This window comes from Aedes aegypti, chromosome 3 (assembly GCF_002204515.2).
Source record: "Aedes aegypti strain LVP_AGWG chromosome 3, AaegL5.0 Primary Assembly, whole genome shotgun sequence".
NCBI lineage: Eukaryota > Metazoa > Arthropoda > Insecta > Diptera > Culicidae > Aedes > Aedes aegypti.
In genome coordinates, this window is record NC_035109.1 from 196848355 (window position 1) to 197065716 (window position 217362).

The 217362-nt window shown below is 36.3% G+C and overlaps 2 protein-coding genes and 1 long non-coding RNA gene across 3 annotated transcripts; 1 reads left to right on the forward strand and 2 right to left on the reverse strand.

Moving 5' to 3' along the window:
- Positions 1-8873: 8873 nt before the first annotated feature.
- On the reverse strand, positions 8874-9302 carry LOC110678656. The gene is made up of 2 exons (XR_002501811.1): positions 9219-9302; positions 8874-9158 (listed from the first exon to the last, which is right to left on the reverse strand). It is a non-coding gene; the product is annotated as an uncharacterized LOC110678656 (long non-coding RNA).
- A 27211-nt stretch (positions 9303-36513) lies between these two features.
- Positions 36514-70706, reverse strand: LOC5568990. The gene is made up of 5 exons (XM_001652590.2): positions 70534-70706; positions 69573-70478; positions 59875-60279; positions 55390-55596; positions 36514-36920 (listed from the first exon to the last, which is right to left on the reverse strand). The coding sequence occupies exons 1-5, from the start codon at positions 70552-70554 to the stop codon at positions 36600-36602; spliced, it is 1860 nt and encodes a 619-aa protein (XP_001652640.2). The 5' UTR covers positions 70555-70706; the 3' UTR covers positions 36514-36599.
- A 17386-nt stretch (positions 70707-88092) lies between these two features.
- LOC5568992 (homeobox protein unc-4) lies at positions 88093-217132 on the forward strand. Its single transcript, XM_021851739.1, has 4 exons — positions 88093-89072; positions 184780-184958; positions 212198-212337; positions 216649-217132. Exons 1-4 carry the CDS (start codon positions 88751-88753, stop codon positions 216986-216988), a joined length of 981 nt encoding a protein of 326 aa, XP_021707431.1. The 5' UTR covers positions 88093-88750; the 3' UTR covers positions 216989-217132.
- Positions 217133-217362: the final 230 nt, after the last annotated feature.

A 217362-nucleotide genomic window follows, 5' to 3' on the forward strand; every position in this document is an offset into this window, starting at 1 on the left:
CATGGAAGATAACATTTTATAGTACAAGTCACTTGCATTTAAACCATAATTTTTGTTGTTTTTCTATGCATTCCATGACGTTTTCCTTAGGTGGCCCATATTGCCCCGATCACCCCTATTAGTAGAAAGGAAAGTTATTAGGTATGTAGACTAATGTTTGCGTAGAATAACACATCCTTGAAATATGCATGCCTTTTTAAAAAAGTAGAAATGTTTGAAAATCTTCAAAAAGTTGACGTGTTCTCTTAATTTTGAGCCTGTTTAGTAATTATTTTGAATATTTCAAGATCGATCAATTTGGTACTAAAATACATCATCAAAATGTAATGTCAAAATTCATATTTTCAAATTTATTTTTGTACACTATAAAAATGTTAATATTTATCATAAATGGGTAACACGAGCCCATAAAATCAATATTGTTCGAATTATGAATTTAGTGGCTTAAGTGTCCGGTACTGGGGGATCTCCCCCTACTCCAAGAGAGAAACGTACTGTAAAGTGCCCTAATTCAGCGCATTGCCTAATTCCGCGCATTTCGTACAAAACGATTTATATATGGAAATACACATCAATATTGCAACAACTTTCAATGCCATTTGATGCTACTACTATTTAGAATAAGTTCGAATCATCAATAAAAGCAAATAAGGCATTTTTTCGCGGCGTAAAAAAATAATCAGTGGAGGCCCGTCGAAGTTGACGCCATTTCTCGAAGACTTATTCAAACAGACTCAAGTCAGAAATGTTAACAAACTTACTTTATCAATCCTACGTGTTTCGCAGACGAAATTCTACACGTTCCGCTCTAAACCAACTCGATTTTCCACTTTTAGAACGTTCAATTTCCGGAATTACAAAATGGCGAAAGTAAGATTCTCCACTTTCGCAACCTAACCGCTACTTTGGCCGCTCTGTTGTATGGGAGACAAAGTGACTTAACCACGAATCAAAACAAAACATTACTTAAGTTGATTTTACACTGGTACAAAAACGTCGTAAGTAACTGATTGAAACGGCTTATCATTTTGTCATACAATTTTTGTGGGAAATGATAGGAACTACCTAGTGTTTTAACGCGAGCTGATTGCATGTAAAATTTAAGCGATGTACACGGTAAAAAAAGTTAAATAAGGGGATTCATTTTAAAACAGTTTTAGAAGAAAGGTTGTGATTCTTCTTAATTTACTTTCTCAAAACCGTATGATAGTTACTTACGTCGATTTGAAAAAGTAATCCTTAGCGTCCGTGCTAAGACTGTAGGACAAAAACAAAAGCGATTTTTTTATTGAAAATGTTTTATTTTTTATGCAGTTTTCTATGGAACTACTTGCTACAGATATGTTTCATGATGCTTCTATGAAATCTTATCAAATATTAGCATAATTATTGAGTCTCATCTCAAAAAGTAATGCGCGGAATTAGGTCACGTTTTTTATAATGCCCTAATTCCGCGCACTGTTCTTCGCTGGACAATAAACAAGTTAAACATGCTATATTCGTCTTCACATCTAACTATTTCAATGAAAAGTGTCTTCATGCATAAAAACGTTTCACGGGCAAGCAGAATCTCGGGAAAGCTCACTTACAGGGAAACTAAAAGCGACCGTCCAGAAACCACGTGGTCATTCATGGTGAGAGGAAAAGTTTATCCAAAGACCAAAACCCATGAAAATTTTAAAATTGTTGTCTGAACAATATACCACAAGAGGAGAGAATCTATACATCTGTGCACACAAAATTTACTTAACATTGTGAACCACAAATAACAAAAGTATGATATACGGGGAAGAGAGATTGCAAATGGCCATATTTTGTGAGACGTAATTAATGGATAAACTTTATGGATCTTCTGAGGTTTCTAGTTTGCTTAGCAGATTTAAGTTTCAGGTACCCGTGGCATTAGCGGATACAATTGATTGAATTTTTTAAGACATATCGATTCCAAGCAATAATGAACAATGCAGAATACAAATACCTATAGGGGTAGTCGGTGCGGTTTCGCCAATGGATTGGAATGAGCACCTCTTGAAAATTGCATAATTTTTTGAAATTTCAACTGAAGTAAAATGCAACTCCAAAGCTGGCAAGGAAATTAAGCAATATGCTGCCGTTATACGCATAATTGTCCCATGTTACTTTTTGTGGATTTTGACTTTTTGCCATCAAACAGTTTATTTTTACGTATAGTTTTAGATAACACTTACCAAAAATTAACTTTGTTCGGAAACTCAATGAAAAGCAAGCCAAGTCAATTTGTCCCATTGATGAATTTCCACGCATAACTGTCCCACTACTGTATTTCTACGCATAACTGTCACACTATAAAATTCGCTGCGCTGATCTCGAACAAAATATTCAGTAGGCAGTATTTAGCTAGAGTTCGGGGAAATTGTTTTGAATATCTTTTTACGTTGGCTTTACATCCCATGTGGAACACAACCTGTTTTATGTGTTTGTATTATCGGGATGCATTCATCATTCATGTGAGCCCAACGTCAAATTTGATTGAAATTTTCAATATCAAAATATTATTTCCCATCCGTTTTTCAATTAATTTCAGTTGAATTTTCAGGGTCAATCACAAAATTCTTCTAGTTTTTGGAATCGTGGTCATCGATTAAAAATTTATCGTAATTTTGAATTCATCGCGGGGAGGACTGAGGTGATCCTACTTGGAGAATCAGTAATCACTTTAATTTCGAGTCCATGGCTTGCGACAAATCAACTTCATGATTTAGACAACCAAGTGTAAATAGAAATGGTTCGACCGTTTTTGGATGACTTTGCCACATGCTGGGTTGTTCCTAATACCGGTTTACTGGTGGAAGTGGCCTTGCGGCATATCAATTTTCATGAATTTTCAAATTAAATCTAAAGGTGGTTCAGATGTATTTGAATGACTTGACCAAATGTCGGTTTGTTCCAAATTCCCGGTTCCCTGGGAAAATGGCCACTAAAGTTCACAAACTTCATGAATTTGAAAATCAAGTCAAAAGAAGAATAGTTCAGTGGTTTTGGATGACCTGGCCACATACTGGGTTATTCCGGATAACTGATTCTTCGGTGCAAGTGGGTTGTCAAGCCTGCAGCTGGAAGAGTCGATATAGGAATTTAGTACATCTAATAAACTCTCTAACTTACTCATTCACTCTTTCTTTCACTAACTCATACATTTTCTCATTATCACGCAAACAGAAAACTTTGCTTTTCATCCCAAATTATAAAATCGTATTTCTTCACTTCCCCACTAGACTGGCCCTTGAACAAAAAAGTTGTAAAACTCAACGGGGCACCCCCTAGATATGAGCCTTAGGGTAAGAAAAACGCTCTCTCAAAATTTCAACTTAATTGGTTGCTCCACCAGCTGGCGCATTCGATTTGAAGTTTGTATGGGATATTCGTCTCAAATACAGTCTACTCTCCACATCTCGATGTTCTACATCTCGATATCTCTCCCTATGTCGATGAAAAAAATGGAAACTCGAAATGAAGTTTGTTTGTTTATTATTTTCCTAGTAACGGAGTGATTTTCAATCTAGTGTGCATTAAATTATTGTTCTCTGTCTCGATCTCTCCTTATCTCGATGGTCCCTTCGATATCGAGATGTGGAGAGGCGACTGTATATTGAAAATTGATCCTATGTCACTGTTTCGTTCCGTATACTAATTGTTCGCGTTCAAATAAGCCCAGAATGACAAATTCACTAGTTGATACCCTAATTAACATAATTGCAGAAGGTTGTATCTGGATTTAATCTCATTTTTATTACTCTTTCAGTTGATGAAAGTTAGGCTTAGATCAGCACTCCCGTACAGTCACTTATATGCATGCGACATGTGCCTCAGCTCGCCCAGCGTCATAGGTGGCTATGATGCGCTTAGTGGCTTCCTCCAAGCTATGTTGAAGAAATACAAGCAGTATTGCATGATATACTTCAGATGGTTAAAACACCAACTTTATTAATTTTGATCGTGGTTAAAATCTTCTACAATATTGTTCGATATAGTATCAAGTAGTGTTTTTGACATTCTGGGTCCAATTGAACGCGATCATCAATTTCCCTTAACTAAAGAGTAGATGATGTGCTGTTGCTCATATGTTTGAGCTGAAAATCCTATATTAACTTCAATTCAAATGCGCCAGCTCATGGAACGACCAAATGAGCTGAATTTTTCAGAAAGGCTTCCTCTAACCCCAAGAAATAATCCTGGGGGGTGCCCCGTGGAATCATACAACTTTATTTTTCTCCCATACTGAGCTGGGCCAGTCTATTCCCCACACGTGGCTCCGTTTGGCACATGTCACTTGAACCTTTATTAGGTGCCTCGACATAGTCTTGAGGATATACGTCCTCTACATTCGGTACAATAAATACATAAGAACGGTCATCTACAGCAGTATCATTGGTCACTACTATTAGTGGGACTGTTATGCGTAGAAATACACCAAAAACTCCGTATTTCTAGGCATAATAGTCCCACTATGAATTTCGTAGCTAAATTTACATTTTTCCCATAGCACAAACCCTTGCCTCTAATTAACACGCTATTCTTTACACTATTGTTAAGATTTTAATTTGATTTACCACACACCTGGTTAAAACGGGGCCTAAATGTGTTAAAATCTTTAAACGCGTTGATCTCGATTGCATATTTTGGAACATGGGACAATTATGCGTATAACGGCAGTATGTATGTTATAAGTCAGTTTTCTAAAGTAATAGAAAAATGAATAAATTATACTCGAAATACCATCAACGTATTTACAAGTATCCGCTCATGTTCCAGTAGTCCGCTCACGAGTTCAAAAAGTAAGGTAATTTGAGTAAATACACAAAAAAATGTCCACAGTATGATTCTATTTGTCGATTTCAATTGTATAGCGGCTAAAGTTTTCAAATTTACGTTGTGTAAACTTATCATTTTTCAGTGTGAGCGGGCTACTGGAACATGAGCGGAAACTGGTGCACTGATGGTAGAATGTTGATGATTGATTGTTACAATGTTCTTTAAAATTTAATCTTTTTGCAAACACTAATTACTTTCCAGTTGAGTGAACAAAATAATTAAATTACATGATTCTATGAGATAATTTCACAATCTAAAATAGGGTGCTCATATCATCCCATCGATAAAAAATCGACACGAAAAATTACAAATTTTGAAAAATCATTCATTCATTCGTGAACTTTATAGGACAACGGAAATCGTAAGGATCTAAAAATTGTTGGAAATAGTACAAAGAACTGATAATTCTATAATATTTTCTGCACTTCTATCGAATTTCCTTAAGGTCTTCAAACTGCCCCACATTCCACTATACGAAATTCACAAGTATCATTGCCACGTTAATGAAAAGACCATAACAAATGTTTATCTTTGTTTCATGTGATGGTCATAAAAATATAAGAAATAAAACTAAACGGCTCATACAAAAATTTACTTTTTTTCATACAAAAAGTATTATGGAGGGTGGAGGGGGTTGTAAATTTTCTATTTCAGCGTTACGTAATGAATGAATTCTGCCTTATATTGAAATTAATGTTAATTTGATTGCTTCGCGAGTGCGCGGAATTAGGCGTTCTTCTGCGCGGAATATGGAAAAGCGTTTCAAAAGTGCGCGGAATTAGGCAATTTCTACAAGTGAACTATTTCAAAAAAATCTCAATTTTAAATTATGAATACAGTCTAGTTTATATTTTTCCCATAATCTAAAATGGATTTGCTAGCGATCCACTCATAAAGCTTTTTTATTGATGCAATACTTTTTTTTAGTTAACAATTTGAATCGTTTTATTCCTTAACTGCGCTGAATTACGGCACTTTACGGTACAAAAAATCTTATCGCATCATTTTGTAGCATTTTAAGCTTCATGGGGAAAATATAAAAACATTTTCTCAGTTAACTGAAAAGTTGTTTTCGAGCTTTTTGCCGAATTACATCCAAAAAATTTTGCACCGTTCCATTGACTACCTTATCTTCCATTTTTTCAAGAAAATGTGTTTCTATAATTTTGAGTTATTTCTTATATTTACGATTGGTTTATTGCCCAACATTTTTGGATCTGTTGGAAAATTTGGTGGAATGAGACATTTTGGACCCTAAAAGTATATATTTTGGACCTCTGGCATTTTGTATCGTTTGGCGACAAAGTCCACGACACTGGTTGTATAATCAGGGAGTGAAATAATCGGTAACGGCGATAATCATAAACCTATCGCTCAAGCCGATTTTCCGGAGGAAAGGGGCCGTCCATAAATGACGTAGCATTTTTTCACTGTTTTTTTAAAACCCCCTCCCCCCTCGTAGCTTTTCGTCACAAATGCTGATACTCCCCACTGGAAATTACGTAGCATATCAAGAACCACCCCCCCCCCCACTCTAAATATTTTTTTCATTTTTTTTTCCTTATAGACTGGGTTGAAACAAAAAATAGGAATACAAGAAGTTCAATACAAAGTTTGATATTGATTACTGACTGAAATGTAAGGATAATCTAATCTGACAGTTTGATATACAGTAGCGCCCAAAAGTAATATGGAAAACAGTTTCGAATAAATAATTTCCTGTTTAAGTTACATAATTTTGGTTTCCAGTTAGGCTAAATTATATTACTTTTGCTGTTGTCACCATGAAAAACAAGTAAACTTGTTTGGAAATGTGAAAATAAAATGTTTGACTAGATTGATGAAGCTCGTTACTGTCGAGTTGGGGTGCAATAGATTTCAATGAAAATGATCAACAAAATATATTAATTTGAAATGAATCATCGTCAATATTATTCATATTCAAATCTATTTAGCAATCAGTAGCCAAATACATAAAAGATTACACTTGAAATATTTGGAATGTTTAGAACATTTTAGCGATTATTATACAAATTATACATCTCTATTAATATTTCAGTTGAACTTCATTATCGTTTCCATACTGAAATAATCTTACACAACCTATAAAGAAACAGTTGAATAATATTTTTTTTCAAATTACCGAGTTATTAAGAGCATTGAATGATATGGCAATTTTGATAACACTCGAATCTATTGTCCTCATTACTATTCAGGCTATTCCATCAAGAGCATTGATATATCAAAACAAATGAATCGATGAGTTGATTGGGTGGAGATCTCCTGCAACATTGAAAGCATAATTCACGGAATAAATATCTTGTTTCAATGTAATATTTGGACACGCATGCATCTGTATAAGATGTAAAGTGTCGGTAACAAAAAAAATGTAATATTTGCCAAAAAGATCATATTTTATATTCTTGAAGAAATAAAGCCCCAATAGAAAATATGAATAAAACTAAAACGGCTGGCTTTATGTTTTGTTAACAAATGTCAAAACAATGTACTCCAAGTAGTTAAAGCATTGATTTTTAATGAATTTATTAAACTTTTATTTTGTTTATTTATAAATTTATTAATTTAGACACGAATAAAATATATTATTTATATAATTATTTAAAGCTTCAAAACATCTGTTTGATTGCATTTATCACGAAATTCTAAAATTTCATATATATTTTTTCAGTCATGTCATATGAATGTTTTGAAGCTGAATCATTATATTTTATAACCCAAGTTTAAAAGTAAAACAAAAATAGAAAGTTTGATAAAAAATAATTGTATGCGATTTTTTTCAGCGCCTCTCTTTTTACCGGCTTGATGTAAATGCTACGTCCACTAGCTAGGACCCCTCCCTCCCCCTCGTCACACTTCGTCACAAATTCGTGAAGCCCCCCTCCCCCCTAAAAAGCTACGTCATTTATGGACGACCCCAAAGAGACGTGCGATAATATCCTACCCGTCCAGCACTGCGAGAATGTGCTCTCGCGAGATATGCAGCAGCGAATTTATATTATCACCAGCAACGAGAAGTTGGCTTCATTCTTTTCTATTCTTGTTCAGTCTTCAAAGATCATCATTGCTGCACAGATACTTTGAAAAGCATGCTTTGAAAATATCAATGCTTCGCAATAGATTCGCGCTTTTTGCATTTAATTGCTCCTGTGCTCACTTGATCAAAAATAATGCATCATTGATTCAAATCATTTCAAAGCTTATGTGGTTAGCTCTAGACCTAGGAAAGCATAGAAAACAAATGGCAGTGTACAATAACGGTTTTCAGCTGAAGATGTCTGGGATCGAGCCTCCTGTCGATTTCCTTGACGTTTCTGAGCGTTGAATCTCCCATAGATTATCACCCTTATCCTTGTTTACGGCGTATCCAGCTTTCAATCGAATCTTATTCGTTCGAATACTTGTCCCATATGATTTTGCTGACGTAGACGGGAATGCGAAATGATTTTTGATCAGAAGTGAATTCGAGTGATGCTCTTAGAACACTAAGCTGATAAGCAGACTCTGTTCTAGTGAGGACGTAATACCAAGCAGAACAGAAGAAGAAGAAGAAGTTGGTATACCTATCATGAGTCAAAACTACAATATTTTTAATAACATAAATCGTTAAAAGATTAGCAATATCTATGAGAAAATAGTTTGGTTGAAAATGTATAATTTATACGTTAAAAACATGACTGGTCTATCTTGACCATCCGGGCATAACAGAACTTGCTTATTGGGTGAAACGGACTTTGAAAGGGGAACTTTTGATACGTTTGTTCAATTTGGGGTGAGAATAGAAGCGCGTATAATACCGCGCTATATCGAACAGCCGGACGCTTCGGAAGCCGGACACTGGCCTTTTTCCCGGTGTTTTTGGTTGTAATTTGTTTCGACTAGAATTCATAATTCAAACGTCTTCTGTATACTCCATGCATAAAAATGTCGAAAAAATAATTTTTGGGTGATTTAAAGCCGGTGTCCTGGATTCGAAACATCCGGACACTTCGAATCAAAACAACTTTTTCCATGGTAGATCTTTTTCAGACAAACAAGAGATTTTTTATTACCATAAAGAATAGGATAAAATATTGTTTGACTTTTGAATAACAGTGTGCCGGAGATCACAGTTCGTTGGATAGAGCCTTGTTCTGAACGTGGCAAGGATGTTTGGGCTCCGTGGAATGATCCATGTCTCCAACAGCGCTATGGAGGTAGTGTTCTTGTTCGAGCATAACGCCAATGTCTTGAGCAACATATTTAATCATGTCATTTTCTCCAGAGAAGATAGCTGATACTGATTGTGGCTGTAATAAAAAGATTACATTATCGGCTGTTTATGACACATGAACAAATTCAACTGATACTCAGCAACAGCGTAAAGCAACAACACTAGATCACGATGAAAAAAAAACAGTATAGGTTGCTAGGCCTACCAATAACGTTTGTTATCCATCTGCAGCATAGTCATCCTTGTAGAATGAGCTACAAATGATTCAGAATTTTCACCGAAATGATAGGATCAAATCAAAGCCTTGTTGGCAGTCTTCAAAATTGCCTTTGCTTTGCGTTGCTTTGATTCATAAAACAAGGAGAAAGAGAATGCACGATCCTTATTTTTCAATCCAACAATTCTTTTTTCGACATTTTTATGCATGGAGTATACAGAAGACGTTTGAATTATGAATTCTAGTCGAAACAAATTACAACCAAAAACACCGGGAAAAAGGCCAGTGTCCGGCTTCCGAAGCGTCCGGCTGTTCGATATAGCGCGGTATTATACGCGCTTCTATTCTCACCCCAAATTGAACAAACGTATCAAAAGTTCCCCTTTCAAAGTCCGTTTCACCCAATAAGCAAGTTCTGTTATGCCCGGATGGTCAAGATAGACCAGTCATGTTTTTAACGTATAAATTATACATTTTCAACCAAACTATTTTCTTATAGATATTGCTAATCTTTTAACGATTTATGTTATTAAAAATATTGTAGTTTTGACTCATGATAGGTATACCAACTGCTTCTTCTTCTTCTGTTCTGCTTGGTATTACGTCCTCACTAGAACAGAGTCTGCTTATCAGCTTAGTGTTCTAAGCAGTGTTGAGAAACTCGTGAGTACTCACTGAAAACTGCAAACTCACTCGCGAGTATGAGTTGTACAGCTTGAACTCTCGACTGAGTATACTCAGGCGTGAGTTTCAGCTGTACAACTCATACTCGTGAGTGAGTTGGTGACTAATGCTTACTCACTCGTGAGTAATTTTACTCACTTGAAGTATTGTAAATATTGTAAAAGCTCGCGATTGGTTCAAATAAATAATAAGTAATAAGTAAGGCTGTTTTTAGGGTGGCCTTATTCAAATGGTAATATGAAAATTTTATTCTGAAAACTATTTGGTGCACGCAAACGCAAACAATATTGAATTTTTGATACAAGCTGCAATTCATTTTGGGCATTTCGCTCCCTATGTTGTATCATAAACGCCTTTTACTTCCTTCTTTTGACGTTACGCCTCTACTGGGTCAGATCCTGCTTTTTAGCATTATGTACTGAGTATTTCCACATCTAACTAATATGAGCTTTCTTTTCCAATTGACTATTATTGCTTTCGTTAAGGTGAAGATAAATCGAAGCCAAACCTAAAATTTTCAAGAGCACAAATCTGGAGAACCAAGCATCCGTTTAAGCTGATTAGTCACTAGCTGGAGGTGACCAATCGATTAGGTTTTCAGCTTGAACGGATGTTCGGTTCTCCAGATTTGTGCTCTTGAAAATTTGAGGTTTGGCTTGGATTCATCTTCACCTTAAAGACTTTTAATTCGATGAAAATTGGATGATAGTCTCTATGCTGCAATATCAAACCCGAGCAATCGACAACACCAGCGAAATGACAGAACACCGCAACATAAACTCTGTTCAATATACAATGTAACCCCCAACATCCCCTTCCCCCTTTCCAACGAATTAACACCCCACCCTCCTTATATATGGGGATGAACCAGCCTCGGGCTGAATAAACAAGATGCTAAAGTTACATAGGACAGGTTCAAGTAATAATTCTTAAAAGTGTCCGATACGCCCAGAATCCCAGAATGCCTTTCCGGAGCCGCCGGAGCCTTTGTCTGGTATGACCAAATCCGATTGTTCATGATATCACTTACCTTGACCATTTCCGACAAAATCATGATGTGCTCGGCATTCTTAGGGCTTGGATTCGTTTCATTCTGCTGCTGCTATCCTTCTTCCCCGCTTCTGTCTTTAACAGTTTCTTTCAGGCTATCGACATCGATGGTGACAGAGGGCTCGATTGGCTTATCAGATGGATCGGGCCTGGGACATCCTGTCTGCTGCAAATCGCTGCAGTTGATATAGGGCATGTCTCTAGGCTGGTTTCTTCCCTGGCTTCGTTCTGCTTCACCACATAAATAATGACCCGGATCGAAATTCGTAGTGGTTCGATTCGGAATGAATCTGTCCTCGCCGGAAGGTTGCTTCTGGCTGGGCGTTTGCGATTTACCTTCCTTCTTGGTGCTGGACCCACCTCCGGGTTTCTTATTCGTGGTCTTCCCGCTGAGCGTTCCGGGCGGAACCGTTTGCTATCCGTTGAATGAAACCGACAGCTTCTGGCGAGATGAGTTCATTGAGCTGGTGTTGAAACTTGACGATGCTGCCGATAAATTCATCTTTTTCTGCCACCGAGGAGCCGGTCCTTTCGTCAGTTCGATGTCCACTGAAAACGATTGAAATGAGACACTTTTCCCAACACAAGCTATTTCTTAGGCCACAGACAGGAATCCTTGAACTAACGGTTTTTGTGCACCGACTTTCACTTGCAGCCCGTGTTAGCACCGGTCCTCCACCGATGTAAACAAATGCATAGACGGACCTGTCACATGGAAAGGCCTATGCAATCCAACGTAACGATGTACTTTGACCTGACACGTCTTGTCCTAGGGTGGTGCAGCTCTGCTTTCAGCAGCAGCAGTCGGCGTGGAGTAAAAAAGCGAAAGTCGGTAAACAAAAACCGTTAGTTCAAGGATTCATGTCTGTGGCCTGAGAAAAAAGTGTCTCGTTTCAATTGATCTCAATGGGCATTGAACTGACTAAAGGATCGGCTCCTCGGTGACAGAAAAAGATGGATTTATCAGCAGCATCGTCAAGTTTCAACGCCAGCTCAATGAACACATCTCGCCAGAAGCTGTCGGTTCCGTTCAACGAGTAGCAAACGGTTCCGCCCGGGAAGCTCAGCGGAAAGACCACGAGTAAGAAACCCGGAGGTGGATCCAGCACCAAGAAGGATGGCAAATAGCAAACGCCCAGCCAGAAGCAACCTTCCGGCGAGGACAGATTCATTCTGAATCGAACCACTACGAATTTCGATCCGGGTCATTGTGTGGTGAAGCAGAACGAAGCCAGGGAAGAAACCGTTAAGGACGGAAGCGAGGAGGAAGGACAGCAGCAGCAGAATGGAACGAATCCAACGCCCAAGAATGCCGAGCACATCATGATTTTGTTGGAAATGGTCTAGGTAAGTGATATCATGAACAAGCGGATTTGGTCGTACCAGACAAAGGCTCCGGCTGCTCCGGAGAGGCATTCTGTGATTCTGGGCGCACCGGACACCTTTGAGAATTATTACTTGAACCTGTCCTATGTAACTTTAGCATGTTGTTTTTTCATTGCGTTACATAGGACATATGGCTGATCAAAGGACCAAAGTAACAATGGGTTACATGCATGCCCTGATACGCCACTCGCCACACCGTAACGCACATGCGCTAGTGTATATGCACAAAAAATTGCTAAAAGGTAACCCGAAAAAAAATGGTATGGCGAAATGCATCTAACGAATTATTTCTCAAAATTGGGAACTATTTTCGAAAAAAATGTTTGGTACCGGTTGTGCTTGATGATGATGGCTATCACAACTTATTGTGCCAAAGTACACCTCTTGGGTTAATGCAGCTCTCTCTACTTTTGACAACATTCGTGAGAAAGAAGAAGCATACTAAAAGATTTTGGATTCAATGAATAATTGAATAATTTAGGTAGTGTTTCTCCGTGTGGAGAATAATATACAACCACTGTGAATAAATGTGCTGTATTACGTACAAGTATACGACAATAATAGGACCATAGCACCACAGCAATAATAGAAACCTGAGACAGAGACTCGAAAATACGTATCTGAATTTCGTGTCAAAACGAACCAGCCTTTGATTGGTGCACCAAACAGCTTTGCCAGTTGTGGTAGTTTGGTTTTAAACTGAGCAGTGTCGTGCGTTTGATAGAATGGATCGATGCACGAGATCACTAATTTGACGTTTGAGTGGTGCCGTAATTCATTGGTTTTCATGGTCACATAAATAACACGGCACCGCTAAAACGTCAAATTAGTGAACTCGTGCATTGGTCCATTCATTATTACTCAATCTGTCAAGTCAACAAGTACCACACAAGCAATGATGTGTACGGCAACTTTAGCAGCTTCTGTGTTCAGCGTTTTTCGCTTTCCTTTTCAATTTTCATTGATGTGCACCTGTTTTCTGATTCTGAGATTCATACAAGAGAAGAAAACTAACAATAAGCCAAGCGTCTATTCTCCAAATAGTCTACTTTTTCCCAACAATCCTCTTTTATATCTTGTTGTAGTATAGGAACCAAGCAAAATTGAATGAATTTTAAATAAGTTCAGTAATGTTTAAATATCCATGCTAAAAAAAATGCATATCACAATACAGAAGTCGACAGCAGCTATGAATTATTCATATTTACAGTCTTCTACCTAGTAAAAACCATACTAATATACTGTTATATTTTGCTTTGGGATTTAGTTACTCACCATACTCACAAAGAGTAACTTACTCACTCACCGAGAGTAATGACGTCATACTCACTGCGAGTATTACTCTTTACGTGAGTAATACTCGCAGTGAGTTATGACGTCATACTCTCGCGTGAGTAAGAGTAAGGAATGAGTAACTCACAGTGTGAGTATTACTCGCAAACGAGTACGAGAGTGAGTATTTTTTAACTCGCGAGCACGAGTTTCCCAACACTGGTTCTAAGAGCATCACTCGAATTCACTTCTGATCAAAAATCATTTCGCATTCCCGTCTACGTCAGCAAAATCATATGGGACAAGTATTCGAACGAATAAGATTCGATTGAAAGCTAGATACGCCGTAAACAAGGATAAGGGTGATAATCTATGGGAGATTCAACGCTCAGAAACGTCAAGGAAATCGACAGGAGGCTCGATCCCAGACATCTTCAGCTGAAAACCGTTATTGTACACTGCCATTTGTTTTCTATGCTTTCCTAGGTCTAGAGCTAACCACATAAGCTTTGAAATGATTTGAATCAATGATGCATTATTTTTGATCAAGTGAGCACAGGAGCAATTAAATGCAAAAAGCGCGAATCTATTGCGAAGCATTGATATTTTCAAAGCATGCTTTTCAAAGTATCTGTGCAGCAATGATGATCTTTGAAGACTGCTTGTTGGATTGAAAAATAAGGATCGTGCATTCTCTTTCTCCTTGTTTTATGAATCAAAGCAACGCAAAGCAAAGGCAATTTTGAAGACTGGTTCCAAGTACCCCAGCGGATGTGGAAAAATATCAATATGAGTATAAACATCAATATGGATATAAACATCAAGATTTTCGAAGATGATGCTCCTAGGAGCATTTTCAGAACTACCGGTTGTCATGACCACTGTATAGTAGGTTCCAAGTGCCCCAGGGGATGTGGTCATGTTCCGAATTGGTCACTTCTCTAGAGGCCCATGGAATCTACTATACACACATAAAAAAAATACGGATTACGGTGAAATTTCACCGTAATCTCAACAGCTGAAGGCTCGGTGAAACATCACCGAACAATCTGTAAAATCGTTGAACAATATCATAAAGAAAAACAAAAAAATGGTTCGACCTAGGAATCGAACTCCCGACCTACCGATCAGGAAGCAGGCTTGCTACCGCTAAGCCAGCTTTCACTGCTTGTAAGTGGTGTGCAAAAACTGAAACAAAAGGAAGCTCATGCCTGCCAGAGCGGCCGTCACACGATTTCACAGAAGTTCGGTGCAAATAATGCTTTTACCGAACTATTCGTTAGCATCTCACAGGGTTACAGTAAAATGGTTTGTTTCACGGATTTTTTCCGGAAAATAGTAGATTTTACCGAATTTCTCCGGTAAAATAGCTGATTTCACGGATTTTGTCGGTAAAATAGTCGATTTCACTGGAAAATCTGTATGTTCACTGTTTACAGTTCAATTTCGGTTATTTATTTCACAGGCTACTGCGATTTATTTTAAGTGTGTAGAGTGGTTATTACATCTTGTGATTCTGAAAATATTCTACATGCTTCAAGGCACATGGAACCTACTGTACAGTGTTCATGGTAGACGGTGATTCTAAAATATTGCAGTTTGTTACCGTTGTTGGGGGTGAGAATGGGTCATACGATTTATTTACACATTAAGCTCTTACGGTGAATTTCACAGTAATCTCAACAGCTAAACAGTTCGGTAAAATAAAACACCGTAATTCCGTCGAAATTTTACGGATTCCGGTGATTTTTCACGGAATACTGTAAAAATTTACCGTACTCCGTTAATTTATTTCACCGTACTGTTCAGCTGTTGAGATTTTACAGGAATCCGTAAAATAATTTATGTGTGTATTGAATAACTTTCGCAATTCAACTCCAATAAACTTCAAATTTGCCGTGTATGTACTTTGATGGTACATCAACAACCGTCAAAAATATTATAGAAAAATATTTATTCACTGTGGCGCCACAAGGGAATGAAAAATGACCCTATCTCACCCCATAGAGGGGGTGACATTGGGTCACTGTAACTGAAATAACTTGTTTTTGAGAATATGATTGCAAAACCATTCACAGCTGAGAAATATTGATGAAATATGATGCAAACAAGATGGAAAGACATGTAAGATGTTTCACAAGTATGATAAATCCACTTAAAATCCCAATTGAAAAGCTATGTGAAAAAATATGTAAACCCAGCATTTATCGTCAAGTTTACACAAATTTTCTTGTTTTTTACCTCAAATTGTCTTCAATATCTCATCCTCATTGCCATAAAGCCTATTCAGCTTCCTTAAAGTTTTGCAGAAACAGTGATTATTTTAAACCTTCACAAATAGTTGAATTATTTAAATTAGTTAAAAATCATTTTAGGCAGATGTTGACGTCATAATCCCGGTATTTCAGCTATTCAGATTCAACTCATTTGTGCTTCCGTGAGATGTTTGTATAATATGGAAACAATAATAAATAATTAAATTAAAAAAAAACCGTTTGATAAAATATTTCGATGTTGTTGCGCACGAAAAACAGTTGCTGGTTTGAGAAGTTGTCAAAATGCGTAGCATTGTTATTCAATGCACGGAATCCTCAACTGATGTTTCAGCGATGTTGTATTTAGAAAGAATAAATACATCTTAATGATGCAAGAGTACACATGGCACCGTAAAATGACAAAAAAGTAGACTTGTGATTTCATTCACCATCGTTCTTCTTTGACCCAATCTCACCCCCATTTTTAATGTCTTAGACACTGTACCGAAAAAAATGAAATTTTTGTGGAAAAATCAAATAGATTCCGGAAAATACGTGTGAAGTGTATTGAAAAGACTTTCAATCTTCTACTACTATAACAATAGAGATTAAAGTACATGCGTTATACTTGGCACAGGAGAAATTAAATGGTGTAAATTTTGTCTAGTTTCAATATACAAGTTTATTGATATATTAAACAAAAACTACTATTTCTAAAAATGTGTATAGTGATTAATTATGTGTAATTATATGTTCCCTATCATCTGAATTATAAATTTTAGTAATATTAGCGTTATAAGCTGATATATTCCATAAATCATATTTTTCCGTTTTGACCCAATCTCACCCCCCAGACCCATTGTCACCCCCATCGACGGTACCTATGCATATTGATATGATTCCCAGTGCGCATCGTACCTTCGTGCTGTGCGTACACGAATTCTCTCTGCTCTTGGAAGTTTTCTTAAAAACTACCTAAAGCAATAAAACAGTACTTTTCAGTGCTACAAAAACAGTACTTTTCAGTGCTAAAATTAAAAACGGTACTTTTCAGTGCTGCTAAAACAGTACTTTTCAGTACTATTTTTTTCTACTATTGATCCCTTTACGATCCTTGTTTGGACCCGTGCCTTCACTTTTTCGTTGGACCCGTTGGCGAAAGCTAGCGGTGGTAATCCTTCTTGGACACCGTCTTGGGAAAAAAACCTTTCGAAGGTCACGTCTTCTTTCGTTTATTAATTAAACATGGTATCAACAACAAACAAAAGGAAGGGTGAATCTCTGAATTCACTACTTCCTTCCAAAAAAGTGGGTTTTAAAACTGTCACTACACGTGGCAAGAATGGAAGAAAGGACGCTTCCCCGGAATGCGAACTTTCATCCAAGGGTGAAATGAATAATTGTATCGAAATGAGCAATCAGTTCGATGCTCTAGACAAATTTTCCGAACACCAAATCGAAGCAGCCTCTAGCCCAGGCTCTTTGATTCAAGTGAGGAAGCAAAAAGTGCCGCCTATCGTGGTCAGTTGTTCCGAATTTGGGGGATTTAGGCAGGAGATCTTGAACTCCATTAGGGGAATCAAGGTTTCCTTCCAAATCGCAAAGAAAGGAGACTGTCGCGTTTTGCCGGAAACTCTTAAATATCGTGAGCTTCTTCTCAAACATCTTGAAGAGAAGAAGCACAATTTTTTTACTTATGACGACAAAACTGAACGTTTGTTCAAAGTTGTTGTGGGGTTAGGGTGCACCAACTCGAGACAGCAAAACGCAGAAGTTAGGGTTGTTTAGCTTCAAGCTACAATAATGGAATTTATTAGAGTTCTGTATGTACTAGAGGGTAATATAAACTCACAAATTTGGTGACCGTTACTTAGAAATTAGCAAGATTGGATCACGATTTCCTAGCGTGGCATATACCGTATTGACCAATAATCCTACATAAAGATACAACTCTTTTGTCCACATCGACGGAATAATATTGAGATTTTACTTACGAATAAATTCAGATATAGTTCTTGTTTCTGCTTAATAATTATCGCGAATTCAAAAAGGTTTTTAAGAAAATAGTTTTGGGAAATTTCACACTTTCACAAAGCCTAGATGACGAAGGATATTTTTTGTTGAACTCCCAATAGCCGTCTGTCATTCATCGGTAACGTCATTTGTCATCTCTGTTGTCATCGGTCAGGTAGCGCTGTTCTGGTGAAGGTTGTCTAAACGAGGGGTCTTGTCGGCACATACCCCCACCCGTAAACCTTGGTGAGGATCTGCAACTTCCAGAACTCCAGGGAAAGGTTTACGTTCGTCCAAGACATCTAGAACAGCTAGTTTGACAGCTGCTCTTCGCATGACCCCTGTTGATGTTCGTACCAAAGCTTGCCTTACTCTTCCATCTCGTCCAGGGTAAACTTCTTCGATTCGACCCCGTATCCATTGATTCTTTGCTTTTCCGTCAACCACTACGACCAGGTCTCCTACCGCTATGTCCTTGACGTCCTGGAACCACTTACATCTGCGCGTGACGACTGGAAGATAATCCTTCAGCCACCGATTCCAGAATTCATTGGTGATATATCTGGCTAGTTTCCAACTGCTACGAAGGGTTGAACGGGTGTCCATGATCTCCGTAGGCAAGAATTTCAAGCCGGATGAATTGCCCAATAAAAAATGGTTGGGCGTCAAGGCTTCTTGATCCGCCGATTCTAGCGGAACGTAGGTCAAAGGTCTTGAGTTAATCATTGTCTCCGCCTCTAATAGAATTGTTTCCAACGTTTCGTCGTCTGGTCTACGTGGCCCATCCATTATTGTTCCGATTGCAACCTTGACCGAGCGCACAAGTCTCTCCCATGCTCCACCCATGTGCGGCGTAGAGGGTGGGATAAACTTCCAGGCTGTCTGCGCTGTGGTGAACTTTTCCGTCATTGCCTTCTTTGTTGCCTCGTTGAGTGTCTTCAATTCATTGCTGGTTCCCTGGAAACATGTTGCATTGTCTGTCCAAAATTCCCTCGGTAAACCGCGGCGAGAGACAAAGCGTTGAACGGCCATAATACACGACTCCGTGCTCAAAGAATGCACCAATTCTAGGTGAATTGCTCTGGTGGTCAGGCAGGTAAAGAGGGCCACCCACCGCTTCACGTTACTTCGTCCTGACTTTACGAGGACTGGACCAAAATAGTCCAATCCAGTGAAAGTGAACGGTTGGTTGAATGCTGCCAGACGCATCTCAGGAAGCGGAGACATCGCGGGTGGTCTCGGGGCAGCCTTTGCGATGCGACACACTACACAGTTTTTAGTAACTCTATCCACCAATCTTCTCAGCGTCGGGATGTCGAAACGTTGGCGGATTTCGTTAACAACAGTCTCACGGTTTGCGTGCCGGAAACGGCGGTGGAACCAGTCTACAATCAGAATGGTGATCGCATGCTGCTTTGGAAGAATTACAGGAAACTTCGCTTCCATCGCTACGTAGGGAGCAGCACCAATTCGACCACGACTCCGCAGGGTTCCTCTCTCGTCAATGAAAGGCCATTTAGAATAAATATCGCTGGACTTTTCCACCACAAAATGACGACGATCCGGTGGGCCTTGAGATTTTTTCAGAACGGCAATTTCATCAGGGTACGTCTCGACCTGTGCTAATTTCCACAGCATTTCTTCGGCTCGTTGAAGTTCGCCACTGTCGAGAATGCCAAGCTGCAGTCCAATTCCTTGCTTCTTTCGGCGAATGTTTTCGACGAAACGAAGCACGTATGCTGCTGAACGATGGAGCTTGGTCCAACTGCTGAACCGATCGAAGTCTACAATCGGATCAAAATGAACGAAGTGGAAATGTGCAGGTCGTAGCTCTTCGTTTGTTGAAGTAATCGATCGTTGCTGCGGCCAGTTCTCTTCCGAGTCGTGGATGAAGCTTGGTCCCTTGTACCAAGGGCTGTCCATGGTTAACTGCGGACTTGTTCCCCACTTGGTGGCTAAATCTGCAACGTTGAGCTTCGTCGGCACCCACCTCCACTGCTGTTGCTCTGTGGAAGTCAGAATTTCACCAACGCGAACGGCAACAAATTTGTGGAAACGCCTATGGTCATGGGAGCGAATCCACGCAAGCACTGTACCCGAGTCACTCCAGCAAAAGCGACGGAAGATCGGGAACTCATGCTGACTCTGAATAGTGTCCAGCAGACGAACACCAAGAACGGCTGCTTTCAACTCAAGTCTTGGGATCGAGAGTGTTTTCAACGGAGCTACTTTGGTCTTGGCGCCGACAAGCGTCACCTGCGTGTCATCGGCTGTCTCCAGGCGGAAGTACACTGCGCAGGCGTATGCTGACTCGCTGGCGTCGACAAATAAATGAACTTGAAGACCATTCAGGCTTGCGGGGAAAGGTGAACGGAAGTAGCACCGAGGAATGCGAATTTGGCTCAACTGATTGAATAGTTTCGACCACTGTTGCCACCGCTCATTGATATCCTCCGGTATATGTTGATCCCATTCCGTCCCTTTAGCCCAAATGTCTTGCAGCAGGATCTTACCATGTACGAGGAAGAAGGCGATGAACCCAAGAGGGTCGAATAAGCTCATCACAACCCTAGCTATTTCTCGCTTGGTGGGAATGTGATCTTCGATGAGTATAGACTGCATGTCTTCTCTCATCCCGAACGTGTATACGAAGACATCCTCAGATGGAATCCACTTCATGCCCAGAACAGACTCCATTTTTTCTCCTCGCTCTAGGTCCAGGTTCTTCGGTTGTACTTCACAGGATGCACCGATTCCCCTGAGAACATCCGCTTCGTTGGACAAGAAGTGACGCAGCGTAAAACCAGCCATAGAGTGTACTTGCTTTACCTCGTTGACGACCTCGATAGCCTCTTGGACTGTCTTGAAGCTGTCTAGGTAGTCATCTACGTAGTGCTTGTTTTTTATAGCTGCTGCCGCTCGAGGGAATTCATTGGAGAACTCCTCCGCGTTCAGGTTCTTTATATACTGTGCAGAGGCTGGAGAACAAGTCGAACCAAATATGGCGACGTCCATCACGTATACCCTGGGTGGATCCGACGGGTCGTCACGGAACAGGAACCGTTGAGATTGGTTGTCGGGTGTGCGGATCTTTATCTGATGGAACATCTCCATGATATCTCCACACACCGCGACTGGAAACTGGCGAAACTGGCGAAGAACTTGCGGAAGCGGGGCCAGCAAGTCTGGGCCCTTGAGTAGCTTGCAATTGAAGGAAGTATTGTTAACTTTAGCCGCCGCGTCCCATATCAGTCGCACCTTTCCGGGTTTCCTGGGATTCGTAACGACACCCAGGGGGAGGTACCATACTCGATCAGCTGGAACGGAAGTAAGTTCGGCCAGATCTGCTTTGTGAGCATATCCTTTACACTCGTACTCCACGATCTGTTCTCGCACTCGTCGCTCTAATTCTGGCTCCTTCTGCAGCTTCCGTTCTAAAGCCTCCAACCGACGCACAGCCATGGGGTAGCTATCGGGAAAGCTTGGACTGTCTGTTCTCCAAAGTAATCCGGTTTCGTACCCAGATCCACCGGACACCCGACGTGTTGTGTCTCTCAAAAGCTGATTAGCGCGCTTATCTTCCGCCGATTGTAGAGTCTCACTTGCAGAAACGTCTACCGTCTCCAGGGTGAAGTAGTCACGAAGTTGCTCGTTCAATTCCCGATCTGGATCAGATATTGCTCCGACGTGGAAACTAACGATTGCAGTTTTAGACGACTGAACGGATATGCAACCGTAGATGCTCCACCCTAATCTACATTTAGCACCGATTGGGTCCTTTGGTCCTCCTTCCCGCAGCTTCAACGGAACGCACAACCTAAGATTGTCGAGCCCTATTAACAACTTTGGTTGGACGAGTTCGTAGTCTTCCAGTGGGAGACCACGAAGATGAGGGAACCGCTGAGCCAGTTCTCCGTATTTTAGAGATTGTGAAGGTAGGACAAGTCGATTCACCGTACGAGCATCCACTAACTTGTGTCGGTTGGCACAATCCTTGCCAGCGATTTCAACCTGGACACGGTATGATTGCGCTTCTTTCCGTTTCACGTTTCCGATCCATTGGAGTGTTAGTGGCTCTAGCTGACCTTTGACTCCAAGCTGCTTTGCTACTGATTCCTCCAACAGAGTGTAGGAGGAGCCCTCGTCGATGAAAGCGAATAGCGGTTGGGAAGAGCTGCCACTGAAGAGAACGACGGGTACAATCCGAAAAAGCGGCCATTTCAGATCCTCCGATAGCACGTGGATTGCTGACATCCCTACGTTTTCCGGAGCGGAAGTGTGTAGAAGAGTGTTATGCTTCTGTCTACATCCATCAACACCACATCCATTCCAGGAGCGGCATGGCCATTTGCCATGGCTATTCAGACACGTTCGACACAAACCTTTCAGCTGGACGAGTTTCCAGCGTTCATCCAACGTCGCACATTGGAACTGATGACATTCTGCCACTCGGTGTCCGCTCCGACCGCACGCTGCACACGGCTTGCTGATCTTCACGGAGGCATGAAGATTGGACTCACAGTTCGCTGCAGAAGTAGTCCCCGATGCTGATCCTTCGACCGCCGACAAAGGGATTCGTTCACCAGAGTGTGCGTAAATATTACCGGTTTCTCTGGATTTTTGTTTGTCGTTTCTCGCTGTTGTCCGTTCTCCTGGAAGATCGAAAGACACCTCACTTGCCGCCGTTACCAGCCCGGCCATAAAGTCCCCAAAGGTTTCGAGAGTCGCCGGAAGGTTTTTGTTTTTGTAGATTGCCCAGTCAATCCGCATGGAACCAGGGAGTTTCTCTATAAGTTCCTGCATCAATGCCGGATTCGAAAGGTGATTTAGCTGACTTGCTGCTTTTAGATGGTCGACCAGATTTTGCACTGCAAGACCAAATTGTATCAGCGTTTCTAAACGATCATGTCGAGGTGCGGGAACCTGGCGTATCTTCGTCATCAGCGACCGGATGATGAGTTCTGGTCTACCGTAGAGAGTACGCAGGGTCTTAATAACGTGCGGTACGCTAGCGGGCAAGAGCAATCGACTACGAACCGACTCCAGCGCGTTTCCCTTCAAAGATCGTTGAAGCCGGACCATATTTTCAGCATCTGAGTATCCACAAGTGGCAGTGGACTGCTCGAAATTGCTAATAAAGATCGGCCAGTCTTCTGGGTTCCCGCCGAAAGTGGGAAGGTCCTTTCCCAGAACCTGTCGTGCGGCGATTTGCACTTAAGTGAGCGTGTGGACTGGTGGAGGAGTGGGTAACGAGTACGCCGGAGCATTTTGCGTCACTTTAGCTGGTGGGTTCGGAAGAAGGGGAAGTTCTGACCCGATCGTAAGCGCTCTGATATCAGGGTACTCGACTGCTGGGTCTACAAGATCTTCTAGTGGATCATGATCGACAGGTTGTTGATCCCCATTGTCGTCGTCCTCCAGAGCTCCTTTAGATCTTCCAACATTATTCTGAAAATTCAGCCACTTGTTCACCCTTTCGTTCGAATCCTGAATTGAACTGCTTCTGCTACTCGTCGACGCCGCCTCTCGGATGAGGGCCTGCCGTTTTTCAAGCGACTCCTTCCTGATTTGCATCTTCATTCGCTTTAGCTCCAGCTCTTCCTGTAATTTCCGTTCGCGCATCTTGCTTTCCTCCTCCGCTAGACGTCGTTTTTCCAACAGGCGGCGTTCCTCTTCGGCTAGCTGCCGCCTTCTTATGTCTTCCTGCTCCTGTAGTGCTTCTTCTTGCAGCCGCTGCTCTTCTGCGACGAGCTTCAACTCTTCCTCCAACAGCTTTGCACGGACACTGGAAGTCACACTTTTCGGCGGATCTGGAAGTGTTCTGCCCTTCTTCGAAGCCGTTTTAGAACCTCCCTTTGAGGTTTTCTTCTTATGCTTATCGTCACCGGGCACTTGCAGCACACCTCCGGCAGAAGGCCCCTGCCTGACCACGCATTTCTTGCAAACATACCTGACGTCGGGATGTTTCACGGTACCATCTACTCCAGCACAACCGAAGTGCTCCCACAGTCTGCAGACACTGCACTGGACCATCTCGTTCTCCGCCGTATCAGGACGGTCGCATGACTGGCAGTTCCGTGGGGCATCGGGGTTATGAGAATCCTGATATTCCATTCTTGCTACCACAAATTTCTTGAAGAATGTGGGGTTAGGGTGCACCAACTCGAGACAGCAAAACGCAGAAGTTAGGGTTGTTTAGCTTCAAGCTACAATAATGGAATTTATTAGAGTTCTGTATGTACTAGAGGGTAATATAAACTCACAAATTTGGTGACCGTTACTTAGAAATTAGCAAGATTGGATCACGATTTCCTAGCGTGGCATATACCGTATTGACCAATAATCCTACATAAAGATACAACTCTTTTGTCCACATCGACGGAATAATATTGAGATTTTACTTACGAATAAATTCAGATATAGTTCTTGTTTCTGCTTAATAATTATCGCGAATTCAAAAAGGTTTTTAAGAAAATAGTTTTGGGAAATTTCACACTTTCACAAAGCCTAGATGACGAAGGATATTTTTTGTTGAACTCCCAATAGCCGTCTGTCATTCATCGGTAACGTCATTTGTCATCTCTGTTGTCATCGGTCAGGTAGCGCTGTTCTGGTGAAGGTTGTCTAAACGAGGGGTCTTGTCGGCACAGTTGTCTTGAAAGGTCTCTCAAGTGACTATAAATCACCTGAAGAGATCAAAAATGGAATAAATGATTTACTTGGATTTTCCCCAGTCCAAGTAATCATTATGAAAAAGAGAACCCAATCTGGCATTGTTCGGAAAGGGCTTTCTCAAGAATTTTATTTAGTTCACTTTAACAAAAAAGAACTAAATAATATTAAAGCTTTAGAAAAAGCAAAACTTTTGTTTGATGTCCGTGTGACATGGGAACATTTCCAGAAATCTGGAAGAAATTACCAGAACCCCACTCAGTGCCGTCGGTGCCAAAAGTGGGGTCATGGTACAAAAAATTGTCGCATGGATGCTAAATGCATGATTTGCGGAGGTTCTTCTCACGCCAAAGACGTCTGTCCAGTGAAGGAAGATACCACCAAATTCATATGTTGTAATTGCGGGGCTAACCATAAGTCCGATTTTTGGAATTGTCCTTCACGCAAAAAGGTCATTGAGGCTCGTGCCAGGCAGATGAAAGATAATATCCGTTACGATAACGGTCGTTTCCGGAATTTGCCTGGTAGAGTATCGAACAATGCTCATTTTTCAGTTAACGATCGCTTGATCATGAATCATACCCATCAGGAAGATCATAATCATGCTCATTCACAAACTAATTTTAATCCGTCGGGTAGCCGTTCGAATCTTTCTATTTCGAATGTATCTACCCACGGTAAATCCTTTGCCGATATCGTAGCAGGAAATTCGAACTCCTCCCCTGTTCGATCCATGGGTACCCTTTCTACTTGTTTCAAATCAAATGGAAAAAACCCTACCGCCACAGGTAACTCCGCTTCTTCGTCTACCGGAAATTCCAATGGGAAATCACATGACATGTCTGCCTCTGATTTTAATTTTCTAACTGAACAATTGAATCTAATGATTGATGCAATGTTCAAAGCCACCACTATGACTGAAGCAGTCCAAGTAGGTGTAAAATTTACAAATCAAATTGTTATTGGATTACGTTTTTCTAATGGATCCAAATAATAATTTAAATATTTTAAATTGGAATGCTCGTTCTCTGAATGGTAAAGAGGACGAGCTGTTTAATTTTCTTACGGTTAATAACGTGCATATAGCAGTTATTACCGAAACGTATTTGAAACCTGGATCTAAACTCAAAAGAGATCCTAACTTTTTTGTTTATCGTAATGATCGACTTGATGGGGCATGTGGGGGAGTTGCAATCATCATTCATAGGCGTATAAAACATCAACTGTTTTCATCATTTGAAACTAAAGTTTTTGAAACTTTAGGTGTTTCTGTTGAAACACAGTTTGGTAAATATACTTTCATAGCTGCCTATTTGCCTTTTCAATGCTCTGGGCAGCAAGTTAATTTGCTCCAAACTGACTTGCGTAAATTGACTCGCAATAAGTCAAAATTTTTTGTCATTGGTGACTTTAATGCCAAACATCGGTCATGGAATAATTCTCAAAGTAATTCCAACGGCAGAATTTTATTTGATGAGTGCTCTTCAGGATATTTCTCAATTCAATACCCTGATAGCCCCACATGTTTTTCCTCTTCTAGAAATCCATCTACGATTGATTTGGTCTTAACCGACTCTAGTCATCTTTGTAGCCAACTGATTACTCATGCTGATTTTGATTCTGATCATGTCCCTGTTACATTTCAAATATCCCAAGAAGCGATTCTCAATCCTATCAGCTCCACTTTCAATTATTTACGAGCCGACTGGAATATATATATAAAACGTATGTTGACTCCAATCTTGATGTTAACATTTCTTTAGAAACTAAACATGATATTGACAATGCTCTTGAAACTTTAACAAATTCCATTGTTGAAGCCCGGAGCATTGCAATTCCAAAATGTGAAGTAAAATTTGAATCCGTGATTATAGACGATGATCTTAAACTCTTGATCCGTCTTAAAAACGTGAGGAGAAGGCAATTTCAACGCACTCGCGATCCTGCTATGAAAATTATATGGCAGGATTTGCAGAAAGAAATCAAGAAACGTTTTGCTCAATAAAGAAACAAAAATTTTGAAAATAAAATTTCTCAATTGGACCCTGGCTCTAAGCCCTTTTGGAAATTATCGAAAATCTTGAAAAAACCTCAGAAGCCAATACCGGCATTGAAAGAGGAAAACAAATTATTACTAACTAATAGCGAAAAAGCTCAAAAACTTGCTATGCAGTTTGAAAGTGCGCACAATTTTAATTTAGGACAATTGAAAATGAAGTTTCTCAGGAGTTCGAAAATATTCTCAATCAAGAGAACGTTTTCGAAAATGCCTGGGAGACTGATTTGGAAGAAGTGAGAACTATTATTAAAAAATTCAAAAACATGAAAGCTCCTGGCGATGATGGAATTTTCTACATCCTCATCAAGAAACTTCCAGAAAGTAGCTTATCATTTTTAGTTGATATATTTAACAAATGTTTTCAATTAGCATATTTTCCTGACAAATGGAAAAATGCTAAGGTTGTTCCAATTTTAAAACCAGACAAAAATCCTGCAGAAGCTTCTAGCTATCGTCCAATCAGTTTGCTTTCCTCCATCAGTAAACTTTTTGAAAAGGTTATTTTGAACAGAATGATGGCCCACATCAACGAAAATTCAATTTTTGCCAATGAACAGTTCGGATTCCGCCATGGACATTCGACCACTCATCAACTTTTACGAGTAACAAATTTGATCCGTTCCAACAAATCTGAAGGCTATTCTACTGGTCTTGCTCTTCTAGACATAGAAAAAGCATTCGACAGTGTTTGGCATGAAGGTTTGATTGTAAAATTAAAAAACTTTAATTTTCCAACATACATTGTTAGAATAATTCAAAGTTATCTGTCAAATCGTACACTTCAGGTTAATTATCAGAACTCCAGATCGTCGTTTTGAGTGTCCTTCGCATCCGCATGTAACTTTTATATACCAAATTTCTCTCGGATCGTTCAGCTGGCGTGGTCGAGTGGTTATGGTGCGCGCGCGCTCTGAAAACGTTTTTGCTCATGGTCATGGGTTCGAATCCCGTCGGTGGCAAACATTTTTGTTATTATTTACCTTGTGATAATTATCGCGATAAGTTTAGAGCCGATAAAGTTGGATCAGTGCATATGATTGGACCGATCTTGGCTTTTCGTCGGTACAATGATCAACAATTATAGCAGTTCACGAAATCTGTTTCTCGCAGATAAAGGCGGCAACGAATTGTCGGGTTGCTTGAAAAATGCCTATTTTCGTCTCATTTCCGCGATAATTTCATTCACTGAAATGCTTGCCCATAGTCTAATCAATCGATTGACAATGGAAAACCAAAGAAATTCTACGCTTTTAGTTCAGAAATTTGAAAACAAAAACATATTTTATCGAAGGGACATTTGGTCGAATGGCTTTAGAACGTCGAATGATGTTTAGTTGAACGGAAAGTTGGTCGAAAGGATATTTTGGTTACGGTTTATTGAAAGATCATTTGGTAAAAATTATTATTACATCTATGTTTTGCAAAGTTGGTAAAATAGCGTAGTCTTTTTAATAATCTGAATTATTAACTAATGTCGAGTCAAAAATGGGACATTATATTTCGAAATTTCATAAATCTATTCGTTTGTGATTTGAGGTTTTGTCAATATCAAGGATTTTGATGATTATTCAAACGAACTTTTTAGAATTAGTTTTTTATTGTATTGACTGATATGTTTACCTCTAATGAATTTATTATTCTATTAAAATATCATCATTCTTTAAAGACTACTTTAACATAGATGATGTGTACATGATGATATTTTGAATATATTATTCTTTTAAAATTTCATCGTTTTTCGAATAAACTGATAATCCTCATCTGATACAAGCATTTGGAGAGTGCTCGGGATTTTTCTTTGAATTCCGGGTCATACAGTTTACGGACTTGGATTAGATTTTTGAATGGAACGGCAGGAAAAAATTGCTTTAAAGAAAATCTTTATTGCAAAGTGAATGTTGAATATCGGTAACTCTACTTATGGCCAATTGGTTTATTGTGACTTCCAGCTTAAGGGGGCAGGATCCGTCATTGATTTCGGAATGTTCAAAAACAGTTTTTTCGTTCAAATTCAAGAAAATTTTCAGGAAAATGTGTTCACTGTATTCTATTCTCCAACCGAAACACAGTGAACATATTTTCATCTAATATTTTTTAGTTTTGAACAGGAAAATTGCTTTTGAATTTTCGATGATGACGATGATTACGATGACGGAGGGTTGAACGTTAATAGCACTCGTCACAAAAATATATGGCTTTGCTGACGGTATTCATGACTTCGATTGAATAACAGAGTTTGCGTTAGAAGCTTTGATCAATCAAACGAAAAAGTTGTGCTAACTATATATCGGGTAAGGGAAGACGAGTTGACTGTGGTGGCAATAGGCTTACTTCCATTTAAGATCAGCTTTTTTCGGTTGAATGAAAAAGGATCATGAAATGTCAAAAATGCAAGTGGTTGTTGAGAGAGTAGGGTCTATCAAATTGAATAACAAAATTTTGCTAACCGCATATATATTGCTTGTAGAATAGTTGATATTTGTTTTCCATTATTCAATCATCCTGCGTATGAGCGACAAAATGCTGTTGCAATTAAACCTTTTCGACCAAATGTCCATTCGACGAAATGTCTGTTCGACCAAATGTCATTCGACCAAATGTCTTTCGAGCAAATGTCATAGATTCCCCTGCATCAACGCCAGTTCATGCGGGAAGGTATAGGAGTAAGGTAATTTTATGGCAGACAGGCTTGCTTTTGGTTGGCAGACTGCCTATCTATTAGGTGTATGAAAAGGCTTGCTATAATCACGGAAGAATTGAAGCTTAAGAAAGGTTTCTTGTCCGTCTCAGGCGAATGCTAGGAATGAATAGTTTGAAGTGTGACATGTTAAGAGTGGAAAATAGGAGCAAGTGAAGGGTCTACCACAAAAGGCCGAATCACAGAAGGCCGAAAACACAAAAGGCCGAAACATACAAAAGGTCGAATCACAGAAGGCCGAATCACAAAAGGCCGAATCACAAAAGGCCGAATAACAAAAGGCCGAATCACAAAAGGCCGAATCACAAAAGGCCGAATCACGGAAGGCCGAAATTCTAAAACATTTTTTAGTGAAAGCCACAAACATTCAGCACATTTTTCTACAATATTATGAGTATTTTTAGGGTAGGGTAAGGCGGGACAAGATGCCAAGTAACAATACTAGCTCAATTCGCGATGACGGAAGCAATTACCACAGTTGACCCTATGCGTGAAGCTCCGATTTCTTTACATGGCAAAGCATAGGAAGTAAATTTTCAAATGGTTCCAGAAAATTCAAAACATAATTTAATTAAATTCTGTTAAGAGTACGGGATTAGATTGATTATAAGCTATAGAACCCGCAGAATATTGAGGAAAAAATATAAAAATCAAAACTATGTGTCTATAATGTAGCCCATCAAAAGTTTATCAACATGTACTGAAAAGATTTTAAATAGCTATTGTGGTTAATTTTATATAAGCATTTGAAATTTCACTTCCTATACCTTGCCGGGTAAAATTTTCGACGCTTCACGCACAGAGTAAACTTTTTCCAGATGGAAGCACCGTACCTCTGTCAGATCGAATAACTGTTTATCCAGCTAAAATATGGTTAGTGTTTTTTGGGTGTGTCAGCTGGTCTATTCTTAGCTTACACGCCCAAAAAAAATCTACAATTAGAGCTGTCGTATTTTGTGCAGAAAAAATGCGAAAACAGGAAGGTCATACAGTGCCTGTTCGATTTTGGCAACATGCCAAAAAAATCATGTAGCCTAAATTGAACCGTTCCAAAATTTAACGGTTGTTTTTATTATATCTTTCATCACCGTAATAATGACCACGAATTCAATTTACCTATTTTGAATATATTGAGCCTTAAGAAAGCCAACAGAAACATTGAGATTGACAAGATTTGTGACTGATCATGATCCATTTTTTCGGGTACATGGATTTCCGTGTTGCCAAATTCAAGCCGAGTCAGAATCGAACGGGAATTGTACGATGAAAAGTATTCTTAGTTAACTTAGTATTCTTATGATCACTCAAGGGGCCCAGATAGCCGTAGCGGTAAACGCGCAGCTATTCAGCAAGACCAAGCTGAGGGACGTGGGTTCGAATCCCACCGGTCGAGGATCTTTTCGGGTTGGAAATTTTCTCGACTTCCCAGGGCATAGAGTATCTTCGTACCTGCCACACGATATACGCATACAAAAATGGTCATTGGCACAGTAAGCTCTCAGTTAATAACTGTGGAAGTGCTCATAAGAACACTAAGCTGAGAAGCAGGCTCTGTCCCAGTGGGGACGTAATGCCAGAAAGAAGAAGAAGATGATCACTCAAACACTTGTTATACCCTATCTCAGCAATCATTCTCCTGCTTGTTTCGTAAAAGACTATGTTGGCATTATACAGGGCAAACGCTTGCTGTCCGAACTCGCTGTCGCTCGTCGGACCTAAAAATGAAAAAAACATCCTCTGTTTGCATTATACCGGGCAAACGCCTGGATTTTTTGTTTGCATGACACCGAATAGATGCTATACACACCCTTCGGATATCAGAGACTTCGGCGGCAGACTGCCGCCTCAGTTCCTTTATCCTCAATGCGGCTTCGCCGCATGTAAATTTTGCACTGTTTACTGACATGACTGCATTTAACAAAGCATGGACTTGTTTTTTCATATCCAAGCTTTATTCTTTAGGTTTGTAACTTTAATTCGGCCTTTTGTGATTCGATCTTCTGTGATTCGGCCTTTTGTGATTCGGCCTTCTGTGATTCTGCCTTTTGTGATTCGGCCTTTTGTGATTCGGCCTTTTGTGATTCGGCCTTCTGTGATTCGGCCTTCTGTGATTCGGCCTTTTGTGATTCGACCTTCTGTGCATTCGGCCTTTTGTGGTAGGCTAGAATGTATCCGGCCTTTTGTGATTCGGCCTTTTGTGATAATCCCGCAAGTGAATGATACAAAATTACAAAGTACGAGGAACGGAACGGGCTTGGGATTGAAATTATTGCGAAAAAAAAATACGTGAAAAGCAATTAGTCTGGGACTGAACCCATGACCTTCCGCTTTTGAAGCAGAAGCGAGTGATTACTGTTAGACCATTATTTCAGTCCTCATACAAATTACAATCATTTATTGTTTTTGTGAGTGAGTTACCGGCTCTCCCTCACCTGTTTTTCTCAGTGATTTTGACCAGATTTTGACACTGGGCGTACATGTACCCGCAACGATTACTGCATTTATTTAACTGTTGTTCGTTCTCAAACACTTAATATAAGACATTGAGATGAATTGAGATTACGGAATATGCGACCAGATAAAAGAGAAAGTTTGGAGGACAAGCGGCGATTGTTGAGAAGGTTGGTAAATGAAGATAGGAAGCTTAAGCCATCTTATGCTCCAATTGTTAATATCATGGAGGACAATTTACGAATTGAAAAGAAATTTTTGGAACTAGAGGAGATGTTGAGTAAGAAGATAGAACTGGCGACAGTTTCAAGGCTACGGCATTATTTGACCAGGGCCGCGAGAGCTGCCACAGCAGATGAGGTAGAAGTTAAGATTCAAGAAGATCTTTGCATTCGAATACTAGAAATGTTTAAAAGGTATAAGATAGAAATCAAAAATCCAGATAGTGAATCAGAAGAAGATCCAGAAAAGTTAAGAGAAGATAAGGAGCAAGGTTATATAGGAAAGGAGAAAAAGAGCAGAGTAAGAAAGAACAGGAACTGAAGATTAGAGAGAAAAAAGAAAGCGAGAAGAAAGAACGAGAGCAGAAAGAGAAGAAGAAGATAGAGCGCGAAAGAAAAGAACAGGAATACAGACAGAAAGAGGTTGAAAGGGATGAGAAAGGAAGGAAAGACAGAAAGGAAAAAGAGCCAGAATTTAGAGAGAGTGAAAAGGAACAGGGAGTACGATCCGAATATGAGCATGAAGAGCAAAATTTTGACGAAAGTGAAGATGGAAGGTTTATACGGCCTGTTGAAACTGATGAGGATCAGGCCCACAGAGTTAAGAAACGTGTAAGCAATGCAGTTAATTCGGCAGCGAGGAAAGAGTTTGAAAGATACAGTGAAAATAGGAGAGGTCATCAGTAGTCGGTTATTATTTTTGTTATTTTATCTCTTATTTCAAACAAACAAAGAACAAATTTTGCTATTCAAACATTCTATTTTAATGGTTAGTTTTGTTATTCTTTTGCAATTCTCCTCTACCAGGGATGTGTATTTTTTTGCGCTTTACAATTTCCTTGACTTTTTTTTTTTAATGCACTCTGTGCTCGTGGCCACTACTGTGCCGGAATCAGTTGATCTGTAGCTTTTTTACCGATACAGATCTATTTTTAACTTATCTATATTTACATCTTCTTTCACTCTCTCCTACTCTTTTACTCTCACACCGAGTAGGTAGGAGAGAGCTCTGCTGTTAGTGAGGCTAGCTGCCTGCGAAGAGGGTCAGTTTGTCTGAGTCACCATCTGATACTGACGGAGGATGGATGTGCTCCCCAAAGCACAGTCCTCCGTGAGGCGTCTTCTGGTGGCTGGACGGGTTTTTTGTGGAGGGGCTGGGAATCGAATCCATGACCTTCCGCTTAATTAACTATGTTTATCAACGAAAAACGTTCAAAAACATCATAATGTCTTTAGAATCAGTTGAACATTTTTTTGCAAATATATCTCAAACTTTAAAAATTCATCTCCTGAACTATGCATCGTAGAACTAAAGTCTTTAGGTAAAATCGAAAGGAAATTTCCTCAGCAATCTATCAAAAATATAAAAAGAAAAACATTTCTCGGAAATTTTTTCACCATGGAGAAATCGGAAAAACTATCGTCTATATCATTTTTTTTTTCGAAAGCATTGTTATTTAGCATTATAGTTTTAACAGCCTCTATTGGACCCGCACGGGAAGTTCTTGTAACAATCAATCATTATGCTAACGTTTGAAGGATCAAATATCAAGATCCACTTTCTTTGAAAACTTATCAATATATTCTACATATGTTGCTTCGGCCAGGAGGTCTTTCCTACATTGTGTCTTTTATGATTCAACGGACGACAAATTAAACGAACGACTTTCACTTTAACTGATTTATTACCACTTTGAGGCAGCATGCCTACTCGGTGGAGAAACGAGAGAAACTACATTCTTACAAGTTAAATGGGTGCGCCTTAAATAGGCGCACAATACGGACAGACAAAACATACAATAATTATTCTATACGCGCGTTCGCTTCTCAATACAGTTTGGCGCGCTGTAGAAACTGCACGCTGACTGGCAGTGGAATATTTCACAGCAGCCATCAATGAAGCAAAAGATAGCGTCCCTGAGTATTATACAGTTGGTTGATATTATATAGATGCAAATACTGTACTATATTCTTCCAAGCAATAATCAGAATTTAAGATACCGCGGGGCAAGTGGGTAAATGGGGTAAGTGAAAATAATTGGTATATTTTACTGAATATGTGAATTAACGTTTTAAACAAATGCGTACACCTTTGAGGCCATTCAGAACATTACGATAGATAAAAGATTCCTGCGATTTTCCAACTATTATTGCATAATAGAGCGAAAGATTGTTAACCTCTCAACTATCACTCCGTAACAAGTTGGCAGCGTGCAATCTTATTTTAATATTTTCAGTGGAAAAAAGTTCCGGAAAATAATTTTCTGTACCACTTCTTAGTTGTCCCCACTGACAGTTTCAAACTGCAATAAAAAAAGTTTTAGAATTCATTCGGCGTAGACCTAAAACTATCTAAATTGAAAAACCGTCAATTTTTATCAGGTGGGGCAAGTGAAAAGTTTATCATTAGAGATTGAATTTGTGTTTTTTCTTTAAGTAGCTATAAGTAAACATGGTTTGCAATTATCATAGAAAAACATAACGTGCTGATAATTCAAGAAACACTATACTCAAAGCGTTAAAAGCTATTAGAAATCATGGACTTCTCTAAAAGAGGTTGCCAAACATTACGATTAATATGTCTACTTCGGGAAGCCGATTAAAAGGAAGACGTTGACTGAAAAGTTACAATATTAGAGAACGCACGGAAATCTCGTGCAATGTCTATGTAAAGCTAGTTCAAAACATAAAATTAGGGTATAGGTCTATCCACATAAAAAAGATTCTAAATACATTATTGAAGGATTCCGTTTGATTTCTCCCGAATAGTTATCCGACGTCATATCCGACTTTGTCAGAAACAAATAACGAGCGGTGGAAATTCTTCAGAGCATAAATGCAATTGCTGTCCTATAATATAAGAATTAACATTGGAAGTGTTGCAGTTATAATGTTGTCGAATCATTTCAACAAACATAACTGAACAGAAGAAAATTCAAGTGAAAAGAATAAAATTTTCTTTGTTTACATGTTTCTTATGTTATTGTTCATTGGGACGCCTCAAGCCTGATTTGCTACTGAAAAGGAATCTCTAAAGAAATTGCTCGCCGATTTCTTGCAGAAATTTTCTACAGCGACTCCCATTTGAACTGACATTTATTTTCAACTGCGTACTGCGATCAGAAAAAAAGTGCATTCTTGACCGATTCCTTGCAGAAATTTTCCACGCATCAAGATAGGCCAAGAAATTACTTGTCAGTAGCGAATCAGGCTTTAACAAATGTTAAAGGTAACAGAAATCGTGAATATATTGCTGTGTGCGTTTGAAATGCAAATATCAAATGCGGGAACACCAAACGCGGTAAGATTTTTCACAAGAAATGCGATGTCAAAGATAGATTTTTCTTGCTAGGGCGGCGGTGATTTATATAATCGTTGCTAGGTGTCCTTTGATTGTTTTGTGTTACCGCATTTGGAGGAAGTTTGGTCAAGATTTGCATCTCAAATGCAAACAGCAATAACAAGCGAAGTATGCACTTCAACAGAAACGTAATCGCCTATATCGATGCGTGGGAAATTTCTTGCAAAAAATGCTCAAGAAGATCATTTTTCTTTGATCGCAGTACGCTGTTAAAAAGAAATGCCAATTCAAATGGAGCACACTGTAGACAATTTCTTGACCATTTCTTGGGCAGAATTTTTTACTTTTCTTGAGCCGAACAGCATACCTAGTTTAAGGATACATTTTTCAAAAACTTTTTCTGTATTTTTTTCTTCAATTTTTCATAAAAATCAATTTTAGCATACTGCTTATAGTTGGTGGGAGTCAAGATAAAAAATATACACGACCTCATTTGTTTCAATTTAAAGTCTCTAGAATTTGAAGAATCTCAACTGTGCGAATTCCATTAACCACTTGCCCCACGGTACCTTATATCCAAACATATCACTCTGTATAAAAAACAAAACTGAAAATTTATGCGCGCGCTTTTTGTTCATTATCTAATCATTTGATAAATTGACAAAAATTGAAAAAAGCAAGTAAATTACAAAAACACTTTATGTATGCATAAACATCCTTTTTACTTGGCAACTACTTGATACTGAAGGTCAGTAACTATTACCTATATTATTACCAATATTATTTAATGTAAGCATCGGTTTCAATTAAAGACTGTTAGTCTCAAGGTTACGAATAAAGGACATACAAAATACCCAACAGACCAATGGAGTGTTCTTCTTCTTCTTTCTGACATTACGTTTCCACTGGGACAGAGCCTACTTCTCAACTGTTCTTATGAGCACTTCCACAGTTATTAACTGAAAACTTACTATGCCAATGACCATTTTTGCATGCGTATTTCGTGTAGCAGGTACGAAGATACTCTATGCCATGAGAAGTCGACAAAATTTCCAACCCGAAAAGATCCTCGACCAGTGGGATTCGAACCCACGACCCTCAGTTTGGTCTTGCTGAATTGCTGCGCGTTTACCGCTACGGCTATCTGCTGTATTAACAAAACAATGCTTTCGATTGCACATTTTTATTAACAATATGTTTGGCTGTTTATGAATTAATTCATAAAACACCCAAATCAGTCACTCATCATCACTTATAACAATAATGTGGTCGATATCGTCTATTTGGTTTGGCTGATTATCAATTGGATCTCCTGGCTCGTTATTGACAGGCTCGTAATCGTCCACGAAGTCGCCTATGTCGGAAAGGTCACCTGATGTATCCCCCTCGTAGTAGCAATAGTCACTATCATACTCATCCTTTGGTTCCATGGCCAGGTAAGAGTAGAAATATTCAGGATATGTGTAGTAGTATTTCTTCAGTTCATAAAAGCTGTGTATGTAGCTTGGCGCAAGCCTCCATTCAATTAGCAAACGACTACAATCGTCGACATTCAAGTCCTAGAAATGATAAAGACATTCTTGTGTTAAGATATTTACAAATACCGTTTGTGTACTATTCAACTACTTTTTTATATTTTATTTTCACCATGAGCGGTTTTTTTTCGAATTAGCTGATTAGATTCACCGATTACACACTTAGATTAAATTACTGGGGTCGGTAAAATTTTACTGGGTTTTGGAACTACCGAAAAAGTCAGTAAAATGAAAACTGCCGCCACGCGTAATTGAAAAGCAAATTTCACCATGTTTTATTTTTTATCGATAGGGTGCCGGTACCGATGGTTGTAATGTACCAGTAGATTGGACTATGGAATATAAAACGAACATTTTTCGATAAAATCGACATGTGCTATTTTCGGTGGATAGATCGCCTCTAGTTTAGTCGATTTGCCAAATTTCAACTTTTTATTATATCAAAAAGTCATATAAATAACTAAGTTTATGTAAAAAATTTGCTCCCTTGCACTAGTAGTTGCCGTCGTGTTCCAGTAGTGGATCAACGGATGGAAGATGTTTTTAAAATGGATGTGTAAAAATGAAGAAAAGCCCCAGAGATGATCTTTATGCTTCATTCGAAAGATATTAATTGCTGTTCCGAGGGGAAAATATTAAACCTATGTAAAAATTTACCATTTTGTTTAAAATTCCTTGTATCATTCCCGAACGTCTACTACTGGAGCACTAGCGCAACTACTGCAACACGTGTACCAATAGTGGCTCAAGTGATTTTATGTTAAAAAATTAGTTTTATCACTCTTTCTATATTTTTCCCATATAGTAGAGGTTGGAATCTTCCTGTTGACGCCAAAAGGTCTATGTTAAGGTTTTTCGTTATTTTGTTATGATTTTTTATAGCTTAGGTAGTCCACTAATGGCACCGGCACCCTATATGATATAAAAAGAAAGCTCTCTGCAAAATGTCAGTAAAAAATCTCTGTTTTTCGATTTTTGACATATTTTTTTAGTTTACTGACTTTTTCGGTAGTTCCAAAACCCAGTTGTTTTTACCGAACAGATTGAGTGTGTAGGCCGAAATTAAACCCTAAAAAACATGCTATACTGAGCAGAGGTAAAGTACCAGGTAGTCGCTAGTTATGTTCTTGATAACTTATTTCTTTGTTTAAATAATAGTAAACTTAACTAAAATTTGCTCCCGGTTTAACTTTTTGCAACATAACCCAGTTTAAATTATTGCAACATCCCTTGTCCATCGTATCCTTCCAGCTTTGGCCACCTTCTGGATACAGGGTTTGCCGTAGAGTTGATAGAGCTCGTGCTACACACCATTTTCCTGCACACTGCCGAAGATCGTCCTTAGCACCCAGCACACTCCAAGTGCTTGCAGGTTCTCCTCGAGTATCTTCCACGTTTCGTGCCCGTAGAGGACTACCGGTTTTACGAGCGTTTTGTACTTGGTACATTTAATGCGGTAGGGTAAACGCGGTAAACGCGCAGCTATTCAGCATGGCCATGCTGAGGGTCGTGGGTTTTAATCCCGCTGGTCGAGGATCTTTTCGTAAAGGAAATTTTCCCGATTCCCAGGGCATAGAGTATCTTCGTACCTGCCACACGATATACACATGGTGTTACTGCCAAAACCGGGAAAACCGCCAGGAGATCCTGCTTCATATAGACCAATATGCTTGCTGGATACTCTTGGAAAACTTTTGGAGAAGGTCATCCTCGGCAGGCTGACGATCTACACGGAAGGCGAGAACGGATTGTCTAAAAGGCAGTTCGGATTCCGTAAAAAGACTTCGACGGTGGATGCTATTCGGACAGTCATCGCGTGCGCGGAGAAAGCGTCCAAGCAGAAGAGGAGAGGCAATCGATACTGCGCAGTGGTAACAATAGATGTCAAGAACGCGTTCAACAGTGCCAGTTGGGCTATCGCCGCAGCCCTCCCGGATATCTGTGTAAAGTTCTGCAAAGTTACTTTCAGAACCGGGTACTGGTCTACGACACAAACCAGGGACGGATGTCAATTGAAGTCACGGCGGGAGTTCCACAAGGATCCATACTTGGTCCAACATTGTGGAACATGATGTACGATGGAGTGCTAACCTTGTCACTGCCGAATGGAGTCGAGATCGTCGGGTTCGCAGATGACGTCGTTCTTGCGATAACTGGTGAGACTGCGGAGGAGGTGGAGATGCTGACGGCGGAATCGCTAGACACCATCGAATCGTGGATGACTGGAGTCAAGCTGCAGTTGGCTCATCATAAAACGGAGGTGGTGCTGGTCAGCAACTGCAAGGCGGTACAGCAGTTGGAAATCAACGTCGGAGGGCACGCAATCCCATCGAAGCGCTCTCTAAAGCATCTCGGAGTAATGGTCGACGACAGGCTAAACTTCAACAGCCACGTAGACTATGCCTGCGAAAAGGCAGCGAGAGCTGCGAACACCGTAGCCAGGATCATGCCCAACATTGGAGGACCAAGAAGCAGCACGAGGCGTCTTCTAGCGACCGTATCATCGTCTATACTGAGGTATGGAGTCCCGGCTTGGGCGGCAGCGTTAGGAACCAAACGTAACCGAGATAAGCTGGCAGGTACGTTCCGGCTCATGGCGATACGGGTGGCGAGTGCCTACCGCACTATATCATCGGAGGCAGTGTGCGTTATCGCCGGAATGATCCCCATCTGCATCACTCTGGCTGAGGACATCGCATGTTACCAGCAAAGGGACACCAGGAATGTGAGGAATACCATTAGGCTGGACACAATGGCCAGGTGGCAGCAGGAGTGGGATAACTCGGAGAAAGGAAGGTGGACCCACAGGCTCATTCCTAACGTGTCGGTGTGGACGACCAGAAAACATGGAGAAGTTAACTTCTTCCTGACCCAGTTTCTGTCAGGCCATGGATGCTTCCGGAAATATCTGCACAGATTCGGACATGCAGAATCTCCACATTGTCCGGCCTGTCCAAATATCGAGGAGACACCGGAGCACGTTATATTCCACTGCCCTCGATTCAGGGATATACGAAGCGAGATGATGCCAGAAACCGCAAACGTCCTAAATCCGGACAACATCGTGCAGAACATGTGCCAGCATGAAAGCACCTGGAATGCGGTGAACAGGGGAATAACGGCGATTATGTCGTTGCTGCATAGGAGATGGCGTGAAGACCAGAGAGCTCCGGGTCGCGATCGGAGTAGGCTAGATCCTCCGTCGGGGACTAGACCGAGTAGAGCGGGCGTAGCGTAGTATTGGTTAACACTTGTCCGCCTAAGATATTCGTCACTTACACGGACGACGAAGCCTCAAAATCAGTTGGAACGCTAAATTCAACCCACTATATCTCGGCTGTTCTAAGCCCGATTTACAAAATTTTGGCACCTACAGAAATGTATGGGCTTCTAGATTCATGTCAGATTTTTGAAATATTTTTGGGAACTACTGTTTGATTTGTAGTACTTAAAACACCGGAGCAAGTCCTAAAAAAAATTCTAACCGGCGGTAATTGGTAGATAACTTAGAATTTATAGCGATAACCTATAGATTTTTTTATTGTATGATGATCATATTAGTGTAATCTAACAATTGGCATTGAATTTTTGATTGTTAGCCGTTCAAAGAACTACAATATATTCACAAAACTGCGTAGAATACAGAAAAAATACATTTTCAATTATGACTTGAAATTCATCGCGATGACCCAAACATTTTATGATCTTAAAATATACTCATATTTAAGGCCACCAAATTTGCAGAACACTGATAATATATTTCTGTTGAAAAAACTACAATATTTTCACAAAATAGTGAAAAATACAGGAAAATACAGGTTTTCGACAGTAATTTCATGTTTATCGCAATGACTCATCAGTTTTATAATTTTAAACTCTTTGTGTGTTCATGAGAAACAAATTTCCTGAAAATCGTTGATCGCTGTTTGTTCAAAGAACTACAATATATTCACAAAACTGCGTAGAATACAGAAAAAAATACATTTTCAATTATAACTTGAAATTTATCGCGATGACCCAAACGTTTTATGATCTTAAAATATTCTCATATTTAAGGCCATCTAATTTGCAGAACACTGATAATAAATTTCTGTTGGAAAAACTACAATATTTTCACAAAATAGTGAAAAACACAGGAAAATACAGGTTTTCTACAGTAATTTCATATATATCGCAATGAGTCAGCAGTTTAATAATTTTAATCTCATTGTTTGTTCATGAGAAACGAATTTTCTGAACATTTTTGATCGCTGTTTGTTCAAAGAACTACAATATATTCACAAAACTGCGTAGAATACAGAAAAATATACATTTTCAACTATAACTTGAAATTTATCGCGATGACCCAAACATTTTATGATCTTAATATATACTGATATATAAGTCCATCACATTCGCAGAACACTGAGAATGAATTTCTGTTGGGTAAGCTACAATATTTTCACAAAATAGTGAAAAATACAGGAAAATACAGGTTTTCTACAGTAATTTCATGTATATATCGCAATGAATCATCAGTTTTATAATTTTAAACTCTTTGTTTGTTCATGAGAAACAAGTTTCCTGAGCATCGTTGATCGCTGTTTGTTCAAAGAACTACAATATATTCACAAAACTGAGTAGAATACAGGAAAAAAATACGTTTTCAACTATAACTTGAAATTCATCGCTATGACCCAAACGTTTTATGATCTTAAAATATAATCATATTTAAGGCCATCAAATTTGCAGAACACTGATAATGAATTTCTGTTGGAAAATGCAGAAAAATGCAGGTTTTCTACAATAATTTCATATTTATCGCAATGACTCACCAGTTTTATAATTTTGATCTCTTGAACATACATCATGAGAAACAAATTTTCTGAACATCGTTGATAGCTGTTTGTTCGAAGAACTACAATGCTTTCACAAAATCTTGTATTGTAATTTTCTGTATTAAATTCTGAAATTTCTTCTACAATTTATTGGTTGTCTCTAGACCTTATCAATTTAAAGACAATGCTTCAATTGTGGAATATAAAAATAAACATATTTTAAAATATTTTTGATGTTTTTCAAAGAACGACAACTTTTTCGCAGAACTGTGAATAATGCAGGAAAAATACGATCTTAACAACAGTTTGATTTTTTTGCAATGATCCATGGGTTTTTTGATTTTAAAATATTCTAATATTTAGGGTTGTCAAGTTTGCACAACATAATCGATGAAATTTTATTGAAAGAACTACAATATTTTCACAAATTACCGTATAATACAAAAATATTCTGTTGCTAACGAAGTTTGAACATTTTATCATCTGTATGATTTTCTAGATTGTTGTAAATTTTGAAGAAAAATAAATGTGCTCGAAAATCATGTATAATACAGAAACATTTAAAATTTCTCCTGTAATTTCAAAATTGCTGCATTTTCTTATAATCTCCACGGTTTGGAATTTTTCAGATTCATATATAAATTGATAAAACACAACAACAAACGTTGAATGTCAAAACGTCGAAAGGAATAACACATCGAAAAGAAAAAAAAATATCGAATTATTTATTCTTTCGGAAGAGAATAATTCTTCCAAGATCATTTCGTTCTCTTCCAATTCCCACCTTTCGACGTTTTGTCAGGCAAATGCAAATAACTGATTGCCTCCAGACCATATAATTTTAAGAGTTTGGAGCATAATTATATATAAAAGTAAATATATCTACAGAACATTTTTAGTGATTTCTGAAGAACTAAAACATTTACACAAAACTGTGGAAAATACCAGAAAAGTTAGATCGTAATAAAAACCTGAAATTGACCACAATGTTCCATGGATTTTATGATTTGTTAATGTTAAATAAAATGTTTTCGTTTAGAGTTGGTAAGCTTGTATAAATTAACCGATGAAATTTCCTTAAAAAACTTCAATATTTTCACAAAATACCATGTAATACAAGAATATACTATTGCTTTTCTTGTTTCATATTATTCAAGATGACTAATTGATTTTATTATTCGAAACCGTTATTAAGTTTTGAAAAAAAAAACAAACTTTCTCAACAATTATAATGGCTATTTGCTCTAAGAACTATCAATATTTTCACAAAATCACGAATAATACAGAACAGTTTCTGACTATGGTTGCGTTTTCATAATAGTTGTGTTTACGATTTAAAATATTCTCAACGTAATAAATATAAAAAATAGAGCAGTTATTATTTCTGTTTTCAAAGCACGACAAACAGTTTACAAAATTGTTAATATAACAATTTCTATTTATTGATAATATTTGCACAATATTGTATTATTATTTATTATAACAGAAATGGGGCCCAAATAACCGTAGCGGTAAACGCGCAGCTATTCAGCAAGACCAAGCTGAGGGTCGTGGGTTCGAATCCCACCGGTCGAGGATCTTTTCGGGTTGGAAATTTTCTCGACATCCCAGGGCATAGAGTATCTTCGTACCTGCCACACGATATACACATGCAAAAATGGTCAATTGGCATTAGTTAATAACTTTGGAAGTGCTCATAAGAACACTAAGCTGAGAAGCAGGCTTTGTCCCAGTTGGGATGTGACGCCAGAAAGAAGAAGAAGAACAGCAGTATATCAGATTTCCGTTGCAATATAATAATTGTGGCAAGGAGTTATCATTTTAATGATTTTATTATATTTTTTCATATTATAAACCATAAAGTAACAGAGCAAATTTTATAGTTTCTCCAAAGCATTAAACCATTCTCAAAAAATTGTAAATAATACAGAAAAATACCTTCAACAATCCTACTTCATATTCACCGCAACGACCCATAGATTTTGTGGTTTTAAACTATGGATCAATGCACGAGTTCACTTTTTGACATTTGAGCGGTGCCGTGTTATTTACGTGACCATGACAACGAATGAATTCGGCACCGCTCAAACGTCAAATTAGTGAACTCGTGCATTGGTCCATTCTCATATTTGAGACTTACAACTACAAATTGTAGCTAATCCATTATTGTCGCAATGACATCATTTTTTTATTTACTTATAATAACGCAATTAATGATATTTTACTTACATGGATGACGGTGTTAAAAAAAGTTGATCGCTTCAACCCTAGTTTGTCCTTATTTGTAGATTCATGTGCGGTTATAGAAATGTGCTTGGAATCTATTGTTTGATTTGTAGTACTACAAACACTGGAGCTAGTCTATAAAAATTTAGCGTTTGTTTGTACACAACTTGGAACTTATCTAACAATGAAGTTCGAATTTATATTACCAAACATTTTTCATTGTAATTTGTACATTTAACGAATTACAACATATATATTAAACTGCGTAGCATATGGCAGAAAAAAAAAGTTTCAGCAATAGTTTAAAATAATCGCTATTACCCATGAATTTTACAATTTATAAATTTTCTCATATCTAGTGTAGTTTGATATTCATTGCGATGACGCATTGATTTTATTAATTCAAACCATTTTCATGTTCACGAGAAAAGAATATAAATGAAAATTGATACGTGTTAGTTCAAAGAACTAACATATTTTCATTAAGTAATTTATTCAAAACTAAGAACTCTTTTGTAATTTAATAATTTCACGCAATGACCTATATTTTATGGTTCAAAACTTTCTCATAAAAAAACAAGAACATGTTTGATGCCATCTATCTAATAACCTATAATAAGAATTAAGATTAAAAATATAAAGGTAAGTATTTCAAATATGCAGTTACCCTAATCACTGTCTCAGCTAGGGCTTAATTGAAAACCCATTTTCATGTCACTTTTACAGATCCATTTTTATTTTGTACTAATAGCATATACTTTTAACTACCATGTAGTAAGTTAAATAGTAAGAATCGATTCAACCAGCTTTACTTTAATAATATTTGAACATGACACATCTTAAAAAATCTGCTTCAAAATACTATCATTTTATTCTTAAAAGTGCTACAATCACAATAAAATGTTGAACGCAATAAAAAACTTTCGTTTACCTATTGCTATGGAAAACTTACAGATATTTTAATGTTTAACCACATCGTACTGTTTACTATCACCGTAGTTTTCCTATTTCGCAGGGAAAAGAAATAGAGTACCATCTGTGCACCATATTCCCCTCATTTAAGGGAAGTAAGGTGTTCAAAGGTTAATTTTAAAATAACTATTGAGTCGATCAATACTTTTTTATGTTACAATGTAGCTCCAAGTATAGATGATCAGCGTTAATATAGAAATTTTTTTAAAAACATTCATAAAACATATTCAATTGAAACTGTTACTGCATCTAAGTGTTCCTATTCCGCTCACGGTAAACAGATTTCGTGACGAACATACTGGATAAAAAGCATTACATAATTAGAATTTCGTTATTTATCCTGCTATTTTTTATGGTCAAATTATACCTACTTCAGCAAAAAGAATTAGTATACATAATAATTTTTGAATGAGCGATTATTGAAACATAAAAAATACCTACTGATCCAATAGCCGCTCAAGGTGTCTTGTGTTTTTAATTAAAGAATAATTTTACCGCATAAAAACAAAGTCAGACGACTTCATTTGATAGTTGTCAATATTGCTAGAATATATCACGCTATGTCTAAATCAGCAGATTATGCAAATCGAATGTACCTCGGATTTATTTCCGCTACAATTCAGTAATTGGGTAATGTTTTCATAATTAGAATGTTTTACAATATTCCAAAGGAACAAACAAACAAACAAACAGCTTCTAATAATTTTGAGCACATTTATTTTTATTGAAAATACACAACGATTTAGAAAAAATATATAGGGGGAGATCCCCCAGTGCCGGACAGCACCCAATACCGGACAAAGTCGAAACAATGAGAAATCATGGTCCAATCAAGATGGTGTATTAGTAGAAAAGAAAGCTCTTATGTAGACTAATGTTTGCGTAGAATTACACATCCTTGAAATATGCATGCTTTTTTAAAAAAGTAGAAAAGTTTGAAAATCTTTAAAAAATTGACGTATTTTCTTAATTTTGAGCCTATTTAGTAATTATTTTGAATATGAAAAAATACTTTGGATCCCGCAAGCATGATCGAACATAATACTAATTTGATAGTATGAATGTATTTTGTAGCATAATTGAAGTAAATATGGACAAATTACAATTTTGGTTAAGTACCTCCTGTCCCTCAGTTTCGGACAGCTTGATTTGTTATATGAAATCTTTGTAATTATTGCATCAGTGTCTCAAAATACATTAATTTTTCATGGGTTCCGTCGATCATGGTATCAAACATGCAATAAAATTAAGAAGAATGAACATTCAGAACAACATCGTAAAATGTGCTATTTTTCATCATATATGAAAGACGTTTTGATAGGCATCTTGCAAACTAAGAAAAACTCAAATTATTCTTGTAAATGTTGCAAATGCATTGAATTGGTAATTATAAACTATTCCTATAGTGTACACATTCAATGATGTTCAAATTTATAGAATTCGAGGCATTTCCAGATCGTGTCCGGTATTGGGTGCCACCTTTCAAGATCGATCAATTGGGTACTAAAATACATCATCAAAACGCAATGTCAAAATTCATATTTCTATTTTCAAATTTATTTTTGTACACTACAAAAATGATAATATTTATCATAAATGGGTAACACGAGCCCAAAAAATCAATATTTTTCGAATTATGAATTTAGTGGCTTAAGTGTCCGGTACTGGGGGATCTCCCCCTAGATGATCAAATTTTCAAACTTCGGTAGCAACAGAATATTTTTGTATTATATGGTAATTTGTGAAAATATTGTAGTTCTTTTAATAAAATTTCATCGATTATATTGTGAAAACTTGATAACCCTAAATATGACAATATTTTAAAATCAGAAAATACATATACATATATCATTGCAATGAATTTCAAACTGTTGTTAGGATCGTAATTTCCCTGTATTATTCATAGTTTTGTGAAATTGTTGTAGTTCTTTAAAAAACATCAAAAATGTTCTGTAAATATATTTATTTTCATAACTAAAAAAACTTCAAATCTTTTAATTGATCTAGAGGCAATCAATATATTGCAGCAGAAATTTAAGATTTTTCTGTATTATACAAGATTTTGTGAATATATTGTAGTTCTTTGAACAAACAGCGATCAACGATGTTCAGGAAATTTGTTTCTCATGAACACACAAAGAGTTTAAAATTTTAAAACTGATGAATCATTGCGATAAATATGAAATTACTGTAGAAAACCTGTATTTTCCTGTATTTTTCACTATTTTGTGAAAATATTGTAGTTTTTCCAACAGCGATGTAGTTCTTTGAACAAACAGCGATCAACGATGTTCAGGAAATTTGTTTCTCATGAACACACAAAGAGTTTAAAATTTTAAAACTGATGAGTCATTGCGATAAATATGAAATTACTGTAGAAAACCTGTATTTTCCTGTATTTTTCACTATTTTGTGAAGATATTGTAGTTTTTCCAACAGAAATTTATTATCAGTGTTCTGCAAATTTGATGGCCTTAAGTATGAGTATATTCTAAGATCATAAAATGTTTGGGTCATCACGATAAATTTCAAGTTATAGTTGAAAATGTATTTTTTCTGTACTCTACGCAGATTTGTGAATATATTGTAGTTCTTTAAACAAACAGCGATCAACGATGTTCAGGAAATTTGTTTCTCATGAACAAACAATGAGATTAAAATTATTAAACTGACGAGTCATTGCGATAAATATGCAATTATTGTAGAAAACCTGTATTTTTCTGCATTTCTCACTATTTTGTGAAAATATTGTAGTTTTTCCAACAGAAATTTATTATCAGTGTTCTGCAAATTAGATGGCCTTAAATATGAGTACATATTAAGGTTATAAAACGTTTGGGTCATCGCGATAAATTTCAAGTTATAGTTGAAAATGTATATTTTTCTGTATTCTACGCAGTTTTGTGAATGTATTGTAGTTCTTTGAACGAACAGCGATCAACGGTTTTCAGGAAATTTGTTTCTCATGAATAAAAAAAGAGATTAAAATTATAAAACTGATGATTCATTGCGATAAATATGAAATTACTGTAGAAAACCTGTATTTTCCTGTATTTTTCACTATTTTGTGAAAATATTGTAGTTTTCACAACAGAAATTAATTATCAGTGTTCTGCAAATTTAATGGCCTTACATATGAGTATATTTTAAGATCATAAAATGTTTGGGTCATCGCGATGAATTTCAAGTTATAATTGAAAATGTATTTTTTCTGTATTCTACGCAGTTTTGTGAATATATTGTAGTTCTTTGAACAGCTAACAATCAAAAATTTAATGCCAATTGTTAGATTACACTAAAACGATCATCATACTATAAAAAAAATCTATAGGTTATCGCGATAAATTCTAAGTTATCTACAAATTTCCGCCGGTTAGAAATTTTTTTAGGACTTGCTCCGGTGTTTTAAGTACTACAAATCAAACAGTAGTTCCCAAAAATATTTCAAAAATCTGACATAAATCTCGAAGCCCATACATTTCTGTAGGTGCCAAAATTTTGTAAATCGGGCTTAGGACAGCCGAGATATAGTGGGTTGAATTTAGCGTTCCAACTGATTTTGAGGCTTCGTCCTCGGTGTGTTAATAGTCGTCGGGGCGCCTGCAAACCGGAAGCCATCCTCCAACCGGAATTGCAGAACCGACCCTGGCACTTGGCCAACCAACGTCGAGTCGGAGTAGGCTGAGTCCACCGCCGGGGTCCAGCTGAGTAATTCGCGAAATAGCACCGGCAAATGGTCGTCGGGGCGCCTGTGAACCGGAAGTTTCCCTCCACCGGAATCGCAGGACCGACCTCGGCATCTGCCCGGCCAGCTTCGGAGTAGGTTAAGTCCACCGCCGGGGACTAGTTGAGTAGATCGCGTTGTTGCACCGGCAAATGATCGTCGGGGCGCCTGTGAACCGGAAGCTTCCCTCCACCGGAATCGCAGGACCGACCTCGGCATCTGCCCGGATAGCATCGGTTCGGGAGATCTTCCGCCGCCGGGGAAATCTTCGTCGGAGTAGGATAGATCCACCGCCGGGACTACTCTGAGTAGTACGTAGCGTATCACCGGCTTGAGTCGTCGGAGCGCCAATGAACCGGAAGCCATCCTCCAACAGGAATCGCTGGACCGACTTCGGCACTCCACCGGCCAGTATCGAATCATGAAGAAGCGCGTAGCCGGAGTAGGCTAGCTCCACCGTCGGGGACTAAGCCGAGTAGCATCGATCGTCACAAACCAGTTTTGGGTCGTCTGGGCGCCAGTGAACCGGAAATCATCCTCCAACCGGAATCACTGGACCGACCTCGGCATCCAACTGGTCAACAAGGAGAGCTCGAACAGCAGCAGCGTAGAACGAGTCGTCGTAGAGCAACGAAGTGCACATGAGCGTCCAGTAGAAGACTAACAGAGCTCTGACGCGAGGCCAGCCCAAGGGAAGTATGCGTCGTTGCACAGAAAGCTGTCCAAAGTCCCGGCGAGATGTTCAACCGCCAATTGGGCAAAACGCTCCAACAGCGAACTAGCAGAACAGTTAGAGGCTGAGATTGAAGAAGTGCATGAGCACAGCCCTCCCCCGATGAAGTTGCCTGATGTAGTTCCGGGGTGGATCGAGGCACAGGAGCAGTAGGGAAAGTTTTTTAGTGGTTAAGCACGCCTAACGTGAGTCCCACACCGTGCCAACACACAACAGGCCTGGCTTTTGAAGCTTTTTTGTACCCTACTATAAATAAAAAAAATAAAAAAACACGATATACACATGTAGAAATGGTCATTCGGCAAAGAAAGCTCTCAGTTAATAACTATGGAAGTGCTCATAAGAACACTAATCTGAGAAGCAGGCTCTGTCCCAGTTGAGACGTAACGCCAAAAAGAAGAAGAAGAATAGCTTTCTCGGGAAGGTCACAGGACTTATAAGAGTAACGATGGAAGGTGTGCAAAGATGTGAAGGTTTCAGGCGAATGTTCCAGTTCGATTGAATCACGCCGGGGACTGCGACAAGGTGATGGACTTTCGTACCTGTCGTTCAATATTTCGCTAGAAGGTGTTATGCGGAGAGCCGGACTTAACAGCTGAAATGGACATTGTCGGCCGAACATTTGAAAAGCTGGCAGACTTGTACATCCTCCTGAAATGCGATGCAGCAAAAGTTGGACTGGTTGGATGCGTCTAAGACAAAGCACATGCTTGCAGGTGGAGCCTAGTGATCCTTTATAAGAGAGATTCACGGAAGCTGACATTTCTGTCGAAGTGTGAGCCAATCAAGCAGTGAAAGCTATTCTCGTCCATAATAGTTCGTTAGGTACATCTAAGGCAAAATTTAAGATACGAGACAATTCGTAACAACAAGAAAAGTTCAAAACGAACATAACGCATGTTCGTTTGGCTAACGCTTTGACAGCTCTCGCTGCTTGATTGGCTCACACTTCGACAGAAATGTCAGCTACCGTGAATCTCTCTTATAAAGGATCACTAGGCTCCACCTGCAAGCATGTGCTTTGTCTTAGACGCATCCAACCAGTCCAACTTTTGCTGCATCGCATTTCAGGAGGATATATAATAAATAAAGGATCACTAGGCTCCACCTGTAAGAATGTGCTTTGTCTTGGACGCATCCAACTAGTCCAACTTTTGCTGCATCGCATTTCAGGAGGATGTACAAGTCTGCCAGCTTTTCAAATGTTCGGCCGACAATGTCCATTTCAGCTGTTAAGTCCGGCTCTCCGCGTAACACCTTCTAACGCAATATTGAACGACAGGCACGAAAGTCCATCACCTTATCGCAGTCCTCGGCGTGATTCAATCGAACTAGAACATTCGCCTGAAACCTTCACACCTTTGCACACCTTCCATCGTTACTCTTATAAGTCCTGTGACCTTCCCGGGAAAGCTATTCTCGTCCATGATTTTCCATAGCTCTACGCGGTCGATACTATCGTTGGGACCTAGATTTGCAGTACAGCCTGTTGTCGGTCGGCCGTCAACGAAGCCGGCTTGATAACTTCTCACAAACTTGTCTACTACAGGTGACGGAAAATGATCTGGGATAACACATTGTAGACCGCATTCAGAACGGCGATCGTCTGAAAGTTCTCAAAATCTAACTTGTCGCCCTTCATATAGATGGAACATATCCCTTCTTTCCATTCCTCCGGTAGCTTTTCTGTTGCCCAGATGTTGCCTCAGATCATCCGCTCCAATCTTTATGAGTTTAGCTCCGATACCTTACCAGCAGATTTATTATTCTTGAGCTGATGAATGGCATCCTTAACCTCCCTCAAAGTGGCTGGTTCATTTGCATCGTCCGCAGTACTGACGAAGGCATTGCCTCCATTGTCTCGACCTTCACTGCCTGTACTCTCAGCGCCATTCAGGGGTTCGTCAAAGTGCTACTTCCACCTTTCGACCATTTCACGTTCATCCGCCAAGATGCTCTCACCCTTATCCCTGCTAATCTCGGCTCTCGGCAAGAAGCCGTTGCGGAATGCGTTGAGCTTTTGGAAGAACTTAGGTGTTTCTTGAGACTGCTGTTCTATCTCCTCGCACTCCGTCTCCTCATGGCGTTTTTTCTCCCGAAAGAGGCGGATCTGCTATTGCCGTTTCCTTCTATATTCTGCCTACATGTTTCGTCGAACCAATCGAATCGGCCTACATTTGTCGTCGAACCAATCGTTCCGTCGAATCCGTTCTACGTACCCGTTATTGCTACATCGTTGATGGCTGCTGTTGTCACTGTACTGCAGCAGTCCTCATGAGGGGCTTCATTCAGCTCACCCTCTTCCGGTAATGCAGTATCAAGGTGCTGTGAGTAAGCTGTTGCGACATCCGGCTGCTTTAGCCGGTCTAGGTCATATCGAGGCAGCCGTCGGTACCGTACGCTGTTAACGACGGAGAGCTTTTGGCGCAGTTTAACCATCACCAGATAGTGGTCAGAGTAGATGTTAGCGCCACGATAGGCCCTGACGCCGATAATGTCGATGAAGTGCCGTCCAAATCAGAATGTGGTCGATTTGCGATTGTGTCTGCCGTGGCGACCTCCAAGTGTATCGGTAAGGAAGGCTGTGCTGGAAGTAGGTGCTACGAATGACCATATTATTATAGGTGGTAAAATCAATCTAAACGGTTTTCGTTTGTCAGCCGGTGAGCGCTGAACCACAGACAAACAGACGTAACACTCTAATTATTTTCATCGTTCAGCAGAATAGCGCTCAATTCTAATATTTGGTAGTTGGCCGACGGGCCACTCGTGGCGCTCGCATCACTTTTGTTAGAGTTTGACGTTTGCTCACTACCACCACCTAGTTCACGGTTAGCCAAATGAAGTATTTTTAGCATTGGGCGTAAAAGTTCACGTGACTATGTACTGTGACTGATGGCTTTCTTGTAAAGCCCCCCATAAAGTTGGGACTGGTTGGGTTCCATCGCACAGTATTTCGATAGGCCAAAATCGTGAACTTAATTCAGTAGCACTCTTAAACGTGATTTTTCTGGAATGGTGTCTTCGGACGAAAATTTTCTAAAAATATGGTGCATATATTGGCGGTAACTGTTAATTCGCAACTTTACCGTAGGCGGCGCTGTAAAATTAAAATTTCTGAAATGACGATCTTTATATATGGTGTCTTTGGCAAAGTTGTGGATAATTTAAATACAAACAACTTTGCCAAAGACACCTAGTCTGTATCTAGTCACATTTCCAAAATATGGAGGTATTTTATGAACGACCCCCCTAAAAACAGTTTTTCTTGAATATTTTGAAAATGTGAGGTTTTCGGTAGCAACTTTGTCCTACAAAATTGTGTAAACAGTTAAAATGAATCATTTTCTCGAAGACACTAAGCTTCTAAAATGTAAGGGAAAGGAATTATAATAATTTAAGTGCAAATATCAGTTACTTTTCGGGGTCGTTTATTTTTTCGGGTGGCTAGTGGTGGCAGATGAAACCCATTGGGATTGAAAATATATCATAAGTAGTCTTCAATGTCGATAGTGCCATGATTGTCCACGAGTATCCCTTCCAGTTAACGGGATTTGTATCAGAGTCTATTTAGGCAAGTTTTGACAGCGCGTTGGAGAAATATGCTTGCTCTGACTATCTTCATGAGAGTCATACACTTGTTTTCACTCTCCCCTTCTCTTCTTCAAACATTCGCTTTTTTGATTTTTATGCTTCTGCACCGTAAACTAAACAAACACATTTAATGCGTGAAATTTAAACAGCGACGAAAAATTCCTTTGTCTGTTTACACATCTTGCTTAAAATGTGAACTACTCTTTTAGTCAAGAACTGATAAGTGATTAATAATTTTTCGGCCGCTTTGTAAAAACCCTTGCTTAATATTTGTCCTAATTTAGTTTAGAGTGTGTTTATGTTTTATGTATGCTGTCAAATGTGCGCTTATTTTCATGACCAGCGGTTGTTTTCAAGTGCTATTTCAATTAGTAAAAATGGTTGACGAAGAAGATAAGTTAAAAATAGTTTTAACAAGCCAAGCAACAAAATAGCCAAACATGCAAAGGAGCTGTTGCGTACCTTAGCTGGAATCTATACAAATACTTCAGAAAAAAGCGATTCAGAATGAGCCTTCGGTTGATTTCAATACTTTCAAACAAAAAATATTCTATTTTGCAATAAAATAGAATACAACTATTTTTAAGCCAATGCGTTAGATAAAAAAAATCCTCAATAAATCGGTATTAAATCTTGATTCTTGACCCGTATTACCAAAAAAAATAAATAAGAAACTTAAAAAAGGGATATACACAATGAATGTAATAAAAACATACATACCTTCTCCGGCGCGTGATCGAAACTGGTCTAAATAGACTCTGATACAAATCCCGTTAACTGGAAGGGATACTCGTGGACAATCATGGCACTATCGACATTGAAAACCTCACATTTTCAAAATATTCAAGAAAAACTGTTTTTTGAGGGTCGTTCATAAAATACCTCCATATTTTGAAAATGTGACTAGATACGGACTGGGTGTCTTCGGCAAAGTTGTTTGTATTTAAATTATCTACAACTTTGCCGAAGACACCATATTTAAAGATCATCATTTCATAAATTTTAATTTTACAGCGCCGCCTACGGCAAAGTTGCGAACTATCATTTACCGCCAATATATGCGCCATATTTTTAGAAAATTTTCGTCCGAAGACACCATTCCAGAAAAATCACGTTTAAAAGTGCTACTAAATTAAGTTCACGATTTTGGCCTATCGAAATACTGTGCATCGTCCGCAGTACTGACGTATACATTTCCTTCATTTTCTAGCTTGAGCCTCATTACCTGCACTCTCAGCACTATTTAGATGTTCATCGAAATGCTGCTTCCACTTTTCGATCACCTCACGTTCGTCTGTCATTCTATCGCCGTGTACGAGATCTCGGCGTCATTTTAGATGAAAAACTCACATTCCGTTTTCACTATGATGATGTCATATCACGGGCAAACCGACAGCTCGGGTTTATTATGAAAGTTACTACTGATTTCCAAGATCCGCTTTGCTTGAAAGCGCTGTACTGCGCACTGGTGCGGTCCATACTTGAGTTTGCCGACGTCGTCTGGTGTCCGTTTCAGACTACCTGGATATCGCGCGTTGAATCAGTGCAGCGAAAGTTTGTGCGCTTTGCACTAAGGACCCTTCCATGGCGTAAAGATCAACACCTTACCTCTCACCACGATCGCTGTCAGCTACTGGGAATTGACACGTTAGAGAATAGACGTCGAATTGCACAGGCCATGTATGTAGTGAAGCTTCTAAATGGAACCATAGATTCTTCAGAACTCCTGGCCAGAATAAATTTCAATGCACCTGAAAGATCCCTTCGAAGACACAGTTTCCTCCGACTGGAAGGCCGCAACAGTCGTTATGGACAGCATGATCCGATTCGCTTCATGTCAAACACTTTCAATAGCGTTGCTCACCTGTTTGACTTCAACATGCCTGTCTCTGCAGTACAACAACGATTTTCGTCGCATTTCCGCACTAATCAAGCTGACCAGTAATTTTGTTTTGTATGTGTACTAAGTTAGTTTTGTGTTTTACACTGTAGTTGTTTATTGTTTTTGTTCATTCGTGTTTACTCCAATGCAGATTTTTTTTCATATATACTTCATTAAGACATAAGTCAGATGGAGATTGTTATTAATAAATAAATAAATAAATAAAAAGAGCTGAATTAATTATTATCAGATTATTCCAGGAGCAAATTTTAGTTATTCTATTCAGTTTGAGCCCCTATTTCATACAAAATAAAGACAAGTTTTAAACTAAATTAGCTCTCAAGTATTTAATTTACCCCCACTCGGTACTGAACATGCACTGGAAAAAATTGAACTCAAGTTCAGCGCTAATATGCCCCATATTCTATTCTCAGCTCTATAAAAACCCTAAATTAGCAGGGGTAGCGAATTAAAGTGCTATTTGCTACTTGGTAGTATACGATAGTTCAACGATATGGTGGATTTGAGTGTCGTCCTATATTTACCTTCATGAATCGACATCCTTCGAAGATAAATCGAATACTGTTGAGTGTGATACGAGGAGATTCGCTGATATCTAGATATTCCAGCCTCGGTAAGCAACTTGCAATAACTTGTACAGCTTCATCATCTGTGCCATTACATCCTCGCAGGATGAGCGTCGTTATCTTGGGGCTATTGGTGAGCAAATTTTGCAATCCTTCTTTCGTAATCTAAAAAATGAAAAAAAAAAGTATCGTAATATTAGATGTTAAGGACACGTGGGGTTTTAAGGGATTGAACTTCTCTATAAAGTTCTACAAGTCAAAGAAATTTCGAAAGTCGATAAATAAATCATCTGAAATGCTTGATTTGCTCGGAGCATTGTGAACTGCAATGTGATAAGAGCTGTCTATTAATATAAAGCAGGGATTCCCAGGCCCAAGGAAGCGAAAATGTGCAAATGTAAATTTGGGGAACGTAAACTCCAGAAAGAAGGCGAAAGTGATATCAAGGAATTAATTGCAAACAACGCACCTAATCCTTTTGGAAGATCTAATTTACGTTTTATGTTTTGGGCTTCGTGGCCGTGCGGTTAGTATTACCAAGCATTTGGTCGCATCGAATCAAGGAGTGTGGGTTTGATTCCCGCTTCAGTCCGGAGAACTTTTCGTCAGGAACGTATTTCGACCGTGCCACTGGACGTTGCATGCTAGTCCATTGTCTAGTGTGATGTTTCCTTCAAAGGACAAATCGCCTTAACTTTTCTTCCCAAAATAGACGTAGAGATTGAAATAGGTAGTCACGGCGAGGTATAACAAAGTCCAATTAGACTTTGATACGCTGTCGGCGAGTTCAATTGCCGGCTACTCTCCTCCTTTTGGTTTAAGAAGCTGGGATACATCGGGTATTTGGATGGTTTTGCATCCTGCATGCCGAACCGATCCAAAACTCGTTCTAAATAAGCTTGCTGGTCAATGCAGTACCGCTTATCATCGAAGCGAATGCGTATGCCGAGAACAAATCGTAGATTTCTCATAACGCTGATCATGAAGTTTAGTTTGAGTGCTTGGACGATTTATACAAACTCCTCTTCCGTGTCACAGATAACAATCACGTCGTCAACAACGACTTCTGGCGAATATAGAGACCCGAATCCGCCGTCGATTGGTAAAACACCATACGTTTTAGAACTTTTATCGATCCTCATATTCCATACACGGGCTGCCTGTTTTAGCCCGTAAATACTGCGTCTTAAACGGCCCACTTCATTCGGATTACCGCTTCCATATTCCGGAGGTTGACCCATGGAAGTCTCCTTCCTGCTTATTTTGGAGATACGCAGTTTGGATGTCCACGTGTTTCGTCAGCATCTTCCGCTTGCTTACAATAACCAGCATCATCCAAAATGTAATCTGCTTTACTACGAGAGCAACCCGATCGTAATATGTACCATATTTTTGGCAGAAGCTCTGCGCCACAAAGCGCGCCATGAATCGGACGAAATCGCCATTCTCGTCTGCCTAGCACTTGTAGATCCATTTCGAACCAAAAGCCTTCCGATGTGCAGGTAACTCTACGATTTCCCAAGTTGCATTTTCACGATGCGATTGTAATTCTTCGGCCATCGCCAATTTTCATTCAACACTCTGCGGACAGGACACAGCTTCCTTGATTCAACAAAAACTTGCTTGAGCACATTCACTCCTCATGAATATCTAACCGGTAGAACACCAGCTGTTACTCGTTGCGAACGACGTAGGGTTGATTTTTCGTTCACGGATTCCGGTTCTCTATCGTCATTATCGTTCCACAGTCCACGAAGCCAGTCATTGTCATTGTCGTGTCAAAAACCTCGCGGCCCATCGTCATGTTCATCGTCCATAGCCCTAGAAGTCATCTTAACGAAATGTGCCATCAGTTACCTGTGGCTCGTTTTCTTGCTTCGCCATGCTATCGAGAGACCACTCCACTTTTTCGCTGGCTTCCAAGTTGTCTTCCAGTCTGCGATCACTACAAAGTTGATTCTTAGATGCGTCATCCAGTTCAAGAAAACGGACATCCCGACTGATTTGAGTTTCTCCTGTTTTCGTGTTTAGTATCCTATAGGCCTTATGCTCGGCGCCTTCACGTACGATTTCTCTGGCTTCGCGGATGGGACCATCACGTATCCAACGCATCCAAACAGTCGCAGGTAGTTCAGCTTTGGTTTTCTGCCGAACCAAATTTCGTACGGCGTACGTTATACTACTGCCGAAGGCAAACGGTTTTGCAAGTAGCAAACGGTGTTGACCGCCTCCACCCAAAACCGCTTGTGCATACCTGCGTCCAAAAGCATACACCTGCTCATCTCACTTAAGCACCGGTTCTTCCGCTCCAAAACCCTGTTCTGCTGGGGTGAATATGCCGCTTTTATCCCTCCGTTCGCATAGAACTGACGCAGCGTCTTGCTGGAAAATTTTTCGCCCCTGATCGAATTATTCGCGGTTCAAGGCCTGGACGAGGAGGCAGAACCCTAACGAGGGGTTAGAGCCTGGACGGGAGGTGGCTTGTACGAAGTGTTCAAGAGTTGGAGGCCAAGATGCGGTGTACGTTGGACAAGTGCGGCGCTGGCTAATCGGACGACGCGCTCGGAAGTGCTGGAGGAACTCGGGAATCGAGAGGAGCTTGGATGATGTTGCAGTTGATCAAGAGGATAATGGTGCAGCTTATCAGGAGGAGCTCGTGACTAGGAGGAGTGCGGTAGTTAGGAGGAGCTCGGTACCAAAATGAGTTTGCAGGACAGACGAAGCTCGGTGGCGGTGTGCGGTTTAAAAGTTGTGTGATAAGAAGGAGTGTTGGAGAGCATGTACATCATACACCCTGCAGTGTGGAGATGTCTACGGGTAAGAATTGTAGAAGTAGTATTTTAGATGAATGAATTGTGGATATCTTTACCCAGACATGGAATAAAATAGAGGTGCTCATGTGGTATCAATATCAGTCAGTAGCCTGCAGTGTAGAGTAGAAGCCAGGTTGTTTTCGTGTAGTTTTATTTTCAACAATAGCGGCACCCCTGGCGTTGTCTCCTCCATGAATCCGCACACGTCACTGTGAATTATATCCAACACTTGAGTCGAAGTCTTTTCGGCAACTTGTGAAAATGACGGTCGATCCATTTGTCCCTCGATGCAGTACTCGTAGGTCCAGCGGATGCCACAGTCGACGACATTCAGTCCTGTCACCAAATCTTTTCGCCGAGAACTTCTGGGTTTCTGTGTCCAAGATTGCGGTGCCAAGTGTGTTAACAGTTTTTACGTATGCTTCTTAGATTCCGATTTCATCACTTGATCCTTCGAAACTCGCAACCAGTATATATCATTCACTTTATCTGCGACAGCAACTATCGTGTTTTGGTAAACGAGTTTGCAACTGGTGTTGTCAAATACCGCACGGACACCTTTTGACGTGAGTTTGCCGATCGAAATCATACTGCCTTCTAGCGTGGGCACATACAGTACACCCCGTAATGTAAGTTCGATTGTTTCTCCACTGTCATTAACGCACTTGATTAGGCAATCATCAACGCCTTCTAGATTTTCGCTGCCGTCCGCGATGGTGACACTTTATCACGAAACGTTTTCAACCGTCGTAAACGCACCTCTGTCATTACACATATGCGAAGTGGCACCCGAGCCACGAACGAGAAACACGACTGTTATGCCGACGAATCATGATCTCTGATTGTTTTCTGCTTCACTTTATCTTTTTGCTTCTGCTTATTCTCCTTCTTATTTTTATCGTCGCTGTCTCTATTGCTCTTGCGACTCAGGAACTCCTTGCATTCACGCTTTTTATGCCGAATTTGACGCAGAAGAAACAGGCACTAGCCGATGAGTTTTGCACGCACCAGCTCCATCGTCAAGTCCTGGTCTGAACGACTCTCTAGAGCGGTGGTAAGAGCGTCGAGAGCTTTTGGTATTCTTCGCAAAATCATAACCATACCTGCAGGTGTTTACAGAAAGCTTTTCGCCGAAATTCTCCAACCGAGAATAAAGCTTTTCCATATCGTACAAAAACTCTTCCGTATTCTCACCTTCGCGGTAGCTCGTACTGCAAATCTCTTTGAGCAACGATACTTTTCCCACACTTTTCCTGTGAGAGTAGCTTGGTTATCTTCCACCAACAAAACGATGGTGGCTCGCGCTTTTGAATCACCCTCCGTCCGCTCCGGAGCTACCGGTGCTGACGCAACACTCGGGTCAACGTATCCCCAGGTACCTTCCCTCATCATCAGCATCTGGTTGTCCCATGACCGATAGCTTCGGCTATTCAGCCTGGTGGCTGGTATTTCTCGGCCGAATTGTCTGAAACTTTGCAATAAGGGCAGACCTGGTTTAGATAGACCCAAAAGATCTCTTCTAGGATTTTTCGTGATTTTACTATGGTTTTTTGCTTATGTAATCCATTATTAGTGCCGGCACCCCAAAAAATCAAAAATAGCCCCGTCTGACGTTAAATAATATACTTACCTTGAGGTTCTGTATGATCACCAATTTCCTTAGGTAGGGCAGTGTGACATGTTCTAGAGTTTTATTCGTGAGGAAGTTACAATAAGTGAGTACCAACGTGGTCAGGTTCTTCAACGATGCCGCTGACTCGAAGAAAGGAACGAACGTCGTTCGTGATCCGCATTGAAGTTCTATTTCGGATAAGTGTGGCAGCCGCTCTCCAATAGAACCAAGCATATTTTCACCTCGCAGTACAGATAACGCTGCAACAGTCAGTATTTTTAATCCTTTGCATTTTTCATAGATATGCATCATTGTGTATTTGGTTATCCTTCGCACGTGTAATCGTAATTCTTCAAGTTGATTCTGGAATTCCATCTCATTTAGTATAATGTCAGCCTCTCCATCAAGTATCATTTCTAGTGTCTGTAAGGAAAATAAATTGGAAAACTATATGTGTTGTATGGGTGGATTCTATGGATTATTGCAAATTGGGTACATTATCAGAACCTCGGGGCCTTCCTTAGCCGAGTGGTTAGAGTCCGTGGCTACAAAGCACAGCCATGCTGAAGGTGTCTGGGTTCGATTCCCGGTCGGTCCTGGATCTTTTCGTAATGGAAATTTCCTTGACTTTTCTAGGCATAGAGTATAATCGTACCTGCCACACGATATACGAATGCGGAAATGGCAAATTTGGCAAAGAAAATTCATAACTGTGGAAGTGCTCATAAGAACATTTAGTTGAGAAGCAGGCTCTGTCCCAGTGAGGACGTCAATGCCAAGAAGAAGAAGATCCGAACATCCGGATCTTATACGGCCACCGATTGACCAAAACATAATCCAGGACTGCGCAGATGTCGCATGGCTGGGTTCAATGGAAACTGTAAATTGGCCATATTCCCGGGGTCCACCGGACAATTATGGCTTCTTGGTTTACTTGATAGTGGAATTGCTTTCATTTGTTACCAATTATCGAGATTATGCCGACAAAATGTAAATTGTTTTTCTCGGAGTGCATACCAGTCATCAATAAACGCAGATAGCTACACATCACAGCATCCCCCCATTTTCTCGCATACTACAAGCATATCGATCAAAACTGCTTTGATCTCCAATACCTGCACAGTCACCATACACGGAGCCAGATAGCATTGAGCCGACTCGTGGACCTGAAACAATAGCACGCGCGAGAGTGCCTTATCACAGGAACGACCACCGACTGCACTTAGTTGGCTACCTGAGGAGTGAGCGACGAGTGCCGAGTCCTTGCAAGACTGTAGCGTTGCACGGGAACACGGAGCCTGAGAGAGTGCTACACCGACTAGCGGCACAGCAACGGAGGCGCGTGACGCTGGAACGTCTCACATACGACACAGGACCGTGCGACACTGGTCGATGTGACTCCAGGGGCTATGCGAGATTTTACGACTTTTACGAGAGAGTGCTGCGGGTAGGAGTTCCGGAAAAGTATGTAAAATATATATAAGTTGACCAGGAGCATTCAGTTTTATTAAGGAGCAACTTCCTCCCTTGTCGTTTATAGTTTTGATTTGAGTCGATCATAGCTTGTTCCTTCGCCTTGGCCTATCGACTGCTGGCATATCTCAACCAATTTGAGTGGATAGCCGGAATAGCAAAACTTTTGAGCATACAGGTGTGTTACCACCCGATTGACCAGTTACCCTCTATCAGACAGAATCCTACATCTAATAGGAAAACTGTCACACAGCTTTGACTAGAAGCGGCTGCATATTCAGCCATTTGGTAACCAAAAATAGTGCTAACGTGTCGTTTGTCGTGCAAGGGATGCCCTCCCAAAAATGGCTGAACCTTGATCCGTTTGGCGCCGATTCTAGGTCGTCAAATCTTAGTTTCCAAAATTCAAGAGTTGACGATTATGTTGAGTACCTATAAAACATTTAAGTTTGGCCGAAAAATGCCAACAAATTTGCAATGTCAAATCAGGGTCAATATGACCCGAATAACTTACGTGTAACTATTTTTTGTGCCGCCCTTAAGAAACATCATAGAAATTTGATTTTTTTGTCAAAATATAGTTTTCCATAAAACAGGAAAAGTCGCATAGTTTCAGAGCACTCTGTAATCCGTTACAAATGCACAAAAGGTGTTTCGGGTCATATTGACCCGAATGCAACATAAAGGTTGAACGATTTCTTCAAAAAATCTGGAATAAACCCTTGGGGATTTTATTTTTGGAGAACTGCTGTGGTAATCGGAAATTTTGCTAAAAAATTGGTGGAAAACTGGAATTGATGGCAACATCTCTAAATGAAATCCTGATATAGAATTTTGGAGAGAATATATCCCAGTGAAAATTTCTGGCTAGATATTTCGAACCAAAACTGACTGCAGGAAAATGCCATCAAAAGTATAAAGACTGATTTCCGTGTATAACGTCAACAAAATTCAAATGAAGACATCTGACATCATTTTCGTTTACTAAAATAATTCCTTCTTGCTACTGAAAGAAAGAAATTTCTTGCCGATTCATTGCAGAAATTTTCTACAGCGACTCCCATTTGAACTGACATTTATTTTCCACTGCGTATAAGCCATTTCACGAGACGTTTCGGAACAGCTGATCGCCGCAACCGCGTCAATTCTAGGACAGGACTTGTCAGGTACTAGTGCAAATTTGAAACCATTTGCCTGTCAAAAAAGACCACTTCTGATTGGTCGTTTTGGCAAAGGCCTACTTTCACATCGTTGAGTTGGATTGCAACAGGGCAATCGCATGTGCTCCTACAATACTAAAATAAATCAAAAATACTTAATTGAGTGCAGTATAATAGAAATAGTATCAATTTTGTCTAAAAATATCGCCGGTTTTTAATCTAACCTACTTTAAAAAAAAGCTAGCATTCGCTATTGCGCTAAATGAATGAAGCATGCAAGAAACAACCAAATTGTGAGCCTTGATACTTGAATTTGTTCAACTGATTTGCTTAAAAAGGATACTGGTAGCACTGGCTTTTGTATCGTCAAGGTTATCGATTGAAAAACAACGGGGCAGGCCTTGTTGAGCTGTCACGTCCTGTCCTAGTTCCTATCCACCTCGAACAAATTTTCGAAAAAAATGATCTACACGCAGCGAACTGGACTATCGAAATTCATACTTTTTGCCTTATGAAAGATGGAACGATTATCGCAATACGAACGCTTTATGTATCGTTTTAGCATCACTCCACACCAAGGCGTCGATAGGCGCGGGGTGTACGTATGAGTCTATCGATAGCAAGGTCCTTGGTTCGATTCCAGGTTGCCGCGAAAACTATTTTTGTTTTCAAATTTCGGTTTCATAAGGCAAATTTATGAATTTCAACCCGATTCCTTGTGGCGAATTTTCATAAGGGGTTCCTATGTTTATCGATAGTCCATTTGCCTGAGTGTAGTGGTCCGGAAGGTATATGGTACACGGAGACGGAATTCAACTCAATTTTGGGTTGTTTCAACGCAATACCGTAGTTGAGCCCAATAACTCAATTTTGGCTAAATTTCCAAGGTCCCCACTAGGTAGTTTGGCTTTAATTCCATTAGAAAAATATACTCAATTTTGGGTTGATTTAACGCAAAATTGAGTTCTTTCGACCCAAACATAAGAAAAGTTGCATTCACCCAAATTTGACTTATTGGGCCAAAGTACCCCCATTGGGTAGATGCAGCTCTCTCTATTTTTGACAACATTCGTGTGGGAGAAAGAGAAAACCTAGAGATTTTGGGTTGAAACTATAATCGATATACTTAATTTTGGGTAAAGTAAACTCAAAAATTAGGTAAAAATATTTCTCCGTGTACGATAGGAGTGACGTCACATGTTGTGATACCTTGTAGTAAATACTTCCGTGTTCTTTGAATGCATACAATAATCTGATTTATTATTCCTAACACATTTCCATAGCCTACTGACATAATATAACAGCACATCTCATTTTTCATATAATTTAAAGTTCAAATCTCATAAGTTCTCTAAATTCTCAAGTATTATTTGGCATAAATTTATTATATTATTATAAGTTTTTCAAATTCCAATAAATTCTTCTTCTTCTTCAAATCCTCGAAAGGGTGGCTCATCTTCTTGAAACCTTGTTGCTACTGCATCTTCAATTGCTGGTGCTTCAATTATCTTTTGACTAGTTTCCGTTCTTGTTGTATGACTAGGCATCGGAGAAGTCGACGTTTGTGGAATGTTAATTTTCTTCAAGTGTGCAATGTTTCGTTCGTATTTTACACCCGTGTCTTGGTTTTCTACGATAGCTCGATGACCTCTACGTTCCAACACCTTATACTTCGTTTTACCAAATGTAGTTGCTAGTTTGTTTGCTGGTAAAAGGTTTTGCATCAACACCATATCTCCACTACAGATGTCCGATTCTTGAGCATGTCTTCTTCTATCCTCTCTTTCTTTCTCCTTTTGTTTATGTAGTTTATCTTGATCGCGATAATCCGACGATTCCGGAATAGTCTCGATGTCGTCAATGGAGGGCAGCTTTGATCTTATTGTGCGTCCATAGCACAATTCTGTAGGAGTTTTTCCGGTAGTTGAATGTGGAGTCGTATAATACATTAGGAGGTAATCGTTCAAATCTTTCTTCCAGTCTCTCTTCAATGCATTACTAATCTGCAACCTTTTCAGAAGTGACCGGTTCTGTCTTTCTACTAATCCATTTTCTTGTGGCCAGTAAGGCGCTGAGTGATTAAGATGAATGCCATGTATATTACAATATTCCTCAAAATCCTTTCCAATAAATTGTTTCGCATTATCCAGGGTAATCGTTCTTGGATATCCTAATCGCGTAAATATTTTATCAAGTCTATTGACTGTCTCACGTGAACCGATCTTTGACATAACTTCCACCTCCTTATATCTACTAAAATAATCAACTATTACCAACAAATACTCTCCGGAAGGCAAAGGCCCCATAAAATCTATAGCCACATCAATCCATGGTTTTGAAGGAAGTTCTCGTCTAAACATAGGAAGAGGCTTACTTGGTAAACCTATCAGTTGGCATCCTTCACACTTTGCTACAAAATCTTTGGCTTCACGATCCATTCCTGGCCACCAAGCTCGGTCCCTTAAACGTTTTTTCATAATTGATTCTCCTGGATGACCTTCATGTGCAAGCTGAAGCATCCTTGATCGTAATCCTTGTGGAACAACTAGTTTATTTCCTCGTACCAGGGATTGAATCCTGAGAAAATTGAGAGAATCTCTCACGTATCGCTCTCTGTAACTATCATAAAATGCTGCACATTATGAGAGACTGTTTATCGTATACTGCTACAAGTTTGATCAGATTGGGGGGATAGTAGTGCATTATAAAACCCCTCTAAACATGCTCCAAGCCTGGGGGACACTGTTGTTATTGGAAGTTTGTGGATTGTTTATCGTGCCAGTAAAGAAAAACACCTATCCCCAACGGTAAACAAGCGAGAAAAATGGATTTTATCATCGCTCTCTCGTTGGGGCTCTCGCTCGCTGCTTCCATTTATCAGACTTGTTACACCTTGCGATACAATGACGATCGTGGACCGCAACAGATGGGATGTTTTTCTTTGCTTGCTTTGATCGTGCTTCATTCTCAAATGAGAGCGAATTCTGCAACGCCTGCCTCGTACTATAGTGTCCTCTATCATGCCCAGCTCATTTTTGAATGGTTCGAATAATTTTGCTGTCGAATTATTCCAATTTCCTGATTCCAAACAGTCCCTTACCGCTCTGGGTCCACTTTGGACACTTTTTCAATTTCGCTCACATCAATCGCAACAGATTCTTGAACAGCAAGTACAAAGAAATGATTATCGGATTCAAATTCAGCTGAATTATCTTCAAATACGAGGCGTGACAACGAATCCGCTATATTACCTGATCCTTTCCGATATTTTACCGTGAACTTGAATGACTGAAGTCGGAGTACCCACCGTTCAATTCTGGCACAGGGTTTAGATGTGGGAGCAAATATAACTTCTAATGGCTTGTGGTCGGTTTCCAACTCAAACTCTCGACCAATTAAGTAAGTTGAAATTTTTTCCACGGACCATACCAGCGCTAAAGCCTCTTTTTCTGTTTGGCAATACCTTTTCTCTGTTACTGTCAAGCTTTTACTCGCATAACTGATGATACGAGGATTAGAGTTTGATTCTCCATCAAATTGTACAAGTACTGCACCTAAAGCTACAGGAGAAGCATCCGCAATTACTCTAGTCCTTAATGAAATATCAAAGAAGGACAAGGTCTTTACATTTGCTATGAGTGTTTTCAAATGTTCAAAGCTTTCTTTGTGTTTCTGCAACCAACAAAACTTGTTGTCCTTACATATTAACTGTCGAAGTGGTTCCGTGATTGTAGCTAAATCAGGAATGAATTTTCCTACATATGTAACAAGGCCAAGAAAACTTCTAACCTCTTCAGATGTTCTTGGTTCTCGAAAATTTTGTATCGCTTCCACTTTGCTAACTGTTGGGCGGATTCCTTCAGGTGACATTGCATGCCCAAGAAATTCAACTTGGCTAACTTTGAAAATACATTTTTCTTGGTTCAGTAAAATATTGCGAATTTTAAGTACTTTAAGGACTTTGTTTAACGCTTCGTCATGCTCTTCTTCTGTTTCACCAAAAACCATAATATCATCTATGAAATTCACAACATTTTCGCATTCCGCTAAAATATGCTCCATAACTTTTTGGAACATTTCCGGGGCGCATGAAATACCAAACATTAATCTTTTATATCTGAATAAGCCCTTATGACATATAAATGTTGTTATGTATCTAGACGATTCTTCTAATTCAATCTAATGTAATCAAATCGAAGTAAGATAACAATCAACAATATTAGTATCCTTAAAAAAAATATTACATAGGATTATTTCTTCCAGAATTTACCTGATGAAAAGCATCCTTAATGTCTAAACGGCTAAAGAAACGTGCTGACTTGAAACGAGGCAAAAAATCTTCAAAAGTGGGCATCATATGACGTTCTCTCTTAATCGCTTGATTTGCACGTCGCATGTCCACACAGAGACGTAAATCACCGTTATCCTTCACAATCGTAACAAGTGGTGATACCCATTCTGCTGGACCGGATACTGTCTCGATGATGTCCATAGCCAAAAGATGATCCAGTTTGTCTTCAATTTTGCTAAGTAATGCTATTGGAGGTCGACGAACTTGTCAGCGAGTTGATTTGATTCGGCAATCCAATTTTCAATACTCCAAGGCGCTTAGCAGTTTCTTTTCCGAGTAGCGATTGTTGTCCACTTTTGATGACATAGAACAATTCGTTCATTCTATGCTTGCTGTTCGTATTCTCCACTTCTATGTTTGCCTCAAATGCGTGAACAATCTCTAATGGTTTTGCTTCAGGACCATATCCTCTCAAAACCATATTGGAGACGTTAGATGGACAACTCCTAACACCATGCTGCTTCATATATCGCCACGTTTTATCATCGATAATATTCTTGGAACTTCCTGAATCAATTAGGACTTGTATTAATACTCCTCCAATTTTTGTCCACAGATATTCGTCTCCATCTCCGATATTAAAAATAAAGCTTTCTGGTTCGTCTTGTTCAAGATTCTCGTCTGCCACAATTGCACGGACGTTTCCAAATTTCCTTCGTTTTTCTGGATGACTCATAATTGGTTCTTCATAACTCCGCTTGAATGATGTTCCTGATCGACATACTTTAGCATAATGTCCGATTTTGTGGCACTTTTCACATTTTCTTCCTCGTGCAGGGCATTCACGATCGTTGCCATGATGACTTTGCTGACCACAACGGAAACACGTCCTACCGGGATGTTTGAAAGTAGTATTTAGCTTGTTAATACGCGCAATGGGATCTTGAACTGTAACCAAACACAATAACACCTAATAAATTTCTATATATGCACGACAGCGTAAATGAGTGTTTTGACAATTGCATAATTAACGAAATAGGAGTTTATCATGAGTAAAATAAAAAAAAAAAAAAATAAAAATCTGAGCTATCTCCAAATCTAGTGTTTTCTATAGCTTTCGACTGAAGTTTGATTGACTCGAAGGAATTCACAATACGTGTTAACTGTGCCAAATTCAGTTTCTCTTTTTGCAATAACTTCTCTCGTAATTCGGCAAGAGCATGGTAAATCACCTTGTCTATGATGCGCAATTCACGACTTTCGGTTTCGGTCTTTCCAAAGTTGCATCTTCTCGCCTGATCTGCACAACGCATCAAAAACTTCCCTAATGTCTCGCGTTTCCCTTCATTGGTTATCGATGGTGAAAGTTTGCAAAATTCGTTTCGATCAAATGAATCATGCTGTTTTGGTGTGAAGTGGCCATCAAGCTTTGCTATAGCCACATGGTACGGATCAACTCCTTTTTCTATATCTTCGACGACATCAGCTCCCTCAATTGAATAAAATAAGTCTTGAAGCTCCAAACCTCCTTTCGCAAGTAGAATGTTCTTGATTTTAGTCGAATTCTTCTCATCGCTGGCCGCCACAATGACTTCAAAATTCCGTTTCCAATGCATCCATTCTATCCGGGTTTGCGTCTCGGGTAAATGATTAAACTTGAACGGGCTAATATTCCATCCTTCCATTCTTTCTCAAGCTGAAAATTCAAAATTACACTATAGATGGTTGTCATGGTACCATATATAGGTTGTTTTTTTTTCGCAACAACAGCGAAGTGTCCTGCCGATAGCAGTGTGTCTAACTTTATATATATTGGCATTTACGCCTTTCCCCGCTCTAGCAGTGGAGTGTCCTGCCGGAGCAGTGTGTCCTGCCGGAGCAGTGTATCCTGTCGTAACAGTCTTACTTATGTTACCTAGCCAATTAGTAATGGCAAATCCTTACTTGTTTCAATAGTTATTTCTTTTAGTTTTGGTTTTTCCACGCGATTTGGATTCGGACCCTTCGTAATTGCTTTACCGTTTTATTCGTTTATTCTTAGTTTTGGTTGATTTCTTATTCGTGATTCATGGGAATAGACTTGAAAGTCTTGACAATTTATCCTCGTCTGCCAGATGTGATACCTTGTAGTAAATACTTCCGTGTTCTTTGAATGCATACAATAATCTGATTTATTATTCCTAACACATTTCCATAGCCTACTGACATAATATAACAGCACACATGTTAACAATCAAACTTGATATTTACATCAGTAAAGAGCCTGCCTTGTTATTTTTTATGCCGTGCACAAGACCATGTGACCGGCTTTTTGATCAGTGCGGTAATACCCTCATGCAAAAAAATATCAAAATTAAAAAAATGTCGATTTTAGTCTACAGCATTTTTTATTGCTGTTGTTAATATGGTTTGACCATGAAAAACACCAGGAGAAATATCGAATTTTGAAACAATGCATATTTTAGTATGTTCGTCATGAAATCTGCTTACCGTGAGCGGAAATGGGAGATGCAGCAACAAATGCAATTATAGTTATTTAGGCAACAGGTTGCAAAATGATGATTTTTTCGGCACGAGTTGTGCGTTTATTCAACAAGGCTCGAATCAATAACTATATTTTGATAAAAAAATGAACGTAGGTATAGCTTGGTTGATACGAACGGAATCCTGTACAATTATGGTAGTGACTTTAGAGACCATTTTAGACCTTCCATTGAAATAAGAGATTTAAATTAAAATAAAGAGCAAGTCTCTAAAAAGAGAACTGCTACTAGCCCTGCAATAGCTCTTACCTTAAGCTTCGGCCACTTGTAAGGAATTGATTCATAAGCGTCATAATCGTCAATTTTGACTCTCAAAATTTCCAAAGCAGTGAGATTGCGTGAGATGTCGGCAAGAATTCGTAACGAAATCGGCATGGTTATAAACAGCTCCCGTAAGTTCGTTTGAGTTGCAACCGTTTCTCGATACGTGAGGTAATGCATTTCTGCGTTTGGATTTCTTTGCAACTTCAAGGATTCGAGGTCCAATGCAGCACATCCAAATATTCGTCGAATTATGCGAGTTTCGTTGTACATACATGATAACTTTTTGATCCTGCTTGCATTGTCTTCGACTAATTCAACTTTGCGATCTATGCAACCATATTCCATTTTTAGATCAATATCTGCTGAATTACTTTGGATCAACAAACTTGTTACCGATGATACATCTTCTGTTTCGATGTCGAGAATGGATACTTTCCGAATATTCTCAACTTTTAGCATAAGCTCAGGTGCAGGTATCGAATCGTGGAATATCCGACAACTATCGATACAAATAGTCTCTGAGCGTTTCAATAGTTGAACAATCATGAGTAGTTTACCATACGATAGTCGGCAGTCTTCTAGCGTCAAATTTGTAACGTTTATCCCAACATTTGCAATCATAACCGAAAGCTGAATTTCGGTGCTTCGTTCGATTGTGGCAAAATCAATTGCAACGAGTTTTAGGTCATGATAGACTCGTGTGCTATTTGATAACTTCCGAATTGCACAGTTGAAATCATTTTGTGCCTCTTCATCACGGTGCTTATTGGAAATCGTCAGCAAAGTATCATTTATCACACGTGTTTCGAAGATTTCTTTCCAACGACTGCAAACTTCTGTGGCTCGCAGATGGTCGTCGTAGGGAAGGAATGAGAAAATGTGCTCTATCATCTGAAAATGAAAATAGTTAATTATCATTCAGTAAAACTTACATTATTTCTAATACTTCACACGGAAGGTATTCCATTTTGTTATGTATAAAAGATACGAATTAAAATTTAATTTATTTAATACTGAGCAGGACAAATTTCAAACCGCTTTTGAATACACATATAAACAGCCAAACCAACAATAAAGCGCACTTTCCATCAACAAAACACTTTTTTTGTTTGCGAGCTTTGCCTCATCGGCCCAACGAACGCTTCAGAACCACACTGAAAAAAATAATGTTTAGAAATGGGAAAAGTGGGCGGATTATTAAATAAATTCTCGCTTAATCTGGGATAACGTCCTAAGGGCCTATTCACATATTTCAACGCTGGGTGACTTCAAGATGTTACAGGTCATACAAAATTCATAACATATTCTTGTAAAATGCGTTATGAAGGGGTGGGTGGGTGTTGAAAAAGGCCATTTTTAACGTTATGAAATTGTGAATAAACCCTAAAAGCAATGGACCGATGCACGAGTTCACTATTTGACGTTAGAGCGGTGCCTTGTTGTTTATGTGACCATGGCAACGAGTGGATTCAGCACCGCTCAAACGTCAAAATAGTGAACTCGTGCATCGGTCCATTGCAATGTCATATATAACAGGTCCGGCTCTTAGTATGTGTTTGCTTGTATAAGTCACGAAAAAGATGTAAACAAACGATCAGCTGATGGTGACGACAAGGCTGCGAAAAATTTTGTTCACAGCTTTCTCAACGTGACGTCATCTTCGGCTAGTTCGTGAACATTCGGCTCGCCGAAGTTGGCATTGCACAACTACCACTTCAAAGCTGATGTTATCACAAATACTAATTTGATGTTCGCCCTCACCTCTAAATACCCCACATCGGGTCCATTGCCCATTGCATAGTGACGCTTGGCCTCCAACTCTTGGGCATCTCGTTCAAGTCACCTCTTGTCGTATCTCACCGAGATTCTGCCTCCTCGTCTAGGCCATGTCTCCTCGTCCAGATGCTTCCTCGTTGACCCTCAATGAGGCGGCCTCAGCGTCCTCCAGGCGTTCCTGGGCCTGTAGAAATAAAACTACACAAACAACAAGGATCTTCCGCTCCACACCGCAGGCTACTGACTGATATTGCTATCATGTCAGCACCTCTCTTTTATTCACTGTCTGGGTAAATGTATATAACAATTTCCTTCTCTTACCTCTATCTTACAATATGTTTACCACCAGGCACCTCCGCTACAGGGTGTGTGATGTACCTGCTTTCCAACACTTCTCCTCATCACACAACCTTCAAACCGCCATCTGCCACCCGAGCTTTCTTGTCCACTAAGCTCCTCCTGGCACCGAGCTCCAGCTACCGAACTCCTCCTGGTCAGCTGCACCATCGTCCTCTTGGTCAACCGCGCCGTCCTCCGAGCTCCTCCAGCTCTTTCAAGCCCGTCGTCCGATCAGCCAGCATCCGCACCTTTAGCCTTGTCCTCGGCATCTTGGCCTCCAACCTCCGCTACAGGGTGTGTGATGTACCTGCTTTCCAACATGCTTATTCCACAGACAAACAGACGTAAGACTCAAATTATTTTCATCGCTCAGAGGAATAACGCCCAATTCAAATATTTGAAAGTTGTCCGACGGGCCACTCGTAGCGCTCGCATCGCTTTTGTTCGAGTTTGACGTTTGTTCACTACCGCCAATCGCGGTTAGCCGAATAAAGTATTTTTAGCATTGGGCGTAAATGTTCACGTGACTATGTTTCAAATTGTTAACCCTCAATACCCAAATTTATCTATGAATTTTGGTTTTTAATTTTAAACATTCCTATCCTTTTTATTTTTTTCTTGAAGTCTCTTCTACACGGAGAACTTGGAAAATACTAGTTAGAGTATGAATTATGACATCCATTGCGTTTTTGATCTTTATGCATTGCGCAGCATATGAAATATGCGCCATAAACATAAGTTTTATACTATGCCATGCATTTTTGAAAATTATTATTTTGTGTGGATTTTGGCCTTTTTTGCTTACACTTGGGACTTGGTGATTTTTAATTTTGTAGTTTCATCAGCAGGCTCTCGCGTGGAGGTAGAATTTCGTGACTATTAATTCGCGAGTTTTTTCGGATATTCGTCGGTGCTATGACCCCATGTGTCCCCCGAGTAAGTTTGAAATACTACAACTAACAAAGAGAACGAGTAATAAAAATTGGATATTGTAGTATTATAGAGTAAGTTTAAAAAAAAATATGTATACGAATACCAAAACATAATTCAGTTTATAAATAAAACAAAAAAAATAACTTATCATGATGTAATCGCTAGAAGATTTCCATCAGTGTAATCGTAATTTCCAAACGAAAGTTCGCTTCAAGTGCAAATGACCGAATAGAACACGAGAATGCAAGCGGACAATGCACACGGATACGAAGGCAGAATGGTTATGCTGAATGGACGCTCTTCAGCGTCGCTTGCATCATGGCGACAGGTAGCGACTAATGGTGAATGGAACGAAACGAGATGAAGGAGGAAAAGAGAGAGCGCTTTCGGGAGTGCTTCAGTGGTCGGCGTCGGTGCGCATCATCGTCAGCCCAATAACGATTTTTGACGCGGACGGTTTGTGTTTGTAAGTGATGTTAAAATAGAGAAAAAAAAAACGGCTGATGTTGCCATTGAAAAAAAAATAGTTATTTATTTTGAAAGAATACGACAGATATATTTCAGCCAACAGGATAATAGGAAGGAAAAGACAAGGCTTCCGAGGATCAACAACAGACGTGGCCAAGATGGCAGATGAAGAACAGTAGTTCTAAAGGCGACGTTGAGAATATTGTTAAGTTAAAGGTAACTTCCACAATAATATTATACACCATCATAACCATAATTTTAAAAATTTGTTCACTATTTCAGCGGATTTCACCCCCTACCCTACAGCGTACTTCAGGCTGACAAATGTAATCTACTGGATATTCCGTAGGAAGGTCCGCCAACGTATCGGAGACATGAGAGTGTAGAGCCAGGTGTGAATTTATCAACCGCCGGGGTGATTCCATCAGACTATGGACTCCATCGAAGACTCCGATTCCATCAATGTCACACACGTAGCTGTGTTCAAGTTTCCGGAATGGTCGAAGCACTTCATCGTTGTTCGCTGATAATGGATCACGTTTTTTATCGAAATAAATGCAGTATTGTCTATCATTTCTTTTAATTTAACTAATTTGTTTTTTTTTCTCCTGCCATTGGGTTTGAATGTAAACAAAAGGATAGCGGCAGCTAAAAAATAATGCGAAATTATGCATTGTAATTCTTAAAAACCGTTTATACTGTGAAGGCATAATGAAAAAATATTCATTCCATGGGGTGAATAGACGGAATATGGTTTTAGTATGGGTTTTAAGCATTTCAGTATTTAAATATTTAACCGTGTAGTTACTGATTTTTGGCAATAATAAAAATTCAAGTTTTTACGATACTTTTAAAAATAATAAATTTCAAACATTTTTCTGAAAATATTTTTATTGTCTGTGTAAATAACGGAAAAACAGGTTTGAAATTATTTTAATACTACCAAGCTCTTCTTCTGTTATAGGATAGTAGAAAATATAAAAGGTAAGATTTTTTAATTTACACGTTAAATGAACCCCAGGCATTTGTAGGTTATATAAGGATACAATTTTTCAAACGATTTTCAAAAATACAAAACAGTTTCAAAAGTCATAAAAAACTTTCCTCATATGCGTGTTATGAGTCAAGGTTCAAGCCAAAAATAAAATCATTTTGATTTCCGAGCTGCGAAAAAATACACAAAATTCCAAAGTGTACCCCGTCTAAAGGCGGGGTTGGGTATTAGAGGGTTAATTGATCTAGCAGTTACGTCTGTTTGTCTGTGCTTATTCATTCATCTGCGAAAAAACAACGAGCTATGAGCTATTTAAAACACATTACCTACCTTGATGGCTACGGCGTAGCGTCACGCCATTGCCGGGCGTATTGTAGAGCTCCATGTTCGTTGGTCTTGGGCGAAACTTCTCCAGTCGCCCGCCAGTTCAGTCAGCGTATTCGTGGTCTTCCCCGAAGCCGCCGACTTCTCTGCTGAATATTATTTTCGCAATTCTATCTTCCGACATTCGCACTAAGTGACCAGCCCACTGAAGTCTGCCGTATTTTACACGCTTGATAATATTCGCATCTTTGTACACTTGATATAATTCGTGATTCATGCGTCTGCGCCATACACCATTTTCGAGTTTCCCACCGAGTATTGTCCGCCGCACTTTACGCTCGAAAATACCGAGAGCTTTCCGGTCTGACTCTTTCAACGTCCACGCTTCATGCCCGTAGAGAGCCACCGGCAGAATCAATGTTTTATATAGGGCGAATTTTGTTTCCGTTTGCAAGCTGCGGGACATAAGCTGGTTACGTAGTCCTTAAAATGCCCTATTCGCAGCCGCAACACGTCTTTTCACTTCGTTGTCACATGTCACAAGTGTTCCAAATTAAAACAATTCTTCAACAACTACAAACACATCCCCATCAAACACTACCCAAGTAACCACAAGCATTAAATCATTGCATTAATTTGATCGGAAGTCAAGATTTGTTGCATCAATAATGTTATCATGCATTTATTCAATAACTGTCAAGTAATGACCCATTTGATTAACATTATAAATGCTTTGTGACATTATTTTAATTCAGCATTATGTTAATCGTTTAGAGTGAATATACAGTTATGCTGTCATACAAGATTACGCACCCCATTAAACGCACTAGAATCTGTAATAAATTAGTAAGACGATCGAGCACGTTCGCACTCGCTTATTACGTTTTTCGAGATATGGAAGAAGAACAATTTCCATAATGAAATGATTTTTTTCATTCTCCAACCCCCATTTCATGATCCAAGGATATATGTATTCATTCAGAATTATGTTGTATTTTATCTATGAGAATCTTTTATTCATATGGATCGAGAAGAAAGGGCTTTGTTTTGTGGGCTAAGTTCTGTTATTTCCTCTACGAGAAAGAATGGTGATCAAATTCTTTCTATTGATGTTTCATTTGGTGAGGAAAGGAAATCACTGTTTTTCAATCGCCGAAGAGAATTCTTTCTATTCGTAATAACTGGACGAATAGTAATGGTTAACACACACAGTTTATCCTACCTTATCGCATCAGCAGCTTTAGCACAGGACACCAACGCGCCAGGCATCCAGCACACCATCATCCTAGTTGTGAGTTCGAATCCTGATTCCAACAAAAAAAAATCATCGAGATGGTAAAGAAAAACCATTGGGCTCATTATTTTGTTTACTTTCAACGCATGCCCTAAATATACATAATTTTAAGCTAATATACATCATGAACCCTAAAAATACAACCATAAATGCTTTAGTAGGGCTTGTGCATTAAAACTGCTTTTCCAAGTATTGCATTAATTTGGTTGTTGTGGGGCCCTTTTTCACTTTAATTATGCTTTATAAAGCTCTTAAAGATTATGTCACTTTAAAACAAAATCTGATAGCACACTATAGAGCAAACATAAAGTTTTTATATACAGCTTCGTGGTTACTTGGGTACCTCTGCACATACACCACCATGCCTGACTCTATCTCTACCTGGAGTCATGTACTTCGTTTTGGTAGAAATATTGGTCAGGCCTATCCTCGCTGTCTCCCTCTTCAGAGGCACGAAGGCCTCTTCCGCTGACCTGCGATCGATTCTAATTGGGTCTATATCGTCCGCAAAGCCAAGGAGCATGTGCGACCTTGTGATAATAGTACCATTTCTCTGCATTTCATTGCACTCGAGGGTGCTATTAGGAGACCTCGAGTGCAATGTTAAACAGTAAATTTGAAAGTGCGTCCCTGCATATATGCAACTCATTTATACTTTACTTACGACCTGTTCATAACACATTTACAACTTGTACAACCCATTTATAACTCATCTACAATCAGTTTACGATTTATTTAAAACTTATTTAAAGTACAACTAAAGTCCATATGCAACTCATATATAACCCATTCACAACTTATTTAAAACCCATTTACAACTCGCATAAAACCTGTTTACAATTCATTTGCAACTTATTTACAACCCATTTACAATTCATTTATCCAGCTTTTCACGCTAGCTATAAAATTGCGGGGGTGATTTGACTTTGACATTTCTTGCCTTATTTATATATTTATATTTATGTTATATATTTTATAGTTAAGTCTGAGCAAGCCATGCTTTTCGATTGCAGGCAATTCGATAGGCACCGACAAGAGAAAAGTATTTGACATAGACAGATTGCTAGAGATGAAGATAAGAGATAGATATTTTGGAGAGAACAGCATTTTGTACGATTAGAAAATATAACCAAACCCGGCTTGGTGGTTAAATATTTAACAAACTCTCGTAAATCTCACGGACCGCACGAAAGAAAGGGAAATTTAAACTTATATTCCATGTAAATCATCAATCGTGTACAGATTGTGGTATTAGATGTTTGAATTTTGATCTTCGACAATGTCTATGTCGTTCACAAGGGGGTGGTCACTCTACACAGTGCGCCTTGCGCAGCTAGCACAGTTTTTTTTAAATGGGTTGCTATAAAATTACAGTGAACTGAAATTTCGTTCTCTGCAATCGTTGAGTTTTCTTTGTAGTTTGCTTCCTGTCAAATAAGCAAAAAATGTATTGCCTGAAAGCAAGAAAAACTTATAACTATTTATTATGATTATTGTTTTATGTTGCCTACTCATCAATTTGTAGTAATTTCAGATCGACGATATGTACCAAAGATATAATTAACCGTATAGGAAGAATGCCGCTGGCGCCGCTTTTGGAACATCTTTTGCATAGGCGGGGCTATAACGTACAAGAACAACTGACATACCATATTTTAGCTCTATTTATGCAACTAATACCAAACTTAGAACTCAGGAAGAACGAGTATAAGTATGTGGGAGGAAACCTAAGCATGGCCCCACAGTTTAGGGGCCCCAACAAATCTCGACAAACATATTTATAGTTAAACTTAAACGAATAATTAGAATCAATGCTAAACTACATACTTTTTAAAATCGCATCGTATGATGCGAAAGATTTTATTTTTTAATTAATCCAGAATAATAATAGATAAATTAGTGCAAAAACTAAAATAAAATTACTGAAACAAAATATTAAAACATTCCGAATGGGATTTTGTTAACTTCACGAGAAACTTTAAAATTAAGAAATATGTATTCCAAAACGATTTGGATAAACAAATAGAACGCCATTTTTTTGTTTAAATTCCTAAACATTTCCTAACGCGGCTTTTCCAACTGTAACGAAAGCTTTTTCAACGAAGTTTAAGACTAGGTTCGAATACAATTTATATATCTGCAGATCAGGTAGTTGGACTTAATTATTTAAACATTTATTTTGAAAATTACTCTATCGGTAACGCTGCAATGCTGGTAGTGTTTAAGTACCTTTAATAAGATTAAGGTGAAGATGAATCGAAGCCAAAGTTCAAATTTTCAAGAGCACGGATCTGGAGAAACAAACATCCGTTTGAGCTGAAAACGTAACCGATTGGTCACCACCAGCTAGTGACCAATCGATTAAGTTTTTAGCTTGAAAGGATGTTCGGTTCTCCAGATCCGTGCTCTTGAAAATTTGAACTTTGGCTTCGATTTATCTTCACCTTAAGACCTCAAGCTTGAAAAAATAGACCAAAAAGAGACCGATAATGGAACAAACAGGAAACAGAAAAACAAAACGTAACCTAAAATGAATAAGAAGATAAGAGTTTGATTCTTCATCAAAGAACTAGGCCAGACATTTATTTTTATTTAGTAATTCCTCGCGACATTATTACGGCTCGTATTGCTGTATGTATTTTTCCATGATTTTCTTTGAATTTTTTTTCGAAAAAAATGATAAAGATTCAGAGATTATTCTAACGATATCTCCAGGAGTTCATTAAGTTACCGTGAAATTCTTCCAAGATTTTTTTCTAAGGAATTCTAAGAATTTCGTTTTGAATATCTTAAGAATATAACCTGGATTTTTCCAAGGAAAACCATAGAAATAACCTAAGAGACTCCATCAGAAATTTCACCAAAGATTCTTTTAGATATTTTAGTCTTCCAGGATTTTGACTGGTTATTCTTCAATCGATGTCCTTAGTATATCCTCCAAGATTTACGTTTAGAACATCTTCAAAAAATCATTGTAAGATCTCCTATCGTAAAAACTGTAGAATTCGGTTAAAGGATTAGTGATAAAATATATGGAGGAACTTCTAGTACATATAGTCTTTTGATAATCTCTGAGAAAATTTATGGAGATAATATCGTTGGAGTGCTCAAGGATTTTTAGGAGAAAAATTTGATGAAAATCCTCTAAGCATCCCTTGAAAAATTGGTAGTGACAAATCACTAGAAGATTTATCGAAGTTTTTTCGGGATATGTGAGACAGTCTTGAAGAACCTGCTGAATTGCTTCGTTAAAGTCTTTGAATTTTTCTCTGAAGCCTGTATAATTTTGCATCAGGATTCACTGCAATCAGCATAAGGGAAAAAAAATAACTCTAGAGAAAAGTTTCAATAAAATAAAGACCTTAGAGACCTTTCATTAAAAATAGAGACTTTTTGGAGACTTTTCATTAAAATAGAGACCAAGTCTTTAGAAAAATACCTGCTACCAGCTTTACACCAATTTCTTCAACTCAAAATATTTAGTAGATCTATGTGTTCAACAATTTGAACAAAAAAGACATGAATAGAATAAGTATGATTTGAATTAGTATTAATAAGAAGGAAATCATCAAATTTAACATTTACATTTTTATTTTATATGTTACATTTTACATTTTTATCAAATTTCATTTTTTTATTTTATCAAATTCGAATATGCCCCAAAAAAAACATTGAATTGTAGAAGTATAAAATCAACAAAGATATGTAAAATAATACAGAAAACATTAGTTACATAAATTACAATTTAAACTTGGTTTACCTTCATAAGGGATTGACGAAAACTTACAAAAAACTTTGAAAATTTCTAGTCTATTCTAAAGCATCAAAATGTTTTTTTTTTTGGGAAAGGGGCCTCCGCAAAGCAATGGCCCCCGGGCCCCCACATATGTAAATCCGGCCCTGCCCAAGCACAATGTGAGTGGCAGCGCGGTACAACGGCAAAGCGGCAAGCCCATCTTGAGCTACACTCTACTTGTCAAGTCAATGTTGAAAAGGATTCAATCAACATGGGATTGATAAGTAAAGTGTAGATCAAGATGGGCATGCCGTTTTGCCGTTGTACCGCGTTGCCGTTCACATTGTGCTTGAGGCCTGACCTCCAACCATCAAACCTTTCTCGCCTCCCTAAAATATACGATATCAGTCATTATTATTTTTCAATTATTATTTACTCAAATCGAGAGCCTACAGTGGGTGAGTGTGAAAAATGGCCATTTTTTGGCGTTATGAAATTTGTGAATAAACCCTTGGGCCGTTTCCCAAAAAATCCATTCAAGTCAAATATTTTTCACATAAGCAGCTTGGGTTGTATATACAGTCAGTGACATAAGTTAGTAACCAAATGCTGTTTTTGCATACAAAATGCCCTAGTTTGGGGTGCTGTATCTCAGCTTCTGGTCATCCAAATTAGCTGAAGTTTGGATGACGAACTACAAATAGCTTGAAATTTTGCCTGTAAGGGAATTATTGCATTGCAGTCATTTTACATAGAGTTTCAGAGGGTTGTTCAAAGACAAAAGTAAGTAACCGAGAGACTTTGTAATTTAATTCTACAATGTTTGTCTGTTCCACAAAGTTGTTCAATTTCAGAAGTCACACAAATTTGCCGAACACACCAACTTTCCACGACTTACCCTTTTCGAACTAAATAAAAAGTCTCTCGGTTACTTACTTTTGTCTTTGAACAACCCTCTGAAACTCTATTTAAAATGACTGCAATGTAATAATTCCCTTACAGGCAAAATTTCAAGATATTTGTAGTTCATCATCCAAATTTCAGCTAATTCGGACTACCATAAGCTGAGATACAGTACCCCAAACTTAGGCATTTTGTATAGAAAAACAGCATTTGGTTACTAACTTATGTCACTTACTGTATGTTGTATATGGGTTGTAAATGGATTGTAAATGGGCTGTATATGGGTTGTATATGTGTTATAATTGAGTTAATAGTGGGTTATATATGGGATGTAAATTTGTTGAAAATGGGTTGTAGATAAGTTGTAAATGGGTTACAAGTAGGTTTTAATTATGTTGTAAATGAATTATATATATGTATACAATAAGTTATAAATGGATTGTAAATAGGTTGTAAATGAGTTGCAAAAAATGGAAACATGTTGTAAACAGGTTTTATGCGAGCTGTAAATGGGTTGTTAATGAGTTGTAAATATGTTGTAAATATGCTTGACTACTCTATCTTTTGAATGCTGACTGTCCGTTCTATAGACATTTGTGTTTATAAATTATGTTCATTGATATAACAAAGCCATATAAATAAGCTTTAATTTTAACTTCATAGAAATGATAGTAAATATACTAATCGCTGTAACTTCTGGTTTTCTCGAAGAAATGATTTCAAATTTGCAGAGAAGATGTTTAGATTTCACCTGTTTTGAATGCTTAATGCAAAGCTGATGGTTACTTGGCTGGTTTACAAATTTACAATGATGCACCGTTGGGTAATATTTTAAAGCATGTGAATATTTCTTCCAAAATACCTCAAAGCCTTCAAATCACGATAACTTTCAATTTCCTCGTTAGAATATTTTTAAATTCACGGAGAAGATGCTTGAATACCATATCATTAGAATGGTAGGTACCAAATTCTTGGACATTTTTTTGCGTTAATAACGGTTTCTGGCACACCGCTTCGACGCTGCATAACTCGATGTTCGAGGGACCATCGATTTATAAAACTATCGAGTTATAAAACATACTGACACGTAAATCTTCAAAAAAAAGGGAACAAATTTCTGTATTTGCAAAACTGCTATGATCACTTATTTAGGAAAACAATATTTTTTTGTTGGTAAACAGGTCAACGTTCAGAAATTTCAATAATTATTTAGCTGGAATTTCTTTTACAATTCTGCAAGCATTTTTAGTGTTTCCGACAAGAATTCCTTCATAAATTCACCAAAATATACTCAATATTTAGGAATCATGGGAAATAAGGAATAGAAAAGTTTACAACAATTCAACCAAGAACTTCTAAAAACTGTGATTTAGGATTTGCTCAACAGATTTTTTCAGGAATGCGTTGAGGAATCAAGAGCATCTGCGATCGTTGCCAGCAGCACTACATTCGTGCTGTATGTATATAACAATCGAGCTTTGTTAAAGATGTGTATACTCAGTATACGATGTCACTGGTATTGGACTAATACAGGAAACATTCCAACAATGCTTCAAAAATCTCTTGATAATTCTATATCCGGTTGTAGAAATTCCGTAGAAATAATGTCACTTCGGGGTGAATCATGGGTAGGACAATTGTTTGACTGCCCTATCCAGGTATTTTTGTGCGTAGGACAAAAACCCACTTCCCGCGACACTACCTACCGTAAATAAAAAAAAAGTCTGAAAATAAATACATATTGATCCCAAAGCCATATCTAGGAAAACAAAAATGATTGCGCCTTAACCGCCAATATTAGATATAGGTGTGGTGTATATAGCTATGGTGTCTTCGACAAAGTTTCTCAAAATTTTTCAGACATTGGTGGACCGCATGGTTTACGAGATAAGATGGATTGGATGTGCAAGGGATGTTGCGATATGATGAAGAACTCTTGATTCAAAAATGCTATGATATCGACAAACGCCGCTTCTTTAGAACTCAAGGACGCTTATCAAAAAGTCGTCGAAGATCTTAAAACTGAGATAAAGGATAGTTTGATCGCCGAGCTGAAGCAAGAAATCCAAGGTGGTTGCAACCAATTCTCCCCTGCTGTGCTTTCACCAGTTCCACGTCATTTCCAGTTCAGGGGTCACAACACTCCTAAGAGCATTCGACGAAGACGCCTCTGAACCTACCTAAGTCGCTTCGTAATAGCACTTTTCCTTCGATATAGAAGAAAGCCTCAATAACTCCTATCTTTAAAGCTGGTTCTATTCATGCTGTCAAAAATTACCGTGGCGTTTCAATTTTATGCTCAGTTGTTATTTGAAGGATTTTGAAGGATTAGTTCACAATGTTCTCTACGCTGCATCTACCCCAATAATTTCGGAATTCCAGCACGGCTTCGTCAAAAAGCGATCAACGACAACTAACCTTATGATGTTCACTAACTTCCTATCGACAGAAATTGAAAAAGGAGCCAAGTAGATGCCATATACTTTGATTTCTCCAAAGCGTTCCACAAAGTACCACACGAACTTACAATAGCGAACCTAAGACACTTGGGCTTTCTGGATTGGATAACTGAGTGGTTGCGATCGTATCTGACGCAACGTGAAGCATTCGTCAACATCAATGGCACACACTCTAGCGTTTTCTCTATTGCTTCTGGTGTCCCTCAGGGAAGCGTTCTGGGGCCACTGATTTTCATATTGTTTATAAATGATTGTGCTTCCTACTGAAATCGGGAAAACTGTTCTACGCTGACGATTTAAAAATATACAGAACTATAGCATCTCATCTGGACTGCTGTGCGCCACAAGCAGATATAAAGTAACTCGAGCTGTGGTGCGTGGAAAACGGTATGGAGGAACATCAAAAAGTGTAAGTCCGTCGTATTTTCCCGTCGACAATCGCGCATCGAATTTGGATATTCGATTGGATCAGAACCATTGGAACGCGTTGAGTCAATCCGAGACATAGGCGTTATTATGGACAGTAAACGGCGGTTTGATAACAACGCCAATGCTACAACTGCGAAGGCGTTTGCAGCCTTAGGATTTGTTCGACGAAATGCTAGCAGCTTCAAGGACATCTATGCTCTCAAGGCATTATGTTGCTCGTTTGTTCGTAGTTTTTTGGAGTATGTGTGGTCTCCACAACATACTACCCATATTATCCGGATTGAAAAGGTTCAGCGTAACTTCATCCACTTCGCCCTTCGGCAACTGCCATGGTCGAATCCGTTTAACTTGCCCGATTACACGTCACGCGGCATACTCATTGCTTTGCTTTGCAGACGCAGTAACCTACAAAGGCTTTTTATGTTCGATTTGATCAGAGGAAATCTTGACTGTCCATCGCTCCTGCAAAGTGTTTCGTTCTACGCACCAAACCGACATCTGCGACATCGTGATTTGCTGCTTATCAGACGGCATAGAACTTACTACGTCTTCAACAATCCGTTACGTGTATGTTCTCGATTATTCAATAGTGTGAGTAACTTATTTGACTTTAATGTATACAAATCTGTGTTTAAAAATAGAATAAGAGCTTTAGAGTAAGAGACAGTCTGGGGAATCGTACTAGATTCAAGATAGTGAATAAATAAATAAATAAGATTATAAACTTTAGGCCTATACAATGTTTTAGAACAGCCGATTTGGAGCAATTTAGCTGAAGAACACAAATTTCTATCTCTTATGGTTCACGAGTTATGATTTTTTAAAACAAATAAGTTAGGGTGGTCCTGAAAAAATCAGTTTTTTCTTGATAACTTTGTATACCGTAAAATGGGGTGTTAAGGACCCGTGGGGTTTTAAGGAATTGAACTTCTCAATCAAGTTCGACAAATCACAGAAATCTCGAAAATCGAAATATAAGTCATCTGAAATGCTCGATTTGTTCAGAGGATTGTGAACTGCATTATGTAATAGGAGCTGTCTATTAATATGAAGTATTGTGGTTTCTAGAATTTGAAAACCTTTCAAAACATTTTTGTTCGAATTTTATGGGCTAAATACATTTATCTACAAAACCATGAAATATATTTGAGAAAAATTCGCGAGTAAGGTAGAAGATAAGGAAATTTAATTGAGATCATAGTACAGACAAAAACTTCATAAAATTATGTATGGGTTTCAATTTTTAGAAACTTTTATGAAAAAAGTCTCGTTTTGAAAATAAGTGGGGTGTTAAGGAATTATCTATTCTAACTTTTCTAAGTAACTAAACTCATTAAATTTATGCCGTAATATATTTCAATATAGTTTTGAGTTCTTCCGTCAAGTTGAACTACATTGTAAAGTTAAGGGATCTATTTAGTAAGTCACTAAATATCTCCAAAAATGACTTATTTCAAAATTTGGTAAAATTGGTAGGAAAATCTAAATAAAAACTGATTAATGTGAATATGTTTTTTTTATGATAATATTTTCATAAGTTGTTCCATCACATTGGAGAAAAGTTTGCATATAGGAATGATTATCTTATTTGAAATGGTTTTGGAGCTATTAATTCTTTTAAGTTTTGAGATTTATTGGCGTAATTTCGGTCCACGGGTTACATTAATAAACAATCGTTTTGATTAAAACCGACGTTTCGAGCACTTATTTGCTCATCTTCAGGGCAAACTACAATTTACAAAAATATATACTATTTGTCTGGTCAAGTCCGAAACATTAATTAATACTACTTACATCATTGATTTGTTTTTAAGTCAAGTGGGTTTGGACAAACATTGATTGAACGGCTAACAACATTACACTGCAATTACCAATAAATTTCGGACAGCACAAACTTACACAGCTTTCACCCGAGCACATCTTAACAGGTTTGACCTAAATTACGCCAATAAATCTCAAAATCAGTCTAGACGGTCGATATTCCATCAAATTCTTTTAAGTATTACCTAGGATATAGGACCTAGGACCTATATAGCGTGCGGTATAGTGTGAGCGATTCCGCTCTGTATTGGAAACTTTTCGATCGGATTTTTCCCGATCATGCCACTGAGTGTTACATGTAAATCCGTTATTTGGTGTGGTGCTTTATTTAAAAGGCAAATTGGACACTTACCCTATTCACACTTAAAGCTTGTTGAAATTATCCATTATTGCTCTGCACTGTTCTAGAATACGAATACTGCATATAAGTATAAAAATCTTTTCAAGACAATTGTGCGATGCACTGATAGCTTGCTTGAAAATAGAATCAATAGGTATGAGAGATTTAGCAGTTAAAATAAAATGATTAGCGTTTTCAGGAGTCCAACTTGAATTATATTATGCATCCGGTAGAAATCAAGACCAACATTTATTTAAAATTATTGTTTTCTCGGGCCCCGAGCGTCGCAGCTAAAATGTGAATAGTGCGCTGAGTTCATAAAAATCGCAAGAATGCAGCGCTACACTAAAAAAAATGATTTCAAAATGCGGCGAGTTGAGGCGCGTCGCGAGTCTCACTGGCGCGATCCGGTTTGGTGGCGGTGCGACAATATTGAAATAATATCATCTTTAGATTTAACAAGACCTTTAGAGTTGAAGGGACACATCAACGAGGTTGGCCAAAGTAATATTTTTTTGCTGTGGGCAAAATATAGGTTTATATACAAAGCTCAAATTCCTTAACACCCCATTTTGCATTTTCGTCAAAAATCACACATTTTTATGATTATCTCAGAAATCTGCCATAAGATCGTCTTCATTGTAATTGGCTTTTGATATACACGCCGGGAGAATGGTAGGACTGTATTTTGCTCAATTATTGGCATACTAGAAGTTGCTCGAATTTTAAGTGGATTTTTTTTTTCATCCCTTAACACCCCATTTTACGGTACGATAAATTCTCGCAAAAACTTTATTATCCGATATTTTCTTCGCCAAAATTGTCAGTCTTTTACCGCCATTAGAAAGATAACATTGGTCTCTATTTATTGTGAAAAAAACGGTGTGGATGTTTTTTTGTATGAAAAGATTCGCAAAATTTTAAAATTTACAGTTAACTCTCCCTTACTCGATATTCCGTATCTCGATATCAAGTTAGAGTTGCACTGGTTTTGTGTTCTGTAACTCGATACCTCCCTAACTCGATGGTCTCTTCAATATCGAGTAAGGGAGAGTTGACTGTAATATGTTTTTTAAACGAAAATCGTCCAGAACTTGAAAAATAATTGAAATAGTGTTTGATACAAAGCATTCATAAAAAATCAACGCCTTAAGATATATTCATCATAAACTGAAATTTATATGGTAAAGAAAGCGAGAAAAAAGATATTTGCTAGAACAACCGAAAGTAATTTGAAATTGAATATATCGATCACAGTAAGCGGAATCTAAGGAGTTGGGAGTAGGAAAATTATTTGCTGAAGCAGCTTTAACAGTGATCCAGGCCCACCTTCTGGTTCGTTACCTTAGATAGACATATCGGGCTTTTGCACAAGATTCATGCATTTTCTTCAACAGGCGAATGCTGTGTAAAACATATGGTTTTCAAAGTTTTGTGAATCTCTTCAAAAAAAAAACCTCCACACACTTTTTTCACAATAAACAGAGACAAATATTATCTTTATAATGGCAATAAAATATTGAGAATCCATTCGTGCCTTTCAGAGATATTGGCTTTTAAAACAATATATTTTGGGAAGAAAATCTCTGATAACCTTGCAACCATGAGACATAGAATAGTACTTCCTTCGGTAAAAAGTTACGCTATCAAAAGTCCTAAAAGTATAATTGTTTATATTTTTACGATACAAACAATTGTGAATTTTCAGTAAAAACGATAAATGATTTTATGTTAGGCTCTACTGTATATCATAGATTGTATGACTTTTAAATATGTTCAATTATTAAACTAATTGTAAATTTTCATCTAGACTAACTTGATTTTCATCATATTCCCAAAAAGAAAACAACCACAATAATTTCCATATGATCTAAAATGTGTTTATCGCACTAAAAATCGGTTATATTTCGCTTCAATTGAATGCCAAGTTGAAATGACTGAGAAACGATCGGACTGAATCAAACCAATTTAGTTCCAATAAAAGAATATTTCTCTATTCCTAACATTATGTACGAGATAAATCTTCATTTAGCAAATCTTTTAAAACATGAGGGGAGCAGAGAAGCAATTTGAGCATTCTGAACAGCAGCCGCAAGTTATATACCAACTTAAAATCAATAGCATGATTGCTAAAATGTCATGGCGAAATTTAATTAAAGGGGTTCCGACAGTATTTAACTGTGGCTGCAAAGTTCCAAAGAGAGTGTTGCCAAATTTGTGGATTATGTCAGAAACTGACTTGAGAACAAAATCGTAGAAAACACTTCCAGCTTGGACTGGCTTTCAAAAAGTGTCTTCAGAAAAATATGAAAAATTAAGGATTTTTTCGTATGATATATTTAATTGCTCTGGATACTCTGCATTGAAAATGGAATGATGTATAAAGTGCATTTTTGGGGGTATATTTTAGTGTGAGTTCAACCGCATGCTTGGATACATAAATGTTTCAACCAATCGGTCATATTCCCATTGTTTTTGAGGGTGAGCGTGCACCCGAGTGCTGTGAGAGAAATGTGTGTGAGCAAAAGCATGCTACGATAGGCGGAGATTGTGCGTCGGCCATACCATAAACGATTCGTGTATGCAACGAACATCGTGTAGCTCCGCCTACTATGCGAACGAAGTGGCACACTTCTTTTTATTCTATTTTATTCGACTTTCATAACTCGAGCGAATTGAATTTTTCGTTCGTGTTTCAGTTTTCAAGCATACAGCGGGGAGTGCTGCGTGAGATAGAATTATTGCTTTTAACGTATTTGGAATGTTTCGTTTGTTTTGTAAACAAAATCGAGTGTCGCATTCTAAAGTGCATTGCGGACGACGGCGCGGGGAGAATATAGCACATTTTTTGCATTAGTTCTATGAAGCATCTATCACATTGCCGATCGCAACACATTTTTAAAATCGTTTTCCGCATGTTTCGTACTCAACAGCAGTAATTCAACGAAGAGATCATCAATTTACAATACGAATTTAAATGAATTGGCCATTTATGTTTTAGTGAGCAGTGATGAATACGTCTGTGCAAATCTGAAACATCAAAAATGTTACTACCGATTTTGTGTAAAAAATAATCAAATTTTAAAATTACCTTCGCATAATGAAGGGCAGTGAAACGAATCAACGAAATTTGTGAATACGTTCAGAAAAATGAGTTACCTGAAGTTTGATTGAGTGTGTTTGAAACTACTCTTTTGAAAAAGCTCAACCTAAGAAGAAATATAAAATGCATTGTTTGAGCTATAACTGTTTATCAATGGTAAAATTTAAAAAAGTGTGAGATATTGAATCAAGTCAAGACCTGTTTACGACACCCTTGAACGCGTATAAAATTTCCACAACAAAAAATGGTGTTAGAGCATCAAGGAATGCTACAGAACCTACAAACACTTGGTTCACAACCGGCATTGCAACTTTATGCGGCAGCAGCGGCGGCGCAATTGACACCTAGGAACCGTGTACCGCAATGGGCACCGTTTCTACAGTTTGGAGTTCCTGGTGTTTTCGGTGGACCGTTTTTAACGAGACCTCGCTTCGGTCCGCCCGGCGCACCTCAAAGTTTAGCTGCCTTAAGTGGATTAAATAATATCAACAATAACACACATCAAAGCATATCACCACAACGAGCAATACAGGGTCCTCCAAGTGAAGATTCCAATGATGATAGAGGTAGGTTTTAAAAGTGTTGTAGATCCTAAACAAATTATTATAATAATTAAAGAAATTACCACAATTTTGGCGAAATTGAATATTTTTCACAGTTTACAATTCTGTTTCTACGACGGAATCGCACAAGAAAGCGTCTTTTTTATGATCGTAATACGCAGTTGAAAAGTGATGTCAGTTTAAAACGGAGTCACCGTAAAAAAATTATGCAAGAAATATCTTGAAATATCTCTGTATTGTTTTAAAATAAAATCACACGATTGAATGAGGTGGCTCATACTGCCCCGTTGGGTGGCTCATAATGCCCCATATGGTTGGTGAACACGCAGAAAAACATGGGTTTCAAAAACGTTCCTTAAATAATTTGCAAATTGATTTTAACATTAATTATCGTCATAACTTGGAAGATAACATGTTATAGTACAAGTCACTTGCATTTAAACGATAGTTTTTGCTGTTTTTCATAGCTTTCCATGCCTTAGGTGGCCCATAATGCCCCGATCACCCCTAACTTGATAGCTCTCTACTCGATGATCCCTTCAATATCGAGTTATGGAGATATATTTTTTATAAATAGTCTCTGAAATGTTTAAAGTATTGTTTTCTTTGGCTTTTCAATTTTGCTGTTATGTGGTAAAATTAATCAAATTACATTGCAAAGAATGTTCGCTGGTATTGAACATGCCGTAAATAAATAAATATATGGTTTCCGAATCGGAATATGAAGTTATTATCGTTATAAATGAAATATACATTATCTTACTTGTTCTGAAAATGAAAACACAAGAAACGTCAGAATGCAATTTCATTGTGTTTCTTCTAGTAATCCTTTTAATTCACTGAAGCGCTTCCATCTATTTTCCAAGTACTGGCAACAAAATTTGGTGACTATATATTGCTTATTAAATGTTCAAATTAATATTAAAATTGACTTCTACTGATTTGCTGAGGTAACATTACGTGTAAAGGATGTTCGATACTGTTCCAAATGCTGTTACTAACTAAATTCATTGTCTATGAAGCCGAGTGTGAAGGCCAAACTCTTCCCAGACAACCAGAACGTACGAATAACGAAATAACTTTTTGCGTTATGCGATGCTTATATGTGCAAATAATCCGTATAATATTTCGTGAAAAGCCCTTATACGTACAAAAGTGAAGGCGATGTATATCGCACATATGTGCACATTCCATATGATGATAATTTGTATACAATGCGAGTATATTGATTTTATCGCGATTTTTTTTTTGTATCTAGCCTGTTTCTCAGCTTAGTGTTCTTATGACCATTACTACAGTTATTAAATGTGAGCTTTCTTCGAAAAGATACTACATACACTCCCGTGCATAAGTTTGGGTTCACCCCCTAAAAACATGCAAAAGTGTTCTGTCCATATCTCTGTGATTACACGTCCAATTCAAACTCTTTAAGCCGCATTCGTATGTATTTTTCCAAAAACATTCTTTGAACTTTGTATACTAAATTTGTACTTAAAGTTGTGACATTTTTCAAAAAATACACTGAAAAAACATTTGTAATTTCCTCAGCATTGGATCGATCAAAATTTTAAAACAAGGTGTCATTAGAATCGTAATCTTATATTCTTTTAAGAGACCCCACGAAATTTTGGCGGAAAAATCTGAAAAGTATTCAAAATCAATGAAAGAGTCAGTCAAGTCATCGTGCAAAAGTTTGGGTTCACCCCTCAGTATGGTGTATCGTGCAAAAGTTTGGGTTCACCTGAACTTACTTAAACCTGTGAAATCTCAAACCAATCATGTAGGCGCCATTATTTGCGCTCAAAAAAGCTTTAAACTATTAAAATCTGATGAAAAATGGCAGAGATATTGACAAAAATGATGTGCGTGCGGCTCAGGTGAACCCAAACTTTTGCACGATTTGCATCATACTGAGGAGTGAACCCAAACTTTTGCACGATGACTTGACTGAGTGTTTCATTGATTTTGAATACTTCTCAGATTTTTCCGCCAAAATTTCGTGGGGTCTCTTCAAAAAATATAAGATTACGATTCTAATGACACTTTAATTTAAAATTTTGGTCGACCCAATGCTGAGGAAATTAAATATGATTTTTCAGTGCGTTTTTTGAAAAATGTCACAACTTTAGGTAGGAATTTGGTATACAAAATTCAAAAAAAAATTTTTGAAAAAAATACATACAAAGTAAGAATAACTCTTTGCCTTTCGAATGCGGCTTAAAGAGTTTGAATTGGACGTGTAATCACAGAGATATGGACAGAACACTTTTGTATGTTTTTGAGGGGGTGAACCCAAACTTTTGCACGGGAGTGTATGCTCTGGGAATTTGAGAAAATTTCCTTTACGAAAAGATCCTTGACCAGCGGGATTCGAACCAACGACCCCCAGATTGGTCTTGCTGTACACCCAGACAACCAAAATGTACGTATAACGAAATCACCTAGAGGCTTTGATGTGCAAAATTTTACTTATAAGATTTCGCGAAAAGGCCTTCTACGTACCAAAGTGGAGGCGATATACGTGCATATATTATTTGATGAATAATATCATATAAATCGAGTGTGTAAATTTTCTACCGAACTAACCTGTGATCTTATGCAACTTAACTTATGATAACAAATTTTGACTTGACAGCTGCTACGGATTGATTCGACTTTCTTTGTACGAGTGTACGGGACGAAACAAAATGTACAAATGGACTCAGAAAAAAGCGTTTTTGCAATTTCTCATCGTAATAGGCTGTTTTTCATCACGCCAATCTGCAATGAAACGGCCTACTTTCCTGCACTGAAGTATGCAGTGCGGGAATAGTCATTACGCAATTGAAACCAGTGCTGTAATGATTCATTACGTAATGCTTTCTCATTACGCAACTGTTTTGAGTTGCGTAATGAATCATTACACAACAATTTTTCAGAAATTGTGAAAAAGTGGTATTCTACGAAATTGCTAAAAATGTACAACTCGTTGCAGAACTCGATTTTTACAGCACTCGTCATATTTTACGACTCGTGCTGTAAAAATCATCATTGTGCAACTTGTTCCGTAAACTACTATTTTGCAATTCGATTGCATATCGGCTTACTTTTTATCAAGGAAATGACCTACATAACAGCCTACTTTTCCTACCGATACAAACAGTGCTGAAAAGTGTTATTTTTCAGCACTAATAACAGTATCGAAAAATAGCACTTTTCGGTACTGTTTTGGAAGTTACCAAATCGGCGTTGGATCACCTCCGTACGTCATTTATTGAAACGCTGTGATTTTCTCAAACCAGTTTCTGATTCTAGGATCCGAATCCGATTCAATTCAATTCGTCAAATGAATGTAGAATCAGAACATAAGTTGATTCTTCATCCATTTGTCGAACCGGATTCGGATCCTAGAATCAGATGCTGGTTGACCGTGGGGATCCTGAGCCTTGCGGAAGTAAAGGATTTATGGGTTCACTATAAAAAAGGACGGGAGCGTTATGGGCGGTTCTTGTAATCTTGACAATTCAGTATATACAATATGGTTGAAAATTCTAAGCGGGGTGTCCTTACCTGGTCTGTCTTTGAAAGTATTGCTGTTTGCATTTGAGATGCAAATCTTGTCTAAACGTCCTCCAAATGCGGTAACACAAAACAGTCAAAGGACACCTAGCAACGATAGTATAAATCACCGCCGCCCTAGCAAGAAAAATCTATCTTTGACAACGCATTTCTTGTGCAAAATCTTACCGCATTTGGTGTTTCCGCATTTGATATTTGCATTTCAAACGCACACAGCAATATAATCAGCAATGAAAGTATGAAAATTTGTGACAGTCATTCCACAGCCTACCTGATTGAGAAATACTGAGTTGCTACAACGCATGGATGGCCATGTGGATTTTCTTGAAATATCCCCAAAAATCCAACTTTACCGGCATTTTTCGTTATTGCAAAAATGTTGCATGCAACTCGTTGCAAAACTCGATTTTTTCAGCACTCATCGTATTTACCACACTCGGCGAGCCTTGTTGGATAAATGTACGACTCGTACTGAAAAAATCATCATTTTGCAACTTGTTGCATAAATAACTAATTTATGCGAGGAAACTCATCAATCTGACGATTTTATCCACCGTATATTACGGGTTTGATGTAATTTGTATGTAAATTTTATGCGAATTCTGGTTGTCTGGGTAGCTGCGCGCTTACCGCTACTGTCTGAACTTCCATATACAAGCTCCAATTTGGCCATGATGCTCTCAATTCCCCCACTCTTATAATAAATATGAATGCCCAATTTAGGACTCAACGTTGATAATGTGGCCAAAAATGTTTATGGTTTCCCATATTGACCAACAAAACGCTTTTTTTCGGATTCCGCCTTATTTCGATATTTGTTACATAAAATATGGATTGATGACGTAAATGCTGTGCTTTTAAGAATTCTCCCCAATACGGCTAAAATTGTACTTGGATTCATTCCATCGTACAGCAGAATAGCGCCTAACTCTAATATTTGGTAGTGTGCCACATGCTCACTCGTGGCGCTTGTGTCGATTTTGTTCGAGTTTGGCTTTTGCGCTTACCTATAAGTAGATGAAAACCCGAATTTAGTACTATATCATTGAATTCCACTTAAGTTTGTATCCTTTGACAGATACGCGTATTTCGACCTCAACTGTGAGGCCGTCTTCAGTGTCGTGTACAAGTCGAGTCTAGTACACAACACTGAAGACGGCCTTACAGTTGAGGTCGAAATACGCGTATCTGTTAAAGGATACACACTCTAGTGGAATTAAATGGTATAGTACTAAATTCGGGTTTTCATCTACAGTATGCCCCTTAAAAAAATGCGAAAATGGTTTGAACGTGAATTTAACATTCACAAGCGTTATTTCCGTTGTTTTTTTGAGTGCATGTAATTTCTGATTTTTGAAGTATATTCTGACATAACTTCGCTATCTAGGACAATTTTTGTCATATTTTTCTTACTGTTCTTAATAATGTAATAAAGAAAAGAAGTTTGAAGGTTTTGTCCACTCAAAGTTAGAAACAGCGACAGATTGTCGTATACTCTGGTGATAAACTTTCCACCTTCGAAAATCGCACTTAATTGTTGAAAATATTAGTTTGTTTGGTATCAGAGGATGGAGGAGTTCTTAGGGAACGTGTTTCTCGTAGCCACAATCAAATATTTTTCCAGGGTCATAGTTTCGCGGGCATTTGCGTCTTATGGGTTTACATGCCTTTATTTTTTGTTGAAAATAAATAAAAAATAAATACAGAGGTCTATAATAGTTTTTGGAGGAAGAAATTTGTTCCTTCAGTTAGAGAGGACTTATAATAATACTAGCTCACAGGTTTTGAGCAAAATAGAGCCGCTTATCACACTTATATGAAGGATCAACCACGGCTCTCCAAAATAAGCTGTTTTTTCTAAAATATGTTCAAATCTCTAATGATCCAGGTATGAATCCATTCTATCATTTGATATGGGCGAATGCTGAAGACAAGGCCTATGAAGAATCTCACCCCATCGTTGATGTTATAGCTTTCATCACAATGATATTGAACTCGATGTCTGCATGATAAAATTTGAAGGTATGCTTCCAATTCCTCTCTTGTAAGATGAAAGTAACAGATAAAAATCATGTCCAAAGCTCTCATGTCCAAAAACTGAGTCTAAACAGATTAAACAATACAAATAATGAACAACATTTATGTTTCGCTCACATTTTCCTTATAAAAACTACTATGAAACATGATATGGCAATTTTCGCATTTTTTTATGGGCCATACTGTACTTGTTATATTTATTTGTCTGTGATTAAGGCATGTAGGAAAACTTACGTATTTTCTGCCGTAATGTTCTCTTCGTCATGAAGAAAAAATAAATAAAATGTTGAACAAATCTATGGAAATTCGGCATCAAGATGCACTTATGTGCTGAAAATGTTAACGCAAATTTTTAGCTGAATAACTTAAAAAAAACTTATCACGAAGCTGCCGAGAATGCCACAAATTACCCTACATATTCATACTCAATGACTAAAGACAAATATTTTCAATACAGATGAAAATCGATAACTAATTACTGAGTCGGTCTTGAACAAAGTTATATCTGATAATAGTATTCAACAGTGTTAGCTCAACACTAACTATCAAGCGCACTGAATTTATCGGCATGTAGGTGGGGGATCTTCTCAGTCTGCAATATATTTATTTTATCACAGTGACAATGTGTTATAGGATTGATATAAAAAAACAAAATAAGTTAAATAAGGCAATAAGGTATTTTCGAAAATGAAAATGAAACGAAGCTTGAATTTTTAAGAGCACAAATCTGAAGAACCATATATTTTTCTACTCTGAAAATTTGATCGATTGGTCAACTATGCATTTCTTTCCAAACCAAAATAATAAATTTACGTTTACTCACTTAAAAATAAAGTTTGTACGAATAACACACTGCATTTCTTAATGCCTGAAATTGGAAGAATTCATTGCATATTGAAGTTTATGGTACTTTTAATCGGTCTAATATCAGCATAATCGGAAGGATAGATATATAAAAACAGCATTTGATTACTAACTTTGGTCATCGAATGTATATGCATAATAATTAATTTAACCCAAGACCGGTTGTACGTACATACATGAGTATACACATCATAAAAAATCTTGCTCGTGATACACCACACAAAGCTTGGCTGGCAAAAGCTAAGGACGCGACCGCTCTTGAGTTAAAACTATATTATATTTGGTTGTGTGATAGTTTATTAATAATGATACGTTCTGCTAATCACATTGCGGTAAACTTTCAATAATATTTCAACACGAACAAATAACTTACCATGGAAATCGAACATATAAAAAAAAACAGTTTGAATGTGTTTATAATACATATTTCATTGGTGGACGAATCACAGAAAGAACCTGAATTTAAAATTTATCATAATACGCCGTTTGTCGCTTCTGTGTCTAAAATTGAATAAATTTGCATATTGGGTAGGTCTGTGGATACCGATGACGCTAATATAGTGCAAGAGAAGCGAAACTGGGAGATTTTGTTGAGTTTAATTTAATTGGAATCGCAGGAAATTTATTGAATAAAAATATCACCGTGCCGGTGTATTAAAAATGGCTTTATTACCAGCTGATTGGTGTTTATTCCATCATTCAATGATTGATGCTGATACGCTTGATTCACACATCACTTGCTAATTGCCATCCGCATCACCTAAATAATGATGTGACAATATGTATAGCTGCGATAAGGCAAATTACTTGATTTTCGTTGACGTTGTTTAATTTCCTAACTTTTTCTTCATCGTGAGGCATTGGGCTGTTTTTTTTATTTAGCCTGAGTTACATATTTGTAATTATTGAAATCTAAGCTTTTCTATTCCCGGAACTGAGAACTGAGTCATTGAAAATAACAAGAAATTTCTTACTATACAACAAAAGGTAAAAATTAAACAAACAAAAATAACTGTTGTGGTTTTCTTTTGAAAATTAAAAGTTTGTCTCCGGTCATCTTCATCTCAAAAGGATAGAGTGCGCTTGGTAAACTCAAGCAAGCGGGTTCGTGTATTTTTCGCCGTCGCCGAAGAGGATTTTTTAATTTCATCTTCGCGTTTAGACGGCAGTGCGCTTGGTAAACCCTGGGAGGCACAGATACTACACACGAACTGTGAAACAAAGTTTTTTCATATTGCAAATCGCTCCAGTTTGCCAACGACAATCAATGCAGACTTGTTGAAAATCGTTTTCTTTTGTTGCGATTTTCGATTTATCCTGTCAAACATGGATTAAGGACTATAGTTATCCATGCATTTCATTTTCAATTTTTGTTGGAAAAAGTAAAAATATGCGTATTTTAATACTTTATATTCAATCAGAATAAAAGGTGCTCTCGTGACATTACTTTTGAAAAAGCATCAATTGATTCTCATTCGATCTTTGTCACCTTCGATGAAATGCGAAAATATGTTGTGATCAATTATAGGCTTTTTTCATATTAGTTTGAGATCTCGGCTCACAGTGGCAGTTCGTGATAGTAGAATCTCGGCTCACTTTGGATGGATTATCAACTGGTGAGTTCGTTTCGTGCTTGTGATAGCATAAGTAAGTATCGTGCCAATGTTGCATTTATGTAGTCGTTAAACAAACTAAGGATGGTTTGTCACTATAGATATCGGCACAAGCCCTTACTTCTGTTAAAAATAAAATGATAAATATATCAATCAAAAATAACACTGCGGAACACGGTTTTGTCTCAAGAACCAAAATACCGCTATTTACTAAATTAAGGGTTGCTGAGTCCATTGCCGTTTTCAGAAATATCATGGCACGTCTAGTTTTTGAGATATTGACGGTTGAAAATGCTAAATTTGACTGTTTCAGCCAACTTGCATGCAAGTTTTCCAACTTGTACGGCAATTTGTTCGCTCAATTTGTCACAGAATTCAAACTTTATGCATAGAACAATAATTATCAATGAAGTTCATAATATTTTCGATGGTAAAATGTTATTTTTTGGTGGTTCAGAAAAGTATTGTATTATGCCATATAAGAGAAACGAAGAATTTTATATGAAGACTGCAAACATGTTGAAAAAAATAGATTTAACCTAAATTTTATCGTAAAATTTCAACTGATTTGTATCTAAATTGAAAGTTCAAGTCCTATTTAGCATGTTTGGTAGATTATATCACAAAAAAGTTTGATAAATCATACTTTAAATTTCATGTAAACATCAATAAAACCAGTGTTTTATACAACTTTGGCGACCTGTAGCTAAAAATTGTGACGTGCTGGAACATTTCTGAGAACGGCATCAGATTCAGCGACCCAAAATCTACTAGAGACACATAATTTGATCCTTGAGACACGTGAAAGTGTCATTTTTGTTACGCTGTGTAACCTTTGAGTAGTTTGACATTGCAAATTACGAAGCACTGATAGATATCTTTTGAAATTGAGGCTACATGAATTGCATCACTTGCCAAGGTTAGTCTGGTCATTTAGCTTTTGAAACCTCCCAGTAACAAATGGGTTGGACTCCCGAGTGGCATCTGTTGATTCCCTGTACAATTTTGATTGTTCTGGTCAATCACGGAGTAGTAACTACGAATTGTACGGTCATCAGTGCTTATGCTCTTATGCTTATGTTTATATATTAAAATGATGACTGTTGATCAACAGTTTGTTTGAATTATAGTTTCTTCTCTCAACGAGTAATTCCAATCTCATCTAGTGCATCGGAAATAAGCACACCACAACGTAGACTCCATCGGAAACAAGCCAGTCGATTTCCAAGCTGAATGTTCTGGTGTTCTGGCAATTTTTTACAATTGTATGAAGTTTGAAGGCCAATGAATTTCTTGAAAATCTTCGGTAGGGTGTATTTGCTCAAGACTCATAATTTTATAGTAAACAGAATGTGGAAGATTTTTTGCAAAAATATCAACTATGTTATAAATTTTGTTTACATTAAATAGCTTATTATATTTGACAAAAGTGCTGGTTATGATAATATAAAACAATTTCATCAATTTTTGAATCCCTGTAATGAATCACTTTCACGTTTCAAAGTTTAATTTTAGATCTTATTACCCCTTAAACCCTCTACTAGCAGCTTTATGTTTTTTTTTTTATAAAAAAATCGAATTGCGATAACTTTTTTGTTTCTCGATATTTTTGTACCATTTTTTCACTTTTTTAAGCTCTCAAAAAACTCTTCTAGTTTTGGAATCTATGTCGATATTGATCATTGGTCATCTGGATCCAGGGAGATTCCAAAATTCCTTGGGGGACCGACCCGTAGCCATAACCCACGTAGATTTGTCAAGCTACAGAATTTTCATCGTATTCGGATGTTCACTCTTCGGAACAACACATTAATAAGAGTATGTTGTGAAAATGGAGCAATTTGGTGCAGCCGTCTTTGAGTAATGAACATTTAGGTTTCTGGTACCACGAAGGTCAAATAAAGATCTTGGAAACTTTAAAATACATCATGTCGTAATTTTCAGAAATCTCCAAGAATACTTTACCGATTTGTATGATTTTTTTCAGGGTAGCTCCTTATTATCTGGCATTGTATAGTCTACATTCTATTTTTTTTTATGAATTGATCAAAAATAAAACCGCCGCCAAACCATTTATTTGGAGAATGTCGGTCCCGCAAGGAACATCGGAATATCCTCAAAACCTGATCACAAATGGTTAATATCGACGCGGATTCTTAGGCTAGAAGAGTTTTTTGAGAACTTGTGAAAAAATGGTGCAAAAGTATAGTGTGACAAAAAATTATCACGATTTGAAAAAAATAAGCTGCTGGTATATTATTAAAAAAAAAACATATATATATATTTAAAGTAATCGTGTTTGGCATAACCTTTGTGTTGAAGTAGTGCTATCATGAAAGTTAATTTAGAAAATCCACTTTTCTCAATTCTTGCAATTGCAATAAAAACAAATATGTTTATTTTTGATGAAATGAAATATGGTAAGAAACATGTTAAAGAATATGTAAACTTACTTACTTGGAAGTATTTCGACTGAGGTTATGTTGTTTCAGTGTTGGCTCAGCAGTCTTTGGGAAATAGAAACCGGGAAACTTACGTATTTCTGGTCGTGTTGTTCTTTTTTGTCATAGGAGCTGTTTCAACCAAATCTTCTGAAATTCTGTAGTAGGATTCACATACATGCTAAAAGTATTGTTGATTTTTTTCGCCCAATAGCTCACCCATGAGGTGAGAGAACACAGCGGCCGAAAACACAAGATGTCACCCTAGCTGTTTTTTTTATTATTTTTTTCCCCGACGGACCGAAGCGTTTGGAACCTAAATGCTATTAAGTAACAGACAAACCGACGTAACACTAAGAACAATTCGTGATTTGAATCATTGTTACGAGAACATGTACACCCAATACTTTAATCGGCGTGTTCGGCTGATGGACCAATAGGTGGCGGTAGTGAGCAAACGTCAAACGCGAACAAAAACGATGCGAGCAGAATAAAATAACTACTGAATACCAAATTGAGGTATTCCATACCAGATAATTTCCAATACTTACAACCTGAATGAGGTATGAATGAGCCCTGCATAAGAGGTAAAATACCTCAAATAATACCTTCTGCATATTCTACAAATACCAAGCTGATAATTAGATCAGGTATTGTGATACCTAAATAATACGTGATGGATTTTCATATAAAAGTGAAGTTTTTTCAATAATAGTTCAATACCTCCAGCAGTTCTCAATACCTATTGAATACCAATATGAGGTATTTTTAATTGTTTTCAACATTTTTTTCAAATACCATTATAATACCAAAATGAGGTATTGACAACTGAACAATACCTAATTATGGTATGATATCAAAATATGGTATGCATAAGTTATTGCGAGTTATTCTTTCCTCCTCGGGTAGTAGTGGATTGATGGAGCGATGAGAGTGTGACGTCTAGTTTTTTTTTTCTATCTTTATTAACGAGATTTTTAGCCCTGGGCTAGTTCATCTCGGGACCAACGGCTTCACTTCCCTTCCGAAGGAAGTCGTCACTACTGAAATTTTTAGTGACTATCTCGGGAATGGGATTCGATCCCAGGTCCTCGGCGTGAGAGGCGTGTGTTCTAACCCCTACACCAGGTCCGTCCCCGACGACGTCAAGTTGCCTGTGATTAAGTGCTTGGTGTCTTCTATTTAGAGCTTTCGCCATTATTTTTGGAAAGATAATGATAGAAGAAACCGAATTTTAGAACGCTTTTTAGGTAGGAGAGATCCGCATTACGACAGCTTATAACCGATTGGACTCAATCGATACTACTACTATTGATTCCGTAGATATTTTAGAGTTTAGCGGGAAATCGTAATGATCGAACCCTTATCTGCGTTCAATCGGATTAGTATATGTCTATGATTGTTTAAAAGATTTCAAACATGATTTTTTTTTTAAGAAAACGAGCACTATATTGTTTGTCAAGGATATACCCTGCACCTAGAATCATATAATTGTTTATAAGATCGACCCTTATTTTTTGGGACTATTTCATATTGACATACCCCATGATCCAATTGATAATGATTGACGAATACGTAATGATTAACGAATAATAAAATCCAATTATATGATGATTAAGGATTATGACTGATGATTAAAATTGTTTAAGTCATTTATAATTATTGTGATTCATGACAACTCCGTTATTTAATGATTAATGATTATTATTAATGATTAATAATCACTTTAGGACTGTTCATTTTATAAAGTGGACACTTTGTTTATGCTGTATCTTTTTTATTTATTGATAAAATCGTAATCGGTTTTCTATGCGTCGTTCAACTATTATTCTACAATACTATGAAAATATAATATCTTAGAAAATGTTTTTGGTTGAAGAGCTTAATAGTTTTTCCAAAAACTCTTAAGAAAAGCTGACTGTCAAAGTTTAACATTATTTTTCACATAAGAAAAATGTTCATTTTTATGAACAAATTGTATGTTTGAGTCCCTTAACTATTTTACTAAAGGTGTAGCTTAAAAAAAATATTTTCAACCATTTACTGACATTAGATAACATTAGTGATTTATCCATTTATGCCCAAATTTGCTGATACACACTCTTTACACTCACAGCAAAAGAGAAAAGTAAAAAGCGTGTTCAAAACTAGTTAAAATTACTAAAGATACTATATTTGTATAAACGAGAGTTAAATCGTGAGTTTCAACTACAGTCTTAAGTATAAATTTTACTCTTAATGGTTGTTTTACTAGAAAGTCTCATACTTATAAAATCCTGTACGCATATTTATCGATCTACAGCAAATTGTAAACGTTTTTCTCCGAATATTTCAATTGATAACCTCAAAATAAAATATTGTGCAAATAATATGTGGAAAATAAAATCGATTTTATTACAGCAGTGTTCCCAATTTTAATGATTGTCATTGTGCTTTGAAAGGTCTAAAAATAAAGTAATTGTTTTTCTATTGTGCTTTAAATGTGACGTGGGGACTAAATAAGTAACTCTATGAAGGCGTAAGTTATTTTTATTATTAGTACTATATTAGCACTTCCGTCAGGACGTACTTTAAATTAAAAAAATATCTATTCATATCAGTTCCCTTCAAATTTAAAATATTTTTCTCCGAAAATAACGGGGAAAAATGATTTATTATATCTGTAAAATTGTTGCTGCAAAAATAACTTGATTTTTTCCATCAGGCTTCTGATTGTTGTTGCTTCCGAAGAACAAGCCTTTTTTGAAAATAAAAAATATAGATTGTCGAATTTTCTAGCCAATTTCTAACAATCATTGATTTTGATAACCTCCAAAAATCGACCGTTCTAAACGTTGTTCCATATTCGTGTGCAATTAAATTATTTTGAAGAATATTTTATTATCACAAAATTGTACTATAGTAGTCGAACGATGTACAGAAAACCGATTGAAATTTCATTGAGAAATTCAAAAGATATAGCATGCACAAGGTGTCCACTTTATAAAATGAACAGTCCTTATTTTTTTATGATTATGATATGACGTCAAAATTGATCGAAATTTTACGATTTCAAAATTATGTTTCTTCGTCGCTTTTAACGAAAATCTTCCAAATTTTCAGAAGGGATCACAAAATTATCCGAGTTTTTGAAACCGCTGTTATTGATTGGAAAATTACCGAAGTTCCGGATTGATTGTGGGAAGTACTGGGATAATCTCTCCAAACTTCATGATTCTGCAAATCAATTCTAAAGAAGGATGGTTTAAGAGCTTTGGATGACTTAATCACATGCCGGTGTGTTCCGAATCATTGTTTCCTAGGGGGAAGTGGCTTCAATATTGCCTGTTGCGTTCAAGTTACATGCCAAATTGATCTGGATACCCGGTTTCCCAGTGGAAATGGTTAGTGTATTAGCTATTTGATTTGAAAAATATGGAAGTTCCAGATTCATCACAAAAAGTGATAGTGTAGCCCTCCTAATGATTCAGTAGCTACTTGAAAATAGAATTCAAACCTAGTAGCACAGACAAACGACGTAACACTGACGAAATTAACATCGACCATGCATTTCAATTCAGCTATGTTTCAAACACCACAACCAGAAGCGCGCATGATGATGGTGTGAACTGCGCGAAGGATTTTAAAGAAACTTTTCTAAATGTTACGTCTGTTTGTCTGTGTTAGTAGTCTTAAGCATGGGTTTGCTTCATAGTTGCGCATTAACCAAGGAAGACCCCTACATGTCAGCTAAACCGATATAGGAACCGAGGTACAATTAGATACAATTTCTTTACAGGAATTCATAATTTCATGCAGGATGAATCGTACCAAAACTATTCAATGTATTTGAAAGCTGCCTTCGAATGGTAGATAAATTATTTTCCGACTGCGATAAACGATGGCTGTAAAAATACAATTGAACCCATCGTCGTGGTACTATACGGTGATTTTTTTTCTCGTTATAGCACCAATTTAGCTGCACTAAAAATGAAGCAATCATCACTGTAGTTCTTTCCAAACGTCTTGCGAGCAACTCTCATTCAAATGGATAAAAAATGACGGCGTTAATATAATGAGCCCGTGGATAATTGGAAATTGATCAAGAAGCAACGATGTATCGTGTTTTATACTACCTTTCATTGTTAGCCAACGCTCTCTGTAGTAGTGTGTCGCTAAAATGGAGATTTATAGTGTGAAAGCATGACTTCTCAGAGTTAAACCTCGGTTTACAATTTTATGGATTATACTCTGTTTGATAGTCAATTCACCGTGTTTATATACAGAGTTTACTATTTTAAGTACCGGGTCCAAACTGTGGGTGTTCAATTTTTACAACTTCATCCGAAACAGAGACTAAAAAACCTAGTGCCATTGTACAATTTTCATCGGTTTAATGTTTTCACCAATTGTCGAATAACAAGAAACTGGGTCTTGTCTCAAATAATTGTGAATAATTTTTTTGATTCATTTCCGCTCACACCTTTTCTTATTGTTTTGAATGGGAAAAAGTATTTAAACTTTGAACAAAAGTTTTTAGAAATCGCCTAAATATCGTTAATATTTATTCGATTGTTTATCAATAGTTTCACTATTGAGTCCATAAGTGGATTACACAAGTTTTGTAATGTTACTATATCGAAATAAAATAGTTCATGTAAGATTCGTTGAAAAGTGATAGTGCTCTATAGACACCATGAACGTTGTGGCGGTTATGTGAAAAATCTCAAATTCTTGAAGTATGTTTCGTATGATAGTGGAAGATGTACTTTTTGAACTTTTTAGTTTTAGTATAGAATTGGGGTTAGTCTAACAATTGTAGTTGATTCAACAGTTGGAGTTTTTTTGTTAATTTGTTCATATTGATAATATTTTTTTCATCAAGGCGTTCCCTACTTTAGCTTGAATTATGTTCATGAATATTGAATATTAAGAAGTTAGCTAACATTTCAAAATGTTAGCAAATTTAAATGTTTTTGAATCAAACGATCAGTTCGTGTATACATGTTTTCATCATCTACTCGAAGGCTACGGAACCGACGTAGAAAATTCAGATTGTTTGCATTTACAATATGGGCGAATCAGGTGGCCAATAATCAGAAAAATGATTTGTTCTGACAAGTATTTCCTGTGCATCATTATATGCTAAAGACTTTTATTAAGATATATCTGGAACGGAGCAAGATCTTTTTTGGTTTCATTCCTACTTTTCATGCTTTTTTACTATTAAATAAATATGTCTTGTGAAATGCAAATTGACAAAATACTTATTTACTTTAAGAGATTAACCACATGTGTTTAATATTTGTAACAAATTTGTACAAGACATGAGAAATCTTAAAAATCTCGTTAACGAGTAATGAGATGTACAAATGTACACAAAATGATATGAAAAAAAAACTAGTTAAATCCCATTTTGTACATAACTGTTAACTCAGATTTTTATCATATTTTGTGTCTTCTAAAAAGCTGAAAGATATTTTAAAACACGTGTTTTTGCTGAATCTCGCAACTCTCTATCTCTTTACATTCAGGGATCCATCATCGTCACCATCGAAACTTTAAAAGCAGTTTTCTGTTCAAAACTGAAAAGTATTCTATGAAAATGTGTTCACTGTATTTTGGTTGGAGAATAGAACACAGTTAACCCATTTTCGCGTAAATTTTCTTGATTTTGGACAAAAAACGAAGGAAATTATCCGCCAATTTAAGTTTTATATATTTTTGATTTCGCGTTTTGTTGGCAGTACACTTGGTAAAGCCCAAGCAAGCGGGTTCATTTTTTGTGCGGAGTGGAAGTTTTTTTTTAACTTCCGCGTTTTGTAAACAGTGCGCTTGGTAAAAAGTAGTTTGTGGTTTTGATTCTGTTGCATGTTCCTGTGGGGCGAGCGGCGAAATCAAGAATTCAGGTTAGCTATGTGTGAGTGCGAAAAGGTATTCGTGTTCAGCTGAGGATGGATTACTTGCTGGTGAGCTCGTATCATGTTTTTTCAAACAAACCACGGATGGTTTGTCACTACAAGTGTCAGTTACTTTTTTATATAATTTTAATAAACACATATCTTTCGTCATTACTAAAAAATAACCTTTGCATAGTTCGACATTACGAATGTCGACGTTTTTACCAATACCTTTTCCCGAAATGCAAAACTAGTTTTAAGAAATAATCATATTTTTCCTCTTATCCAAGGATCGCATCACCTACTAACATTCCTTCCCCATCCCAACTGACTGTAAGGTTTTGGCCGGCGCCGTGATTGATCAATAACATGAGATCTACTAAAATGTACACTTCGAGAATAAGCGGAAAGTCCCAACCCTTATTCACTTAGATCGAAGTGCAATTTGTACCAGTTTCGATCAATCACGGAGTAGCAATATTGACAAGTACAGTCAGTCTATGCTACGAGCTTATTTCATTATTTTGACAATTTTCTTTTGAAAACAGCTAAATATTACTTCAAGGGAAAGACAAGAATACTTGTAATTTTCCAATGTAGGGACAGAAGTAATTTAATTTTGAGATTATATGAGATAATTTCTAATCAAAAATAAGATGCACATGTTGCCACATCGGTAAAAAATCGATTTGAAAGATAAAAAAAAATAAAATAAAATGAAAAGTCATTTATTTATTCATGAACTTTATAGGAAAACGAAAGCTTTGCGGATCTTGTGTATTGATCGAAGAATTGTTGGATATCGTACAAAAACCCGAAGATGCCATAATATTTTCAGTACTTCTATCAACTTTCTCTTTCCCCTTACTATGTGAATTCTAATATTTATAATGGTTTTCGTAATGTTAATCACACAAATGGCCTAAATGCATCCTTAGTAACAAAACTCAGTGTTTCACTAGGGGCCCTATTCCAAAGATTGCCTGTTTTTTGAAAATGTGCATCACCAAACTCATAAACATTATAAACATGGCATAAATTGGTTATATGTAATATAACCAACGCTTCAGCTATCATTAGTCGAACATAATTTATTAATTTTACATGAAAAAAAAAACCAACACCAACAAACTTTACAACACATTGTGTGACGACAGTAAAGGCAAAAACATGCTACTTAGGTATTGGTGCTCTATTTATAAGAAATGTGCAATACTGATTAATTTCACCCAACCGATCAATTCCCCTAGAGTTACAATTGACAAGGCTTGAAAATGATTTCAAAATTCAAACATTAAATGATTTGCCCTCAAAACTACTATTATACCGAAAAAAAGCCATTTAAAACAGTTTTAAGCACTTTTTACTGAGGGAGTTCTTGGTTGAATTAAGATGATATATCAGCCATTCCATGAAAAACCGATTTAGTGGGTCACCGAACTCCATGAAAATTTGCTATTTTGTTCCTTATCCGAAATAAGGATACACGTGTTTTTGGATTTTTTGATTAGGGTGACCATTTCCAAAATAGGGTGACCAGAAAATAGCGATTTTGCAAAATTTTTATTTAAAAAAAAATTTATAAATTTTGAACCGTTCGACCGATTTTCAACCTTTTGGGACGAAATGAAAGCTAAAGACTTTAACTTTTCAGGAAAAATATAAAATTTCACAAAAAATGTTTTTTTACATGAAAAATATCAAGTTTCCGTTTTTTCTTGTTTTGAAGGCCTCGGGACCAAAGGGGCTATTGCTGTTCTCATTTTTCTTGAGAAAATTCTTCAGAAAATTTTATGTTAACTGTCAAATTTTCAGCGATGTATGTTTTTTAGTTTTTGAGATATATTTTTTTTGAGAATATAAAATCAGTCATTTTTCATCGGCACACACTGTAGGTCTCAGAGGAATAGATTTATTATTAAAAAAAAAAATCAACCGATTTCCAATCTTTTTTTATGGAATTAAAGCTTAAGATTTCAACTTTTCAGACAAAATTGAAAAATCTGAAAAAAATGTACAAAAATATTATATTACATGAAAGGATAAAAAAAAATCTATGTTAAAAGTTATGTTTTTTTTTAGAAATTTCCATTTATTTTGATGTAAAAAATATATTTTTTCAAAGTTTTATATTTTTTTTTCTGAAAAGTTGAAATTTCAAGCTTTAATTCCATAAAAAAATTGGAAATCGGTTGAGTTGTTTTAAAGTTATGATTTTTTTAAAATAATAAATCTATTCCGCTGAGACCTACAGTGTGTGCCGATGAAAAATGACTGATTTTTTATTTTCAAAATAATATATCTCAAAAACTAAAAAACATGCATCGCTGAAAATTTGACAGTAAACGTAAAATTTTCTGAACTTTCATAAAAAAATGAGAACAGCAATAGCCCCTTTGGTCCCGAAGCCTTCGAACCACGAAAAAACCGAAATTATTGATTTTTTCATGTTGAAAAACATTTTTTGATAAATTTTATATAGGCGTAAGTAAGAATTTCAACCTTTTCAACCCAACCGCTACTTTCACCGCTCCGTTGTATGGATAAAGTGATTTAACCACAAATCAAAACAAACCACTACTTGAGCCGATTTTACACTGATAGAAAAACGTCGAAAGTAATTGAATGAAACGGCTTATCATTTTGTTATCATTATTTTTGTGGGAAATAATAGAAACTACCTAGTTTTTGAACGCGAGCTGATTGTATGCAAAATTTAAGCGATGTTCACGGCAAAAAAATGTTGAAAAGGTGATTCATTTTAAAACAGTTTAAGAAGACAGGTTTTGATCCTTCCTAATTAATTTTCTCAAAACCGTATGAAAGCTACTTACGTCGATTTGAAAAAGTAATCGAGAATTTATGGTTTATTAAAATAAACATCGGTAGTTTTTGGTAAGAAATGTGGAATATTCAAAATTGATTATTTCATCGAGAAAAGCCAATAGGGTTTCACATTATTGCGTTACACGGTGATCATCTCCCATTTGTTAGTTGGCTTAAGGTGAAGATGAATCGAAGCCAAACATGTTTTGCAATATAATTTTTCAACTGTGTTTATTTATGCAAAACTAATCCTTTTTTAAACTATGTTAGTTTAAAATCATATTTAGAAAACTACAAGCTAGGAGATTGCTAATTGACTGTGGCTCTAAAGAAACATTTACCATGCTTGAAAGAAAACATTAAACCTCAAGGTAGATTTTTTAATCAAAATTGTATTGAATAAAGACCAACTCGTTATTCTATTTTTCACGAGTCATTTGATGCGGCTTTAAATATTATTTTCGTTTTCCGAAAAATATTAAAACTTGTATACTCCATAACTAAATTATTTTCCTTAGTAATTACAAAAACAATAAAAGAGTTATCATGCTGCCGCTTTTTGCTTTCAGTGGACATAATCTCTCCTTTACCATTAATTTTGATAAATTTACAAAATAAAAAAAAAGTATCTGTTGTTCGATCCATTCCTACAAAGTAAAAGATTCTAAGACGCTTTTCTTTCGAGCAGATTATTAATCAAGAATCGCTCCAAGGAAAACAAAACATTTACTATTTTTATCCACCGTTTACTAAACTTGGCCTGGGGCCTTTCAATCTTCTTGATTATCAAATTAACTACAAAAGTATTGTTGGAAATTCATTTTGCCGCTTGTAGTCTAGCGGCTCGTTGCTACCATTACGCACATTGTGAGTTCTCTCCACCTATCATGTTGTCGGTAGGCTTTTTACAACAGCGGTACGTTTCACCCTTGTATGCTTCCATGTTTCATTTTCTGGTTCCGTTGAAATGATTTTTGTTCTCTATGCTTTACTCGGGCACGCATAAATTGTTTATTAAGAATCTATTTGATTGATATCGTAAAGAGTAGCCACATTGAACATAATTTTTTCCTCGTATTTTTCATGGATTTTGGGTCGTTAAAATTAATCCTACTATATACAACATACAACTGAAACATGCCAAGCGACAAACAATTGGTTTCTTTTATCTCAGTGAATATGAAAGTTTTCAAACAGCCTTAGTAAATATAGTAAAGCTTCACAATTACTGATAGTTAGAGTCAGAGTGTTTATAATTAGTTTATGATTATAAAGAGCGAACGCTTGGTGGGCTTTTATCAGATGAAAAAATATCTGATACTATAATTATCACATAAACAGAGAACAAAGCGGATTTTATGAAAACGGAGGGTAATTGTTTTTGTGGTTCAATGCATTGCACAAGCCTATAGTATCTTCTCAGCTTATATACACCATTCCGTTTATCATGATACTTTGTGATTTCTAGGCGCTGTTTCTATCTTTTCAGACCACGAGCCTTAATTGGGAATGTGCTGTGCTTTTTAATTATAGCTTAAATGAATCGTGCATCAGATACATAAAATTTATGCAGTTTCAAAATTCACTTAAGATTTTATGTTGCATTTCAATCAAACGTTTTGCAGGGATAAGCATTTGAATATTAATTTTAAATTGGAGAAATTTGTCAAAATTTTTCCTCGAGCAGACTTAGTCCTTTGAAATTTTTCAAAGTGTGCCCGAGTATAGTTGAATAGCAAAACGATAATAAATCTTGTTACCTGGTTATCATCATGTGATAACTGATTTTTTTTATCATCTTGGCTAAATTACAGCCAACATAACAAAAATAAGAACTCAAATTTGTTTGTCGAATAACAAAGTAATAGTAAATTATGTTATCACTGAGTTCAAGTTGATAACTATCATCATATTTTTTTTTTGAATTTCGTGATCATGAGGCACGGAAAAAATTTGAGAAATAAGTGTTTTGGGTTAAACTTACGCTTCAAATAATTTTACGAAATTTTGTATGAAGAGAAGTAAGCTTTGTTTAACAACACACACTTTGTAAAAATGTTATGGGAAAGATGTGTGATAACATATTTTGTTATCAACCTGTTATCAATAATGTCTGCCATGGATACAATGACAATCAATTTTGTTATAATTCGGTTATCATTGATAACGGAATATCAAATTGATAACAGTGATAATAAAAGTTGTTATCATTTTGATATCATCCAGTTATCCGCCTTTGCTCAGGTGGTTACTCTACCAGTGGATTACAACAGATCTGTAACAGATATAGTTACTCAGTAGGCATATGTTTTCTTACAAAACATGTTATATTTTTGGCTAATTAGTAGTTTCAATAACAAAAATGCTAACAGTTTTTTCTCTACAAAATATGTTATAATTTGAATATGAATTTGAATGTTTTAAATTTAACAAAAAAATTATCCATGTTTTATTATCCATAACCGAATAATTACAAAATTTGTTATTTTCAATCACTTCTAGGTTGCTTTCAGATTACTTATATAAAATTATGTTTGAATTGAAACAAATTTAGAACAGACTTTGTTACTATAACTGATTTTGTTTTAATTATGTTATAATTTCCTCCATCAACTCAATGTGCTCCTAACAAAATAAAAAAATGATTTGAATGTTATTCAATTTTCTTGTAATCCATTGGTCGGTTAACTTTTTCTTCTTCTTGGGTCCATGTTCTCTTAAAATCCTTAACTACATTTTGTAATTAGTTTCCCTGTAAGCATTTATTTGTCTGTAATTGATTTCCATGGTAAGCTCCACAGCACGTTTGATCGACATACATGGATTTCGACCAAATAATAATTAACTCCATGATATTGCGAATTGGTCACAAATCCATTCAAAGTTGTTTGGCAATTGGATGGTTGGTTGGTTGGTTTGACTTTATTAACGAGATTTTTAGCCCTGGGCTAGTTCATCTCGGGACCAACGGCTTTACTTCCCTTCCGAAGGAAGTCGTCACTATCACTTTTTTTTACGTCATAAGTGACTATGTCGGGGATGGGATTCGATCCCAGGTCCTCGGCGTGAGAGGCGATTGTTCTAACCACTACACCAGGTCCGTCCCCTGGCAATTGGACGAAACCTAATGCCTTTATATCTATCTATCTGTCTTAAGGATTTATAGTGAGATTTTTGCGACTTGAGGTCCTTAAAATACAATTTTCATCGGGAACTTTTTTTAGAGATATTTTTAGAGATATCTTTGAATTCCTGAAGGAATCTTAAATTGGTGAGATCCTGAAATTATTAGGCTGAGAATGTTGCGAAAACTTTTAGATTATTAGAGGGTTTTAGCGAAATCTGGAGATTCCTTACGATATCCCAATTATTGGTGGAAGCATTTGCTGAACCCGATAATATTGAGAAAAAAAGAATGGTAATCATGGATGTGATTTTAGTGAAATCTTGGAAGTCCTAGTTACATCCCGGGGATTTTTGTGTATTTCCGGGGAAGATATCCGGTTGAGGATTTGAAGACTCAAGTTTGGGGGATTCCTAGCGAGTTCTAAAGAATTTCCAAACCGATCTTAAGGATTCTACACGAAAACAACTGTCTCTTTCGACGCTTGTTGTCATAGTTTTAGTGCTTTGTATAGCTTATAAATACTTGTTTCAATAACATATGCTTTCTATACACACTTGTGGATACTTATATTGCCGGACAAAATAACTTGAAATTTGATTTTTGTCCATGGAGCAACACACTGTGCAGTAGGAGAAATGACTACGTCGGAATGTTGGACAATAGCAACCAACCAGCTTCCACTTTGAGGGAAGTCAAGGATGCCGTTCAACAGATCAAGAATAACAAGGCAGCTGGGAAGGATGGTATCAGCGCGGAACTCATTGAGATGGGCCCGGAGAAGTTAGTCGTTTGTCTGCATCGGTTGATAGTCAGAATCTGGGAATCAGAACAGCTACCGGAGGAGTGGAAGCAAGGGGTATACACCCTATCTACAAAAAGGGCGACAAGCTAGAATATGAGAGCTATCGAGCGATCACTATTCTAAATGCTGCATACAAAGTATTATCCAAGATCATCTTCCGTCGTCTATCACCAAATGAATTCGTGGGAATTTATCGAGCCGGTTTCGTGGACGGCCGCTCGACGACGGACCAGATCTTTACAGTACGGCAAATCCTACAAAAATGCTCTATAGAGATATGGAGGATCATGGATGAGTACAGCTTTCCCGGGAAGCTTACAAGACTGATTAAAGCGACGATGGACGGTGTGCAGAACTTCGTAATGATATCGGGCGAAAACTCCAGTTCGTTTAAATCTCGCTAGGGGCTAAGACGAGGTGATGGACTTTCTTGCCTGTTGTTCAACATTGCGCTAGAGGGTTTAACAGCCGAGGCACGATTTTTACAAAGTCCAGTCAATTTGTTTGCTTTGCTGATGACATGGATACAATCAAAAAAACATTTTAAATAATAGCAGATATGTCCCTTATTTTTCGAAAATGCGAAATGTTATAAGTTCGTCATTGTGAAGTGCTCGTTTTGGTAAGAAAAAAAAAACAGGTAAAAATTTGAAGTCCGTACGTGGACGCTAAGTGGTCCTTCAACGACCCTAAAGGTATTAGGTGTATATGACCCCCGTGCGCCAAATCGAGCTCGTTGTTCTAGTGTACGCAACATGAGTACGAAAAGCCACTAGTATCAAATTGCTAATCAGCATAGAATTTTAAGTAAAATAATGTTTTATACTGTGGATATCTTCATAACACTGCACGCTGACATAAAATTCAGAACGACAAAGAGATCGTTCAAACATTACGTAACGCAACAAGGGGAGGGAGGGGGTATTTACGGTCATACAGAAATTTTTAAATTTTTCATACAATAGCTGTTACGTGGGGGAGGAGGGGGTCTAAAATTGGAAAATTTTGCGTCACGTAATATTTGAATCACCCCACTGAAAACAAACTTCTATGCTGATTATCAACGCGCGCAGGACAATTTGTTACTGGTGGCTTTTCGTACTCATGCTGCGTGCACTAGAGCGAACGGGGTCATCTACGCCTAATACCTTCAGGCCGTTGGGGACCACTTAGCGTCCAAGTACGGACTTCAATTTTTTACCTGTTTTTTTCTTACCAAAACGAGCACTTTACAATGGCGAACTTATAACATTTCCCTTTTTCGAAAAATAAGGCAAAGATATACCCGCTGAAAGGGCGAGGCAACAAAAGTAGGACTGGTGGTGAATGAGTCGAAAGTACATGCTGTTGAACGAAGCCGAATGCGACTGGGCTTGCCTTGAGAATTAGCGTTACGATTGACGGGGATAGGTGGTAGATGAATTCATTTACCACGGATCCTTGCTGACGGCGGACAACAATGTTAGACAATGTTATACTTTATTGGCTCTGCACCCTACATCAGTGCTGGAAAAGTTCGCATCACGAAGCAGCTCACGAGTGTATACCAACGCATAACGAACATCACAGACTCGGGATCTGGCTAGGTGTGAGTAAGCCCGCACCCGTCTGCTCGGGAGAACATGTCAAAAGAAGTAGCAACAAGCTCGCGAGCGTTTACTCGCGAGTAACCGAGCAAGGTGTGATTTATTATGGTTTTGACAGACAAATTAATTGTATAACCATCATATCGACAGTAAACTACTAGTTTGTAGTCAAAAGCCCTTGAAAACCATAAATCTCGGAGAATAAGCAGCTTTTTTCCCAAAAGCACAATATGACTCTGAGCAGCTTCGAACACGTTCGCGAATCACTTTTAGCTTCAGTTACTCGGGAGTCGACAGATGCGAGTAAGCCAGCGCTCTGACGCTCGGGAGCGTTTGGTTTTGTTTTTGTTCAAGTTCAGATGAAGCGTTCGCCACTTTCCATCACTGCCCTACATGAAATAAAACAGGCCTTGTATAAGCAATTGCTCTAAACTCCTTTATTACAAATTATGTTAGAATTATGTTTTTAATTGTTTTGTTTATTTTGTTTCAATCATGTTTGAGTTTTCTCCACAAATTCAAGGTAACTATAACAAAAATAAAACAAAATTTGTAATTTGTTTCAAATTTGGATATAATTGTGATACAATTTTGTTGTAATATACTGGTAGGGAAGGCAAGCTCTAAAGATAGATAATGCTTGAATGAATAAGGACTGTTTATGAAGTGGACACTTTGTACATGCTATATCTTTTAAATTTATTAATGACATCGCAATCGGTTTTCTGTACATCGTTCAACTAATATTGTATAATGTTGTGAAAATTAAAAAGCCGTCGATTTTTGGAGGTTGCCAAATAGATGGTTATTAGAAATTGGTTTGAAAACTCGACAATATATATTTTTTATTTAAAAAAAACGCTTGTTCTTTCAAAGCATCATCAATCAGAAGCCTGCTGAAAAATATCAAGCTATTTTTGGAGCGACAGTTTTCCATATATCATGTAATCATTTTCACCGATTTTTTTAAAGAAAAATATTTTTAATTTAAATAGAACTGATATGAGTAGTGTTTTAAGGTTTAAATTACGTCTTGACATAAGTACTAATATAGTTTTAATATAAAAAATAATCTACGCCTTCACAGAGTTGCTTATTTAGTCCCCACGTCATATTTTATGCAAAATAGAAAAACAAATGTTTTATTTTCAGAAGAACTTTCAAAGCACAATGACAATCACCAAAATTGGGAACACTGCTTTAATGAAATCGAATTTATTTTCCATGTATTATATTCATAATGCGTTATTCTGAGATTACCTATCAACATATTCGGAGAAAAATGCTTACAATTTGCTGTACATCGATAAATATGCGTACATAATTTCAAAAGTATGGGATTTTTTTTTAATAAAACGACCATAAAGAGTAAAAATTGTATCTAAGAATTCGGTTAAAACTCAAGATTTAGCTCTCTTTTGTAAAAATATAGTTTCTTTAGTAATATAGACCACGCTCTTTACTTTACTTTTTCGCTGGGAGTAAAAGGATGGTGTAACAGCAAAATAAGCCATAAAGAATAAACCACTAAAGTTACCTAGTGTCAGAGAATGGTAGAATATTATTGATTTTTTTTGAAGTTCTACCTTCAGTAGAATAGTCGACAATCTATCTATAACGGGAGACGATAGACCTTAGTGAGTTTTACCACATTATGTTTTATGTTTTCATGTTGTATGATGTATGTTAATATATGTTTTAGCACCCCTTGAAAAAGGCCAAAACCCAACGGCCGAAACGTCGGGAATGTAAAAAACATCGTTTTTCGACTTCCAGACTGAGAAAGCCATCCGAAAGTAGTAGTTAAGGATACCAACACACAATTTGTTCAAAATAATAAGGTTTTTTGTTATGCGAAAAATAATGCTAAACTTTGACGAACAGCTTTTCTTAGGAGTTTTTGAAAAAACTATTCAGTTCTTCAACCAAAAGTATTTTGTAAGTTTTTATATTTTCATAACATTGTAGAATAATAGTTGAACGATGCACAGCAAACCGATTACGATTTTATAAATAAATAAAAAGATATACCATAAACAAGGTATCCACTTTGTAAAATGAATTGTTTCTTATATAGTTTTTTTCACCATGAGTGCCTTTCTATTTATAATAGCTAGCAAGTTTGGATGAAGTAATCACTATCAGACTGTTTTAGTTACAAAACTAGTGACCGTCTCGAACGAACTTCCCTTGCTTAAAATTCGGTCATATAACTATCATCAGGGCAAACGTTCCCTTAGTGGAGGTACCTCCAATAGAGGTGGTAGTGTGTTTTGACATATGTTGCACAAACAAATGACTATATGATACTTTTCTAGGATAAATGTTGCTCCTTTGGTGGTGCATCAGTACCCATAGGGTATCATAAGAAATCAATGGTTTGTGCTATTGAAGAAACCATTCTTAATATGTACCTCCACTGAAGGAACAGCGTTCCTATTGTTGGTGCAAAGCCTTTTGCAGGGAAATATTAAATGAATCGTGATTTTCATACATTTGTATGATAAAAGGATTTGAAATTTATCGACCGATACGCTAAAATCACACATTTCAAGATTTTATCACTATGATTTAGCATTTTTCCCTTAGGTGCACCACTAATGGTAAATTTGCCCTAGTCTGATTATAACTCGATGTGACTCCAAGGAAATTATGGAACTAGTTTCATCAGAAAAAAAAACTCTAAAATTCCGCGAAATCGGCGTGGAATATAAAACTTCCTAGTGGTATCCTGGAGCTTCCCAACTTATTTCAGCTGGAACTTGAGGAATCTCAGTGGAATCTTAGTGGAATTTGTAGATTTTTTTTGGAGATACCTAGCAAATCTCAAAGATTCCTAGCGATACATTTGAGGATCCTGAATAGCAACACCGCTAAACTGCTATCGGAGTCCTGAGACAGAGTCCTTGAATTTGAAATCAGAACTATGAGCATTTTCTAAGGAATCCAGGTGTCTGAAGGACCTGGCGGTTTCAAGCGGGACTGACGAATCCTATAGCACTATATTTGGGTTATTTAACAGGTTTCTGTGTATTATCGGGATAATAAGATTTCCAGCTAAATCTGAGAATTATCAGAATAATTTTAGAATTTTAAGTGGACTCTTGAAAATGCCGGACTAGCGGACTTTGGGGCAAGTGTGCCACCCCTGCTTTTTATAAAAATGACAAAGTATATTTTCTCTTTGAGCTTAACAATGTTCCCTTATAGTTCAAAATACAATGATCGAAATATGACGGAGTGTTCGCAATTTTTCTCGTCTTTTGTATAAACAACTAAGTTTCAGTGGTTTTTTTTATAGGATTTCGTTGTTTTCAAATAGCATGGTAGAAGGTAAATTATTTACAGACTTTTCTGACGTACTGTACATCGTAAAACTATTCAAATGTGTAAGTCGTTGTGCCATTTGAAAACGGAAAAAAGTATTTAGTTTTAGCTGTTGTTAATCAGTCCATCAGCAAAACGGGGTAAGGATAACGATGTTCATTTTCATTGCCCTTTGTCGGTTGTCAATTATCGGGATCGGTTAAGGCAGATACTCTAGAACAGCGGTTTTCATATCGTGCTCCGCGGATAACTTGGTGAAGCAATTATGTCGCTAGTAGTATACACTTTCAGTTTTGAAGTGATTCGACGGGTAATTTATTATATAAACCATAGAAAATTGAAAAAATAGCCAAAAAATAATTATTTTTTTCAAATTTGTTATTACATGTTTGACTGTATAATCCAAATTATTTCAAAGTATCGTAACTACTTATTGAATTTAACATGGAAAATAACCCTTAAAGTTGAAGAGATTCAATTTCCCCCGACAGAATGTTTTGAATCTTGCAAGGTTTGAAAGTTTTGCAAGTATCCCTATTTTCGTCGAAAAAAAAATTGAAGTACATGCAACTTTGATAATAATCGAAATTTTAACACCGGGATACAAAATTTTGAACATTTTACAAGTTTCATGAAAGTTATAAATATTTCCGAGAGTGCTGAACTTGTGGTTGACCCATTCAGACACATTTATTAGACTTACAAACAAATATTTCGCTACAGAAATGTTAGAACTAACAACGATAGTTGAAAAATTTCCCAACCAAAGAAATTCTGCCGTTTCCAAGCCATGAATTATTAAACATTCAACGAAAAACAAATATAGTCACCTTGAAATTAAAAAAGTTTGCTCAATCAAATAAAACAAACCTTTTTAGATGAGAGTTCAAATTTACAAATAAAATAAAAATAAATGAAAGATTGACCAAGATAAATCTTACTTCATAATTTTCGAAGGGGTCGACTTACACACTAAGCTCATACGGTGAATTTCACCGTAATCTCAACAGCTGAACAGTCCGGTGAAATAAAAAACCGTAACTCTGTCCAAATTTTACGGATTCCGGTGATTTTTCACGGAATACTGTAAAAATTTACCGTACTCCGTTAATTTATTTCACCGATCTGTATAGCTGTTGAGATTTTACAGGAATCCGTAAAATAATTTAAGTGTGTAAGCTTGTAAAATTCAGATTTCATACAAAGTGATGATGATGACAGGTGCTCCATGCAACAATTTTATTTCAAAAAGTGCTCCACGAGCCAAAAAGGCTGAAAACCCCTGCTCCAGAAGAGGGACCAGTGTCGAATTTGCATTTCAAGCGATTTGGCGAAAAGTGACGTTGGAGGGGCTGGGAATCAAACCCATGACCATCCGCTTATGAAGGGAATGTGCAGCCAACTACGCCACGTTGCCTTTTTAGGTACTGCTTTACTTATCTACATCAAGATTTTACCGTTATTAAGTGCTGATCTAGTGTAATGGACCAGTGTAAGAGTTGACGTTTGAGCGGTACCGTGTTGTTTACGTGGCCATGGTAACGAGTGAACTTGGCACGGCTCAAACGTCAGATTAGTGAACTCGTGCATCGGTCCATATGGACTTATGCACGGGTTCACTATTTCACGTTTTAGCGGTGCCGTGTTATTTATGTCACCATGGAAACTAGTGAATTCGGCACCGCTCAAACGTCAAATAAGTGAACTCGTGCATCGGTCCATTATACATATCCACCGTAATCTATGGTAATACATATATCGTATTGAAGGGTGACAAAAATGATCATTTTAGTTGTTCGAAGTAACTAGTAGAGATTTCCGCATGTTATCTTTTTTTTAAAGTATTCGCTTATGACGGTTAGCCTAAAAATATGTTTAAACTATTAATTAGCTTCTGCTTTGTAAGTAATAATAATATTAAATAATATTGCTGAAAAACACGTTATTTTGGATGATATTTGAGAAGCTCGAAAATTATTACTTTTTGAGGTTATTATTTTTTTAAATGGCACAGTGCTTATAAAAGACGAGAAACCAACACCATGAAGCTAAATCGGTGAGTTTGATAAGCATAGGATAAAGTTAGAGAACAATTAGCTTAAGGTGGCACACTTGACTCGAATTCCGCTACTAACTGGTGTTTTCTCATATACATACTACGAAAAAATAAATATTGATCGTGACGTAAATTCAAATATATGCTAATAACAATATAAATTTAATTGATTTTACAATGGATAATACGTCATCCATGTAAAATTTATTCTAAGGTGACTGTAAACATATGTTATTTGAACAAAGTTAACTTCAAATTAACGGAAAACTACGTCACTTGTTCGTTCAAATTAACGTTATGAAGCTCGCTTGATTATGTCGGCGAAACAAAGGTATACATCCTCGTGGAATTTGAAAATTTCCTGCAAGCTTTTGAGGATCTCTAGCGAACTACTAGAGGGTTTAACGAGATATCGAAAGTTGCCAGTAGATCTTGGGAATTTCTAAAAATATCTTGAAGATGGGATGGGATTACTAATATCTGGAGATCCCTCGTCGTAATCTGGAAATTCTAAATGTGCTGTAGGCAGGACGATTCAAGAAGATTTAAGCCTGATCCTAAACATTCTTAGCGAAATCTAGAGCAATCTAATCATGATCCCAGCGGAATCTGGAGATACTTCGTAGTGTTTTGATGATTTCAAACAGTCTTCAATGGAATCCGAAGATGCTCTGTAATAACCTGTGAATTTCTAGTGGGATGGATAGAAAAAATAACTGACTCTGCATATTTCGATTTGTTATTCAAGTAAATTTTACACCAACTTAGATTGCTTCAGTCATAGTGGTGGTTTTGAACAATGCATCAATCATTTGATTCAATTGTTCAGCTGGAAAAAAACAAATCAGAGGGTAGGTACATTATCTGATGATTTTCCGTTAGGATTTTCTGGTTCTGATAGTTTCAATTAGTATAGAATTATATGCAACTAATTTTCATAATTAATTATACCTGTCTCCAATGGTAAATATTTTTCTATCTCCACCATGTCACTTTGTGCTACAATAAGAAAATGATTACTGGGCTAATACCGACACAAAACCGGTTGCATAGTGCACTGAGTACACGCATAATGAAAAAATTGTAATACATAGCACGAGCGTGATGATGCTAGTGATGGCGAAGGGCACACCCGCTCTTTAAGTGATGGAATAATTTATGGTGAAATGGGATGTTTTTAAAATCAGTTCTTCTAAATAATTCAATATAAATTTGGTAAGGTGCGAATACAAACTGTATGTTACAGCAAAGTATACAAATTAATCCATCAATAATATCAATTGATACCCACTATATGTCAAGCACATCAATTTCTGTAAAAAAATCAATAGTATTTTATAAAAATACTCCAAGAATTCTTAGATACGTGCAGCCAGGCTGGGTTGATTCAATAGTATTTATAGTTAATGTATATGTTGATAATTTGTTGTTTCATTACATTAATCTATTACGGTTTTTACATGAGCATCGTCAGATCAACTGAGGCTAGGTTTTTTCTTTACTTACAATCTCTTTTCCTCCGAATGAGCGTCTTGGAGAATAACTTCCTGATAATCCATACGCAGCTCGTTTCGTTTTACTGTATCATTTGTAAAGCATGATATTGGATTCATGCCTATGATTTGGTATTTGACAATAAATTATACTACTAATTATGAGTGACAGCAAGGAAGAACGCTGATAAACCTGACAAGATTGTCAACCTTAAACCAATTTACCAGGCGACTGGTCGTGACCTTCGGAAATGGAGGGTCATTATTTTTCTATTTAACTAGCAGCTCGTCTTCAAACTGAGTTTTGGTATGTATCTTTGTCTTGAGTACTGATAAGCGTAACTGAAGTTTGACAAGAGATGCGATGTTTTGGTGTTTTGGTGAGCAGCCGAGTTCTTATCACGTGTTAGTATGTTATGCATTTGAAAAAAGTGCTACGCGTAGATAAGTAATTATTTAAAGCTGTTGTTAATTTCCTAGCAATCTACTAAACCTTTTAAATTTGACATCTTTCATTGTTCAAGAGCCTCTTATCTAAGGAAAATTCATGAGAACACGAAGTTGGATTACAAAAATTCAAAGTCAAATTCGTATGGAACATGAACATGTTAATGATGAAATCTGGTTTGGGGATATATGTAGGTATTTTGAGCATTCTCACACACTTTTAGGCTGACACCATGTCCAAATCTCTGATTAGAACTAAAAGTTTATGGATGTCTGTAAAAAACCACACCGAAAATAATTCAGGAATTTTACATTATTTTCATAGAAATCAACATTTTTTAACAAAAAAACTTAACAACACATTATTCGACATTAGTTGAAACAAATAACGTTCCTTTACTACATGTTACATTGATATTGGTGGTGTATTAGGAAGAAATAAAATAGTGTGACACGGTGATCAATTTCATCCGAATTCATTATACTTGTTTCTTATTGTTTTGCAATTTTAAAGGTTTTGGAACTCATATTTTTTATATAGGGAAAGTGTACCAGTTATGGCTATAGTGGTTCCCTATTTGGCCATATGTGTTTTCTTGAAAACTTTCGCATTTTGAATATTTTTGAATGTTTTAACATATAGATTTATTTGATATTAAAATGGTAAAACACACAGAATGAAAAAAAAATTGAATATAAATTGAAAATAATCTAATTATCACGTATGGCGAAATACGGAACCATTATGTCCATAACTGGTACACCTACCCTATTAAATTTTTAGCAAACAAATACTAAATATAATTTTTTTATTTAAAATTTTGCATTGCCTAATTTATTGATTTACCAATAAAACTATATTGTTCAGTGCTTATTTTTATTTTATTACAGCAAATTATGTTCAAAGTATTGCCTATATCTTATCATTTTGGCAACTTTTTAATTGCATTCTTCAATAAGAATTTTTAAAATGTTTTCAACGTTTTAAAAATGTGAGTTTGTGCGTATTAAATCACCTTCGGATGGCTGTCAAACTAAATATAATTTGTTTGCTCTAAAGACCACAAATGTGCCTTTTATTTGTAGTCGCCTAAAATGTAGCGGGTGAATACCAAATGATTTCAATTATAAAGATAATTTAATTCATATAAAGGAAACCTGGTCTATAATCAGATTGAAAAGTTCATTTATTCTTGTTGCAGAGATAGACACCAAATGATAAGAGTGAAATAAAAGATAAAGAAAAGATACCATCCTGCAACATAATTAACAGGGGAAACATATTTCTAAACCATCTACCCTCTTAAAATAGGGAAAATCTGTTCAAAATTTATACTGGATGCTCACTTCGTAGGCAAGCTAGGTGGGCAAGCAAAGCATCATCGACGTCCCTAAGTCATCCATGCATCACGAGCAGCATGCTGTCGGTCGCGTACAGCATGAAAAAGAAGCATAAACTAGGATCCCGGCTATTCATACACTTGTGAAGAGTTATTATCCCTCTGAGACCGGTACGAAAGTGTGTGCTGTTCACACAACCCCAAATTTTACTCAATTATCCCGTCCAAAGTATTTCACATTATGTGACGATTATCTCCACAAAGCACGGTATTATCGACTCTTCAGTCGATATGTGTGTTGCACAAAACATGTGAGCTCTACAATTTCGTGTTTAAATGGCATAGGTATGGTCGATATTGATCAACTAATTTGATTGGGACTTCCAGCCTTGAACATTGTTTCAAATTTTTGTTGCAATACTAATATACATATACATATTGTCTTCCGACTAGCCCCAGCAATCATTTAGATGCAGAAGAAAATGTTCTAATATGCATCAATTCGGATTTTAAGACCTTTTTCATAGTTGGTCATTTTGCATAAAAATCGATATGCGCTGTTATTATTCAGAACAACACTGTATTATTGGTGAGATTGTTTCAATATAATTGATTAAGAATCAAATGAATACTAGAAAAATGAGCAGTTATGAGTTGCAATGTCATATGTCATAGCTTCCTGATCAGACGGAAGAAACAATATTATAACAGAATGTGTTCCCCTGATATGATTTTTTTATATCACCAGTTGTTATAAAACATGTAGTAGTTAAAATAACAAAAATTCTAACAAAATTTGCACCAAATTAAACTAAAATATAACAAACCCTGTTACAATTATAACAAAATTATTAAAGAATGTGTTGCAAGGACTTTACAAAATAACAAAATTATTGCAAACTGTGTTACTGTTTATGACATCGGATGTTATTTGCAACAAACTTATAAATACGATGTCAAAAATATAACAAATATTGTTATAAATGTGTAAAACAAAAATATAACAAGTTGAGAACAAAGCCATCTTGATAACAAATTTTTATCAACTTCTGTTATGTTTAACTGCTGCTGATAGGAATGTGTAATAATCTTGTTATGTGGTCCTGCTCGGGTTCTATAGTTTTCCCGAAAGTTTAGGCGAACCAATTGAATGTCGGACAAAATATTGGCTTTTTGTTAGGGATCTTTGGTAGTGAAAAAATATTAGTGATATCAAATTTTGATATGGATTGCTTCTTCTTCTTTCTGACACTACGTTCCCAACTGAGACAAAATATTTAGCTTCTTTAAGATCTAATCAACAGCAGCGAGCTTTTTGTAATGTTTGCTATGGTGTAAAAGTTCGAAAATAGTTGTTTATGCAACAAGTTGCAACATAAGCATTAGCATTAAGCATTTCACACAAATTCGTAGGTGGTACAGTCCTAGCCAATTGTATGAGGGTTGCCTCCTTCCCGTCCGTTACCAAAGTCAGAAATTTGGGACTAACCTCTAATTCTTAGACACGATTGACGCATCCTCCAATAGTCGAAAGCTGCTCTGGCCACGTCGCTGCTGATCAGAATAAAGTTTATGCAACAAGTTGCAACATGAAGATTTTTTTCAGCACGAGTCGTACATTTATCAAACGAGGCTTGCCGAGAAGCAAGTTGACAAAGTCATTGCGACATTCAGAGCAATTCGGAGGATCCACTCAGATATTCATTTGCCAACTCCCAAAACAGAACTGAAGAGCACTCTTCAATACCATTATGAAAAGTAGCACTTTTCTACAATGTTTCTGTCGGTGTTTTTTTCGTTTGATGAAAAGTAGGCTGATTTGCGATCCTTTAAACTTTTATTTTAATCAACTCAACACCATTTTTTAATAATTTATGCACAATTTACATTCCGTAGAGTTCTCTGCATCTTTCTTAAGTAGGTGTTCAATCAATCATCTTTTCCTATTCCCCAGCTTTCGCAAGGATGTGGTCGAAACAGCTCTCGACTATTGGAGGATGCGTCAATCTTGTCTAAGAGTTAGATGTTAGTCCCAAATTTCTAATTTTGGTAACGGACGTTAAAAAGGCAACCCTCATACCAAAGACGTACACCTGCTTGGGATACCCCGTACCTAGGATCACTCCGAACTCTTTATTTTATTCTGGTATAATATTCATTCATTGACTAATTTTTGTATGATTTTAGGTTTTTCAGTTGTGAGGTTACGTCATTGTTGGACTGAATGTTTTATAATTACAGTCAACTCTCCCTTACTCGATATTTCGTATCTCGATATACACTGATAGGCAAAATAAAGTGCCCACCTTACCAGTTTTCGAATTTCTCTCATTGATTTGGTTCAAATTAAAGTTAACACACCTAAATCTTTTGTAATATATTATTTTTGATGTTCTTTTAAAGTTGCACTAACGAAATTTTGATAAAAAAAGAATTTTACTCAAAGAAAAAGAAAATCAATTTGTATTGAAAAAAAAGTAGTGACAAAAATAAGTGCCCACTTCCTTCTTGGCCCCAGAAAAGATGATTTAAGAAAATTAAAAAGCAATTTAATAGTTAATGTGTCCTCCTTTGGCCTTAAGGACTTGCTGGAGGCGCTTCGGCATGCTTTTCACCAGGTTTTGTAGGTGTTGTGGATCTAGTTCTCCCCAGGCGCGCTTCAAGGCTTCAAAATAATTATTTTTGTTGGTAACACCAGTTTTTTCAACCCTGGCATCGAGAATCGCCCACAAATTCTCGATGGGGTTGAGGTCTGGGCTTTGTGGAGGCCATTCCAGTGGTTTAATCCGACAAGACCGGAAGAAAGACTTGGTCTTCTTTCAAGTATGCTTCGGGGCGTTGTTCTAGAGAAATATGAATTTCTCTTCAAGGCCCGTCTGGATCAGCGAAACCTCCAGATTTTCCCGCAAGATGTTAATGTAGGAATCTGCCGTCATTATTCCGTCGATTTTCACGAGGCTTCCTACTCCACTCCATGAAAAACAGCCATCACATTTCATCACATCACACCTCCATGCGTCACCGTTCCTTGGATGTGGCGCTCCTGAAGCTCGAGCTGTCTAACCGAAAGCTGGTGCAGAGCGCCACATCCAAGGAACGGTGAAGCATGAAGGAGGAAATGTGATGGTCTGGGGGTGTTTTTCATGGGGTGGAGTAGGAAGCCTCGTGAAAATCGACGGAATAATGACTGCAGATTCCTACATTAACATCTTGCGGGAAAATCTGGAGGTTTCGCTGTTCCAGACGGGCCTTGAAGAGAAATTCATATTTCTCTAGAACAATGCCCCGAAGCATACTTGAAAGAAGACCAAGTCTTTCTTCCGGTCTTGTCGGATTAAACCACTGGAATGGCCTCCACAAAGCCCAGACCTCAACCCCATCGAGAATTTGTGGGCGATTCTCGATGCCAGGGTTGAAAAAACTGGTGTTACCAACAAAAATAATTATTTTGAAGCCTTGAAGCGCGCCTGGGGAGAACTAGATCCACAACACCTACAAAACCTGGTGAAAAGCATGCCGAAGCGCCTCCAGCAAGTCCTTAAGGCCAAAGGAGGACACATTAACTATTAAATTGCTTTTTATTTTTCTTAAATCATCTTTTCTGGGGCCAAGAAGGAAGTGGGCACTTATTTTTGTCACTACTTTTTTTTCAATACAAATTGATTTTCTTTTTCTTTGAGTAAAATTATTTATTTTTATCAAAATTTCGTAAGTGCAACTTTAAAAGAATATCAAAAATAAAATATCAAAGAGGATTTAAGTGTGTTAACTTTAATTTGAACCAAATCAATGAGAGAAGTGCGAAAACTGGTAAGGTGGGCACTTTATTTTGCCTCTCAGTGTAGAGTTAGAGAACCATATATGGTTCTATAGAAAAAGTTGATTTTCACGGCTACGTCGATGGTCCCTTGGATCGAAATTGCTCGGGTTTTGTGCTCTGTAACTCGATACAACCCTAACTCGATGGACCCTTCAATATCTAGTTATGGAGAGTTGACTGCCACGTTTCCGTCATGGTGTTCTTACGTTTAAGATGAAGCACAGTATGGAAGTTTTAAGCTAGGTACAAGTACTAAAAGACCAATGTTGTTCAAATTAACACTGAATTTGATCCTAACATATAAATTAAGAGCTGAACACACTAAACACAGAACGGCGGTTCCATTTCTAAAAAGAAAAATCCCGAAGATCTGTTTTGTAAACTGTAAAATTGCATTGGAAACTGGACTCCCTATAAGTGCGGAATTGTGAATAAAAGTGCGGGACAACGTCGGATCGGTCTGGTGTCTTTGTCGCATTTATTCTTCATCTCATACTGGATAAGTGCGGTGAAGACAACATCAGATCAATCCGACGTAATCTCACACTTTTATTCGTAATCTCGCACTTATGACGTGCACAATGCGCTATATAATCTGTCCCAGTTTGATAATGCTCAGATAAAACTTTAGCCACCAGTGCTGGGAATAGTACTAGTAGTAGGCTTGAATTTCTCGAAACTCACGTGGCTCTTCTCACTACACTAGTCCACGGTAAAAGGAAGCAAGGTATTATACTCCGAAAAATGACATTTGGCAGTGACGTCATTCCTATCGCAAATTCGAACGAGTGCAAAAGAAAGCAAAGCCTGCTCTCCTTTACTATCCTCGAGGCCTCATGCTTGACGATAGGAATGACGACACATGTTTGATGTAAAATCGTTGTTTACACGTGGGAATAACCTACCTTGTTGTGTATACCGTGCACTAGTCCAAAATCGTGAATCTCATCAAGTAGTCCATGAATTTTCTAAATCAGTAGTGTCTTTGAAGGCTGAAAAGGCGGGAAATGCAACGGGAAATAGAATATTTTTTTACAGTCGTTTTGGGTTGCCGGGTGTTTTGCTGCTCTCAAGGAACTTTGCCTGCAGCAGCGGTACCCGAGCAGAAGAAAATACTACTGAATACCAAATTGAGGTATTCCATACCAGATAATTTCCAATACTTACAACCTGAATGAGGTATGAATGAGCCCTGCATAAGAGGTAAAATACCTCAAATAATACCTTCTGCATATTCTAGAAATACCAAGCTGATACTTACATCAGGTATTGTAATACCTAAATAATACTTGATGGATTTTCATATAAAAGTGAAATTTTTCAATACTAGTTCAATACCTCCAGCAGTCCTCAATAGCTATCAAATACCAAAATGAAGTATTTTTAATTGTTTTAAACTTTTTTTTTTTCAAATACCATTATAATACCAAAATGAGGTATTGATAACTGAACAATACCTAATTCAGGTATGATACCAAAATATGGTATGCATAAGTTATTGGCGAGTTATTCTTTCCTCCTCGGGTAGGCGTTTCACTGGCTTCGTTGACTGTGATTTGTTGCGCTTGCCTACTGTAGTGTGAATCTCTTGACTTTTCTCAACTCTGCCCTTGACTTCATCGCAAGAATAACTGTCGAGAAATGGATCATTAAAATAACCAGAACGGCCGCTATGGAAAGCATAGATAGCGCCACCGTAGCCTTGTGTGTTTGACAGAACAGCAATGCTGTCACAATGTTAAATCCCATATACAGTGGCGCCTTTGTTTTCATGCGGTGAGCACTGACAAAAACTACCTTCAATGATCCATTGTAGAGCGAGCACTTGTTTGCTGGTGGTGACTAGTTATGAATTTGAAACTCATGAAATCGCCACCTACGTTGAACACCATGGCGAAACAAGGTGCAAAGGAGCAACATTTTTAAGGGAAGTGATTTTTTCCTATTATTTTCTGAGCAAATTTGTAGGTTTCCAAGAATGTTTCCGTATCATCTTGAAACAATTGAGCGAACACTAAACAATTGGCAACCATATATGTCGTGAAACGGCGGTGGCGAATACCTGTACACCTTCCCTAGTTGAGTTGAAAAAAATCTGACCAATTCAAGAATTAACATTGAATTTTTCATCGTTCAAGGATTGCTGAGACTTAATCATAAAATAAATATAGTGTAGGAGAGAAACGTCAATTGGGGATGATTCAAAGTTTTATGGCAGCCCAGCGTCAAAAGCATAGTATTCACAGGAACACGCGTTGAAGTAATGACAACCATGAACAAGTTTTTAAATTTTCTATTCTCCCTACGATAGAACTATCATGAACGCTTTTTATTTACATTAAGCTCGATCCAAACGCAAGATCCATCTCGATCCAAACGCAAGATCCTCGGTTTGATTCTGGCCTGCTGCAAGTTTTTAACCATGATATAGTATTTTTTTTACTGTCAAAATGGTGCCTGGCAAAATTGTATGCACAAAATGTTTGAAATAAATGCAAACTTAGTTTGCACAAATTAAGTGGCGTTGTGTATTTCATCTAACCTTCTGATATAGTATTTTCAACTGCAACGTTGTTCTCAGTATAGAACAAAAAAGAGCAGATGCGATCCAAGGGCCCATCGAGGTACCCATGAACACCAACTATCACTATGATTTTCTAACTCGAAATCGAAATACCGAGTATCGAGTAAGAAAGAATTGACTGTATTGTGGATCGAAAACGTCTTGTTAAAATGATGGCACCAACAAACTATATTTAATGAACGGATGATATTGTTCAATTTCATTATTTAGCTTTAAAATGTTCTCATTGAAATTTGCTGTTTATAGACAAATGTAAACCAAACATTTTTGTATTAGGTAGGTATACCGAGAATAGCATCATAAATCTGGAATGAAATCCTCTCAATTCTTTTGATTGTCGGGGGCTGATTGTCGATCTGAAACGCGTCCAAGCCGTTTGCAGGCAGATACATTATTCTGTGGGATTATGTAAATAATTCACACGTGGCTCACGACGGTTTGGCTTTGTGAAATAATCGTTCATAAAACCCGCCCAAAGGATATGGGAACAATAAACTACCCCTTGTTCAACCTACGAAAGACATGACCCGCAAAGTTTACTGTTCGGTGCCAGAAATCGTCAACCACAGCGAAAATTCTTATTCCGAGGGGAAACCCGAAACCGATTGCATTTGTTATGCTTGCCTAATCAACCGTATAACATGGCTAAACAAATTCGATTAAGGATCTTGCTGATTCCTCCATTTGCATATCATTGCTTGAATGCTGATTTGTTTATTGGACGTTCGGTCTTGAAATCATCCTCGGCTCGATAAGTGTCTTATTTGATTTGAAATGTGAAATGATTTGGGAATAGTCGGATTATCCCGCCTGGAATTCGTCTCATGTGCCTATGTTGTGCCCATGTTGTAAATTTTATTTTAAGTTGAGTCAATATCATGTTTTTTTTTGCATTTTATATTTTATTGTTTCTGTGGATTATACATACTCGCGTTCAATACAGGAATGATTCTATGACACTACCCCGAACGCCACTAACCCGAATGCCACTACCCCGAACGCCATTACCCCGAAAGCCATTACCCCGAATGGGTCATTACCCCGAACGCCACTACCCCGAATGGGTCACTACCCCGAACGCCATTACCCCGAATGGATAACATTTTGAGTCATATTCTAGTTAGAGAGTGAGGAGATAATTGTACGATTCCTTTTGAGTATTTCACGAGTTTGGGTCAAATATTAGAAGATAAAAAAGCAGCTAGTTGTTCAGCAAATAATTTTTACACACTAAGTTTTGTCCTCTAATTTAGGGAAGATTCACACAGCCACATTGCAATACTCTGAAGAACAGCCTATTTCGAAAAGAAGGGTGAATTTATTATGAGAAGGATAGCTATATTATGCACAAAATTAGGATATAGTAAAGTCTCTTATTGGACGTCGGTAGCCACTTTCTTTACTCATTTTTATAGGTGTCGGGTATTAAGATTAAGATCTTCTTAAAGATTTTGTTTCGTGAACGATGGTAATGGAAGTTCACCCTGAGATAGTCGCTGCAAGTGTTGTTCTATGGAATCCGCCTAAAAACCAACCTAATAGAAGACCGTTTCGCTATCGCACTTGTACACTTGTACATGTTAGAAAAATCGGCGGCCTCTGATTGACGCTACAGTAAGAACTTTTGTTGATTTGTGAGATCATTAATTTGAATTTCTGTGAGATAACCACAAAAAAATTATTTTTTTTTGATTCAAGATAATGAAGAAATGATGATGGCAGAAAAGTGGTGAGTAAATCCATAAGAGACCTGTCTGTTTTAATACAAGAAGATAAAAGAAAGGAAAAAATTCCGATTAGAATTATAGCAGGAATCACTTTAGTGAATGCCTTCAAGATATATTCCTTTATGAATAGCTGTTCTATATGAAAATATTAGTGACTAGCTTATCCAACTAAATCGTGAAAGAATAGCCTATTTAAAAAAGAAGGGCAAATTTCTGGCGAAATGACGTGAATGATCATTGCAACAACGTGATGCTATGACACAACCTATGTTCATAAGAAAGAAAAATATTTGTTCAAAAACAAAATTGAAATATGAACACCACCAACAAGTCCCAATACCGGTGATTACGCATCTGTTAAGCAACACCATATTGAGGGTTATGGATTCGAATTCCTTTCAGTCAATAAAAGGCTTATTTTATTGAAGCCCATTCACAAATTTCGTAACGCTGAAGGGAGCAAAAAAGTTTGTGGGTGGTTGTCCTCAAAATGTTACAGCCCATTCAGAATATGTAGAATTTCCATACAAAAAAAGTACTAGGTGGTGGGTAGGTGTTAAAAATGGCAATTTTTGGCGAAATGCAATTTGTAAATGAACCCTTGAATAGCGAAGGTGCCCACTGAGCTGATAAACAGGCATTGTCTCAGAAAGAATGAGAAGAATATAGTTGCCATCAAGATATTTCGAAAGAATAGCTGGCATATAAAAGAAGGGAAAATATATGATGAACATTTTACCGACGAATTTTACGTGCCATTAATTACCAGCCTTCATTAGAGACGCATTTTTGCACGCAAAACAAGATACTGTACTGTATCTCATACTATTCGGGGTAATGGCTCATTCGGGGTAGTGGCTTTCGGGGTAATGACCCATTCGGGGTAATGGCTTTCGGGGTAGTGACCCATTCGGGGTAGTGGCGTTCGGGGTAGTGGCGTTCGGGGTAATGGGATGGAGCCACAGGAATATCGGCAGTGATCGATTTCCCTTCATCGACTATTTTTTTCCGATTAGTGTAAAAAAATCAACCGATTTTCGGAACAATTCACCATACAAGATGACGATAAATGATACTTAATCACAAATAACAGTCGAAAATATTCCCCCCGCTAGGTTATCAGCTAAAGAGATAATCGGTGAAGAAATCAGTGCAGTTACGCCCTTATGAAACTAACAGCGAGATATTCTTGGTTAATTTTCAATGTGAATGAATATTGTGGCAGATATATTTTGTATAAGAAAATTGAGTACCGTAATCCTGGGGAAAATTGATCACTGGGGTGAATTTGATTAGGTCGGTACCAAATAGCATTTCCTTTCAGGGATGCTCAATACTTCGTTGGCATCACAGCCATCCCATGTTTTCTAGTTCATAGATGTCTAATGATGGTTTTAAATAGAATGATTAGATTTAAATAGAAATATTCACAGTTTTGTGAGAGCTTGACTGCCCATAACTGCATATTTGTAACATTCGACAAAAGTAGGCATTGAGTAAATGGGATACCAAGTTTATATTTTACTGCAGTATGGGAGGAAACTAAAATTTCAAAAAATCATTAAGAATTCAAAAGAGCTTATTTGAGGCTGAAATCTTGTACAACTCATACCGCATATTTGGTGAATAGACAGAAAATAATTCTGATAGAAATTTCGTTACTACTACATTATGAGGCTCATGTATAATCTCAATGTGACTGTTATGCGGTTACATTTGCCAGTGTGACAAAACAACTTGGTATTTTTTTCGAATTTTCTAGAAAAAACTCACAGATTTTAGTAAGTTGATCGAAAGTATTTATCATTTGATGACTCTCCCCGGTATTAACTCCAATTTGTCAAAAATGTCGAATGTGACTGTTATGCAGTTATGGGCAGTTGAGTATGAACTACTGAACTCATTTTTGAAATCGTACAGAATTACAAGAATATTGTTTTGCTCATAAAACCGTTTATTGATGAAAATCATGCTTATTTTAAGTGAAATTGTATACATTCAGGCGTATTATGCAGACAACCAAAATTTATGGATATAAAATATAAAATTATGATATACTCGAGTTGTAAGAATTTTGACTTCATTTTTCGATTCAGGAGACCAAAATTTAGTAGATAGGATTATTTATTCTTAAATACGCTTTATTATATAGTGATCAATTTAATCAATTTAATGTGTCATTTTGAATTTTTGATATAAAAACTAATTTTATGAAATGTTAAACTTTATTTCATAAAAAATCGATAACATAAGCTGATAGAGATCAATGGAGTACTGATTTTGTCGAAATAAATTTAACAGTACTTGAATTTCGAAGGATAATATGACAAAAAGTTGTGAAATATCAATTTGCCCCCGGATTTAGCACTTAAAAAAAAATGTTCGAGGTTTACTGTGGCTAGATGATTCACATTTAGGTATTTCTACTTGCTTAGTGGCGCTCTGTGGATTTTTTCGGCTTTTAGTCTGATACTAGCGATATGATTTTTTTGCATGGCGTTCCAAGAGGTGACAGTTTTTCAAACGCCAAGCATATAAAAACATATTGAACTTAAAATCCAAAGATCTGCCAGTGAGAAATAAAATCTGTACGAAAAATTTACATATTAATCACTTTAAATTTTTAATGTGGACGATTCTTCTTTGCAAAAGTGAGTTCAGATATTGTAAATCCCATTCAAACTTTGAAACCATGGTTTCACTGATCGGGCTCAAATTTTGTTGTGATGCGACATAAATGAGATCAAAAAAGAGGACTGGAGCGTGAATTTATATTTTTCTATATAATCTCTCCCATTTCTAAGCATACAAAACAGACTCGGTAAAAATCTGATCGCATCTTTCATATAATACTTTTGCATCTAATTTACTGGAGTCATAGGTATGTCAAATATGTTTGTTTGTGGATGAAATAAACCAGAAGCTCTTTATTTAAAACCTTTAAGAAGACATGCCAAGATGATAGGGGTTTAATAAAAATGATCAGAAAATGTCAAAATTCAAGAAAAAAAAACAAAATTTTAAAAATGTGGGAAATCAATTCAATGTACCGTTGTGTGGATTAACATTGAGCTATAATAATACGTTATAAATAGCCACTTCATATACATCCATACTAGCCATAAGATGCATCCATCGAAAAGGGCGGTCAAAGTTACCGCTAGATCCAACGGTGGTACAAAGAAAATAGAAAAAAAAATAAACATTTAAGAAATCTTACATTTATTGGACTCAATGCAATTCATGGTTTCGAAAGCGCGTGCTGTGAATTTATTCGAAGGCCCGGTTTCATTCCTTCTTCTATATTTATTAGAAAACGCACCTTTCTTGAACAGAATGAAACCGAGAGCAAGTGTTACTTTTTAAACTTTATTTCATGCAAATGAGCTATCAGATGTTATACTTCAGTCTTGCTGTAAGAGAAAATGACAGGTCATGAGCATATGCGTGTCGATAACATTTATTTTAATTGGAGGTACATCTACAGTACTAAAACAATTATGCTCATTTCGTGTTCATCATTCTCGAAGAATACAAAGTCATTATAAAAGGATGTTGAACGACTTTCGCAGTTTGAAGGTATGTACGTACTTATCCGATAATGGAGGAACACAAGCTTTTTTGGATACTACATAATTGAGGGCATAGCTAGAATAGAAACTTGATCTTGGAATCATATTTTTTTCCTGAATGTGAGACATAAATAAACCGTTTGAACGAGTTCAAGTTCCTACGCAATTTTTAAATCTTTTAACATTTTATACATAGATAGCAGTAGATAAATGCATACAATTTAGGAAACACTTTTCTGCTTCATATTTAAAAAAAATCTTTCTGGGGCAAACCTAGAATTGAACCACTGTTTTCGTGTTTGCGATCATTTGCAATCAATCCAGGAATTATTTACTAATAATAAAAACAATTTTTAGCATATTGTTAGATAATTTTTTATTCTTTACAAATTTGGCATTTTTTCGTTGGTGAAAGTAATGAAAGTTCCCACTGACAGAAAAAAAACAGGTATTGGATCTTTTTCAGGAAAAAAATGTGAAACCCATGATACATAACTCAAAAATTGAAAACGGTGGGCTGTCAGTGTCCCCAAGTCTTAACTCGGACAATTTTTGGTTTTGAGTGACAAAACATGAAAAAACATAAAAAGAATTTAAAGCTGTCAGTGTCAAAATGCTGTTTTTCCATACAAAATGTTTGGAGATCTCAGCTTCTGGTAGTTCTAAAACTAACCTGATGCGTCTGAGCAAATTTTCAAAGAGTTTTGGTACCGGCGTTGGGGGTGAGAATGGGTTAAAAATGGATACATACGAATTATTTATTGAATGACTAACGCAACTTAACTCCAATTAACATTAAATTTGGTGTGTGTGTGTTCTTTGACGGTATATTAACATTTGTCTAAAACTTTAATGAAAAATATGTATTCACCACGGCACTACAAGCGTATAAAAAACTACCCATTCTCACCCCTTAGATGGGTTGAAATTGGGTCATTGTAACTAAAATAAATTCATTTTGAGAATATAATTGCAAAACTATTCACAGTTGAAAAACATTAATGAAAACAAGACAGCTGAAACGTTACACAAGATTGTGCTACTTTTCCCCGAATGTCGTTTCCCCGAATGTCAGTTCCCCTAATGACCCTCTTCCCCGAATGACCCGTTTCCCTGAGAAGTGGTGCAGTTTAAATAGATAGCTTTCAGTGGCTAGATGGTGAACTAGAAAGAATGATACGCAATCAAAAAAAGGAGGTATTTTGTCATTCTCGGCTATACACATGTTGGAAAAATGCTGAGGACCGTTTTACAAGTATGATAACCCGGGTAGAGGTGAATAACAAAATAATGGTACAATAAGAACAAATTTTGCAATCATATCTAGTTTAACCATTATTATGTTATTAATATATGACATAAATATCTCATCAATAGCAAAACATACAATCATAGCAAAATTTGTCATTGGTATGTTATACTTGAAAGTCATGTAATAACTAATCAATAACAAAATATACTATCATGGTAAAATTTGTTATTTGTGCAAAAATACTAAAAACACATTAAATATCTAAAGAATAACAAACATCGCCATCACAGTAAAATATGTCATTATTTTAATATTTGAAAACTTTATTGAAATAATTCATGAGAACAAACCAACATCAAATTTTGCCATAATAGCTCAATTTACAATTCGTATGATATTCATTGAAGATTTAAAAAGCAAATGTTTTTTGCAGGAAAGCTAAAAGTTTATTTTTCAATCATGCTCAATTTAGATATTAAAGTCAAAGAACTAAAATTACCATTATTTTGATTTACTCGTGAATAGCTTATTTAGTTATTATTTTGTTATCAATATTAAAATAATAACATATTTTGTTATTTACTGTTGCCCATATTTTTACTATTATTTTGTTATTACAATGGCAAAATATGATATTATTTAGTTTTTATGCCATATAAACTTAGTTATTATTTTTGTTATTTTATCTCTTATTTCAAACAAACAAAGAACAAATTTTGATATTCAAACATTCTATTTTAATGGTAAGTTTTGTTATTCTTTTGCAATTTTCCTCTACCCGGGAACCCGCTTAAAAGTTCAATTATTACAAAAAAATTGAAGAGCTTTGTGCATAAAGTATGTAAAACAAGCATTTGTCTTCAAATTTACATAAAATACTTGTTTTTTTTTTTCCTGAAATTGTTCTCAAAGTATTAATACCATTGCCATATAGCCTATACAGTTTCCCCAAAGTTGTACTGAAACCGTGATAATTTCAAACTTTTGTCAATAGATAAATTTCGGTGCGACATTCCGTGATTGACCGATATTCCCAGTTTGACAAGATTTTTACGTCATAATCCCGGTATTTCCGAGGTGTACTTCCGTGAGATGTTTCTATAAGATAAAAATAATTTTGAGAAAAAATCCGTTTGATAATTTTACGATGTTTTTGCACACGAAAAGCAGTTGCTGGTTTTGTCAGAATGCTTCACATTGCTATTCAATGCTTTGATAATTTGATAATTTCAAACTTTTGTCAATAGATAAATTTCGGTGCGACATTCCGTGATTGACCGATATTCCCAGTTTGACAAGATTTTTACGTCATAATCCCGGTATTTCCGAGGTGTACTTCCGTGAGATGTTTCTATAAGATAAAAATAATTTTGAGAAAAAATCCGTTTGATAATTTTACGATGTTTTTGCACACGAAAAGCAGTTGCTGGTTTTGTCAGAATGCTTCACATTGCTATTCAATGCACAAGTTGACATGTTAGATGTTTCAGCGATGATGTATTTAGAAAGAATAGATGTGTCCACGTGTCAACGAGGATAAAGTAATCATGGCGACGTAAAACGTCAAAAATGTAGACTTTTACTTGACCCAATATCACCCCAATTTTTTATTGTGTTAGACATCGTATCGAAAAATTGATTTTTTTGTGGAAAAATGAAATAAATTATAGAAAATACGAGTGAAGTGTATTGAAAAGACTTTCAACCTTCTACTAACATAACGATAGAGCTAAAATTACATGCGTGATATTTTACACAGGAGACTTAATATTGTTGTAAATTTTCTTTAGTTTTATGTTGAAAAATCTCATTGATATATTAAACACAAACTACTTTTTCTTAAAGTGTATATTTTGATCAATGATGTGTTATAATATATTCCCTAGCATGTGAATTATTAATTTAAGTAATATCAGCGGTATTGGCTGGAATATTTCATAAATCATAATTTGCCGTTTTGACCTAATCTCACCCCCTGGATCCATTGTCATATCAGCGGTATTGGCTGGAATATTTCATAAATCATAATTTGCCGTTTTGATCTAATCTCACCCCCTGGATCCATTGTCATCCACTTCGACGGTAGTTTAAAACCAAAAGTAAGTAATAGAGAGATTTTTTTTTATTTAATTCAAAACCAATAAGTCTGTGGTTGGTTAATTTGTACGGCAGAGTTTTTTTTTCAGGAGTTACGTTAATTTCTAATTTTCAAGTCATTGAAATTCCAGCTTATTTGGACTACCCGAAGCTGAGTTACAAAACCTCAAACAGGCATTTTGTTAAAAAAAACAGCATTTGATTATTAAGTTTGTCCCTAACTGTATTAACATCATGTAATTCTATCTAAAAACTTGAAGTTTCAATAGTTTTCATTGAATGTTCTGCAGGGATCTTGAAGGGACTAAAATAATAAATAAGCCAAAATTGTCGACACTCAAGATTTATTTTTCAGTTTCTTTCCTGCAAATCATTCCTTAGTTCTTTTTACTAATTTTGTTCTATAGTCCCTTATTATATGCAATCTTCACACTAGTATCGGATTGAGTAAATTTTAAGGATTTATCAATGCCACCTTTTTGGTGTTCATTACTGTTAAGCAGTGGTGTTACTAGTACTAGTATTTGTTGGAAGATGTATGGGGCCGTCCATTAATAACAAGCACCTCTTCCTCTATGGTAAGATTTTTTGTAAAAAAAAATTGCAAAGCAGTTGTTTGGTCAAAAGTCAAATTCATCCATCAATTTGTCAACTTGAAGCTAAATAAGGTTTTTCAAGCACATCATCTTATACGATATATGGTTTAATGAGTTGTTTAATTCGCTATGCATTATTTATTCCAATAAAATGTGCAATCAATATTATTTCAAATTCCCATACTTTTATAATTGATCAAATACTTAGACGAGGCTATGAAAAATTGTTGATGTTCTTTTACATATATTTTCTGACAAAGTCATATATCTCTTATGCTATGCTAGAACAGTGACGTGAATTGGGGTGCAAATTAAACATTATGGTGATGTAAAGCGAGAAAATATACTTGTAACTGCATGTACGTGAGCTTCTACATTTTTCCGTTGCCAGTTGCGAGGCGATGTTCCTCAGTTGGGTATGCGCGGCTCGGTGCGTTTCCATCGGGAGAATTTGCATTTCTGCACCTGGAGTGGTCTACATTCTTGAAGAAATTAATTTGCTAACTTTCCAGCTTGATACTTTATTGCCATTTTAGCAGTTTTGATGATGAGCTGTTGAACACGAAAGATGGTTTATTATAGTTTCAATTGAATATTTTTTCATGTAAAAGTTAAATAGTTTACTCTGCACTATTTATAACTTACTGTCAAGAATGCATATTTTGCGTGAGGTGAGTTAATGTTGAATTACCATCCCGGTCACTGCAGCGCGGGCTTTGAGTTATGTGAATTACTTCAATGCACTTTCCATTAACCTTTCTAGCAATAGTGAAGACTTAATTAAGAAGCTTAAACACGCAATCAAAAATTAGGGACATTATCTTGAAGTCCAATATTCAAAAAAAATGTCTAAATATAACATACGTGGACACAGCTACTCAATTTCGTGTGCGTAGGATTGATAAAGATAATTGTTATCGCATCAAGTAATTACATAGCAGATGAAATTTTGAATACTTTACCAATAATTAAAGATACTCGATCAGAATTGAATTAAAGAATTATAAAAACCAGATATATTATTTCAAAAAATGTTAAAAACAGAATATATTAGAATACATTTAAAGACGTCTTCAAAAGAAAATGCTCAGTTGCTTGGAATAACTGCTATAATGTTTGTAATTCACAGTTTTATATAAACTCTGTGATATAGCAAAAAAGTTTTCATTTTTGAATGAAATTTTGAATGTTACGAAGATGAAACAAATATATTCTAAAAATGGGTACCTATTTTTAGAATAGTGGTACAGTCAGCGATTGCTGAAGGTGCGTGGGTCCTGGTAGGTCCAGGATCGAAAAGGTCCTGGTAGGTCCAGGATCTTTTCGTAATGGAAATTTTCTTGACTACCTTGCGAAATTGGCAACTTTTGCTAAAAACCTCAGGTAATAACTGTGAAGGAGCGCTTAGAACACTAAGCTGAGAAGCTGGTTTTTTTCCAGTGGAGGCGTAATGTTAGTAGACAATGAAGAAGAATGTCAAAACTTAGTGCCCACTTGGTGTTTCCTTCATTTAGGAATATCATATTCTCATTTGTTCAAAATTTCTTGTCACAAACATGTCACGAATTGTTACATATCGTTACAAAACTTCTCAAGTGTTATAAAGACTTGAATCAATATTAGTGTGTTCTTCATTTTCCAACTTTCAGAACTTCCAAAACCCTCAATGCAATGCACTATTAATATTAGCCTATACTTTTCTAGTTGGCTATTATTTTAAAAATGATTGCTAAGTGATTTTGGGAGTGCCGAGTTTTCGCATTTCTTCTTCTTCTTTTTGGCATTACGTCCTCACTGGGACAAAGCCTGCTTCTCGGCCTACACCGTGTCCAATATATTCTCACACAAATTCTAGGTACAATTATTTCGCTCTAGTCTATCTGATATCATTGGTGGTTGTTTGTATTGGAGGGCATTTTAATACTGATTTACATCAGAAAATATTTTTGAATAATTTTAATTATAAAATTATTTTTATACCTCAAGACTTTCCGTAATATGTTTAAGCGGCGCGCAAATTCAGTATGCAATTATAGCAGATCTATTTGTCAGATTTCATAAATTTGTGTCTATCTAATAAGGTGTAATAAAATTTTCTGAAATTGTTTTGTTAATGCTCTGTTTTCTACTTAATAAATGAGATTCATATGAGTAAAAATATTTTTAGTGAAAAATTAGACTTGAATGTACATTTTATTATAAATCTTTAGCAATTTAATTTTCTACTTCATTTTACATTCAGTCTTATACTACCACAGTGTAATGAAATACCAAACAATTAAAATATACAACACCTAATAAAATTATACCAGAGAACAGAAAAAGTGTATGAGAATATATTGTACACGGTGTAGTGTTCAATGAGTGCTTCCACAGTTACTCTATGCCCAGGGAGGTCAAGGAAATTTCCAATAGAAAAGATCCTGGACCAACCGGGAATCCAATAGGCATAAACTTGCTTACTAAATGTTCAAAATTGTTTAAAAAATTAACAAGAGCATACAGAATTTAAATCCTAATTTCAAAATCTAAAATTATCAGATTACTTTGAGCAGTAATTGTGTGAGCGAATACTAAGAAAAAAATCTTTAATCAATATATTTTAGTTATATAGTTGTAAGATAGTGTCCCGATTTCTTCTACACTAAACAAAATTGAGTGTTTATAATGTAACTCATTATGTTCTAAATCAAACACAAATATAACTTATTTTGTTGTTTTCTATAACTGAATTTGAACAAAAATTGTTATTTTCTTACCATGGATAAAAGTGCACATGTATAAGCAATTGCTCGCAGATTTTTCGTAACAAATTCTGTTCTAACTACGTTTCAAATTGAAACAAATTTGAAACAGCTTCTGTGATTATAACAGATAAATGAAAAAAAAAAACAGTTATGTGTAACAAATCTTGATATAATTGTTATATATTTTTGTTGTAATCCACTGGTCGGGGTAAGGGTACTAAGGGTAACATATAATATTTTACATGTATGTAATTTGTACAGCTTTCATTCTAGTTAGCTGGTAAAATAATATTTAGCAAAAGTCGATTATTATCAGTTATACAATTATATTGTGTGAGTTTGATACATCTGCTTGTTTAGAGCAAAATTTACGTTATTCACTTAAATGTAAATCTTCTTAACGTAAATAATCTATAAATTTTAAATCGTGAAAACGTTGATGTTTGGAAACGATAATTGTATAAATATCGGTAGGATTACCCTGTTCAAAATAATTTAACATAAGGATATCCAAAATGAATATTTGGTGTTCGAAATTAAAAACTAGAGATCGTTAAAAATCGCGATTTGAGAAGTCAACGTTATCTTCGTTGTTTTTTGCTGTTCAGAAATTTCGGTATTAGTAGGACATCAAGCATTTTTGTAGCATTAACTTTAAATTTATTATTCTTTTGTTAGTAAATCATTTTAAGATATTTTGGGCCTATCATTATTTTTGAATCTCAGTTTATTTCTTTGAGTTTAACAATATGTTCTTTTGTGTATAATGTTCAAAACTTCATGAAAATGGCTCTATTGTTTAACCTGTTTTTATTTATTTTTGAACAAACAACCGAACAACGGTGGATTTTTGTTTTTTGTTTTATAATTCTAATGTTTCTGTTTAGATTTGTATTTTTATGTGGCCTTAAAACGCAAAAAATAAGTAGTTTTACATACGAAATTGGGTATGGTTGAAATCTGTACTTCTTGGGGACCCAAGTGGCACACATGTTATAATTGATGCAGAATAACTATTATATGACCAGATCTGGTCATATATCAGTTGATATGCCTCAATTATAACATGTGTGTTATTCGGGGAAAGTGTTTGGTAACAAAAATGCGGTGGATTGAAACTTATAAAAATGCAACAGAATCATAATAGTAAATCAGGATGAAGCATTGCTTGAGACTTTTGCCGCAAGGAAGAGCATTATCTATAATCACATAGCAATTTTTTGTTTACGAAATATGTTATGTAGTAATTTAAATCAAAAATATCTGGAACAAGTTTTCGTTATTAACCTTTACAGTACTGGGTGTCGAATTCGAAGTTTTAAAATTCTGTAACTTCGCAAGCATTGATTTGGATGAAATATCATGAATTTAAATGTGGTTCTGTACATTTTTGGACATTCGGTGACAGGATCCAATGGGGTTTCAAAGGGTCACTTTTTTGACCTCTTGTGCAGTTGTCGTGTAACGGCTTAGAAAACATGGTACTGGCCATTCTTGGGTGATAAAATTTTCATTTTTTGAGGACCGTTAGAAATGTGTCACATAGATAAATGTGGAAAAAGTGTATAATTTTTCACGACGATAATGAATCTCCGAGCTGATTAGTGGAATACCTACAAGTAAATGAAAAAAAAACGATGATTTTCCTAGAAAATGTTATCAAAATCGATAGAACGATTGCGAAGTTGCAGAATTTTGAAATTTCGATGTCTGCACCCAGTACTGTAAAGATTAGTCTTAAAAAAAAAACAATTTAGATGGCACAATAGGGTCCTAAAATGTTTAATGAAATCTTGTTTTCATTTAATAACACGGAAAACATGTTACTGCAACTACTTTAGCATTTTTTCCCGCTCAAATAACGGATATATCATATTTAAACTTTAATTTAAAAATTGGATCCATTAATGAGCCTTGACACTTGAGATCATTTTTGACGTCCACTTAGTCGACAAAAATACCACAGGGGTTTTAGTTTTAACTCTGGGGTTGTTCCTATCTGACATTTCGGAAGGGACACGGAAAACAAAATACACCCAATATTTGAGTTTAATCCAAGGGGTGTGACAAAATCTGTAAAAACATAAAAAAAAATGTTTTTTGTTCTTAAGCAAATAAAAACATTAAAAAATTGAGTAAACATGTGTTTTTGGTCTAAACTTAAGCGTTTAGCACTAAAATTGGGACAGGGCTTTAGGACCCTATTGCCGCATAGTGCTGAAAAATATGTTATTTTGGATGAAATTTGAGAAGATCTAAAACTAATGCTTTAAGATTTTCTTTTCATTTTAAATGGCACAGTGCTTATGAGATGATACGAAACTAGCAAACATCATGCTGCTATATTGATAAGATTAAAAAGCATTGGATTAAAGAAAAAAAAAACTTAAAGTGGTACAGTTGCCCTAAATTCTGCTTCTTGGAATGATCATTCAAATAAAAATTGAAGTTGAAGGAGTATGGCTTATTAGTCAAAATTATTCAAACCAAGATGTGTGCATTTTACTCTGTAGGAAGTGAACCCGCCTTGATTTAAACTAGAAAACGAATGAACAACGCTATCCTGATTCCAAACAACAACAAAAATGAAGAATACAATCTCATTCTCATCTATGCAACAGTTACTTTTTTTATTACGGGGAGATCCCCCAGTACCCGACTGCACCCAATACAGGACAAAGTCAAAAAATTGAGAAATCCTATTAAGATGGTGCATTTGAAGAAAAGAAAGCTTTTGTGAAGAGTGATGTTTGCGAAGAATAACACATCATTTAGATATACATACCTTTTTGAAAAAGTAGAGATGTTTGAAAGTCGTTAAAAAGTTGACGTATCGCCTTAAATTTGAGCCTGATTAGTAATTCTTTTTAAAATGGCAAAATATGTTGGATCCTGCAAGCATCATTGAATATAATCATAATTAGGATATATGAATTCATTTTGTAACATATTTAAACTAAATGTGAACAAACTACAATTTTGGTCAAACACCTCCCCCGGTCTCGGACATCTTGATTTGTTGTATGATTGTAATTTTTGCAAATACAATCTTTTTTCATGGATTCCGCCGATCGTGGTATCAAACATGCAATAAAAATCAGAAGAATTAGCGTTCAGAACAACATTGCAAAATGTGTTATTTTTCGTCATATATGAGGCTTTAGTGCAAACAAATTGTTCTTGTAAATGTTGCAAAATATTGGCTATGACATACTATTCCTGGAGTACCGGGCTAACTTGCAACACTTTTCAACTTAGAGCTATATGGATGAAAATTCAATGGATTCAGATGAGACAACAACCATCTAGTATCCTAATCGCCACGTAAAGAATACCACGTGGTATTCATTTTATCAATATTTGGTTTTCTGGGATCAGGAGAGACGAAAAACATACATTTTTCATGCCACCCCTGATGTGGGGTAACATGCAACCCACAGTAATACTAAAAGCTCACTATTCAAAACATAACCTTTATCGTGTTATTATGTACATTTTATAATTTTCTGCAGTAAAAGCATGACAATAATCAAAAGCAGAACGATCTACTCTTAGAAAACTAATTATTATTGATGAAATTATGAGTATTAAGCCAATAATTCGATTGAAAACTCCGTTGGCATTGCATAGGGTGTCCACACGGGGAAATTCTAACATGTCATAAGTCTTTACAGTTATTCGAAAGACATTTAAACGTTTAAATGCAACTTTTCTACAAATACTTCACATAACTTTTTTTTACTCATATTTCAATCAATGCGATGTATCACATATTTATATGAATGCTTTAAATAATCTCTGTTGTTGTTTTGGCATAACTATCATCATATTTCGTGCAGCAAGTTCCCAACGGCAGATCTGCTAGGTAATTTTGATGCAGATTTTCAAAAATATTCATCATGTTCATGAACAAAATAGAGCTAATTCTAATTATAATGCGGTCATGTATGTTTTCTAATATTTTGCACCAAACAAGTTTGAAATTAATTGAGGTACACAAATTTTAATATGTTAATATTATTGAACCGATATATGTACAATTTTGCTTTTCATGTGTTGTTGATGACGAGCGGCAAGAAATATTGAACATTTGCGATTAAAATTGCTGTTGCTAGTTACCCCACAAGGGTAGTCAAAAACGTTTTTGAATTGTTATAGTGTTTAAGCATCAAATTATCAAAACTTTTATATTGTCTATTTGAACACTACTAAGTACTATAACTGATGGTAATAGCCTCGAATGACATATGTATTTCTACCGTTTGTGTGGTACGAGGAACGATTTTCAGCATTATTTCCATACAATACAATGTGTAACATGATTTTCACCTCTAGTAAACCAACCAATAAAGAAACAATACCCAAACACTCATTAAAATCTTGTGTTATGTACCTATACTCAATAAACGGTGAAATAAAACATAAACATAATAATTTAACTCAATTCTAAACGAAATGTTAATTCGTTTGTGTGTCGAAGTGTTGCCAGTTTCACTCCTGTTGCAAGATACCCCGTTTGACATACATTCGAGGATTTCAAATTATCATTAATCGAACCATTTACTGTCCGGTATTGGGAGTCACCTTTCATGATTGGCCAATTTTGTACTAGAGTGCATCATCAAAATATAATGTCGAAATTCATATTTATATTTTCAAATTTGTTTTTTGTGCGCTGCAAAAATCATAATAGGATCATAAATGGGCAACAAGATCCCATACAACTAGAAATGGTCAATCGACAAATACTGAGAGCTGTGGAAGTGCTCATAAGAACACTAAGCTAAGAAGCAGGCTCTGTCCCAGTTGGTTCTTAACGCCAGAAAAAAGAAGACTTAGTTCAATGTTCACTTCATAGAATTCGTCATTCGTTACATCGTGAAAATAAATAAACGAGCATGTTATTATGTATTCATATTAGAGCACTGGTGCAACTTCAAATTATATATTGAAATAATTATAATTTCATCTTCACCTCAAATATGGTTTTGTATTAACTGCCAGAGTCATTAATCACTAATAATGTTATAGCCAACATTGAAAATTTAGTATTATTCAATTTTGCTGAATTTCAAGAAGTTTCACTGCCGCAAACCAGCTTGAATTGGGCTTTGCCAACTATAACAACCCAATATTACTCTGCGAGGTCAATTAAGTCGAAATTATTTTTTCCCTTTTTTTCAATTTCCAGCTCGAGCTGTTTTGTGCCGTATTTATGTATGTTCCTTCTTATTATCTCTTCATTTGGTTTATAGCTTCGGCCGCATGCTTATGGTTAAGCGTATTTCTTCTTTATTCTCAATTATAACCTTTCAGTTTTGGATCTGCGTTGTGCGCTCCTTTTGCCTGCCGTGCAAGTTTTTACTAGCGGCTTCAGCCAAAGGAGTTAAAAAAGAATTGCACAAAATTCAGTTGTTACGTTTGGCATTTATAAGTTCCTTTAGCGCGCCCTGTCCAAGCCCAGCATGGAAACGAACGTATCACACACTGCATAAACTTGGAAGTGAGAAAATGTCTTTATTTACACGTTCTGTAATTGAATAGTCGGCGAATGAATTATTTCAGCCTTTCAGTTATCGTTTGCTTCAAACTGTTTTGAGCACAGCAGAGATCCGATTTCTACTCCGTTTGTAAATATTTAATCTGCTTTATTGGATATGATTATCCAATTGATGGTAACTATTATCATGATAATTTAAGATTATTGAACAATGGTGTAGCGTTATTATACATCATTTTTAAATTAAACAAGCTCATAGAACCAGCACTCGCTTGTTCTGTAGGAACTCTGGCACTTATCCTCCACGATTACTTCTGCGTTTGTAGCGCTTGTTGTGTTGGCTCATCTCTAGGTTTCCAGCACGCTATTATCTACCTTCTGTACCGAAGGGTAATCAGTAGTAATTTAATATCAAGCGATTTCTATTGATTTGGATACGAATTTGCGGTACTGGCAACGACTGCACGTGATTCCTGAAACACATGTATTTGTTGAATGATGAAAAATAAAGTTAAAAGTTTGAAGTTAGTTTACAAAATACAAGTGAATTTTGCTTTGATTTGTCTTGTGTGTTGAATTTAATGATTGACAGTAATAAATACCATTGACAAGACAAAAATCAATTGTTGTACTCACATTCTCACATCACCTGTTATCTCTGCGCAACATTATTAAACTCTTAAATTTAAGTTTCTACTAAAAAGAGAAAAGAAGTATGACTTTATCGAGTGGTGTATGTATGTCACGATATGGCTTGGCTATTTTGAAAATTCTTTCACTAAAGAGTTCGTTTGGTGCTCCGACAAGTTTGTGTGTTTAAAAAGGTTAAGATATTCACCGGAAAGTCGAGAAAACGGAGCTGTCATTTTTATGGGTCGTTTCATGGCGTTTTTCAACAGCCTACTTGATGACAAGACGAAGCTTTCCAGGATTATTAGTTTTAAATATTGCAATTTCAGAGAAAACTTTCCGTTTTACGGTTCAACGGAAAGCTACCGCAGATGTCACATCACTGATTTGCACTGGTGAATCATCAATAGGCTTCAATGATACCTTGGATACCGTCTTGATGATTGTTGTTTGGTGGTGTTTTTCATACCGCTTTCTCTTTCAAGCATACTATGATTGAATTGTTTGCTTCAATGATAAAATGATTTCGAAGCCTGCGGTAGAACTTTGACAGCTGCGGTAGAACTCGGCGGCTACCGCATAACGGAAAATTTTCTTAACAACCGTAATATAAAATGTGTAAATATGTTGGATTTCTTTGAGTTGAATCTAGTAGGTACACGACGCTGAAGACGACCGTAAATCTGAGGTCGAAATACGCGGATCAGTCAAAGGATAAAAACTCTAGTTGAATTAAATGGTATTGTACTGAATCTGGTTTTCTCTTATTTATATTAAACAGGTTTTTTCTACGCAGAAACAGATTCTTGTTTTTTTAGGTCCCACTTGCCCCGGGGTGCTGTAGTAATAGAACTTGTCGGTTTGATGATACATTTGTATCAAAATAGCATCGAAAAAATCAAAACAATGGTGTCTTTAACGTTTTTTTTACAATGCTAATATATTATCTAGTCCGGCCTGTCTGAACAGGCCTATGTTCTATGTGCGAATTTACTAAAATCATATTAAAACATTGCTAGAACATATTTGTTATTTGAACTTAATTATATGCTAAAATACTCACATAAATACTACAATACTTACTTCAATGTTTGACAATAGGAATAATGTGGCCATTTCGTAAATGTACAATACAGTTTTTGGTTTTTAATATACATTAATCTTGAGGAGTAGACTAAAATGGTGGCCAGTTTAAGAATAACTTCATTTCGTTTATATATTTTTCGGAAACAAATATCTTTTGCTTTTTCCCCATCAATTGCATGTGCTTACCAAATTGGAACAGCACTGTGTGTGCCTCGAGACACGGTACTCAAAGCTGGTTCTTTTAATGTTTTTGTTCGCTCGTAGGTAATCGTTTGCCGCCTTACTGGTGGATGAAAAATATAAGCGCGGTTTTTCCTTTTTTAAGGTTCTATGTTTCTTAATCATTTAGCGCTTGACGAATGTGATCGGCATGTCTTTTTTAATGAAAGCCGCGTGCATAGTAGGGAGCCTGCTAAAGGTGCTGCTTAAAATTAGATTAAAGGAAATGTTTCCAGCAGATCTTCTATCCCGCGACGATTCTCATTGTTGTGTTTTTTTATTTCGTTTTTACACCTTTCTTTGCGCATATTCCAGACTCATAAATTCACATCTTTCAGAGTCGGCGTGTTATTCCTCGGGTCTATTCACTCATTCACCGGTTTCAATGGGCAACGATCAATGAGATTAAAATACCAAAACATAATGTTTAAATCAAAACCACTGCAGCAGGCGTCCGGTGATTATCATATCCCTCTATTCCTGAACTGATATGAAGATGTTTATTAGGTATCTCGGGGCTCTTCCATCCCATGCCTATTTACAGAGTAGAGGATCTCAAAACGGAACGTAAAAGAAATCATTTATATAATATAAATGTCTAAACCATGACAGTTAATCATAAAACATCTTAATGTTATAATTATCTAGATTTTACCAACCTTCAGTGGTACTTCCATACTCAGGTTTTCAAAAGGCGCAGCAAAATTATTTTTTTCATTGCTCTCCGCCGGATGAATCAATTAGTTCTCCATCTCGTTTTTCTCATAAGGAGGTGTACATTGATATCCGGCTAATTCTTTGGCAGATTGTTATAATCAATTTAAACCACACTTATAATGCACACTTTTGAAGTTTGCGAAACACAATCGGTAGATTTATCAGATCATATCAATAAAAAAAAATCATGTTCAGATCATATACCCGGGTAGAGGAGAATGGCGAATGAATAACAAAATTTACCATTAAACTAGAATGTTTGAATAGTAAAATTTGTTCTTTGTTTGTTTGAAATAAGAGTTAAAATAACAAAAATAATAACTAAGTTTGTATGGCGTAACAACTAAATAATATCATATTTTTCCATTGTAATAAAAAAATAATAACAAAAATATAGGCAACTGTAAATAACAAAATATGTTATTATTTAGATATTGGTAGCAAAATAATAACCCGGGTAGAGGAGAATTGCAAAAGAATAACAAAACACCATTAAAATAGAATGTTTGAATAGCAAAATTTGTTCTTTGTTTGTTTGAAATAAGAGATAAAATAACAAAAATAATAACTAAGTTTATATGGCATAAAAACAAAATAATATCATATTTTGCCGTTGTAATAACAAAATAATAGCAAAAATATAGGCAACCGTAAATAACAAAATATTTTATTATTTAGATATTGATAACAAAATAATAACTAAATAAGCTATTCACGAGTAGATCAAAATAATGGTAATTTTAGTTTTTTGACTTCAATATCTAAACTTAGCATGATTGAAAAATTAACTTTTTGCTTTCCTGCAAAAAACATTTGCTTTCCTGCAAAAAACATTTGCTTTTTAAATCTTCAATGAATATCATACGAATTGTTAAATGAGCTATTATGGCAAAATTTGATGTTCGTTTGTTCTCATGAATTATTTAAATAAAGTTTTCAAATATCAAAATAATGACATTTTTTACTGTGATGACGATGTTTGTTATTCTTTAGATATTTAATGTTTTTTTTTTGTATTTTTGCACAAATAACACACAAATAACATTTTACCATGATCTTATATTTTGTTATTGATAAGTTATTACATGAATTTCAAGTATAACATACCAATGACAAATTTTGTTTGTATGTTTTGCTATTGATGAGATGTCATGTCTTCTTGTTCTTCTTGGTATTGACGTCCTCACTGGGACAGAACCGGCTTCTCATCTTAGAGTTCTTATGAGCAGTTCCACAGATATTAACTGAGAGCTTTCTTTGCCTAAATTGCCATTTACGCATTCGTATATCGTGTGGCAGGTACGATGATACTCTATGCCCAGGGAAGTCAAGGAAATTTTCATTACGAAAAGATCCTTGACCGACCGGGATTCGAACCCAGACACCTTCAGCATGGCTTTGCTTAGTAGCCGCGGACTCTAACCCTCGGCTAAGGAAGGTCCCTGTCATGTATTAATAACATAATAATGGTTAAACTAGATATGATTGCAACATTTAGTCTTATTTTACCATCATTTTGTTATTCACCTCTACCCGGGTTTTGCACAAATAACAAATTATGCCATGATGATATATTGGGAGGGAGGAACCGATTCAAAATTTCTGTACATCAAGGTGAGCCGAGATTTTGCTGTCACGAACTGCCTAGATCTTAATGATTGGACAAACATGGTTAAAACGCGTAATTCATCAAAACATATTTCTGCATTTTATCAAAACTTACAACAGTCGGTTGAAAATCAATTCCTGAACATCCAAAAGCAATATCACGATAGCACCTTTTATTTTGATTGAATATAACTACTTACTTACTATCAACAAAAAGCGACGGCTTATTTCCGGTTCAAAAGCGACGGCTTATTTCGGTAATTCATCAAAACATATTTCTGCATTTTATCAAAACTTACAACAGTCGGTTGAAAATCAATTCCTGAACATCCAAAAGCAATATCACGATAGCACCTTTTATTTTGATTGAATATAACTACTTACTTACTATCAACAAAAAGCGACGGCTTATTTCCGGTTCAATAGATCATTTGAATCCATTAGAACCAAAATCATCTCTTGCCCCACACCTTAAATGAAAATAAAGTAGAAGTTTCAAAGCTATTATTGTTGTTTATTTCGAAATACAAAAGGAGCAACAAAAAGTGTTGTTATTTGAAATAGAAACATTACAACATCAAAGAAACATTGTTATTTTGTTTTAAAAATGTAAAGTTTTAGTTTAATGCAAAAATATTTTTGTTTCAAAAGAAAAAAATAATAAAATCAGAAATTAATTTTGTTAAACCCATTCAAACCCAGTTGTCAAATTAAATAATAAATATTTTTATATATAAGTAGTTTTTGAAACAATGAAAGGCTATTTATTATAAGCCTGTCAATAATACAGATATATTGTAGTAATGATACAGATTACAAATGACATTAAAATTATTTTCTCTGCGTGAACTCATCGTCGCATCGTCAAATGTCAAAGAAAAAATCAACGAAGAAAAAATCGACCATGAAAAATGAAATATTGTTCAAAAAACTTAAAAGCCGATTTTCTCAAAACTAGGTTTTCGTCACTTCTAACTCCCTCAATTGTGTGCTTGAATCAAAAATTTTACAACTATAAATAAATCGGCAAATTTTAAACTCTTTTTAATGTATTCGAATCCTCTGAGCAGAATCTCAATAGAGAAACTAAAAAGTAGATTGAAGTACCTTGTACTTTTTAATAACGCCCTAAAGGCGTATCTTTGACAGATACACGTATTTCGACTACCACTCTTCTTCAGTGTCAGTTACTCGTATCCACTGTAACTGACACTGACGTATTCACGAGTAACTGACATTGAAAATTGTAAGTGGTAACGAGTAACTGACACTGAAAATTGCAAGTGGTAGTCGAAATACGCGCATCTGTCAAAGATAAGCATTTAGGGCGAAAATTATTTTTTGTGAATTACAGAATAACCCACAATAAAAGCCCAAATGTGCTTATTTTCTTTGAAAGTGGCAACCTGTTCACAAAAAAAAAAACATTTTTTCTCTGGAAATGAATATTTAATCATAATGTAAATATCATTTTGTCTCAAATTCCGAACACTCGATTTTAATCATTATTTTATCGATTGTTCAAGTAAATCACTCAAATCAGGATGGTCAACTCTTTACATTTTAGATCCTCCACAATAATAAAATATGAAAATTCTTATCTTTGAAATTGCTACTGTTTGCAATATGTTCGGAAGTAGGGCGCTTTATATTTTTTATCCGGATGCGAATCGAATGCACCTTTTCCGAAGTTATCACAACAATAATGCGGCATCACAGACATTTTGATAATTAAAAAAAAAGATTTGTGTACATTGAGATTGGCTAGCTAAACTTAAGCCAATGTATCATTGGACCTGTGTAATACATTTATATGTTGTCAAACGGGGTAACTTGCAACAGGGGTAAAACTTTCAACACTTCGACATGTTACCGAATTTGTCGTTTCGTGCAGCATTGAGTTAAATTATTATAATTTGTTCCGCCATTTCTTGATCTTAGATATACAACAGAAGATTTTAGCGAGGGTTTGGGTATTGTTTCTTTTTTGGTTGGTTTGCTAGAGGTGAAAATCGTATTACACGTTGGGTTGTATGAAATTAATGCTGAAAAACGAGGAGCCTCGTACAACACAAACGGTAGAAATATGTCATTCGAGGCAATTACTATCAGTTACAGTACCTAGTAGTGTACAAATTGACAATATAAATGTTTTGACATGCACTATGAAAATACAAAAACGTTTTTGGCTACTCTTATGGAGTAACTTGCAATAGCAATTTTGATCTCATTTGTTTGATATTTCTTGCCGTTTGTCATCGAAAACACATGAAAAGGCAAAATTGAACATATATTTGTTGAGTAAAATTACATTTTTTTCAGCTAAATCAATTCAATACACGTTCGGTACTAAACATTAGCAAATTTACATAAATCACATTATCATTAGATTTAGTATTATTTTCTTCAGGAAAATAATGAATAACTTTGAAAATCTGTATAAAAAATAACTTGCAGATCTACCATTGAGAACTTTCTGCATGAAATATGATGCAAGTTATGTCAAAACACCAACAGACACTATTTTAAGACATACATATCAATATGTGCTACGTCGCATTGATTTAAATATGTATAAAAAATAAGTTATGTGAAGTATAACCTAAAATACCATTGTATTTGTAGAAAAGTTGCATTAAAACCTTTCAATGGCTTTCCAATAACTGCAAAACTTATGATACGCTAAAATTTTCTCGAATGAATAACCTATGCAAGTTTTCAATGGAATTGATTTATTATTCATAATTTAATCAATAATATTTAATTTTCTAAGAGTAGAAAAGCCTGCTTCTGATTGTTGTCGTACTTTTACTGCAGAAAATTATTAAATAATCATAATAAAACGATATAGGTTAAGTTTTCAATAGTGTACTTCAAGTAGCACTGCGTGTTGCATGTTACCCCACCTCAGGGGTCCACATAGCTTTGAAGTTGAAAATTGTTGCAAGTTACCCCGTTTGACGGTACATTTATTATTCTGATCAATCACTACGGTACGGTAACACTGCGGAACAAGGTTTTGTCTCAAGCACCAAAATACCACTATTTACTTATTTAAGGATTGCTGAATCCAATGCCATTTTCAGAAACGTCACAGCACGTCTAGTTTTAAAGATATTGGCTGTTGAAAATGCTAAACTTGACTATTTCAGTTAACTTGCACACAAGTTTACCAGCTTATTGTATTTTGCTATTTAAGAGAAACGAAGAATTTTGTATGGAGACTACAAGCATATTGAAAAAGTCGATTTAATCTAATTTTAACCAAAATATATCTGATATGAAAGTTAAAGTCCTATTTTGATCCTTGAGACACGCAAAAATGTCATTTTTGTTACGCTGTGTAATCAATGCTCCTACTAATACTAATGTATTGGGTGATAAGCAAAAGTTTATCAAATATTTCAGTGTGAGAGACCAAAAGATGTGTTTTGACCGACGTGGGTTAAACCTTTATATCGTGGGATCACTATTTCAGCAAATTGGAACTTATAAATTTGGAATATTCTGAACGTTTCGAGTTTTATCAAGTAACTCCGGTATTTAGTGCCGGAATACAACTATTTTTAAGAAAGAATTATCTTGTGACACAAAAACTCAAATTTGAAGGTACTCTTACCCTGAGAAATATGGAATAAAATTGTTTCGTAAAGGTAAATCTATCGGAAACTAAATAAAAGTATTTAGGATACGGTCGATCATTATGCTAGAACTCAGGTTTAGTAACAAAGTTCCACTTTTTGATCATAGCATTCTTTATGAAATTCCTGTTACATTTGGCAGTGTTGATAGACTCACACTCAAATATCAATCAATGCGCTCTCCCGTGAGAGCAAACTCATTTGAGATCTGCGTCGCAAATCTCACGCTTGAGATTTTGATGCAAAATCACTCAATCAACTCAAACCGTAAAAAATGATTCAGTCGCAAAACCCGTCAAAAACTCGTGAAACCCGAATGTTGTTGTTTACATTAGAAAGGATTACTATAATTTTACCAGACTAACAAGAAATTATTGCCGTGTGTGAGTAAACTGTGGAAAAACGAGACAATGAGTCAAAAAGGTGAGTTGAAAAATCTCAAGCGTGAGTTATGAGAAATTGAGTTTTTCACAACATTGCTTGGAGGGTCCTTGTGCGAATCCTGAAAGGATAGTCGAGATGCGCGTATCTGTCAAAGATAAGCATTTAGGGCGGAATTAAAAGATACAAGGTACTCCAATCTACTTTTAAGTTTCTCTATTGAGATTCTGCTCAGAGGATTCAAATACATTCAAAAGAGTGTAATTTTTACTTAGGATGGCATAAAAATTAAAAATTCTATCAGTTTCTGGAAACCCTATTATGGTTCAATTTTCATACTATAGATCAAATTGTGGCATATTATGGGTCAGTACGCAAAATCAAGAGATTTTAAACTTTATGCATTTGTGTTGTATGATTTAACGCAAGTTAACAATGCATTACATATTACTGCAAAAAATTGCAGAGTTGATGCATGAAACAAGGGTAAAATACCCTTTTACGGACAGTAGAGAAAGGAATTAGGAATGGAATAATTAATAATACCTGAAAGCGAATTTCCAGATAGTTTACACTTTTGAGAAACACTGCTATGATCATTCAACTATGATAATTGTCCTTGTTTGAAAACATATTTGCTCTTTGAATAGGTTGCTGCTTGTTTTATATTTTGGGGATTTTTTTTGTGATGCTGCATTGAAGTAATTGAGACATGAACTGTTTTCGCTCCACACCAAGTTTGTTTATACATTAAATTTACAGTCCTTGATGTTTTACGAATTTTATCCTTAGTGCTATTGCCTGAAAATGTCGAATCCAATACTTAAAATGGCAAAAATCTACAGTCTTTGAAAGTGATCCATAACCGTAGTAAACAATAATTCCCTGGCACATATTATGGATCACTAGTTAGAACTGCTAATATGCAGTATTTAGAACTAACAAACAAGAAACATGTTTTCTAAAGATGAATTTATACTAAATCTAAGCGAACGAGCAATTTTTATGCTATAACATTTGAATTTTACCTCCTGTGGGCTCTTACGAATGCTGAGGGCACTTCTGACAGAAAACGATCGTATAATGATAGCTTTGTGGTACCAACTCAACATTTGTCAAAAACACCGTTATTAAGCGGTTAAATGTTTTGCTTAACATTACAAATGGAAGAAGACAAATAGTATGACTTGGCAAAAATATGTTTTACGTCAACGAGTATGTTCTGAGCGAGTAATCCGATGTTGAACGTTAAAATTATCCGTAACTGTGTGGGCATGGTACTGGAAGAATTATGAAATCCAAAAAGATTTCTGATAAGAACTCAGGAAGGATTTTCATCAGAATACTGAAAATGATTAGGATATAAATCCTGAAAGGATTCTTTTTCGAATATTTATCCAGGAAGGATTCTGCAGAAAACATTTATTCCGGAAGGATTTTGAAGGAGTTATATGAGGATCCATGATGAAAATGCTGGAAGGATTCTAATAATAATCCTGGAACGATTCTAGTATTATGAATAGAGTTCGGAGAGAATTCTTATAAGAATCTTGAGAGAATTCTGGACAGAATCCTTAGAGAATTTTGATGAGAGTCCTGCGAGGAATTCAATAAGAATCCCGAGAGGATACTGATGAGAATTCAGTGAGATCCCTGAGAGGGTTCATCAGAAACTTTCTATGATTCTCATCTTTCCTTCCAGGATTATCAATGACATCAACATTTCAATAAAATAAATCATTGGAACTTTGTTACTTTACCAGAGTTTCAGCAAAATTATCGAATAAATCCAAAATACTCCAATTAAGCTTCCGATAAACTTTTACGAAACAGTTGGATTTTATATTTCTCGTGATGAGTAATATTCAAAATAATCGGAAAGGTTTCCGATGGTCATCTTTTGATGAATAAATAAATATTTGACACAGTATGGAAATCATCATTTGATTTGGATTGGTTTTCCGGGATCGCATACTAAAACTTCCGGTATCCTGTATCTGAACATGTCAAGTGGCCAAGTGATTATTGTGGTTCAAAAATGTTCCACATAAGCTCGCAAGACTTACATACTTGGTACAGACTATACTCATATATTTTCACATAAATACATTCGAAATAGGTTGAAATTTTATCAAGAACCACTTGTGGAATAGGAGCTGTACACTACATTTCCGACCATCGGTACCCAAATCTTTGGATGCATTTGGAGGTGCAACTAATGTCCTACACAATACTGTTAACATTTTGAGAATTGATCAATTGAGTCAAAATATATGAGCAAAAGAGTGCAAACAAGTCTTTCACACCTTTTAAGAGTTTACTGAGAAGCCAGGTCTGTTACAGGTAACGTCAAGAATGAAAAAATCAGAATAAAAAGAAGAAGAGAAGATGAGCATCTGAGATATACGAATAAAATTTGATCAAAAAATTATGGTATTATAATAAATATGTGGATTAAGGAAGCCAATCTTTCTTAGGTGATAGCCATTCTGGAGAAGGCGGCAATTGTATCGTAAAACGAGCAGTGATTGATTTCAATTTATTAAGTATATAGTATCAAAGTGCACAAATTATGCTTCATCATTGAATATCCTAAGGAAATTGTAATTCATCTGACGACTTAGCGTCAAACTTCACCGTATGTTATAGATGTTCACGATAGGTGCCCGAGAAGTTGTTATAGGCGTGATAATATGACACGCCCTTAAAAAAGAGCATAAATACAATAGCTCACTTTCAGCTACGTTTTCATTAACATTCATGCTCAGCCGCGATACAAAATACGAACAAATTATCACAGTTTACCTTTTTATGCTGCCTAAATTGCTGTATTTGTGAGTATCGTGGACGAAGCTTACACGTGCATGGTTGGCAACAAACTCGTTTGTTTGAATGTGATGCTCTGTTCGAGCAGCAAGACTAAATGGCATTTGCTGTTGTCGGCGTATCTGCATTTTCTTCGTGGTTCCTCTCGTTGGTAGGAATTTTCTTCGGGTTCAGGATACTTACAAAAAAAAGATTTATTCGGGTTCCCCACCAACTAACACTCGAATGAACTGGAGGTAGAGAGCTGGTTTTTATTATAGTATTAGTAAATTGTATTCGTAGATCCCTCTCCGGAAAATAGATGAACAAGAGTGAGGAATTTACTCTCAACAGTTCCCAAGCAATTTCATGATTCAATTTCCATCCATTTATGTATTGCGTATGGTCTTGCTTCTAGCTTACCAACGCGTGAAATGAAGGTTTGTGAGATAGTGTGTATCAACGTGAGAGAACTTGAATTGTGTGTACACATTGTGTACGTACGAGATCAATGATACAAATTAAAAGTTATAGAAGTTGTTCATCTTACACACAAAGAAATTTTGAGTGCTGTTTTTGCCCATACAGACTGATAAATCAAATCATGAGTCTCTTTCACATTTTGCTTTCGCACTAGAATATATGCTGACCAGTTATAAATTATGTCGTTTTAATGATGTTGTACGTGACAAACAATCCAATTAAAATCATGACAACGCTACCAAAGTGATAGGGCGGCTATTATCGTCTGTAGATGAATCAACCATTTTAATTGAAACCACATGAACTTAATTTGTAAATTGTTTTGAAGTGTTTAGTTATTACTAGGCATGGGATTGCTCAGTTACAACGCTGAGATTTTTTTTAAATTTTGTCACATTGATGATATTTTATGTACCGTCGGTATGTGCCATTACTTACTTGTTAGGTTGGTATTATGCTTGGTATGTTAATATAAGAATTCACTTCACTTCAATTTGTCCGACGGGAATTGACTTGTAATTAATCACAGAAGCACTGCAAAACTTAGTGGTGTCTCGTAAATATATAGATTTTTAGGAGCGATGAATTTAGAAAATAGATAAATACGGAATCGGGTTATCTTCTTAACTATTTTGATTCACTTCAGCAGAGGGTATTATTAAGAATTTGATTTTTTTTTTGTAAAGGCTACTGAGCTCTTATTTGGTTATTATATGCGTCGTCGGGGTCCAGATGGCCGTAGCGGTAAACACACAGCTATTCAGCAAGACCAAGCTGAGGGTCGTGGTTTCAAATCCCACCGGTAGAGGATTATTTCGTTATTCGAAATTTTCCCGACTCCTAGAATATAGAGTATCACACGATATAAATATGCAAAAATGGTCAATTGGCAAAGAAAGTTCTCGAAACTATGTGTTCTAAGAGGCTCTGTCTCATTGGAGACGTAACGCCTGAGAGAAAAATAAAAAATAAAAGAAAGCACGCGTCTTATTAAAGTGCTTCTTGTTGCACAGTTTTTTAGACTGAGAAAACCCCTCATGCCAAAGTGAATCATGAAAGTGCCCAAGTAGTTCTTTTCTCTACTGTGCTTGATTGTTTCATCCTGATGTTACATTCATACACGGTGATTAGTGTGCTTTGAAATGTCCATGAAAAATAATCAAGTATGTCATGATTAAGATACAAACAATTCACATATTGCTGTTTGCATTTGAGATGTAAATCTTGAGTAAACGTCCTCCAAATGGAGTAACACAAAACAATCAAAGGACACCTAGCAACGATTATAGAAATCATCGCTGCCAAAATCTATCTTTGACATCGCATTTCTTGTGAAAAATCTTACCGCATTTGGTGTTCCTGCATTTGATATTTGCATATCAAACGCACACAGCAATACCTCTACAGTCTACATTAGACTGATGCAAATTTTGAAGTTTCTTCTCCCCTATGCTTAAACGATGTCAAATATGATAAAAATCATTCTCCCGAAATTTGGAGTGATTTGGAAGAAATTTGGTTGTGCACACGCCATTTGAAGTTTATATGGGAATTACTATGGAAAAGGCAATAATTTTGTGTTCAGTCCTCTGACTGCTCGTAATAATAATCTATGGAAAAGTGAACATACTGTTCTCATGTGAATTCTTCCCAGCTACAACTTTGCCGAAGACTACATTTTGATTGGACGTAAGGTTAATTTGTTATCATTGATAACAAAGTCTAAATCATGCTGAGATGATCATTCAATTACTTTCTGAGCAACACTGTTTTTTTGCTGTCGAACATAGTAGCCTGGATTACTTTGATCTATTCTACCCGCCAGGAGCACCACTGTTGCCTGCCGAGCAGTTGGTAAAGCATGCAAAATGTAAACCCACTTTATGATTATGAATAGCAATTTATCCTGACGTCCAATCGAAATATGGTCTTCGGCAAAGTTGTAGCATGTAGGATTTCACATGAGTGGAGTTTGTCACTTTTCCATCAAATATTATGACGACGAGATAGACGGCTGAACACAAAAATCAAGCGTGTGCTAGAATTGGTTCAAAGTGGATTTTTATAACTATTTTAAAAGCGTTTTTGAACAAAATAGATCAATAATATTTTGAGTTACAAAGATTTTAAGGCGTGACTGTCGAATACAATGATTCCGAATACTTTTAATTTGTTTATGCACTGCAGCATCTTAAGGTGAAGATGATCCAAACCTACGCATTAAAATTGAATATTTGAGGTATGGCTTCGATTCATCTTCATCATAACGACACCTACCCATACCATTATATTTTACCTTGTACCAAAGTTTCAGTATTTTTTTACAATTTGATCATTTTACAGTAGGTTTTGTAGGTTTTATATATGAAATGACATCGATTCAAATGATTGGTTTTATGTAAAATTACTCCTTACATTTTTTTAGTTCAGTTCCTACAATATATTTATATGATTATACGAAAAAATGAAGCAAATTAGCGGGAGCCTATTGAGTAAAATTGTCATTTTCCTAGAATTTAGCATGAATTATCAACAATCATCAACGACGCGTACAAATTTCAATGACGGCCTACTTCGCCTTAATCGTATGAGTAAACGTGCTTTACGGCTTAAGCGAAGGTGAAGAAATCGGCCTTCAGTATGGTACTTTTATAATGTTCTAAATCTAAATCCAAAATAAAATTTAATGAAATTAGAAATAACAAAAATATTCCTGGTAAAAATATGTCCAATATTGAAATTTTGACTTTTCTTTTTAAAATCTCCTACCTCTCCTCAGTTAGCAGAAGGGTAGCGGGTTACAAAGTCTAATACAATTTTATATCGGCTCTAGAGGCTGTCCATCGACTACAACGTAAACAGTTTTTGGGATTTTTCAACAGAACCCTCTCATTTCATGGTGAGATTTGCTGTATGAAAATTAAAAACAAATTGTAATTTATGGTTGATATATACATGATTGGAATTACAAACGTGACTGATCATATTTTCCGGAACCAGTTTTACGGAAATGGCCATATCGCTGAAGATTTTCAACTAATCGCAATGCGTTAGCCGGTATTCAATCTTCAATTGGTATTTATTTCTTGGAAAAATATTAACGTCTATAGAACTTTCCACCGTACAAAATTAAAAACGAAACCAAATTTGCCGTCGAATGCTCCTGCCTGGATGCCTCCGAATTCATACATTTTCAAAAAATTATTGGCGTTTGAATTTGGAAAAATTTTGCTGATCTAAAACATGTTGCCTGTCACCTGTGTGTTTAATGCAATAAAATCAATCCTTAAAAATCAGATTTGACCATATGATGATGGCATGTTACACAATTCTGCTACATGGAAAGGAACGTGTTTTTGAAGATGAGTCCGGCGATGTGATATGTTGATGACTTCACATTCCTTTCATATCCACTTTTATCGCATTCAAAGTGATAATGCGGTAGTTTGGCGTTAGATGGGCGAAGTAATATAAAAGTTCAATTTTCGATTAATAAAGGTTGACGACGTTGCGTCGGCTTGAATTTTTGTGTTCCGGATGTTCTCATCATCAATCATTCTAGACTACGTGAGTACGTGCTATAGACAACATTTCTGCATCGATGCTGACGGTAATGAAGAAATTTCCGTTTTTATTGGATTCTATTAGCGATACACACTTTTTTCACCAATTGTTTGCACGTTACGCACAACTCGGAGGAGGTTGGCTATAATAGTGGTAAATCCTTACTATATGTAGAGTGGTATATGTATAAAGTGGCTCAAGTCACTTGTCAGTCAATATTCTATTGAATTGTTATAAAACAATTAATAAATGTATCTTACGTTGTATAAGGATTGTTCATTTTATAAAGTAGACACCTTTAGCGTTGGGCAAATTTGACCAGAAAATCGATGTTACTGAACCGATTCAAATTCGATATGTCGAATCGATTCGCCGATTTAATCGAAACAATTGAATCGATGTTTTTGAATCGATTCGATTTTCAAGCTTATATGAAAAGGTGCAAAAACAAGCTCTCAAAATAAGACGAAATTCAATTATTAAATTCTATCAATATAATAATAACGTTTGATTCGGAAATTATACATTGAACGCTTCAAGGCCAGTTCATAACTGTCCATGGTTCATCAACTCATTGAAAATTCTTATCAAATTCATCCTTTTGAATCGAAACAAAAAATCGAATGAAGAAAATCGATTCATTCGATTTTGAGTGATCCTAACATCGATTCAAAAAATCGATTAATCGGAACGAAAAATCGTTGTTCAGAACATCGATTCAAAATCGCCCATCGCTAGACACCTTGTCTAGTAGAGCTTCTTAACCACCAATTATATTCCCCCAATCTATGACACTAGGTCACTCTAGTGACCCTTTTTCTCCCAGCAACAAAGTAAAGAGAGAAGCATGTTTAAAATTGGTTTAGATTGCTAAAGAAACTATATTTGTATAATAAACAGTTGAATCTTAAGTTTTACCCGTACTCTAGAGTATTACTTTTACGGCAACTTGTAAACGTTTTTATTTAAGTATTTCGATCGGTTACGTCAGAATAACATTAATTGAAAATAATACATGGAAAATAAATTCGATTTCATTACACTAATTTTGCAAATTTTGATGATTTTCATTGTGTTTTGAGGTCATCTGCAAATAACGCATTTTTATCTCTATTGTGCTTTATATATGACTTAGGAGTTAAATCAGCAACTTTTAATATAAACAATATATTAGTGTTTCCGTCACGAACTTCTGTACGTCCTTTGACCAAAAAATCTACTCATTGCCCTTCCCAGATAGCCGTAGCGGTAAACGCGCAGCTATTCAGCATGACCAAGCTGAGGGTCGTGGGTTCGAATCCCACCGGTCGAGGATCTTTTCGGGTTGGAAATTTCCTCGATTTCCCTGGACATAGAGTATCTTCGTACCTGCCACACGATATACGCATGCAAAAATGGTCATTGGCATAGTAAGCTCTCAGTTAATAACTGTGGAAGTGCTCATAAGAACACTAAGCTGAGAGGGAGGCTCTGTCTCAGCGGGGACGTAATGCCAGAAAGAAGAAGAAGCCCTTCCCTTTAAATATAAAATATTTTTCTCTAAAAAATACGTGAAAATTGTTTTGTGATATCTCAACAATGGTTTCTTCAAAAATAACTTGATTTTTCCGAGAGGCTTCTTATTGATGATGCTTTTTGAAAATAAAAAATAGATTGTTGAATTTTTCAACCAATTTCTAATAATCATTGCTTTTGATATCCTCCAAAAATCCTCCGTTCTTAACGTTTTTCCTTATTCGCGTGAAATTTTATTATTTTGTTTGTCACAACATCGTACTATATTAGTCGAACGATATACAGAAAACCTATTGCGATTTCATTGATAAATTAAAAAGATATAGAGTACGCAAGGAGTCGACTTTATAAAATGAACAGTCCATACTGTTCTACAACTGCATATCACAATCCGGGGTAACATTGATCAGCGGGGTAACATTGATTATTCCGACTCATCTCGTAAAAAGTTCGAATCAACATTTATTGATGTAACAAACATTTTCTCTCTCTTATATTCATGAGCTAAACTAACGGTTTTTGCGAAAACAGCTTTTAGATCATGCATAAATTTGCAAATCTTTCGTAAAAAAGATTTTAATCATTATGGATGACGCTACCGAAGATAAGTTCTGCGATCGAAATTAGCAGGGGAAATGCAACTGTCACTGAAAATGACATCGACGAAAACGATTCCGTTGTCAAAACTTTCATAAGTATGTTCAATTAGGCAACATTAACAAATTTATATTAAGAATGTACAAATCACTTTGAAAATTGTCTACCTTTAGGCGTATTCAGCGGTTTAATGAGTTTTTAATTTTAAAAATATCTCAAAAACTAAATGAATTTTAAGAGTTTGGCCTTCATATTCAGCTTCAAGGGCCATGATTTAAGTAAGTAACGACATGTTCAATATTACAGAACGTTGTTTACATGGGTGATCAATGTTACCCCATATCAGCAGTATCAAAATATCACTTAAAACATTTTTTTTTTTAAATTATTAGAATTGCATAAAAAATACATTATAAAGTCACGAGCAGTGGGTGGCAGTAGGGGAAATACACTAATTTTCGACCTATAAGAATTCTGCGCTAATTTTCGGATTTTCATACAAAGTAGGCCAAAATCGAATGAATAGGTCGAAAACTAGTGCTGGGTCGAAAATTGGTGCTTTTCCCCTACTTGTCTTAGAACATGAAACTTGCTACATTCGCATTTTCAAACCAAATACCGTAAATCCTGATGAAATTGATTGGTAGGGTGAAATTGATCACCGTGTTACACGATTTTATTTCTTACTTATAGAGCACAACAATCACTGCAACCTAAGATAGATTTACGTTGTTTGTCTTAATTATTATCGAATTTTATGCTGCATTTTTGTTAAAAATATTTCTATAAAATTAATGTAAAATTCAATAATCGTGTTCGATGGCATTGGCAAACATCTTTAAACCTCTAGTTTCAAACATGGATTTGCCAAGCCAAAAGTTTGAAAGGATGCCTGAAATACATCTCCAGAACAGATTTTATCTTCGAAATTCGTATCAAATTGCTCATTTTGTTGAAATATTTGATTTTTTGTTAGATATCAGCAAATTCCTTCGGAAATTACCTACTTTTTTATGTTCCATCCAATGATAACTGCTATATGTATGTTATAAGCTGTTAGAAAGTTAAACAGCTCGCCCTTTTTGCCATTCAAAGAACGAGCACTTCAATTCAAAATATCCAAACATTTTTTTGGATTCATTAGAAAAACGTATTCTAATAACAATTTTGTCAGTAAAGTTTACATCAACTTGGACTACTTCAGCCACCACCATGGTTCTGCATCAATCAATTGATCAAATTGTTCAGTTAAAAAAATCCAAATCAGAGGGAGACATGTTACGACTAGTAGGTACATTTTCTGTTGGGATTTTCCGTTGATGAAAAGGAGGAACAAAAATGGGGTATTTCCATTCGAATTAGAAACATTCGAACGGTTAACCGTAGGAAGAAAATTTGCGTGTGTAAGAAGTTGACTATAGTTTACTTAGTATTTTTAATTATTATTAATCAAGCGACCCTTAACTGAAAAATGATTATTGTTGAAGATTCTGCCTGGGAAATTCCAGATGCGATAAACGTTTCCTGCCTGGTAGGGGAAGAGCACTAATTCTCGACCTACAAGAATTCAGTGCCCATTTTCGGATTTTCATACAAAGTAGGTCAAAACCATATGGATGGGTCGAAAATTAGTGCTTTTCCCCTACGATCCTCCACAATTCGTTTGCGTGAAAGGCAATCCCAAAAAATAGACTAATGGTTGCCCCGCAATTTGCGCATGCAAACTTTTTGGTAGGTATTCAAGTAAAGGTTGTATGACATTTGCCAGAAAACCATTTGCCAGAAAGCCGTTTGCCAGAATCAATTTGCCAGAATGGATCGTTTGCCAGAAAACCATTTTCCAGAATGGACCATTCCCCAGAAAGTCATTCCCCAGAAATACCATTTCCCAGAAAAAATATTACTACATTACTTAGCTTTGCGTAGCAATGTTTAGGTGTGTAAAATCTTTAAAATTATTATGATTTTCAGCAGACGATACATAATTATATGCAAAATAATTGTGACGTAAGTTTTTTAGCTTTTTGTTTGATAAAATGTTCTAAACTAATAATGATATTATAAACATATTATATAGATAGCTGTAGTGGTTAACATGCAGCCATTCAACATGCTGACGTACGTGAATTCGAATTCCACCGGGCGAAGATTTTATCGGTTTGGAAATTTTTTCGATTTCTCAGGGCATAGAGCATCTTCATATCGGTAATACGTTATACACATGCAAAATGGTCAATTGGCAATAAAAGCTCTCAGTTAATAACTGTGGAGGTGCTCGTAAGAACACAAAGCTGAGATTCGGCTCTATCCCAGTTTGGACCGTAACGCAAGATAAGAAGAAGGTGAAATAGATTTCCGAGGTTTTCATAGTTTCTGAGAAATAACTGTGTTTTTTTAACGTTGAAATAGTCATCAATTTAATACAAGCTATAAGGGGTAGTTCATTAACCATGTGATCATGTATGGGAGGATGGAAGGGGGCCTGGCCACGATACAAACAATTCTTTTTTAAATTTTTGTATGGACAAAAGACCCCGTATAAAGGTATAAAAATCTGAATGAATTGACCACGTTGTTAATGGACAACCCCTTATAGGCAACTGTATTTTCAACATTCTATTAATGATTTTCCCTTCTTTGAAGATTAAGCTGTTCTTTAGGGCTAACTAATTCAAGGACTTATATGCTTCACAGGAGATTTACCCTTCTTTATATTATTGGCTAGTCTTTATAATTGTACTGTGTGTTTCTGCCTGCAGTTAACAGAAGGAATGGAAGTAATGTAAACAAGGTTATGTCATCTCAATTTTAAATAATTATAGTTAAACAAAAATCAATAAAGGACTGGTATCAATAAAAATGACTGTAAAAAGGATTAATGTAAAAAATGCGAATATCGGGAAATTGACAATCAATACATGTCCTCAAATAAAAAACTATATTGAAAGTGATTCAATAATGCAATGTTTACCATGACCTTCATCTAATTGGTCATTGAAGATTACTCGAGTGATTCCGAAAACATAAATCTTCATAACAGACTTGTATCGTAGAGCAAGCGACAGAATATGAGAAACCAATATATGTGTGTTTTTTGGTTTCCACCTTAATCATGGCCACGTAGCAGTCCTACTAAGAATTTCTAAATATCTTCGGTTCCAGATAGCTAAAACTAACAATCAGGATAAATACTGAAGATTGAAGAGTTTTCCAGCAGCCTGTCGCAAATGTTATAAGACTACTTTAAAACAATAAATAATGTGGTTCAAATTATTATTAAGGGTAAACAGTTTAACGTTCCTTTCAAGGACTAAATAATTTATTTAAATATATGACTGAAAAGAACGGGGTAGAGTCATTTGAGTTCTATTGTTACAATGATTATTGGCGTTAAACTGATCATATTTCAAACATACTTTGCCCTTCTTTCACTCAAAGGCTGTTCTTTTTAGTTGTTTTGCCATTTTTTTTCCGCAAAAATACACTATTCATATTTCTGAAATTATTCAACTAAACTAATTCGTGTCAAACGTTTCAGCGTTTTTGTTCTCAGACCAGCTATGTAAGTAGTGAAAATTGCATAAAATTGTATGCGAAGGATTTCAACAACATAGACTAAATAACACTGATCGATCAGTTGCGTTGTTTTATACTTGTTATAATATTACAAAGATATAAACATTATTTGGAGCAATATTTACGATGCGAATGAAGTACTGTAGAAGTGACGCTAAATTTTAATAAAATTTTGCGCTGCAGCTGTGCAGTGCTAGTAGTCCAATCCTATTGATGTAAATAATGTGGAAGTTGACTACACAATGTTTCATGCTATAAGTGCAAATAATATGAGTATAATCAAGATACAAAAATGACAAATATCGAAAATTTCGGTAGGCTTCAGGTGAAGATGCATCGAAGCCAAACCTCAAATTTTCAAGAGCACAAATCTCGAGAATCAGCCAGCGGTTTGAGCTGAAAACTTAATCGATTGGTCACACGCTGGTGGTGAACAATCGATTAAATTTTCAGCTGGAATGGCTGTTTGGTTCTCTGGATTTGTGCTTTTGAAAATTTGAGGTTTGGCTTCGATGCATCTTCACAAATATGTCGACCAATTGATGTCAAGATTGAAAATTAATTACAAAAAATGATTCTGGGGAATGGTTTTCTGGCAAATGGTCCATTCTGGGGAATGGCTTTCTGGCGAATGGTACATTCTGGGGAATGGTTTTCTGGCAAAAATCATTCTGGCGAATTGATTCTGGCAAATGGTTTTCTGGCAAATGTCATACAATCCAAGTAAATCATTTATTCCATTTTTGATCTCTTCAGGTGTCTTCAAATGTAGTCCAAAAATACCGTTTGAAAGTTGAGTGTTTGCATCCTATGTCTCATTTTTAGTCTCGATTCATGCGATTCCTTGAATGCTGTGTTGTAATCTTTTGTTTCGTTTCAGTTTTTTGTTTTGGATCAACAATTATTTATTCACTCGTTTTATACCTATCACACTCTGGTAGTATACGTACTATGATACAATTATTTTGAAATGAGTTTCATACGTATAATTGTCTTCAATCAAGTCAACCTTGGAATAATTTTCTTGACAACTTGTACCAGAATATATACTAGATACAGTATCGGACGTAATAAAACGCACCAAAGCCGTTTTATCATACAAAATGGTCAGAGAGCTACATTTCCGCCGTTTCGCAACCGATTCTTTTCATTTTTTCTGTATCTGTCCAAGGTATTATTCAGCCTGCATATCTTACATAGACTGTTCTTCTTCTTGAAATGAATCGCATTTGAATTTTATATCTGTCCTTGAAGAACAAGTATTTATTGTAGATGCCTTATATGGCATTTATGGAACTCGACAAATCATCTAAGGGAAAATGGACAAAAAAAACACTATGGGAAAAGAGTGGGGTGATTTGAAAATCCAATAAAATACCACATCGACAGTCCCTAATGTACTCTGACGCACTAACCATAATCTTAGGCGAAAAACGCTATTCTTAAATACGTTATACCATGTTCTATTCTTAACTTTTGCCCAAATTGTTGGAAAAATTAAGTATATTGTTGTTTTTTTTTTATAGATTATTCCCTTCTTTTAATAAATGGCTGTTCTTTCTGATTGTATTTTCAAAAAAGTGATCTGTTCTAGTGTCATATGTTTTATATTCCCCAAAATAAATTGATGTACTACGTTTGATACCTTTGTACTGCAAAAGATACCAAGTTTGACAGATCACAGTACACTTTTCACGGCATTCTAGATTTTGCTCTGTGGATCAATGCACGACTTCACTAATTTGACGTTTGAGCGGTTCCGAATTCACTGGCCACATAACTTAACATCAAATCACACACTTCATTGATTCAGCTACCCACTTGCATTTATATCAATTATAGTTTTGGATAATTACCACTATCCGAAAACATTCACATCCCTAGACTTCAAGTCTTGCTCACAAATCTACTTACTTTTAGCTTGCAAGGAATAGTGAAGGTGCTTAGATGACCACCTTGAACGCAGGAACCACGTATCAAGTTTACCGACGCGCACTTTGAATTTTGCAATGTTTTTTTAGATAGGTAAAGCAACGAATCTTTTCAGATATGATGATAAAGCAGAACAAAATGTTGAGTAAAACATTGCAAAATATTGTAAACTCAATCAAATTTACTTTCAGTCAACCAAAATATAGTTGAATTTTGACGTTTGAAATACAATAAAAAATATAGTTTGTCAACAGTTGTTTCTCAGCTTAGTGTTTTATGAGTACGTTCACGGTTATTCATCTGAGAATTTTGATTGTCAAAGTGTGACAGGAACGACAGGTTTCTATTGAAATTCAGCCATTTGTTTTGCTGGAAATATCAGCTCCGGAGATTTTAGCACAGTTTTGCTGGATCCAACGAAAAGAAGGTGGATAAAGTTGAAAATGATTGTACCCGTTTGGCATAAAGTCGTTTGGCATAAGGTCGTTTGGCATAAAGCCGTTTGGCATAAAAGTCATTGGCATAATGGTCGTTTGGCATAATGGCCGTTTGGAATAAATATAATATAAATATCGGCATTTTTGAAGCTTTAAACCGGGATCAACACCACCTGAGCCCATAGCCAAAAAATTTGTTAGGTTATCAACAAGCGTGGTGTTCGTTCAGAGATTTTTCCAAAATTGTTGAGACATTAGAGGAGCATAACTAAATAAAACTCGTGACGGGTTTGGTGGATAGATCTTTTCGGAATAATAATTTTCTCTACATCCCAGAACATAGAGTATCTTTGAGCTTGTTGTTGATATACTTATTTGAAAATAGTAAATTGGCAAAGAAAGCTTCGCAGTTATTAATAAAGGGTACCCTCATAGAGCATTTCGCTGCAGATCAAAATTTGTCCCAGTTTTGAACGTAACACTTGAATGTAAAATTACTTTGGTAAATAGAAGAGAAAATTTATTTGCAAAATATTGAAAGATCTAATCCAAAGATCTATTATTTGCATCATAATGCAAAAATAGCCTATATACGAGAGCTGATTTCTTTTCGTTAAAAAATGTTTATGCCTCTAACGCAAAAAAAAAATCTTTCTCACAGCATAACTCAAATGAACAACACATTTAAAAAAAAATAATTTGTATCAAAAGTTTTGAACGATGCAATATAAATTTTAATTTTGGAAATGTACATCAAAAACATCCGTTATTATCGAAAGAAGAAAAAAATAGTATTGAAATAATATTTCTTTTCCAATATGTCTCGAAAAAAATGTTGAATATTGGCAGGTTCTAAAGTAATAATCATTCTAAGAGCACGTCTTGCAAGAATTGATGAAAAAGCAAAATAAAAAAAAATGTTTACATTTAGCTTTACTAAAATAATAAAATTTAAAACAGCATAAATATAAAAAACAGCCTATTTGTAAAAGAAGGCAAAATTATAATTGAACCAATAGAAGATTGGACGCCAAAATTTATTGCGGCATAATAAAATGAATAGATATCAAAAATTGCCGTTCAGAATCATCGAAGTAATTGTGCTAACTTTTCCCCGAATGCCAGTTTCCTGAATGGCCCTTTTCCCCGAATGCCATTTTCTCTAATGATCTGTTTCCCCGAAAAGTGGTGCAGTTTAAATAGGTGCTATAATAGTCTTCAGTGGCTGGATAGTGAACGAGAAAGAATTATAAGTGATCAAAACGGACTATAAACTTCGAAAGAACCGCCAATTAAATAAAGGAGTATGCATATTAGATGGTCAGTTCTTTCACCCACCCTGGAATGTATAAAGTGACGACAATTTCGAGTTGCAAAAACTTTTCGGTGAAGTTGGCTTAATCGGAGAAAAGGAATATTCGGGGAACGACTATTAGGGAAACCTAAATTAGGGGAAAAGTAGCACAACCCATTTAAGTAACTGCAGTAATCCGCTGATAACTTGAGCAGATCAATGTAATTGTTTGCCACCCTTTTGTCTGTAGGAAAACAAAAAATATCTAAAAAAATTGAAAAATTGAAAGAAGGGTTAATATGAGCTAAAATATATCAAAATCTTCAGTGCAAAAATTTATTCCAATAGCGAAACTCAAAAATAAGAATTAAAATTTGAAAGAAGGGTTATTTCTAGTTAAATAATAAACAACTATTGGCAACAACTTTGCTAATATGCTTAAGTTTATTCCAAGAGCATATGATTGTTGAATAAAGTATCATTGTGTATTAATTGCCTACAAAATAAGCCTGATGTCCTCAGAGGAATCAATAGAAACGTAAAAACGAATTTCATCTTAAGAGCATCCTTGGTTTCAGACTCATTATGCCAAATGACCATTAGCCCAAACGACTTTATGCCAAACGCTTTATGCCAAACGACTTTATGCCAAATGACCTACCACCGTTGAAAATAAAAGACTGAAATTTTGCGTGAAAGTGGATAAATTTGTCCCAGTTGTCAAATTCATTTCATTGATAAAAAAGAATTCCTCAAAATTTAAAAATTTCATTGAGGTGCACCATAAATGGTATGAAATGATGAACAGTAGGATAGTTTAAAGTTATTGAGTATTATTAGAATTGATCATCACCATACACAGATAAAATATTGAAATTTCAATGTAGCGTAACAGAAGAGTACAGTAAAAGTAAATTAACTCATATATTGTTACAGCATCACGTATAATTTTCAGCTAAAGGTCTAAAATGGTTTACATGATCGTGTAAATTTTAAGTGCATTTGATTGAAAAATACGCGATTTGTCGTTGACATTCATTTTATTGCTCCAAATATGTGCATGAAAATAACTGAAATTTACAAAATATTTTTAGCCGTGTATATTTAAGAGAAGTGCTTGATCCTTAGAACCTCGTTGCTTGCGCCTGCGGGGGCGGGCGATGAGGGCAGGGTAAAATAAGTCGCGCGTCGTTCGCGTAAATGAAATGAAAAAGCGCCGCGGATCGTGAGTAGTGTTTGATCTATTGATCGCCTCGCTTGCTCCTGCGGGTGCGAGTGACGAACAAGTCTTGTTCGGCGTAACAATGAAATTATCGAATTATATCGTGAATCCGGTTAGGCGTGATTAAAATCATGGATCGCATCAACCAAACATTGGTGACTCCAAAATCTCTACCTTATCCCATACCCGAATTTCCTTTCCATGACAACTATGGAGATGCAGAGGTATACTCGTTCTCTTGTAACAACGGTTGACCTAACTAACATTCCTTCCCTTCACCGATGGCCGTAAGGACGTGCCCGGCCGCCGTTATTGACTTTATAATTTGAGCTCTCGATTTGTGCACATTGATAATGCTAAGCTAATCCCAAGCCCCATTCATTAGATCTCTGTGCAACCTCGATTGTTCTGGTCAATCACGGGCAAGTAGCAACTACGAATTGTACGGTCATCTATGCTCATCCTCATGCTCAACTTGGTCATTACCATTTATTTTCAGAAAATAGTTGTTCAACACATTATGATAAAACCCACTTATATGGGCAAATGTAATAAGATATTGTTATCTTTATAAACGAGGTTTTTAACCTAGGCCTAGATCATTTCGGGACCAACGATTTACCTACCTGCCGAATGAAGTTGTCACTATAACTTATAAGTGGGGATGGGATTTCGTTCTTGGGTGGAGAGGTGGTTGTATGACATTTGCCAGAAAGCCGTTTGCCAGAATCAATTTGCCAGAATGGACGCATTTGCCAGAAAATCATTTGCCAGAATGGACCATTCCCCAGAAAGCCATTCCCCAGAAAGACCATTCCCCAGAAAAATAATATTACTTCATTACTAAGCTTCACATAGCAATGGTTAGGCGTGTAAAGTCCTACAAATTATTATGATTTTCTGCATACAGTGTTAATTTAAAACGAAAAATAATTGCTTTCGTAAGATATCCATCTTTTAATATGATAAAAATGTTTAACAAATTATAGTAAATATCATAGGCTTCGAGCTTTTCATAATTTCCGAAAAATTACTATTTTTTCAATGCTGTGATGATCATCTTTCAGACCATTCTGTAACACCCATTAGAGACAATTCTATTTTCAATTGAAAATTTTCCCTTCTTTGAGTATTAAGCTGTTCTTTAGAACTAATTTACCCAAGAAACTTATATGCTTCATAGGAGATTCACCCTTCTTTATGTCATGGCTGTTCTTCTTACTTTGTACTGAAAATTTGTTGAAAACTATATTCAAACAATATTCTGTCATCTCAGTTTTAAATAAATACAGTGATTGAAAATATTAAATAAAACACAGGTGGAATAAAAATTCCTGCAATGTGGATTGAAACGAAATAAAAAAATGCAAAAATCGTAAAATTGATAGTCCAATGCCTGTCTCCAAATATAGAAGCCATATTTGAATTTTAACCTTGACATACATATAATTTGTAATCATCAAGGCGAGTGATTCAAAAACAAAAACCTCCATTACCCATTTGTTTCTTACAGCAATTGACTGAATATAAGAAAAAATGCCCACGTGGCATCATGGATCATGCCCACGCAGCAGGCCTCCAAAGGATTTCTGAATATATCCGGTTATTAGATAGATGAAACTTACAATCAGGGCAAATACTGAAAATTGGAGAATTTTTGGGGCAGCCCTGTCGCAAATGATATAAAACTATCTTATAACTGTATGTTTAGTGGTTTTTAAAATTATTTTCAAGATACAAAAGTTTAACGTTTTTTTAAATAATTCATTCAGATATATGATCGAAAGGACGTTTAGCTGAATTTTGCCTTCTTTATTTGAGTAATACTGATAATCATTGGCGCCAAAACTGATGATATTTCAAACTGATGATATTTCAAACATAATTTTCCCTTATTTCAATGAAAGGTGGTTCCTTTATTTGTTTTGCGATATTTCACACAGATACACTCTGCCAGTCAAAAGTATTTTTGCCTAACATTTTAGCTCTTTTTTCTCAGGTGCAGCAAAAAATGTAAATCTGGTGACAGTTCCCCCATATATCTTTCACATTGTGAAAATTTCAATAAAATTGTATGCGAAAGATTTTAAAAAAAAAATGGATTAAATACATAGTTCGACGAATCACGTTGTTTTATACTTGTTTTTATATTACAAGATTGAAATATGATTTTGGCGCCACATTCACGACGCGAATGATATGTTGCTGCAGAAGGGATGCTAAACTCCAGTTCAGTTTTCGCAGTAGCTATGCAGTATTAGTAATCCACTATTCTGAATAAAAATTATCTGATAGTTGGTTATACACTGTTTCGTGCTATATGTACAAATAAGAAGTTGGTTCCTATTCTCGGTACTTTTGATTCACTCAGTTGTGTTTTTTAAAGCTACTGGGCTCATATTGGACACAATATGCGTCGCATCCAAGTGCTTCGTATCGCAAATTTTACATAATTCGACCGAGAAACACTCTTCTAACCAAAGTGAATCATGGGAAGTGCCCAAGTATCTCTGCACCCCAATATAAGTATAATCAAAATACTCAAATAATAATTTTAAATACTTCGGTAGCCTTAAGGTGAAGATTAATCGAAGCCAACTTCAAATTTTCAAGAGCACAAATCTGGAGAAACAAACATCAATTTTAGGGCTGATAACTTAATCGATTGGTCACATGCTGGTTGGTGACCAATCGATTAAGTTTTCAGCTCAAACTGGTGGTCAGTTCTCCAGATTTGTGCTCTTGAAATTTGAGGTTTGGCTTCGATTCATCTTCACCTTAAGTTTTTCCATAAATTTTTCGATCAATAGATTCCATATCAAAGCTGAACTTTATTACAAAAAAATGATTCTGGGGAATGGTTTCTGGCAAATGGTCCATTCTGGGGAATGGTACATTCTGCTGGAATGGTTTTCTGGCAAAAATCTTCTGGTAATTGATTCTGGCAAACGGTTTTCTGGAAAATGTCATACAATCGGAGAGGTATGTCTACACCATGCCTGCCCGCTATAAGATATTTTAATATCCACATTCAATCACTACTGAGAGCACCTTAACGCGAATGATTACGATCTTCAAGAATTGTATAAGATTCTCCGGAATACACATAAAACTTATCGAATACCGTTAAACTTAACCAACTAAAATAGTTAACGTCAGCCCAGGACCCATAATTTGATTCATTGAAAATTTATCGCTTTCGATTCAAAATAATTAAATCACCTGTGCAGCGTCATAATTTAATCATACACACTAGCAAAAACTGCCATCAGCGGGTCCGCCATAGCAAAAGCAGGTAGAAAATACGAGCAGAACAGAGGAGAAGAGAAAAAAAACTGGCTTCGGAAACAAGATGTTCAAAAGGCTGGCGCTGATCGATAATTATATAGCTGCGGTTGCGAATGAATATAAAGACATTACCAAGTTATTGCCGCTGAGAATGTGTAAACTACTAGCTTGTAAGTGAGTAAAGATACACCTTGAAACCAAAGTTTCCTTTGTGTTACCCTCTACCCACTCTTGCTAAGCTCTCAATGTAATCCGCTTTCTTGTGAATGTGTATCACAAAGGCGACGAAAATTGACAAGGAAACCCAAAGGTAATTTATTTTGATGGGATGGTTTTTGACATGAAAATTGCCCACCTATTGGTCCTCCAACTAATAAATCAACGAATAAAACGATACATTTCGTTGCATTTACCCTGTCAAATTTAAAAAGTGCCTTCCACGGGAACTTACTGAACCACTAATCTACCATGCCTGATGCCGTTATCTACGGCTTAATACGACGGACTACCAAATTAAATCATCTATCGAATTTTACTTATCTCAACATATTATCGGCTATAAAAAATACACTAAATCAGCTAATTTATCCCTCTAAGAAGCGGCCTACAAATAGATTCGATGATAGGAAACATATTCCGCACGACAACACAACTCTGCTCTGGGATTAATTCGACACGCTGTCGCACAGCCGTCGATAGTGTTACAAAGTGAGCAAACAAAACCAGGAATGAGCACTCTGCATCACGTCGGTCACGTGACTGCTGTGCTGTTCGGTAAAACTATTTATGACACGCGGCATGTACTTAATTTTCCACTTCTTAATGCAAATATTTATATCAATTTGACTCACTTTTTATCTCTTTGAAAGTATAGCTTATTTATTTGCAATAAAATCTACCTCACTCCCACAATCGTAATATAAACAGTCGGCAGCTTGTGGGATATTGGGTTTCCCTGTAAGCTTATCACATTATGATTGCACGGTAAACTTATAATAGTGTTAAGGTCGAGAGGATTAGGAATCGTTCGCTGGTTGGTTTTTGAGAATCGCTTTAACCCTCAATAGCTGCAAGCATCCCCTCGTAAACGGAAAAAAATATGATTCCGTTGGGATCATTTCCGCAGACATCCAACGCATGGAGTTAACCAAATCGGAAACGTCATCAAAGGGCTGATTACCTACCGAATTCAAATCAATGATGCTGTGAAATATGGAGTTTCTGGTTCAGTGACATCAAACGTTGTGTACTCCGTGAATAAAGAAGCATATTTACATGGATATTACCCGGGTAGAGGAGAATTGCAAATGAATAACAAAAATTACCTTTAAAATATTATGTTTCAATGTCAATATTTTTTATTTGTTTGTTTTAAATAAGAGTTAAAATAAGTTATCAAAATATGTTATTATATAGATATTGATAACAACATGATAAATAAATAAGCTATTCACGAGTAGATCAAAATAAATTTAGTTTTTTGATTTGTGTATCTAAATTTAGCATGATATAGGTAAAGTTTGCATAAATAACAAAATCGATACCATGATAGTATATAATAGTAAATTTCTTCTTATTTTATCATTATTTTGTGATTCGCCTCTACCTGTATGCAGCTTGAAATTACCACTTTTCTGCTAGCGATAAAACAGTCAGTAGAAACAAAGATATTACATTATTGACAACCTGAATTGAATGAATACAAGGCAACATGTCTGATGAAATTGTTATCATATATTATCCCAGTACCGTCGTGCGGGGTGACATTGGTCCAGAAGGGTGACTTTGGGCCAAGATTTTTACAGCAAACTAAAACCAGAATAATAAAAATAATGTGGCAAGCTTCAAGAATACGTTATAAATAGCCACTGGATGATCATGGATTAGTTTTTTGCCTCCCATGCTAGCCAAGAGATGCATCGAAAAGGGCGGTCAAAGTCACCCCCTTGGACCAATGTCACCCCGCACGGCGGTAATCAGTTTAATGCATATGTACATTTGAAAGTGATAATATGTATTGATTATCGCGAGAAATTTCAAGTTACAAACAAAATAAGTATTTTTTCTGTATTATACTTTTTTTTTGGGAAAATTTTGTAGTTTCTTGATTCTTAAACTTACAATATTGTTGTGGAAAGTTGTTCACTAAATACATGTGTATATTTGAAAGTGATAATATGTATTGGTCATCGCGAGAGATTTCAAGTTACAAACAATATTAGTATTTTTTCTGCATTATACCTATTTTAGTGAAAATTTAGTAGTTCCTTGAAAGTTAAACTTACAACATTGATCTGTAAAGATGTCCACTAAATAGATATGAACATTTGAAAGTGATAATATATATTGGTCATCTCGAGAAATTTCAAGTTACAAACAAAACAAGTATTTTTTCTGTATTATACGTATTTTAGTGAAAATTTTGTAGTTTCTTGAAAGTTAAACCTACAACATTGTTCTGTATAGTTGTTCACTAAATACATATGTACATTTGAAAGTGATAATATGTATTGGTCATCGCGAGAAATTTCAAGTTACCATAATCCGGGGTAATATTGATCAGTTTTTGAGATAGTTCTTAAATTTTTCATTTGAAAATCCTCTCAAGTTTTGCATTTTTAAACAAGTACTGGTACACACCGCTCGTGTCTATGTACTGTATTTTTGTTTTCAAAATATTTAAGTATGTTTGAATAAATGTTTTAAGTGATTTTTCGATTTAGCTGATATGGGGTAACATTGATCACCCATGTAAACAACGTTCGGTAATATTGAAAATGTCGTTACTTACTTAAATCATGGCCCCTGAAGCCGAATATGACCATTGAACCATTGAAATCGTTGTTTTAAAAAGTGGGTAAAGTTACGCATGAAGTAAATGCAATTTTCGAAAACATCTTAATTTTTAACTAACTTTTGAATATAAGAAGGAGAAGCGCAATTCATGCTTTGGAAATATTTCATCAATAAATGATGATACGAACTTTTTAAGAACTTTTTAAACTTGCTCAATAAATACATATAAACATTTGAAAGTGATAATATGTATTGGTCATCGCGAGAAATTTCAAGTTACAAACAATATTAGTATTTTTCAGTATCATACCTATTTTAGTGAAAATTTTGTAGTTTCTTGAAAGTTAAACTTACAACATTGTTCTCGAAAGTTGTTTACTAAATGCATATGAACATTTGAAAGTGATAATATGTATTGGTCAGCGCGAGAAACTTCAAATCACAAACAATATTAGTATCTTTTCTGTATTATTCGTATTTTAGTGAAAATTTTGTATTTCCTTAAAAGTTAAACTTACAACATTGTTCTGTAAAGATGTTCACTAAATAGATATGTACATTTGAAGGTGATAATATGTATTGGTCAGCGCGAGAAATTTCAAGTTACAAACAATATTAGTATTTTTTCTGTATTATACGTATTTTAGTGAAAATTTTGTAGTTTCATGAAAGTTAGACATACAATATTGTTGTGTAAAGTTGTTCACTAAATATATATGTACAATTGAAAATGATAATAAGTATTGATCAGCGCGAGAAATTTGAAATTACAAATAAAATAAGTATTTTTCTGTATTATACGTATTTTAGTGAAATTTGTTTAGTTTCTTGAAACCTAAACTTTTAGCATTGTTCTCGAAAGTTGTTCACTAAATACATATGTACATTTGAAAGTGACAATATGTATTGGTCAGCGTAAGAAATTTCAAGTTACAAACAAATTAAGTATTTTTTCGGTATTATACGTTTTAAAGGGAAAATTTTGAATGTTAAATTTACAGCATTGTTCAACAAAGTTGTTCACTAAATACATATGTACATTTGAAAGTGATAATATATATTGGTCATCGCGAGAGTTACAAACCAGAATGTCTATTTTATCTGTATTATACGTAAATTCAAGTGGTTCTTTTCAAGATAACTTACCAAAAAGTTTTCACATTCTAATGTCTTATAAAATTGTGCTCATTTTAAGCAAAAAATATGTGTAGATCATCGCTATAAAAATAAAGTTATTATCAAAAAACAGCATTTTTTTAAGACTTGCCTCGGGTTTTTCAGTTCTCAAGATTATAATACTGTACAAATTTGAGTTCTCAACATTTTGCAGTAATCTTGATACCTGAGAAAATTGATACGTGAAAAAAGATAGAATCGAATGAAAACTCACTAAGATATAGCGAGTTGAAAGTACCGTTCCTACTGATTTTGGGTCACAGCCGCCGAGTGATAATACATACTCTTCTGGAGAAATGTTTAAAAATTTTCTAAAGTTATTCTCTTACGAATTTTTCAAGCGATTTTAAAGCAATTTATTATTCGATAAATTTTCTGGTAAAAGTCAGAAGCCTAAATAAATTTCAGGAAAAATCTCTGAATAATAACTGTCAATCCGCGGGAAAAAATTTCCGTAGCAATCCAAGGAGGATACAGTGAAAACTGGCAAAGGAGAAGGCACTGAAAATGAACGGAAGTAATTTATGAAGAAATTCCCTTGTCTGTTCTCTCAAGAATCTCTTAAAAGCACATGGCGATTTCTTTGGAAGAATTGTTTGAACGATGGTTACGTTGTTAAACGGTGTGATTGGAAAACATTCAAATTTTACATGACGTGATTTGGACGTTCTCTGAATAGTAACTTACTACAAACATATGTGGTACTATTCAATCAATGGGAAAATCATGATTAAGTGGATAGTGAGCGTTTGTTTAAAAATTATTTTACTATGAAATATCATCATATCGATGAAAATTATTCGGAGGTATCAATTTACTTGAATCCAATTACCGAGGCAAATTGTTACCCACGGTAAACCCACAAAAACAGTGCTCGTAAATATAAACTACCTCAAATTAAAATCAATTTTTATAATGACTTCATTTAAGATGCCATGCTTGTAAGGGATGTCGGCAAACTACTACCTGTATGATTCGAAAGCGATGGAACGACGGACCGAGCGACAACATTCCATCTTCGACCATGAGGTGAATCAGTGTGCTTTTGCAATCGACGAGGCACTTACGCACTAAATTCAGATGATGTATCAATTATGCGAGAAAATTGGCAAAAGCTCAAAAATAAATGTGTTTAAATTCACTCGCCTTATGTTTATTGAAAAATGTATCTTGGTAAACAGCAATTTTAGTTTTGACCAATATGCGACAGTCATATTAAGGGAAAAAAACCGAAAAATATATAAAAACGAACATTTTTTTCTTGAACTTAAGTTACTTTGTCTGCAGCTGTCGGTTTTATCAATTGGTTTTCAAGCGAAAATCTCGTATGTTTAATGAATTAAATGATGTAGCGCCTTTTTAATTGATGAAACTGACGATGCAGGAAAATAAGCCTAAAGAGAGTATCGAAATTGTTTAATAAGATCTCACAATATTATTATTGATTACATGCTTTTGTTTACGCGGCTTCAGCCGATCAACAACAATTGGTTCCATTATGGTATCACATTGTTAACGAATTTTGCTTCAAGCTTGATTTCATCCAGTTCTCGTTCATCGAGTGTATCGTTCTGAACGAGTTTGGAGTGCTTTTTTAAAAATAATTATGTCAAAATAGCGTTCAACCAAATATGGCCCATGTATTGCAGGTTTAATTCTCCTTTGCATGGATGACTAACTTGATCTTGATTGTGCATCTTGTTCGTTTTTCACTGGTTCGATAAAGAGTGATAGCTGCCAGCATGTACACGCTAATTTGTTTCGCTGAAGATTGAAAAAAGTTTAATTGGACTCGTGGTTGGGGGTGAAACAATGGGTCTATGCTGAAATTGATTGAATCGTTTCACCTCAATCAACGTGACTAATTCGATAATTAATGACAACTTTCATAGCATACATTGTTATTTTAAATTAACGGGAAATAACAGACGGATAAGTACTTTGTGTTGTTTGATTCAATCATGGTTAACATAAGAGCAGTCGTGCCTTTAGCCCATAGCCGACACTACCGAGATTTAAGTTTATTATAGAACAAACGCTTCTCTGGAAAAGCATGTGCTGAGTATACGGTGAACCGCTTTTGGTTTAAATATTTATTACTATTAGCCTAACCACTGTTGTATATGCATGGTTTTTAAAGCCTAAATGATATCTAGAAACAACGAGATTAAAAAAAGAACATTTTTTGTAACTTGTTTGATGGGAAACGAAATTGTAAAACTAAATAACCTAAAACTTTTATTGGTTTTAACGCAACTACGTCAATCGACCAATGCAAGTGTTCACTATTTGACGTTTGAGCGGTGCCCTGTCATTTTATGTGGCATGGTAACGAGTTATTATAGTGGGTTTTCTGCGCTCGTGTACATACACGTTATATGCCACCAACACTACTTTAAGAGTGCTGGTGGAAAATATAAACAAAGATCAGCTGTTCCCAGCAAAATCGAACGGCAACCAGCAAATTTGCGCACGTGACACCACTCGGCGAGAGCTAAATGGCAACCGCTCAAACGTCAATTCAGTGAACTCGTGTAAAGGCCTTCTCATGTGACAGGTCTGTGTTTGCATTTGTTTACATCGGTGGAAGACCGATATACACGGGGCTGTCATTTTCACAGAAGAAACTGTCAAAGTGCTTTCAGATCAGCTGATTTGAAACGTCTCATGAAAAGGCCTATGAACCAGGTAAACCACCTGTGTATAACACGACACCGCTCAAACGTCAAATAGTAAACTCGTTGGTCCATACACCAATGTGGAACGATCTTTGATTCTGCGTAGGGGAAGATGGGATAATGTGCGTTCTCAAGGAAAACTCAATTTTAATTATGTTATTTTTTTCGCAAAACTTTATTCTAATTGTGATTATGGGGGTAGTCGCAAATTCTTAAAACAGTTCATTGGTTTGAGGCAATCATATCTAAGAAATCAAACTGAAAAGAAATGATATCATAGTCAACGATTTTAGAAACAGCGGGGTATAACGCGACCACTTAGTTTCCAAACGGACTTTGTATGGCAAAATCAAGCTATTTTTCAAATTCTAATGTGTGCGGTAGATACTATGGAATTCTTGTCTCGTTTGAGTTAGGGGTTTTGTGACAATCGTTAGGTGTGATCCATTTTGTCAAACGTCATTTTCTCCCAAGGTTGTCAAAAATCGTTTTCTGATATGTTTTTTATGTGAAAATTGAGAATTGTTTATATGTGAGAGTGGTGTTGAAATTTATAGTGATATCGTATGAAATGATCGAATTGGACTAAAAATACCTAGTATCTTGAAGATAATGCAGTGGCCCGTTTTATTCCCGACGGCGCATTTTACACCTAGGGTTTCATTGCTAGTAATAGATCCCTCAGTAGCTAAAATTTATTCTTGACGCGTTTCCGCAATGATACATCTGACGGATATATGTTTTGGACAGCCCAACAAAAAGTTCTATGTCTTTACTTATTAGTACGGCTTTAAAAACATACAAAATTATTCAATTTTTCTAGGGAACATTTTGAAAGCTATGCCTTTTATGGACCCCCGCATGTGTCAAAAATAAAAATGTTTACAAAGTTTAACGTTTCCTATTATGGACCCTCCTCCTCGCTATACATGTTATCCAGCGCACTGTCGACGTGTCAGTTATGGACCGACCTGGAATAGGTTTCCTAAAGCCCTGTTTCATTTTTAGCACCAAACGCAAATATGGACCATTTTTTTAAATAAAGTGTGATGCTGTTATCTAAGCGGGAAAATTTGCCGAAGTAGCAAGAATACGCTCTGTCGTGTTATTTAATAAGAACAAGTTTTTATTGAACATTTTAGGCCCCTTTTGTTAATTATGGACCCTCTTGTGAGGTTTTCATTTTTCAAAACGGTTTCAAATATTTTATATTTATTATATTTATACATTTAATTTATATATATACTTATTTATATATATTTATATTTTTGTATTTTATACATCGCAGGGTGAAATGTTTTGCCTAAAACTGCTACCTAACAATGCAAACGAAAGTGGTCCCTGGTGGATTTTTATAGGAGTAAGGCTTGCTTTGAGTGTAAATTTCATGTTTTACTGTAGGGTTCCATAATACGCAAATGACCATAACCGGCATTGACTCTTTAGCTCCCATAATTTGAAACTCATAAATTGAGTACCCGTAATCCGGGGTAACATTGAATCATTTTTCTGAATGTTTTGTTTAATATTCGGTTGAAAATGCAAATGTCGCAAATTTTATATTTTTTGAACAAGTACTCCCACCCATAGCTCGAGACTATATACTGTATTTTGCTAATTGAAAGATTTATGGCATGTTAAAAAAATGTTTTAGGCGATTTTTTTATTTTTTACTGAATATGGGGTAACATTGATCACCTATGTATAATAACGTTCGGTAATAATGAAATGACGTTACTTACTAAAATCATGGCACCCTGAATCCGAATATGAAGGCCAAAAGCTTACAAGTCACTACTTTTTTAGTTATTTTAAAATTAAAATCACCTTGAACCACGGAAAACGCCGCTTTGAGAACCATAGGAAAGGCTAATGAAATCCAATTTTCATAGCTACCTCGATGTTCCTTGATCGTAGTTGCACTGATTATGTGTTCTGTAACTCGATACCTCCCTCCTCGATGGGTTCCTTCAATATCGAGTATTAAGAGTTTGACTTTATATAATATTGAACGCCTATATGCTTAACGTTCGTTCATTTGATTATTTTTTTCGAAAGTTACTAATTTGTATTAAAAGAAAACGAATGACCTGGTCTAAATTAAAAGTCAAATATGAGAATCAATCGATATTGATTTAAATTAATGTTTTTATACAAATTCTTTATAGACTATCATATTGGTTTGTCATGCTGGTTTCAACTTTAAAACATCTCTGTAGATGATTTTTTCAATAAATTCTGTACTTGGATGCATTCACAACTGATCTACGCGTCTATCAACATCTCGCAATCCAGTTCCAACTGCAATGAGTTGTAGCAGTAGTTTGATTTAGATTTTATGTTTACATACCCATTATTAAAGTTACCCAAAAGCGAATGTCAACTTTTGATTATATGAAAAGATCTAGAAGCATTCAAATCCAATTTTTCAACTGCGATCGATAACTAAGACCCAGTACTTGTTTTACAAATACAGCATTGCACAAATATGAGATTTTTGTTTCAAAAAATTGTTACCCCGTTTTACGGTACTCTGTTTTAGCAGTTCAGTCCAAAATGGATACTACCGAAATAGCCCTACTTGGAAATCGCGTATTGTAACTTTTATTTCAAACAAAGCAATAACAAAAACAGTGCCAGTGGCAAAGTAATCGACAAAAATATGTATAAAACAATTTTCCCCTATATTTTGTTTACCCTTTTAGGATTTTTTGCTACAATATGGTATGGAATTCCATATGATAATTACATATACATACTCTCACGTATTTTAGGATCTGCCGCGGACGGAGACGATGAAAGCAGTGCTTCAAAGCGTAGGAGATCGAGAACAAATTTCAACTCATGGCAACTAGAAGAATTAGAACGAGCATTTGCCGCAAGTCATTACCCAGACGTGTTTATGCGAGAAGCTTTAGCGATGCGACTGGACCTTAAGGAAAGCAGAGTGGCGGTAAGATATAGTTTTATTGTTTATACTGTTTCAAAACATGAAGTTTTGATTTATGTGGCAAATTAAACAAATAAATTGCCATATAACATGGCAAACTTGCGAGCAAGTTGGTTGAAATAGTCAAATTTTTCGTTTTCAACAGCCAATATCTCAAAAACGAGAGTTGGCTGAAATAGTCAAATGTTTCGTTTTCAACAGCCAATATCTCAAAAACTAGACGTGCTATGATATTTTGAAAAACGGCAATGGATTCAGCAACCCTTAGTTAAGTAAATAGCGGTATTTTTGGCGCCCGAGACAAAAATATGTTCCGCGGTGTTTATCAAACCTGAAAATATACTTCTGAACAAATCATAACATCGCAAAGTAATTCCTGAAATCTTTGAATGAATTCAATGGAGAACTTCTTAAGGATCGTCTACAATATTTCTAAATAATGCAAGCAATGGTTAAATGGCTTTACAGATGAGGAAAAGGGATCGTCGTAATAAGGAAAGTCACTATAGGGAATAGTTATAATTAATTCTGATGAATTGGCAAAAAACCGCAGCTGTCTAGGACGACTTTTACGAATTGATCATTTTCACGAATATTCCGGATTTTCCGGAGAACTAGGTTACCTACCATCGGAGCCAAGTTATTCCCGAGATGTGTGTAATCATCTTCTCACTGAACGGCACCTCTCTGATAAGATTTAGGTGGTAACTGGGCGACGAATCCATTTAACACTTCAGTTGTCGCGCTGTTGTATTTTGTACAACACTAGTGAAAAAAGCTCGCTTTTCGTTCACAACAGCAGCGTGGTGGTCCTGACGGTGGAAAACCGCGCGACGACTGAAAGGTTAAGAACCAGAGCTATTTAGTCAGCTCAGCGTGAAAAACGGGAAAAAATACAGACATATTTGCATCTCCAAAAAACGGGGAGGGTTTTGGCGGGGCGGCACCAACGTTGAAAGTCCCCTTTACAAAAAGTCAAAAATCTCGAAAATCGGTTGGAGTATTGCCGAGAACGAGCATTTGGAAAATTTTAGGTTCGTCCCGGCACTTTGCGGGTTTGGTAAATATGATGCTTATTCTGTGACAGATACGCCTATTTCGTCTACGATTTACAGACTTCTTCAGTGTTTAGTGCCGAAATAGGCCTATCTGTCACGAGATAAGCAACATATTTACCAAAACGGAGAAAAAAAACTTCGCATACGATGAGAGATCTGAGCGGTATTCTGTTGAAGTTGAGATAAACCGATGTTGCGGAATAACATTGTTGCAACAAGAATAAGAGAGGACACTGTCTTGCTACTGCGTGATGGTTGTCAATAGCGAGCTATTGTTGCTTTAAGGCTGTTGAGCTTCAACTGTATTTTAGAAAATTTGGTAATTTACTTCGTTACAAATCAAATGATTGAATTATTTTGCAGTTGTCCAAGGGGTGACAATGGCCTTCCTCACCCGGCTTCTTTTGCCATACAGAGGTCTCAGTTAACAATTGCGAAAACTCTTATACAAAACTAAGAGTGGTCTTCTTTTTCTGCTTTATCTTTTTTTTTGACATTACATTGTTCATAACGATTACTCTTGATACGCAATGTCGTTGTTTGGAGTTCCTACGTTTTTGATAGTCTTATACAATAAACGGCTATACAGTATGGCCCATTAAAATTTAACTAAAAATAAAGACACATTAAACTCATAAGACACAAATGCTACCGAAACTATGACCCTAGCAAAATATTTTATTGTGAACATAAAAAACACGTGGTATAAGAACTCCTCCATCCTTTGATACTTAACAAACTAACATTTTCAACAATTAAGTGTGCTTTTCGAAGGTGGAGAGTTTATCACCAGAATATACGACAGACAAGTAACCGGATGTCGCAGCGGCATACGCGCAGCACCCCGAGGCTGCATTACCGGAAGAGGGTGAGCTGGATGAAGCCCCTCTTGAGGACTGGTGGAGAACAGTGAAGGCAGCCATCAACAATGCAGCTGAGAGCAACGTCGGATACGTGGAACGGAGTCGACGGAACGATTGGTTCGACGAGGACTGTAGGCAGATTCTGAAGAATGCAGCGCGGGTGGTCATGCTGCAGCAAGGGACTCGACAGAACGTGGAGCGTTATAGACGGAACGGGCAACAGCAGACCCGCCTCTTTCGGGAGAAAAAACGCTGCCTGGAGGAGACGGAGTGCGAGGAGATGGAACAGCTGTGCCGGTCTCAAGAAATACGTAAGTTCTATCAGAAGCTCAACGCATCCCGCAACGGCTTCGTGCCGCAAGCCGAAATATGCAGGGATAAGGATGGGAGCATTTTGACGGACGAGCGTGAGGTGATCGAAAGGTGGAAGCAGCACTTCGACGAGCACCTGAATGGCGCTGAAAGCACAGGCAATGAAAGACGGGACAACGGAGGAAATGCCTTCATCAGTACTGTGGAGGATGGAAACCAACCAGCCCCCACTTTGATGGAAGTTAAGGATGCCATACACCAGCTCAAGAACAATAAAGCTGCTGGTAAGGATGGTATCGGAGCTGAACACATAAAGATGGGCCCGGAGAGGCTGGTCATTTGTCTGCACCGGCTGATAGGCACAATTTGGGAAACAGAACAGCTACCGGAGGAGTGGAACGAAGGGGTAATATGCCCCATTTACAGAAAAGGCGACAAGTTAGATTGTAAGAACTTTCGAGCGATCACCATTGTAAATGCAGTCTACAAAGTATTATCCCAGATCATCTTCTGTCGTCTGTCACCTATAGAAAACGAGTTCGTGGAAAGTTATCAAGCCGGCTTCGTTGACGGCCGATCGACAACAGGCCAGATCTTTACCGTACGGCAAATCCTCCAAAAATGTCGTGAATACCAAGTCCCAACGCATCACCTTCTTTATCGATTTCAAGGTGGCATACGATAGTATCGATCGCCTAGAGCTATGGAAAAGCATGGACGAGAACAGCTTTCCCGGGAAGCTCACGAGACTGATAAGAGCGACGATGGAGGGTGTGCAACATTGTGTGAAGGTTTCAGGCGAACACTTCAGCTCGTGTGGATCCCGCCGGGGACTACGACAAGGTGATGGACTTTCGTGCCTGTTGTTCAATATTGCGCTAGAAGGTGCTATGCGGAGAGCCGGACTCAAAAGCCGGGGTATGATGTTTACGAGATCCAGTAAATTTGTTTACTTCGCGGATGATGTGGACATTGTCGGCCGAACATTTGAAAAGGTGGCAGACCTGTACACCCGCCTGAAACGCGAGGCAGCGAAAGTTGGACTGACGTTTAATGCGTCCAAGACAAAGAACATGCTAGCTGGTGGGGCCGAGCGTGACAGGGCTCGCCTAGGTAGCAGTGTTACGATAGACGAGAATACGTTCGAGGTGGTCGACGAGTTTGTCTACCTTGGATCCTTGGTAACGGCTGACAATAACGTTTACCGTAAAAAAACGGAGGCGCTTCATCAGTGGAAGTTGGGCCTACTATAGCCTCCACAAGAAGCTGCGGTCAAGAAAGATTCGTCCTCGCACCAAATGTACCCACGGTGTCTGTGTGGAGTAACTTTATTACAAAAAAATAGGTAAGTCTGAAATTTCGAACTAAAAACAATTAGACTTTGCTCTTTCATTTGCGACCAAAATCAAAATAATCGGTCGGGGGGTCCAGAACATTTTTTTTTATTTTGTGTGAAGTATTCATGGATATGTGTTTTTGTACCGACGCACATTGCGTTGAACGTAGATACGGGACAAACTGCAAGATCAAACCGTTTGGACACCTTGGCTTGGAAGGTAAAGTTGTTCTTGCTCAAAAGAGCTGTAATAAGCATAAATGACATATGGTATACGCACAATTGCAAAACTGTCTCAAACGTCATTTTAGTTATTGTCCACGGAAAACCTTGAAAATCGTACTTAATTTGGTCATAATGATGTAAGAAGTTATTAGGAAATATTTCTCGCAAAACTTATGATCTCGTCCTAAGGTGAAGATGCATCGATATCAAACCTCGAATTTTCAAGAGCTTGTTTATAGATTTGTATCTTGAGAACCTGACAACCTTTTACGTTGAACATTTCATTGATTAGTCGCCACCAGCGAGTGACCAGTGAGTTACCGGTTGTCTGCTTCTCTAGTCTTGTGCTTTGGAAAATTCGAGGTTTGGCTTCTATGTATATGCACCCTTAAACCATTGATAACCGAGTGTGTAGCTCGTTATTATTAAGCAGATAAACGGACCAAAATAAAAACTGTCACCGCTGGGAGACAGAGGAGGATCTTCTTTTCATCATAGCATTGTGAAATAAAGTGTAAATCCATTCGTTTGCTCAGTAATAACAAGCTATGGCTTTTAGGACGAGATCATACATTATGCGAGATTTCTCTTTTTACTCGTAGATACAAAAGTGACTTATCCGCCTTTCAAACAACACAATTTCAGTTATTCGAATTAACTAGTAGAGGGCTTCGCATGTGATAAACCTTGTTGTAAGGCATGTAATATATTTGCCCCATGGTGCTGAAAAATACGCTAATTTGGATGGTATTTGAGAAGTTTCAAATCTTATATTTTTTATGTTATTTTCTTAATGGCACAGTGCTTATGAAAAGATCAGAAACAAACATCATGAGGCTAAAATGGGTTTGGGATTTTTGTACTTGTTTGCAGGGCTATAACCCCATATTAACCCCTCTACCGGCAGCTTCATTTTTTTCAAAATTTTCAAATCGCGATAACTTTTTTGTTTCTCAATATTTTTGAAAAAAAAAATCACAACTTCTCAAAAAACTCTCTTATTTTCAGAATCTGTATAGGTTTTGAGCATTGGTCATCTATATTCGGAGATATTCCAAAATTCCTTGGGGGACCGACGCATAGCCATAACTTTCGTAATTATCTCTCATATTTTCTCATATTCGGTTATTCGCTTTTCAAAACTATACTTTGATGAAAGTCTATTGTGAAGAAATTAAACAAATCGGTGTGACTGTTTTTGAGCAATGAGCTTTTATGTTTTTGGTACCACTCTAGCCGTAACGAGATCTTGAAAACTTTTTAAAACATCATATTGAAATTTTATATGGGAAGTGTCGGTCCCCCAATGAACACCGAAATATCTTTAAAACCAGTTGACCAATGATCAATACCGACATAGATTCCAAAAGTAGAAGAGTTTTTTTGAGAAGTTGTGCAAAAAATGGTGGAAAAATATAGAGAAACAAAAAAGTTATCGCGATTCAAATATATTTTTGTGCTGAAAAAATGAAGCTGCCGGTAGAGGGGTTAAGCTAAATAATAGCAAACAAACTCATGAATATCTCTTCTGCTATCTGTCGAATTGAATTTCTCTCTTCAGCAAATTTCTTTATTATGGTTTGAAGAATGAGCTTTTACAATGGGATAATAAGTTTGTACTTACATTACAGTAAAAAGCGTGTTTGGAACATACCTCAAAATTTCTTCATAGTAATTTCCATATAAACCTACATTGTCCTTGGGCCACCTTAAATCACCACGTAGAAAGCTGCAAATTTCACAGAACACTATTTTTATAGTGAGGATGGTAAGGAACATATTAGAGATTGAATTCTCAACATTTTGTAATTTTGAACCGCCCTAATGTACATAAACACATAGATAGGCAAATTCAAACATATGAGCAAGTCTCTCGAAATCAAACAAACAAAAAATTACTCTGGACCCCCCGACCGATTATTTTGGTTTTATCAGGAAATGAACGCGAGAAACCTAGACTTTATTGTGGAGAAGTTTCAGACTTACCTATTTTTTTATAATAAACTTGTTCTACGAAACACACCGTGTACCATGTACAAAACGCTCATAACGCCGGTAGTCCTCTACAGGAGTGAAACCTGGACGCGCTCGAGAAGGACTTGTAAGCACTTGAAGTCTTAGAACGTGGTGCTTAGGACAATCTTTGGCGGCGTGCAGGAAAACGGTATGTGGCGGCGAAGGATGAACCACGAGCTCGCCCAACTCTACGGCGAACCCAGTATGGCGGCATCCACAAATTACGTAACGCTTGAAGGGGGGAGGGGTAGGCTCAAGCGTTACGACTCATACAAAAATTTTGAAATTTTCGTACAGAAAGCGTTACGGAGGGGGGGAGGGGGTGAAAAAAAATCAATTTTAGCGTTACGTAATAAATGGATGCCGCCTATCCAGAAGGTGGCCAAAGCTAGAAGGATACGATGGGCAGGGCATGTTGCAAGAATGCCGGACAGCAATCCTACAAAGATGGTGTTCGCTTCGGATCCGGTTGGTACAAGAGGGCGTGGAGCGCAGCGAGCTAGGTGAGCGGATAAAGTGCGTATCGATTTGGCGAGCGTGGGGCAGAACCGAGGATGGAGAGATGCGGCCACGAACCGAGTATTGTGGCGTGAAATTGTTAATTCAGTGTTATCTGTTTAGATGTTAACTAAATAAATGAAATAGCAAAGTTATATAAGTATAAACTACGGTCATCAGAAATTACATACACGCATAAAAACAATGAAAATGTCGATTGTGTATGCTAAATTCACGTTCAAAACATTTTCGCATTTATTATGGTTTTCGTAGTTCTTATAGGTTTTTCAAAGTAGAACAAAACTTCGATTCAACTCTGTGTTATCTAATAAAAATATGTTCTGTGACGTGATTGTGCAAAGACAGGTTATACAGGGGATAGGCAAAATTTTTGCCTAAATTCAAATGCTTATAAATTTTTGAAAAAAATGATGATATTGGATGTACCCGAAAGCAGTCAACGGCAAATTTGGTCTAGTTTCAGGGACTTGCTTGGCCATGCATATTGGCTACCGGACACTAAAGATGTTCCGGATTTTCCAAGGTCATGTCCAAATTTCATTTTTTTCTTCCGCTTGTATTTGTGTGTGTCCATAGGGCACATGGAACGTACTGTTCAGTATGCATGGTAGACGTTGATTCTAAAACTGCTTCCGGAAGCATGAATTTTAAAAATATTCAAATTCGTTACCCATATTGATATGATTCCATACATGTATGAAATTGACCACTTCCATCAGGGTATCTCGAACTTGCTACTGCTATATAGTGGTCATGGCAGCCGGTGGTTCTGGAAGTTCTTTCGGAAGCATCTAGAAGAATGTGGGCTTCGTAGCCGTGCGGTTAGCGGTGTCAGTCGTTTAGGCGTATTGTGCTATGGAGTGTAGGTTCGATTCCCGCCCCAGTCGAAGAAAACTTTTCGTCAAAACGAAAAATGCTTCACTGGTCGTTCTGTGTGTCCGTTGTCTAATGTTAGTTATGTTCAGTCTGTGCAGCCTATGGCTGAAGACGGTGTAAATTGTCTTTTAAAGATGATGCTTCTAAATCTAAATTTTGTTATTTCATGCTCATATTTATGTAAATCCGGACATATTTTGTAACGGTCACATCCCTTCGGAACCTACTATGGAGTGGTCAGTACGTCTAATGGTTCTGAATATGCTACCAGAAGCATCATCTTGAAATTTGATGCTCATTTGGATATAGCTCCGGATAATATTTACATGGTTGGAAAAACAAACATGGCTGACCATATTTTCCGGAACCTGTTTTATAGAAATGGTCATATTTCTGAAGATTTTCAACAAATCTTAATGCGTCCGGCATATTTAACTTCCTATTAGTTCTAGTTTCTTGGAAAATTGTAAACATCTATACAACTTTACACCACACAAAAATATGCATGGCCGAGCAAGTTCCTGAAACTAGACTAAATTTGCCGTCGATTCATCTAATTTCATCAATTTTTCATAAAGTTAGGATGAAATTGGGAAAAATTTTGCCTATTTCAATCATTTTGCCTATCCTCTGTATTATTTTTTTCTTGCGAATTTTCGTAATTATGTTTAGTTTAATATAGGAAATAATCTGTTTAAAAAGGTAACTTAGGTTAATATAAAAAATTAGGTTTGATATAGCACAAAAAATAACATTTGCCGGAAAATTGAATATTCTACAGTGAAGTTTTTTGTATTTTTTTTTAAAGAAAGTAACAACTGCAGTTTTGTATTATTATTTAAGAAAGATATCAAGTATGTGACAAGAATGTTTACTTTATAAAATTCCAATAAGAATTTCCAAAACACATATTCTGAAAAAAAAAAACAATGCTGGTTATAATGCAAATCAGTTTAATCAATCTTTGAAATGCTGCCATGATCAACTTTTACGCTTAAAAGTTTTGTTTTTTTGCTCATAAATTATGTTTTGATTGATTTAAAAATATGTTCTATTGTTCCTTGCGTCGCCTTGAGTTCATACATGCCGATAAATGGAAAGGAAATGATTATATGATAATGAATTATAACTACCGTCGGATTTGAAATTAGAATTGATTATTTTATTTCAATAAAACATTAGTAGACAAATAATCTATATTTTCATATCACTACCAATAATAGTGATACTTTTATATTTACTATCCAAATATGCATTGCTGAATTTTAGAATCCTCAAAACATTATTTGATATGTATATATTCATGTATTATGTTATCTAACCTAATTTAAATTTCCATTTATTTCCTCAACATCGAGATGCAAAGCAAATTTTTGTCACCCGCCTGGCAAGCAATATCATACTGGTATCAAACTCTATGTTTCTTCTTAAGCTAACCTCAAATGTACAATAAATTATTCAACGTTCAGTGCAAAAGAGGGTGCCATGGCGTGATATGCTTCAGAGGCTATTTGTTCACAATCGGTAGCGGCGGTGTACAAAACTGCCTTTGTCTGCTTGGTGTGAAGATTTTTCTAAATCAAGGGGAGCAAGCAAGCTAAATGTTTTCGAACGAGGGGTGCGGTTTCATCTGCACCACCTATCATTCCGCAATGTAAAGCAACAATAAAATCTGTCGTTTTCTGGGTTGGTGGTAAAGTCAAAATCCTTACGCCAGAAAATGTAATAATCCAGCATAACAACAATATTATTATTACTTAAATCCCAATTGACGTAGTTTCCCTTCGTAATTTTCATTTTCGGTTTTTCGAAGAGGCCCATGCGTATAAACATGATGATCTTGACTGAAAAGATCATTATTACGCTCCTTCTGTTGCGTTTAGTTTACTTATTCCTCATAACTCGCGAGTCGATTATGTTGGTAGAAACAGCATTCACGTATGTTGCAGTTTCTCCTTCCTTTTGGTGTTCTCGACCCATCATCTTGCTAAAACCGTAGGGAATAATGGCCAGCAACCTGCTTTGTGGCGTTTGATAGCAGTGTAGTGGCGAAGCCAAATTGGATAAAGAGGCGAGCGGCAAAAATCACAACATAATGTGCCAAAAATCTGTTCAAATTAAATTAAATACGTGAAACAAATTTTCTTTATGGTGATTTATTGGAGGTGATAAACCATGCATAGAGTAATTTTTATTCATTGAAGGCATTCTTTATGTGGTTTCTTGAGCCATATTTTCCAATTTACCGCTCATACTATACTGAATAATGGCCAAATAGAGATACGGTTGATTAAGACTTGGTATATGTTAACAATTTAGAAAGTATAGTATCCAAAGCTGCTTACATTTCATTATCTCTAAGATAATATCTGCCAATGGGTTGGCCAATGTAATAGAAGCAAAATTTTAGAGAAAACTTTCAATGGATTTGTTTTTCTAGAGATATTAAGGGCATAATTGACACATTAAGCAAATTCTTATTTCAAGATCATAAAATGGCAATATTTTTTAGTTGAGCCCGGCTAATTTTAGAAAAAAACGGCGTAGAAAGTTGGATCGAAAACAAGGCTGGAACAACGGTATCGGGACAAAATGACCACTTTCGTTGAGTTTTGTGATTTCAAATATTACATTATTGTGTGTCAATCGATCTGATATGTAAAAGGGCTCCCCCGATATTATACTAAGAAGCAAAAACTTATCAGGATTCGTTATTTTGCTCAAACTTTTTTTTTCAATTCTTTATTAAGATAGGTGTACCAGTTATGGATATAGTGGTTCCTTATTTCGCCATGAGTGATTATTTTAATGTCTTCTAATTTTGAAAATTTGTGTGTGTTGTAGTTAGTAAGATTTAAGATATATCTTGATGTTAAAACATCCAAAAAGATTTAAAATGTGTAAGTTATCAAAATTTCACGTATGGCCAAATAGGGAACCACTATGGCCATAACTGGAACACTTTCCCTAGTATCATTCCAAATATTACATTCATTGATTATATCTAGGTGTTTTGTATTAGAAAACACTATCATCCCAATTCGGTATAACTAAATTTAGCATTTCATTTGACGTAGCAGTTCAGATTTTTTACAGGTGAGTTGATTTCACCTGTTTATAAGATTTGCTCAAAAGTTGATTCTTCCACCACCTTGCTTTTATACCAACTTGAAGCTGAAACAACTTAAAATCAAATTTCATAAAACAATTGAAGCAAAAATTATCTTATACCGTCAAATAATATTTAATGCCGGCTTCGTTGACGGTCGATCGACATCGGACCAGATCTTTACTGTACGACAAATCCTGCAAAAATGTCGTGAATACCAGGTCCCAACGCATCACCTTTTCATCGATTTCAACTATAGGATCGACCGCGGCGAGCTATGGAAATAATAGTTTTCCCGGGAAGCTCACGAGACTGACAAGAGCGATGATGGAGGGTGTGCAAAATTGTGTAAAGGTTTTCGGCGAACAACACAGCTCGTTTGAATCCCACCGGGGACTACGACAAGGTGATGGATCTTCGTGCCTGTTGTTCAATATTGCGCTAGGTACGCTGGGGTACGATTTTTAAGAGATCCAGTTATTTTGTTTGCTTCGCGGATGATATGGATGTTTTCGGCCAAACATTTGAAAAGGTGGCAGACCTGTACACACGCCTGAAACGCGAGGCAGCAAAAGTTGGACTGGTAGTGAATGCGTCCAAGTCAAAATACATTCTAGTAGGTGGAGCCGAACGCGACAGGGCTCACCTAGGTAGCAATGTTACAATAGATACGTTCTAGATAGTCGACGAGTTCGTCTACCTTTGATCCTTGTTGACGGCTGATAATAAAGTTAGCCGGTTGGGAGGTGCTTCATCAGTGGTAATCGGGCCTACTATGGACTCCGCAAGATTTACACCCGCACCAAATGTACCATGTACAAAACGCTCATAAGACCGGTAGTCCTCTAGAGCCCTAAAACGTGGACGATTCGCGAAGAGAACCTGCAAGTACTTGGAGTCTTCGAATGTGGCCAAAGATGGAAGGATACAATGGGCAGGGCATGTTGCAAGAATACCGGACAGTAACTATGCAAAGATGGATGCTTGGATCCGGTGGCACAAGAAGGCATGGATCGCTGCGAGCGATGTGGGCGACCCAGGTGACTCAAATGCGCAGAGATTTGGCAAGCGTGGGGTAGAATCGAGGGTTGAGAGATGCGGCCACGAACCGAGTATTGTGGCGAGAAATTGTTGATTCAGTGTTATCTGTTTAGATATTAACTACATAAATGAAATGAATTTCATGCAGCGTATGAGACCGTTCCCTAATAGGCCAATTTCTCACAAGCTAGAAAACTTGGGTGCCAAACTTAAGAATTATCAAAAAGCAACTCTGCCATTGCCATGCGTAATTATTTTTTTTCTTACAACAGCTTTGTGGGAATTGTATTTGATGTGCAAAAAATAAGATTTAAAGTTAACCTTTATTAACGAGAGTTCAAATTAAAAATTCAATAATTTGCGCATGCGCAGAGATGGTTTTTCAGATGAATTTGCATTTTTTTAAATGCAAGTGTAGAAATTGAACACATATATTTTTTATGAATGGTTCCAAAATGTATATTTATTTTTGAAATTTGAAAAAAAAATCAATAACCCTCGAGCTTATCTGTGTTTTCCAATGGACCGATGCACGAGTTCATTATTTGACGTTTGAGCGGTGCCGTTCTATTTACGTGACCATAGAAAATAATGAATTTGGCTCCACTCAAACGTCAAATTAGTGAACCCGTGCATAGGTCCATGCTTCAAAATTAGTGCATGGTCTGCTTTGATAAGAAAGAGTGTTTTTCAATAGCCAAAGTAATCCAGTGCGTTTTTTCGCGTCTACGGAGTGATATTTTTATTGATTAGTGCACATTTTTCTAAGCAGTGCTTAGAATAAAATTGTTTTGTATAACAAATTGAAAATGTTAGTAGATAGGTTAGAGTGAAACGTCCTAGAAGGCCCCACGAACGCAGCCAACAGATCACAACCCTATGGAAAGATATTAATCCCTCTAACGGCAGCTTCATATTTTACCGCAATAAAAATATTCAATAATAATATTTTCGATAACTTTTTTGTTTCTCGATATTTTCGCACCATTATTTCACAAGTTCTCAAAAAACTCTTCTAGCAATATTGTCCATTGGCCAACTGGATCCTGAGTTATACCGAAAATTAAGAAAGTATCTCAGGCTAAATCATTTTTATCGTATGCGGATATTCACTCTTCATAACAATACATTAATGAGAGTATGTTGTGAAAAAATTAAGCAATTTGGTGCAGCCGTCTTTGAGTAATGAGCATTCATGTGTTTGGTACCACGCTGGACAAATAAATATCTCAAAAACTTCAAAAAACATCATATCGGAATTTTCAGAAATCTCCTAGAATATTTAACCGATTGGTATGATTTTTTCAGAGATGGTCCTTATCATCTAGCTTTGAGTAGCCCACATTTTATTTTGTTTTGATAAATTACCGTAAAACAAAATGGCCGCTAAAGACATTTTATATGGAGAATGTCGGACCCCCAAGGAACATCGGAATATATTCAAAACCAAATCACCTCCGACAGATATCGGCATAGATTCCTAAATAATCTCTTTTTGAGAACTTGTGAAAAAAATGTGCAAAAATATAGAGAAACAAGAAAGTTATCAAGCTTTGAATATTTTTATTGTAGTATAATTTTTATTGCCGGTAGAGGGGTTAATATTGCCGTTAGTCATCACCAGGGCTGCGCTTAAACACATGAATGGGCGAACATGGGGTTAAATGACGTTGCTATTCAGACCAAGCTGAGGGTCGTGGGTTCAAATACCACCAGTCGAGGATCTTTTCGTAAGAAATTTTTGCGACTTCCCTGAGCATAGAGTATCGTCGTACCTGCCACACGATATACACATGTAAAAATGGTCAATCTGCAAAGTGAGCACCCAGTTAATAAATTTAAAAAAAGCTCATAAAAACACTAAGCTGAGAAGCAAACTATGTCCCAGTGGGGACGTAACATTAGAATGAAAAGAGGTGGATAACGTCACGGATGTGGAAGGGTCAACAGCCAAACGACAAATCATTAGCCTGGTGATCTTCGAAGACAGCAGTTGTGCTTAACAAAATTTAAAATTTAAAGAGAGTTTGATAAAGTTCTATAAGAGTTCATGTTATGAAAATTGAAACCATTTAGAAATGGGTGGCCATGATGCGGTGATGAAGTCATGGCTGTCAACTGTCAACGGCCATATGTTCGGGGTTAACGAGCAACAGAACCAGAACAACAAATCATTAGCTTGTGGATATTTGACGATAGCAGGTGTACTTCACGAAATTCAAAAGGCCATATACTGCCGTTCTACGCTTATTTTCTCGGTGGTTCATAAGGTTTACATAGAACATTGGACAGGTAGGCATAGAAGGGCAGTATGGACCGATGCACAAGTTCACTATTTGACGTTTAAGTGGTGCCGTGTTATCTACGTGACTCTGGAAACAGTTGAATTTGGTACTGCTCATACTTCTAGTTAATAAACTCATGCATTGGTTCATAAGGACTGTTCATTTTATAAAGTGAACACCTTGTGCATTCTGCAGTCAACCCTCCATAACTCGATATTGAAGGAACCATCGAGTTAGGGAGGTATCGAGTTACAGAACACAAAACCAGTGCAACTGTGATCCTAAGGACCATCGAGTTAGCCATGAAATCCAACTTTTACAATGGTTCTCTAACTCGATATCGAGTTACGGAATATCGAGTAAGGGAGAGTTAACTGTTTATCTTCAAATTAAAAAAAATAATCGTAATCGGTTTTCTCTAAATGGTTCGAGTAATATTGTACGATGTTTCGATTATAGAAAGATACCAACATAATTAAATTTCTAACGAACAAGAAATGAAACGGTCGATTTTTGAAGGTAATCAAAATCATTGATCATTAGAAATTGTCTGAAAAATTCGACAATCTATATTTTTATTTTCAAAAAGGGCTTGTCCTTCAAATGCATAATCAATAAGAAGCCTCTCAAATAAAATAAATTAATTTTTGGAGCAATAATTTTCCAGTTATCATAACAATAATTTTCACCGATTTTTCAAGAGAAAAAACATTTTAAATTTAAAGGAAACTTCTTTTTCTTCTCGTTATCATTATCTAGTGAGGACAGAGCCTGCTTCTTAGCTTAGTGCTTAATGAGCACTTTTACAGTTTTAACTGAGAGCTTTCTTTGCCAAAGTTTTAATTTTCGCATTCGTTTATCGTGTGGCAGGTGCGATGATACTCTATGCCCAGTAAAGTCAAGGAAATTTCCATTACGACAAGATCTTGGACCGACCGGGATTCGAACCCAGACACCTTCAGCTTGGCTTTGGTTTGTAGCCGCGGACTTTAACCACTCGGCTAAGGAATGGAAGGAAACTTAAATATTTAAGATAAGATTTTATTTATATTATTATTTTACAATAATAATAATATAAATAACCTTAAAATGCGGTTAAAACTCACTGTTTTGTTGTCTATTATTCAAATATAACCCCTTTAGTAATCGAAACCAATTTTAAACAGGTTTTGTTACTTATTTTTTTATTGCTTGGAGTAAAAATATGGTTTTCAGCAAATTTAGCCATAATTGTATAAATCACTAGAGTGCTTTAGTGTCAGAGATTGGTAGAGTGCTATTGGTGGTTTTGAAGCTCTACCTTCAGTAGAATTGTAAAGGATACCAACATACAATTTATTCATAAAAGTGAGGATTTTTATTATGCGAAAAATAATGTTTACATTTGAAGAACAGCTTTTCTTAATGGGTTTTGGAGAAAATATTTATTTCTTCAGCCAGAAATATTTTGTGAATGATACACAGAAAACTGAAGGCCTGGAAGTGAGAGAGAAACTGAATAAATCAACCTCGTACTCAATTTCCACCGTGCCTAAATTCCACCATTTTATATCTTCTTTTATATCTACAGGATCTCACGGTTTTATTTTTATAATTTCATTGTGATGCCTAAACCAACGTTGACCTACTCATCATTGTAGTGGTATACATTATTTATTTATTTATTTATTTCCATACCAATACATGTAGAGTAAGGTTATTACCTTTTTTAATTCTACATTCAGAAAAAAAACAATATGTATGTGACTTACAACTATTTCAAAAACAAGTTATTACTTCTATATACAATTTAAACTACTGGTTACTTGTGTTCAACCATGAGATGCACCCCCTGCGAAACTCGTTGATAGACCGCGAAATTTTTATTTGAGCCGGAATCTGGTTCCAATAAACAATGCCACGCACGAATAAAGTATTTCTGCAGTATGAAGTTCTAACGCGCGATATACGGAAATTCCTTTCACGAATACTACGAAAAGGTTGGAGTTTTTCGTGCAAATATAGAGGTTTTGCTGTGTTGATAATTTTGTACAATGTTATGAAACAACGAAATTTTACAAAATTAGAAAAAGAGCATCCAAGAAATTGCGGTTGAAGGTGTGAAACACTAGAGTACGACGACAAATTGAATATCCATCACATTAGGGCGGTTCAAAAAAAAAAAAAAAAATGAGAATCCAATTTCCCATATGTTTCTTACCATCCTTACCATCAAAATAGCGTTCTGTGAAATTTTCAGCTTTCTAGGTGGTGATTTAAAGGTGGCCCAAAGACAATGTAGGTTTATATGGAAATTACTATGGAGATATTTTGAGATATTTTCCAAACACGCTAGTTTTGTAATATAAGTACACACTTATTATTCCATAGTAAAATCTCATTCTTAAAAACATAAAAAAAGACATTCGCTGAAGAGAGAAATTCAATCCGACGGATAGCAGAAAAGATATTAATAAGTTTGTTTGGTATTATTTAGCTTGATATGGGATTATAGCCCTGCAAACATGTACAAAAATTCCAAACAAAATTAGCTCAAAGGGATTTGTTTCTTCAGCAACATCCTTCATTAAGGTTTGAAGAATGAGTTTTTCAATAAGTAAGTGATAAGTTTATACTTACATTACAGTACTAGCGTGTTTGGAACATTTCTCAAAATTTCTCCATAGTAATTTCCATATAAACCTACATTGTCTTTGGGACACCTTTAAATCACCCCCTAGAAAGCTGAAAATTTCACAGAACACTAATTTTATGGTAAGGATGGTAAGAAGCATATGGGAGATTGGATTCTCAAACATTTTTAAAATTTGAATCGCCCTAGTGTACATATCCGTGAAAGCCATGTGTCGAATATGACAATCGATTGCGCTGGAAAACTTGTGAAACATGAACACAAGGTTTCTTACAACACATCAGAAACTTAATTGGAACAAACAAACCAACGCATAATATTGCATTCCTGTTGCATGATACATCTGGTAAAACTTGACTGCATTGCTATTTGTTGGGAAACATCATAGACACGTCTCGACAAAGTAATGGTATTTGATGTGAAACACGTAGTGAATTTTAATTTCAGTGAAACTAAGTTGAAACTATAACACTAAACTAGACAACTAAATTGGCACAAGGAAAGTTACGGGTTGCTTTAATGACATATTATAGAACCAATCTTTGGAGTTAGCATGAAGACATTTCTTAGATCATTACGAAAGATCGCCTTTAAAATGTTTCCAAGCTGACATTTCGAAATTACAAAACATTCATGCACAGAGGCAAAAATACTTAACATTTTCAGAAGGAAGAATTATGATTTTGCGACACAATGATAATTGTCGAAACTTGTAAGTTTGGACTTATGATTTTGGTGGAAAATTTCGTTACCTAATATCATAAGTCATTCTATGGATTTCTCAAATCAACGCCATGCAAATCACGTCACTTTATTGGGTGATGATTGTAAAAATGTGTCATTAATTTCAGACATATACTAAATAGATATGTTTTGATAACATGTGATTAGACTTGTGCCCATTATCGATACAGGAGCAGTTTTTCTATCAATTGGCATGAAAAACATGCCTCTTAAACAACTTATGAAACTTAAGCAAAGTACAGTATCCATTCGATTTTGGCAACATGGCCAAAAATTTCATGTTGACTAAATCGAACTGTTCCAACATAAAAAATATATAACTTATCATCGTAATAATGATCATACATCATGCATTACCTATTTCGAACAAGATAAGTCTCAAAAAGGCCCACGGAACTGTAGTATCCGAGAAATGTCCGTCGTTCACAACAGGAACCATATTGGTAGAGTGTACATGATAATTTTATATTTGCATGATATTTAAGTTATATTGAGCAATAAAGAACAAATTTAACTAATCACAGCATATCTGTAGATTCGTCTATCAGAAAATCTTTGGAACAATAAAAAAATGTGTTGTCAAAATCGAACCGTGCCAAAATCAAACAGGCACTGTACTGAAATCAAAACTTGATAGGGGTGACCGGGGCAATATGGGCCGCCTAAGGAAAACGTCATGGAATGCATAGAAAAACAGCAATTATGGTTTAAATGCAAGTGACTTGTACTAAAAAATGTTATCTTCCATGTTACGTCGATAATTAATGTTAACATCAACTTGCAAATTATTTGAGGAACTTTTTAGAAAACCATGTTTTTTTACGTGGTCACCAACCATATGGGGCATTATGAGCCACCCTACGGGGCAGTATGAGCCACCTCATTCAATCGAATGTTTTTTATTTAAAACAGTATAGAGAAGAGTTAGTGATGAAGAGTACATTATTGGAAAGGAAATTGTATTAACTTTGAAATTATTGATTCTAGCGGCTTATTTTTTAAAGATACATAATACATAGTAAACAGACCATGTTATATACTCGTACTAAATTGCGATACTTGGTTCAACTTATTTTCTAGCAAAGTGTTCCACTTGTAATGGTGCATAAAGATGACTATGCAGTAAAAAAATAATCTGGTATACTTAGGCAATGCATTTTTATTTTAAAAACATCATTTGTTTTGCTTAAATCTATGTGGCTCATTTTGCCCTGCCCTTTCATCTTGAAAATAATATATTGTTTTTCAATAAATTTGTTTACGAACAAATCTAATTTCTCTCACGAACTGTTTATTATGATCAGAAGTTTCAATGGATTGGTAAAAATTACCAGAATTATAAATATAATTGTCTTATAGGCTTAAATAAAAACTGCCAAAATTATAAGCTTTTCATGACGAACGACAAATTTGTACATTTTTGTAAATATCTTGAGTGTTCAAACGAATATTCTTACGGTTTTTATTTGAGGCATCCTTTAGTAGATCATAATGACACTAGACATTAAAACACTGTTTTTGAGGTCAAAACCGGGGTGGCTCATATTGCCCCGTATGTTCATATTGCCCCCATTGCCCCTATTGATTTCATTGATATAAGCGATGAAAGTTCTAGAAATAATATAAAAATTGTATTCATGTTATTTCTGAACCATATCAAATAGATATTTGTAGACCTAATAAATATTTTGCTGTTCTTGATCAGATCATACAAAAGCTCAATATGGTATACTTATTCACATAAAAGTTTTCTATTACTTTCGCCTGTTGGGAATGTGTTTCGTGACTGCTGTGTAGCCTCAAATGCATTCATTTACGTTATATAATGTATATTACATATATTACGTAAAAATAGTTTATATAAACGGAGATGACATTCTTCAAATACAAATTAGATAAAACAGTTCTAATTTCTAACTTTCTAGCCATAATAATAAAATTAGTAAGTACTTACTAGTGATAATAATAAATTAGTTGAATTTTGTAATAAATTTTTTAGTTCTAAAATTCTAATCTGATCAATGAAGATGAGGTACACCCTTTTATTATAAGGGTAGGATCCATCAATAATTTTGGAATTCTCAAAATCAAGAAAGTTTACCGTTTTGAATCATATTCTAAACACTTAAATGTAGTTAAAATGCATGAATTATCTGAAATTTATGGATTTTTTTCTGTAGGACTGAACTGTATTGTTGGGTATGCTGATAAAATATTGATAAACCATTTCTACTCTGAGTTTACTATGAAAGGGTATGACATTTTGATTCAAATGCCGAATACTGTGCCCATTTTATCTCATATTCCGAACATAGAACAATTTTATTCAGACGAATAATTTCACTCGAAAACTTATCGAACCTAGTTTAACTGACCTCGAACTAAGGAATCAGCATAACTTCCAAGGTTTAAAATAACTTTCCGTGTCACTTTTTTCACTACTCTCCGCGAACGACGTGCCACACAAAATTGAATCTAATCGCATCGCCAGCCGTGATCTTTGATCGTGATCAAAGCATCAAATTCAGTAAAACATTTCAACAAAATCGTCATACAAAATTGAATGTTTGGAACTTGGGACGAAACCATACATAAACTTCACTTGTTTATTGTAATCTTTTCTCTAAGTTCTATTTTGAATGCCTAAAAGTATCTTTAAAATATCTTTCCTGATAAATTTGCTTTCTTTGTCATTGCTACTGAAAGTATCTTTGCCAAAGTTGCAATTTTTGCAATATTATATAATTATCGTGAAGCAGACACGTTAATGCTTTATGTCCAGTTAAATCGAGAGAATTCCCAACAGAAAAATATATTGTATTTTTGAGCTTTATTTTGATAGTGAATGTGAGAAGATTTCAAAATTTTCAAATCATATCGGTATATAAAAAACGAAACAGTGTAATGGTATAACGACAAGATATCGTTATACTTAACGCCTTAATATTGACCGTCGGTTTATGACACAAAGTTAATATTATTGAAATTTTATTTGATTCTTCAAATCCACCATATATCATGCACTGTCACTGAAGCCGCACTAGTGGTCAGTTCGGAGGCGATAAAACTCCCTTGCCGAACACTTCTCAACATCATTTATTTAAAGCTCTTTCATCTATCGTGTTCTCCCGATTCTTAGTTCTTCTTTCAGAGACCCCTTCGTTTTCTATTTCCAATATTAGATACGCACATTGAACTACCTGTGGAGAAATGAACCAAGCCTCTGGTTCCCTGCTGTTTTTTCCACATTCGCTTAATCTAAAATATCCTAATTTATACCCGCCGAGAGGTGAAAAAAGCAATTAAGGTTGCGCGGTTAGTTAAGGAGAGGAAAAAAATGTTCACAATTCCTTCATTGATTCACTATTCCATTAAATCCTATTGAAGTTCATTTACACCTTACTCTGCTTTATCTACTCCTTCACAATCGAGTTTTTCAATTTATTCCCTTTATTCAGATGTTCCGAAGTCGACAACTTAATCAACGTCTCAGTTCAACCATGGGAGGAAAGCATTTATAACGAGTCAATTAATATTAGAGAACTAATTTTTCACCTAGTTTGGTGTGAAATTTATTTCAATATGCTCGAACAAATGCAAATACTCAAACTGTACATGCGTTAAAAATCAATTGCAGTCCGTAGCAGTGAAACGCTCCATTACATTATCTCGTCTTGATTGTTACATGCTGGAGAACCAGAGCTTGGTTATGCATTGACTAAATCAGTTCTTGTTTTCAACTCACATTGAAAATTGCGTGACATATCTTGAATTTGCAAAAGCACAAATCTTGATACTTTAAACTTGATAGACTAGTTGCTGGCTAAGACGGGTAAGATTTTCAGCATATAGCGCGGTTATATACTCTAGACTAGAGCTTCTTGCATTAAAAATTTGTTTCTATGTTATTTTTCTAATTGAATAATTTTTCGAATTCACGATTCATCATGCTATTGAAATTCTATTTATAAGTAGAATTGCAAAAGGTTCGACATTGACGACTTTTGGTTCGCTGAATAAAATTTCATTTACGAAAACTGTTTTAATGATTAAAGTAAAACCCTTAAAACCACTTGCACTGATAGGTGGTTTGCTTTAATTTTCGTGATTTGGTTCATCTTTTGTGGAGTTAATTATTACATCTGTTTAGCATTATCCATCAACAATTCGACGAGAGATTTAATCGATTTGATTAATGATCCTTCTATAGACATATGCTTCGTAGACTGAAACTAATTCGATTTACGACACCTTCCATTTGTGCGGTATTTTTATTTTCAATAGATTTCGTGCCGCCGCTTTCGAGGACCGAATGCGTTATTTGGAACATGCCTACGCAGAGTGATTCATGAAAAGCATTTGCTCTCCGGAAAGCGTTGTGCTTGGATGTGTTTTTTTTCTAGTTTTGTGTTGAATTAGATATTAACTGTGGTTCTTTAAAATTCGAAGCAGATTGCATACATTTGCGGAATTGTTTTCTGGTGAAATTAATTGAGTTTTATCGCAATAAAAACAAACATGATAACATGATTTTTTTTACATGAAGGTCAGGAGCTATTTATCTAAATACCATTGATACAGAGCTGCATTTTGTTTAAAAATGATCGAAATAAATAGCTTTGCTTAAAATCGAAGCTCCTTTGCACCTACCGTAAACCTATTGTTCCTAAAGTAGCACTACTAAGAGATTTTTTTTTTTAATAAACAAAATAATTGATCAAATAAGAACTTTTTTACATCAATCGAAAGCTTTTGATCCACGCTTCAAAGTATAAAGATTTGAAAGTGATTTCTATTTTGCCTACGCCGTGAAGCTTGTGCTACTATAGGAACAGAAATTATAAATAGTGCTACTATAGGCACATGTGTTCCTATAGTGGCACAAGCGATAATGAATACAAAAATATGAGTTAAAGTAGTTTTCATATTTTTCCCACAAAACCAATATAAAAAGCTTTTCAATGAAAAACTTAGTACCACACAAATGGTAGAAATATGTTATTCGAGGTATTTGCTATCAGTCACTCTATATAATAGTGAACATAAGGACTAGATAAAAAAATAGATAAAAAGATTCATATTTATAAAATGGACTTGCATGTACCGTTTTGACTCATATTCCGAACACTTAACGCCAACAGTGATTTCAAATGCATCTGATTGGCATAAATTTGCTGATATTTGTGAAAATTTTAATTTCTCCGCAAAGCCTTGGGTATGCCGATAAAAGTGTTTATTTAAACTTGTTTAGAATATTCCTTATGTAAAAGTATGGAACAACATTTTGATTCAAATGCCGAAAACTGTGTTCATTCTGTCTCTTATTGCGAAAACCTTGATTCAAATTCCAAATAGCACGAATAAATTGTATTCAAATGAATATTTTCGCTAATAAAATTATCCGAGCTAGAGAATCATCACTACTCCCGAGGTATAAAATAGAATGGAAGACGTTAAAATTGAATTACAATTGACTGCCATTTCCTTGTAATTTGATGACATATTTCAACCAAATTGCCATACGAAAACCAAGTGTTTGGAATATGAGTCTGTTCGGAATTTGAGACAAAACGGTAATCCAGGCTACTATGTTCTACAGCAAACCAGCAGTGTTGCTCTGAAAGTAGTTGGATGATCGTCTCATCGTGGTTTAGACTTTGTTATCAATAATAACAAATTATCCTTACGTCCCATCAATATGTGATCTTTAGCAAAGTTGTAGCCGGGAAGATTTCACAGCGGATGAGTTTGTTCACTTTTCTATAGATTATTATGGTGAGCTGTTAGAGGACTGAACACAAAAGGCGTGTGCATAACCAAATTTCTTTCAAATCACTTCAAATTTTGGGAGAATGATTTTCATCATAATTAACACCGTTTAAGCATAGGGGAGCAAAAACTTCAAAATTTGCATCAGTCTAATGCACATAAAAAGCTAAATTAAACATTTATCAATAGAATTACTTTGAAATTGCTGTATCTATGCCAAATAATTAAACGATTGGTACAGAATATTAGGAATTTTTCATGAAATATATAAGTAGGGCTCGGGTTCGGGTCAGATCTCGGGTTTGCAAACCCGACCATAATTATTTATTTATTTGGTTCTACATCAATTATTTTGATAAAACCACGCCAGCATTTTTTTGTAAATTCACTCGGTTTATGACCGCTTCTCTCCATCCTCGACTGGGACCCACGCTCTCCAGGTCCTAGTGCACCTGGTCACCTTCTTGTTCCAACCGGATTCGAAGCGAATACCATCTTTGCAGGGCTGTTGTCCGGCTTTCTTGCAACATGTACTGCCCAGCGTATCTTTCCAGCATAGACCACCCTCAGGATACTGGGTTCGCTGAAGAATTGGGCGAGCTCCTCTTCGAGCATAGTCCACGCCTCATGTCCGTAGAGGACTACCGGTCTTATGAGTGTTTTGAACATCGTGCATTTGGTACGGGTTGAATCTTTGTTTACCACAGTTTCTTCTGGGCCCATAGTAGGCATGATTTCCATGATGGTGCGTTTTCGTATTTCCCCACTAACAGACGAATTCGTCCACCACCTCGAAGGTATTGTCGGCGCGGTGAAAAGTTAGAATCGGTTTCAGCCGAAGTTGGATTTTTCTCAAAATCTATGTGAGATACCTAACTTCGGAAGTGGTGTATTCGATTCACATCCGGGTGCGCTATAATGCGCCCTAGTTCCGAAGCAGGGTATCTTGCATGAATAACGTGAAAAATCAATTTTCGGCGAACTGCATTTTCTAACGGATGACCGAACTTACAGTATCCCCGTCTATCGTGACACTGCTAAGTTCCGTGATGTGCTCAGTTCCGCCTACCAGCATGTACTTTGTTTTCAACGCATTCATCACCTTGCGTAGCGTTTCAGGCGGTTGAACAAATCTACCACCGTTCCAAATTTTCTCTCAATAATATCCATGTCTTCCGCGAAGCAAACAAATTGTCCGGATTTCGTCCAAAAATCGTGCTTTGCCTGACCGGCACTTCGCATGATGCTTTCAAGCGCAATATTGAACAGTAGGCACGAAAGTCCATCGCCCTGTCGTAGTTTCGGCGAGACTTGGACGAACTGGAGTGTTTGCCCGAGATCAGCACTATTTAACAACTATTTTATCGATGTAATTCAATATGATAGGCACAACATTTAATAACTTTTTTCTCCCTCTCGTGATACATCATCTTAAATGTGTTAAACCCCCGTTATCTTCTAAAATGCTTCATCAATTATGAGGGACCCCTTAATATTCTTCACATTGAAAAGTTTGGCAAACAATAAGTTGACGTAATCACTGACCGGAATTTACTTTCCTTTCTAGGGAGTGAAATTTGCAATCAGACCCATGAGAAGGTAACTCAGGGAGTGTGGGGATGCATCACCACCGATGACCCACTAAAACCTGGGTACTGCGGACAGACTCAATATGCTTGTCAAACGGGAGCCTGATTGCCGGAGCCAAACATTTGAGATTAAGGTTATGTTTCTCTCGGATGAATTACTAAAGAGAGCTAAGGAGTATTGTAATCTATCAAAATGTAAAATTCAAAAGTTTAATTTAATTATTTTTCATTTCATTACAAATTTAGTTTAACAATAGATTTTTCTTACGTTTATGAACTTTGTTTTGCTTTGTCATTGTAATTTAAATTTATTACGTTGGTCATCATAACCATATTTCGACTGTCGAATTTTGATTTGCGTCTTTACGATCGTCTTTCAGAATTCGTTTTGCTTTTGATAAAATAATGTTTTTGATAAAAAATTGCCACACATGAGTGAGTTGATAATTATTATTAGCACAAAATTTTAGCCACTTTGAGCGGAGAATAAAATCCGTCAGGAACCGATAGAAACTCACACGATCCTTCCTGTTGTTCCTCCGGCAACCTTTAACCGAGCACCGCATTGTGATCCACAAGTCACTGAAAAAAAACTTGATAGATAGACAACTTGATTAAACTTTCCGAAGCGTTTCACACGAACTAGGAGCTGATCGAGTCGAAATGTAAACAAACTTTGAGAAAGTCATATGTGTTTGAACACATTCATGCTCTCCAGAGAGAGATCGAAGAGCAACATTTTGAGAACAGAGAACTTTGAATGACGTTTGAGGATCTAATACGACAAACACAATTTGTCACAAGAAACATGTTTCAAGATTTACTTGAAAATAAAAGGGGGTCCAGTTCGCAGTACCCAGACTAAAACTAGCCCATGCACCCGTGTAGTACAAGAAGCCTAGGGAAACTGCTTCTTCTAGCCGACTTAAACAATGTTACAGGGGGCCAGCCTTGGTAGGGCTAATCCTCTGCAGCCGACTCTTGGTTAGCCTGCCATATGCGCTGCAAAACGGCGGCAAGTAGAATTTCATTTCCCCATGGCTTCTTTTATACCAATCTGACACATTTGGTATTACCCGATAGATCCATCTACCTTTAGAAGAGTTATCCTATTCCTGCTGTCAACTTCTAAGCGTTGTCTCTTTAAACGCTTTGCGGACTCCTCTGGTACCTCTTTGGATGAAATTCACACCGCCTCTTTAGAAACTGTTCGGTTTGCGCTTGCTACTCTATGATGATCCTTACGTGCTTCCCTAACTGCTTTAGGTTTCTGCGCGTTCTAAGCGCTTTTGATCAGATTGGACTTCCGCACCTCAGCGCCACGCCCGCCCGCGTTTGCTGTTAATTACGGCGGAGCTGTTAGACATCATCCTCGAATACGCCGATATAGTCGTAGATGCCCTTTTACAAATATATTTATCGTGGCTAGCAAAGCTGAGCTGTTCATCGATCGTTACCCCCAGATGCGTAAGGGATCGCTTGGATTGTATGGTGCAATCACCTACCGAGATAAGCGCCCGTTGCTCGAACTTGCGGTTGTTGACTACCACCACCTCAGACTTATGGTGGGCCAGTCCTAGTTTCTTAAACCTCATCCATTTCTCAACTATGGAGATAGAGTGCGCTGATGTCAACTCTACTTCCTCCATCGATTCGCCATAGAAGACCAATAATCTTAATACCCGTCGGAAGGAGCAGCTTCAGTACGTCATCGTATATCGCTTTCCATAACATCGGGCCTAGAATTGAACATTGAGATACTCCTGCGGTAATTCGAACCGCTTTTCTTCCCTCCCTCTGTGTCATATAGGGTAAAAGAACCGGTTTTGGCCAACCTAAGAGAAAATGTCAATAAAAACTGAATGGGAAGCAGTATTTATACAACAAATATGTCTAATGCAAGCTTTCAATCCATATTATATGTGTAAAATATCAAAACTGAAACAAAACCTTTTTTTCGCTTTGAAAATCCCGTTGGTCAATATAGGCCAACGGAACCAGTTTCGGCCAGAGATTCAACTTCGGTTCCTAAATTGACCAATTGCATTGATTTCTCATGAGAGTGGCCAAATTAGGAGTGCCCTGGCCAAATTAGGTGTATGGGAGTTAAAATTATAAGGAAAATTAATTGTTTTTCTTATGTTTTCAATCTATTTGGACAAGTAAATGAATGTAGCTCTATCAAATGAATGTGATCTACTGCACACAAAAGGTTTCATGCTGATTGGCTATGTAAAACGGTGTATAATCCTCTATGGCTACAACTGGCGTATGGCCAAAACCGGTGCTTCTACCCTAGTAGAATTCTACCATAAAAATAACTTTCTAGAAGGTTGCACGACTGCACTGGTACCGGTAGTTCGCTGAATGTGGTTGTGGTCATATGCCACTGTGTCTTAACAAATTAGTCAAAAAAATACTATGGGATGCTGTGAGCAAAAAAAATGGAATAACAATCGAATAAATAAATGAAATCAGTTTTTATAAGCCAACCTGGTTAGGGTCCTTGCTTAGCCGAGTGGTTAGAGTCCACGGCTACAAAGCAAAGGCATGCTGAAGGTGTCTGGGTTCGATTCCCGATCGGTCCAGGATCTTTTCGTAATGGAAATTTCCTTGACTTCCCTGGGTATAGAGTATCATCGTGCCACACGATATACGAATGCAAAAATGGCAACTTTGGCAAAGAAAGCTTCAGTTAATAACTGTGGAAGTGCTCATAAGAACACTAAGCTGAGAAGCAGGCTCTGTCCCAGTGAGGACGTTAATGCCAAGAAGAAGAAGAAGAAGCCAACCTGGTTAATATATAGACGAAGCACCCAATCTCAACAAACTTATACTTATTTACCCAAATTTCTGCGATTTTTGTAGGTATGGTTTCAAAATCGAAGAGCGAAATGGAGGAAAAAAGAGCACACAAAGAAAGGCCCAGGAAGACCCGCTCATAATGCTCACCCTCAGTCCTGCTCCGGAGAGCCCATTCCCCCCAACGAACTGCGAGCGAGAGAAAAGTAAGTACATATTCATTTCAATGCTTTTAAAATTATTTTTATTCATTTGAAACCTTTTTGGACCGTTAATGGTATTGGGGAAACTCCCTGAAAATTTCATACAAATCGGTAAAGTTGTCTCCAACGTTTTTTTCCACGCCGTTGGATGTTTTTACACGTGGATGTTTCTGATTTTAGCACGCCGCTTAAATATTTTACGACGTAGGCCAGTAGGTCAGGGAAAGTCGTTAACAAAGAATGATTTAATAGTAGACAAAAAGTAGATTTTGTATGAATGACAAATTCACCCATTTCTCCTAGCCTATTCACGCTAATCTTTTCTAAAGGACCTATGTTACAATGAGAGGTTTCCTCCTCTCTCGTTCTCTCTAGGTTATAACAGTGCAATATTAAAGTTTTTTAGGAACGTTTTCACTGAAGATGATATTGGCTTGCGTTTCATACAAAAAACGTTACAGAAGATGTTGCTGTAGTTTAGTTATAGATTAAACAAATAGTAAACAAAAAAGACTTTCAATGTTAGATAGGTAATTAAGAAAAGTTACGCGTTAATTCTAATATGCCACTGATATTCTTCCAGAACCACCGGCTGCCATGATCACTATCGACTCATGGAGCCATACTACGAACAAACAAAATTTATTATTTAAAAAATATTATTTTAACAAAATCTGACTTTGATTACAAAAATAGTCCTTATCTGTGAAAATGTTTATCGCTAATAGATTTAAGATTTACAGGGGATAGGCAAAATAATTGAGATAGGCGAAATTTTACCTAAATTCAATACTTTAAGAAAAATTGATGAAATTGGATGCATCCAAGAGCAGTCGACGGCAAATTTGGTCTAGTTTCAGGAATTTGCTTGGCCCATATTGATATGGTTCCAGATATGTTCCTAATTGGCCACTTCCCCCAGAACACCTGGAACATACTATACAGTGGCCAGTGCATCTAATGTTTCTGAATATACTGCTGGAAGCATAATTTTGAAGACTGATGCCACTTGGCTATAGCTCCGAATAATATTTACATGATTGGTAATACAAACATGACTGATCATATTTTCCGGAACCAATTTCACGGAAATGGTCATATTTCTGAAGATTTTCAACAAATCTTAATGCGTCCGCCGGCATTCAACTTCCTTTTAGTTTACTAGGAAAATTTCCAACATCTATAAAACTTCACACCGCACAAAAATACAAGCGACAGAAAAAATTCCATTTGAACATGACCTCGGAAAATCCGGAATATCTCCGGTGTCCGTTGGCCAATATGCATGACCAAGCAAGTTACTGAAACTAGACCAAATTTGCCGTCGACTGCTCTTGGATGCATCTAATTTCATCAATTTTTCTTAATGTTATAAGCATTTGAATTTTGGCAAAATTTTGCCTATCTCAATCATTTTGCCTATCCCCTGTAATTCATGATCTACAATAACTAGGCTGCGAAGAATAGATAAGTGACGAACTATTTAAAACTTCATCAGATATCTAATGATCGTGGAACAGTTTGTTTGTAAGCGCTAAAATTCCATCAATTTATAATACCAGAATTATGTTGTAGGTCCAGAGCTTTCAAAGTTATCCGCATTATCAAAGATATCCCGTTTTACAATATTTTATTGAAGTTAAGACAAAGACGTCGTTTACTTTTTGAAAGTTTGGATCCGTCTAAATCTTTAAAGCAGGTTTTAAAATTTGACAGAAATTACAACTTCATGTTATTTTCAGTAATCTGCCAATGTTTTAAGTTACCATTAGTGCACCAGTATCCACTCATGCCCCTATTTCCGCTTACTAGTGTAAAAATTGATTTTGACAATTTTAACAACTTTTAAATGAAGTCGTCAGACATTAGGGGTATTCACTTAACGGCGTAAATTCCTGCGTATATCGTGATCAACTTGTTATCTTAAATATTTCACGCAATTGCGTTAACTGCCTAGGAAACATTTCAAGTTATTGAGATTCAACAGTCAGCCGATCCAAGAAAGCGCCGGTCATTATAACAACCGTCATGAAATACGTCACTATCTGACGTTTTAGCGGTGCCGTGTTATTTATGTGGCCATGGAAACCAGTGAATTCGGCACCACTCAAACGTCAAATTAGTGAACTCGTGCACCGGTCCATATGTTGCATGAGGAGTTCTTGTATCTTCGGTGACAATCTGGAAAGAATTATGGGTACCGTGAAGGGAACAGTCGAACGGACTTCAACTATGATTAACCCTTGCCCTTGGCTGAAACGAATCAAATAAAAGATCGTAACTCAAACAAACAAACAAACTTCTGAGAAGTCTGGGATTGTTCATTGGGTAACTAGATTATAAACTTCTTTTATTTACCGCCTGAAGTCAGAAAAGGAATATTTCATTTGAAATGTTTCATCACAACTACCACAGTTTACGTTACTTTAAGTGAATACCCCTATTATTTTAATTTGATAAAATACTTCTTTTTTGTGTGTTCCAATAACCACTCATGCAAAAAAATTAACAAAATTAAAAAAAAAATGTTGATTTTAGTATACAGCCTGCTCTATTGCACTACTAGGTATGGTTTGACCATAAAAAAATCAGAATAAATTACGAAATTCGAAATAATGCATTTATTTTAGTAAGTTCGTCTCGAAATCTGTTAATCGTGAGCGGAAATAGGAGCACTTAGATGCAATAACAAATACAATTAAAATGGTATTTAGGGTTTATTCATATATTTCATAACGCTGAAAATGGCCATTTTTGACAACCACCCACCCACCTCCTCGTGACGCTTTTTGTATGGACATTCTACAAATTTTGTATGAACCGTAACATCGACAAGACACCCACCCCTTTAGCGTTATGAAATTTGTGAATAAGCCCTTATCACTTCAGTTGTCGCGCTGTTGTATTTTGTACAACACTGTTGAAAAAATCTCGCTTTTCGTTCACAACAGCAGCGTGGTGGTCCTGACGGTGGCAAACCGCGCAACGACTGGAAGGTTATGAAAGTTTTTCATTTTTTTTATTTTGCCGCTGATTACCTATACTTGGAGCTACATTGTGACATAAACATAGTATTGATCGACACAACAGTCATTTTATAATAAACTTTTGAACACATAACTTCCCTTAACCGAGCGGAATTTGGTGCACTGATGGTACTTAGTAAGAGTTCAAGAATTTCCTCGTGTTGAAAATGTTCTCCACTTCTTAGGCATAAAATCTTTGTAATTGCCACACGATATACTAAAGCAAAAATGGGCAACTGGGAATGAAAGCTCTCAGTCAGCCTGATTTTACGTTCGAAATGGACCAATGCACAAGTTCACTAATTTGACGTTTGAGCGGTGCCGAATTCATTAGTTGCCATGGTCACGTAAATAACACGGCACCGCTCAAACGTCAGATAGTGAACTCGTGCATTGGTCCATTGAACAAGAGTCCAAAGCTTCAAAGTCCGTACCCTGGAACTTATCTGAGCGTTTAAAATTAGTACATATGATGATCAATTTTGAATCACCCTTTCTCGAATTTTACTCCGGGTTGAACTGTCATTATGTGAATTAAAATGTCATTGAGTCTACAGATTGCAATCTTCGTTAACCATTTATAATGTCAAAATCAAGATATCGAAGTGAAATAAAATTGTGTTATACTGAGAAAAACGTATTCTTACGATCATGCTACAAAAAATTGTAATTTTTGTATCGCTAAACAACCTTGATCATTCCAAATAGTGACCGCTTCGTAGTTGCACTCCGTGATTGACCAGAACAATCGTGGTTGCCTAGAGATTTAGTGAATGGGGCTTGGGATTAGCTTACCATTCGCAATGTGCGAGTTCAAAGTTTAGAAGTCAATAACGACGCCGGCCACGTCCAATGCGGTCATCGGAGAAGGGAAGGAATGTTGGTTGGACAACCATTGTTACTAGAGATCGCTCTCCCCTGTAGGGACAAGCGACACAATCGATGGACCTAATACTCCGGGTTTAACCCAATAAATATTCTACTTTTATTGAGCCGAAAAATGTGCATGAAAGTTGTATCAAATTTTCAAACTATTAACCACATTTTTGAAATGTTAACTCCAAAGTTTCAGAGTTGATTTTCGACGAGCTTGAGACAAACCGATACTATGTGATAGTTATTAGTACATAATGAGATTAATCCAAAACTCACCTCTATGTTTCAATAGTAAAATTATTGATTAACAATCATTCTTAAAAAGTAGTCGATCAAAGTGGTGCTACTATATAACCGTTTTCCAAATCCTTTCTGCTGAATATTAGCTGAATACAACTTCTTTTTTTTACAGAGCACGTCGACGGAAAAAGCTGGCGAAAGCACTAGAGCGTCAAGCAAGGAAGTTACGAGCAAAGGGAATCACTGTTGATCTAGACGTACTTAAGGCAGAATACCTTTCCCAGCATCGGAACAACTCCAGTTCAGATAGTGAAGGCGGAGTTGACGATGACGACGACGAAGATCCAATCGATGTAGTTGGCGGAGGAGAATCCAACGAAACACCAGAAGACTGTTTAATGGAAAGGCGTGACAGTATTGACGACGCTCTAGATGAGAATACTGACACACATAGGAATAGTATGAGGCCAAATCCATTTAGCATAGAATCACTGCTATACAATAGTACGTGAAAAGACACTGCAAGCTAATATAGTTTCCTACCAATACCTTATTTCAGATGCTACCATTGTGTACAAGAATTCAATAATTTAAGTTATTAAATGAAATGATTTTGTTACATGCCGTATTTTCTGTGACATATTCAATAATCTAAATTTCAAAATGTGTAGCATTTTATTTGAGAGAAAATTCATCTAGGGTAATTTACGGCTTCGGCTATTCGACTATTATCGTCAATCAAATTTCAAACGCCAGTGGGACAGTTTGATGATGACATTTAAAACTTTATCGGCTCCTAATACCTCGCGCACTATGAGACTTATTTCATTTTCGTTGACGTCATTGGCTATGTTCTAAATGTAATGTTGTAAATTTTCCTTGGTAT

What these genes read in the sequence shown, in the direction of transcription:
- LOC5568990 (XM_001652590.2), bottom strand. Translation starts at nt 70,554, where the DNA reads ATGGAATACCTTCCGTGTGAA. An exon ending in TGGAATACCTTCCGTGTGAA is followed by an intron (nt 70,479 to 70,533) that starts GTATTAGAAATA and finishes TTTCATTTTCAG; the next exon opens with ATGATAGAGCACATTTTCTC. An exon ending in AAGGATGTCGATTCATGAAG is followed by an intron (nt 36,921 to 55,389) that starts GTAAATATAGGA and finishes TATCATTTCTAG; the next exon opens with GACTTGAATGTCGACGATTG.
- LOC5568992 (XM_021851739.1), top strand. Translation starts at nt 88,751, where the DNA reads ATGGTGTTAGAGCATCAAGGAATGCTACAGAACCTACAAACACTTGGT. An exon ending in AGATTCCAATGATGATAGAG is followed by an intron (nt 89,073 to 184,779) that starts GTAGGTTTTAAA and finishes CACGTATTTTAG; the next exon opens with GATCTGCCGCGGACGGAGAC. An exon ending in TTAAGGAAAGCAGAGTGGCG is followed by an intron (nt 184,959 to 212,197) that starts GTAAGATATAGT and finishes CGATTTTTGTAG; the next exon opens with GTATGGTTTCAAAATCGAAG.